Here is a 246,497-nt window from a genome sequence, read left to right on the forward strand (position 1 = left end):
GCATAGTTCTGCTGTATAAATATGGATTCTTTTTTTCCTTTCTTTAATCTATATTATATATATAATATTAATTTCTGAAAATATTGGAAAGTACTACCTCTTTAGGTCTTATTTAACTAAAACCATGTAAGGGGAAGTGTTTCTTTGGTGGAAGTGCTCATAACTCATAGACATCTGAAACATGACAAAGAGGCACAAATAGATTTTTTTGTAAGGGCCCACAAGCCAAAATGTTTGGGAATCATAGGTTTAATGTTTAATTGTAATTTGTAAGTGTAAGTGTAGTTTATAAACTCATCATTATGTTATTAACATAGCAGGCTCTCTCTTATTCTCCTCCGACTGCTGGTCGCTGCTGCTTGCGGCTGTCTGCTCTCTGCTCTCTGCTCTCTGCTCTCTGTTCTCTGCTCTCCCCACCAGATACCCATTTTGGTTTGGTTTAGTTATATTGCGTTAGTTATTTACTTTGTTTTCATGCACCTGAGGACACCTACACACAAACACCCTCTATTCATGCATCACGCACCTCACACTAACTACTAACATCCCACACCCCATATTGTAAATGTTTAGTTAACTTGTTAAACTTTGACAAGGTGTATCTTGGTCAAGGTGTTGTGGCCACTTGAACCAGGTCATAACACATTCTGCCACTGCAAATAGGTAGTTAAAGATGTGACCAATTAAATCACTGAGATTATCCATTTTTTGGAAATACAAATACTTTGGAGGAAAAACTGCATTTGTCCCCAAAGTCTTTCAAACAAAAGATGTCAGAATTGTAGGAGAGGTGAGACACAGAGGCTTCAAATTCATGGCATGGCAGGGGTTGAGCTGAGTGAAAGTGTATTTCAGCAAGAGTCCATCTTGAGGTGTTAAAATTACACACCTGCCACAGAATGACTCATTCCAATTTTTCACCACTCTCCTGGCTTTTGAACTTTTCCTGGCCTCTGTGCAGCTGTATACACCAGTGATGTAGTGAATCACAGTCACATTGGCTTTACCTTTTGGAAAGTTTCAAATTATCATGAAGGTTTGGTGCTGATTTTGTCTTTTTTGCAACATTTACAGGAAAATCAAAAATGCTATACACTTTCTGCTTGTTAAGTTGTAAAAAAATATATATATAAAAATATGGTGCTGGTTTAAGAGCTGAAGCTGAATGCTTGTCACATATTTGTTTTTCTTACAGCTCTTTTTTGTGTGCAAAATCCTCTCCACATGGAGGCAGAGGAAACAATTAAGCCATTACTTCTCTAACATTCGAGACTGTCATGCTCCATCAAAACTCTCACTAATTATTCTGCAGTGTTTTAAAACCGCTGCCTACAGTTTACCCTCCAGGTGAATCTGTGACTCCATGGGAGGTTTTTTCTTCTTCTAAGAGTCTTGTGAGTCTAGAGAGAAAACAATGTTATACAAGAGCAAGTGAAAGCCTGCAGATTGTTTTCTTCAACTCACAATGCCCTGCAAGGTTTCTCCAGAATTGTCTTGTTTGATGCTCACTGTTTTGTGCTTGTCTTGTCAGACAATGAGAGTAGACATCAGTACAACACCATAGTCTTTTAAGAACTGATTTATATTGTTTCCTCTCTGCTCATGAGTTTTTCTTCCATTTTTCTTCGTTACAAATGCAAAGCGTTCAACAGCTTCAAAATGAAAGAGAATCATCATCACCTAAATTTATACACACGGCACACAACTACCGGCACTTACTTTATCAAGACCACTGACGTTTGAATGTGAAGACTTTATTAAGCCTGCTCACATTTGCATTTTCATAAAGGATGCTCGCAACTCAAACAGACATGAGGACAGCAGGACACATTAGCAGAAGTGTCACTCCTTATCCTCTGTTACTCATATATTTAGACTCAGCAGCTCATCGCCACTTCCACTGCCTGCTCTTGGCAATCTTCTCCCAGACATCAGCTGCTAAAATGTATACGGTATGTTTACTCTGTAAACTGGTCTAAAAAGGAGTTCTGTGTGACTAAAATTTAAACACATATCCTGCAAGATTACAAATTTTGTGGGAGAAAATGAGATTCACAAAAAGGAGCTATTAAGAGAGTTTAAAATGCAATGCATTAGGTGGCTTTTGTTTTATTTTTTAAAATCACGACTCAGCTGCTTAACTTAATATGGAATAAAGTGATAACTGTGCGCACAAACTGTTCTTTTTCCAGATACCAGACTGCATAATTGACTGCATTATATTCTGATATAATTGCACTTTAATGACTTTAGTCAACAGACTCACTCAGAAACATTACTGATTATTTTCAGTAGTTTTTCTTGTGTCTCATCAAAATGATAATATAAAAAAATACCTTTTCAAAAGATCTTACAAAATATGCCTTCTTTAAATGATATTTGGCTTTCATTAGAGAGCAGAACACAGCAACTGTTGAATAACATCAACTTTAAAGTGATTACTAAGAATACTGTTCTTGAACCTTGGTGTCATAACTCACTGTGGGCTTGCTTGAGAGGAAATTTTCCAGGTTGTTTCATATGTTAGGTTTGAAATATAACATTAATCTTTACATTATATTTAATTTGCAGCTCCATTTATGCTGTTGTAAGAGGAACTTACCGAAGAATGCCACAGTCGCATTTAGATGACAACTTGACAGCTCTCTAATGGCTGAGGTCATGACATCTTCAGGCCCTGCAACGCTACAGGGTCGACAGGTCAGAAAATGCTGAGAAACTCTTCAATGGTGCCTTACTCAGCAGACTGCTAGTTTTCTTTGCTTGTTGTCAGTGAAAGGTGACTCATGATTCAGTAGAGCTGCTCTGAGCTGTTGTTGTTAGTGTTACAGTGTTACAGTGTTACAGCGGAAAGTGTGAAAAGCAATTGTTGACTCAAGGCCAGACTGAATTACAGAAATTGTTCATTCATTATCACACATACAGAGACATGTTCCTGTTTTATCCTCTTACCAGCATGAAATAAATGGAGAAAGAAAGATGATTTAAATCAACGTATTTATTGAGTGACATTTATCAAAAATGATGTAATATCACACATATACCACACTTGACATACAATAACCCACTACCCCACTGTCCCACTAACCCACTACCACTATAAACATACTCTCAGTTAAAGTGGACAGCAAACAGCACATGCATATGTACATAAACAGGCTACAAAGATGAAGTACAGTGTAGAAATGCACAAAGATATGAATATGTACAACAATTAATTGAAGAACAATGAAAAATTCTAAAATCTATTGTGTATTAATACAAAGACAAGTTCAAAATCACCGTCTAAAGTATATTTTTAAGCTTACAATTGCACATATATAATATAATATCACAAGATGTTTAGTGTTAATGAAACATTCAATCCATAAATATCCATACATGTTAAGACTATAAATCATCAGTCACATAAATCCTTTTAATCAAAGCAGGCTGATGTTTTTACACCTGTACAGAGACCTTGTGTAGTTTTGTTTGTGACTCTGACCAACTGTATACACTGTGGCTGGTGTATCACTGTAAAGCTTTGCTACCTAACTCTGTGAATTTTGGTGTTTTTGAATATCAATGTGCTTTAAATAAATCCTCCTCTCAGTCCATCTGTCTGTCAGTATGAAGACAGACAACATTCCCATCACATCTGGAGTTAATATGCAATTCATCATATCTGATGCAACAATTTAACTGAGCTGACAAAAACACCAATGTGTAAAATCATTGTGCCAATACAGCTCGAAATCATTTTAAGCATAGTTGTCAAGAGGAACAATATTATTTACAACAGCACCTGGTAAATCTGCCACAAAAGACGAAGTGTGAATGCGTGGCACTCTGTGCGACATTGTCAGGATGCTTGACCCTTGACCCTTGTCCTTTCCTTTTCCTCTCCTCCGGGACAGAAAATGACGACATAGGTAGGACAGGAACTTGTCGTGTAATGAGGCGTAAATAAAAGGGTTGTAGCAGGCAGAGCTCATGGCAAACAGGTGACTCGACACCTGGATGACGTTAACATAATTCTTCCCCAAGATGGAGAAGTCCGTGTCCAGGTCACGGATCAGATTCACCACCTGCAAAGTTAAACTACATTATCCAAAGCATTCATTCAAAGATGATTAATTCAATAATTAATTCTTTCAGGAATTTAAAAGTGGCTGGATATTTTAGGAAATAAGCTGATTCATTTTCTTGCCGCAAGTTAGATGAGAAGATTGATACCACACATGACAGTACAATAATTCAAATATGAAACTATGGCCAGCAGCTGGTTAGCTTAGCTTAGCATAAATACAGGAAACAGCTAACCTGGCTCTGTCCAAATGTAACACTAATTAGCATGTTATGTCTCATTTGTTTAATCCATACAAAAATCGAAGAGTAAAAACAAAACCTTGTGGATTAATGCAGAGTCTCCACTTTTTGGCTGGCAACCTCACTTTGATGACTTCTTGAAGTAACTGTTCCCAGTCAAGAAATGGTCTTGGCACATAACCCCCACAAAACTAAAACTTGTTGGTTTTGTACGGGTTAAACCGTGGACTGCATTTTACATAGCGCTTTTCCAGTCTCCCGACCACTCAAAGCACTTTACAATACATGCCAACATTCACCCATTCATAAACACATTCATACACTGATGGCAGAGGCTGCCATGCAAGGGGCCAACCTGCTTTACAGTGTTTCTAATGCCACACACCCATTCAACCACACACTCACACACCATTGGGAGCAATTTGGGGTTCAGTATCTTGCCCAAGCACACCCACTCTATCTCCTGAGCCACAGCTGCCCCAAAACAAAGTAGATGTAACCTGTTAATGGTAGGTGGATTTTATTACCTTTCTACAGAGCCAGACTAGCTGTTTCTAGTCTTTATGCTACACTAAGCTAACCGGCTACTAGCTATAGTTCCGTATTTACCATTTCTCATCACAATTAACTTTTGGCAAGAATGAATGAACTACTCCTTCACTTATTAATTTTTTCACATCAAACCATCAGTCTTTCTTTCCATTCACCTGTACCTGTAAGGGGAGCCAGGAGAAGGCGAAACAGAGGACGGACACCAGCAGCAAGAAGAAGGTCTTCCTCCTCCTTCTGCTCCAGGTGGCCCGTGCAGATCTCAGCTCTGGACACGCTGTCAAGCCTGACATGGTCCTCTGCTTCAGCTGACAGGATATAGCACAGTAGGAAATTGAGACAGCAGCCAGTGGGACAAAATAAGAGAAGAACAGGATGAAACAGGAGTACATGAGACGGCCTTGCTCTTGGCCATCCCAGAACTCCTCGCACACGGCCATGTCCAGGCCTGCAGCCTGCAGGTCCAGGTATACGGTGTGCAGCGCTGTGGGTATGGATAAAGCCAGAGAGGACAGCCAGATCAGGACCACTAGGCAGCAGCAGAACTGGCAGCCTGCTCTTTTGCGGATGGGATATGCCACAACAACATAACGATCCACTGCGATGGCCATGAGGGACAGGACCGCCGCGTAGACAGCCGCAGACTGCATGACAGTTACAAAGTGACACATGTAGGGTCCAAACACCCATCCACGCTTGTCAAATGCGTAAGATGCAGTCAAAGGGACGCAGAAGATGCACATGACCAGGTCGACCAATGCAAGGTTGCTGATGAGGAAGTTGGTGGTGTTATGTCTTTTCTTGTTGTGCCAAATGAGAAAGAGCAGGAGGAGGTTGCCAGAGCAGGCGATCAGAACCACGACGGAGTAAAGAGGGATGAAGAGAAGCTTCAGGTTGAACAGGAGGTCCAGCCCGGAGAAGGAAGAAGCAGAGAACGGTGAGGTGGAGAAGAAGGGGCGAGAGGAGTTGCAACAAGAGGAGGAGAAGGAGGGTGATGAAGGAGAGACTGGAGAAGAAGAGTTCACCCTGGATCGGTTCTCCCAATCCATGACTGCAGACAACACAAGACAGAATAGCAAACAATTCATTGTGAGATCATTCCAAATAACCTTCTTCATATTTTACATATATACTGTAAAAATATATAATTTGTTGAATAATATGATTAAACAAAGTTAGACTATATCAAGTTCAAGATGAAATACAGCATGAAGCGTGCACTGAGACACATTTGGAGAGACTGATTAGTGATAATCTTCAAAACCCTCAGCCAGTCAATTTCATTAAGAAGCTGAAGTAGGGCTTGTATGTCCACCATTAACAATAATAAATCTGTTTACTTTCATCTTAACAGCATCTCATCCCCCTGCACTGTTCACTCTACATCACCTTATATTTCTTTCTGCCTCTACAAATCTTTTCCATCTCCTCTTTCCATCTCTCTCTCCCTCCTCTTCTTCTTTTCATAACCAGCAAGCAATCATCAGTCCAATCCGTGTGAGCTTTTCTTTGGCACCTCTTTTTCTCTTAGCTCCAAATGTCCTCCCTTACAATCAAACTGAGTCTTGAAGATGTCATCCTGAGCATCTGCTGAAACACCTGCTCATGTAATCTACACTGACATCAAGGATCCAGTTATTGCTAAGCAGCAATACTCACAGTCTGACACTGTACAATCAGATGTTATGCAAGGGCATGAAAATGGGCTTGATTGCTGATTTGTTCTATATTTTTTCACAAAAGGTTTGGAAAGCGAGCTGTTTCTGACTTTGACTGAACTGTTTGGTTAAAAAACATATGTCAGACAGGTGCACTTCATTGTATTTTCTTTTTAAATTTGCAAGATTGAATGAGGATGATACAATCTGCCATCCTCATTTTATCAGTTTCATTCATAGAAAAGCAATAAATCTAATTGCATCAATTGTACAAAATCAACAAACACACCAGGACCTGCAAAAAACATATCGTCTCACCCGAATTCCAAATAGTACCAAAAGAAACTTGGAAGCTGCATCATTACATGTTCATCTGTAAATGAAAAAACTTCTCTGGCATACTGTAAAACATGAATAAGTGCTTATTAATTACCTACTTAGACTGAACAAGACCTCCTGACCACAGTATTTGTCATAATGTTATTCCTCTTGTTAAACTATCTGAATTTTCCCAAGAAGATTTGTTGAATCGTGTCCAAAACTGAGTTACATCATTGTCTCATTGACCTGACCTGATAAGAAATCAATTGATTCATGTAAAGCAATGACTAAGACTTAAAGACATTAAAAATATTCTAACAAACTCCTAAATCTTATAATTAAATAAATGCTTAATCTAATCGAATCTAATGCAAATTTGACAGTTTCATAATTTTTCATTAAGTAGAAAATAAAAGAGTACCTCTGAGAGATGTCATGAAGACTTTTTTAAAATGACTTGCACAGTCCAGCACCTGTTAGTGTCCTCTGTCCGCAGGGAGTCCCACTGCTGTGCACTGCAGCCTGCTCTGCTTCAGAATAAAGAGGTGTGCTCTTTCTCTCCCTCTCACAGCATACAGTACGTATTCATGTGAGTCACCTCCAGTATGAAATAAAAAAACATGCCTTGTCTGTCATTTAAATATCACTCAGTATCATCCACAATGAATAGTCATTGTTATGATATTCCTCTTGGGACCTATAGTGGCTCCCTCCTAATAAACAGTGCATTTATAATGATCTTGCCCCTTTTTATGATTTTTTTTTTTTTATCTCCCTTACAATCACTATAATGTTTCTACTGGGATTTATGTGTCGGTGGTATTAAACAGTCAATTTATAGTGACCCTGACACATTTTATGATATTATTTCTCCTTATATTGTCACTTATGTTAGTAGGTGTCCTAAATTTATCCTGTTACAGACATCTCAACTGAGTGAAAGACCTGGCTTTGTTTGAATATTATGAGGAGAAAAAAAACATAATAAAAAGTCTGCACCCCACGTACCATGAATAATTTTTAATGCTGCATGTTACATTTCCAGCTGAGATTTTTCAATTTGCAGCGACATTCTTGACAAACAGACCCAGAAATCCAACATTAAGGAATAGAACAAACAATTAACAGGTAATTGACAAACCACAATGTTTCTCCATGCAACAGTACACATTTTAAATATTCATAATACTAAAACAGAATTGAAAATTATGATGCTTGTTACCAGAGCTATACCCAAAACCAGGACGGTGACGGTGTGATTCATCAAGTGAGTATCTGCAAAGGGTAGATCCAGGACAAAATTCATTAGCATAGAACTACTTGAAAGGAAAAGAGGGCTGATTGTTAATTATATTAAGTTAATTATGTCTGTGAACTGGAGGATGTGGAAAACATTTAAAGCACTTTTATCATCATTGATTTTATATGAATTGAAGAACAGCGTTTGTGGTCCGTCTCAGTCTTGTTTATGGTCGGAATCAACACAATTATGGGTAGCAATCAAATTCACAGCATGTATCTTCTAATTCTGATGTCACAGCTTATGGGCGCAGTAATGATCTAGTATTTAGTAATCAAGTAGAGCCTCATTGTTCTTGGAGATATTGAAACAAGGATGTTATACAGTATATCACTAAGATTAGGCTACATTACATTGCAATCACCTTTTTCATACCATTGTTTTAGAAGTCATGTTAATCTAAATCAAAAGATGGAAAATAATTACAGTATTTGTTTTAGCATTTATAGTACAAGTACCATGAATGTTAAAACAAATACTGTAATACTGTAAAAATATTACGGGTCTGTAGTATTTTTATGTATTTTTCTGTTCAGTTCAGTTGCTCTGTTTGTATGAATTTTGCCTGATGAAGGTCTGAGGACTAATTAATGTGGGTTAAAATGATTGACAGTATGCAGGATTCTTCTGTTTTCAAGTTAAATGCTTTTGATCCTACACACTTGTCACCAGAACCTTATGGTGTGCAGTATCATCAAAGTTCAGTGCAATGTGTTAAAGACTCATTTTAGATAGTGGACTTCAAGATTCATCTGAGTGCCTTGGAGCCATTTTCCAGAGGATAGGATGGAGTTGTCTGTAAGAAGAATCTTTGTGAGGAGCTGATGAGAAAAATTAAAATAGACAGTAAGTAAAAGTAAGTTATTCTGAAAAAAAATGCATTTAATGACATAATAATACATATATAATCCAATTCTTTGGAAACTCTATAAATACAAATCAATACATATGCAAAAATCTATTTGAAGTTAAAAAAAAAATTAAAAAGAAAAAGATTCATTTTTTCATTATTTTCCCAGGGATGACACTCTTTTTTTCCCAAGAGACATCACAGGTGGATTTCCTTATTAACACCTTCCAGAGATGAAAATTACATTTTATTCAAATATGGGTGCCAAACAAATTTTTAATTTCCTGCCATTTGTGGCTTGACACCAATATCTGTCATCCCAGTCCAACCCACCATCACAAGGCAGGGGTCTATGAGACCTTGATGATTGAGGATTGGATTCTTAATGACATGGTAAGTGTAACAAAGATCCTCAACTTTCAGTCCAAATATTATGTTGAGAAAATATAATGATGGAAAAATGAGGACAAACACTATTTTACTTGTGCTGAATTCAGTTAATTTCACACTTAAAGTCTTCTGGGTTTACTAAGAAACAGCAGGCTAAAGACGGGGTCCCCAAAGGAATTTTCATGTCAAGGACCCCAATTAAAACTGATTCATATTAGAGAATGGAGCCATGTTTTCTGTCATTCAAATCTACTCTATTTGAGAAGATTTCCCAGTTTGATTTCATTCAGAATTACACTCTGTTGCCCATTTATTAAGTATATGTGACTAAAACTTTTGCAGACTAATACAATGAATCTGCAATAAATACTAACTTTGTGAAGTAATACTGTTTAGTTGTTGTTGATATTGTTTTAGAGAGGTGTCAATTCAACTTTGTCATATTTTGAGGCTGCAGTTTATGGTATAGTAATGCTACTGACATGTGTTTCCTATGTTTTATCTACCCCATGGATGAGGGTAGACTAGCTTGGTGTACATAATAAACTGGCAACTTAATAAACATTGTGTCTAAACACTGTGTGAGCAGGAACTTTTACCATTCTCTTTCTACCAATTTTCAAACAATAATTTTCACTAAGTTACTATTGAATCAAACTTTTCCTAATATCTTGGAAACTGCCTAGGTATCCCCTCACAAGATCCTCAAATCTCAGTTTGTCAACCGCTGGCCTGACAACAAAGATGTCTTGATGCAAAGGCTTAAGGGATCATTGCCTGGTAGTAGGGAGCAGGCAGAGACCAGGCAGAGACCTAAAAGCAGAGATACCCAGGTGATATATCTATGTTATTTTCTCAGACTTGACAAAGCTCCTCAAGAATTACACAAGACATTATTCTACTGTTTTCACAAGTGGTGTAGCACTCACTGAGACTTGTAAATTGACTGTGACGAGATTGGTGGATCTACTACTCATTGTGGATCAACAAAATTTAGTTCTTTTCTGCCATTTAAATATACTGCAGTCAAAAAGGTACACAACAGGGAACTGAGCTTTTTTCACTGACGCTGTTTGTCCCCTTTCTCTCTCACACACACACACATACACATACACGTTTGGACTTCTATATTTGAGACATATCTTAATACCAACCCTTACCCTAAAACTAACCTGTAAACAGCCTTTTGAGATTCCAGCCCAAAGCGAGGACTGGCCAAATGTCTTCACTTAGCATATCACTCATATTGGTCCTCTTAGAGATCGACAAGTCCACACACACACACAATTAAGTGTCTGCTTATGTGCCCTAGCATACAGTATTTCATAAGTTTCAATTGCGTTTCAACTTCTCAGACATCTGGCTAAATATAACAGAGCCCTTGTTTCATCTTAGAAGCAGACAAATGAATATAATCAGTTCTACTTGTTTTTATTGGATAAAACTTCATATGTAAAATCAACATGGCAAAAATAAAGATGTTACACAATATGTTACAACATTTTCAGGAACATATCACAGAGTATTCCTACACTAGATATCACAATTTTTAAAAAGAGAAAAATAACATCTCTGTAATATAATGCATTGGTTACATTGTTGTGAGTCTAATTTACAACATGATACTGCATGTGGTCCTGGATTAACATTTTCATACATATTTAAGAGTCATTCTTGTGACAGATATAGTAGGAGTCACAGATGAAATGCTAATTCTGCCATTACAGGATAAACAAGTCTAATTTCCAAATCTGTATTATATATTTTTATGGTGTGATGCATTGAAAGGATGAGTAGCAAGGACAAAAAACACATGTGACTGAATAAGTACTTAAACACTCAGTTGCTGGGGATACAGATGATGATGACAGGCTGTAATTGCTTCTTTTACAACTGATAACAAAAGCTTTGGCCAAAACACAGCTGTGACATAACGCAGCTCAAAATGAGCGCACAAGTCACCTTAACTGAATGCACCCTTAATTAGTTCTTCTTTCAGTGTTACTATTTCAACACACTCATTTCTCAGGGCTGTGCTCTTCCTCAGAATTGTGTCTCTCTCCCTCCGCCTCCTCTCCATCCTGTGTTTGGTTTGGTCCAGCTGGTTCCGTATTCTGCGATGGCCTCAGGAGATATTCCAGCTCCTCTGCGCTGATGGCCACCTTCTCAGGAATCAACCACCGCTTGAAGTGTTCGAGAGCACTGTAAAGGGAGGTACACAAAATGTCAAGAGTATTAAGATGAAAAGTGGTCTATTTCAAGCTCTTTACTCTTTGCAAATGACACAAAGCCTGGCTAATTTAGAACATACTAAAGGAGAACTACACCTGAAATTAAATGTCAAGTGTGTAGGATAGAGTCTTTTATTTGGGCTTTAATTGGGCAGCAGTTGGCTGACTAGACAGTGAATTGAGAACAGAAGCACTATTCCACCAGAATGATCTTTTAGGTCATGTCCATGTCCTATCAGTGTGTCTGTGTGGCAGCATAGTCCCACCCTACCTCTCATCCATGTCACTGCCTTGGAAGAGCTCTGAGGTCTGTGCATCGTGCAGGAATCTATCCCAGCATTCCTTCTTGGCTTGAGACAAGGAGCGCAACATGTCCCTGGAGGTCACATCACTGGACTGGCCTTTCAGTTTCTTCAGGCGGTTCTCTGAAGCAAAATATAAACAAAAAAAGTAACTGTAAAACAAAGTTGTGATTGACATTTTTATTGGGGGGTCTAACTTTGTGAAGCACAGTGGGTTGAGTTAGTCTAGATGTAATCACATGTAGTGGTATATTTTGTATTTGTGGTTATTGAAAATGTTTCATTGTGGAGGTGGGACTCATGTTAGCTGAAATGAGTGTCGTTATTGTTTAGACTAGAGCTGCAACAATTAGTCAATTAATCAATTAGTTGTGTGTCAGAATATGAATCAGAAAATTAATAGCTACTGTTCTGATAATTTGATTAATGGTTTCAGCCATTTTTCAAGCAAAATTGCAAAATATTTGATGGTTCCAGCTTCTCAAATGTGAAGATTTGCTGTTGCTCCTTTTTGTATATGAAAGTTAATTGAATATCTTGACATTTTAGACTGTTAGATAAATAGACATTGTGAATGTCATTTATTCACCATTTTTTAAACATGTCATAGACTAAACTATTAATTGACTAATAGAGATAATAGTCTGGAGATTAATCGATAATGAAAATAATTGTTAGTTGCAGCCCTATTTCATAATGTATTTTACTCAGAAAACAGTCAAAATTCAGAAAAATGTATCACTGATCTGTAATGTAGGAAAAGACAACATGTCAGTTATATCATATATATCTACAAATGTAATAGACATAATAATGTGCAGATGAGTCTATAATGTAAATAATCATTAGTTGCAGCCCTTTTTCACACTTTCTACAATCTGATCTGTATCTCATCCATCTTAAAGACAAGGAAAAGACTGAGGGATGTATGATAGATAGTATGATCAGGTGGATGGAAAAAAAGGTGAGCTAAATGAGATATCAAATCATGAAGGGGACAGACAGAAGCAGGGAAGCAGGTCAATACCTAAACTGGCAATGTAAATCTCTGAATCTTCCATGGGTTCCCATTTGGCGCTGGGAGAACTGGTATTTGTCCCATTTGACTGTCCATTGACCTGCACTCCGACTTGTGCTGCCGGCTGGAATGAGTCTTTGAACTCAGTGTTGTTCTCCGGGGTTGCTTCAGCTTGCACCTCGGGCAGGCTAGAGCAGATCTGGGACCACAGCTCCCCGCTGGTGAGGACCTCCTTATTCTCAAAGTCGTCAATCATCCTGCTGCAGTGTCTGAATTAAACAGATGTCAACATCACTTATCCTATGTAGATTAATGGCGTGATTATTCTAGCAACATTAAGACAGGTGTGCTCTTGAGACGTTCAGATAAAAGACAGAAACTGAAAATATGAGAGAAATCAAAGCTTATTTTAACTTCATGTACATTAACATACCTTAGCTAAACTGAGTTTAAACCTTTGTTAAATATATTTACGCATTTCAAACTGTTCGTCATTGTAATAACACACAAACATGCCTGAACCTCTTACCTGTGTTAAATGTTCGACAGATTGAATAATATTTCCTCTAATGTTTGAATTTAAAGATAAAAGATTAGCCTCGCTAGCTGGCTGACTGTGTCCATGATCCACAATACTGCACAATCTTTTAACGAGCGACCTGCCCATGTTCTTATTTGGGGACATGTGATTGGACGTTGTAGCTGCCCATCAATCTATTTTGCAATGTGATTGGCTCTCTACGGCTGCGGGCCAGGAAATGTGTCGCAAGTTGCTTGAGGAAACGGTGGCCAGTGACATAGGTAAACAAGCCCAGCTGACCTCTCCTGAATGACTTTAGTGGTGAGTGTTGCTAGTTCTAACAACTAATACCAATATTAACAGTTACTCTCTGATAGTGCCTGTTTCTAATGTAACGCTAACTACTTATATAAGCCGTAAACTGTAAGGTTGGAGCAGCTAACTGTCAAGCTTAGATTAACATATGAGTAATTTGCTTTGGCACTGTTTAATTTCCGCTTGCTTGGGATGATTGACAAACCTATTACAAATTACCTAGTCTGTCACCTTTATTACCACATGGAGGATACAGACAGACATTTAAATGCATGTTACAGTGATGTGTGTGTCATATACTCAGGTTTGCGAGCGCTGATCATCATGTCACTGCAGGGAGATCCAGTGTAGGAGATGCGAGCAGCGTTGAGCCTGGCAGCAGTGGCAGTCCCTATGGGTGTTCTGCTGTCCCGGACCATGGCGTGGATGTCCAGTGGCAAAACACATCCAGAGCTCATAAGCAGGCTGAGGGGTAATAGTCTGATGTCAGGGCCTTTGATAAAACCTTGAATACTTTAAAGGATAGGTTCACAATTTTTCAAGTATGTCTTAAAACAATAGTCAGATGCCCAAATGACATTTGAAATAGGTTTTTCTTGGTTTAATCATTCCCCCTGTTCATACTGGCCATCAGAAGATTCCTTTATAATGCACTTACAATGTAATTAACAAAATCCACAAGACATCCTTCAGTGCAAAAATGTATTTAAAAGTTTATCTGAAGTTAATATGAAGTTTTTTCAACATTACAGTCTTTTTAGTGCCAAAGTTCCTCTTTTTGCTACCATACTTCCACCGTAAATCAACACGGAAACACTGCCCGAGGACACACAAAGAGGGAATTTGATGCTAAAAAGACTGTAAATGTGGCAGATATCCACTTGATCCACTTTAATAGCCAGTATGAACAGGAGGAATGATTACAGTGAGGAAAACCTCATTCAGTGTTCATATGGACACCTGACTGTTGTTTTAAGACAGAACCTAATCATGAACCTATCCTTTAAGGTCCAAAATGTCAATATATTTATGTGTGAATGTTGGTGCTTTCATACTAGAGCTGCAACAATTAGTCAATTAATTGATAAGTCGTTCATCAGAAAATGAATCAGAAAATTAATAGCTACTGTTCTGGTAAGCAATTAATCGCTTCAGCCATTTTTCAAGTGAAATTGCCAAATATTTGATGGTTCCAGCTTCTCAAATGTGAAGATGTGCTGTTGCTCTTTTTCATATATGACAGTTAATTGAATATCTTAACATTTTAGACTGTTAGTCAGATAAAACAAGCAAGCTGAAGAAATTGTGAATGCCATTTTTCACAAATTTTTAGCATTTCATAGACTAAACAATTCATTTACTAATAGAGAAAATGCAGATTAATTGATAATATTGTTAGTTGCAGCCCTGTTTCATGCTGTATACAATCTAATCTGTGTCTCATCAGCCTTAAAGACAAGGAAAAGACTTAATGTAAGCTATGTCATGAGAGTATAATGATCAGAACCCCCCACAGAATAATCAGAACAGGATATTGATATACTACCCAGGTCAAAATATTTACCTTTCATTTAGAGCTGGAACAATTAGTCAATTTATTGACTGGTTGAATGAGAGAAATATAATTGGCAGCTTTTTTATTGACTAATCACTGAAGACTTTTTCTAGCAAAAATGCCAAACATTCTTCATTTCTGCCTCTCAGTTGTAACTTTTGGCTGCTTTCCTTTGTTATGAAATTGCGACAGATGTTTTTTTTTTTACTTTTCTCTGACAATTTATTGACAAAACAGTTAATCAAATAATCAAGAATATATCTGGCAGATTAACAATGAAGTTAATTGTGTGTTTTACTCAGAAAACAATCAAAATGTAATGCAGGAAAAGACAACATGTCAGCTATATCATGATATTATGATGACCACAATCCCATATAAGAACAGTTCTGATGATCCAAATATTATTAGTATATTGATCTTAAAAGCCTGCGTTCCTTTGTTTTCCCCTTCACATAGATTTAGAATCCAATGTTGGGTCATTATATCGCAGATTTCCTGAAATACATCTCGTGTCGAAGTCTTTTCCTTTCGCACAGTGTTTTCTGTACTTCTTATTCTCCATGGTTGGGGTTAGGTCAGGGTTAGAGTTAGGTAAAGGGAAACACAAACACAAAAGACTTCATTCTTCACATATTTCACATTTTTTCAACATTTTTGCAGTTCAGTTCACTGCCTCCTCTTTTCTCCTTCAGATCATGGGGTGATCCACAGCGACAGAGTGTTCAATGCCATGCTGGCTACAGACAGAGGGCTCTACTCCAGAGATTATCCTTATGCAGACTCTCCGCAGTCCATAGGTATTCATTCCACACATTCTTTACAAATACATAAACATACAAGCTTATCAGTGTGGTAACAGTTACTTAGTTACAAAGAGAAGCTGTTTCGTGAGCAGTTATTTTGTAATCCTTAACAAGTGACAGATGTGTGCTGTGACTCTGTGTTATTATGCTTCTTATCACAGGCTACAGGGCAACTATCAGTGCACCACACATGGTGAGTACCATCAGGTGTGTCAAATACTGTATCGCAGTGATGTATTATGCAGTTGGGAGAATGAAACATTTACGCATATACATGCACATCATTCACTGAATGTTTTCTTGACAGCATGCCCATGCTTTGGAGCTGCTGAGTGACAAACTACATGAAGGGGCGTCAGCTCTGGACGTGGGTTCAGGAAGTGGATATCTCACTGCCTGCTTTGCAAGGATGGTAAGTTTTACAAAAACTGAGCATGTTTGTCACCGTGTATATTATTATACGCTTATTACTATTGAGTTGTTATTTCCAGAGGTGAGTTGACATAAAATACATGACAACAGCTGCATTTTTCTGCTGTAATGTAGACAGGACCCAGTGGCAGAGTGGTTGGCATTGAACACATTGATGAACTGGTTCAAATGTCAATAAAGAACGTTCAACGTGATGACCCAGAGCTGCTCTCCTCCGGACGCATCAGACTTTTAGGTGAGTCAGAAGTTGACAAAATCGTACCTTCTCAGATTTACAGATACACAACACTGTAATGACAATGTATGTGATGTGCTATTGTGTGTAGCTTTGTATTTTGTATTATGTGTCCTGTGTGTTTTTTGCTTTGTACTGTTTGTTATTGTGCTCTTATATGTTTAAATTATGACCTGCCGAAGGGACTGGAGATGAATTAGCTATAAGCTAACTCTGGTACAGTACATCAAATGGTAACATTTATGTTTAACACTGTACATGGTCTCAATAAATACATAAATAAATAAATAATACAAGTCTCATCTATGTCTGTCCACAGTGGGAGATGGAAGGCTCGGGTACCCAGAAGGAGCACCCTATGATGCCATTCATGTTGGAGCAGCTGCAGCTACTGTTCCTAAGGCTGTATGTATCGCTTTTACTGTCATGAAAAAAGAAAAGCATAAAATTGGAGAAATCATCCACTTATTCACCAACTGCCACAGTCCTCAAACAAGCATAGTGAATACAAAGATTGAACATATTGCAGTGTATTTACAGCACATACAGTAGTACATCTAATCTTACAGTCTGTGGTCTTTTCTCAAGTGCTGTAAGCTGTGAATGAACTTTGACATATAGTGAACAGAAGTGTCTTGACTTTTGAACTGGACGATCACCTCATGTGAAACTTCTGCTTTCTTCTCTCTCTCTGGGAAGCTCTTGGAGCAGCTGAAGCCAGGCGGGCGGTTGGTCCTCCCAGTGGGCCCCGACGGTGGCAGTCAGGTGCTCGAACAATACGATCGTCAGAGTGATGGGACCTTTCTCAAGAGAGCTTTAATGGGAGTGGTCTACGTCCCCTTAACTGACAAGAGGCATCAGTGGCCTGGGTAATTCACAAATTACTCCCTATGATTCATAAATGAAAAGAGGGGAAAGATGTATTGCCAAAAACTTGCATTTTTGTGTTTTACCTTGATCAGGTGCAACTATAATCTTCTGTATTCAGTCATGAGTCACATCCACCTGCACCTTTTAGCTTGTTCTTGATGACATCCATGCAATCCTTCTCTCCCCAGAGGTGAGCTCTGACTGCAGTGTGGTTGCCCCTGCAGGAGGTGGCGTTGGTGCTGCATCTCCGGGTCCCCATAACCTCCTCATGTTTTTACTGAGCTCTAAGTCTTACGGCCACCTGCCCCACTGGTTTGTCACCTAGCAACGCACGAGGAGGAACTCGCTCTGTTTGCCTGACCAGATTGTCTTCCTAGAGTGCTAAAACAGTGAGTGACTGAATGGCTGACCACATCTGAACCGTCTCCTGAAGACGAAGAGTCCTTGTAGTCAGAGAATAGTTGTAGACAAGGAGATAATGAATGACAAAAAAAGCTTGTCTGAGGTTTTAGTGATTCACAGAATTATTTGTGAAGTCTAGCAGTGTGAGCTTTGTGTGAGCTGCAATATAGCTTGAATAGCTACAGTGTTACATGTTTTCCTCTGGACGCTTGTGGGAAATTCAGATGAATGGTAAACTTGAATCTTGTGTAATCTTATGGGAATGCTTTGGTTTTGAATGCAGCCATACTTAAAGATGAACCCAAGTTCACGCCAAGGAATTTTTAATTAAAAAAAATAGCAAATTAACAAAGTAATTTCTATTTCATGGTAAGAATTGCCACTTACTTGCTTCCAATACTGTATGTATATGATATGTCCTGTTTGAGACTGTAACCCATTAGAACAGGGGGGAGGTTGTGCCAAAACATAATTCATTTAGGCACTTAGTATTTTGAGACTGTAAAATTGTTGATATTATATGTATGCTTATAAGATTTATTAATAAAACTCAAAACATTGATACTGTATTGTTGTCCATCTTTACTGAAAATCAATGCATGATTATTGGCACACAAGCAAAGAAATTTTCTTGTTACAACTGGACTGTTATAAAGGGGAGAGAGGTACAGTTCAAGGAAAAGGAACAAATTATGTCAAATAAGAGCAGGATAGACAGAATGAAATTGTTTTCTACAGGTAATTAAAAAAAACACAAGAAAATGTTACCAATGTCAGCAGAAGAAACATAATAATCACTTCTGTGTACATATCCAACACAAAATTGAGGTAATTATTAAAAGTAATACACGTATAATGATCAAAAATGAGCAGCGAGATGAAGCATCTTACGTTACCTGCCCCCTTCTCACAATAAATAACATAAATGGTCTGCCGTGAATGTCTGCCAATACTTTCAATAACCTTTTTTAAAACATATGCTCACATCCAAACACACACACATTTACACAAACAACATAAGGCATAAGCATAACATATTAAGTTTTGATTTGATCATCATTTCCCAGAGATTTCCACAGACAAAACTTTAGAACATGTTGTACTCGAAAGCCCTCACTTCTCACACAAAAAACAAAACCTTCCAAACCTGAAAAACTGTGATCATGACCTCTGCTTGTTGTCATCCACAAGATTTAGTAAATATTTTTTTAAAGTGCTGGGTATGAACAGTTGGTGGTGATAATGCCCCGGTGAGAAGATTATTTGCAGTTAAGGAGGAAATAGAAGAAGAAATGGGGGGAACTACACGCTGGATTGATTGGACTACATATTGACGTCATCACTACGCGCTTTTGGTGAAAAGGACCTTTAGTGAGAAAGCAATACACGTGAGTGTTTTGGTTTTACAAAATATACCGCACAGTCTTTCTTTTCAGGTGAACGAAACGGTGCACTTTTTGAAAAGTTTCGTCGTGTGTAATTTTCAGAAAAGTGCTTATTTGCGTTGAAATATCCAGACTGAAGTTTAGACTACATGATACAATTCAGCACAAAAGTTAACCGGCGTGTTTATAATCAAGTGCATCGTCTTCTCATCACGCATTATAACGTAAATAATCCTGTTGGTTTTCTACGGTGTCAACAGAGCAGCTCGACGATGGAGCAGGCAGCTGTCGGCACCGAAACACCGGCGGAGGTAAACAACAGCCCGGTGTCATTGGAGAGAGTCACGGTGAAAGACGCCACAGTGACCGGCAAACGCAAAAGCGACGAGCCGGACAACCCAGAGACGAGTGGCCGGGGGAAGAGGCGCAGAGGAGCCGGAGGAAAGAAGCTCCGCCCGGGCGAGAGGTACATCCCTCCGCCGCAGAAGAGGAACCCCGGTGTCAGCTTCAGCAAAGAGCACTTTGACGAGACCTCTTATTACTTTGAAGGTGGCCTTCGTAAAGTTCACCCATATTACTTTGACTTTAAAACCTACTGCAAAGGTCGATGGATAGGGAAGACCCTTCTGGAGGTGTTCAAGAGCGAGTTCAGAGCTGAGTCCATAGAGTATTACCAGAAGGCTGCAAAAGAGGGCCGCATCCGGCTGAATGAGACCTCTGTGGAGGACCTGTCTGTGGTGCTCAGGGTCAGTATCATCAGTACATCTGTGTGGTTGTATGTCTGAGGTTCTCAAGGTTGGGGCAATTATTACGCATGCATGGCTTTGTCAGTATAGTAGATTAAAGTCAAATCAGGTCGGGTTTTAGTAAATGTTAAGTTTGTGCCTCTCATGTAAGAGGCTTGAACTGTAACCACACAGTGTGCTTGCATACTGAAAATGCCATACATCCCTGAAAATCCTGAGATTTGTGAGGTAACTAATTATTACTAAAATTATTCAGCAACAATTTTGATATTGCATACAAATGGCAGTAACACTTTATTTTACAGGTCCCCTAATTTTATTCTCATTTCTTGAAAATATTTTGAGTCATTTTCAGATATTTAATGGCTAATTTCTTTAGGACATTTGGTTAGGGCTGTGTAATATATCGATGTTATATCAATATCGTCATATGAGACTAGATATCATCTTAGATTTTGGATATCGTAATATGGCATAAGTGTTGTTTTAAAGTCTGCATTACTGTAAAGTGATGTAATTTTCTGAACTTACCAGACTGTTCTAGCTATGTTATTTGCCTTTACCCACTTAGTCATTATATCCACATTATCAATGATTATTCATCAAAAATCTCATTGTGTAAATATTTTGTGAAAGTACCAATAGTCATCCCTACAATTGTTGCAATATTGATATTGAGGTATTTGCTCAAAAATATTGTGATATTTGATTTTGTCCACATCATGCAGCCCCACATCTGGCACAAATTATAAGAAAAAACTGATGTTTAAGTTGTGTTAAGTTGGTTTAGTTGGTAAGAACTCACTCGTTATAGGCTATTTGAGTTCATACATAGATGTTCTTTTTCAAAATTTTCCTATTAAAGTAGACTTTTGTCACTTCTTTAACTGAAAGACTCAGTTTCCAGTGTGTAGTTTTGTGTGCTAAACCTTATTAGCATATTAGTTTTTTTTCAATAACTTCCTAAAAGTAACTGCCGTGTAACTGATAATTCTTTGGACATTTCTTTGAAAGTGTAATTAAGTATTATAGCAAACGTGCTTGTTATAGAGTTTTTAAGGAACAACCTAACATGCCAATATGTAGTTTGACACACAAAACTACACACTGAAAATTGAGTATTTTATGTCAGTTCCAGAAAAAATACCAACTAGACCAACTTAACACTGTCTCATAAGTTGTGTCTAATCATTTGTACCAGATTGCATCACCCTTTCTGTAAGATGACCTAAAAAATAACTGTTAAAAAGTACTCAGATCATTTCCAGGAAATTAGTATAAAATTAAAGGACCAGTAAAATAAAGCATTACTAAAATGACAAACATTGGCTGGTTCCAGCTTCTCAAATATGAGGATTTGCTGCTTTTCTTTGTCACCTATGATTATTAATTGAATAACTTAGAAAATAAAGTAAATAAAATTGAACAAGACTTAACAAGCAACTCAAAGACTTTGCCCTGAGCTCAGAGAAATTGTAATGGAAATGTTTTTCACCATTTTTCTGAAATGTTTAATCAAGAAGATAATTTACAGATAAATTGATAATGAAAATAATTGTTATATGTAGTCCTAGTGGTGTTTTCCTGTTTTGTTTTGTTTTTTGTTTTGAATTGTGATAAACGAGTAATTACAGAGTCCGATTTCTCCCAGAATAATATATGAAATACTGGACAATGACAGGTCCAGATTATTTCCCATATAAAATCCTGTTCTTATGCAGTATATTTAACTGGTATTTTTCAATATCAAATCTGTCGTACTCTCAGTTCCCAGGGACGCTGAGCTAAAACTAATGCAGTCTGATATAATAGCTCCACAATAAACTCTACCTTCATGAAGGTTATAGTGTTCAGTTTTTGTTCAAAATATTTTAGAGAAGTGTTGGTTCAACTTTATGCCCTTTTTTTAGTTTGTGGTGGTGTTCACTTGTATTGCTTTATACAAAGAGGTGTTTCTAATATTTTGTCCTCACCTTTTATATCAGTGAAAGTATACTTAGATATTAGAAACATCTCAGTGTTAAGCACTAGTGGTGAGCAAAAGTTTTCATTTCATTCTGTTTCTTTAATAACTCTCCGCAGAATAATGACCATATGAGGAACACTGTGCACCGCCATGAGCCGCCTGTTGTCGGCAGACCCCTGGAGGTTTTGGTGGATGATGGTGAGGTGCTTGTGGTTGACAAGCCTGCCTCCATTCCAGTCCACCCCTGTGGCCGTTTCCGTCACAACACAGTGATTTTCATTCTGGGTAAAGAGCGAGGCATCTCTGAGCTGCATACAGTCCACAGACTGGACAGACTCACCTCTGGAGTGCTGCTGTTCGCCAGGACACTGGAGACATCAAAGAAACTGGACCAGTTGGTGAGAGACAGACAGGTAAGTTCAGGATTCAGGATTCGTCTGGGGCTATTCTTTAATATGTCCTATACTGTTTGCATCATAATGTATTTGCAATATGATGCAGTACTCCAAAAAGTCCTGTGTCTTTTCAACAGCTTGAAAAGGAGTATGTGTGCCGAGTGGAAGGGGAGTTTCCAGAGACTGAGCTGGTCTGCGAGGAACCCATCCTGGTCGTTTCCTTTAAAATTGGTCTCTGTCGCGTTGACCCCAAGGGAAAGGAGTGCCGAACCGTCTTCCAGAGGCTTAGCTTTGACGGAAAATCCAGCGTGGTCCGCTGTTTACCCCTTACTGGCCGCACACACCAGATCAGAGTGCACCTTCAGTACCTGGGCTTCCCCATCATCAATGATCCCATCTATGGATCCTCAGCCTGGGGCCCTCACAGGGGGAAGGGGGGACTGGTGGGAAAGAGTGATGAGGAGCTGCTGCGGGCTCTGGTGGAGGAACATCAAAGTCAGGAAAGCCTGCACCTGCTGGACATACCTGATGGCAGCATTGAAAGTGTACAAGAGGCAGCGAAAAACAAGACACCTGAGAAAACGGATAGGATAGAAGACTCCTGTGAACCTGACAAGAGTGGAGAAAATCATGAGACACAGACAGATGTGTGTGGTGGTGACAAAAAGCCAGATGCACAGGTGGCGACAGATTGTAGCTCTGGCAGCGAGACAGTGAATGAGGTGAGTCACAGCACCAGCTGCACAGACCTGAACAGTAACAATACCTCACTCAAAGAATCTCAAAGCCCTCTACCAAACAATCAAAGAGAGGAAACCGACTCTACTCAGAAAACCCCTCGAGTGGCAAGAGACAAGCTGTGTAGTGAATGTAAGCTAGTGCGACCAGACCCCACAGAGAAGGAACTCATCATGTATCTCCATGCTTTACGCTACAAAGGACCAGATTTTGAATATTCTACACGTTTACCTGATTGGGCCAAAGAGGACTGGGTTGAAGATGATTAGAGCCAAACTGATGAACTGCTGGTGATTTATGAGGGTATTTAGGCTACTGCTGTCATGCACGTTTATCAAACACTTTGCAGTATGGACTGAAATCCAGTTTTGATTTACTGTGATGCATTTCTGTTTATAATTTAGTAACTTCTCTGGAGGTGGTAACAAATGCCTCAAAATAATTGATGATTATGAAATGTGTTTAGCATACTCTGTTTTTTCTAGAACTGAGCATGTAGATATATATTTCCTTTTCTGGAAGGTCTGCCTTAAGCATAAATTCAATATGGAATTGGATTCCCTCTCATTTTACTTTGGTTTTAATGTCAAGAATACAGATTTAATTTAAAGCTCCCTTCCAGACATGTTTAAAGACATAAAAACACCCTGCTTGGAATAATAATGCAGGTCGGTTATGGTTTGTTTGTTTTTTAACCAAAAACGGTACAAATTATAATGTTACAATTCTTAAAATGGCATCTACGCCTTCTCCCTCATTGAAAAACCCTGAATGTACAAATATGAAAATAATTTTAATTTCAAAAAGTTTTCAGACATTTAACCGCTGGACACAAGATGTGTCCTTCACTGTAAAGTCTGCTCTCAGTGTATGTGTAGCTTGAAATCTGTCTGGCACTCCAACCAAGATGTAAAATGAATTAAAAACCAGTCTGCAGGAAAATAAATGTTTTATTTTATTCCAGTTTTGTGAAAAATTACAACATTGACACCTGTAAATAAGAGTGGTTGGTGACCTTTTTACTTATTTTGTTCATAGAAAGCCTGTGATTGGTTTAATTCACCTCTAAGGCAGGTCATTCTGCTGAGTGATTTGTAGTGAAGGCTCATTGAAGAATTGTGATTATACAGTCAAGATGTCAAAAGCAAACACGTCTTACAATGAGAAACAACCCTGCTCATAGGCACATTTGACTCTTCTTGTTAAGGTCTTTGTGTTAAACCACCTTCTCTGGACCTCTGACACCTCTTTATTCCATACTTAATATAATATATAAGACTATAAACACATACCTTATTTTACTTTTGTAAAGGACACATCCTTGGCACAAAAACACACAGATACAGCTGTTTCAGCGTTCGAAACAATCTGTTGAAAGAAGTTTGGCACATGCTTCACATGTCTTCTGTACCATTATTTGAGTGGTAATGAGACATGTAGAATCAGCTGACAGTAGGGGAGGGAGGGGGTGTTAAAAGGCTTTCTGTTCCTTTAAAGATTTGCCAGTTGGAGTTTCTCTTAAGAGTGCTGCAACAAGGTTTATGTACAAGTCAAAGCATGTGATGGTAAAACTACTGCTTTAGTAATCTCAATTAGAGCTCACTGCTGCTCACTAAAGGCAAAGGTATACACAGCCAATTGACAGATCCTGGGACAGTACGCACCAACTCACCAAAATTGTATAAACCCACATATAGTGTTTTATCTGTATTAAAACCCTTTTTTGCCTTTTTAAGTAAACATGACATTTGTGGGCACTGACACTGGAATAAACAGCATGACTTTTTCAATTTGACAGCGAAACAGTAAATGCAAACAAGCCATGACACTACAAACAACACATCGCAAACCGCAGGTTTCTGATTTTCTACATCATGGTCACAGAGGACATACTGTACACATTATCATCACAAACCCAACTGTAGGATCTTGGCTATAGTCAAGTCACAGTTGACGTGATAATGACTGGTTCTGGCTAACATACTGTATGTAATTCTGTATGCAGGCACATACAATGCAGCACTTTCTCTGTATTTCTCACATTTATCTTTTAACATGTTTTCAGTCAAGTCCTTGAATGTAATATGGCTTGTTAAGATAAGTTCGAGCACGGAGAAAGGCCAGCGGTTGGATGCTGGTGGCATTGTATTTGTTGTAACCCAGTCTGTGCAGATGTTAGAAAGTTCCAGGCACAAAGTAAATTCTGCAACAGCAGGCAGCAGGTGCAGTACTTGATAATTCTTTTGTTGACCACATACTGTAGCTTTAGTTTCTTCAAGTGTGATACTGGTGCAAGGTTAGAGCTGAAAGGAAAGCTTAATCTTTTACTGTCTTCTTCTGAAAATGCCGGGATGAACAAATCATGCTTTGATTTGACCTTTTGCTGAACAATTTAACTTTCATGCTCTGAACAGAAACGGTAACAACCTTAGCAGCAACACTAGACAAACATGCTGTCACATGTTAAATTTGCAGTTGGCTTATATTTCCCTTTAGTATTATACAAAAGGAACAGCATTGTGCTCCCTTTGTAATTCCTATATGCTTGTGTAAGTACAGTGATTCCTCTTCATATATTCAGAGCAATAAATGCACAGTGTTGAAAAAGATTCCTCCAGCTTTGCTCAACATGTATCCTCCCGTTGTCCGTCTCTCTTTATCCAAACGTCCGGCAAGTCTGGCTTACTGTTGGGTAAAATAACGACTTCTTCACTCTGGCTGCTGCGGCCCTTACCACAAGTCTCGTAAACTGTTTCTTTCAATGAGAGACGAAGCGTGTCTCTTTTCCCATTTAGGTGTCCTGGTTGTAAATGAACTTCCCCTTCTTCTTCATTTTGCTGTGTATTTGAAGGCCCTGGTTCGATGTCACTCAGGCACGTTTCGTTGGAGTCCTCCAGACCCTCGCAGGAGCTCTGAGACTGGGAGGAGAGGTGATAGTGATGATGGTGATGGAGCTCATCTGTGGTTTGTTCCTCTTTGCAGAGAGATGGCTGGTCGATGGTCTCAAGTGTGTGGCTGATTATAGTCTCCTCTATGCTAGAAGATGAGGAGAAAGATGTATTGCTCCAGTGTTTCACCCCACCACACTGACTTCGGCAAGTTTTACACAGCAGCCTGTCCTTAGTTAGGTCCTCTTGTGCCAGACCTGCAGGTCGCAGAGTGTTCTCTTTGTAAGGAGATGAGGTCTGGAGAGCTGGAGGCGGTTGGCTGATCTTATGTTGACGACTTTGCATCTCCTCACTGTCCCCATCCACATCTCTCCCAGAGTACTCAATCTCATCAGAGAGCACAGAGGGCCGGTTGGACAGCTTACTGGTGCAGGTGCTGTTTTCAAAGCTGTCACTCAGCCGGTAGGCCAGCGGCTGCAGCTCGTACTGCTCCTGCCCTCTGCCCCCTCCTCCTCCCGCTCCGCTCTGTTTCTGCCTCTGTTGACGCTGGTGGTTGGGGTACAGATAGCCACCTGCGTCTTTGTCATAACTCCTCCTCACTCTAGATCTGCCAAAGGCCCCATTAGCAGCTGAGGCAGATGAGGAACAAGGTTCTGCTGCTGCTGAGCTTGATGACAGCACACTGTCGGTCTGGTCTGAAAAGCATGGCAGCGTGATCTTTCCACAGTTTTTCTGGGGTCCAAAAAAGCAGCACAGGGACTGAAAAAAGAAGGTTGCAAATCCACATGCTACGCATTTCACCAAAAACAGGAAAATCCCAAGTTTTCTGAATAGCAGGACTGTGGCAGGCAACATGATGATCCCCATGCTGAAAAATGCACCAGAGACTATTGCTACAGGACATCCCATCCTTTTAGTGGAGTGTGCTACTTTCCCAATTTTGTCTGAATGAGGAGCGGAGCTGTAGGATATGCAGTAATTAGCAATAAAATCAACAGACAACCCTGCTGCCGATGATATAAACAGAGCCTCAATGCCACTCAGCTGCCATTCAAGAAGAACCAGGAGGCCGACCGTGACAAACACACTGCCTCCTACAGCCACAGTCCCATATATACTCAATGGAATATTCCATGTGGTTAAGAGAAGCAAAGCAAATGTGAGAGCTACTGAGAAGCCAGCTACCACCAGAGTCTCTGAGCTTAAAGACTGCTGTAGGTCAAAAAGAGACAGCTGACTTATGAACCAGCCATTCTCCAGCCCTTGTGGTGCCCCTGATATTTCTCTGTTAAACCACGTCAGGATTTCTCTGTAGAAAAGACTGGTTCTACTAAAGTTGAAGCTGTAGAGGTATGTGGTTTTGAATGCCAACACGAGGGCAGCGACCTTGCCATCTGGCTGGAAGTACAGACCTCCACTGTGGGCCAGATGGCCCTCAGCGTACCTCTCTGCCAGCATCATACTGAGGCAGTTCTCAAAAACGCTGGGAGGGTAGGGGAAAGGGATGTCATTACAGCAGAAATGAAGGGCATCATCACTCTCTGAGCACCTTCTGACAGATACCCAATGTATAAGCTGCTCCACAAGGCAGATATGGTCTGTGGTTGCATCTTTATCCTCTGGTGATGGCGCAGCATAGAAGCTTTGGTTCTGAACCCGAACACATAGGTCCCTCAACCAAACCTGCGCGTCTGGTCGGCTCATGTTAAAGTCTGGGTCAAGAACCAAAGAGCCGTTGCTTCTTGGGTTAAAGTGATCCCCGTTATCAGTTGGTTTGACGCCCCAAACAAGCATTAACCTCACAGGCTTGTCCTCTCCATTCCTCTGTCTCTCAAACATAAACATGTGGCGATACTCTGCGTCGTATCTCTCAAACGGGTGACTGGAGCGGAAAAGCTGGGTGACCTTGCTGTCAAGGGTGGGCAGTTTCATACCAGGGTCAATGCAAGACATGTACGTACCACCAGCGGCAAGCACTGCAAACCAGCATACCCAGATGTATCTAAACTTCACCACTCCACAAGGCAGGATTTTCAGAAATAACAAATTGGAGGTGTCAGCGAAACCTCGTTTCAATTCTCTCAGCTTCTGCCCGAGAGTGAAGAGGCATCGCTTGCGTGAGCTTGTATCCCAGAAGCCACCGGTGTTTTTGGAACAGCATGGTTTCCATCCCTGCACTGCTACAGATGCAGAGGATGCTTCTGTGTAGCGCTCACGCAGAATGAAAGAGCATGGCAGCCACACTAACGCTAAAAGTGAACTGATGAAAGAGGAAGTTCCGAGGTAAACAGAAAAACATCTGATTGCTGTAATGCTGCTGAGATAGCCAGAGAAAAATGCTGCGCTAGAGGTTAATCCTGATGCTAAAATCAAATACCCAACTTCTTGCAAAGCTCTGTTTACTCTCTTCTCCAGGGAAGCCATGGGGTTCTGAGATAGCTGCAGATTCCAGAAATCAGCAAAGATGAAAACCTGATTGGAGCAACTTCCCAAGAGAATAAGAGCTGCGGAGAGGTTGACCAGGGGGAAGAACGTCAGCTGAAATGCTACTTTGTAGAGAAAATAGGAAGTAAGGAGGGAGCCTGCGATTGCTATCACAGATAATGCTACTATGAAGAGAGAGTGGAGATACAGAGCCATGGTGAAAAGAAGGGAAACAACAGCTAGGATAGGGTATACTGAATCTCTTGCCAGGTAATACTTGAAGAGCGTCTGCTTGATGCCAAAGTCCATGCCGGTGATAGTCGTGTTGTTGTACGTCAGGTCCCTGCCTTCAAGAGTGTTCATGTATATCTCCATCATGTGTTCTCCTTTGTCCACGGGTAAGAACAGAAGGCTGTACTTCAGCGTTGGGATTTGGTATTCAACAGTCTGCGGCCCGAGGAAGTCTTTATCAACCAGGAAGTGTAGGATTTGGAACACCACGCGGGATTGTTTGCAGCGGGACGGGACAGAGGAGCAGCTGCCATGTTTAGGTCTCTCAACACAGGCCTCAACCAGATGTCCCTCATGATAGTACAGAGCACACTTCCGGAGAAGGTTTAGAGATTCAGAGACCTGATGTGAAAAGGAGAAAATTGAATGACATTAAAGGCCTTGATAAAATCACCCTTCAAACAGATCATTAATGCACTCCAGGAGTTATGTTATAAAGTAGAATTAAAATCTTTTGTGGCATCGTTAAACATTTTTCTTATTGTTCACAATTCACATGAAAAGCCAAAACCAACTATTTATTTGAGAAAGTTTTTGTCTGTATGAATGTTAAATGGTGAAAAACTGAGAGTGGAAAAGAAGTTCAATTTCTTCTTTTTGTGTACGACTTGGAATCGGTATAATATACAATGATACCACTTTCTAATAAGTTTTCACCACCTGAAGAGATTTTTCACTGCCTGGAAACCCAACAGTCGTTCTTATTAATACATGTAGCTTATTACTGATTGAGACAGAATTAGTAAATAATTTAGTCAGTTTATAAACCCTTTATAAAGGTATAAAGGCTTTAGAAAGTGGTACCAATATCTTGATATCACTCACATAGTTCATGTTAATTCTGTTATTGACAAGAATTAGAAAAAACATTCCTCCAGAAAACTAAATGAAGCTTTAAATGTAAAATAAAAAATGTTAGATCAGTGGTAGAGTATGCTAAACTCCAGCTTCATTTACTCAGCTATTTTAACTAAGTAAGTGAACATTGTGCTCAGAATATTTTACCACAGATATGTCTCTTATCAAGGTCAAGAATGTATCTGCATGCTAAAAAAATGTTAATTTGTACCATGCACCTCACATCTCACTTGCAGTGCAAGATTGGCTATTGCTTTGAACTTAGAAAAACTTTGTGGTAATTATTCCAATTAATGAAGTAATTTGTTTCTCTGGTATTTTTTAATGGAAAGGATATGGAAAAGAAAGCTACCTGGTGGGAGGTTAGGCTGAGGCAGCAGGAGGCATTAGTGAGGACAGCCAAGTAATTGCCCAGGGACCAGCTGGGGCAGCAGCCGCTTCTGGACGTTCCCTCTGCCTCCACCCTCACATGCTGCTGGCACAGGTCCTGGAACTGGGCCTGGGAGCGTATCTGAATCAGACAAGGGAAATATTTTTTGAACACATGCCCAGTTTTGAAACAAATACACAAAAAATGAATTCATTTCATATGAGGTAATATACTGCACATAAAAATCATGTTTTTAATTCCTGCAGAGAATTTAAAGGTGGGAAAGAAAGAAAAATGAAGTGGTGATTAACAGAAGATGGTGGCTAAAGAGATGAAGAAAGAAACAAAAGGCAGAGGACTAAAGGTGAGGTGGAGGGTTGAGTAAATCAGAGCGAACCCTGGATTGCTCCATCTCACACATGGCATGGATGGCCTTCAGGCTCCAGAGACTGGCTGAGTTTTCTGAACGAAACACCAGCTGGGACAAATGCTCGCCTGCGTGGAGAAAGACAGATGGATTCAAAGATGACTGGCAGTGAATCATCAATTTGTAGGGATGATTGGAAATGTTCAGAATAGCTTAACTGTTAGTAGAAGATTTACATTTTGGGGGTATAAATTAATAAAAATAAAACAAGGCAAACAACATATTTCATGTGTCCTGCTGTCTGTTTTGAGTATAAATTAGGCTTCTAAATGAAATGCAAACCTCAAGGCTTGGAATTGCTAATAAATTCGTTTAGGCAGTTTTCTGGTGTTTTTATGAGGCAGAAACAGAAATATAGTCTTTGATCTAACAGCAGACTATTTCAAAGTAGAACTTTAAGAGGAAAATGTGGAGTAACTGAAAATGCATTCAACAAACTTCTTTCTTTGAAGCCACAACTGAAAGCTATTACACACATCTCAAAATCTCACTGTTTTTGTAAATTTGTACTTAACTAGTACGTTCTTACCGTTGTTTTTATGCTGCACTGTTTTCATTAGTGTGCTGGGAGTGCTGCTTAATCCCTAACAAGCTGAAGGGTTTTAATTTACATATTTAAAAGTATCTCAGCTTCTGAATGGGCTTTGATTACAGTGTTATAATATTTCCATTTCATTGTCTGCTCTGATGAATGTGCCGGAGCTAGCGGTGTTTATATTCCTCCTGGCAACTTGCTTGAATGTGCTATACAAGTCTAGATATTGCAATTAGGAATAGAATTGATATTTTATGCAAACTGATAGAATACTTAATTAACCCTAAATTGGAAATTGCAGAATGTATTTTGAAAGGTGTTTGTATTTTTATTGTTGCTGTTATCAATAGAGTAGCAGTTTAATTTATATATTTATTTTCTGTGATTTAAGAGTGTGTCGGCAGGGATGAACCGACTAGGACTGACCCACCAGGAGCGTTGCAGAGGAAGGTATCTGGAGATGAGTCCCTGGCCAGCATCCTCTTTTTCCGAAGTCTGGAGGCGTCCTGGCTGCCGCTGCCATCTCTACTGACAGCAGCCCCAAAACTAGCAGAGATAGAACAAACACACACACACATTTAAAACATGATGTTAAAAAGTAATAAGGATCATTTTTAAACCTACATTAATTTATTGTTGGCCATTTGGTGGTAGTGCAATAAGCTGTAAACATAATATATTGTCACCTTATAATGTTGAACGAAACAAACAGCAAACAGCTGCTTATTTACACATCCAACAGACTTGGAGCAAAGCAACATTATCATTCATTTGGCAGTGTGTTTTCTGGCCACCTGGCAAATGTAAGTCCAATATTCACTCTGCTTTCGGCTCAGTTTTGGTCTCCACCAACTCCAACTGAGAAAAATATCTGGCCCTTTAGTGGCTAAATGCTCCACTATGTTTACCCGCTAGTCGCTAACTTTGTCTATCTAACATTTAGTGTTGGGAGTCTAGCCTACTGTGGGTTTATCAGATCTTTTTACATGAAAACTGCTGTCTGCTGCGACTGGAAACAAGGTTGATGAGAGCAGTGAGAGTGAACCAAAACAGCAAAGTCACAGGTGGGAAAACTGAAACAATGACCTGAAAGACACTAAAACGCTCCCTCAGAGCTGATGGAGAATAATTTGATTATTGTTAATATAGAGCTACTTAAATCATTTATTTTATTATAAAGTTAATGATTGTACATACTTTTAATTACATGTTCATATCTATAATAACATTTATTTGATATTTCTATATTTAATGAGCCTTTATGTTATATCTGTTTTGAATGTGTTTTATGCTATATAAAGTTAACACATGTAAAGTTATGTATATTAGGTGCAGCAACAATACTTATAACCTATAACCCCACACCTGTATACACATAAGTTGACAGGACCACCATCGCTGCATGTGTACAGCTCGTTTCCATCTGTAAAGCATCTGTGTGCAGCAGTCAGTACTGCAGACCGGCTGTGTAGAAAGTCTGCATTCTGACCTTTTACTGAGCTGCTGTGGTAAAGGAGACAAAATTTTCCCCGGGCCAGTGTTCTCCAGCAGCTCAGACAAGCTGGACTGGCGGACTCCAATGTATGTTCCCCGTGGCTCAAAGCCCTGAAGAAAGAGCACACACACACACATACAAACAGACATCAAAGCTAAAGACAGCGTGGACGCTGGTGCCCATCAATGCACTGCAGCATTTTACTGAATAAATCTGCATCATTTGTACCTTGTAATAGTATCTGAATTGCCATTAAAAAACACTCTTGGATTTTTTTTTGGTGATTTGTTTGATGTTATTTTAAAAGAAAAGAAGGAGAACTACTTGGACATCAGACTCCACACTTAAATAATCAGAAAACCCTTGTGTTGGCCCAATTATATTTAATTTGTATGTAAATCCTTTTTTTAATATTAGTAATGACTCATTGTTGAGATTCACATGCTGCATTTTCAGAATCATTCATTAATCAGTGTTTATCTTGTAAGCACCCATCTCAAAGGTGAGAAGATGTACTTAATTAAGATGACAGCAAGTGTGATCTAATTCATAGTGGATCATTGAATTTGAGATGAGGTTGAGGTAAATGGATATGCCTGAGATCATGAGTCATTAGGGAAACCGTAATTAACACTCAGCCTAAGGTGATGAGGGAGGTTTGTATTGTAGATTTGACAGTCGAGGTACATGAGCTGCACTAAGGGACACCATAGGAATAAATGTAATAAACAGTATGCTTTTGTATGAGCGTATGTCTCAGACATGCGCCTGTTCCCCAGAGTGATGACTTCTTCCAAACTGACTCACCAGCAGCGGGTCAGAGAAGTCTGGCAATGGACCAATGAAGAGGCCAGCCAGTGAGCAACCCAGAAGCAGCACAGCGCAACCAATGAGCACTGCTAAAGGGTAATCCACTATCACCTGGGAATAACTGCCAGATAGAAAACCACAGAAGAAGAAGCTGTCAGTGACACTGAGTAAAGATTCATTATTATGATCATAACAAGTGTGACATGCATTACCTCTGGGTTTGTAAAGTGAAAATGGGTTTCTGTGCTTACTTTCTAAGGATGCAGTAGAATCCTCCATCCCTGTTAATAATTGAAAACTTTATTATAATAATGATCCACACAAATTTGAAAAGGATGAACAGAAAATGTCTGTAAACACACCTGACTGCCACCACGTGTCGCTGCGTTGGTTTTTGTGTCCTGCCTTCGTTTGAACCGTGCAGCCAGTGACATCTCACAGCACTGTGACGTGATTGATGTGCAGAACTACAACTGTGTCCCATTTTGACCACTACAACTCCTTCAGCATGAGGCCCTGTTGTGTTTGAATGACAGTCCTGGCAGGTGTTTGGTTTAATTGGCTCCTGATGGCTGCAATGGGGACATTTCCGGGGCTGTAGCGAATCGTAGGCCCCGGCACGCGGACCCTGGGGAACCTAAAGAAAAAAAAAAGATAGATGAAACAGAAATATTGCATATTATGATCTTCTCATAGAGGATTCTTGTATCACTCAAGCCCCAGTATTTTGAGTGACACACTGACTATTTTTGTCACTGCCTCCCAAATCCAACATCTATTTCTAACCTGAGACAGTCCGACTTTTAATGGTTCCATATATATCTATCCTTAACAAGATACTGTACAGTCAGTGCTCATGCATACTTGGTGATAAAGCTGACAGGAGGAAGAGGGTCTGCCAAGGCTGCTGCAGCTGTCACATAGCTCCCCTTCAGTCTGGATGACTGTCAAATGGGCCTCAGCAGCACACACACTGTCGGGAGGGCACAGAGAGACCGCCGGGATCTCGCTGAGGAGAAGAGAGTACAGACGGGAGGAGAGAAAGATGGGTGTGAGGAAGAGAGGAGGGAGGAAAAGAAAAGAGAAGAGGAAAATGTGTCAGCAGAAGAGAAGAAATGATTGGCATATAGGCAACAGTTCTTTTAGACTGAAGGTGCAAAAGTTCCGTCTGTGAAACAGTGCAAATATGCAGGTGATGTCTGTAAAACTTAGGCATAACAATCTATCTCCCCCACTACACATTGATTGACATCTCAGTTTCTTGACTATATTCTTGGCTCAACTTTATCTCATATTCCAACGGAGAATTGAGCGAGCCAGCAGAACTAATGAGGTAAGGAATGGATTTCTGGGTAACGCACTGTGGCTAGTGGAAATAAGGAGGCCCAATTAAAAAAAAAAAAGAAAGGTATGTGAGAGACTGTACATATCATGTCAGAGACCCCATTATGAGAGAGAGGTAGCTGGCTGTCCAGGATAGATAACATGAGGCTGAGTGATGACTCATGGGTAATGGCAGCATTCAGGAGAAGCCTGGAGTGACAAGTGTAATGATATGTTTCTCCCCTCTGAGTAATGTATTTCTTTCTCATTCCTACAGTATGGCTAGGTTGCACAGTTTATTAGTCCATGGAGTGTTGTGTTGGGCCACCGCTTTGGTCCAGACTGAATTAACTATTGGATATACTGACACGCAGTTTTATGCAGACATTTACGATCCCCAGTGGATGGAACTTAAAGTCCCTTGCCACTCAAAAATATGTTTTTCTATTCATTCCTACAGTTGAATGTTTGAGCTTCACTGTGCAGAAAAATGCATGTGCAGAGTTTGACTTTAGAAGGCTGTTTTCACATTCATCTGCTGAAAGTGGAAAGTTTCTCTGTGCTCATTAAAAACCTGATTTTAATAGGTGGGCCTATGAGCAGGATTTGTGACTTACAACTAGTTTGGAAGCCAATCCTGGTCCAATATTCAATTTACACAAGTGTGATGTGGAAACTTAAAGCCTCCATTGCACATAAACTAAGAATGGACTTTACAGTGAAGTAGGAGACAACTTGTGTCCAGCAGTTAAACTTCTGAAATGAAACAATATTCGCATTTTCATTGATGATGATGTTTTAAGAATTTTAACATCGTAATTATACTTTTTTGTGGAAAAAACATATCAGACACACATTATAGTTCCAAACAGAGTATTTTCATGTCTTTATACATGTCTGGAGAGGATCTTTAATGACTTTGATGGACTCCTCTAGCCTCTAGCACCACCAGTGGGTCAATGTTTTTACTTATCCTGAGAAATATCTCAATATTCACTACATGGATGAAAAAAACTTTGTACAGACACTGTCTTTGGTGATCCCCTGAATTTTCCCTCAGCACCACTATGTGGTGCACATTGTTGGTTTTGAGTGAAGTGTCTCAACAACTGTTGGATGGATTGCCATGAAATGTGGTGCAGACATTCATGTTTCCCTCAGGATGAACTGTAATAATTTTGGTGATCTCCCTTTATTTTTCATCATTACATTTAATTTTTAATTTGTCGAATACTTTAATAGTTACACAGGTTCAACTAACATTAATGATGGCTCAGTTTCATTCAATTGTCCAAGGAAGCTATATACTGGTAAACCATGCACCATACTGGAGTTAATAAATTTGGACAAACTAAATGTGATTCAGCCATCATTAATGTTATTAATTGTAGCGGTGTTTTGCCTGCTTTGAAAATGTCTGCTGTGAAAAACATGTATTAGCCTAAATGTCAGCATGCAACCATGCCAAACCAAGATGGAGAACATGGTAAACATTTATAGGCCTACGTAAACATGTTAGTATTATCATTGTGAGCATGTTAGCATGCTGATACAAGCATTGATGCTGATAATATCAACTAAAATTTAGGGAAATCTGTATAAAATGAGGTACAAGACATCTATAAAATTTCCATTTGAGGAAAGATGATGTGCAGCCACAAGAACTTTATGTTAAGAATTGTTTATTATCACATTATAGGATTTTAGCTTCATTCAGCCTATTTCCAGATTTTTTTTTACATCTCATGATATTGAAACTGGACTAATTAGAGACCAAACTGAACCACTGAGTACTGTTGTAGTTACATCTCAGTAAAAAAGAGGGCATGAGGTCTGTGTAGTCTACCACATGCTTGTTTTTCCACAGTCGACTGGATGCAACCGCACTTCTTCCTGTCTTGTCACTATGGCGACAGAGTAAGTCAACATAGGCTAAATGACCTCACACAGTTTTATTTGGATTCCATAATAAGGCGCACCGATGATGAGTAGTCTGTTGAACTGGTGGTACACAGTGGCAGAGGGATTATGGAGCTGATTAATGGTGGAGCTCAGTGAGGAACTGAACCTCAGTATTTTGTCTTCGTATTACAATAAAACTGTAATGTGATCTAAATAATAAATTGCTTACTGTGTACTCAGCAGCTTTTAGTCACATAGCAGATGTTTTTCAACTGATTGAGCCTGTTTAGGTGCTGGACTGAGTAAATAATTACATTCAATAAAGGGGAAGTCAACACTGTCAACTCATTTAACACTATATTTTATTGCTGTAGCATTATAAACCCCATTCAGTACTCTACGTCGGCTACAATACACAGGTACACTAAATTATTAGCAAATACCGTGTACTGTAACCTGCTGTGAATATTTAAGCCTATTACTCCTCTTTCATGGCTTTTCACAGGCCAGCCAATATAAACACACACAAGAGGAAAGAAATTCATGAAACTCATCAATATTTCAGCAGATGAATACAAAAATACATCCAGGAAGGTGTCACTGAGCTGCTCCCCACACTCCAAATAAAAAAGGACACTGACATTGTGCACTGATGCCAGAATGACCTCTGAGTTCACCTCAAAACATGCAAGAATACAACATAAAAGTTACTCTCATTTCATTTTAAATGCACTCAGCTGCCGCTTTATTAGGTATTTAATCATTGTTCCCTCTTGTCAAAACTAAGCTTGACTGGTAGTGTCAATTGCTGAGATGCTTGTTTGGAGCCAAAGTAACGTCTAGGGGCACTCAAAAGACTCCAGCAAGGAGAATCACAAAGAATCTCTGAGGTTAAAGACCTTCATCTCTTTCTACTCTCTCCTCTGTTTGCCTCTAGGTCTCTGTCTCACTCTCTATCTGCATGTCTCTTTCATCGACTCTCCGGATGCCACTCAATGTCACGTCCTCGAACATTTCCTGAACCCCCAATCACACACACATGTACATGCACTAGAAGCTCAATCTGTATTCAGGAGGCAAACTATTAACCTTAAGGCAGAGATGGATCTGTGTGGGTATTATTAGAAGATCTGCCTTCTGTGTTTAGAAGAGGAAACAAAAAGAGGATATCTTTCTGGGAGATACAAAACTGAGGCGTGTTGTTGAGGTAAAGGGTGTCAGGCCTCAGCTGCTTCCAGCCCCACTTTCATGTTTGAAGCCCCCTCAGCCATTTGATGTTTTTTTTTTTTTACATGCAGGGCCGTTGCATCAGTGGGGAACAGAGTGAGTGACAGGGTGACATCAGTGACCCAGACTTCTCGCCTGACCAACAGAACAGATCTCTCAGATCTTTGTCAAGTCAACTGAGTGTGAGAAAGTGTGTGTGATGGATGCTGCCCTGATTTGTGGAGCTACCGCATACAGTAGAGCACAAAAGCCTATTTATATGATGATGAATTAAAGAAGGAACTGAAAGCATTGTCTCTCCTTTATCATGTTCCTAAAGTACTCGTGTACTAAATAATGATATTCCCTAAAATGCTGTGATCACTAAACATACATTTGTAAAAGTAAGTTGACAGAAGATCCTCTCTTGGTTTCACCAGCAGTAGAGAGAGAGCAGCCTAATCAGGGGTTAATGATGTAGTTATCTTGTAAAGACAATTATTATAGTGTTATGGAAAAATAAAAAAGAGTAGAAACCATATCATGGCACACAATCTCATTGTCCACAGTATAAACACAGCTAGATTGAGTGCTGTTGAACAATAGCGGCCACAGGAGACACATTCACGTCTGCTGAATATCAATTTTTTCTGTCAATAATCAAGTTACACAGAGAGCTACAAATAAACCCACAGGCAAGAAAAAAACAACAACCCACCTTTGGCAAGCCTCTTGAATTCCCCTTTCATTTGTAGGAGAATCATCCATCACAATCGCATCCGTGCTTTCTCCTATTGTCGAGCAAGCATCCATCTCCCTCTGACTCGGCCTTAAAAAATGAAGCAAGAAAAAAAAGGCAATTACGAATGTCTTGTAATTTTGGACTGGGTTAGATAAACAGTCCCCATCTGCCCAGACTGAGTCCACGAGGATCAGAGGTACGGGCTTGTTTCTGCTACTACAGAGCAGCACCAGGGCTGTTTGGGTTAATCTGCCCCGAGCTGCGCTCTGATTGGCGGAGCCGCGGTGATGCTGAGGACGCTGCTTGGTCGCTGTCCAACCGGCCGCGGTGCTGGAACACAAAGTGACGGGTAGAAGGCATCAGTGCCTGGTTAATTGGCTCAGACAGGAGCTACAGCTGCTGTTTAATGTTTGTTATGAAGGTCCACAGACAGTGATGCTGTGTTCAATTAAAGCCATAACTTAATTGAGACCTCCAGCTGCTGATCAACGGTGCATCAATACCGAATGAGTTGGCAACATACTGTATTATTCTTGTCAGGACTGGCAAGGTGAATTCAGGTAAAAGCCACGATACCTCAACACTTTCTTTTATTAAATCTTAATTAGCCAGTAAAGGTGAGGTCTGATTTAATCAGACCTCACCTTAAAGGATTAATTGATTAGTTGTTTGGTGCATAAAATGTCAGAAAATGATGAAAAATATCAATCACTGTTTCCCAAAGCCCAAGATGATGCCCTCAAATGTTTTCTTTTGTCTCAACCAAACAGTCCACAACTCATAAAGTTATTCAGTTTACTATCATAGAAACCAGAAAATATTTACATTTGAGAAGCTGGAACCAGAGAATTTGGACATTCTTTACTTAATTAAGACTCCAAATGATTCATCGAACATCAAAATAGTTGGTGATTAATTTAATAGTTGGCAAATAATCAATTCATCGACCAGTCGTTGCAGCTCTAAACAAAAGTGTAAGAAATAGTCTCATTACTTAGCCTACACATTGTCACATTTTTATTTAAGCTTTTAAAGGACCAGTGTGTAACCATCTGAATACCCCATCCCCCACCCTCCCTCCCTCCTGGGCTACTATAGAAACATGGTGATGCAACATGGCGGCCTTATATCTCCATATGTAGATATAAAGGGCTCATTCCAAGGTAACAAAAACACAACAATTCTTATTTTCAGGTGATTATACACTAATTAAAATATACTTATGAATATTATATTCCATTTCTGCAAAGTCCGTTCTGCTAGATGCCACTAAATTCTACACACTGCACCTTTAAGTAGTATAAGTAGCACCTAAGTACCAAAATTTAGTCTGAAGCCTGGTCCCTTTAACATCTTGTTGTATTAACGAAGAAAAAGCATTTAATGTCAGCGAGTCCATGTGATACTACTGACATAGTATTGAACAGCATGGTTGGTACTTTATTCCTAATAAAACACAATTTATAAAGATATTACATGCTATAACTAGTGGTTTTGTCAATGATTAATAAATAATTTACTAATGCTTTATAGATGCAGTTATAAACTGTTAATAACATATTATATATTATTAATAACATATTTTGGGTTACCAGGTCATAACAAATCCATTTGAAGGGTTTAGCCATTTACTAACATGTATAACTGCAGAGATGATGGATAAAAACATTTATTAGTTACCTATAAACATTTCTAGCTGCAGACTAAATGACTCATTAGAAAGTGAGAAATCCATCAGCATTTATTAATGGTTTACTAACATTATTCAACAGACCAGCCAAAGGGCTTTTTCACAAACTGGCAACCCCAAAAGTTGTTCCTATTATTAGCTTATAACTGTAGGCTTACTCTATAAAGCAGTTATAAATGATTCATTAACCAATAATAAATCCATCACTTGCAACCCTTTATGAGGTGTGCAACACTAGGAAGCTGTCTAGTATAATCATATTTATGAGATTTTCATTAGATGTTTTACATGCAACATTTTTTAATAAGCCTACAGTCATTACATAGTAAAGCATGAATAATATTTCCGTCTGAAATATGGCGGAGTACAACCAGAAGTGGAAATTCTCAAGAAGTATCTCAAAAATCTCTTCAATAGTGTATTTTATACCTTCCTCTGCAGCTAAAGAGATTTGGCTTTTTTTGGTAGACTTTGCCAAAAAAGGGAGTTCTTAATATATTTTTTTAAATGTATTTAAGAATGACATCAGTTTGACGGTGATGTATTAGCCAAAAAAGTAGCTTTAGTGTTTCTCAAGGAAAAAAAATTGGGTGAATTAAGTTTTGGTGGGTTTAGAAATTGTTCTATTTTTATCATAATGAAGAGAACAGAAAAAAAAAACAGACTATAACTTAAGGCTACTTATTAAGAAGTGAGAGTCAGCCGAAGCCGACTGGCTCAAAAGGAAAAGGAGAAACTGTGACACAGCAGACCTGCGAGACTCACTGCTAATGAGGTGGCCGCTGGTCTGGCTCTGGTTATAAATATGAATCATGGCGCAGGACGCTTGTCTCTGAGGGGCCACCTTGGGGTAAAAAAAAAAGGAAATGATTTATTGGAAGAAGAAGCAAAGATCAGGAAAAAGAGAGTGTGAGAAAGTTTTGTAGGAGAGATCAAAGTCCTATTTCAAGGTTTTAAATGAGAGGCAGACACAGTTGGAGGGTGAATATCTTTATTTTCATCTCAAAGATGTAGCCTAATAAAAACTGATTCATACATGTGTCTGTTGGGTTGATTAAGTGTTTGATGAGAGAATCAGACTGATCTACAATCAATCTGATTATGTAAGGATATGGCCTTGTAGAGGCTTTATGCTTCATGCACAAGGGATGCAGTTGAAAGCTCTGAATACTAGTAAGTAGATCTTTGAGCTTAGATTTTCTTTACTATATACATGATCCTGTTTGGATTGTTGTTGTGCACCAGTGCCCCCAAATTCTAACAAAAGCCTGTTGTGTTGTTGGCATGCAGTTATCTGAGCTGCCTGAGTTGCAGCTGACACAGCTAATGCCTTATTGACTTCAGACACTGATTAACTTACACTGGTTAACTGCTCTGCCTGCCAAACACACACACACACACACACACACAAGAAAAAAAATAAACACATACCCAAAACCTGACCATAAACCCAGATACACACACACACATAATGAGAGGCTGCTGAGAAGGGGTTTGTCTTCTGGCTGGTAATGAGGCGACAGCCATTGTAATTTCCTGTGGCAGATCTCTGCCAGTAAGGGGTGATGCGAAGGGAAACGCTTCATTACAGCTCCAATGCTGCCTCAAGATCTGTAACACAGTTGGATAAATAAAGGTACAACAGGAAATACACCACGAGAGGCTGAGTGGAAACAAGGAGTACAAAAATGTGTTTAGGTGTAAATTGGATTGCACTTTTTGGTGCCATTTCTTTCTGAACACATCAGTTTCTTAAGGTGAGGATAAAAAGGTGTTCTGCTGCCACCTGTTGGACAGATTGTGAAGGTGATACCAGTCCTCTACCTCCCACTGTGTCTCCTTCACACTACAAAATAAATACATGCTGGTTGTTTGATGTGGAACAACATAATCACATTATCACTAATTGTATTTTGAGCTCAGTTAATCAGCATATAAACAGAACCACTTTGGCTTTTTATGATCAAATTTTAAGTTCTAACTTAAACTTTTTTTAAAAAGTAAGTCTGTTTGAGTGTAAGTCTGTGTTCAATACAACATGTAGTATATTATCAGACTGTTGCATCTCTTTATACAGTCTGATTGCAGTTGTGAAGGCAGCTGTGTAAAAGTGCTTGAACATGCGGACTGAGTGACAACATGAGGTCGAGCTCTCCTGCAAAGTTGTTCAGCGGGTGTAAAGTTACGAGCGGACAGGACACACCTCTAGAGGGAGTTCCCGGGGAGGTGGAAACAAGGAGCTGATCACTTCTCCTGCAGAAAGTCAGAAGCCCTTTCACTTGTAGCGAGCGGTCGTCTCAGCCGGCGGCCGTGCGTCTTTTTCCCGCAGCAGTAGCCGTGCCACGAGAGGAAAATGCCCATAATGGGCAACTCTTTACGCGCGGCTGCCCTCCTGGCTTTCGTGGTGCTTTCTATTCTGGTGTCACTCTTGATTAGCAGCGTGCAGCAGTTTGGAGCCACAATATCTCACTTTTCCAATGCAACTCTTGCTGGTGATGAAGAGAAGTTTGCGTCGCTCCGCGGGGCGTTGAATTCCCAACTCAACGAGAGGCGCAAAGAAATTATCCCGCTGCTTTTATTCGATAATGATGATGATGAAAACGGACTACCAGGGGAAAGTCGACATTTTTACCAACGTGATGAAGCACTAGAATCGAGTTTGGATTATAATCTGTGGAATGAAATCACACATGGTTCCAGGAAAGCGCATATGGATGAAATGGGTTGTGATTCTCTGGTGGACATGCAGGCGGTGGAGATCCTCGGCTCTGGATACACCAAACTGGTTGTCAAAGTGAATTTGGCTGGAGGTCAGCCCGTGGCGTTAAAACTGGTCAATGAGCAGGGCATAGATATGGGAAAGTGTGTGGAGGATTTTAAAGACCCTCAAGGCTGCCGTGAGCTCGTGTCTTACAAGTTGAAGAAAGAAATGGTGTTGTTGCAGAGACTGCAGCATCCAAATATCATAAAGGTAAAGAGCTGACTGCCTTCATTTTGTGCATCCATTTAAACTCTTTTTTTTTTATCCACTTGAGAAGTTTTACTGTCCAAATGCCAAAGCAACATTATGGAAAATATATAATTTAATTGCAAAGTTAAGGAATATATGAGAGATTCAAAACTCCTGCTCACTTTAAAGCACAACAGAAACATTACAGGAAAAATCCTGTGTGAATATTACTAAAATTTTCTAGAATTTCCCACTGCTCACATTTCCCTTTGTCTCGCACACAGTGAACTGCATGAAAAGCCTCCCTGGCTCTGCAGGACCTTCCCATGTAATTTAATTAAATTCACTGACCCTCTTCTGACCTTTTTGGGTACAGTTTTGCAAGAGCAGACAATGTGCCTCTGTCCTCTCTACTATCCCTGGTTGCATCTGAAACCCCCAGCGCTTATTCACTCAAACCATTATGGCCCAATCCAGAACTAGTTTGAAACTAAACGGATAGGTTTGCTTCTCACATCCAGCAGTTCTCCTCGACTGTGTGACAGCAGTGTGTCCAAAACAGCTCAATCGATTAATTTCATAGGGCTCATTCCCTTGGCAGGATAATGTGATTTTACTGTCACAAGTCTGCGCCGGAGAGAGCAAGGTTGGCAGAACATCATGTCCTTGCAGCTTACTTCTACGTTCAAGAGCTTTAAGACACTTTAGCCTGTTGCTTTCTCTAATTTCTGCAGTTTTAAAATCAGCAAAAAGTTGCAAGGTCTTCCTTCAGACAGTGCAGTCACACTGGCTCTGTTTTACTGCGACTAACCGCCGTTATTCTCCAACCCGCAGCTCAGAGGTCACTGTGCAGGAGATGCAGGAGGGCAGGGAGGAGGAGGACAAGGGGGAGGAAGAGTCACAGTCATTCTGGAGCAGGGGAATCCTCTCCAGATGATCCAGCTGCTCCAGAGCCCCTGGGAGGACAGATTCAGGGTAAGCACGATATACTACTGCTCTCAGCTGTTGAATACGCATGCTCTGTGCTTTATCCTTTACACTACACTGCACTCTGGGAGGCCGACTGTGTCTCTCACACATATTGCACGTAATACATGTGCAGCCCTCGCCTCTTGGCAGAAGAGATGGAGAATGAAAGACGAGGGAGGCGGACATTTGAAACTCCTGGAGGTCTGACATCTGTCCCTCAGTGTATTTGATCAGGCCATGGTTGGAATGGAGATGGGTCCTGGAGTTAATCCACTGCAGGCTAGGAATGTCATTTCATCTGATATACACACACGCACACACACAAAGCTCTAGCTCAACCCCATCGCAGGTATGCTCACAGTGGGAGTCAACAGAGGCTGAATTTACACTCCAGGGATCCAAGAGTGTGTGTGTGTGTGTGTGTGTGTGGGTGGGTGTGTTCACGCATGGATGTGTTTGAAAGAGAATGAAAGAGAAAGAGAGAGAGAATTAGTGGGAGGGAGAGAAAAAAAGAAGTCAGAACACGCATTCTTCTGTTTTTGGATTAGAAAGTGTAATAACAAATTCTGCAAGTATCATGTCAACTGCGGGGCCTCATGCAACATCACCCAAATAGCCGTTCATAATACCCCCCTCGAGCTGGGCGGCCTCTTTCAGTTTCAGCTACGTTGCATCTGCGCAGGCTACAGTAATCCGGGGGTGTTTGGTTTCACCCACCCCTGTTTTTACAGCACTTCGATCCCACCAAGTGACGTCCAGGAGACCCAGAGCATTACCTAACACTGCAGCTATGTTTGTAGTGTGACAGTCATTTCATGCTCTGTCAGTGCGTTGCTAATGCCTTTATTTTCCTTTTAGTAGCCCACTTATTTTTTTATTATAGGATTTAAAGAGTACTATAAAAACCGTCTCAGGAAATGGCTTGCAAGTGTGGTTGGTGAAAAGTCTTAAAAGCCACCAGCACTGTGTTTTTGTGAGACCGGAGGTTTTTATATTTTACCATTTTTAGCTATATAATGAAACTTAATTATATTGTCAATATGTCACTTTTTCAGGAAAAAACAAGTCAGTTTTAGCTTGAACACCACAATTTTTTTCAGTTATTCCAACTTTTTAGGTTTTTTGTTTGTTTGTTTGTTTGTTTTGTTTGTTGTTCCTAAAAGTTAAAGCACAAAAACTAAACCCAATATTGGAGCTAAAAGTTAGGCTTTAACTATAGACTATTTTAATCATTTAGTTGTTGTTTTTTTAATTATCAATTTAATATTTAATCTATTACATCGCTGAAAATTGTGAAAAAGTTTCCAGAGCCCTAATTTTCTCTGACCAACAGTACAAAACTCAAAAATATTTCATTTGAATTTAATTTTAAATGGGAAAAAAACAAAAAAACAGCAAATGCTAACATTGGAGAGATGCAATCAATGAATTACTTGCATGATTAATCAATTATCAAAATTGTTGCTGATTAACTTTCTGTTGATCAGCTAATTGTTTCACTACTAGTTACAAGTTTCTTGGAGTTACAATGATCTTACTCCGTGACTAAGTTTCAGTGCTCTTAAATAAATCATCAGTCCAGCTGATCAGGTTTTGGCATGTCTGGTCTCCTCCCAGGTTTGTCTGGACCTGGTCAGGCTCCTCCACTTCCTGTCCCAGTCTCCACTGGGCTCTGTGGCTCTGCTGGACTTCCAGCCCCGGCAGTTTGTTACCGTTTCGGGTGAGCTAAAGCTCACAGACCTCGACGACGCCAGTGCAGAGGAAACTGCGTGTCAGACAGACGCCGACTGCTCCCTCCAGTTTCCACACAGAAATTTCACTCTGCCCTGCTCGGCTCGGGGAGTGTGTGAGGGCTTGAATGAGAAGATGAACATTTACAACGCCTACAGGTAAAAAGCTAAAAGTGACAGTTTTACTACATGATAAATGTGCGATTGATGATGGAGTGTGAAGCGGCTGCACGGCTGATTGCTTAAATACAGGCCCAGCTGACACCTAAAATGTTGTTGATAGCAAAGACATACAGCTGGAAGTTTGTGGTTTTGATGGAGAAGGTGTGATGAATAAATTGGTAGTTTCAGTGGGAAAAAAAAGTCTTTTCCCTTTAAAAAGCCTTCAGATTTTTGACAGCTTTATGGACTTGTGTTTGTTTTAACACCAGTGTGAGACAAGTCATGTTCTGTGGGGACTATGTGACGGGGCTTGTCTGTCTGTCTGTCTTTCTGTCTGACTGACTAAGTTGTCTTTGCTTGGCCCCAGGTATTTTTTCACCTACCTGCTGCCTCATCAGGCCCCGTCTGGCCTCACACACCTGGTAGACCACATCATGAACTCCACAGGTGAGGATGAGAGACGTTTTGACATGACAGGATGTTAACTATTGAAGATCAGAAAGCAAATCATTCGGTTATTGTAGTTGTGTAATGACATGCCCTTTTCCTTAAGTGCCTCATTTAATGAGCTCAACAGGATGCTTCATGACATGTAAAACAAGGTAATGAATACAAGTTGTTATCTGCTGAAATCACACAGCTGGGATTAGACAGGAGAGCATAGCGAGGAGAAAACAAATCATCCATATTGGCTGACTATTACTTTATGCCTTCAGTCACTTCGTTTACCAGACTGAATGCATTGTGTGTGTCTAGGGGAGCTGAAAGCTGACATCAATCAGACGCTGGAAGCCTTTGAACACATCCTCCTCCTCTACAAGTCTGGCCTGCACCTGGACAACCTGCCTCCATCAATAATCAGAGGTAAGAGCTTTTGGAATGAAAGCTGCTTCTTATAAAGTACAGTGGGCTCTCTTGTAGACCCCTTTCTCCTCGGAGAGAATGCCTAGCCCTTTTTTTTTTTTGATCCACTTTCAGAGAAAGAGGCAGACAGTCTACACCTCTGTTTTCATTTTGTATCTTTAAAAAGTGAAGGGGGGGGGTAGGTGGGTGTTTCTCCCGCTCCGGCTGTTTTGACAGGTTTATTAGGCAGCTGGAATGAGAGGACAAAACCAACAAAGTGGGATTAATCCTGCATGTCTCTGGCTCAGAAAGCACAGTCGGCGTTCATTTAAAAAAACAGTACAGGGACTGGCACACACAGAGAGTTTTGCTTCTCAGGAAAGTCACCTAGAGATTTTTTTTCTACATGCTTTTTCCTTCATTCATTTAAATAAGAATAATTTTACTTTACACATAGTTTTTTCCATTTCAGAATATCCATACAGGGTAAATTTTTTTTTTTTCAAACTTACCGTCTCGCTTTTGTATTCTCTCCATATAAGCACCGAAAGTCCTTCACTTTTCTTCCCTTCAGCTCGCCACGACTCCACTGCAAACCCCTCACCCCCTCCCTCCGTTCCTCTCAGCTCTATGAAATATTAATAACAGAATGACTTGGTTGCCTTCCTGTGGTGAGATTTTCCATCCCCCCAGATGCTGGACTGTTTATATAGCAGCACTTTGTGAATTTAATCACAGATTCAGGGTAAAGAGGCCCGGGCGCTGTGGCTGACACCAGAAAGGAATGTTTTAGCTTAACAAGGAGGTGCAATGAGTCAACCCTGCTGCTGAGTGTGTGTGATAAGACCTGCAAAAAATGTGTTTGGATATTATTTTTCCATATTGTGGGTTAAGCTAGAAACGGGTATGTTTCTGTGTGGTGGAAGAAGCCTGGTCACACTTTTTTTTGTCGTTTTATAGTTTAGTTTAGTTTAGTTATTTCCAAAGTAAAAGCAATAATTCAAAACTTTGGGAAATACGCTTATTAGATTCCTTTCCGAGAGTAATATAAGAAGATGTATACCACACTCTCATGTTTGTCTGGCTAACCAGCTGCTGACTGTAGCCTTGTGTTTTTATCCAAAGGGAACAAAATCTGCACCGCTAAATTCTGGTACATAACGCCACCTAAAGTCACAACTAGTTGCTTTAAAAATTTGTTTTTTGATGGGATTAAACAAACCAAGACTTTTGAGAATTTTGTGAGCTCCAGAGGTGCTAGTAGGTGTTTTTTTTTTTACCTATGGACAAAGCTAGAACAGTCTTTATGCACAGCTAAGCTAACCAACTGCTGGCTGGTTATATATATATTTATTAGTCTTCTCATTTAATTCTCTGCAGAAAGCAAATAGTAGTTAGTGTATTTCCCAAAATGTCGAACTATTGCTTTAAAGGGACAGTTCACCCCAAAATCAAAAATACACATTTTTCCTTTTACCTGTAGTGCTATTTATCCATCTAGGTCATTTTGGTGTGAGTTGCCAAGTTTTGGAGATATAGGCCATAGAGTTGTCTGCCTTCTCTTGAATACAATGGAACCGGATGGCACTTAGTTCATGGTGTTCAAAACACCAAAAAAAAATATATTTGAAAAACTCAACAGCAATGTCAAAAGACCTTGTTGACAGCAGTTTCATATAGGAACTATTTACTTTCTATCGAACTACACCCGCCAACCGTCTCTCCGCGCAGAAGGAAGCGTGCATCTGCTCTAATGGTTGGTGGGTGTAGTTCGGTAGAAACTGGAATGAACTGTCGCTTTAAATGATTAAACAATCAGAGGAGAAAAACAAAATCACAGATTGTGCAATTGTGTATTAAAAAACACATGGGCTCATTAACAGGTCTCCCCTAAAAAGAGAAAAAAAATCAGAATGGCAGCCAAAGACACAACTATGCTTTATAAAAGAGGCCAAGAGGAACATATTGTAGTAATATATGTGTGTGTGTGCACGTGTGTGTGTGTGTGTGTGTGGGAGAAAGACACTTATCAGGTCCCAAGTCTTAATTTGAAATTGCTGACAGATGTAGATTCATTGGTAAAGTGGATGTAACTTTTCCACAGCTGAGATCATCTGGGATTTGATGGAGGAGCGCTGAGTCTAAGTTTCTTAAAAGGGCCGGTGTTCAGTTATGTGAGGCAAAAAGACAAAGAGTGAATTCATTTAAAAGTAAACTCTACAGGTCAAGCGGAAAAGATTCTGGACACTAAAATAAATAAGAAATATGTTTGACAATCTGTATATTATTATGAGAGGAAGACAGTTTCCTGTCCTTCATCTTAAACACAAAGAAATATTCATACGTCTCTGTCTCCTCGACAGCTGAAGCCAGCCACCCTTTAGCTCCGCAACAGGCCTCATTTTTCTCTCCCCAGAGAAGGATCCTCTAAACACTCCTTTTCCTTGTTCCCTTTTCTCATACCCAGAAGGCAGATCCTCGTGTCTTGTTCCTCTTAACAATACCCACACATACACACACACACACACACAGACACACACCGGCTCCTGCCATTTAGGAAGGTTAACAGTTTGTAACAGTGTGCCTCCTCCATACAGACTCACAGACGAGGCTTTTGTCCTGTTCTAATGTGTGTGTGTGTGTGTGTGTGTGTGTGTGTGTGTGTGTGTGTGCAAGCGTATGTGTGCATGCCTCTTTCTCGTGGCTTCTGCTAATGTGCAGCAGATGATTTAAAGCCAGATCCACAAGACGTCTGACTGAAAGAATTATAATGATGAATGTAAGACAAATGTTGGGGAGGAGAAAGGTGAAGTGATTTTTTTTTTTCAGTTCATTGTGAAAGAACTGAAACAGATTTTTTTTTTTTACATAGACCAACATGGACTTAGAAGGTTCTTGGTAACAATATGTTTAAATGAAGGAAGAATTAATAAACTTAGTGTCCATCTTTTTTTTTTTAGTACACTGTGAACATGTACAGTATGTGGATGTAGGAAAATATTTCTGGGTGTCCGGGCTATGACGTTGCAAAAACTCTGTTTAAATGATTGCTTTTTAGTTTTTTTCATGCCAAGAACACATCCCCCATTTGTTAAAAGATGTGATATTCTATATTTTTGTTATTGTCAAATCAACAAATTAAAGTGCTCCTGCTTATCGTAAGGAAGAAACACGTTGGCCAATCCTGCATGCTGCTTCTAACTGATGTTTTTTTTTGGGCAACAGTGGAGCTTTATGGCACAGAGGAATTAGCTTTTTCATGCTTTGGCTACACAGATAATACTAGTTAGTCGGATCAAATCATTGTTGTTTGTGGTCTTTTCATGGAATTTGTTGAAAATAAGAAAAATATGGAATATCACCAGACTTAACTAACTGGATCCTGCTGTTGCCAGCAAGTGGCCACTAGACATTTTGATCAATGTAAAACCACTGAATTGAGTTCATATATCTTTAAGCTTTTAAAGCTGTCAGTCATAACCACAGTAATTCTCCTTCTACGTCAGTAGGAGCTTTGAAACCTCTTTGTTCTTCTTATCTGAATTCTCTTCTTTCGATGCTGCTCTGTATCAGTTTCCCCGCAGGGATCATTCAACTTTCATCTTATCCTCAGCGAGTGCTTCAAAAATCATTCAGTAGCCTCTTGTATTGAAGTGGCATCTCCTCCTCTTGTGTTTAGATTACACCATGATGCGAGGCATGGGGACCTCTGGGAATGTGGAGTACCGCTGCTGGCCATCCTACAGCCAGCAAGGCTGTGTGCTGTCGGTCCACAGCGCCAGAGAGGCAGCGTACATCTGTAATTCTCATTCTCAATGCAGCAGCTTCAGTCTGAGTGGACACAAAACCTGGACGGGTTAGTAAAGCCACAAATGAACTACTTTCTTTCTTTTTCTTTTTCTTTTTTTTTTTTGCAAGTTCTCCACTCCCTTCTGCTCTGTTATCTGATACACAAGTCTGAGAAATGTTATGGTTTCCCAGCTCGCTCTAGTCTGAATAAAAAGTTAAATTAAAGAGGTTTCATGGACAAACAGGGAAAATGCTCCACACTCAGCTGCTACTTCTTTAATCTGTTGATGAAGCTTTTAAAGTAGGAATGTATAGTTATTGTGATCATCAAGTCAGAACATGTTCCTTGTTAGTGTTGCTGACTTGTTAAACATTTTCCTCTCATCTGTTTTCCTGCTTTTAGGTCGCCTCCTGGCCTCTTTCAGGAGCAGCTTCAGTCATCTGGTGCCTGATGGGACATCGGAGGTGTATGTGAAGAAAACCAAAACTCCTGAAACTTCTACAGTGTGACGTGAGGAACGAGCCTGTTTCTGGAGTTATTAACAGAGTGGGACAAGGGGTAATGCAGCCGGCGATGTGAAGCAAAGCAAAATGTTGCGCTTAAGATGAGAACTGTGTCCTCCTCGGAAACATGTCGAATGCAGCTCGGCTCTGTGATTTGCAGGAGGAGCGTAGAGGCTGGGCTGAGGAGAAGGCGTTTGAAGTGAGGCAAGTGAATGTGATGTATTTATAGGGCTTCTGCTCAGTGACTGTTTGATCTGCCTGCCAGCTCACTGCCTCTGCCAACTACTATTTAAAGGGATTTCCCTTCAGGTACAATTAAGGAGGGGAGAGCCTTGTGCCCTCGCCATGTTTTTTTTTTTTTTCTACCTTGTCTTTATTTTCCCATGTGTGTTGGCTTTTGTTGCAAGGCAGAGTCACCATAGTAGGATTTTTTAAGCCAAAGAGGCAATAAGAACAGCCGCTGCAGCTCGGCGTTTGAAGCCTGAGGACGAGAAAAGAAAACAAGCTCTTATACAAATACACTTTGATGTTAATGCTCTGAGGTTGCATCTGTTCTTTCATGGTTCCCTGGCTTAGCTGCGCTGTGGTATGAGACGGCAACAAGCATGTAAGCATATACACATCAACAATGAGCAACGATGATTAAAACCATTCCAGAGCAGTCTGTCCCTGCATACTTTTGTAAACATAGTTTATAGTGTTTAGTTCATTAATATTTATATGATCAAATGAAATGTAATTGTTCTTACATGATTGTGCATTATAGTTTATGTGCACCTTGTGGGTGAAACCTTTATTTTCAATGAAAAATTATTCACTTCAGTGTTTTTTTTATACTTCACTTATTGTAACTGTACAGTTTTACAATTTGTAATTTTATAAATGTATTGTTTCTACTTATTTTTTGCTGTCGTGGTCATTTTTATTGTATTAAGTGTAACTATAACTAACAGCCTGTTTTTTTTCTCATTAGCACCTTTGTGTGTGTCTGTGTGTCCCTATGTGTGTGCGTGTGTGTGTGTGTCTGTGGGGGAGGTGAAACTTGCATGTCTATACTGACTTGGTTTTGTGTGTGTGTTTAAGTCCTTTATCTGCTTGCATGCCCCCACATCTACAATCTGCAGCCCATCTGAATAGGTGAGACTGCAAACCTACAGAGCTCCGCAGAGTTTGCACAATACCAAAGGAATGCATTCAAATGCCCTGTCATGCTGGGCTCATTATGAGCCTTAATTAATACTTGTAAATGAGCTTACTTACCGTCCCTTTCTCATGGTGAGAGAGGGGGCATTACTGTAAGACAAAGGCAGTCATCAAGACAATCGGAGCTTAATCTGCGGTTTGCACACGAATGGGCTTGCCATCTGTGCCTGCCAGGAGGAGCCTGGTGAGGTTGAGATAAGGGCAGGAGTGCAGGGTGGCAGGCAGAAGTATTTGTAAGGTCAGGACTTCTGGCATCAAGATTCAACAGTCACAGAGTTTGTAGTGGAAGAGAAAGAGCAGACCAAATACCTGTGATGTCCTGACACAACCCAAAGACTTTTCTTGTCATCTCCCACTCTTCACATGTTCCCTGTTGCATTTGTAAAGACAGAAACGATCAATAACTTAAATGGTGATGATCATATGACCCAGTCTCAAATAAGAAACAAATTACCCGCTCTTGGTCACATTGAAACATAAATCTTTTTAATGTTCAATTATGTTTAAATTGACCAACATCTTTGCCAAGACATTTTCTAAACCATGAAGAGAGGAAAATTGAATTACAAGAGTTAAAGTATAGTACAAATATCTTTGAATGTGGTGACTTCTTTGCCTCTGACTTGAAAGGACATGTCCTGTCTACAAATTACACTTTTATGGCTGAGACACTGGGGAGGCCTCAGGGTCCTCTTTGCCTCATGTTGGCCCCTTGTTGTCTGGACAAAGCTGGCTGATTAGAGTCTGATTATGGAGATAAGGAGTCTGAGTCAGATTAGATAAGACCAAACCAACTCACTGGGTTAACACAGCAAGACGGACTAGAAGGACTGGTTGCATGGTTGGGAAAGAATCCCCCACAGTTGTGTCTGTTTTATCTGTGCCAGAGTAAATATACCTAAAACCCGACTGGAAGAACTACAGATCGTTACAAAAACCTGAACACAAAAACCAACATTAAACTTGTTAGATTGTTTTATTTCTCCAGAGCACATATGTAGGTTAGGACTCAGCAGTAATATCTCAGTAATTTAGAAAAGCAACAAGATGGTAAATGAATGGTCGGCTAATATAGGTTAAAGGACTAAAATTTGGGGAAATGTGCTTTCTTGCCGAGCAGTAGATGAGAAAATGGATACCATACTCTCATGTCTGTATGGTAAATATGAAGCTACAGCCAGCAGCTGGTTAGCTTAGCTTAGCATAAGACTGGAAACAGGGAACCAGCTATATTGTATTTGTGGTATTTGCAAAACCACAACTTTTTGTTTGTTCACTTTGGTTTTTGTACAGACTAAAACAAATGTGAAATTATGTGTTTGTTAGTGAGTGTAATAGCTGCTAGTAGGCTGATTGTTAAACTTAATAAAGAGCCAGGCTAGCTGTTTCCCCCTGTGTCCAATTTTTATACTAAGCTAAGCTAACCACCTCATGGCTGTAGCTTTAGTGTCAATCTTTTCATCTACCTTATCTAACAGTCAGTGTATCATCCTAGAAATGTCCAGCCATTCCTTTAAAAGTAGCTGTAAACTGGTCATGTTCCATAACTTTCCAACAAGCTACTCACAAATAAGATAATACAGAACATATCCCAGTTTCTTCAGTAATAGGCTTTAATTCATTGAAGCTTCCAGCTGGGGTTCATCCTCCTCCACATCAGCTCAGAGAATAAAACGTCTGGCGTCTGACTGGTTTGTCTTGGCACTGTTTTTGACAGAACTAACGGATGTTCTGGCTTCGTTTGAGGCTTGCACATGTTGTTTTATGCTCAAATGTTTTGAAGCGCATCACGCATGCAGAACGCTGATAGATTAATTAAAATACTCAGTTGGATGTATATTCACTGCACAACAATGCGTCTTTCTTCATATTCAGGTTTTTTGGAGAGCCTGAGGTTGGTGAATCAGCCCCTGCGGTTGTTTGAGAGGAGGTCTTCACAGCATAGTTTTTGTATTCTCAGTTAAGTCTGAAAGTATTCCCTTTCTTCCCCTGACTCTGTTTATTTAGCTGGAAAAAATGGGTGGAGGTTTGAAGGTTGAGCTACTCTGAGCCTCTTTTTGTTTATTTTGTTATGAAAGTCACATTTTGTTTAGGGATGTTTTCATTTTTGCATCGCGGTGAAACATTTAAAATGATCATATGCTGTTCTCATGTTCATGTGTGGTACAGTCTTCCTCTGTTTTTAACCGTGTAATTGACAAGTTGCTCTTTTTTAAAGGTTCAGGGAAGGAGAGGGGGAGGAGAAAGTCTGTGTTTTTTTACTCAGCTCCATACCCCTCCATTTCTGTTTTTTTTAGTTTCCAGTTTCACCCGACTTGTTTCCGTCGGGTTTTATTCATGACCTCCATCTGGAAATAATATATGTTCATGAAAACAAGCCATCAGCAATTTTAGGGAAGAGTCTGTGTGTGTGTGTGCATATGTGTGCATGTGCAGGGAGGGGACATTAGGGCCTCTTCTGCGGAGTTCAGGCTCCTCTAAGGAACCACCGATGTAACAGTGTTAACACAGTGAGAAAGACGTCTATGACTTAGCTAAGAACCAAAGCCTCCATCATCCTCTCTTAAAATCCTACGGCAATGCATTTGTGGTCTGCCTAAAGTCTCTGATTCAAATGTAAAGTTAGTCATCAAATGTTTGAAACCGCAGCTGCTGGGAGAAATTATGTGTCAGACAGGTCTTTGGCAAAGTGTTTGACCTTGGCTCAGACTAGAAATATGCATTAACTCAATGAAAGCCTGCATAGTTCTGCAGGAAAGAAGATCTGGCTTGTGTTTGAGCTGCTTGCAGGAACGTATGCAGCCTGTGACGGAGAGATAGAGCAGATATTCACTCGACTCCAGGCTCACAGAACACCTCTGTGCCTGTCTGCCGCCTTGGCTGCGGCACACAAGAGACCGGCCGGTCACACCTGAGAGCCTCTGAAGAGTAGCCAGACATTTAGCCGCTCTGTCCCCAGCACAGAGGCCTCTTAGTTTGCAGGACACTGTCTGTATATCTAACTAACTATTTGTCAGTCTGCCTGTCTGCCTGGAGCCGATACAATCTCTTTTAAAGCCATAATGGCTTTAGCAGGCCCTGAAGGAGAGAGAGCAAGTAGGTGTGTGTGAGGAGAGGTTTTCATTTCTGCCTGTCTGCGTTGGGGTGGGGGTGTGGCTGGATCATGTTTTAAAAGCCCTGAAGTTAACCCCAGTCAAAAGGTTTATGCCTATACCACTAAAGCCACAGAAGCATCTTGAAAGGTGTAATAGCTCTGCGTTGTATCCAGTGACATCTCCATGGACCCACTGCATAGTTTCCTGGCGTATGATAAAACAGATTACTGCAGTGTTGAACAAAAACAGAGATAATTAAAGGATTTTTCATTTTTTCATTTACCAAGCTGCAACAGCAGATTCACATTTAGCTTTAACACATATTTCACAAAAGCCTGAAAATACTTAATTTATGTGGTGTTCAGTGTTTAGTCTGAGTGTCTGTGGTGTTATTGCAAAACTTTTTTGGTTATGAGATCCCCACATGTTCTGCTGCCTTGCATTCCCTCCCACTACATCCAAGCAGCAGCAGTCCGATTCATTTTTCTTTTGAAAGAAAGACAGACCTCTCTTCCTCACCAGTCATCCATCATATGGAGGCTCTGGAGCCTCCTTTCACCCCACCCATCCTCCTCTGCACTGCCGCTGGTCTCCCCTCTCTCTGAAACACTCCTTCAGCCCAAAACCTCGATAGCCTTACTATTAATTTAGGCCTCCGCCGCTGCTGTTAAAATTTTCCACTTCATACACAACTCCAACCTTCCATCGGTGTCCTCCTCCTGCCAGTCTTCCACTATTCCCTTCTTCTTCCAAGTCACAGCCCACAACTTCTATGAAGCATCTGGAGTTTCCCCTGACTTTCAGCTGGCTGAGACCTGAGGGCAGGGCTGCTGAGGACCAGGAACTGCGGTTTGTGTGTGTGTGTTGCTGCCTACCACTGCTGTTCAAATCAAAGTGGCTGCCTTTTGTTGCATGCTCAGGAATCCCCTCCGTCACACCTCGGTCGTTTCCCAGCGGGGGGGGGGTCTCTTGCCCCAAGGCAGAGGAAGACTTCCTCCTCTATAGTTAATCTTCTAGGCTACTAGAAATACATCCTCTGACCACCCTTCTGAGTTACAGGATTATACTCAAAGTGTATTCAACACTTTTAATTTTGATAAGATTAAAAAAACTTCAAACATAAACAAGTTTAACCATTTTCTTAATTTTTCTCATGACAGCTATGATGAAGTATAAGCCTATAAGGAAAAAAGCACATCAGAATTATTATCGGAATAAATAGTAGTACTTTCTTTTTCCTGCTATTTGATGTCTTTATTTTGGCTTTTTATATGTCTTACTGTATTTTTAAAGTTGGATACAGTATATAGCAGTAATCCCGGGTGGAATAGGCCAAACTTTTGGTATGACTAGATAAAAATTAACTTAAGCTACTGATTATAACTACAATTGCAGAAGTTGTTTGTATTCTCTCTCTCCCTTTGGCACAATTAAAGTGCAGTTTCAACAGCCTTGTTCAGGTTGTTAAACCTGTGGAGAGCCGTGAACTGCAGCTCTTTGCCACAAGTCCCCAATTTGGGTTCTGCCCACACGGTCATAAAACAGTTAGTGGAATCATTCGGAGGCTGTTAGATTTAACACTATTAAGAGTTCATTAGTACCTGCATACACAACTGCTGCTGCCATAGGAGGATCATTAACATACAGCCATTAAATGGGTATTTTTACACATATTAATTAAGTTCCCCTTTGGCTATCACCTGTAAAAAAAAAAAATCAGTGGGATTTATTTTAATATATACACACATTTTAATTCACTCTTGTATATGAGTACACCATTACTGTTGTTTGATATGAAGCAGTCCAAACAACACAGGTTTAAATTTAAACTGCAGGTCTTAAACTGAATAATTATACCCTGCGTAATTACAATTAATTAATATCAAAATAATTAAATTTACATTTAAATGCTAATATGAATATTGATTAAAAAACTATATAATGATAATTAAAGGACTTCTATTAAAGGTATTCTGGCTGTAAATAGAGTTTTCTAATATTATTCTCAGGGCTTTAAAGGCTTTAAAACCTTAAATAACATGAGACTCCTGAATATGTAGCACTATAACACATCAACACATAAAGATTACACTGCATTTATGTGCATAACATGATGAATATCAAAGTGCCTGCTACAGTATGTGTCTACAACACAAAAATTGATCTGCAGATGAAAAACAACAAAACAAAACATCAGGATGAAATTATATTTACATCAATATATAACATTAAACAATTAAATGTTCATTAGGACTATATGTCTACATGATATTAAACATCTGGCTAATTAATTTGAATAAATCCGTCATTAATCTTAATGTATACAGGCATTAATTTTGTACTTAAGTACACGACACTGAGAGACTAGATAACAGTTTAAATCAGCCACGTCTAATTACACAGAGACTGTCATAAACACGGCTAGAAGACAAGCGAAAAGAGACAGTCTATACCCAGGAAAAATAATTAGGGCTGCAGGTAACTTGATGTCAAGGTGGACATGTGAACTGGAGAAAGTGGCAGCAAGTTGTAGAGTGACAATGAAAATAGACAGAACTTGCCAGACACAGGGGAGGGGAGAGAAAGAAAAACATCTCAGTTGACAGAGATTTAGCTACCGTAGAGGTCGACTAAACATGGAGAGAGAATAACATTTTCTTATGGTATCATGACAAAGTAGCTTAATAATAGGCAGCACCGTACACTCTTTTTTTTATTTAGTAAGGGTGATTGACACAGTTGACCATGTACAACTCGCAGATACAAATCAAAGAGTGTAAATTTAGTGAATTTGTCCTCTGAATTTGTAGAAATTACCAAACATGTCTCACAAGGATCCATGTTGGGTCCCATTTTATTTCCTATATAAATAATATGTCCTTAATCCTACATGATAGCATCATTTATTTCTATGCTGATGACATGGTTTTGCCGATTTTGTTAAGCTGGCTATTTAGAACATATAGTGCATATTACCGTTCAGAAGTCAGTTAACATGTTGAACACTTAAACTGATTAAACCAAATATTTTCAGAATTGTAAATAATCATATAAAATCATATTTACATCTCTGATTGTCACATATTTAACATGTTTTATATCATACTGGATATATTTTGGCATTTGGCTTGATAAGTTGCTCAAGTTGAAAGGTCAACAAATGTAACACTTATTAATTATACAGAAACCAACTTTGTTTTTCTGCTTTCTATAATGATCTACCACCTTTTGATGCTGTTTATCATTATACTCTTGGTGTTACTCACCATTTCTTATACACAATGGCCTTCTTTGTGCGTAGAGGATAATAACATTGCTATTTTTTAAATATAAATCCAGTCGTCACAAGGTTCCTCCAGCCCTCACTTGTCTGATGTGTTGGAAAGTCATTTCCCACAATACTCAATCATCAGAATGACTCATATGTTATTAAAGTTCTATTGTAAAACTCTCAGCTACTTTTTCATCACCTTTTATTACCATTTGATGGCTTCTAATTTCTCTTGATTGTTCCTTTCACTGTTGTCAGTGTCTTTTTGCTGAAGTAGCAACTTTTAATCTCACAACCTGTTTTATCACTTTTTTGTGCTCTTATTTCTTCACTCATTGCTTCATTGTAACATCACACTATTAAAAATGAGGGATCATCCTGAACGGCTTTGCTGGATAAAAGTAATGTTACAGAATTGAGTTTTAAATTGTAAATGTGACTGGCTGATACCATTCTTCTAAAGCTGTGTGTACTTCAGCAAACAGGTAGCATAACATCACTCTATCGATGTATATAAATATTTTCTCAGATTTTCTGCTTCTGCCTGACTTTTCCCAGTGACCTGGTTTCTTGTGTGCATGTTAAAATACCAATGCAAGATAAACCCGAAAAACTCATATTAAACCACTTAACAATCTAATTAAGCATAATTTGGGCACCATTTTGGACACTGTGTAGTCTATTACCTCAGCCGAAGTAATTGCATTTAATAGTCACAGTGGTGGATGCTCCACTTTCTGTTTGCCAGAGCGAGAGGGGTCAAGAGACCTTTATGGTGTGAAGGTTTGGGTTACGTTTGCAAAAGGACCCTCAAGCTCTTCTGCAAACAAGAGTTGGAGATCAAACATCAAAGCAAAGCTGGCCCCGGTGTGAAGGCAGGGGTGCTGTGATGGGTGGGGTGGGGGGGTCACTGACAGGTCCTGAGGACAGATAACGGAGCAGGAAACCCTCCTACATCTCATCCCCCTGTGTTCTCTCTGAATCTCAAGATAACCCCGGTCCCTGGTCCTAAATCCTAACCTCTCTGACACTAGTGTTGCTGGACAACTATACCATCTGACCCCACTTAATCACATGCTGGACCTTTCCCTCGTGATAATCCTCCCAGTCAAGTGACAAAGGGTCAGCTGAGCAAGCTGAAAAGTAATTCAGGAACTAGTTTACGGAAAGGTTGGCGGTGAGCTTAGTCAAAGCTGCACAACGTTAAGTATGTTCTGAGGGACATTTGTACGCACAAGTGGGGCAGTAATCTGCACAGAATTATGAAGTGCCTGGCAAGCTCTTTTCTTTGTCTCCTCTGTTATGAAAGGCTTTAGCAGGAGAACCGAAGCCGGCTGTGGTCTTTTATTCTCCTGCTTTCCTCCTTCGGTGTTTTCACTGATTCTTCTTTTTTATGTTGCCTCTTAACTTCTTGTCTCTCTACCCCTCCACTAAAAAGATAACTTCATTTCTGTTTTTCTGTGTGCTTATCTGTCTGTGTTTGGTAGACATTGGCGACTCTACTCATAAACATGGCCCCTGGTTTATTTAGAAGAAGAAAAAAAAACAAAACATTGAGATTAACATAAGTTGTCAAGATTGCAGTCTTGAGTCGCTTGACCCTGGAAATTTCTTGGTATCCAGGCCACTTAAAGAACTGGAGACAACAAAGGATTTCTCCTTATGAGAGGGAGTTACTATTTAATGAGACACCAGCGCCCCTCACAGGAATCAAAAGCTACTACAGCTGACCCCCCAAAAATACAGAATCTTGCTGGAACAATGCCAGGTTTTGGCCAACCTGCCTTCCAGTGGATAAGAAGTTCACTAGAACTTTCTGTTATCTGCAAAAGGCTGATGAGATAAGGAGAAGAGGCAAGAAAAATATGACGGAAAACATCTGTGGCTCTGAAAATATAATTGTGAGTGTGTCACGAGAGAGTTAGGCCTTGTTTTGTTGCAGGCTACATGAAAAGAAAACAGTTTTCTTAGTTTTATTATATTTTAATGGTGTGATAAGTGTTGTAGACATATGAGAAAGTCAGTGAAATTATATTTAAAAAGGCCTGCCATATCTGAGAGAAACAGTATCCCAAGGGAGGACTGTTGGTTACAAATTTACTGTCCAATAGCACAGCGTGTGAAGTTTGATTGGCATATCCACTGGCCACTGGTCACCTTGTTGAGAGAATGTGAGAGAAAAGGAGGAAGGATAAGAAGATAGAAAGTAAAGTAAGAGAGCTGGAAAGCTAAGAGTATAAAGCAGAGAGAGATATTAAAAACAGGGAAAGGTTATATACAGAAGAGGCTGCTGTAACTCAGCTAAGAAGACACTGTCCTGATCCTCATCTATTTCTGTGGCCATGTCTGACTGTGAGGGGCTTCCTACGGGTAAGAGAAAACAGAGAGTTTGCATGTATGGAAATGTGCACATCTGTTTATGTGTGTGTGTGGGTGGGTGTTCATTCAAGGGATGCATGCCTGTAAATTGTTTAGATTGGTGCGGGTGTGTGTTTTCTGTCATTATGTGAGTGTTTGTGTATATATTTGAGGGAGGGGTGTTTCTGAGCCCATCCTGTTTTAGTCTGAGCCCTCCACTGGGACAACTCTCCCAGCAAGTACTCAGCTACAAAGGGGAGCCGGTTCAGTTTGGGCCCTTATATGGAAACGTGGAGTGAGTTCACTCTGGTTTTGTCAAAATAATACAGAATGACTTTGCAGATGTTTTAATCAGACGTATGTGGAAGATGAAAAGAGGATAGAGATGGGGGGTCAGGTTGGATGGAGGGGGAGGGGGGGGACATGCAACGTGAGCTACAGATGTTCTTAGCAAGTTCCCGTAAGAAAGATTTGTGGATATAACGTGTGACTTGGCTGTTGGGGATAAATGGTATAAAGATGTGTTGTGTGTACGTGCAGGTGTCTGCTTGTCTATGTGTGTGGCAGCGTGTGGGGCAGTCAAGCGTTAAGTGAAGGGTCATTTCCCCCAAGTGCAGCCAAGCTGAGAGGAGAGCTGAAGTGCTGCTACCGCCTGGCTGACACACCAACAAAAACAATCAGTTATAAATAGAAACCTTCCTCTTGTCTTGTTCTCTCAGTCACTCAGTCAGTCTCTCACTCACGTTTCATGTGGTGCCCCTTCCCTCTATCTCCTCTATCTCCCCTCAATGCCCTGTTATCTTCTGTTTTTCCTGTTTATCCTCTTTCTCATCCCCCTTTTGCCTCCCTCTCTGGTTCAGTCCATGCATGATTCCCTCTTCAATTTAATTCAAGATGACTCAGCGGTATGAGAACCGTTTGATGTTGCTCAAGCCCTGGCAACAACTGCCAAGATTGTGGTTATTACATTAGATGGGCAGCTGACCAGTCTCTGACCACACCTTCATTATCATATCATGTCAAAGCTTCATGCATTTAACAGAAAATTACATCAAAGTTAGTAAATTAAATCACTGATGCCAGAGCTTCTTTACCTTGCAGTTGATCCCTTTTTTGCATCCTCCTGTCCTGATTCACTCCATCAGCTGATAAAAATAAGCTTTTTGAACCCCAATATTACAAACAAATTATGTAATTTTGCACACAGTTTGAGAATATGTGTAGCCTATATTCTGTATCTGCTTATTGCAGCACTTTAATGAAAAAAAAAATCACAGTTGAAGTTAATTAAAGGAAAAAACCGAGACAGGTCTGAATGCTTGACCCCTGCAGTGAGGGGATCTGGCATTTTGCCGTCATGGGGTCCACTTGTCCCCTCAGGGGGAAGGATCACTGCAAATCAATACAAGTTGTTCTGAGTGATCAACTTTATCCTATGATGAAACATTTCTATCCTGATGGGAGTGGTCTCTTCCAGGAGGACAATGCCCCAATTCACAAGGCACAAGGTTACTGAATGGTTTGATTTGTATGACAATGATGTAAATCATATGCTATGGCCTTCGCAGTCACCAGATCTCAATCCAATTGAACACCTACGGGAGATTTTGGGCAGACTTGTTAGTTAAATGAGGGAATATCTTTTTGAAGAATGCTGTTCATCGCTCCAAAAGAGTTCAGAGACTTGTAGAATCAATGCCAAGGTGCATTGAAGCTGTTCTGGTGGCATGTGGAGGCCCAATATCTACTAATACACAGTGACGTATTTCAGCAGTTCATGCTAGTAAATGGAAAAAGAAGAGCCTGATAGTGCAGACTCAGAGGAGCACCCCCTCTCCTGTCACAGAGGAGTTTCATTAAGTTGTAATTCTTAATGTTTTGTATAACATTTTAACCAAATGTTCCTTTATACAAATATTTGAAATACATGGAAACCTTGTAATGTCCCCTAGAATTTAATAATAAGTTCTGTAAGTGTACAGAGTGAACAGAGCAAAGATGCAGATGTAATGGTGGACCCACCAAGGATCTGTGGGACTGAAGAGGTTAACACTGTGTGTATGTTATAGTTATCTAAAGGAAGCAGTACTTGTAGAAATGAACTGTTTAGAAAAAGAAGCCTTTAAGAGAGTCTGATACTAGGAATGACTTTTAGGCATTGTACAAAAAACTGCAGCATTTCAACAAATCTCCTGCAGGTGGCAGTATTAGCATACTTTATGAATGATGGCACTGCTCATGGAGTTAGCACAGGGTTGTGCACATTGGGAAGTTAAATGAGGGGAAAAGAGAGTGGGAGTGGGAAACCAAAGGGGAGCGAGGAGGACAGGAGGTAAGGAAGGAAACAGGATGGAGTAGGGAGGATGAAGGAATGAAGAGCAAGGCAGTGTCTGTCTCCTAGGAGATCATGGTGAAAAATAAAATCAGCTGCTGCTGTGTGTCATGTAACTGAGACTCATGGGGGCATAAATGAGTGCTGACAAGTCTTCGTGTGACAGAAGAGAGTCATCAGCATCCAGTTGCCACCGCCTTCAATACAGATGCTGTATGCAGAGACTGTGTGTGTGTCTGTGTGTGTGTGTCTGTGTGTGTGTGTGTGTGTGTGTGTATGTACTAGAGTGAGTGATTTCTGAAATACAGATGAGAGATGAAGACTGCGTCACGGCCCGCTGACGTCAGCCCTCCATCTGTGTCCTGAATATGAGGACAAGTAGCTTTGCTGATGTTAAACCTATTCCTCATGTGAGCAAACTGGCTAAAAATGGGTCCTTTGTCACAAGAGTTTGAGCCTAATCACCTGCAGTTTTGTGTGTGTGTGTGTGTGTGTGTGAGAGAGAGAGAGAGAGAGAGAGTGAGAGAGAGAGGGAAAGACAGTGCAGGGAGGAGCCTGACTGCCACAACATATGTATTGGAGCAAACTCTGCAGCAGACACCTGATTTCCTCAGCAGAGTTTATTTTAGGCGTTATCGATTGAAGGGTTTGAGTTGCTCTGACTTTGAAAGACAGAGGGTGAGAGGAGAAACCGAGAAGTGCAGAGAGGAAGAGTCATTTGATGCAGAAAAAAAATGAATGAAAGAAACATGAAACAGAAAGAGAATTTATAATATAAAGCTGTGGGAGGTGGTGCATGAAAAGCAAGTGAAAGGTAGCACTGTGTGATAAAGGGGTGTGCATTTTAAACTTAAGTCAGATCAGGTTTGTGTGTGCATCCACAGTATATATGTATACATATATGTGTGTGTGTGTGTAGGCTTGTACAGGGAGAGAAAGTGTGGAGCAGAGTTCTTGGTTGTTCAGGAAATGGGGGGAAGGGTGTACATGGATGTTTCAGCAGCCTGAGTCAGATTTGATTAATGTTGTCGTCGCTTGAGAGAACACACAGCCTTGCTTAGTCTGGGATACACTGTGTGTTTGTGTGTGTATGTGTGTGTGTCCATACAGTTACACACACCAGTGTTGATTTTCATGGTAGTGATGAGGTGGCTTTAGCTTGCCGTCCTTAAGATAAATGGATCATTTTCACATCAGTAGCGAGTTTGACGAATTACAGTGTCTCCCACTGACCTGTGAGTTGTTGTTTTCTGGTTTTAAATGGGCGTACACAGCAGCGGTCATATTAGTAGATTTCCATGGAGTGCAGTCCAGAATTACACCAATCTGGTTCTACTCCTGTGTCCGAGTTATGCCTCATTAACATATAGATTAGATGTAGAGAAGTCAGTGTACTTTATCTGTCTTTCTATGGCATCATTAGTGTGCAGGCGAGGAGGTCAGGCAGGGAGGAAGGAGGTGGGAAGAGGTATTAAAGGTTGACACAGAAGCAATGAAGGCTCAAGTGATGCCCACAGTAGGATTTGATATGGTGTCATGATGTTATGAATGTCATACATTAGTGCAGAATAATATAGCAGCTCCACTTTATTCTCAAAGTGTTTGTGTGCTACCTGGAAATCTAATCTCTCTCTATACATACAACATCCATTGCATCTCCTGGAGGAGGGACTCTTCTTCTTCTGCTGCTGCTAGCTGACACCGATTGATTATCACTTGACATTTACTGACATCATCAGTTCTTTATTTAGCACCATTTTCTCTGTAGTTAATAATATTCAGTTTGTTATTATCAGACCATTAGTTGAATTTTAAAGTTAAAGCTGGAGTGTAGGACTTTTACATATAAATGAATGTCTGTTACATTCAAGCCCTTTCCAAACGAGTTCACACAATGCTGATTAAGCCTATCACTGCCAGGTAAACCTCTCTGTATTTCACAGTATACAAAGTTTTTAAACCTGGTGTCTATGGCGACTTTCCCGCTCTGGCGCACTGGTAGTGGTGCGTTTTATGTCAACCAGCAATGATTGGGTTGCCAGAGCTGAAGGGTGCTCATAGAGCAAGTGCACCAGAGACTTCCTCCAGCCAGCTAACTTCTGGTTTACCGTGTTGCCAATTTAGCAACTTTGTTGCTGGATAAAGCAACCTTTCAGACCCGTTTAGCAACTTTTTTTCAAAAAAGTGGCTAACAACATATCTAGCTATCTATTTTTTTGACAAACCATAACTTCTCTTCTCTTCAACCAATCATCAGCCAGTGTGGTGGAAAACTGCCTTTCCATGATCAAACAAATGTGCCAGTGAGAGTGCAAAATTGACATTATGCCAATAAGAGACAGTTCCCAGGGAGTTAGCAAGAAGGTAAAATGGTAAAATGGTTAAAGGCCGCCAGGTCCATTTTTAGTGTGAGTAAAAGGTGGAAGACGCTGAGACAGTAATTTCTAAGATAAGTCACACTCGTATTATCACCAACGCGTCAAGGTGACTTATGAACTCAGAAATAATGAACAGATGGTTGAATATAATTAAAAAATGAGGTGGAGTCTAGAAACTAAGCTCCACAATAGGAGGGGTTATGAAAAGTATATAATATGAGGTTTCATGATTTTGCATTAGGTTTTTCTTTATCCAGAGATAGAGGCCTTGGTTTGCTCTGTATCTCTGTATGCACAGTAAACCTATTCACATTGAACTCTAACAGCTTCCAGTGAGTTTTTCTCTTATAATTTTTGAGTTTAATACTAAGTTGTGGGTCACCTGAAGATTTATTGGCCCATTTGAAGGTTTTTCCACGACACCAGAGACATGAATGAGCTGTGAACGTGCCCCAATGATCAATGATCAATCCTAATTGTTTTTATTCTGAATGATTTAACTTTACTATCTAAGTTTGATTTTGTTTTGTCAAAACAGAGATATCAATAGTGAATTTATTCCAGTGCATGATCATTTCTCGATTCATGATACTTCATTTACAGAGTCAATACAACAGCCTGCATAAAACAGTTTTCTATTATTAGAGGTAAATGAACATTGAGGAGCTGCTTGAAAAAAATAGCTAAAGATATAGCTAGTTACAGTCAGTTTAGTTTAATTCAACTTAATTTTCTTTAAATGTTTTAAAATATTGTATGCAATTACATCATGAAGTCATAGATATGCAAATTAGCAGTTGGCAACACTGCCAGTTCAGTCCTCTGCTAACTTGACTATTTAACTATTTACTCTCACTGCCAGAAGGGGGAGACAAAAATTCCACAATGCATGTTTAAAGCGCATTTTGGGAAATACGCCTATTTGCTTTCTAGCACAAACATAGATGAGAAGATCAATATCACTCTTATATTTGTATGTTAAATATCTCCTGGGTCCAGCTTCACACCAATTAAAGCAGCATCATGCTATAATGACAGCTTGTGACAGTTAATGTTGGGAATCAACACTGGACAAGTTAATGATGCTAAGTCAAGAACAGTTTCAAAATTCATAAATTAGATAGTAACAGGTGTAATTTATGTCATACAACAAATAATGAATTTGTGTCACATAATACTAAGCTGAGTTAGTAACATTAGAAAACCCAGTTGTTATCAATTAACCTACATGATAGAGATAAACAGTATATTATAATATACAGATAGTGGTTTCATGATCTATAATGCATCAGTACTGTTCGACTTGTGATTGACAGAGTTGTATATTGCACCACACAGTGCAGAGGAGCCAGAGTAGGACATGTAACTCTGCTCCATAGCCTCAGGATTAGGAGCTATTTACAGCCCAAAAGCAGATTCTCCTCATCCACACTCACATGCCTTCTCCATCTCTCTCCTGCTCTAAAAGGTCTGTCTTGAGACGGCATCCATAGAGACTTAACAGGGGAATATGACCTCTTTCCTTTAGGCCTCAGCCACCAAACACTTTTAATATCATTCACTTTGAATCCCATAAGACATTTTGTTTCAGGCACCATATCAGGGCCTGTATTTAGTATTTATTTTAAGGGCTTGCGTGCCGATCAAGCATTCCTTTTTACCGATACAGTGCTGAAAAGACAAAGTGATCTGCTGACATTTAAAATCTTTAAAATGCGTTATCATTAAATTAGCAGCACAGTAAGGCTTGCAAAATACATGGTCATTACTCCCTCTTTCTGTAAAATTCTTAAATATGGGTAAATGTGGGCCTTTGTAGTCTGGCAGTGGATTTCTACATACATAATGCTATTAGAGACCATGACCAAAAGACTGCACTAAAAACACAAGTGGTGACCCAGTTTTCCTGAATCATAATATTCAACTCTCATTGTTTGTCATTGCTGCTGCTTGTGTGGTAGTTTGCTGCAGTGTGTTGCTGCCATTTGCGCATGGAGCCTGTGCTTGTGTCTATGCACTGAGTTCACAAAAATGTGCTGTATAATCTTTAATTTTTTGGGGTATTTCAGATGAAATATTCATTTTTAGAAGGAGAGTTTGGTGCAACAGATGGCACAATAAAGTATTGATACATGTTTTCATATAATTTGATATTCTACATTTTTAGCTTTGCCTGTGATGTGGCTCTAATGTTGGTCAGTCCTCCAACTTGGCCCAAACTGAAGTATCTCAACTGTCGGATGAATTGCCATGAAATTTGGTGCGGAAATCCCAGAGGATGAATTCTATAATGACTTTGGTGATGCTCTGACTTTTCCTCCAGCAGCACCAGTAGGTCAAAGTTTTTAATTTGCCATTATGACCTGCAACCATTCTCATTAGCCTCAGCTGTACTGTGTGTTTAGTGTTGATTAGCTAATGTTGGCATGCTAACACACTAAACTAAGATGGTGAACATGGTAAATATTATACATCAGTATGTTAGTATTTCATTGTGAGCCTGTTAGCATGCTGACATTAGCATTTAGCTCAGGTGAAGCGTCACAAAGCTGCTAATGTTGACTCTTGTACAGTCTGTAAAATGCACCAGTGTTATTAGAACTAAAAATGTGTGCATTGTGATTGTGAGCATTAAGTTAGCATTTAGCTGAAGTTCAGCCTGATAAAACCACTAGCGTGACTGTAATTCTTAGTCGTGCTTAGCCTCTTTTAGTGAAATATGTCAGGCAAGATGATAAACAATATACAGGGACAGATCGTGTTTTGGGTTTGAATGCAGCATCTATGCTGCCATGTGTGATGCAGCACCTTCTGGTTTCTCTGAAGCCGAGCTGGGGAGAAAAAGTAGGTCACAGTTTCTCCATTTTCTCACATTTATAGTGACAAACATTTTCAAAATGGCACTTCTTTATGGATTTGGCTGTTCTGCTAGGTACACGATTTGTCTCTCTTTGACACAGGTGACAGAGGTTGTGTTGCCAGTTTCCTAAATAATGTTGGACCATCTATATATTCAGTCTCTTTACTTTCAATTACTTCCAGTTCTTTAAGCTAATAATGTCTGACGTGAAGGCGCCCTGGTTCATAATTCATGTGTCATAAAATGAGTTTTAATCTGGATTTGACGACTGCTCTGATAAGCATCTATTAGAAATGACAGGTTATTTTCCCCAGCACATGGGAAATGATGTATTTTCAACAGTCACTCAGCTGATTTACTCCCCACTCACATTCAATCTATCTCTCTGTGTGTCTATCTCTGCTCTCCTGTCCGGACAGTTAATAAAAAGGCTGAACCTGTCAGTCATGGACAGTATTACATCCTCTGCCACTGGCTTTTCCTCACCATATAGGTGCACAAGTAGCACAGTTACTGTTAAGAGGTGTCACACCATCACACCTTGAGGATTGATCTAGGTTGTATCAACCAATAAAGATTAAGTTAAGATATGAAAAGATCAAACTTTTATGTTCCTAGTGGGGAAATATGGGCGTGTTACTATCAAGAAAAAAAAATACTTACCATATATTTAAATAGTCATTCAACTAAGAGACAGCTACAGTCATGCTAGCAGATCTGTGAGGCTTAGAAACAGAGGTGCTTTTGCTAAATGCTAATATGCTCACAGTGACACTGCTAATATGCTAATGCAGCAGGTATAATGTTTATTATTTTCACTATCTTAGTTAGCATAGTTAGCACTAAACACAACTAACGCAGATGTGAATGTCATTAGTGTTGCAGGTATTAGGTCATAATTTCACATAAATTCACTGGAACCTAAGGGAAACATTATTGTGTGCACCAAATTTCATGGCAATCATTCCAGTAATTGTCAAGACATTTCAGGCAAAACCATAAATGTCAACCCCATGATGACGCTACAGTAGATGAAAAAACGAGAGGTCAACAAAGTCAGTAGGATTCATCCTTTTGGACCATTAACGTCTCAATTTCATGGCAATCCATGTGATAGTTTTTGAGGTATTTCAGTCTGGACAGAAGTGGTGGAACAACTAACTCATAGATGGATATTGCAATCCCCTGAACTATATATACCACAAGTGTGGCTAAAAAAAATTATTATTTCAGGTTACAAAAAATGAATACCAGCCCTGCAGTCTGTCACTGTTACTTGCTACACTGAATGTGTTGGTATAATGGCTAGATATTTGAACTCATAAACCTCATGTGAATGTTATCACTAGTTAGTAAATGAATAGCAGTTGTTTCACAGTGAGGATATTCTGCTCACTGTTTCCTCTTGGCTCATTTTCTTCACCTTGGCACAGGCTCATATTGGGTGACCTTTACTACCTGCTGCTACATTTACATTTTACGTTTTACACATTCCCCTCTCATTTTTCAAATCACTTCAGTAAAAAAATAAATTATCCCAGTGTTATGTTTGACATGGGCTTTTATGAATTCTAACATTTTGTTATTTCAAATTATTCATTTTTAAAAAATCTTATTTCCTTATATCTTGCCTGTAAAGGACTGTAATTGACAGTAACTGATTGTAATATTGAACCAGTTGAAGCATATCTCAACTTATTATTGCACATGTACACTGGCATGTAAAATACTTAAGTAGTAATGCAGTAACGCTAAGCCCAAGAAAAAAAATCCCTGAGGGGACAATAACATATATTTTATCTATATCTTAACACAGCAGTCCAAAAACATTGTCATGTACGTGTATACAGTATTTAGCTGACAAGTAAATCTATTAAAAAAAACATAGGCAACCTGGTCATGCATGTGTCCTAAGGCTTTATCTAAATTCTGTGTTTATATGAATCATTAAGACCCCAGGTTGGATTAATTCATGGTGTAAAGCACAAAGCAGCCCAATAACCAGGACAGACACACAGATGGTGGCTGAATCGTACAGAGGATTGACCTTGTTTCCTCTTCAGCTCTGGATTTGATTGTGAATAATCCTGGCCCACTGACAGACTGACTGATCATCTGTGGATAAAATGATTGTCAGCAGTTTCTTTCCTTTCTTTGGAAAGAAAAGAAAACACGTTCAGTTTGATTATGACCTTCAAGTGCCTTCTGAGAGCCAAAGCTGTAAAAACAGTCAGCAGGGCAGGTGAGAAAGCAACAGGGACCTACAGACCTAACGCCAAGCCTTGTTAAAGTGCTCTTGTGCAAGACACTGAACTCCTGCCAGTTATATTATGGTATGATAGCTGGATGTGACTCACACAACTGACTTTTTAACTGAGTAAATTTTTGCTTCTGCATGATAAAATAGTCAAACCAAGTGGTAACTACCACAGCCTGAGGCTGAAGCCAGTGCATTGCAGATTAGTGCTGGCATAAAACGAACGAATGAATCCAAAGTGCAAATTCATTCAGCCCCGTTCACACCTGGCATTAAAATGCGTCTTGGGTGATCCTATCAAAAATGGACAGCTCTAAGTACAGTTGTGAATGCACCCAAGATGTACTGAGGACACATTGAGATCTGATTGCTTAGACTACATTCGGAGGTGGTCTGGGCCACATTCTTTTAGTAGTGTGTACACGAAGGTGTCCTGGGCCACATTGAAAGAGTCTTCAACTGACGTCCTCTGCAAAAGCGGAAGTACGTTCTCATTTGTGCACCACCTTCATCATATTAACGTGTGAAACAACAAGAAGAAGCCACAACAACAGGCAAAATAGATTCTCGTGGATGAGATACACACAACATACACCCTCTGATTTCTATTTGGGATGAGGAGTTTTGTTTGCATTAAAGTGCAACGCCACCAATGGTCGCTAGATGCTGGCTCTCATTCAGAAGTGCCAACTTCTCTCTAGAAATACAAAGTCAATAATGTTTTTCAATGAATCATTATATGTATCTATGTCCATCTTTACATACACTCTATGAGTCAAACCCAAGACACCATGTTTGATAGCTGTGTCATTACACCAAATGAAAATATTGTGGATTGGGCTTCATTTTATACACATTTACACTAAATTCAGCTTTGACGCACTACAAATTCTTTAAAATTGAGCCAGTGGTAGAGTTTAAGAGATTAAAGTAAATATGTAAAAAGTAGCTTTCCCTGTATGCACATTTGACTGGGGCTCACAGATTGTCTGTTTTTGGGACGGGCACTTACAGTATTTGTTAGTAACAGTGGGACATCCTCACACTCTCCAGCACCATCCTGTTTATTTTATAAGTGTGTGCACCCTCTGGATTCACCGATGGGCAGTGGAGACGGGGGAACAATGGGGGGTGAGGCAGGGTGGAGCAGCGGCGGTTCCACCACCTGCCACCCACTGTGTTGTAGGTGGGGTTTAGGGACCCATGGGGTGGTGGCTAGAGGGGTTGGGGGTGTTGGGGGGAGGGTGGTTGGCGGGAATATACTGCAGTTTAAGCTGCCTCTTCCCACGTGAGCATATGCACAGAGAGACAGACACTTACAAAAACCAGACCTGCCCCTAATCTAGATCCCAAATCTGCCCCAGAATGAGATTTACAATAATCTGAACCCCCTTCAGACAAAACACCAGCATGACTCACAGTCTTTGCAGCAAAACACAATAGATGTTTACAGTTTGAGCTGCTTGCATGGAATTTCTTTTTGTGTCCGAATCAAAACACTGGAATTAGCTGCATTTTAGTGGTTAAAAACAGATTTCATGTTACCTAAAAAAATGCAAATGACTTTTTCCACATTCTGTATTTGTCAATAAGAATTTTAAATGTAAATCCAGAAAAATAGAAATGTGTACAAATGGTGTAAAGGTCATGTTTTGACATTGTAATATCCTTGTGATTTCACAAAACAGCTATTGCACTGTGCAAACGCAACATGCGTCACAAAGAGCACCTTGTTTTCTCCCATAATCCTGCCCCGTCGCAGAGCTCGATAGATCTGTTGGTGCCTTGATGTTATTGTGTAATAAGTGAAGCGGAGTGCAGTGTTTTCCTGGGGGAGAGGAGGAAGAGACCAAAAACACCGGGCTCTGAGGTCAACAACAAAAAGGCCTTGAACCATAAACTAATCAAGGCTTCACTCATCTGCTGTTAAAAGGTGCTTCACTGCATCCCTTTCATCCTCTTGTTAAAGGTCAAATCTAGCCGGGGACACCTTTGAACCAGAAAAGATTTGAGATATTATGACAGATACCTGCATGGAAAGAGCTTCATTTTATATCACATCACCTTGGCTACTATAAAAACATTGAATGAAACAAATATATGCTTAGAAGGTCTCTCTGCTTCTTTAGAGCAACTCCCCCTTTGTGTAATTTTGTCTTGTGATCTCAGAAGAAAGGGGGGAGTGTTTCCGACGTGAATATAGGCCACAGACACTGTCTTCTTTGGGCATATTATTTTTTCCTACAAGCTTGAACTATAAATAATGCAAAGAGGCCCCCCCCCCTCACATGCACATACACACCCCCGCTCTGAATTAAAAAGATCTTTTTTTTTCTATAGGGTTTCCCCTCTTTCTCTCACTGAACTCCCTCCCTGCTCACTTTTTAATTTGCTCCTTCTCTCTACACCCCGCACCCTCCTCAAGTTCTCTCTCTCTTTCAGTTCTGTCCCCTCCCCCCTCCATCCCATTTATTTCTCTCTTTCCTCTCAACCCCCTTTCATTCTTTTCTCTCCCTCTTGTCCTTGTTTTAAGGATCCCTTCGTCTCTGAGCAGTCTGCAGCGGGGCAGATAAGACAGACAGAGGACAGAATGATAATCGTGTTTAGCCACAGCAGCGATCCTCTGGCAGTGTTCAGCTCCCATGTTTGGTGGCGGCTGCAGAGGGCGATGTGACGTTGGTTTGTTGTGGTGTCCCCATGTGACTCCATACCACTACAGTATGTGTGACTCCATGTCTGTGTTGGTGTGTGTGAAACTGCTCCTTGTAGACCAATAGCTCCTCTGTCATTTTGATAACTATTGGTTTGGTTTTCTTCATTTCTCTGCATTTTGGTGATTCCTCTCCCCTCCTTCCTCATCTATTTACTGTATCTCTACGCTCCTCTACTCTCCTTTCCTCTCCTACACTACTTTGACCTCTCCTCTTTTCTCCTTTCCTCTCCTCCTCTGTCCTCTCCTCCTCTCCCAAATCTTGTCCTCCCCTCTCCTCTTTTCTCCTTTCCATTCCTTTCCTCTTCTCTTCTCCTCTATCCTCCTCTTTCCTCTACTCTTTCCTTTCCTCTCCTCTCTTCTCTCATCCCCTACTCTATCCTCCTTTCTCCTCTCCTCTTTTCTCCTTTCCTCTCCTCCTCTCCCCAACCTTGTCCTCCCCTTTCCTCTTTTCTCCTTTCCGTTCCTTTCCTCTTCTCTTGTCCTCTATCCTCCTTTTTCCTCTCCTCTCTTCTCTCATCCCCTACTCTATCATCCTTTCTCCTCTCCTCTTTTCTCCTTTCCTCTCCTCTTCTGTCCTCTTCTCCTCTCCCCAACCTTGTCCTCACCTCCCCTCTTTTCTCCTTTCCTTTCCTCTCTTCTCTCATCCTTAGTCCTCTCCTCCTCTTTCCTCTTGTCTCACTACCTTGTCCTCTCTTCTCTTCTCTCTTCTCCTCTCCTCTTTTCACCTCCCCTTTCCTCTCATCTCCCCTCCTCTCCTGCATTCTCCTCTTCTTCTGTCTTCACTGCTCCTCTCTTCTCCTTTCCTCTTCTCTTCTCTCCTCCCCTCCTCTATCCTCCTTTCTCCTCTCCTCTCCCATCAAGCAGAGGAGGAGGATCTATCCAACAGGCCCAGCCCCCTGCGCTCTGACTCGTCCACACTGTGTGACAGGGGAAGGCTGGGCTGTCCCAAGCATTATCTAAACACTCTCTCACACACACACAGGCTCTGACACACACACACACACATATAGAGACACACACACACAGTAACTGCCTGTGCCAGAGTCCGCCTGCATGCACGCTCAGCTCAAGCCCTCTTAAAGCTGTTTTTCTGCTGGAGATCAGTGAGAGCTAACGACACACAGCTGCCTCTGCTGAAGACAGAAGAAGGACAAGAGGAGGGGAAAAGAGGAGGAGGAGAAGGGAGGAGAGGACAAGCACAGAGGAAAACAAAACCACCAGCAGCCTCTCTTAACTTCTGTCTCTGTGTCTCCGGCGGTCCAACGCAGTCATTCTTCAGCGGGGAGTGTTTGCTGCTGTAGTTTAGGAGTTGTTTTTTTTTTTTTTTTGTGAGAGGGGGTGGAAAAAAAAGAAGAAGAGAGAAGAGAGGTTGGAGTTCACATGACATAATCGGAGTGAATGGGTTGCCATGGTGACTCACCCAGGGAGCCTGACCCGTGCAGAGTGAATGGAGGGAGCGCCTTGGACACCAAGTGAACGATAAACTAACGGAGGGGAGTCACCAGAGAGAAAGAGAGAGAGAGAGAGAGGGAGAGAGAGAGAGAGAGAGAGAGAGAGGAGAGCAAAGGAGTGGTGGATAACAGAGGGAGCAGAGGAGCAGAGCACCGAGGGCTGAGAATGGAGGACGGGTTTTCCAGCTACAGCAGCTTGTATGACACCTCATCACTGCTACAGTTCTGCAACGGTAAAACTAACTAATCCTCTCCTCACTCTTTCCTTCTCTCCCATCCTGCCCTTCCCTCAGCTGCATGTCGTTTCTCTGGACTTGACATGTCACCAGCTGACTGGCTAAACTTGACACCAAGTGTGTGTGTATGTGTGTGTGTGTGTGTAACAGACATGAGCTATTTTAGCTGCAGCTCTTATGGGCTTTGGCAAAAAAAGGGAGTTCAGTCTTTATGCTCTTGTGTAAAATGTCTCTCACTGTTAAAAGCTATCAGCTCTTTACATTAACCAAAAGATGTAGAAGAGATTTAGCACGAGAAAGCATTTGATTTTGAATATTTAAGGGTTTTTTTGGACTGTGAATCATGCAAAGCTACTCTAGTGGAAAGAACATAATAGGTCCCCTTTAAATATTTACTTCAGAGGACATTTACAGAATAATGTCAAAAGTCTCCATGAGCCAGCAGATACCAAGAGAGCTAATAAACAAAGAGAGAGGATGAGGAACAGTCTGTCCTGATTACTCTGGTTCATGTCTGATATGATGAAGGGGTATGTTATGCATATATTTCTCCCCTGTCGGCTGATTACGGATCTGTTTGCTGAATGAATGACGGAACAGAACACTATTGCTCATGATTTTCTCGCCATCCTAATGTAATTTATTTGCTGGCAGAGGGAGAAACCATACTTCAGGCTGCTAATGTTATGGGTGGGAGAGGAGTGACTCAGGGAAGAGAGAAAGCAGCATGACACATCAGTATGACATCAGTTTAGGATTTATTGCCAAGAAGCTGAATTTAGAAATTTATCACATGCTGTTTAGAGTATTACTAAACTATGCTCATAATGGTCCCATATTTAATTCCAGTTCAACATGTCGTAAGGATGTATCATTCAAATGATGTATTGTTTTTGAGTGATGCTCTACAGTTTGTTGCCCAGTTGGGTGATGCCATCACTGCCGGCATACTGAAAAACTGAGCCCCCTGCACAAAGGGGATTATCCCCAACACAATAACCAGTGTCTCTAACAGAGATTACTACTGTAGCAGAGGAACTTAAAAACAGGCTTTCCGTTAAATGAAGATACAAATTTTATGTTTATCATTTACAGGGTGAAACCCCCCAAAAAATCGCCACTCGTCCCCCTCAATGAGATATCACCATTGTGTACATCTATGATTTTTTACAGTGATAGTGGTGCTGGTTAGTGAGTGTAAGCTATCATTGTTGAACCACAGAGGAACGTAATTGGCATTGGTGGATAATGAAAAAATCAATAATATTTACTACACTGTCTAAGCAGTAGCAGTGGAGGGATGAGGGGATAGTAGTGTCTATCAGAGCAAATCATGAATGTGGAATTACAAAGAGGTACCTCCTGCCATAGATACATTTCATGAATCACTGATGAGATGAATCCAGTTAAAAGCTTTCATTCTGTATAGATTTCACTCATTAAATTTATAGCAATCATAAAAGAGGCAAAGAGGCAGGATGAAAATAAAGTGCTGCATTACAGCAAGAATTTAAAGGTTTGTGAAAGTTGTAAATTGTACAAAATTAACCAAGGTTGACTAAAGATATCTCTCTCTATACTGTTATAAAGAGACATAACAGACGACTGTTCTCCTGCACCTGAACAGCTTCTCTTGGTACATCAAGGCTATAAATTACTAATAAAAATGGCACAATGGCAAAGTTTAAGGTCATGAGTGAAAAGGAAACTGGAATATCTAACAAAGGTGAGGCATCAGATTGAATCCAGTTCATAATTTGTATGTTGGAGTTCGAAGTTTTCAGATTTCAGTGACGGTTTGTTGCCTTCCAGTGAGGGCGGTATGCATCTTTTCTACTCACATGTCATATTCCTACATGATAAGCAAAGTGCTGATGGCGCCAAGGATAAAATCTGGGGTGGGCTGGTTGGATTTACTTGAAAAACAGGTGTAGCAGTGGTGCACAGTGTTACAATAGTTTTACGAGTTCCTCCAAGGTAGCGACTGACCTTTAAAACCTCCTACAAACAGTGCAGTGGCAGTGGCACAGCTTTTCTGTAATACAGTATGAAACACCTTTATTGCTCATGAGGCTCGGTGTTTGGTGACAGGCTTGACTCTTTTATTTAACATCTGGAAAATCCAAACTATCCTTTGTCTACTCTGTCTCCATTTAATAAGCAAAATATTAAGTCTCATTTTTAAGATTCTCCCTCGTTCTTCCTGCCATATCATGCCCAACAGCTGAGAGAGAGCCAGTGAGTTTGTTTGTAATCCTTCGCAATGTCATGTTTCCTCTACAAGAAAGTCGATGAAAGAAGACATGCTGCTCAGGGGCTGTTGCCAGGGATTTTCCAACCTCCAGCCCCCTGCTTTTTCTCCCTCTCTGTCTCGCTTTCTCTTTCCTTCACACACACACACACACACACACACACAGAAACACACCCAACACAGACTTAACTTCACGCTAAGGGAGCAGCGCCTTGTTCGCTGTTCCAACAGACTGCTTAATTGGGTGAACTATAGTTCAAATAAGTGTGTGCGTCTGTGGCTGTCCGAGCTACAGCTGATTTGAATGTATGGAGCGTGCGCACACATCTGCGAGACCAGTGTGTGTGTATGTGTTTTTATTATGCGTGTGTGTTAGGTCCTTAGGCCAGAGTGACATCATACTGTTCTGCTGCTGCCGTCCAGATCCACACGGTGCAAAAGGCAATGATGCCATTCATTCCCTCTTTCTCTCCGTCTCTCAGCCTGTGTGTTGTGGAGCATCCAACCAGACTAATGTTCAGAGACTAGGTCAGCTAAACTGCAGAAACACACACGCGGGCTGCATGTTTGTCCTCAGGAGGTCAGGGCTAGCTCAGGCTAACTGAAAATTAGCCCCATTACACACTCGGACACACAGACACACACACTGAGGAGGCCTCTGTAAAGGAAGTGAATCCTTTTTTCTGTGTTAAATTACATTTGGGTTGTACTGGTTCCGGACGAGAGGACAGTTTTGATTGAATTAGTCTGTGTTGTGTGCCTGGTAATGAGATTGCTGTTGTTTTTATATAATTTGCCAATTTTCTGACATCAGATTGGCAGAATTCTTGGTCATTTTAAGGGATAGAAAGTGATCATTTGATGTTATTGTGACTTTAAAGCACCATACTGGTTGTTTTTGTTGGTCTTTACATTACTTCCAACCATTTTCCTAATCCTACTATATCACATGAGTTAGATTTTATGCATTCCTGATTGATTTCCATTAATTTCTCTACAGTTTGGAAGTTGTCTGTTCAGCAGCATCCCTCTTTTATGCAAGAAGCTACCAAATTCCCCAAAATTAATTTGTACATTGTGCTGTCTGCTTATTGTTTATCTTTATCATTACACCATGAAAGAAATGCTTTTAGGAAGTTGAATGTCAAATAGCAGATGTTGAAGCATCCTTGAAAGCACCACAAAGTGATGTTTTAAACATACTCTTTGCTCACAAATGCATTACCAGAGAATGTTAATTTTGATGAATTACAATGGATATCATTGGACTGTTGTTTAATCTAGAAAGTATTTATACGATTAATCAATTATTTGTTTAGTTTATAAAGTGACAGAAAGTATTGAAAAATCCATCCATCACAGTTTCCCAGAACTCTTTTGTCTTATTAAAATCCCAAAACCCATTAAAAAAAATATAAAACAGAGACACTGACATTTGAGGACATGTTTCAGCTGACTAATCAACTAATCATTTTAGCTCTGATATGAAGTAAGTTGAAATTTCCGCAAGTTAATTTTCATATCAGAAAAAATGAATAGAAGTCAATGTCTGCATGGAAGATAAGAAATCATTCTAAAAACCTTTAGGCGATGCTTTGGAAATTGATTGGCCATTATGTTGAGCACATGAGATGTGCAGCTAAAACATGCACGACCGGTAGAGCAAAAACATCCTTTAATGCGATTTCTTGTTCATTAGCTCCTGATGCACCAAAAGCTCCTGATGTATTAACAAGCAAATCTGTTATCAAGTAAATCCGGCTCACTTACAGTCCCCAGCCTCTCCATCCTGATAAATCCATTCACCTGCATTCATTCATTTACCTTTTGAGCTAATGATCTCTGCTCTGATTTGGATCAAACATGCCTTTATCTCTGAGCTCCACACTCATGCTGTACACCCACAGGCACACTGGCACTGCAGCACAGCTTACCGGCAGTGGCACTGTTGCAAGATGGCACCAAAAGACAGACAGCTGAGGGGGGCAGGGCGATAAACCAGTTAATGTGAAGTGCATAGAAAGAAAACCAAAAGATAACCTTTCTAAACAAAAAGCAAAGACAGACAGAAGTGCAGATGGATGAAGCAGACGAAGGTGAAGAGGGAAACTAATAAAGATGGAGGCTCATTTTATGTTTTGCTGTCAGCATTTTGATACACAGCAGAGGTGACATGAGTCCATCCGGTCTCCTCACGTTCTTGGCTGTACATCTATAGGTATCGCCATCCAAACCCGGATTGATGATGGCACGTGTAGAGGGATTAGGATTAAAGCCCTGCTCACGTTATCAAACACAGTAGCCAAGGCAGGATGGCAGGGAGGAGGAAGAGGAGGGTATCATGTGTGCAAAGCATATTGGAGTGTTAATACAGCAAAGTTTAGGGTCCACTGACTTGTGTTGACTCTAATGTTCATATAGTAGCAATAAAGTCTTTATTTTCTTTCATTTATTTATGAATCATGAACTTGTTATGGTCCAAAATTGCTTTCCAAATATCTTCTCCTCTTTCTCAATGTCTCCTTATTTCCTTTTCTGCCCTCTTTATTTTTTCACATTATCCACCAATGACGAGTAACACCCGCTGGGGAAGCTGACCTGCACTTTGATATTTCCTCGGGTCTCCACTCAAATAAAACTGCACAAAAATGTCAACGGAGAAACAGTGAGAGAAGGCGTTATTGGAAATGATGTGTCTCTGTCCACTGTTACACATCTGTAACTTTAGCATGTATCAGAGCAGCCGTCTAATAAATATCGACCTGAATGGGCTAACTCATCCACTAGTGCTGATTCATTTAAAGGTTCGCATTGATTTCCTATAGCTGTATCAGTGAGAGCACATGCACACTCTCCATTTCTTTTTATCTCCTCTCTCTCTCTCACTCTCTCTCTCAGTGTGGTTGTATTTCTTCTATCTTTCATACTTTGACTGTGTCCGTCCTTCACCTTGCTTCACATTCCCTCTTACTCAGGCTGTGCTTCTTGCCATTTTCACTTCACCCTCATCCCTACGTCAGACTCTCTCACGCTCTTTGTTTGATCTTGTGTGAATGCCCCAAGTGGAGCTTAGAGTGCTTTCTGGTTTTTTTTATCTCCAGACAGTCAGATATTGAGCAGAGCAGTTTGGGTTTCTGTAGTCACGAGTCATGCTGCTGCCCCCCCTCTTCTTCTACTTATCTCCCTCACTTTTTTCCCTCCTTTTTTCCTGATAAGGGTTCACCCTGCACTTTCTTTTTCATGCTGCAGAATAGAGAGCCATTAACTGCTAACACTTACACAAAGTGACAGTGTGTGCTCATTAAACGTGTACAGCTTTATTGAATGGGTACAGCAGGCTACTGAACCAACCTCAGGCTCATCAGCTACACTGCATCTCCTGCTCTGTGGTGTATGTTGTCTAAAACAGCAGTGTAGAAAAGGCCCCAGTTAGATAGTTACGAGTTAGAGTATTAATTACTGTTGCCCATATGGGGCTTCTGTGTCTAATGTGCTGGCGAGTGTCTGTTTACGGGGAACCAATCCACGTGCTGATGGTATATTTTAACTGACGTCACGCAGTTTAGGGTGCTTCAGTGTGTTGGTCGAGTGATGGACTACGGTTGTGCAGTGCAGTAACTTTCATTAAGTGACCTGTGCGTGAATGAAAAAGTGAGTATTTATCCGCTGCATTGCTTGTGATATTGTATTTCCTTGTGTTGATGCAGCTATAGATCACTTCTGTCAGCCAATGTGGATGAGAATTCGGAGCTTAGGTGCTCACCATGTGATCACTACACTAATTATTTCCAGTTTCACGCACACTTGTTTATGAGAAGGGTCTATCTGCAGTCTTGCAGACCTACAAGACACACCCACTTTACTACATGACACGCCCACTCTATTACACGACCCTCCCCCACCCCACCCCGATGTTGTCACAGTAACAGCGTGCTAAATGACACCCTCCCCCCAACCCCTATCCTACTATCCTATCCACTGCTCATGCCTAAACTTAACCAAGTTCAAAACATGTTCATAGATTTATTACCTTTTATTACTGTAAACACTGATTTATGGTTGAGCTACAATACAAAGTGACTAATGTCCAGTGTTGTTATCTGTACTGCTATTGAGGCTTTGCTAACTTGGTGAGAGGAAATAGCATTCCTGTAGATTTGTCACAAATAATTCATTAGCAGGAGGATTTAACACAAATCATAAATAATAGGACGTGTTATGTCAACATTAGCAGTAACTTAGCAGTGTTATATCTGTCTGAGAATCCCATGTAATGAGTGTTGTGTAATGCTGTGATAGTGTGATTATTTTTTATATTAGGTTTGGTAAAATTATGCATATTACTGCATATGGGTAAACTAAATGTATGCATATGTTATAAACACCCAGCTGTTATTGCATGACTACTGGAATATCTGTGTATGTGTTACTGCAAAGGGAAGAAGTAAACAGCACATCAACCATCTCTCAGCTCTTTGTTTCATACTGTGGAAGATTTGGCTTTAAGTGGTGTTGTGGCCGACACAGCAGGGTGAACCTAGTGAAAAACACAGAACTAGCACCCAGACTGAGCGCATTACTATTCTCTCCACTACAAGCAGATTGTGCTGCAGTAGAGTCAAGCTGCGTGTTTTTCTAGATCTGGTGGAGCCAGCAGATCTGTGGCTGGAAAATGATGCGACTTACATAATGAAAATAGTCCGGTGTCCTTTTAGTGCCAGCCCTTTGACACTGGTATCCTGATGTCCTCATGAGTCTTCTGCCTTAAATACTTGTACCATATCCCATGGATACTATACAAACATTATATACACAGGAAGCTTAATCTGCATTTTGGTGTATAATAGCTGCAAAGAAGACTGTATACAAAAATAGGCCACAAGCCAGGATCATACTGAGCCAGGATCAAAGGATGCAGAATAGAAATCAGCAATGCAGGTGGGCATTTTGGCATAAATGTGTACAGACCCATTAATAAAGCGTTACTGACATGTGTATCTACATACACACAGAGGTCAGTGAACAGACATTTTTGCCCCACAAATCTAAAGGGCAGCAATGAAGTAAAACCAAGTCTGAGTGAAATGAAGTGACGGAATAACTATTTTCATATTCATAATCTGCCTTCTTTACAAAAATATTGTGATAATATGAAATGTTTTAGGGTGAGAGGGGTATATCTGCAGACCGGAGCCAGCTCCAAAAAGGCAGGGCTTGAAGGGGATACAGAAATAACGTGTCTGTGATAGCTTAAGTCTCAAATCACGGATGACCCTTTAGGCAAACCAGTAAACCAAGTCGTAAAAATGCGCTCAAGCAGATAGACAGACTGATGATACCATTTGTGTGTGTGTGTATATCATGTAAATTAAGATGCTGAAACTTAACTTATTTATTTTGTTCGTTTTTTCTTGTTATTTTCTCGTTATTTTCCTGTTATTACCATGTTATGCATGATATGTTATGCATGGTATGTTATGCATGGTATGATCGTCTTACATTTTATTCAAGGACAAGGTTACCAGCACGTCAGTGTGCTCATGGAAACAGCCTCTTAGTGAGCCAGCAGGCAGAAGATGCCATTTGCTGTCTGAACTGAGTATTTCCCCTCTCTGCTCTCTCTCTCTCTTTCTCTCTTATCTTTTCCTCCACTGACACACATTCACGCAGCCTCATCCCATGACCCACTAAAACAATCAGGCATGTAAAGCAGGAGTGGGCGAGTTCCTGTGCTAAATATATATACATACTCTGACTATGTGTGTGTATGTATGTGTAACTAATGCTTCTGGCAGTGGCACATGAGATAGAGAAGTGCTTTCTGGTTATGGGTGTTTGTGTGTGTGTGTGTGTCCATCTTCAAGTTCACCATGCGTGTGTGTGTGCATACCATTAGAAGGTCAAGAGAGGAGACATGCAGGCTGCACGAGTCCTTGAACAGGATGTCATGGATGCGTAAAAATACCATGAAAGAGCCAGAAACAGAACTGTGTGCTCCAGCGGGAAGTCGAAAGCTTCCACTCTGCATGGTAACTCTAAATGTGTTAAACAGAGCGTTGAATTCTACCTGTGGGGGAGGGTAATAAATCATACAAGTCAGCAGAATCCCAAAGAAATGCTGTTATTTTTAGCCTTTGCTTGTTTCCTGAAAGTATCATTGAAGCTGCTTTGTACATTCAAGACAACTGTAAACAATAACAGAGGGATTCAATTATGAATTCTTCAATATGACTATGAAGCACATTCAGTTATTCAAATGTGTTTCAAATTAGTATGCAAATGATTTCCAGCACAGATCATCAGTGTGTGTCTGTGTGAGCACAGGTATGCATGTCAGCATTCATGTGTGCACATGCATGTCTGTGCATAAATCTCCCTTTTAATCCCAGAGTGCATCACCAAACCGTTTAAGATTAATTAAAGATAAATTAAATTACTGTGACAAGGTGAGTGTTATATTTTATGGTAATGATCTCCATCAGCGTATTGTCTCCACTGAGGTTGAAGTCATGGCACATCGATTTGGTTGCTCCTCATCTTTGAATCCTGGCCAATATTTCTTCTGGCCAGTTGTGATGTGAACAGATATAATTAACCTCTCTGTGCCCGTGATGCAGCTCCCACAGACTGCTCAGCACCCTAATTGATCTCTTACATCTGCTGTTAATGGAAGAACCAAGAGGGGAACCCCAGCTCTCTGTGTGTGTCCCGTTGCATGCGTTCAACCTGCCTGTAACAGATGGAGAGGGAAAAGAGGAGAATCCCATTAGAAATTCCATTAAAAATAGATTCATCAAGAACACAGGTGCGGAGATGAGAGGAGAGAGGACGGACATGATTATTTTGTTTGTTTACCCCTCTGTTGTTGTCACTTTTAATAATGAGTTAAAGGGAAACCATGCATTAACATCGATAAAAATGCCTTAAAATTTCAAATTCTCATAACATAACTATCAAAGACAAATATCACTTTTTGTTCCTTGAACTGAAGAGAGGATTTCCATCTAGACTCACACTTAAACAGTGACATTCAACAGTCATGCAGGTAGAAATCCATCATAGAAGATAAGAAGACGATCTCTCCACTGACTGTGGCATCAATGAATGTAGAATCCAATATGGATCAACATCTGTTACCTTCTAAGTAAAGAGAACAACTAGTGTTAGTTAAGCTACAGTCTTTGTAAATTAATAGAATTAAAACATTAATCAACAAAAATGTTCATAACTCAAAAAATGTCACATATTCTCTTGTTCTCAGCTGCTTTTCTCTATTTTATATCATTGTACATCGAATATTTGGGTGTTTTGGACTGTTGATCGGACAAAACAAGTCATTTGAAGATGTCACCTTAGGCTACAGAGATTGCCATAGGCATTTCTCACATTTTCTGACATTGCATAGATAATGAAAATAATCCTTTGTTGTAATCACAAGTACAACTCATTTTTGTGCAACGGAAAACTTTGAGACGTTTCACACTGTTGCTTTTGGTTTGGCACTTTCTAGCTTCTAAAAGTCAGCCAAAATCTAGTGATTTAAGGGAGAGATTTACGTTGGGACAGCCACTGGCCCAGCTGAAAAGTGGGGTGTTTAGGTAATTACATAAGCATTTAAAAAACTATTTAAAACCTATTAAAACAATCAGGTCTTGTAGATAAAACATAGCATGACACAAGGACTGTTTCTTGTCTCAAATGTATTCATAAAACTTTCCACCTTTTTCCATGGAAAATCTTAGGAAAAATATGACATTTGCCAAACAAGCTAAGACCTACAACAGCAAGTGATGTTTTAGTTTCATCAGATGTAGGAAGTGTTCAAGCTCGTGCATCAGTCAAGGAACCATCTTTTATACAATACTTGAACGGACACCTGTTACGAGGAAACTGAGCCTTTCAAGACAATGAGCAAGGAGAAACTTGTGTGATGTAGGTTTGCAAAGCTACTCGCACTCATGCAAAACATACAATGAGGACATTATCTGGTAAAACAGGCTGCTGTAGATGCAGACATGGCAGGTTTTGGGGAAATCGTGTAAAGCAAAATAGAAAAACTACGAAACTTTATCACAAAATCGCTAGTGTGGAGGTGCACTACACAATAGAAACCAGTGTTGTTGTGTAATAATGTTGTGCCATTGTATGTTCTCTCCCCTCCAGATGGTAAATATACGACTGCGTGATGTTTAGTGCGACAGTCTCGGGCACACTGTCTCTATGTGTGTGTGAGTCCATTATCTCACAACATGGAAATCTGGTTTCCCATAACAACACAGTTAATGGATGGAACAACATGAGTACACACACACACACACACACACACACATTGGATGGAACAAGTGTCCCGCCTCCTGTTCCTTCCTGGTTGTTTGTTACTGGGGGACAATGCCCTGTTTTATGTGGAGAAAGGTTGAGACTGAGAAAGAGGCTTGTGTCAGAGCCTGGAGCCGCTGCCAGAGCATGACTTAGTGCTTCTGTGGTCTGATTCTTCCCTAAAAGTCACAGCAGTAAGAAGGGTGTCTTTCTTTTGAATTTACTTAATTCTAACTTGGGCAGAGACATATAGAGTTTAGCGTGTTGTGTCCATGTGTCCCTCAGTATCAACCTCATGTCTGACAAAAAAAAAGGAAAAGAGGATAAATAAATAAAACATCTTACTGCCAAGTCCTCTTTAAGCGTAATCCTTTAGTTTCACTCTTTCCTCCCACATTCCTGTCAGTACATTTCTGGTCTTGTTTCAAGAATCCAACAGAGAGGGAGACAGATAAATACAGTGCAGAAATAGAGGTGAAAGATGTTAGGCAGAGTAAGACAGAGAGAGTATAAATCCAGCCTGCTGCTAAGCCCAAACCCCCTGAATTTAGGGATCACTAGCATTGAACAAGATGTGCTCCACATATCCAGCATAATCCCTCCGCCACACCATGAACACATCCTCTTTGACAGAGGAAAGAGTGTGTAGGAGTGTGTGTGTGTGTGTGTTAAGGAGTTATTCATGTATTTCTGCTTTCTTTTCTTTTTCTCTCCTATCTCTCTTCATTTTTATTCCTCACACTGTCTCAGAAAGGCTTGTGGCAGGCAGACAGAAATGCTGATTGTGTTTGTTGCGTCATCTAATTATGCTCTCAGCCCTCAAGTGGCTTAAAAACAAGCCGCACATACCAGGTTCAGCTTGTATATCAGTTTTTTCCCCCACATTATTTCCTCCAGTATCTCTCTTCTTGTATTTTTGCAAAAGTACACGTTAGTCATGTGTGACAGTGAGAGCAGCGAGGTGGGGGGAAGCTGCTTCTCATTTGACCTCAGTTTGACCCCGGGAAGGATGTAGTTGATGGGAGGAAGGAAGGGTTTAACATGTTGGTACCTGGTTTGTACAAGGACAGTAAGATCTCTCACGGGGGTCGTTTTGCCTCGCTTCGTGCTCCTCTCAGACCCCCATGTGTATACTTTATGACCCTACACTCATACATAATCACTCTGTCCTTCTGTCATTTCTCTCTCTATCCCTCAGCTTCTGTTTTGACATAGAAACAGGCTCTCCTGCCATGTGTCTCTCTCTCCCTGCACTGTTTTCTCCTCTTTAATCTCTACTTAGGTCGAGTGTGAGGGCTTCCCCTCCTCTGATCCACCTCTGTCTATTTATAGCTCTTAAGCCTCGGTCCAGCAGGAGACATCAGAGGGCCGGGCAGCTTGTAAACCAAGTGTCCGTCACCTTAATCTGGCTGGTTGATTAGCTAATACACCTCTGTCAGGTGATCCACTGCTCGCTACAGATGACACGTGGGATTGATGACATTTTAAGGGACACTTTTTTTCTTTCTTTTTCCTCCATTTCTCTCGTTCTCTTTGCTCTCTCCAATCTCCTACTCAATTGGTTTTGCAATTTTTCATTCTGCTGACAGGTACCTGATGGATGATTTTAGACATAAGCGGGGAAGACTATAATTTTCTAAAAGTTGCATTTTCAAGCATGATATTTTTCTTGTCTTGTACTGTGAATGAGATCAGGGAAAAAAATGGAAGAATATGCAATTTGACAACACATTGAAATCGTTTTAGCCACATTGCTTGCAGCATGGTGGTTTGGTTTATGGTCAAATACCTGCAAAAATTCCTACAGCCTCAGTTGTATTTTTTTTGAGGGGGCACAGTTTCACAATGCATATAATGTTCACACTAATGTTGTTACCAGTAATTATCTGCTAGTGTCTATGTTTACGACCAAACCACTCCCCTCTCAGTAACTAACTAAAGCTATAATTGAAACTTAAACTTATTAATACTACATGGCATTTAATAGCCATATTGAATAAGAAAATGTTAGCAAAAAGGCTTTAAGCTCAGGGGTAATGTTAGCTGGTTAGCTAGCAAACACTGTTGACTATTTAACATAGAGTAAAGGAAGCTCACAAACATGTAGCAACTGTTTTTACTGACAATATTTAGCTATTGACTGTAAAAATCTCCTTATGTCCATCTCCCATTTTATAGGACACGTTTCAGTGCTACAAATTTGTTTTGACAAAAACAATAATTTAGCTGCTAATAATAGCAAAGCACAACAAGCTAACACTAATGTTAATTACTTGTGGGTTCTCTAAGTAATACTGAAGCTTTAAGTAATTTATAAATTAGGTCTGGCTGTACTCTGTGTTTAGTGCTAATTAGCTAACATGCTAACATGGTTAACATCATACCTGCTAAACATGTTAGCATTGTCATTGTGAGCATGTTAGCTCAGAGCATTGCTGTGCCTGTACAGCCTTACAGAGATGCTACTGTAGTTGTAAACGCTTTAGTTTTGATTTATTATAAAGTGGAGTCATTCCCCCGCCTTCATTCACTCTCATCCTTGTGCCTGTCTCCCTGTCTGTCTCTAAATCACTGCCTCCTTTACTTCTTGGCAGAAAATTAAATCCTGTGTCCCACTTGATTATGATTAAGTCCAGACTTCCATTAGTGAAGCCAGCAGTGGACTGAATAAGTGTGACTCATCGGTCTTTGGAGAAATGGCTTTTCTGAAGACATAATCTGCAGCAGCTGAACTGGTACTCTGGCAGCACCCCATTTGGCCGAGTACATCTGTGTTATGAAATTAAAACCAGTTGGCAGTGGGGACTTCTGCAGCTAGATAGATGTGCCAGCAGTGTGGTATCAGCGTTACGTCTCTGTCACTGAAAAACAGGAATCGCTGTCATAATGTTGTGACAGGCCGTTTCCCGTTGCCTCTTGTTTCTTTGATCTATTGGTTTTCCGCAAACACTGGTTGTGGTTTTTCAAAAACCTCCCATTGAGGTGCAGTTTAACCTGGCAGCTGAACTTTCCATCAAGTCAATTGAGCTTTATTGTGTGGCTTCTCTGCACCGCTGACTGAAAAGAAAATGGACATCAATCACTCCAGTTGTGGATTATTGTAAAAGTGTGCAGGAACACTCACACATGTTGCAACAGCTGGTTTTTATCACATTTCCACAGGGGGGATCTCTTTAATGCCACTTTTCTTCTATTCCTCCAGCATGTGTTTATGTTGTGTAGAGAAGTGCACGTCTATAAATGTGCCAGTGCATATGTAGTGAAGGAGTGAGTCAGCTAGAAAGCCAGACAGCACAGATCAGCACGGGGCTGATGCAGAAGATATTTTATACATGAGGTCACCGTGCATTGCCCAAAATGTGAAAGTGCTCCCTCTGTGTTGATCAACAGTGTTTACCCAGAGCTATTTTAGACGTTTTACTCCTTCATTGTATTGATCCTTGTTGCTGATGAGAGTGCAGAAGAGGGAAATGGGTCAGAGGACGTGTGTGCACGCTCCAGTGTTCATTATAGAGGTCAGTGAATGACTCAGAAATATGGAGGAGATGAAGGTAGGGGCGGGTGAGTGTGTTTTTTAAAAGCAAGAAAAATGAAGAGCTGAGTGCCTGTTTTCTATTTGCCCTTCATTGAGCCCCTGTGGCTAAAGTGATGGACAAGCACTTACTTTAAGCAGGCAGGTGGTCCTGCCAGAAAGACAGTGCCTTGCAGAGGAAGGTAATAGGGAGCAGCGTGTCACGATGCATTAGGTTGAGCAGATAGATAGGGCTCAGAGATCCGTCTCAGATTTGTGACTCAGCCAACATATTGACCAGATAATGAAAAGGGGGACAGGAAAAGAAAGTCGGGCAGATGCTGAAAAGGACTGACAGAAATGAAGTAATTTAAGCAGCCGGCTGACAGGTGTGAATAGCGCACTGGAGCAAGAGGAGATCGGTGGGGTGTGATGATCTGCTCTGTGGGGTTGAAAGAGGCACAGGGGTGCCCAAAGGCTGCATGTGGAGATGGATTTGTTGCTAAATGACGATTGACATCTCACTGATACTGACTCATGTGACCTCAGCCCTTGAGAGTGCTGTCACATCAAGAGCAAATTTAACCAAATCTGTACTGTCTGAGCTGCGGTCACATTCTTCTGTATGAAAACAAACACCAAACCTAACCCTCACTGACCTTTTTCTGATTTTCTTCCTGAATGTGGATGTAAAACATGTTATTGGGCGTTAACTTGCCCCCAGAGGTTTTAACCGGAGAGCAGGGTGACAGAGACGGGGAATCACAGCCGTGACAGCCAGTCATTGTACTTCAACGACGGATGGTATCATGCTGTCATTGTGTCAGTGTTGGGAGCAGACCCACGACAGATGCTGAGCAGATAATAGAAGCCTTATCTCTGGATATCTCTCTCTGTGCCACATATTCATTTATGAACAAGGACTTGCTTCTAAGGAAGTGTCTCAGGTGAGCAGAAAGTATTCATTTTATGCCTGGGAAAGGCTTTGTCAGTGTTTGTTCAGATGAAGAAGCAAGATTGCTCTTATGAAACAAGACAGCATTTCCTTTGAGTAGGAAGCGGTCTATAAGTGAACGTATAAGCGTATAAACAGAGCCAGATATATTTCTCATTGCTGGGAGTGTAATGTATTCTGTATTCATCTAACTCCGTTCCTCCAGATGGGGAGGTTTTCATTATAAGATTCTCACTTGGTGGGCAGGTGAGAATATTAGATGATGCATACAAACGCTGTTTCTATGAAGTGTCACAGAGGTATTGTTATCATAAAAAGGCAGCCTGTCACACTCCGTGAACCTTGAAGTCTAACTCCAGTCATGCTCTATTCCTGCTGATATTTTTAGCCACGCTATTGGCATGGCTCCAGGGGTGTCATTGTCTGACTGCTGGTCAGTTGGTATCTCAACAACTAGTGGATGGAGTTCCATGAAATTTTGTACAGACATTTGTTTATCCCAGAAAATGAGGTCATCTGACTTTGCTGATCTTCTGATTTTTCCTCTTGAGCCCAAATGAGGTCGACCTCTTTGGTTTGTTAATGACATGTTTTAACAGCTATTGAATGGATTGCAATGACATTCGGTGGACTACTGTCCCCAAATGCAGCCTCACAGAGCCGCTAGCATGTCTGCAGACTCTTAGTTTCAGTGTGATGCAGTGTCTAAATGAGAGCTGTGGATCTCTTCTTATGTGTACAAAGAGTTATTCATCACAACACAGCAATAATGGCTTTGACAGTGACTAAAGGGATTCCAGCTAAATAAAACAGGGCACTGGAGGACACTTGTGTGTGTGTGTGTTTGTGTGTGTGTGTGTGTTATTCAAACAGTAATTGGTTGATTCATTCTCTTCTACAAGCGTCAAGCGTCCCATCTGCTTAATACATCAATTTACCATCCTGTCTCATCGAGGGTCGCTCCAACTAAAAGAATTCATAACCAGTATACAGGCAGACAGGTTTTTTTCTCACTAATGGAATTTGTCCACTCATAAACAAATGTGTGAAATTACTTTCCGAGTACGTTATGCCAATTAAATTGAAATGACTTTATTGGTCCTTATGGAATTATGTCCTTCAGAATATTGTTGTGAAGCATAAAGTCATGAAATGATATATGTGTGCAATTACACACATCACACATCATTTTAATTACTATTCACACATCCAAGACAAAATATGTAAGATTGTCATGTTTTAAGTATGTGTACCAGGTTGATATTTTTGGGGATTTTGCTACCTGAATATTCTCAATTTGTATCAAATTTGACATGACATGTTTACAGCATGATTGTATTTTTATATAAGTTGAAATTGGTTTGGTTGTACCAACTACAATTAATCTCCTATATTAACCATTAGTTAATGTAAGTAAGAGCAGCAATATATATTAATCTTACGTTTCTTCCATGATATTAGGTTGAAAGTCAGCTTAGTGGTTCATCTGGAAAATCATATTTGTTGACAAGTTAGGTAATTGGAGAAAAATATATAGATTTTTTTAACTTTCAAGGTCTTGTGTTATAATATTAAGCAATGTTGTATATTCAACACATCCTCATAATTGAACAACAGTATAGGTCTAAAATTCATCTGGCAATAAAACAACCTATTGCTACATTTACACCATCTAGCGGCCTTAGTAATGCACTCCAGAACGACCCATAGGTCCGTAATATGCCGCTTTCCAAAACCATTACAATTCACTGTTAAAAAATAATTATGTTTTATGGTATGACAACACTGTGGTTCAGGTCTGGTTAGGTTTAGGCACAAAAAACACTTGGTTAGGGTTAGGGAAAGATCATGGTTTAGTTTTAAATGATCACTTGAAACATGGTTTATACTTCTTTAAAAAATAAATTTCCTTCCTGACTCATGGTTGGATACGGGAAACAAACAGTGGTCTCCTGCTCAGCAAAGCACTTTTTGCCACTACTAGTCAACTAGCTAGCCATCCACCCAACATGCCTCCTCCTAATAAGGCAAAATCATCGTATCAAGTCCTCTTATATTGACGTCATCAGAACTGCGTCACTTCCCTGGTTCATTTTTACGACGACTGTTAGATGGCGTAAACGTAACTATAGGTCGTTTTTGCCAGCCTGAATTTTAGACGTATACTGTTGTTTTTCTTGTGAGGATGGGCTGTATATATTGTGTCCCACATTTTTGTAGCTGCAGCAATGATAGAACATTTCTGGTAATATAAACAGTATTTAGTATTTATGTCAAACAAATATTAGACAAAGCTTTGGCCAGAGATGTCCTCTGAGACTCAGAGGTTCATCACCTCACTTTGCTTTCACCCAGTTGTCTGAATCGTCTCACCGTGTTTCACATATTTCTGTTTGAAAATGTTATTTACAGAAGTCAAGAGCTTCTTCAGATTTCCATAACATTACCAGGCAGTCTGGGTTTTAACGCAGATTCTCAGTAGGAACACACACTGCAGATCTGCCTAATCACCAGATGCCTGCTCTCTAATGCATAATTCATCAGATTGTTATTACAAGTCTGCAGGGAAAACACAGAAGTGATTTACATTAATATTTCATCAAGTCACTGTGACATCAAAGTCTTAATGGAGGAGACCCTGCATATGTGTGTCTGTGCTTGTGTGTGTGTGTGTGTTTGTGCGTGTGTGCTCATTAATAAAGCAGACCCTGGTGGCCAGTGCTTGGCCTCTATCAGGGTGTCAGGTGGAGAGGTGATAATAATGTGTTAAGTTAGTTTAAACTCAAAGAACAGACAAACAGACTGGTGAATAAAGGTTTTCTTAGGAAAGCCGTCGGCTCTTTGTCTCATGCGAGAGAAAGACTCTCACCAACAAAGAGTCTGAAAGTATAAAAGCATAAAATTGAGCTCCGGGTTTGAAAGGAGTCTGCCTGTTTGTATTTTATTCCTGGCTTTGCCCTTTCTATCCTTTTTAGTCTCCATCTGCATGAATTAAAGGAAAGGTACAATATAATAATATAATACTGTCAAGAATAGACTCTAGATATGATCTGCTTGAGGCAGATGCAAATATCAATATTTGAGTGTAAAAGAATGATAATGATATACCAGCTTTATGCAAGCACTTAACATAAAGAAACATTTTTTGAGAATTATCCTTTAAATTTGGTTATTGACGAGTGGTGACAGAGACATGTTGCAGTATGAGAGGGATATTTTGAAAAATATACTTTGCTATCAAAAATGATCAGTATAAATTGCACAGTAACTTTTCAACTGCACTCAACTGGATGTATTTAATTATACTTCTTACATATAACCATAGATTAAAAACACAAATACATACAAATATATTGTAAACTTGAAATCAAAGAGCAACATAGAAATGCATAAAAAATCCCGCCCACAGACATTTACGCAACATAATTTCTATTTGCAGATATGTTAACTCTCCAGTCTTGCTTAGACGAGATGCAATAAAGTTTATTAAACAGAAGTATCCTCTATGAACAACTCATCCTGCTATAATCAAAGCTATGGACAGCACTAACTGACTCATATTGGATATACACTATATGCCTGACATATTATCCTGCTGACGTCAGCTCATTGTGTTTCCTCAGATGACAGTGCGTCAGCAGCTAGCAGTATGGAGGTGACCGACCGCATTGCCTCCCTGGAGCAAAGGGTCCAGATGCAGGAGGATGAGATTCAGCTGCTGAAGTCCGCTCTGGCTGACGTGGTGCGCAGGCTCAACCTGTCTGAGGAGCAGCAGGCCATGGGGTCACGTAGAGGACCCACCAAAGGTAACATACAGTACATAAGCTTGTTTTTTCTTTTCTTTTTCATAGGGGTATCAAGCAACAGGATGATCAGGTTCTCTGGTATTACAGTTTCTTTTCACATTTACACAAAGAGGCCTCTTCTCTCTCCTTTTCCACTTTGTTCTCTTCCTCCTGATAATCCTGCTTATTGGCTGACTAGTTGTCGATCTCCTCTTCCTCTCCCTCCTTTCCTCTCTTCTTCTGGACTGTGTTGTTGTGTTGTTAAATGTATTGTGCGTCACGTGTATAGACCCTGCTTTGATGAGAAAGTCTCCCTCAGCAGACAGCAAAATTGGGAAGCCAGGTAGGCTGACTGCACTAACCAGGCCTGGTGTTGTGTGTACAAAAGCAAGCACATTTCTGTCACTGCCTGCTAGTATTATGTTGTGTATTACATAGTATTTCACCAGGATACACACAGTTACTTTCAGTGCTACAACACCCGAAGTCAAAGATAGAGATAGATTTATTGTCAATGAGGGGAAATTTGTGGCCTTAAAATAGTCACTACACCTGCTTTTTTATTATTTCCAAGAACTCAATGATGATTTTAAGGCTGCTAAGAACACATTTTGCATTAACCTCTGTGTATGCAGCCTTTCTCTCAAAGGGCAATTCCACACTCATTTTTTTCTTCCTTTTCCATATAAAAGAAAGCTGCTGTTGTTGATTAGCTTTGTAAAAGAAAAAAGCAGTTTGGCCTCAATAGTTCAGAATGAAAATCAGCTATATTGCAGGTTTCCTCACTAGTAAAGACACAATCCTTAACTTGAAAAGCATTCACTGTCTTGTTCCTTTTACTATTGCTCTCTCCGCCTGATATCACACACCTGAATGCAGCATGTTCCCATTAAGTCTCTCAATAAAGTCTCTGTGAGAAAAATAGGGAACAGACATTACAAATGTAAATAACAGTACTTCATTACAGAAGAAGAATCCACATCATAGACATGTAACATGTTGATAGGGTTGTGCTTTTTTGTAGTGGTTTTATTGTGCAACAGTTCTGCATGTGACTGGAGCAAAATCGATTTTCATCTGAGGTGTGTTTGTTACAATCTGTCTCTCGAATATAATCCTCACTCCAGAGGCTGATGAAGCCTGCATGTGAAATCAATTGCACTTAATTTTTGCGTTTTATGTCCAAAAATGTGCATTTGAGTGATGAAACTGAGGTAGATTTGTAGTCTGCTGCTATTTTCAGCCTCCAGAGTGACACTGTGGTCGGATGAAGTTTCCGTTTGATTTTAAAGCATGGGAGAATGACTCAGACTCTTGCTGCTTTCCCTTATACTCTTCTCCACTTAAAGCTGCAGGGAGCCAACAGCCTGCGTCCCTCTGCTGAAGCACAATGATCTGCTTCAGAAAGCTTAAGCCATGCACACAGACTGCACATGGACAGTCACAAATACACGCATTCATCTTCTTTAACACGCAAACAAAATTACATCTTCAGTTCGTCCCTGCTACATAATTACTACATGAAAGATAACAGAGCAATGTCTCTGTGTGTGTATGTGAGTGAATGTGTGTATCTGCCGGATGAAACGGTGTCTATTAAATATTTATCACTGCAGATAAAGCCGCAGCTTGGATTTGTTATTCTGGGCTTGCCTGACTGGTGTGTGTGTGTGTGTGTGTGTGCTTGTGTGTGTCGATGCACCTTTTCTGTTGTCACACCATTTCCTACAAATGATATGTGAATATATTGTATACTGTAGCATCTATAGCCTATAGAAAATAGCTTCTCCTGCTCTACTCTCCTGCGGACCAGACACAGTGGGGTCTCAGTAAATACACATTTATCATAACAGAAGTTTTTGGGCAAAATGTGCACTTTTTTGTTCTTAAAGCCACTGAAAACCTGGTTTTAAGTCTTTTAAGCATTTCTCTAAAACTTAAATATGACTAAGTATGCAACAATCAGAGTTATAATTTGGAAGACAAACATTGTCAAGAGTTTAACAGTGAAAGACGCTAAGCTAACCTGCTTCATCAAGGCTGTGTGGATGTGGTTTGAACTCATTTGATTGACAGTGGCTTGGCTACATCAACAACTCAATCAATCAATCAAACTTCATTTATACAGCACCTTTCATACAAGTTGAATGCAAGTTCAAAGTGCTTTACAAGTGATTTACAAACACACAGGATGGTAAATATGGATTGGGAGACTAATGCACATCAAGATACAGGTAAAATACCAAAAATGACTGACTGAGTGACTTGTAAAATGTAAATCAAATGAATACTAAACTAAATAACAAAAGATAATAATAGATTAGAAAGAGAAGGATTTAATAAAACCTACTCTGAATAAGACAACAATAAAAGATAAGTAAACTATCATCACAAATGTGATTGAAATATTGCCCTGAAATACGTGACATCACAGTTTTTCATCTAAACGCTGGCCGATTCAAACCAGCAAGAAGAGCCCAAACTGTGGCAGTTTGGTAGAAAATGTTGTGTTCATGTAGGACCACATTGCTCATACTGTAGTAGGACGCTGATTGATAAGGCTATCAGGGCCTATAAGAGAGTCCATGTTTGTGCATTATTTCCATTAAAAATGCCATTTTCTTTGTTTTTAAATGGAAAAAAACAATAGTCACAACAGTTTTTAACTCAATTATCAAGATTATCATACGCTTAGAAATGCGACCTTTCTGACGAGCATACTATAACTAATATAACTGCTCAAACACTGACTACTTGATCTGCAGTATATGAAGCCTTTTCTGAACGTGCTCTGCTGTTGTCATTTTTCTTCCAGCCAGGCCAATGATCGCCACTCTGCCGTTACGGCCCACGGTAAACAACGGGACCATCCTACCAAAGAAAGGCACCAGCACTCTGCCCTCCCCATCTGGATCTGGATCCAGGAAGGACACCAGCACAGCAGCCAACAAGAGGTGAGAAAATGAGTCTCTTTTAAAGGTCTTTAAGGAGGTTAATCAATAATATTTGAAGAGAAATATTGACTTACTGTTAAGCAGATGATTGACTGGAAGGTTTATAATACTGTAATAATACTAAATAATAGTATATAGTGTGTTTTCTGACAAATTCAGCAGATTTTTAAGTGTTTTTTAAGTCCAGATATTGCTGCATGACGTCCAGAGTGTGAGGTCATATTTCTCTCTCAGCATTTTATTTGTCTCAAGACATTTTTTCTGTCAGCACCAAATCAGATAATTCCAGCCATAAATCGTCACATTTCTGTCTTTTAATCAGCAGAAGCAAGTGACATTTATCAGAGCTGATAAACAGAGAAACAGTATTGTTATCACTGTCTCTGCTTCTCTGTTGTGTATGTGTGTGTGTGTGTGTGTGTGTGTGTGTGTTTATACATGCAAGTGGAGCACAGGTTATCAATCTTGTCTGTCAGGGGAACAATAGCCTTTTCCCAGCTCTGGGTGACATTACCATAATCAGATGACACTCAGCAGACAGTGGGGACCAGTTCCAGTCCAAACAGCTGTTAACTCCCTTGTGTCGTTGTTTCCTTATTTTTCCTCATCTGTACTTTTATTTCCTGCTGTGAGTCAGGGAGGAGATGTTTTCCTGTGGTGGGAGCTGATACTTTTAATATGCACTGTTTTTCATCATGAGGTTTACTGGAGAGGACAGAAAAGAAATAGCTCTGCAGATTGAAACGTAATCCAGTACGAGGATGGTTGATGGAAATAAATCAGTTGGGTCAGTCGTAGAGGGAAACACCATGAAACACACCAAGCAAGCAAGACAGTCTCAGTGCAGGAAATGTGATTTGGTCTTGTGTGTTTCCTTGTTGTTCACAGATGTTACTGAAGTTTTTATGAATTGCTTTAAGCTTGACTTCTTAAACATTGAACTTGTACTTAAAGGTGATTTGACTATTTGTTGACATCAAAGCCTTTTTCTGCATTCTAGTAGGAAAATTCTGTCTCCTTTATTTATTCATTCATTTATCAGCTTAGAATTTGTCAAATTTAAGTGCGCAAAATGCTAAAATTAGCATATAATATACTAGATTAGTATGTTTTATTCCTCCCAGGTTGTTCAAATTTTTCCAGAAAGAATACATGAGATTTGACCTTGATCAAAGATGAAGCTAATAAATGAGTTTTCTTGCTGCTGTGCTGAATGAAGTGTTTGAATTTTGACACATTTTCATGACACAAACCACAATCCTCACCATGTAATCTGATTTCTGATTGCTACAGCAGTCAGCAGGAGATGGATTTTAGCTGGATTGAGTTTTAACAAGCGTGACGAGGCCTCAGTCATCAGTTGTCTCCTTTGTTTACTTCTGTGCGCTCTGTTGTCTGTCTTTCCCATCTTTCCTGTCCTGCCTGTTCCTGTATTGTCTTCTCTCTGATAACATCTCTTTTCCACTTATGATGTTATATCCTGTTTATATCCCATCCACCTACACTGTGATGTCCTGCCAGTTTGTCCTCTCTGTCCACCAGAATTCTCTATCTTCCCCTCAGGTGAGAGTATCACCGAGTTATGTCACTGGTCACAATAATATAACATCATCATCACTACATCACAGCTACTATGGATACTAACCATCATCTCCTGTTAATAAATCTGTCTCCAAATTACATGAAAATCCATATGATGACCATTTTTTCATTCATTCATTGGTAACATTAACAATTTGCTGTTTAAACTGTGGTTCTTTGGAGCAGTGTGTGTGTTTTTTTTTCTGTGTATCTAGGATTAGTCTAAACTGCAGATTGGTCACAATCCCATCAGTGTTGGCATACACATAACAGCCTTCCCCAATGCCCTGTGGCCCAATTATTATGATTCCTCACGGGATAACATAGCAAACAACACTTTCCCTCTTTTCACTTTTTAATTCTGCTCTGTTCTTTAGCGAACAAACACACACAAGCACTCCAGAAGGGATAACGGCCACTGGCCAGTTTCAGGATTTGAATAGACTTTTCTCCCATAGGGTGGATTAGGTGACTGGGCTTACTGGCCATTTGGATTGCTGATGGAGCCTTTTCATTGTTGTGAATAGGCAGGCTGTCTGCACCCCCAATATGCAGATCTGCACAGGTCTATACTGGTGCTGTAGTCAAGATCACCACAGCGGAGTAAACAGAGTGGAAGTGTGAGGAGGGAATAAAATATCTGCATCTCTTTCATTTTCTCTGGCTTTGGGGCAATTCTTTTTGATATCGTTGTAAAAGGGCACAGTTTCAGACTTTTTTAACATGTGAAGATCTAAGCTGAGTTATGAAATGAGTAAATCGTCCCTGTGTATGTTTTTAAAAGCAATTTCTTGGGTGAAAGCTTTTTTTTAGAAAAGCAGCGTCATGTATTTTTATGACCTATTTCTTTTTGAACCCCCCCACTCCCTTCTGTCTCTTCCTGCCTCTGTCCACCTTCCCTCTCACCACAGCACTGTGAGGAGAGCCAACTCAAACGAACACGTGGGAACTCTCACGCGGAAAGATTCGGGCGACTCCAAAGGCAACCGGACTCGCGCCGGATCCACCGGCAGCAACTCCAGTGGCAAAAGAAGCGACAGGTAACACACGTAAATGACGAATGGAGCTCATGGTGAATCAGTTTTCCCCATTCAGGACGTTGCTCTTCTATTAAACCACTTTCAAATCAGAAACATACAATAAACATGGTTTATCTTGAGGGGGATACTGATTGACAGCTGTCTGTTTACTCATTTACTTTGCAGCAAACAGAGGGATCCAGTGTTCAATGCAGGTAAGAACTGTAGCCTGATAGTTTATAGAGACATGATACAACACAATGAGAGCCATTACACGCCATATGCTCAGTGGCTCCCTGTGTCAGTCACAGGTCAATGCATTTTTTTATTTATCTGCCTTTTGTATATTCCCAAAATATACAAAAGTTTGAATCAGTGCCTTGAACTGGTTTCTGCACACAGGGGACTACAAAGGGCTCTGGTCCATGAAGTTGTGTTTTAAACATCAGTGTGAAAACATTTGTTCTTCATCTATAATCCACTTCATCCATTACTACATCTTCACATCCAAACTCCCATTCATTCGTTTCTTTTTAATAAGCTCTTTCTGCATTTTTCAAATCTTTTGGTTGTGTACAATTTTTTTTTTCCAATTAAGTTCAATGATATTATATTTTCCAGTAAGAGTCTTATTCTCCTAATTTTGGCCATTCTGACTATGGGTCATAATAGTTTTGTAACACCACCGTTGTTGTAGAAATTCAGAAAATCAATATTATATCGAGCAGTTTCTGCAGCTAGGAGACACACAAAAGAAGGAACTAAAAACACACAGGATCAGCCAGCCGTTCAACTGTGAGTTTAAAGTCTTCCCAGAAATATGCATAAGGCAAGTGGAGCATCTCCGACACTTTTCTGTAAACTCTTCTTTAAGCAATAATAGGAAACACATGGTAACAAGACAATAGTGCTGAATATGAAATGAAATGAGTATTGATCAGCATTTTCCTCTCCAGCATACTATTGATTTTGTGCAAATTGAACTGCTGTTTTTCATTTGGTTTACACACCTGGCTCCCGATTTCTGCAGTTTTGGCAGCATCCTAACAAAGCAAACCTCAGACTCACAGAGAGCCAGATGCATACAGCTGGCTGACTCAATCCTTCTAACAAATCACCTTTTAGCTTGAGGACCAATTCTAGAAAATATGATCATATAAAATAGACTTATGTATGTTCCTTGGATATTTGCAAACTGAAACCATCAGATTACAAAGCAGAAATGTTGATGCAGTAAGTATTCTCAGTAAGAAATCACATATCATCTTGTGACTGTGCAAGTCAAACCTGTTAATGGTCTTTAACCCTTACATACTGTTCCATTTTTACATTTGAGAGCAGTAAAAACACCTTAAACACATTTTTTTAGCATGAAATTGTATGATTTTTCCTAAAGTGTCCCGGAATACACAAAAATATTTCAACTTTTTAATTTTTTTTTTGCAGCTGATACACATTTTGTACATAGAGAGTATTCCAGGTTATTTATTCAGAAATTCAAAAGTTGCCATTCAAAAATGTTTCTCGCATTCAATTAAATTCATGCATGTTCTCCTGTTTTAGGTAACATAGAACCACGATATAGTGAAATTGTGAATATTTTTTCTTCATAAATAAATAGTGCAAAACCTAAAGAATACACTCTCTCTGCTCTTTGGAAGTTTCATTAAGGATTAATCATCCATTTATTCATGACTGATGATGAAAAATAGATTTGTGTATCAGAAGTTTGGTTTAGAGACTAAATATGAGGGGATACTATGAAGGGTCAGAATATGAACATTATGAAAGGGTTAAATACCTCTGAGATGGTTGGTATCTGATGTAGTATGCAAACTATTAGGAGAAAATGTGCCACAAGGATAATTATCACTACTGTAAAACACTTATTGGACATCTGAATTAATTATAGAGTGATAATATCCTGCAGAGCAGCATAATCAGGGCAGTATCACAGACATAAACTACCACTTGCTGACAATTAGCCGATACAAATGATAATTGCAGCTATAAGTTTTGTCAGTAGAACGCTTTTACCTGCAACACATGAAGTGATTACATGCAGAGTGGTTAATTTGATACAAAACAAACCTGTACTGAAAGCCAGTGCGAGCAGGTTTAGTAATAGTAGTGAGCTTTAGTAGGCTTTTATACCACAAAGAATATAGAAACAACATCTGATTTTAAAAGATTCAAGTTTTTTCTTTTATGAAGGGGTACACAAAGACACTCACTACTCACCATGTAGGAGCAGAGGGCGGGACACCATTAAGCAGGAAATGAGCATTGATTCATTAAGACCGTTAAGGAAGGAGCAGTGATTCATTAAGACCATTAAGGACAGAAGCTGCTGTTCATTAATACCAGGAAACAGGTATTACATATTAGGACAGACCAGGAAGTGAGGAAGCCATGCCACCCCTCACCTGGTGCTTGTGTCTCTCTCTGTGACCTTTACAAGGGATGCGACGTGTGACCCACTGCAAAGGTAGGCTGTCCCCTCCCTCCCCCTCCCCAAACGCTCCCCGGCCTCCACAGCCCTCTGGACACTGCAGATGATTTGTTGTGATCCGTTTACATGCATCACCTCGGCTCTGAGCTGCAATGCAGGGGCAAAGGATAAAATCTGGACTGTTGTTGCGAAATTTAAACTTCAAAAGTTTCCGCCTCAACATTTGATTCATGATTCCCTTTCGGTGCAGTGATCAGAGAGCTGTCAAGACAGGAGCAGGAGTGGGTTGACAAAGTGTGTGTGTGTGTGAAAGTTACCTTCCCTTGATTGTTTTGAGACTGAATTAACTAACACACACACGCATACACATACGCTGCGTCAGAGTGTGATTGCAGTGGTTACAGTTCACTTGTGTGTGCGCACACTTGCTGTCCAAGTACAGATGAAGCTGCTGCTTCACCAGACGTGTGTCTGTTTGCTCACAGCTTCACTCTCGCTCATAGGCATTTGTCACCATAGTAACAACACAAAGATTTCTGACACTTGCTTCCCCGCAGTCGCTTTGAGTTTTCCTGCAACCTCTTAAATCCTCTGTTCTGAGATTCCTCACTGCAGTTTGGAGCGAGTAGATTTGCCACTGCTCTTATTATCTTCTTGCCCTCAGAATGAATATTTGCATTACAAACACACTCAGTCTCTTTTTTGGGGACGTAGTTTCCATTGAAGTCTGTTTGATTTTTCTGCTTGTAGTTTTCTCACACGGCCTGAAGTGTCGTCTGTTTGTGTGTAGTCCCCTTCAGCGAAGTATTCACAAAGCTGCCAAGAATTTTAAAAAGACTGGGGTTTAAGCCATGCTCATTTCCCTTACAGATATATTGCTGTTTGCCCAGTCTTATTACAGGAGGATTTATTCTTTAAACAACCTTTTTCTTAGAAAATCTGAACATTGTGTCATTGAAAGCATGTAGACCATTGGTTCCCAACCTTTTTGGCTGGTGATGAAGCTTGAACCCTTCGTTAAAAGTTGTGTACATTTTTGTGTTGTGAGCAATTCAGCTAGAGAGTGATTCTCCTGTTTTGGCCTGAGGAGGAAAAACTATCCAGTATTTCATAAGAAAAATCAAAGAAACTGTTAATTATCTCATGACACCTAGATTTATCCTGAGGCCTCTTGCAGGGGTCTCAACCCTCAGGGTGGGAACCACTGATCTAAACCAGTGAAACAAAAAGATAATTTTATTGAATTAATCCAAATGTTACTTCGTAAGCAACATTCTGGTGTTTTATAATATATATCAACTTCTGTAGTTTCCTTTTGATAGTCTGTGTTTTGCCAAATTTATGATGCTTTAACTAAATGTATAATGACAGGAGGAAAAAGCCATTTCTTTTGTCTAACTTATTCTACCAACCTCCTCCACCCTTGCTTCTTGGCTCCTCTTTGCGCCCTTGTTTGTCCCTTTTTGGCCCCTTCACCCAACTGGCCCCCCGACAACCTCTGCCACCCCTCTCCATCATCGGCTCTGTGCCCTCTCCTCTCTCCCCCATCTACAATAGTCACAGTACAGATTTACCTCAACTGCTCTGCCAAACGGACGGGGACCAGTGGCAGCCCTGTGGCTTCGGCTTCGGCTGTAACGGCGCGTTCAGCCGCCAGCCCCCGCCAAACCCCAGAGAGCAGTAAGGCCAGCACGGCCAGAAAGAGTGGCAGTGCTGCGAAGGTGCCGCCGATTAGAAAGCCCCCAAATTTTAACCTCCAGTTGAGGAAGTCAGGGAGTCTGTCATCATACTCCGCCCTTGATACACCCAGTTACCGCAGCCCCATCAAGTCTCCCAGCCAGTACTTCCAGATTTGTTACTAGCCAACAGGAGCCCATTTCTAGACATATTTGTTTATCAGTCGGAACCATTTTATGCCAGATTTGTACCATTAAAACCATCTTATGGAGGTCTCAAGATGTCCTCTCATATCAAAGAGAGATTTTTGAGCATCAACTTATAAAAAGCCAATAAAACAGGTTTCCAATTGCATCCATTAGTCCATAATTATACACTAATAGTGTTTTCTTCTAATGAATTTTGAAAAAAAAAAGAAACATGTCGACATTAATGGTTAACTTTGTTTGTTTTGGTTCCCTTGATGTTTTCTGCATAATTTGCTGTATTTTTCAGTGTTAGCATGTTTTAAATTGATGAGTATTTCTCATTATTTCCTTTTCTAAGCTTGGATTTGTTCTTTTTTTTTTCATAACAATTCCATCGCTCTGCTTGTGTCTGCATTTTATGTTGGTTAACCTCTGCTGTGAGCTGAATATTTATGAGTTGTGAGCGTTTTTAACAATGTGTTTTGCAGTTGATTTTGCGCTCTGTGTTGTCACAAGAATGTTTTTTGAAATGACTAATAAAGTCAGTTAAAAAGCTCATTTGTTTGTGTTTGCAAGTTCTGTCATTCATTGTCTTTAATTTAGTCTTTTTTCATAGTAAAAAAAAAACCTCATCACATCATATCACATCACTCCATTATCCCCTAATTCTGTCGCAACATTCAACGTGTCACACTTGTCATTCTCATCAAAAAAAACCTCATTATATTACGCTTCTGTCTTGTCTGTGCTTCTTGCATACTGTCATACATTTTAAAAAGCGTGATACCGTAAAATCTGACATAATTCCACAAGCCTTATCTCTATTTGTCTACACGTGCAGTATATTATCTCACTGATCCTCTCTGTTGCTTTTTCTAGAGGAAGGTTATGTGAAAATGTATTTGAAGGGTCGTCCCATCACCATGTTCATGCCCAAAGACCAGGTGGACAGCTACTGCCTGGAGGCCAGAGTCGACCTGCCCAGCAACAAACTCAAATTGGACTGGGTGTATCCTTTTACAGCCTCTTTCCAGACAGCAAGAGACAGAGCTTAGTTTAGCTCGTATGAGAACACCTCAAGTTTTTGTTTTTTTTAATCCCACATAGGAAACTTAAAGTTCAACCACCATCCTTGTTCTGATTTGTAAAGTTTTGAGAAGCAATCTTCTGAGGAAAGTAAATCCAGATTGTCTTGTGATGTAGTTAAGAGAGGAAGCTACGAATGCGTCGTCTAGCTCTCCTTGCTTGTCAGGATAGATCTGCTCAGATGTTCATTTTCTCTGCCGCAGTCGGAGCTGGGCTCATCGCTCTGCAGCCCTGCAGCTAATAACCTGCACACAGCTGGCAGGCTGAGGCGCAAGCAGTCAGCAGCTCCTCTTGTGCTACTTTATTTTTATTTTGTTTCACTTGTGGTTTTCTTTCTCGCTGTCGTTTGTCAATGAAGGAATGAATGTGGTGTGTTGTTAAGTCTAGCGGAAACCCAAAGGGAAAAAGCCATGAGGGGAAACAAAGAAAAGATTAAATTTGAGGACAAAAGCTTGCACATACACACACACACACACATACAAAGAAATAGATATGTGGGCTGCATATACTGTACAATATATGTTGAATCCGTGCAGCATGGACGGGATTACAGATGGTTTATAAGAATACATTAGACAAATGGACATCAGTCTTGCAGATAATATGATTTCATGTTTGACAGAATGTTCTGAACATGCATTTAATGTCTTTTTGTAGTTGCTGACCTTCACTTTTATTGAATTATTGAATTACAGAGCTTTCACCTGCTCCCTTGAGTGTCAGCAAATAGATTCTTGACCTTTTCACCCTTTGGCTGTCGTTGCTGTTTTTTCCTTGACCTTCGTCATGTTCAGCTACGGTTACCGTGGCCGAGACTGTCGCTCCAACCTTTACTTGTTGCCCACTGGAGAAACGGTGTATTTCATTGCCTCGGTGGTCGTCTTGTTCAACGTGGACGAGCGGCTGCAGAGACACTACACTGGACACACAGATGACATCAAATGGTAAGAGACACGAGGAACCGCTTCCACATACAGTCACTGTTTTCATCATCAACTGCAGCTCATATCACATCTGTCATCTACCTCAAGGCTCAAGAGTTTATTCACATTCATGTTTTCTTTTCCTGATAACTAAAAAATGCACACATACACACACACAGCTGCAGAGTGAGGGAAGTAAAAGTAACTAGGTGTATTTGTGTGTAAAAGTAAGACTGTAGAAAAGTGTGCAATGAGCAATATCATAATTATGATATTACACTCAGGGGTTAATCAAAGTTCAAATTATTAATCAACAGGATTGCAGGCAGATTCTTCCTCCTTTGAAGAGTGTGTGAATTTGTCTTAAACTGCCTCATTTCCCCGTCACCACATTAGTGCAGACAGCATGTGGGAGCTAACAGTGAATATTGTATTCACAGCTTTATAAACCTCACTCACAAAACACACTCTTTCATGTTCTGTGGGCATGCTGCTCATCTTTATTCAAGCAGTCCTTTTGATGTTGAAAGGCTTTTTTAACAGTTTTCATGTCTGTTTTCACGTCTCTCTTGCTGCCAGCCTGGCCGTCCACCCCGATAAAATCACCATAGCAACAGGGCAGGTGGCAGGCACCTCTTCAGATGGAAAAGTAAGTGAGGTCTTTTTATTGACATTTTTTTTATCGCTTTAGCTTTCGAGATTTCAATTATTACTGTAGAGGGGAGTTATGGTTTTTCTATTTTCTTTAAGAAATTACGTTTACCACACAGGTTCAGACAATTCTGCTAAATAAACAGTGAAATATTTCAACATTCACTCTGTGTTCTCTTATATATTCATTGAATTCAGTTTGCGCCTCAGTAACCCGTAAGCTTTATATCACATCATACTGATGATATACCTCTCCTGGTGTTTTGTCAATGTGTGTGTGTGTGTGTGTGTGTGTTTTTCCTGGCAGCAGCTGGCTCCTCATGTTCGTGTGTGGGACTCTGTCAGCCTCAACACCCTCCATGTTCTGGGTGTAGGTTTCTTTGACCGAGCCTTGGTCTGCCTGGCTTTCTCCAAGTCGGTAAGGAAACACAGTTGATGCACTTATTAAAGAATGGGTTCACGATTATTAAGTCTGTCTTAAAACAATAGTTGGGTGCCCTTATGAAGATTGAAGCAGTCTTGCTTGTTCTAATCATTCCTCCTGTTCATACTGGACATTAAGAGATCCATTCCTTATGTGCTTCTAGTGCAAGTGATGGGGGACAAAATCAGTCTTTGCTCTGTGAAAAAAAATTTTTTAAAGTATATTTGGAGCTAATATGAGACTTCAGGAGTCTGAGTTAGATAAATAAAGTGGATATCTTCCCAAGTTACAGTCTTTTTAGCATAAAATAACCTCTTTTTGTTGTTGTCCACCGTAGCTCAGCAAGGAAACACAAAGAGGTAATTTTATTGTAATTTCCCATTCGCTTGAATGGGAAACTTTTTCAATGGGCGCCTGACTTCTTTTAATACAGACTTATCATTTAACAGGTAGTTTAAGGCCATTTCTGACATATTTTTGACTGTACTTAGACACTCAACATATTATTAACCAATTTGTCAGCAAACAAACATGGGTTTCTGTTTCTGCATATCAGAATGGAGGAAACACGCTGTGTGTTGTAGACGACTCCAATGACCACGTCCTCTCCGTCTGGGACTGGCAGCGAGAAGACAGACTGGCCGAGGTCAAGGTACGTGTGTATATGTGTTGATATAGCATCACTTCGTGCTCAAATTATTTGTCTATTAAACCAGTATACATCTCAACTGCACTCACTGTTTCATGTTTCGTGTGTTTTGGTTTCAGTGCTCCAACGAGTCCGTGTTTGCGGCAGACTTTCACCCGACAGACAGCAACATCGTAGTGACTTGTGGCAAGTCCCATCTCTATTTCTGGAACCTGGAGAAAGGCATGCTGGTGAAGAAACAAGGACTGTTTGAGGTAAAACACCACACTCTTCCTCACACGGTAGCTTCATACTTACAATACAGTTTGATTTAGAGGCACAAATTCATTCACAATAACTTGTATAGACAATCATTTGTAGACTACATGTATCAAAACTGAAACTTACGTATTCTTGTCTTATTTTTTTACAGAAACAGGAAAAGCCCAAGTTTGTGTTGTGTGTGACCTTTGCAGAAAATGGAGACACCATCACTGGAGACTCAAGTGGGAACATCCTAGTGTGGGGAAAAGGTAAATTACAGTTCCCACAAGAAGTCACAAGCTCTATGTTATAATCATCATGTCTGTGAGGTAGATTCTAAGATAAGGAAGTTTTCCCGGAAAGTTTTGGCATGAGACAGTTGGTTGCTATGAACAATAAAAGAGAAGGAGTGAGACAAAACACCTTAAGAACACTGCGTCTATAAACTCATTTTGTGGTCATAAGCTCAAAGATGTTTCATTGTACTGGAGTTGTCAGGAGTTCGGGGATCAGGGCAGGGTCATACCAAGGATAGAACAGAGCTGTGTCTTGTGAGCAAACATTTAGAAGAAGAAGAAGAAGAAGAAGTGCACTCCTCAGCTACACAATCTCTCACAGTCTCTGCTCTATCTATCGATCACCGCTCTGTCTGTCTGTCAGTCCATTAATCTGCTCTCCTCATGCGGTCGACCTTTATGTCTGACTCTCTGCTACTGAACTTTCTCATCCATCTCATCCCATCTCTGTTGCACAGGCACTAATCGCATCAGCCACGTCATCCAAGGAGCCCACGAGGGCAGCATCTTTGCTCTGTGCATGCTGAGGAATGGCACGCTGGTGTCTGGAGGTAAAGACCGCAGGCTCGTCTCTTGGGACAGCAGCTACCAACAGATACAAACGGTGGAGGTGAGAAGTCGACTGCTGCTTTCAGAAAAAAGGTTTTACAGATGAAACTCAAACTTTAAATAAAGAATCACACAACATGTTATGGGTGAGATGCATTAGTCGTTCTTTTAAACATGATTTAGTAGCAAATATGCTTTTTAATGCTTGGCTATAGGGCTCTGATCAGCTATAACTACCTTCTGTTAATATGTATTAATAAAACGCTAAGCTGCATATTCAGTTCTTTCTTTTAAAGTAGGTCTTGGATGGTTATATGAGCTAGAAACTGCACTCCTGCCCGAGGCGGCAGACTTTGCATTCTGAGCACTGCACCATATCATAAATATTACAGAGGATGAGATGGGTTTGTGCTCTCAGTGAGATTCATGGATATTTATAGTGACAAGAATTGTGGATCACTCATGTCTTATTTTCTCTAAAGAGGCCACATTATGCAGTAAAAGATTAGTTGATATTCATTCTGATAAATGTTGGATTTCAGGTGAACAGGTGGTTTACATGATTAATTATCTTTTTCTCTGCAGGTGCCTGAGCCATACGGTCCCATCCGGACTGTTGCAGAGGGCAGAGGGGAAACTGTGCTCATTGGGACCACCAAGAACTTTGTTTTGCAGGGCAGTTTGGACGGAGAATTCATGTCTATTACACAGGTAGGTGCAACTCCTTATAAATTCCTACATTTACGCAGATGAAGAAAGATACTGAGCAAAGATATCGTAAAAGAAAAAACTCACTTCTCCTCTCCAGGGTCATACTGATGAGTTGTGGGGTCTGGCTGTCCATCCCTGGAAGCCTCACTTCCTCACCTGCGGTTATGACAGGCAGGTGTGCTTGTGGGACTCCAGTTGCCATCAGCTCATCTGGAGCAAGAGCATGGAAGTAAGTTTAGTCAACACTGCCCCCTGGGGTCACTCATGAGAATCACGTAGCACCCAAATCATGATAATTCTACCCTTGTTTTGTAAGTAAGTAGTAAGTAAAGTTTATTTAATAGGGCACCTTTCACAGAGCAAAATTATTAATAATAAGATCATAAAGAGCAGTAAAGAAAGAGAAGCAACAGAAAGACATACAAAAAACATACAAAATTAGAAAGACTAGACAGCACATGCACAAGGTGAGACAAAGGCCAGTTTGAATAAATGAGTGCTCAGCTGCTTTTTAAAGGCACCAGCAGAGCCCACAGATCTTATGTCTATAGGAGGAGCGCTCCACAGTGTCAGAGCCACAATGTCAAAGGCACAATCACCTTTTGTGTTTAGTCGAGAGTGAAGGACAACCAGTAAGCCCTGGTCAGAAGACCTACGTGACCTTCTGGTGATAGAGGGATGGAGCAGGTCAGAGATGTAAACACGTGCCTGACCAGGCAGGGTCAAGTCACGTCAGTTCTGATGTCCTTAAGAAGCAGAGGGAACAGTAAATTTAGTGATTAAGATGTACACATGTACATGGAAACAACCATAATTTCAGATTTGCATGAATTTGGTTAATGACAAACCTTTCCTTTTTTATTTTTGTTGACATGAAATATCCTCTCATTCCTGTTTCTGACAGGACACTGCCCAATCAGCAGGCTTCCACCCGTCTGGAGCTGTGGTTGCCATAGGAACCCAGAATGGCAGGTAGGGAAACCCATCCTCAAAAAACACTTAGTGGCTATCTAATCCTGAAATGGATACAATGTTTGCCTGACTGCTTCCGTCAAAATCATTAATAAATACTTAATGTTACACTGAGAAGTCTGCATCAGCCGCTACAGTAGAGCGGAAATCATGAGACTTGATGATGAGACGACAGATTATTCAGCAGTCTGCCATTAATCCTGCAGGTGGTTGGTGCTGGACACGGACTCTAAGGATTTAGTCACAGTGCACACAGATGGGAATGAGCAGCTGTCTGTTGTGAGCTACGGGCCAGGTATGTTGATAGATGACGACAGTGTGTTGCCAGTGCACATGCAGTGTTGATTTATCATGAAGTTTACAGCACAGCATACAGCATACATCATGGAAAAATATTTACGATAATACAAAAAAGGCATTTGTTGTGATGCCACCGCAAGAAAATCTAGAAGTAATTGTTTCATGTTTTAGAGAATAATATTTCTTAACACCATTACAAACATTAAACCCAGTAAACTGGGAAAATATGGGTTACACAAAGTCTTCCCTTATAGCGCAATACTTTCCACCCAATCTATCATTAATAATCAGTAAATTCAAGATATTTCGTATTTAACTGGTAGTTTAGTTTAGTTCTATTTCTGAAGGCTGTAACCTCAAAACAAGTTAAATGCTTTTGCAAAGCTTTCTACGAAGTATTTAACCTCCAACCAAGATGAGACCAAAGTCACACCTGTTGTCAGATATACTGTGAAGAGTACGTGGAGATTTATTGGTGCCACATGGGAATACATATTTGAATAGGTTATCAAGATTATCATAACTGTAACTGCACCGTAATCCTTACACAATAACCATAATAATACGATTTTTGCCGCATACTGCATCCACAAAGTACATCCTATGTAATAAATTAACTTCTGCAAACATTTACATGTTCTGCTTTCCTATCAATAATCTTCCTGTCTCCCTTTATTTTATTTAGATGGTAACTTCCTGGCCATTGGTTCCCACGACAACTATATCTACATCTACGCTGTGGCAGAAAATGGGAGGAAGTACAGTCGAGTGGGGAAGTGTTCGGTGAGCACCTGTATTTATAATCCCCCTTCATTTGTGGCTCCTTTATTTTTAGTTCCTCCCCATATCAGCTTTTATATATAGTTTCCCCCCTCAGGTCTATATATGGGCCTCCTCTATGTACACTTTGTCCTCACTGTGTGTTGATAAGCAGGCCTAAAATGATGAATGACAATGAGATGAGTCATACGGTGTGGTGTCTATGTAAATATCATGACTAAGAGTTGCTATATCCAATTGGAACAATATTTTTAGGAATATGTCAGCTGCTTGAAAAACCATATTGCCTCCACTCCACTGGAGCACTGTGAAGTTTGTTCTTGTGTGTCTGCAGTAAAAATAATCCCTCCTCTTTATTTATTTTCTCAGGGTCACTCTAGTTTTATCACCCACCTGGACTGGTCAGTGGACTCTCAATACCTGGTATCAAATTCAGGAGACTATGAGATACTGTACTGTAAGTACATCCTCTTGTGTCATCCTCTCACTGCCTCTGTTATGATATCTTTGTAACTTTACAGTAGAATTAACACCAAAGGTTTCTGCATCAGTTTATTTCTTTATCCTAACTTTTTCAGTATAATAAGCTCCATGCATATCAATGCTTACTGGAAACTGAGCGTGTGCAAAATTGTCAGTGTTAAAAATCACATGTGTAACAGTTCTTAGTGGACACACTTTCCAGTTGAAACACGTCAACACTAAATCACTGAAAAATGTTGACATGTTCATGATTGTTTTTTAAGAACCAATTTTCTGCTCCACAAGAAATATTACATTAACTGCACATTTTTCAGTGACAGTTATTTGAAGCTGACATGCGTTGGTTCTGCTGTGGTGCAGGTGTGCCAAACCTATTAAAAACGTGTCAAAATAACTCACGGGTGTGATGGGCTTGCATTATATTAACACTGGCATACAGTAGTGTTGGTTTAAAGTACCCAGCATGATATTAAAGTACACTAAGACACGGTGTGTGTTTCTGTGTATTTTCTCAGGGATCCCATCAGTGTGTAAGCAGGTGGTTAGTGTGGAGACCACCAGAGATATCGAGTGGGCCACCCACACCTGCACTCTGGGCTTCCAGGTCTTTGGTAAGTGGGTTCTCTCCCTTTTTTCTTTCTACATATCTTTGTATGTATGTGTGTTTGTGTCTATTTAAAGTTACCACCGCCCTCTGCTCCTCCTCAGGCTTGTGGCCCGACGGCTCAGACGGCACCGACATTAACGCTGTATGCAGGTCCAATGATAAGAGCCTCTTGGTCACTGGAGACGACTTTGGGAAGGTCCACCTCTTCACATACCCCTGCTCACAGTTCAGGGTAAGTTACTGTGGACTGTTAGTGAACATTTTCATCTCAGTGATGTTGAGAAGGAGCTCATGTGAAACTGTGATTCAGTAGTTTATGAAAATGTAAAAGGATGTCAACATTCATCATTTGTTTTCTCCTTTTCAGGCTCCTAGCCATTTTTACGGTGGCCACAGCAGTCACGTGACCAATGTGACTTTCCTACACAACGACAGCTACCTGGTGTCAACAGGAGGGAAGGACATGAGCGTGATGCAGTGGAGGATAGTCTGAGCGAGAAGTCGAAAACAGAAACTGTCGACTTCTTACTACTGCTGGCGCCTGACACCCAGCTGAACTGAACTGCACTAAACTGAACTGAACCAAACTCAGACGCTTAAAAAAAAAAACGTGGATCTGATTGAACTGAAAAGTGAATTGACAGAAGAGGAACCTGCGGGTTTCCTTCCTGATCTGCTCTCAGAACCCAAATGAGATGAACTGTTGGAGGTGTAATGTGCGGTTGCTTGAAATACAAAAAAATCCTGAATATTTCTCCTTTTTTTTTTTCCATTCACACTACATGTAAAGAAAAAAATCTCTTCTTCTCTCTCTCACGTTTGTACTGTAGCCTACTCACCAATGACACAAGACAAAACAAATCAAAACGGATCCAATCCAACAAAACAGAACCAAAGGCTGCATTTGTCCAGTTTGGCTTTCACTGTTCTTGTATTGTGCACACTCCTGCCACAGATAATGGACTGAAGAGGGTTTTCTGTTGTTTTCCAGCCGCTCCAGACTGAATATCATCAAGCTGGAGATCCAAGCGCAATGGAACAAAAACTGTGTATGGAAAGAAAGAACATAGTGATTTTCTAATTGTTAAACTTTCTTTTATATTGTATTTAACAACTCAGGAAAGCACTAGTGAAGCAGGATCCTTCCCTGTTGTTAACATTGACATATCAGAAGAACAAGCCTCTGGCTGCCCTTAAACACATCTCGCTAAAACACGGTTAATATCAGATTCAACTGTTATTCCACCATTATTTATTTATGTGCACTGACTAACTGTGTATGAAAACTACTATCAAGTCAGGACAGATGCTGAATTAGGAGGATATTAATAAATTACAGAGAATAGAATTGATCAACAGGATACACACAGGTACTGCATTGTTTATCCCTGTCAGATGTGATGTCAAGAAGCTACAATATTTTTGGGAAATTATTTAGGGCAATGAAAAATTACATTCTGAAATAGGATATGAACAATTTTCCACAACATTATCTCAACATGTTCCAAGTGTTTGTGCTTCCAGGTCTTAAAAAAGACACATTTTCTATTATTATTTATTGATCATGAGTCAAATCTTTTATCACCAATTTCAGTTCCTTTGAGGTTTTTTTTTTTTTTTTTTCTATAGTAAATCCCTGTTTAGTTCCTGATGTGTAAATATACTGAGAGGCTTGAAACGGAGAAAATTTGGGTGAAATTACAGTATTTGAAACCATTTCAGATTTTTGGGATGAGTTGAACTGAGCTTATTTTATCTTGCTTTTATCAAAATCAAGCATGTATTTAGTTTTTTGTTTTTTTTGTTTTTTTCACCGATGTGAAGCATTTTCAAATCTGTATCTGACCGAAGTTTATTGCACCCAGATCAGTTTAGGAAGAGGAAGGATGAGACCATAACACTGTAACTGTTTACGTCTGATGTGCTCCTCCGTTGAGCACCATCAGTCACTGGCAGGATATTTAACTGAACTTCTTGAGGTGTTTTTTTCTTTCCTATAATACACTGCTTCCGCCTGATAAACATACAGCAGGTCTATTTACAGAAGAGCAAGCAAATCACCATTTAGCACTTACTTTACTGGAGCTTTTCACACAAATTAATGATGTCTGCTTTCAACTTTCCAAGCTGTGTACCATCCAGTCGCATCTACTGTACGGCACATAGCATGTCACATTCCTTAGTTTACAGTTAACAGCAAGACAAGACGACACACGTGCATGAATAAAAAAAGATTTCTTTGATTGGGTTAAAGCAGATTTTAGTATGATGGTTTGAAATCCTGAAAGTTGTCTGTTTTGTTATCAGAGAAACCAGTGAAATCTTCTAACAGCAGTGATATTAAGTCACCACTCAACAGAGTGAATGTAAAATGATTTGTCTTATCACTTAACACTCGGGCTGCAGAATACCATTGAACACTTAACATTTGTCTGGAAGTAAATGCAACATGAAATTCCTATGATGCTGTGTCATATTTTCATCTTTTTTTTCTTTATTTTTATTTTTATTTTTGTGTGTTTCTTGTCAAAGAGTAAGAAAGATCAAATCTTTGGTGTCATGTTTAAATATAATTCACTTTTATATTCCTTCAAGGGTTTATATTCCTTTATGAAAATGATCATATAGTTACGAGCTAAAACCCAGCAGTCTTCTTTCTGTGTAAAAATGTATTTAAAAGTTTATCTGAAGCTAACATGAAGCTCCAAATGAGTCAAATCAAGTAGATATCTTTCAACGTTACAGTCTTTTTAGTGTCAAAGTTCCTCTTTTTGTCACTATACTTCCACCGCAGCTCAACAGGGAAACACTGTCCGAGGAAACACAAAGAGGGAATTTGATGCTAAAAAGACTGTAAATGTGGCAGATATCCACTTGATATAACTGACTCAGACTGCTGAAGCTTCATATGAGCTTCAGATAAACTTTTAAATGCATTTTTGCACAAAATGAGTGTGGTTTTTGGCCCCCATCACTTACACTGAAAGCGCTTTTGAAGGAGATCTTTTAAAAGTCAGTATGAACAGGAGGAAAAACATCTCTGTTCATTTGCCCACCAGACTGTTGTTTTAGGCGGACTTGAAAAAATTGTGAGCCTGTCCTTTAATCTTGGGGTGGGGTTGGGAGGGGGGGGTCGTCATCGTCGTCATTCCCTGCATGTGCGCGTCTTCGCCGCAGGTGGGCAGCATTGAGCCGGTCAGCTTTCCCCACCACCTCCCCCTCCTCCTCCTCCTCCTCCTCCTCCCCTCCACCTCCTTCTTCCTTCGCTCTCCGTATTAGCATTTTACCCCCAAATCTCTCCACCTCATCACAACACTCCGAATGGGAAGAAAATATGGCATGAGGGAGACGGCGGCTGACAACCACAGTTCACCGTCTTCTACCGAGCGCGAGCCCCGCCTGAACATGGACTTAAGGATACGCAGCGGCGCGTGCGGAGAGCAGAGACAACGGAGCACAAAGCGGATGGGAGAAAAGGCTCGCGCTCTCGCTTAGCGTTTCTTCAACAACGACTCTCATCATCAGCTTGTATTATTCCAAGAGACGCGCACAGGCGACACAAGGTGGAGGCCGGCGGGCTGATTCCTGCCTCCCAGACTGTTCATTCAGACATTTAAAGCGGACTGGTGTTCATACCGATCAGCCTCATCAGTGCCATCATCTCCGGTTGAATAAAAAGACGAGAAAATGAGGTAAGCGGCCATGCGCTCTGTTAGACGCGTCATGACAGATGCGCACCGACACACAGCCCCTCTGCCTCCAGTCTGCATCTGCATTTATGCATTTATCTCATAAGGATAAACAACAGCTAATCGTGTATTGAAGAACTGCAGCATCTTTTACATCTTATAGCTCATTTTTCTCCATGCAGGGACAGTATTTTGAGCATCCAGGGGGCCCACCCACCGGGCCTCAGCTCCATACAGGCGTCCTTTACAATTCGCTATATATACAGGCGAAATATTTACATCAATTCTCTTGTCTTCCCCTCATTTGTCCATCTTTTGTCATCGCCGGACCCGCCCATTGTGCTGAATGCAGCATTTAAGCCGGGCTAATGTTGTCATGGAAACGACAGCATCACGTTATTTCTCCACATACGGTGCACCAGGTGAAATAAAACGCTGGATGTGAAAGATGCACCGGCCAGTGTAAGTGTCTGCAGGGGGGGAGAGGGGGGGGGGGGGGGGGGAGTTGGAGGGGGTGTAGGATAAGTGAGGGTGCATATAACCAGAGGAGGAAGAGGAGGAGGAGTGTTTATTCTGGTGGTTGCCAGGCAGGTTATCATCAGACCCCCCCTCAACCCCACCCCTCCCCACACACACCTACATAAGCCTACTTACTCCACTACGGATCCTCATATGCACCGTTCAGCTTGTGGAAAATGTGTCTGTTTCCTAAGTCCACAGTCTAAATTGGAGCCTATGGGTGGTATTTTGAGCCTTTCCCTGCTTATGTTGGTATGCAGAATGCGCCGGGCCCCAAATCTTCTCCAGCAGCCTCCAGAGTCTCTGTATTCTTTTCTATTTATGAAACAGGCCTTTTATATTTCCCCCCCTGCGTGTAGTTTGACTCCTCCGTGTCTCTGTAGCTGCAGCCTGCACCATTCTGTTTTATGGCTTCAGATTTACTCTGACAGCTCTCCTCGGATACAAGTGCACTCTCCCTGATTTTACTTTAGCTACCGGTGTCTGGGTGTGTGTGTGTAAGTGTGTGTATTAGTACTGTCTTGGTGTGTATTTCTTTTCAGAGAGGAAAAGGGAATAAGAAAAAGAGAAAGCCATAGGTGCTCTCACATCTGGATATCTTGAGTGGAGACTGCCACTGTTCCAGTTATTTTTATTACATGTGCTGATCTACGCCGGTTTCCTGTAACCTCGCGCAACTCAGAGCCAGTAGCTGAACTATTTTCTCAGACAGTAAACATGTAAGATTCATATCCTCCAGTCCAGTTGGATGAACACGCCTTCCCTGTAAAGCTGTGCTACTTGTGTCCCGTCCTGTGTGTTTGTTTTTGCCAGAGGCAGATCTGCTCTTTGACTCAAGCCCAAAAGGGAAGTCTTAAATCTCCATAAAGCAACAAGAAAGTGACCAGGTTTTTTTTTTTTTTTCAGGAAGAAAAAAGGAGAATTAAGTCAATGTGATAATTTGTTCAGCATCACCGCTCCCTTTGTAGCATTTATGTAAGCGTGCATGTGCATTTATGTATGTGCGTCACCATGTCACACGAGCGCGCGTGTGTGTGTATATATATAAGTTATTTTTAGTCTAGTAACGTTAGTGGTTTCATTATGCAATGGTAATTCTGTGTTCTCCTTGTCAGCCTGGCTGCTGTCATTTGGTTGCTTTTGGATGCGTGTGTGTGTGTGTGTGTGTGTGCGTGTGTGTGTGTGTGAGAGAGAGAGTTAGAGAGAAGGTTTGGAGGGCAAAAAGCGAGGCGTCCATCCTGTACTATTAACGCAGGATGATTTCTGAAGCGCTTGTTGTGGTGACTCATCGTAACGAAGGTAGACTGAGAGCGAGTGCAGCCAGCGGACGGTAAAACGCTGAGTTATGCATCTTACTGCAGGCTGCTGCAAGCTGATCAGCTCCACGTGAGCCGGCTGACAACACTCCCATTCCCCAGCTTTTCATTGACAGCTATAATATATTAGTTCAGCCTGGAATTCAGGGAGACCAGTTAGAATCAGGGGAGAGGAAAGTGCCTTTTAACCCTGATGTAACTTTGTAACTGAGTACCAATACCGGAACTGCTCCTCTCAATAAATGTCTTTCTACAAAAGTCTCTGTTCATTTACATTTTTGACGAAATTGGGAATCGGGAAATATCTGATTAAAGAATAAGTAAACAAGATTTTGAATCTGATGACACGTTCAACACCAGCTTTCAGAACTTTCAGCAGTTTCCGATACTCGATGCCACGGACACATCTTTGTCAATACCAAATGAGTATTGGTTTGATATCCAGTCCTAAACACGGCTCGTCTTATATCAGTTTGGATCCAATTTAGCAACATTTCTCATGTGTTTAGAGGTCTGGTAATCAACCCTTTTTTTCAAAGCAACATTAGCTCCAAATGGTACAAATTATCTGTGCCCAAACTGCAGGTACGTTTTTCAAAAAGTCAGCTTAAACATTTTGTTTCTCATTTTACTTTAGTTTATATGAAATTATGAGAGGGAAGACGTATTTTCACACAAAGAAAATAATGCTAACATACTGTATGCCAAACACATGCCAATACAATATTCAGAAACTAGAGCTGCAATAATTATTGGATTAGGTGATTGACAGAAAATGACTGATTAAACTTTTAAGTCATTTTTTAAAGCAGCAATAGCTTCAGTGTCACAGTTTTCCTTCTTCATGTGATAGTAAACTTTAAGTTTTGGTGTGTCGGTCGGAAAAAAACAAACCTTTTGATGACAAAGCCTTGGGCTCTAGGAAATTTTGATGGGCATGACATTGTGATTAATTGGTTAATCAAGAAAACAGTCTGCAGATTACCTGACAATGAAAATAATTGTTAGCTGCAGCGCTGCTTGCCGGATACTGCTGATCAACATGCATCCTCCTTTGTAGCAGTGTTTATGATTGCGACTTATACTCTTCTGTTGAGAATCAAGCCATTTCCTCTGTACGTGTCAGCAATTAATGTGAAGTATATGACATTGTATACAGTTCTATAGCACATGTAAAATACAAACTGTTGATATATTCAAATAAACAACCAACACAATGTTTGCATCATATTTGCATATTCTTTTAGTTGATCTTTATTTTATTTGCAGTGCATTGGTTCCTCAGCAAACCATAATTCTCCTTTCATGATCTCATGTTGACCTTATCATGCCCCATATACAGTTCATGCTCTGTAAACACCACAAAACCATTAAACACATACCCTTCATACTGTAATCTGCTCATTTCCTAGCATATCCCATACATCCTCATCATCATACAGGCTTTGTATTGTTGGAGATTTAATGATGAATCTGCATCATGCGTCCTTTGGCTTAATGGAGGTCCACCAGGCCACTTCAAATGACCCCACCACATCATGTGGAGGGCATTTACAGCTAAGCATGCTATTCTTTCTTTCTCTCTCTCTGAGCTTTCACTCCCCAGGTTTTTGAATGCAGCATCCTCCAGTTGAACTCTACAATATGTGTTCTGTAGTTCTGGATTAGCTCACTTCTGTAATATATTTCAGTGAGGGAAGTGAGCGTGCATCATACAAACCTAGTTTTGGGAAAGAAGATTATGTTCTGTCTGACCTTCCAGGCTGAGTTTTAGATCCTGGGTCTGTCTGCATGTTTCTTACTATTTTCTAAACCCTCAAAGCCCTTTTAATCTTTTAGTGGACTAGATTGCTCTTTGTTTGTTACCCCACACCTACCTCGGCACGCTGTGGCAAAGAAGCTTAATAGCCTAAGTTTGCTTCAGACAGATGGACCATCGTTGAAGACAAACTGTGATAAAGCCACAAGGAAACAACAAATGTTGCACTTGATGAATGTTGCAAGAATATAAAACGCAATCATTACATCTGTTCATGCTGTTCAGTGTTGAGCTGGAATGCTGTTTCCTTAATGAAAGCCGAGCTGAATGAATGAACTGGTGTGTTGCTGTTATTTCCTCCTCTGTAGTTAACTTGTGATTGAGGGTTACGGTTGCATGCATGCATCTTTGACCGTAAAAATCCTGTTAGCGTGGAATCTCTTTAAAGCTTTCTAAACTGTATGGGCTATAGAGAGGCGGGTGTATACGCTCTCTTGTTGGCTGTATAGCCTAACATGTAATTTCCATCCAGTGGAAATGATTCCTTGGAGGTTGAAAGACAAATCCTCGCAGCGGAGAGAGGTGACTGGTCTGTACCGGTCACATGTTCTCTCTCTCTCTCTCTCTCTCTCTCTCTCTCGCATTCCCTTACTCTGTTGCAACACTCCTCATCTCTCTCTCTCTCTCTCACTCACTCCTTCCCTCCTACTCTCTCTCTCTCTCTCTCTGTGTCCCAGTCTTATGTCTGCTCTGTTGGCGTAGGGGATTTTCAAGCCTTTTTTAGAGGATGTGAAGAAGGGAAAGGTTGAGTTTTACGACAGCGTTGGACAGCATGTGCACCGCTCTCTCCTCTCAGGCTAACGCTTCCCCCTCTCCTCCATAATCTCCCCCTTTATACCTCCTTTCATCCTTTGCTTGAGGACTTGTGGACTGTCTTCTTCAGCGACATGTATTCCCTGGACGATTTCGGGTAAGGCAACACGACTCCTTGTCATCACCTCTGTCTCTTTTATTTTTTTCAAACAGCAGTTGTAGGATAGTTTTGTACTGTATTTCTCTTTCTCTCTGTATCTATCTCCTTCATTCTCAAGCTGTACAGTCTGTTGAATGGCTTTAGTTGGAGAGAAAGCGAGGGGAAAAACGGGAGAGGAAGGAAAATCTCCTCCAGGAATTGCTGACTTTCTCTCGTCTGTCTCCTTCTTTCCAGCCCCTCTGTCTGTGTTTTCTCTCGAGCCAGCTGTTAGCAGGGAAGCCTGATTGGTTACCCTCAGCCAGTCTTTCATTGGTTCAGTCTTTTCCTGGGAAGAAGGAATGAGTTTCTCCCTGGCTGTCAGTGTGTCCGCTCAGCTGCTCTCGGTCGTTCACAGGATTGATCCCATCTGACTCATTGCATGTGTGTATGTGTGAGAAAGAAAGACAGGAAGAAAGGGATAGAGCGCGCTAATCTCTGAGTGGGACTATCAAAAGCCAGATGATAGAGGGGTCTCTGTATAATATGGTCTCGGTAGATTACAGCTGGGCGTGGTGATTTGTTGAAGCTCAAATACAGATGTGGGGCAGAAGAGATAACATCAGAGGTTTACGCTTAACCGCATGCACTCTAGTAATCTACTGTAAAGTATACAGTACACATCAGTGCACATCAGTATTTCAGTACAAGTGAAATCCTCTCTCTCACAGTGTGTTCATTATTTATGAGGGACTGCTCATATTGACATGGTTGTGCAGATTAGCACATTGTAAAATACTACAAAAAAAAACAAAATATAATTTAGAGCTGCAACAGTTTTTAGCTCATTTGTGTCATACGTGATGGTAAACTGAATATCTGTGAATTTCTCACTGTTCATCGGACAAAACAAGACATTTGAAGACGTCACCATGAGCTCTAAGACATTATAAGGGGTATTTTTCCCAATTTCATAGACAAAACAATTAATCAATGAATTGAGAAAATAATTGACAGATTCTTCCAAAGTTTGCTTGTCTGAATATATTTAAATAGTTCAGAAAACATGACCTTGAAGCTGTTATTTGTAGGTTGTTGAAAACTATCTCAGCTTAACTCCTCATCCATACTGTCCTATCATCATTTCTTCCTGTTCCCTCCTCAATTACTGCACTATATTCCTCATCTGGCCACTTTTCTTCTTCTCCTTCCCTGTCATCCTCCTGACATCTCCGCTGACAGATCCGGAAAAGCATAGTCACTCTGTCTACCGTAGGTCTACATAACCTATGAAGTATATTTCTCCAAATGGAAGCAGCGTTTGCCTTTAAGGATCAGGATTAGTGACAGGACGAGGACTGAGGAAGGCGGAGTGAGGAGGAGGAGGAGGAGGAGGAGGAGAGGAGGTGGGGGAGGGGTGGCAGTGAAGTGGGGGTTGCTATCCATATTGTGTGTGTCCATGACAATCAGCTTGAGGGCCAATTGGCATCAGTATGGAATGAATAAGTGATGTCATTATCGGGGTCGATATGTTGATTTCAACCTGTTTATTGCTCCTTGCTGTAGCTGTGCCATCAACAAATGACCTCCTTATATTAAGACAATGGTTTCTAATCAACCATTTGTCAAAGAATTCTTTAAGCGCATTTGACATATTTACATACTGTATATAGCACTGCAACAATTAGTCAAATAATCGATTAGTTGATCAAAAGAAAATGAAATATTTCCTGGTTGCAGCTTCTCAAATGTGAGGATTTAAAGCTTTTCTTTGTCATACATCATAGTAAACTGAATATCTGTGGATTTTGGACTGTTGATCAGACAAAACAAGACATTTGAATACGTCATCATGGGCTCTAAAAAGTTATAACGGGTATTTTTCTCTTTTTTTCTGACATTTTAATGACAAAACAATTAATCGATTCATCGAGAAAATAATTGGCAGATTCAGCAATAATGAAAATAATCGTTAGTTGCAGCCCTAAATGTATATCAGCATATATCTGATAATGTGATGTGAGGCAAGGAATATACATCTTAGACTTTATCTACTCTTTTCCTGGTCAGAACCTGGCTGCGTATACGTTCTCATAGTTGGAAATTTTTAGATAATAATTATTCAAATAAAAAATATGTGCCATGATATGTGACATGATATGCTGGTATCTTTGGAGCTCACAGAAAGAAAGAAAAAAGGAAACACCAGAGCAAGAGTTTCAGTTAGAATCAGGGTATTAAAAAGTGTGTGAGACCTTTTTCAGGAGCCGTATTTAAGAAGTATGAGGAAACAAAAAGGTCAGTTATGTCACAGAGAAAGATGACATCTTTAAAACACTGATATCCTCTCGTTTAGTATTTACACTTGTATTTTATCACCTAGGTTTGTCAATTTTTCCAACCATTACCTAAACTTATCTATAAATAGTGAAAATATTAAATGATTTGATGACTAACACAGGCTGTATAAATAGTATTTCTTTTTATAGTATTTCATTCTATTTCTAATAAGAATCATCCCAGGTTCTTTCCATGTCCCAGGGCGGCACATTGCTTCACATTCCCTCATTACCATCACATGTTTAATGCTCATTTTAATCTCTTACCCCCGGGGCAGTTTAGCTGTTGCCTGTTATCATTTTATGAATGTTAGTGAACAGGCAGTGTGCCCTCCTCAGGGCACGACAGAGCCTCGTCTGTCACAGATCAAGCTCGTTAACATTTGCCCGGCCGGCCACAGAAATGTCCTGCAGTCCAGCTGGACACTCAGTGCCACAGACGAGCCAACGTTAATTTAGCTTGGCGCAGGCGTTACTCCGAGCCCCGAAAAAGAAATCACTGTTGACTGGAGCTCCTCTTCAACCAATCAGTGTTGACTATGACGCTCATTTACCCAATCACGAGTGGCATTTTCTGCCCAGTCACACCCCCTCAGCGATGTTGTGTCATTTGTGTAGTTTGCTGTCAGCGCGGCATATGAGGTCAGCCATTAGAGTGGAGGCCAGCGAACCAGAGAGGTCGAAGTTCAAAGATTAATATTCTGTCATACTGATACTAGAGTACTGTCAGTCCTGGGATTTGCATGTGTATTTTTAAAAGAGAGTGAATCTGAGTGTGTGTGTGTGTGTGTGTGTGTGTGGTATTCTTGATTTTAATATTTCGTGTGTTAAAGCCCGATTGATACTGGATTTTTGAGTCTGTTACAGATATTTGAGAAGTTCATAATGATACCGTATATCAGCTGATAGTCTTTTTCTTTCCATTTATTTTTACATAAACATACACACACTTTTTTGACAAGGATCCATTAAATCTGTTTTTTTAAAAGAATTGTGACCAGTATACAGTATGTTCAGTCCACAGTGATGCTAGAAGCTGTACTTTGGCAGAGCAGTGCTTTGAGCTAAACACTAATGTCAAACATGCTAACATGCTCGCAGTTGATGTTTGGCAGGTATAATGTTTACCATGTTCACCATCTTAGTTAGTATGCTAACATTTGCTAGTTATCACAAACACAGCTGAGGCTGATGGGAATGTCATTAGTTTTGCAGGTATTTGGTGATAAACCAAAGACGTGATGATGCTGGTAGATGAAAAGTTAGTAAAGGATCACCAAAGTTATCACAGTTCATTCTGAAGGACACATGAATGTTTGTACCAAATTTCATGGCAATCCAGCCAATACAGTAATCATTGAGATATTTCACTCCAAACCACAAATGACAACCTCATGTTGGTGCTAGAGGAAAAGGATCACTTAAGTCAGCATGATTCGCCTTTTGAGGACCATGAATGTCAGTATAAATCTTTTTGCCAATCTATCTAGTAGATGTCAACCTGATGGTGGCACAAAAGGAAAAGTCAGTTATGTTAGATGTTTCACCGGATAAATGAAACTTGGTGGCAGTAGATGAAAAGTCAAGGAACTGTCTCCAAACCATGAATGTCTGAACAAAATTTCATGGGAATCCAACCAATAGTTGTTGAGACTTTGGAGTTTTGGATCCACCAACATTGCAAAAAGGAACTTGTCAGTGCTCTCTGGTGGACAAACTCTCTAACAGAGACACTATTTAGAAACCACCATATCTTTGGCATTTCTCTACTGAAATTTCTTGTTAGTCATCAGCCGCCGTATATACCAATATATCTGTGATAAGCTAATATGGGCAGATACAGTATATCATCTGGGGCGATTTATCTGTCTAGTCTCTAGTTTTAATCTATCTGGATCACATTCTGATTAAATTCCCTCCAGCCAATGATCAGGCTCATGACTTCCAAAATGCCCCCCTGCTCCAAGTGCGTGAAATTGCGATTGAGTGTGAATTACTAAGTAGAGGTTAATGGGCATTTAGCACACACGCCACTTCCAGTTAATGCGTGTTGTACATGTTTGTGTATACTCACCCGCTACATCCGTCCTCTGAGGTAGAGGGCATTCCAATCAATAGGATCTGACCACAGTGGGTTAATTAACAACTACACAACTACACTGGGTTGTTAATTCAGACTCTGCTTAATACTGGGTGGCTATGGCAACAGCAGGCAGAGTCAAGAGGAGGGGGGGTTGACAGCAGCAACCCCAATATCCCCCCCCCCACCACCACACACACACACACTCACTAAACATTACTGTGTGTTGATGGGGGGTAAAAGCTGATTGAGACGGATATGAGGTAATCTCCCTTGGGTTAAGAGTATGACAATAGCACAGAGGTTTCAATGACACACACACACACACACACACACACAAGCTCATCTGTTATGCTGTCAGACAACAGGCTGGTCAATGACTTCATCTCTGCCAGTCTGTCTGTCATCTCTTTGTTGCTAGATGGATGGATCATGACTCTCATAGTGGATGCAGGAGTGCAAGAATTCAAATCTGCGGGACGATTTTAATCTCATTCCATTTTTAAGTGGATGTTTTTTGGTTGTTTGTACAGCCATCGCTCTTTTTTTGTCATTTATGTTACGGACTTTCTGCAGGAGGATTAAATAGCTTTTAATGAGTTTTAGTTTTATGGTAATGGGGCAGAACCAGAGGGAGTTTGTGCCATAAACTGCTGCTGCTGCTTCCGCCGCCACTGCTGTTATTGTGGTTTTTCCTGTTCACCAAAATGGATATACACCGGCTCCAAGTGCTGCGTTACTGCCTCCCGCAGAGTGTCAGTGACTCGGGGTTGTTTTACAGCCACATCGCTGCCAGGTTTGTACCGACACTTTGTTCTGACAGCGTGTGAGTTTGTGTGCGAGCCGGTCACTCGTTTCGACTTCCAGTATTTGTCAGTGGTGAGTGATCGATGTTAAATGTCAAAGAAAGCAAGTGGAATCAATGCGAAGAGAGAAGAAAACATGAAATAAGGACCTTTCAGATTGTGTGCACTTGACGTCTGATAGTAAAATTATTGTGTGCGAAGAAAAGTGTTGTGATATGCCAGCAGCACAGACGGACAAATCTTTCCCTGTTGTATTTTAATCAGAACTAAAATACTAATCTGTAATCTTAATCTGGCCTCAACAAACTGTCGTTTAGCCACAGAATTGAGGTTATTTTGGATTAGTTATTGTGCGCACAGATAATTTAACGTGGCACCAAACTGCAAACAAAACCATATTTTTTTATCTTGTGTTTAAGAGTAGAACTCAAGTGTCAGATATTTAGACTCTGATCTATTTTGATGATCTTTTTTCTGTGTGTGTGTATAGTTGTTTCCTCCCGCCTGGTCGCATCTTTTCAGTCAAAGCCTGCGATGCTGCCCGCGAGATGCAGCCCCGCTGTGTGACATTACACCGAGCATCTTCTTTATTCTAAACACTCGGCAGCCGCACATAGAGCATCTCTGAATAGCATGGCGCTGTAAGGGCTCCATACATGTTTAATTCACACAAGTATTGAAGACAGCATAGCTTCTGGCTAAAAAGACAGCCTTTCGGGCCAGTGCCCTTCTCTTTCTTTCTGTTTTCTGCCGGGAGAGGGGAGGATGGAAGATAGGGGGAAGAGATGGAGAGAGAGAGGGGAGGGAGGTTGGGTTGCTGCTGCTGCTGCCCCACATGAGAGCTATAGGATCAAACAGCTCTGTTGGCCGTCTCGTTGTCATGAGGGAAAGGAACAAGGACAATAAGGTTTTATGTGTACAGTATGTGCAGCTGCTGCTTAAAAGTGATCCAGACCATTCAGTATCTGCCTGGCCATTAATATCTAATATTATGAGTTATTTAATGATAAAAAAAAAAAAAATCACAGAATTAAAACAAACATTTAATTTTTTTGTAGAATTTATGAAGTGCCAGTGGAGCTGTAATGAGAGTCATTAACGCGGCTGCAGTATGTGTAACTAACATGTATTGCAGTGAATTGTAATACATGCAAATCACTCAGTAATGGAAAGGCAGTATGTAGGTCATACATTGACTGTCACTGGGTTGTGTTTGAATTAAAAGTAGCAGCGCTGCAAACTGATACATCCTGGCATGAGATTGAGCTTTTTTCACAAAACAAGCGGGACATTTAGCTAAGAACATAAGCACATTAATGCGGTTTGCATTAATGCCATTAAGGCCGCAGTACTCTGCTCTGTTTCTCTCTCTCTCATACACACACACACACATTATTTTGGGCTTAATTGTGCACAGTCGCACTGTACTTTATGTATCAGCGTGGAAAGGGTTAACACACTATAGTGTAGCACAGTGATCACAATCTGGACAGCATGATGGATCGGGGGCACTGAGGCTTTGCTGACATGTATAGATTATGAGAGTCTGAACTGCTTTGTGTGTGTATATAACAGGCTTGTTCTTAGTGAACTGTGATACATTAGTGGAAGAGACATTTTTATGCCATTAAAGCTTAGTTTTAAATCTTCATTATTCTGCTCTTAGTCACTGCACAAAGCAGATTCCTCTGTGTTCAGTACTAATGTCTCACATAGAAAGTATCATATTCATACAATGGAAATATAAATGTAGAATTTGTCTCTATATGACAGATAAATAGGCCTTTGGTGCAGGAAAAGATGCGACTCTTCACCTTTTTATTGAGTGTAGTCGTGTTTGATGTTTGATATTGTTTTTTTCAAGTCAAGTCAGATTTATTTATAGAGCGCATTCAAAAACAACAGAAGTTGACCAAAGTGCTTTACAGAAAAATGGAAAATACTATTAAATAATTAAAACGCAACATAAGCAACACAAAGCAAAATAAATAGATGAGTAAATTGTAATAGACAAAGTTAATAGTTTTATCATGCTATAAAAATTAGGGGTTCTCAAAAACAATTCTATAAAGGTGGGTGTTTAGCTGGGATTTAAAAGTAGTGATAGATAGGGAGGATCTGACAGTGAGGAGCATATTGTTCCACAGTCTGGAAGCAGCGATGGAAAAAGCTCGCTCACCTTTTTGTTTTGACCGGGAATGGGGAACAGAGAGAAGTAACTCGTCAGAGGATCTGAGGGGTCCGGGTGTAGAATATGGACTGAAGAGATCAGAGATGAAGGCTGGTGACAAACCATTCATAGCTTTGACAAACAAAAGAATATTGAAATCAATTCTGTATTTCACTGGTAACCAGTGGAGGGAGGCCAATACAGGGGTAATATGGTCTCTTTTCTTGGCGCTAGTGAGGAGTCTTGCTGCTACATTTTGAACCACTTGCAGACAAGACAGGGAGGACTGACTGAGTCCCACATAAGAGTCAAGATCTGAGGTGATAAAAGCGTGTAAAACTGTCTCCAGATCGCCAAAAGAAAGAAAAGCCAGCCTCATGTCTCTACAGTAAATATGTAGCTGGAGCCAACAGTGTGAAAACGACAATTTGCCATTTTACGGGGGCTTATGTGCCAGGCTATTTCTTGGCTGGGACCAGTAACTTAGTGGAGTCTCCGCTGGTTGCCTGGCAGCTGGTCCTGGCCAAGAAATAGTCTGGAATATAACTCTCATAAAACAGTGATTTGTTGTTTTTACTCATAGTGTTTTCTAGGTTAAATAAATGAAATATAACATGTAAATTAGAGAGCTGTAGAGGTGCTGGCAGACAAATTTTTGATACCCTCTGACAGAAGCCAGCTGTTTCCCCCTGTTTCCAGTCTTTACGCTAGGCTATGCTAACCTAACCAGTTTAGCTTAGCTAATGCTTAGCTTAGCATAGCATAGCATAGGATAAATTTATGGTAAAACAACAGGATAAGACAAGTTACACAACCGTTGGGTAAAAGCACTTCAGGAGAAACCAGTGGTGAAAAGAGGTGTCTTTCGTTTGAAAGTGTCAACAGATTTAGAGTCCCTTAAACACTCAATTTTAAAATTAACAAAAAGTTAACAAAAACATCTTACATTATTTTTCACTTGAATTTCCTAGTTGGGCAATGCTATTTTAAGCTAAATATCACCAAATTGAATTCAACATGCATGACAAAATGACAGGGAAAATGTAAGCTAGATGTAGATACAAGTAAAAGTACTTTAATAATAACTTAGAAGGACATTATGTGACTCTTGTTTAGCTTTATTTACTGTGTTACATATAGTTTGGCAGCAGTGTTAAATCACATTACTGCAATCCCTGAAATCTGGCATCTATCTTATATGTCGCTCTTTCTTTTAAAATCCAGATGAAATGGCATTTCAAAAGTATCTAACTTCCACATTGTGACGTATTTTCCAGTGAAACAGGATAGACAGGTGAGACGTAACGTTTGGAGGTATTTGAAGATTGATTAATGGGTGGATATCGTGATATTATTGGTTGAAATGGTTTGGTTCAATCCTACGTAAACATACATCATATTGTGTTTTACAGGAGAAAAACATGATTGGATTTTCATATAAGAATGGATTTTTTTGTATTTTTTGGCATATATTGTTAAATAGGTGCAGAATATAACTGGGGATGTGATCTTTAAGAGTTGGAAAAAGGCATTTCATCTCGACTTTAAACAAGCTAACTGTGTGTCGTTTGCTCACTTACAAATGACCAGGCTTCACACTGATTCTCAGTAACAAAGTGTGCTTGTGCTGTTTTTAGTTCCCGCAGGCCTCTTTCCCTCCTTGTGCCTGTGAACAGTACTTTCCCCATGGAGCAGATTAGAGGTCTTGTACGAGAGTTAAGTCCTGGTTAATTTAGATTTAAGACTGCAGTGAGGTAATGATCTGCCTGTCAGGCTCTGTCTCTAATCCAGCCAGTCAGACAGACCTCTTCCTTCTGTCAACTACACCTCAACACCCACCCAAACATCCATACGGTAAATGTATACACCCCCACCCATACTATACACAGGCGGTGGCCCCAGAAACTTTGTGAACCCTAGAGGCTATAATCCTCATGGTGAGCATAATAATAACAGACGACTAACTGAATCCATACACAGTAACCAATGTGTAAGTGTTTGTGTGTGTGTGTGTGTTTTTGTTGCCCTAAGCTGGCCTTTCACTAAAAATATCTGTGACCGTTATTTTGGGCGTACGTACATGTACTGTATGGGCACCATAATATACTGTGCGTGGGTGTATAATTATGTATTTCTGTTCCTGTTTGAGAAAAGAGAGGCAGGACATCACAACATACTGTGGAGCCTCAACAAGACGAGGTTTAGAGTGGAAATTGTACTTGAATCTCTGACTGTGTGATACGTTACATTTCGCAGTCGTCTGTTGGGTTATTGGGTGTGTTTGCATCTCTTCTGTCCAGCATGAGCACAAACAGGATGGATAATTTAGAGGATCGGTTAGCACAGACATGATTTTGAGTCTCCCTCCACCCATGACAGTGAGATTTATGAGTTGCAGCATATTCCTCTGCTGAGATAAATATTGCCTACCTGAGGATGGCATTTTTTATTCACCAAGCATCCCCCGGACTGAGTCAGCTCTCCCTGACACTGACTGTATGTCTCTATTAGCTACAGTAGCGACCAGGGATGCATAAAACTGTGTAATTATCTCTCCTGCTGCACAGGAGGCCTCTCTGGATGCTGTTGTCTCCCTCAGCTGGCTTTCATTGTAAACAAGGTTATGATTTTTTTCAAGCTAGTTAATTAGCATGAAATTAATTGATTAATTCAGTTAAATGAAGCTGTCACCAGCTGTGAAGATCGACGGCTGCACCTCTAAGATACAGCAAACAATTTGGGTGGATTCTTAATCTGTGTATGTGATGTGACAAATGAGAAAATTACTCATTTGGATTTTCTGTTTGCGTTCATTAACCTAACATGTAAATGCAGGTGATACTTCTAAAGACACACGTTTGGTTTTGAGGTCATTGAGATATTTTTTCTACCCTGATCCAGAGTCCGAGGAACTCATGGATGCGTCTTTCCAGTTTCTGGATGTAGTTTGTATGATGATCGGTGAGATTAGCTTAGTTTAGCTCAGTTCCTGGATGTCTATGGGATTAAGCAGCAGTTGTGGTTGGAAAAAGCAGCCTCTCCAACACTGAGGGTTTAATACTTTGTTCTCATCTCAGCATTCATTCGTAGTTAATAGTCATCAGAAGTAATACAAAATACACACTGGGAATGGATTGGACGCTGGATATGTTAAATCTTTGATAGTAGAGAAGCTATCGACTTTTAAGAACACAGAAGCAGTAGGGCACCCTGGTGGTCTACAGGTTTAAGTTGGAGACCCTGAACCGCAACATCTTCGATTCTAGCTGGGTACCTTTATTGCATGTTGTTTCCCATCTTCCCATTTCAAAGGATAGGTTCACAGTTTTTCAAGTCTGTGTTAAAACAATGATCAGGTCCTAAGATGAACACTGAAACAGGATTTTCTCCCTGTAATTAATCCTCACGTTCATACTGACCAGCAAAAGATCCCTTCATAATGCATTTTCAGTGTAAGTGATGGGGGGTAAAATCCACAGTCTGTAGTCCTTGTTTTGACTGCAGTTTTAAGACAGAATTGAAAAATTGTGACCCAATCCTTTAAATGCCCAAAAACATTTTAAAAATAGAATATAGAAGTGGCAATCCATTTTTCCGTCGATTTTTGGAAAATGTATTTGAGTACATTTGAGTGGCGCTGCTATTTGACAACATAAACCCAGCTATAATTAAGCCACACAAGGCTAATTTCACCATTTTAGAAAACTTCTAGGATGGCAAATCCTCCAAAAACTGAACTATCAAAGATTAATGACTCTCATACCTGTGACAAGCCTTGTTTTTGTGATGCAACATGAATAGACCTTTGCTGACAGCACACCTCTTTGAAGCTCAGATAGCCAACATGTTTTTTTAGGACATTTCGTTTTCATCACAGAAACAAACTGAACTGCTGTCATGAGCCGGGCTGTGCAGGGCTGTGTTGAATGACTCATCATTTGTTCGGGTCTGTTCGGGTGCCTTCCACTGTGAGCCAGCAGGACGAAACAATTACCCCGGCAACAAAAGCTAATTGCCATGATAACAGAAGCTCTGCCCTCGGGTGCTACCCAGAGAGGACATCCTGCCACCCCAACTCACTCTCTCGGTATGCCAAGGAATCACTTTCCCGGCCCAAATACGTCCAGACATCTAATCATGAAACTGCCCAATCTCACATAAACATGACATCTAGTATGCACATTCAACCTATCATTTGTACAGCATTATTTTTCTGGACAGGATCAAGTTCAGGCATCATTTCTTTCAGCACTGAGAGTTCTTCTAATGTATTGATCTGGGAGGGAAAACACACTCAAAGCGTGTATGTATACTGTAGGATATGTGTGGAGGGGGGGGGGGGCACATATGTCTAACCATGTGTGCAGGGAAGTGCTTTGCTTAATTCAAAAGCCTGGGAACGTGGCCTCCTTTTCACCACTCGCCTATGAGGCTTATTTGACATGAGGAAGTGCTCAGTGTTGCAGAAGCCTTCATATCCTCTCTGCTCTTGTTTTTCTCTCTGCTGTCTTTTCATCTCTTTCTCTCTGCCTGCTCTTTACTTCTTCTCTTTTTCTTTGCTTCTCACTCTTCTCAGCCTGTCTTTTGAGGTGAATATTATTTGTCCTCCACTGAGAAATCTGCATAGTCCAGCAAAAACAAGATGAAATGCAGACAGGAGCTGTTTGCCAAAACTGTCAGGTTGATCCTTTTTTCCAGGAAAGAAGAAGACAAAAATACATGTGTTTTCCATGTAGAAATATAAATATATGGACAACTAATAAGAAATGCGTTTTGGGATACAGATAGTCTGAAAATATGTACTTGCTTCATTAGTCTGTGAATGTGTTGGAAGTGTATTTCTTTTTTTATTCATAAGCTGGTAGTGGGGAAGGACTTATGCATTTTTAAAGATGTAGTCTATCAAATACACAAGAGAAAAAAGACCAGCAGGCTTAAACCTTCAGAGGATTGGAGTGTCCAGGAATGGAAAACTGTCCAAATGTTCAGTCTGCTGTAGTTCATAAAAGCATTCTGCACATTTATAAAAACAGCTTTAGTCACCTGTACAGAGCAGGAGTGAACTTTTGAACGTTACCCACTGACATTCTCTTGTTTTCTAGCCATGTTAGCAGCATAGCTCTAGGCATGACAGTGTTGGTTGGTCAGTTCACTCCTTCGGTCCAGACTGAAATATCTCAACTACTATGGGGTTGACGGGTTGCCATGAAATACACACATTCATGGTCTTCAGAGAATCCTCCTAATTACTTTGGGGACCCCCTGACTTTTCCTCTTGTGCCACCATCAGGTTGACATTTGTGGTTTTAAGTGAAATGACTTGTTAGATATTTGATGGAAATTTTGGTTCAGACGTCCATGTCACCTTCAGGATGAATTGTTCTAAACTTTGATCCCTCAACTTTTCCTCAAGGGTCATTATCAGCTCTAAAAATGATTTTATCTGATACTTTTGTTAATGATCAAATACCTGCAAAACTAATGATGTTGCCATTAGCATCAGCTACGTTTTGTGGTAGCATTAATTAGCATATTTTAGCATGCTAGCAAGCTATGACAAACATGGTAAACATTACACCCTCTTAACATCAACATGTTAGCATGCTGACATTAGCATTTAGCTCAAAGCACCGCTGTGCCTAAGTACAACCTCACAGAGCAGCTAGCATGGCTGTAGACTCTAGACTGTAGATTGCGTATCAGTTATCATCTGGAGCACACAGTCTTGTAGCAGCAGCAGAAGAGCCAATATAGAAGTATAGAAATTGGGTTTGTTAAATTGGCCACATAGTATATTATTTATGATTCATATAAATTCTAAAATAAAGTTTTCTAGTCCTTCAACTTGACCTTCAGTTGTTCTCTGAACATCAGGTTGATTCATCCTGTTATTTTAATGTCATGGATTGTGATTTTCAGCAATGGTTGACCTTTTCAGATTATACCATATCGCCCGTCCTCCCCTCATCACAAACACACACTGTAGTCACTCTGTTTGTTTTGCCATCTCCTCTCTGTCATCTCTCCACTCAATCACCCTTTTCAAAGCTGAAGTGAGCAAATTGGGCTTCTCGATTGTTTTGTTTTTTGTTTTTTTTGTGGTAGAAGCAGCTGTGATGTTAAGCAGCTGTCATGTGCCCTATTGTGCCTTGTCCCCTATTTTGCATGTGACCTAGAGAGTCCGCCACCCTCAGTAACTAGATTACACACAGAACCATTTAGCACGCTGTCAGAAGTGGTGAGAAGTCTTTGTTTCACTGAAATTAGCTGAGCTGCTCTGCGATGGTCTAGATTAGCACGACAGCTCGTGAAATCAAAGAAACTAATGAACAGAAAGTCTCTCAGCCAGATCATCATCCTCTTTCTCCGCCTGTTCCTCTTCTTTTTCTTAAAAAGCTTTAAATCTCATGATGTGTTGATTGAGCAACGTACATAAAGAAGGAATAGTCGAGACGCCTGCTTTATTTCTGACTGCTTGAAGAGAACTGAAACCGTCGGCATCAAGCTGGAGGCGCTCCATCCCTCTGGCCCAAACTGCTCCAGAAATAGGGCTTGTTTTTGTAAGAAGATCCATCACAGTGATGCAGCCACCTCCCTCCTCATTTCCCAGTGAGACTCTGGTGGTCTGTCGGGTCTCTGAAGTGGAGACAAGTGTCTGTTACGTGATTAGAGAGTCTGTAAAACTTATTTAGGGTTGTAGGAAACATGAGGTCTGTAGTTGTACCTTGTGGTTTTTCATTTAGAAGGGGAGCTTCTCCTCAATCTTAGGGGAAGGGGGCTTAAATCCATAATCTATAACCTCCAGCCTGGCTTATTAGTGATGAAATTGATTACTATTTTCTACTTTATGTATGAGAAGGAGGACAATGTTTGCTTGAGGTTAAGTGTGAACAGGATTTTAGATTTTATCTTGAGTGATTTATTGAATTTTACATTCCTTGCTATTTGTATTTGAGGAACTTCTGCTTGTGTTCATGACAAATGTGTTTCCTGTTTGGTTTGGAAGTTCCTGTCAGTCCCTTTATGGAGGGAGGTTATTGTGTAACCATTCTCCAGCCATCAGCATCTACATTCATGTCTTCTGACTTTAAACTCTCTTTGATTTCTGTGATTTAACAATAAACCGCGTCTGTGTGTTTAGAGGCTTTGTCTTGAATAAATTGTCTTTTGATAGCTTCGGTATAATATGGCTGCTGTTTAACTCGACAACAGTTGTGCAGTGGGGAGTGATGGATATTTGACAGAGGGAGGGTGGTTGTATTCGTGGGAGTTGCTGCTGAAATCCATCTGTCAAGTGAGCTTTAAAGGCTTCCTCCATAGGAACTACATGATGTGCTGTGCGGTTTATACTAAGACTTTCCAATATTGTTGCACGGAAATAAACATCTGTTTACAGCTGTTGTGTGTCAAATAGGCTCTTTTATGCAGAGCTTCTTAAGATGAGAATAGTTTTAGAAATTAATATATGTTGACATCCAGCCATCTGATTGATAGATTATTTTGTAGCATTGAGAACATTTAAAATGTCTTATTCATAATGTGAATTTTAGGGAAATTAATCCAAAATTAACTCAATTATTATCACTTCTTCTTATCTGCTGGATATTTATGTCACCCCCAGAACCTTGTCTGACTTTAAAAGCTATTTATTGAAGAATATGAGGATGCAGCATTTTAGTGAAGCCAGTAAAAGTGCTGCTATCTCATCACTGCTGAGTTATTTGAGGCCGTTCAGATGACCGCAGGGGAACCGGAGAGCAGATGACAGCAGGAAAGTGAGAGGAAGCCGGCTGAGAGGGACCACATTATATGGGTCTGGGGGGGAGGGGGGGGGTCTCTTAGGTGTCATGCTGTCTTCCTCCTGCAGAGCGGCACATTGAACGTAAGGTTGTGGGGGGGTCATGTGTTGGCATTTGAATGTTACTGGTGTCCTCTGGGCTTTGGAAACAAGTCCCTGATAGCCCCTCATAACTGCTATGTGGAGGCCCTCACGCACATCTGCTTATTCACATTTCTCCCTCCTCGTTGTCATTATTTTTGCCAATTGTATTGTTTGTGCAATTGTAGTTAATTGCTAAGGGTGTAATATTACACCATATTATCTCATTTACTTCAGTCTCTATTCAGTAGTCCAGTGAATGGAACAATCAGTTAAACAATGCATTGCTGTTGTAGGTGAGCTGAGGAGATAGCGATTGTTTTTGTTGGCATTTCTGCCTTTTTTGTTCTGTAAAGCGCTGCCTTTGTTTTTACTAATACCTTTGCCTTATTGAAAATGTAGCAAATCACAAGAAAACTGTAACAGGTTATATGAAATTGTGAATTTTAAAGATGCAACAGTAAGTCAATTTATCAATCAGTTGATTGAAGGAAAATGAATCAGCAACTCTTTGATAAGTAATGAATTGTTTCTCTCTCTTTTTAAGCAAAAATGGCAAACATTAGCTGGATCCAGCTTTTCAAATGTGACGATTTTTTGCTTTTCTTTGTCATATATGATAGTAAATTAAATATCTTTGCGTTTTGAATATGTTACTTTGGGCTCTGGGATGCTGAACTTTCTGGCATTTCATTGACTAAATAATCAATAGGATAATCGTCAGAAGTAAACCTGCTTACTTTTGCTGCTGCAGTTATATTTTATTTTATTTCATTTTATAGACACCATTGATGAGATTAAAGCACTAAATTGCCTTGACAGTCAGTGAGCACGTCAATAATGCACCTCTGCTTTTTGTGGCCCTGGCACCTTCAGACTGCTAATGTGAGAAACTCTAGAGTCTGACTGCCGGAGAGAGCAGGTCCCTGAGGTGATGAAAGTGAAAATTAGAGAAGCATTTAGTCACTTCACAGGCTTTGCAAGCAGAGAGTTCACATCACCTCTCCACCTGCTGCTGTGTGTATTTCTATACTGAGGCTATTCTCCCACCTTCAGGCACATATGGTGCTAAGATCATGACAGTAGTCACACATTACACATGTGGCTCTTTATAAACTTATAGAAACTCAAGCTCTATGTGGTATCTATGCAGTTTTATGTCCTGAAAATGGTAATTTTGTGATATGATTTGTGATGGGGCTAAAACACATAAGTAAGTTGCCAAATTTGTCTTTTCTTAATGAATTAGCGGTATGTTTGCTGATCAAACACTTGTGTGTTTAACACACTGTATCATTACCAGACACATCACACACACCCTCCTGCACTGATGCCTCTGAACATTTCGTCTCCACACCACAGTAAAGGCCACAGGGGAAAGGGGGAATTTTCCGAGGTTCAGTTTTAGTTTGAGGTTTACAGTCGTCTTGTTTTATAGCTTTTTAAAATGGCAACCCACCCTCCCCTCAGTACACACAAGCATAAACTACAGTGGCAGTGTGTTATTCCTGATGTGGTAACGTGAAGAAAGGTGTGGCTCCCGTCAGCTAACCAGATAATCATACAGTAATTATGTTTCCCTGGTTGTGTTTTATTTACCACCGTCACATTTGCACTGTTCAGTATGAGGATTAAAAGCACAGTGCAGCACCTCTATAATTGAATATTCTCTACTATATGGAAAGCAGATCTCCAGCCCCACTTAAAGGTTATTTTATGTTCCATTAGCGTTTATTGCTCAACTTAATCTCCTATAAAAGACTTCTTTTATTGCTCTTTTTGAAAGACATGAGACTGAAGTTTTCTGTCGACATTCAAAGATAGATAGAACACGTTTCCTGAAAAGAACAACTTAATTTGGTAGTAATCATAGTGAAAATGGACACGTGCTTAGTTAGTACACTCCCAGTCAGAGTTACAGTGAATTAACAATCAAGCATGCGTGCAATTCAACACATGTGAATAATAAAGTTTGTAATAGTATTAAATGGAGTTAATGGGTTTAGATGGATCTTTCCATTTAATTTAATGTAGATTTGTGCTCAACTCTCTTCATTTATGAAATGCTCGGGTACTAGAACTTAAAAGCCGAGAAGTCTGCACACCATGACTTATGTAGAAAATATTTCAGGCCGAGCCCCTCCTCAGTGTGCCTATTATTAGAACTTCTTTGTCATGATGTGCAGGCTTTTCATTCAATGAAATGCTTGTATTTGCTGTAATCAATGTCAAATTATGTAGTTCTGGGGCGCCCTGGTGGCCTAATGGTTAATACCACATAACTGCAGAGTCCACAGTTCAACTCCCAGCCTGAAAAAATAATCTATAAATAATAAATGATGTAGGTCTTTCCAGGTAACTTCCTAGGAAACTATTACAAAATCATTAGCAAATTACAAACCAGTAAATAAAGCATTGTTATTTATCTACTAGGTATTTACCAGCCATTAAAATTTAAACTTTGGATTTCTGGTGGATTTGAAATTTGGGCCAGAGTATGTCAGAGTGGTGCCTTTCTTCAATCTATTATCCAGCACCTGGCCTAAATACAGCACTGGGTGTGCACACTACTACCTCTGTGCATCTTCTGTGGCCAAGACTTGGATATTTTGTTGTTGCTGATGAAAACAAAATGATCAGTATGTTTGTTAAAAGCTGTACCTGTAATTCCTGCTTCTCTTATAAATATAGGCAAGAAGACAGATAAAAGAAATCCTTTATGTGTAAATAATTTCACTGGATCTTTGTATCTGTCTCCACTGTCAACAGATTAATATTATGATTTTTAAATGGACTCTTCTCATGTTTTCTCTCTTCTTCCTCCAGTGAACAGAGTATCTGCCAGGCGCGGGCCTCAGTGATGGTCTATGACGATGCCAGTAAGAAGTGGGTGCCTATCAAGCCTGGGCAGCAGGGCTTCAGCCGCATCAACATCTACCACAATACTGCCAACAACACCTTCAGAGTGGTGGGCGTCAAACTGCAGGACCAGCAGGTGAGAGACGCAAGGAAGCAATCAGCACCACACACTACAATGAAAGTCTGTAACGCTGATTCAGTTTAATGCCTGCAGTCAGTAGTCATGTCAGTGTATACGGACCTGATATTTTCTTCAAATTTAAAAAAAGTCCATCCCAGATACATGTTCATAACATGCCAAGATTTATTTTGTGTTAATTTTGTGTTTATTGTTTGATGTATCCACTTTTGCTCAAACAGACTCATCTCTTTCTTCTTCAGTTAGTGTTTTCCTACATATCCCATAATGACTTGTGCAAGTAGATTCATTGTAAGCTTTTTCTCAATTAAATATTTGTGGCTTTACTCATAATGCAACATTTCTTGAGGTTGCATTGCACTCTCACTTCTTTAGGCGTTTTTCAATGCAGAAATTGGTGACTCTTGCTGTTCTGTGGTGGATTACTTGAATGAATGTTACATGTGCAAAGTCATGGAGTCTTTGATTGACCACAAAACAGGATGCTAAAGTTCATGATTAAGTCAGTTGAAAGAAAAATCGTGTATTGGACAACAGAAACCCTGGTATTAAATGTTTAATGTGGGTGGGAAATTGAGTAAGACTCTCTATCTGCTCCCTCAAAAACTTACTGCTGAAGTACGCCAACAATTCAACCAACAGTTGTGTCAGCTATTCACACTACAAACATAACACACATCATCCATTTTTAATGATCTTTAAGCACATCAGACCTACTTAACATTTCAATTCATAACTTCTGTCTTCCATTGAAGGTGGTGATCAACTACTCTATAGTGAAGGGTCTGAAATACAATCAGGCCACTCCGACCTTCCATCAGTGGCGTGATGCTCGCCAGGTCTACGGGCTGAACTTTGCCAGTAAGGAGGAGGCAACCACCTTCTCCAACGCCATGCTGTTTGCCCTCAATGTCCTCAGCTCACCTGACAGTGGAGGTAGGGATTCATAATAAATTAATAGTATAAATGCATCACTTTGTCATTTAATGCACTTTTTGGGGCACTATTTACTCCACCCTATTATACAGTTCAGTCTGAGATCCAGATTTGCATTTGACTTCCTGGCAGGAAAGATTATTCTAAAATATTCTCTGAATGTGTGGGTGAGATTAAATGGCTCATCTCCATAGAGAAATGGAAGTTTTTGAATCTTTTGCTGGTGTTGGAGACCTGCTCATGTGGAACCTTAAATGGACTTCAGGTCAAATACAAATAACTGTCTTTTACCGTAAGTCTATTATTGTTCTCAGATGTCAAGTAACCACAATCAAATTATCTGCATAGTTTTGAATGTTTTTCAGTTTGATTTAAGTACCTACAGTATTATAGTGCAATATTTCATCCAGGTAATCAATATACAGTATATCACACTATTTTTTAACTTTAAAGTTAGTTTAGGATTTCCCTTCAAGCATTACAGGAGACTAAAAAGTACACGTACACAAACGTGGTTTCCTAAAGTGCAAAGTCAGAACACACTGTTTTTTTCAGCTTTTAAGTTTTACAAAGAGACTAGCTAAGTATAACAAATTGTCCCCTTTGTGCAAAAAGAGAACAATATAATAGTATAATAAATAACCAAAAGAACAAAAATTTGAAATATTACCAGTCCAGCAGCCATCCCAGACTCACAGACATGTTCAAGTCAACAAAACAAAAACACATGATTTGTGGCTGTAATATATACCTGACTGGGCAAATCAGGGTGTACCTGACTGACTTCAACCTCATTTTGAATTAATTGCAGAGTAAATACGCTGATTCTTCTGTTCTGAGCAGCATATTATTTAGTATTCTTAACAATAGTCACCCCCATTAGATTCTTTTCAACTCTTCTCTCTCATCACATCCTGTTAAACCCTCCTCTGTCAAACTGAATGTATATAGGCCACTTAACCATGTTGAAGGAGATGAATATAGACTATGGACACATTTAAATGACTTGTTATACTGAAGGTCTCGGCTACACTGAGCATCATTGTCTACATTATTAATACACTGGGATGTTCAAAGCGTTTCAAGTGTAGCTGCTTAACTGAGCTGTACTACCCTCTGCTGGTTCATAAGGTTTACTGCAGCTACACTCCTCACAGCCAACCTGACAGGAACAGTATCAGGGACAGGCGGTTTCTGACTGCAGATCTGTTTTATTATCCCAATTTAAACCTATTGTTGTATTACTTTCCATTGATATTGGATGTATAACATAACAGGCCAGTTTAAAGGGGAAGCTGCAATATTAAAGATATATTGTATATTGTAATAAGTAACTATGTTTTTTAGGGTTTTCATACATGGACAGTGATTTTGTGACAGTGATACATGTTTTATTTTGTGGAACCCTGATCTGCACCTGAAGCCAAACTCAAGCCTACTCTTCATTTACTAAATAGCCTCTGACCAGCTCTGGTTACGAGCTACTTATAAGCTGCGTGTGTGTGTGTGTGTGTGTGTGTGTGTGTATGTGTGTATGTGTAAAAGAGACCAAGACAGAATATCTCTGAGTGTTTAACTGTGGTGTCATCCCACCCTTGTGACCCTCCTATTGGTGGCTAAAATATCACATAAGGAGCCGTAATGTCGTTCCCTACTGAGCTCACATGGCAGAGCTCCTTTTTTTGGGTGCGTTTGGATGTGGGATCATGGCCCTCGTCATGCAAAGCAAAAGCGTCTCTGTTCATGGGAAACACTTCCTCGCTACCTTCAACATGTTGTTTACAGAGTTTCTTGTTGAAAGAAGTCTTGGTCTACTATCATACGGCACTAATCCTAAGTAGCCTGTGGAAATATAAATGGTAGGCAGGGAAAGTGTCATCATGCTGACTCCAGAGATTTCACCTGGTGTGCTCAGACGAGTTTCTTCAACCATCATCACCCTCAGTAAGTGTTGTGCTACTAGCCATGCATGCTCTCCATGGCAAAGGACTGCTTACCAGATGGAAGGAAGTTGAGCATCAGCCATTTTCTCACTATGATAAAAAGACCGTTTGTTTGGTCGTGTAAGTAGCTGTGCATTATGTTGCTAACATACTAAACATTTAGATTGTAGCATTGCATATCAGTAATTTCTGGAAATGACACAGTAAATATGATGTATTTAGTTTTTTTTTTATCTCCCACCCGCCTCAAACAGAGTTAGAGGGAGACATGAGAATAAGAACTAACTAGTATATTGAAGAAGAGAATTAGTGCCCAAATAGTGGCTTCTGATAATGTTGGGGGTAGTTAACCCTTTTTAAAGGATTCATTGTACATGTCTGCCAGGATAAAGGAAATAGAGCCCGAAAATGCTTTGCAGAACTCAACACTGTATCTGTCCGGACCAGGAGATTCACCAATCTCTAATGAATTTATGGAAATTTGTACTTCAGTAACTGAGACAAGAAATCCTAAACTGGTTTAAGAATGATTTGGGGGAAAACTTAAGAGAATCAAAAGGGTTATTACAACACCAGAGATCTGCAGAGCATTCAGAAGAGTCAAAATCAGAAGAGACTTTCAAGAGAGGGCGACAAAGTGATTGTGTCCATCTGTCAGTGTTGTTAGTAATTCATCATCTTTTAATTGTGTCCTGTTGCATTTGTCTAAAGAAAGAAGATCAAAGTACATGAGGGAGGAATAATTGATTTTTCTTGATCACGATAAGATGACTCACATTCACACACACCCACATCAATCTCCTGAGGTTCCATAAAATGCCTACAAGTCTGATCAGGCCCTCTTTTCCCCGGGGCTTCCTGTTCTTCTTTGACCCTTCACCATGACAACAGCCAGAGGCATATACCACACGTCATGTCAGCAGTAAACAAACACACACACACACCCGCATGTACCCATACGCATGGATACACATGCAACACAGGGTGATAATTGCCTCCTTCACATCTTCCCTATTAATAAAATGCAGATGTGGTGTGAAGTGTTAATAGAAAGACTTGCGGGTTATATGTTTGAAGAGTGAATCCCTAAAGTCTGATCTAACAAAAAAATTAATGTGGTTTTTGGCAGGTGGACCACAGAGTCAGCTGCATGCAGCATGTAATGTTTTTGTTGTATTTGTATCTTGATATTCTTGAATCATTTCTCAGAGATTTATGTCTCTGCAAGTAAATATGGCTGCTAGTACAAAAAAATATCACGAAGAACTGAGTGTCACGCTGTCATCAGTCACCTTCTTCTCAACATCTCATTCTTTGTCATCTGGAAGCTTATTCTAGATCAGCAGTGCTTTGCTATAATGTTTAGTCAAGCTCAATCAAAGCAAACAGTTATCATTTATGCGTCCTCTCTTCTTGCAGAGGGCGAGTTTGCTTTTAACCCTCAGAATATTTGCTCAATTTAATGTGCAGCTTTGCCAGCAGAGCAGATAATTACTATGAGCTAACAAGCAGAGTTCAGGGGAGTGTCAGAGAGCGAGGGAAACACAGACATCCTCCGGGCATCGCTTCTTTCGTCTGTTCGACTCGTTATTGTAACACCAAACAAAATACATTCACCAACCAGGTCGAATTTGTCATTATCAGCAAGTGAAACCTGCTTTTATTCAGTTACTGCCTAATTACAATAAAAAAAACACCTCATACACATTAAGGTTTTGATGCAAAAGTTAAGTGAATTAGCCCAAAATTAGAAATTTGTCTCAGAAGATTTTACAGTCATAACAGCACACAGTATCCTCTACATAATGTATTATATGAAGTAAATATTTAGTTTAATAATTTAGAGTTTGAGGCAAAAGGAGCCTGTGTCATATTATAGCCAAAAAAAAAGTGCATAAGACATTACTGGAAAGCTCTTGTAGCACCTTATGTGAAAATGACACATTTGATACAAAATTACAATAAATGTAAAAATAAAAAAGACTGAAATGAAAAGTGTGATTTTGATTTGGTTAAAAAAGCAACCTAACAATTTAGTGTTTTAAATAAATCACATGTAGATAAAATCAGACTGTGCTGAATCAGACACAGGTCTGTCTCATGTTGACTGACCCCATCGCTCCGCCTACCACCCCCCCCATGCTCCAGGCCCAGCGAACGGAAATATCACCCGCGGGTGTTCTTGGTGTCACGGTGGGCGTTGAAGTTTAATGACCGGTATTCTGGTGATATGTGATAAGTGCTTTCCCTGCTGATGCTCCCTGTTAATAGCTGCCCCAGATTGAGGCTCTAACTCCGTCACTCAGAAGGGAGGGGGGGGGTCTGACTGTAGTTGGTCAACAAGCACGGCGCTAAACTGAGATGATCATGTGGCTGATGTTGATTATTCAACATTAAGCACCAGCTGTTAAGAGAGCCTGTGCTGACGTAACTTCATTCATTAAACATCGTTGACATAGTGACTGAAACACTGTCATTACCTTTTATTTTATGGCTCACCACTCCCAGCTATTTTCTACTCTTAAGTTTAGTAGCTTTTGTTCAATATGGTTTGATTTGGTTCATATTTACATGATATTTCCCTCTGATATTCAATCTCTGTTTATTCTGCTCTCTTAGATCCTTTTCTACTGTGATTTACAGTTTTCTGTGGTTGGCAACATGTTGAGCAAACTACATTATGAACAGTATAAACAGCTTGTCGGCTCTCGGGGGCAAAGTCACAGAACCTCACATGATGCCTGCTGTGGTTTGTTCGTTCAGTAAACACTCACTACTGTTTGATATAAGATTCATTAAAACTTGACCGCTCACACGTTTTGCGACTGAACATTTTTTCACATTTTTTTCATTCGGATTGAAAAAGAAAACAAGAGTAAGACAAGAGGCACAAGACAACCACCCATTTCAACAGTAAAGGTGCAATAGAAAGCTAAGAGGTAATAAATGCAGAGTGAAAAAGCTGCTAATGCTGTTAGATACCGTATGTATCAAACAAAAGTTGCTTAATGGTCTTTTCAGTGAAGGACGACGCTGCAGGAAGAGGTAGAATAGAAAAAGGGAAGCAAAGAGAGAGTATGAGAAGAAAGAAGAAGGGAAGTAGAGCCAGAGGTGACAAAAAGAAAAACCAGAGGAACAAGAAAGAGGCAGGAAGGGGGAAGAGAGTAAATACAAATAAGAAGTGAAAGAGCCGGTTTAACAGAAAAAATAGGGAAGGAGTGAGGAGAAGGAGAGGAGGAAATATAAGAGACGGAAGGTTGAGAGACACAATTTTATAGCATTGACTAACCACTTGTCAAAAATTGGTGTGCTATTTATGATGTTATGTCATACAGTCATGTTTCTCCCTCTGTGGTGCTCTTAAATTGTATATGCTTTATGTGTTTCTAATGGTGTATCCTGCAGAAAAAGCTAATAGTCAGAGCTGAGGCAGATTATAATGGAATTATTTAGGACTATAACTAATGACTTCCACTGTTTGTAAATCTCCACACCCAAAGATATTCAATTGTCAATGATTTAAAACAGAGAAAAGCAGAAGAAAATCACATCTGTGAAGCTTGAACCAGCAGACATCGGACATGTATGCTTGATAAACGACCTAAATGATTAATGATTATCTTAAACATTTTCTGTTGATTGACTGATTGTCTAATGGACTAATAGTTTCAGCACTGAAAACATCAAAAAGATTCATACTGTTTTCTGCTCACATGTAGCTGATCTGTTTTTTTCACCCCGCTTTGTGTCTTTCAGGTCCAGTTGTCCAGCGCCAAAACGGGCCCTCCTCAGAGGAAAATGAGGCACAGAGGAGGTACGTTTTCTAACAAGTACATATGTGAAGCTATGTTTGCACAGTAAAGCAGACAACGGAACAAGACTTTTTAGATAGAAATACAGAACAAAGCCCCATGTTACTCTTCAGTGCAGAGTAATCTCTAGAAACCCCTTCAGATCTTAATTTAAGAACAACTTTTTAATGTTTTGTTAACCAGGAATAATAATGTTATAAACAGAAAGACAGTCAAGCTATACATTAGTCTTGATATATGAAGAGAGGCTGATTGAAAACCAGTGTTAAAGAGCAGGGACGTCTTTGCGATTCATAGGATGATGGAGCAACATCAGATGCAGGCACACAAGGAGAGGGAGCGACGAACGTCAGGATCAGGTAAACACACCCACACCCGGCTATACACACACATGAACACACACACATTCTCTCTCTCACACACACACACACACATGCTGCTCCGGAGACCAAATTGAATTGAAGGCTGCATAGCTACACAAACATTTTAGACAAAGCTGCCAATGAAAAAACCTGAGAGAAGACTCCGATTGTCAATAAGCAACATTTCCGCGGGGGCAAATGGATATTTGCTTTGCTTTGTCTTTTTAAATGAAGGGAAGTTATCAGCGTTGGGTCAGGCAAAGCACACTTTACTTTCCTAAAGCAAACAGGTTGTTCCATCATTGATAAATACCAGAGATTCCAGACCCTGATACAGCAGGTTTCTAGAGGTAAAAAGGCTCTCCCCGTGTGGTTTGTGTTCCCACTTTAGTTTCAACCACTGCTCCCCAGTCTGTATACCCTTATGCTTTTTTATCCATACACATATATAAATGTTCAAGTCTGCCCCTTAAATACACATTACAGACTTAAACATCCCCCTTTGTCCCTATCAGTGGTGATATCAGTACCCCTGCCCGTCCCTGCAACATGCCCTACTGCCATCTCTTTTCTTCCAGCTACTGTTGGGGGGAAATGCCATATGCTTTCTGATCATGGCTCAGTCATGTTGCATTCTGCTGCTTGTTCTTTTTATGATATTTTAATTCTTTCTTATTTGCGATCGGCTTCTGTTTTTTGGATTGCTCCTGATTTCTCATCTTTTACTTGCTTGGTTGCTCAGTTGGTTGCTTTTCATTCTTCTCACGTTTTTCTCTTTTCTGTTTTCCTTTGTTTGTTGCCCTCCTTTCGTCCTTCTCTTCGTCTGCATCTCCTCCTCCTCCTCCTCCTCCTCTTCTTCCTGTCTCTCCTCTCTCTGTCTTTCTCTCTCTGCCCGTCACAGTCGTTTCCACCCTCCAATATAAAGTGTCCACTCCTCCCATCCACCCAGACACTCCTCCCGAGTACAGACAGTACAGAGCTAGCACACTGCCACCCTCCTACGTTCGCGTGGCCTCCTCCTCTCCTCCCTCCTCCGCCTCCTCCTCTCCCTGCCAAGAGAAAGAGGCGGGGGCTGCTAGGGACAAGGCCCAGCTCTCCTCCCAGCTCTCCACCTCGCTCGCCTCAGCCTTTTCCCCAGTCCAGGCAGGAGTGACCACCCAGGGCCGACAGGTCCGTCAGATCCCCTTGTCTCCTCCCACAACAGCCCGCCACCTACACCTCCAACAGCAACAGCAGCAACAAGACATCATGCTCCCCCCTAAACATGGCACCTGGTCCGCCTCTCATTTGCAGCAAATGTATGCCCAGTTGCCCCCCTCCACCTCCCCTCCAGTTATGATGGCCATGCATGTGAGGCAGGGTATGCCCCCGCAGCCCGTCCTCCCGTTGGCTCACCCCCTCCCGCCCGTGAGCGCTAGGATGAAGCCCCCACCGCTTGACCCGAGCGCCGTGACAGGCCCCCACCAGTACCCCCACTCTCACTCCAACGGCCAGCCAGACGACTGCTACTCTCCTCATTCTCAGCACCTGCCACTCACCCCGCAGTACTGCGAGGCCATCCCCCTGCCTCCTCTGATAGGTCAGACTGGCCCAGGTCCCGCCCCCAGCCACCAGCCCCAGTACTCATCCACCTTCCACCCACAGCAACAGCAGCACCAGCATCAACAGCAGCAGGTGTACCACCAGCAGGCCCAGCCCCCCACCAACACTTCCTCCTCCTCCTCCTCGCCCCCCTCTTACACTGCCTTGTCTGACGGGGGCTCACCCAAGAAGACCCCCTCCCCCATCCCCCAGCAGGCCCCCATGGCCAGCAGCAGTAAGTATGAGGTGGAGAGAGGAGGAGGTATTCTCTCAGCAGAGGAATGTTAGATGTGTATACTGTGTGTGTGTGTGTGTGCGTGTGTGTGTGTGTTTGTGAGTATGGGTGTGTATGTGTGTAAAAGAGTGTGTTGTGACTTAAGCTCTAGTGAATGCACCTCACCAAGAACATGAGCAACAAAAACATGCACAGTATAGCCCCACCCACACAGCTGTTTTCACTTATCTGGCCTGATTAGACCTCTTTAAGCTCTGTTCACACCTGGCATTAGTCTTGGGTGATCTCATCACAAGTGGACGGCTCTGAGTACGTCAGTTCACACTTGGCATTAAAATGCGTGTCCACATGTGTCTTTGAATGACCACTTGTGATCAGATCTCACTTCCCTGCTCTGTATGCAAATAAACACGTACATCATTACCGTTTGCAAAGACTAAATGCACGTTGTTGTTATTGTTTTATTTTTATCGTTTTTTTTGTTTTGTTTTGTTTTTTGCATTGACTCTTCGACCCAAATAGACCTCACGCGGGAGAGACTCAGCAGCCAACGTTTTCTGTTTAGAGGTGGCTGAGATTGTCACTAAATGAGAATAGCTGGTCCACCTTAAAGGTCAGTCCACCTTAAGGTGGGAGCCAGCGGATGTGTGATGGTGAGGCTGGCGACCTTAAGGTGGACTGGCCTTTAAGGTGGACCGGCTATTCTCATTTAGTGACAATCTCAGCCACCTCTAAACGTTGGCTGCTGAGTCTCTCCTGAGATTTGCTCAGTCCCCCCTAACCCTAAAAGAATGTGGCCATATGCAGCCCAGACCACCTCCAAATGTGGTCTCAGCGATTGGATCTCAATGCGTCTTGGGTGCATTCACACCTGTACTTAGAGCTGTCCACTTGTGATCGGATCACCTAAGACGTATTTTAATGCCAGGTGTGAACAGGGCCTCAGGTCTGTGTGGGTGTGAACAGCCTGTGCCTGATCTCCCTCACCCTGTTGCCCTGACAGCTCACCCTTGTTATTATTATTAGTGCATAGAGTTTGGTGACATCATGTTTTCCAAGATAGCTCTACCCAACTTTAATCTGTCTTCAGGTCTAATCAGCCAGAGTGATTGAAAACGCCTGTGTGATTGTGCTGCGCCTTAAAAAGTATTGATAAACTTGCACAATGCATAATAGGAAAAGCACAGGTGTTACTAATAAGGGTCACAGTAAATCATGACAGTGTGACAGTGAGCCAGCATGCACAATACCAGGACCCTGAAACTGAAGCAGCTAAATGAAATTCAGGCATATTTAATTTTATTAAACATTAAACATATCAAAAATGCAACCAAGGAGTTTTTATGACCCAGCAGTGCTATATTCTTGACAGGCCAAGTCAGTCACTTGACTTCAGTAGGTGTTTCACTTGCTTAAAACCAGAGAGAAGGAAAAAAAAACAAAAAACGTAAAAAAGCGAGGACAGTAGCATCACAGGCACAGCAGATCATCACCAGGCAGGGTACCTAATGCGTCCTGATGTCTGCGGCTTGTAGACTCTAGCCAGTTATTAAATGCAAAGGCTCTGCAAACAAATTTTGAATATGATGATTTCATTTAACTTTACCCTTCACTGTGCGATTACCCTCTGTCCCAAAACTGGTGAAGTACCATAAAAGGGCTACAATTTCAACACTGTTCATTAGACACGGATGTAAACAACCTCAAATTCAGGGTGCGAACTACAGGGGAGCCAGGGGGAGCTTTGCTCCTCTTAATAAGACATTAGCTCCCCTGAAAACATGATTTGTGAAAATTTGGGGGGTCTCTAAAATATTGACAATATGCTATTTTTGCCATGCATTTCGATTTTTCTTTATCTGCATCGTCATGGATCATGCATAAAATTAGGCTATTATTGATGTATGATTCATGCATGAAGATGATTCATCACTAACTCACTTTTAATAAAGATACTGGTATGCATGCTATTTTTGCAGTCACCATCGAGGCAGCATAACATCATAAACTCACTTTATCTCAAAGATCAGGAAAAAAACAAACTTTTTTAGTCCCACTCAGTCTGTGCATTACTCTGCATTTCTCTGAATCACCATTACTCATTTCTGTTTTGTAGTCAGCACACAGATATGTCAAAAAGAAAACAAGGAAGCTTACTCGCAAATTTACCCCAAATTTCTCCCCCAATTTTAAAAAAAAAAAAAAAAAAAAAAAAGTGAGCTCCCCTGAAAGCCAAAGCATAGTCACACACTGCTCAAATTAAAACTGAAAGTCAGAACAACCTTTAATCCAGTAATTGTTTCATTCCAAATCCAGTACAGAAGCAACACAATTGAAACATATCATTGTCATAATGCTATGAATTCAATGCATTCTGTACATTTTACATATACACATTTTAAGATTGACTATTTGAATCTAATGAGTTCAACATTTTGTCACCCTTATCTTTTCTTTATCAGTCATTCACATGGTAAAGCAGTTGCAGGCAGTAACTGTTTTGATAGCTCTTCTTGATGATGCACTCAAGGAGTTTTTTATTGTTTTATTTTGCTGCCACTGTCACTTTCTCCAGCTGCGTTGCAAACATAGACAGTGTGAAAAAGAAAGTATGCAGACTTAAGCAGTTTGCCTTGAATATTTCAGTTTCCCACAAGCACTTACTGAACCACCGAGTTGGAGTCAAAACTGTCCTTGTTTGTAACTGTGTTACCATGAGATGATAATGTAACTTTGCCAAATAAAAATGATTTTATAGTAAAATAAGCCAATACTGTGATGGATGAGCTATCGCAAGCTAATTTCAAGTCTCTGCAAGTTGATTTACACACTGAAATGAAATAAAACTAATGGCTGCCACAGTTTAAGGCCAGTTTACCAAACAACAAAGGTCACTTCACCTTAAGTACCTTTAATCACACTGCCAATCATTTCTACTTGCTTCACTAGCCCTTCCCAAAGACAAGCAGCCTTGCACTAAGCAGTTAATAGGTGTAGCTTATCATTTCTGGGACTGTGTTCAGTCAACCTTCCAAGGGGCAAAAAGGTCAGTCAGCTGATACTGTCATTAACCAGTCTCTAATTTTGCCCCTCCCAGGCCCTCCTGTCTCTGCAGGTCACCCGGCTATGCTTTCTGTGGCGCCTCCTCCAGCTGCGGCCCCGCCACCCATGGCTGGTCCTCCAGCTCCACCGCCACCGCCGGGTCCACCTCCCCCAATGGCAGTGCCCCCACCCATGCCCCCTCCACTGCCCACTGGTGGAGGGCCTCCTGGGGGACCGCCTGGGGTCCAGCACCAACCCTCAGGACTGGCTGCAGCGTTGGCTGGAGCCAAACTACGTAAAGTTCATAGGGTGAGCCTCCCTGGTTAAAGTGTTTTCTCAAGAGTTTATTGTTGGAGCCTGTTAATGGTGTCTTTTTATGGGGAAATCAAGTGAAATCCATTCTATGTTCTGTTCTTCAGGATGAAAGCAGTCCGCCCGGATCTAGTGGCAAAAGTGACTCCAACCGGTCTAGTGGTGGCAGTGGTGGTGGTGGGGAGGGACTGATGCAGGAGATGAATGCCTTACTAGCTCGCAGGTAAAACAACTACACAAACACACACACACCCTTTACCATTCACCCAAATGAATCATGCAAAGAAAATCCCTGTTCTGTCAGCCAGTTCATAACATATAACACCAGTATTTCCATTTTAGTCCCCCTGGTTCTCCGTCCTTGCTGTAAAAGATTATCTCAAGAAGGAAATAAGCTCTTTTGAAACAGTATTTTATCCACAACGCAATCTTGTTACTGAATCATGTTACTGTATAATACTGTTTGCTTACATTCCTAATTTCTCTCTCTCTCATAGACGGAAAGCCTCAGAGAAACCTGATGAAGTAAGTCTTGAGCCTTGATATTTGTCTGTGTGACCAAATGTTAGTTCTTCACTGTTTGTTTAGTGTTAATCACTCGAGGCATCATTTGCAGTTTATTGCCGAATGAATATTTTGAAATGATCATTAATTCTCTCTCTCTCTCTCTCTCTCTCTCTCTCTCTCTCTCTCTCTCTCTCTCTCTCTCCTGTAGGACGACTCTGGTGGTCGGGGGCAGCAGAACTCAACAGGTACAGAACAGCCTGAATTGCTAGATTGTGCATTAGTTCCATAAAACTACAAGTTTTAAAATATATTCTCTTTTGAATACTTTATATTTGTGGGGCTGCTTGACTTAACATAATTCATTCTCTCCTGCTTATTAGATGCTGTGAAGAAGCCATGGGAGCGATCCAACTCTGCAGAAAAGTCCTCACTGGTGTCCAGGTCTGCAGATAAGAGGGGAAGGGGGTGAAGGGAGTGTGGTCTGAATATGAAATAAGCCCCTTTCACACATGCACTGTCTGAATCAGTTGGACCAGACATTAAACAGACTTTATCCTGCCAGCTCCCTACTACAAAGTCGATGTAATGTCTGATTGAGCCCATGTGTGAATACAGTAGTGGATTTTTCGCAGAATTCACAGCGAGCAAGTGGGCAACAACTGCTCACTGCCGCAAGTGCAACAAAATCCAGCAGTAAGGGAGATAGTACAAGCAATTATCAAACAACTGTTGAACAAGCAGAACATAAACTCAAATACGACGTCTTTGACTTCCAGCTGTCAACCCTCTAATCCACAGCCACTATTTTACATATGTGGGTGGTGCTGGATAAACACAGCAGGCCAGTTTAGCTGCATTGTTTTGACTGAGCATATATGCTCCACTGTGAATCTATCGCTGTGATTTCTCCTAAAATAAAAGCAGTTTTATTTTTGATGAAAAGCTTAAAAATGATGAATTACAACTGCAGTGTATTTTTTTGCATCATGTCCTGCCTCCTGTACCCCTCGCCTTAACCAAACAGAGTATTTCCAGCAGGTGAGAACATGTCTGACACGGACAATCTCCTGCTGTGTGCCACATGTGTGAAAGGGCAACTCCAGAAAATGTCTGCACCTGATTCTCAGGACTTTGTACGGAGTTCATATGTGAAAACGGCAATTAACCACAGGGATTTCAGCATAAATCTCCTCTGTACTGCAGGAACTAGGACAGAGAAAGAGTCTGAACTGTGGTTACATTTTATAAAAATAAAAAAACCTTTTAACAACACATAACCCTTAAATGTGTTGTCTGTTATACTCTGCTAATGCTGCTTTTATACTCATCAGTTTATCCTTTTGTGTTGCAGAGTGAGACCCATTGGTAGCACTGGTGAAACAGACACAGAATTCGATAGGATGAAACAGGTTGGTTTATTTCTCCATTGTGTTACTTGTTTTATTACATACATGGTTTTATGGGTTTTACGCTTTGTTGATGATTTTATACACCCTGCATTGTTGAAAAGAGGCTCACCAGCAGGTCTTGTTTCACAGGAAATTTTGGACGAGGTTGTACGCGAGTTGCATAAGGTGAAAGACGAAATCATTAATGGTAAGCAATGCAGTACTTTTAAAGGTCATTGCAGTATCCAGTGGTGCAAAGCTTGTTTAATCTTTATTCTTTCCCACACGCTCATTTTTACATCTCACTCGACTTGAACCCGAACATCAAAAAGCTTGTTGACATCATTAATAATTCATATCAAGCCTTGTTGTTTCATTCTCTAAAATGCCGTGCTCTTTTCTCGCAGCCATCAGACAAGAAATCGGCAGAATCAGTACATCCTAATCTCATCTGAGCAACAGTAGGAGGAGAGCAAGAGGAGGAGCTGGAGGAGGATGGACACACAGATGCACAGACACGAGGACCGGGGGGCGGGGGGGGGGAATGTTCTCTCAATGTTTCTGTGACCTCACGTTGCCAAGATGCAAGTTGCAGAGATGTTGTGCCAACATTTGAGTCTGCTGGACAGCAAAAATGGAAGAAAGAAACAGAGATAAGAGAGAAGGGATTAATGAGAAAGAGGCAGCAGAAGGAACAGAAGTATGTATAAAGAAAGATTAAAGGACTGATGAACTCAACAGAGGATGAAAAACGTACTAAAAGATGAATTGAGGGATGGACGGACATTCGTGCTGAGTTTGGTGTTGTGGTCCTCTCTGTGCACCTATAGACTCAGTCAGCCCGGTGTTGCAACTCTTTGTTCTCTGTTCAGTCCAAGTCTTAAGAAGAAAATATTTTTGTTTTCTAAGTTTTTACTGTTTTATTATTTAAAAAAAACTGTGGTGATAATGATGATGCTGTTGATGACAATGAGTATTTTATTGATATTATAGAAGGAGAAAGGAAACTTGCACACCATTTATGTCAGCCTTTTATATTTTCTATTATTTTGTTTTTATTTTGTTTAGTTTATCCCTAACTATTTGATGATAACAAGCACAATATGGGCAAAACGGTGCTGCAGATACACCTGCCCTCAACTGGCATATTTTAAAAAAAAATGGCTTTTTATGACCTTGTTCATACTGGTGTTGTGTGTCTAACCTTTTCTCTCCAGAGATGTTGGAAAACTTCAATGTTTGAATCACAATTAGCCTTTGAAATTACCCCTTTCCTCCACATCCAAGGCATAACACGTTACAAATGAGCAATTTTTGGCAATTAATCAAGGAAGTCAATAACATGAGAAATAATAGTCTGCTCTATGACTCCAGTGTGACCGAGGTAAAGGTTTCTCTCTACCTGTTCAGATGTGTGAGATCATTTAAAACTTGGGGATCATTCACAAAACAGGCCGATAACTGTAAATGTGCCACCTGGTTTTACCTAGATATAAAACAATGTAGTACTATCTATTAGTCATCCTATACTTTGTGAACCTCCCGAGTATGCATGAAACCCCACCTCTATAAATTAGTTTTCATTTGGTTTGAGAAGTAATAAAAAGGAAAAAAAACACACAAACGGTGGTACATTTATTATAGTGGTTTGTTTCCATGAAGATTTCCCTCTATATATATGACATGTTGAACTTGATAATGGTAGCAATGTGAAAAAAAAATGAGGGGGTTGCTCTGGCAATATGCAAATTTTACCTAGATAAGAATGTGCAGAAAGTGAATGGTACAGTAGGCCTATGTGATGGTAGCTAAATGTGTCTTTGAAGGAAGGATTTGATTGAATATCGGTTGTTGCATTCTATCCACTCTGTTCGCTCTCAACTACGTTCTGATTTCAAAGCTGGAAGTAAATTCATTCAAACAAAACCAATAGACGTGTCAACCATCTGCGCAATATCCTGTTCTGTGTGTGTGTGTGTGTGTGTGTGTGTGTGTGTGTGTGTGTGTGTGTGTGTGTGTGTGTTTTCACTTACCATCTCGAGCGGAAGTCCCATGTGTTTTGGTACATACAGTATGTGTGGAAAGTTAAAGTGGTTTTCACTTTCAGGGTGTATTTTAAATATGTTTAAATAAAAAAAGGGTCGCTTGAGAATAAGACATCTGGTTACCACAAACAGGAAATGACAAATAACAGTAAACTCATTATTTTTAGTAGTTTCTTCTTATAACAATCTTTTACTTTTTTATATAGGATATTTATATAGGACACAAGATCATGCTTATCATAACACATCGATTCAATTATACATACAGTGAGTGGACAAAATAACAAACACCATACAATACAGTAAACCAACAGTACTAATTTGATTAAGCTCTTTTTTTAACTCAGATGGTCAGAAGTGTTGATTTGCTGCAGTTTGTGATGCTGTCATTATCCTGTTGGTGAGGGACTACTGCTTTTCTTTGCAAATGCGGTTTTCTTGAGACTTTGCTCCTCACCTTATTACATAAAATTGTATATTTTGTCCTGGACAAGCAATTGAGGGAGTATGTCCCATTTCTAGCCCTGTAGCATGTTGTTCCTGTATATTTGCATGAAAATGGTGATGGGTACTCATCCCAATAAGTCTCATTTTTATAAAATTGGCACTACCTTAACACTCTATGGGATTTTTGATGAGCAACATATGAAAAATGCAGCCTCAAAGATGACCATCAACTTCATTCAACACCCCTAAAACTAACTGAAATGTTCAAAAGAACTACTTTTTTGCATTATAAAGTTTTTGTTATTTTGTCCGCTCCCTGTAGACATAACCAAACAGTTTACAGCAAGACAGAGCTGTGAACAAGCAGAATGAGGCATCACTGAAGAAAAGGCTCCTCTTACTGACAGGTAAGTTTCAATGCTCATTTTCCACCTCAGCACTGTTCTGCGTGATGGATGTGAAATTGTATTGGGTAATCTGAGAGGCTGTGTGTGCCTTAATTATCACATTGAGAAATCCTTAAGAGGCCTGACGTATTGCTTGTAGGCAGGAAAAGAAATCTATAGAGGCAGTCATGTCTGGAAAACTTAATGAGAATGTGTGTGACCTTTACCTTTAACAAAAATATGAGGTTTATTGCTGTTGAATACTATCATCTGTTGTCTCAAACTACAGATAAGAAAATCACAGCTTTTCAACATCATTTTGGGTACAAAGAAACGTCATCACTACAATGACGGGTCATCTGTTTATAGCAGGAATAGAATCATGAATAAATAATGGTGTGAAGAAACCATCCAAGCTGTATCTGAATTCTGCCCATTTTGATGAACTGTGTATTACTGTGATTTAAGTTGAGGATGTTCAACATGTTATACGTTTTCCATACAGTGACAACCACACACTACGTGGGAAAAAACATTTAAACTAGAGGATATAATGATATTTAACAGTAGTCCATAGATTTTTACGACTCAAATTCCCTTTCCTGTCTTGGAGGGAAACACAGTCACAGATCTATTCCTGCTTGCTTAGCTTGTATTCCCGTTTGATTCTGGCATAGGGGCCGATGCTGTCGTCAAACACAAAGTCCCATAATACCCGGGTCCAGGAGGTGTGTTGAGGCAGGGAGTCGTAATACTCTGCTGCGATCTGCTTCACCTGGCAACCAAAAAAAAAAACACGAGTGAGAATCAGAGCTTAGAAAAGTGTAAGAATGGAAATCAAAAATCACATAGAATACATCTGACATTTAAAATGCAAGTGTAATGTGTCAGGAGCACATCTCTAAATTCAACACAACACTTTATTTCACTATGACAATCAGATACAGACACATTGAACCGGAGCATGACAGTGCATTGCATGGTATCTATTTATAAAGGCCTCGTATCAAAACACCACCAGGTACATTTCTGATAATAGCAGTGGCCACAGGCATCAACACAGCCTGATTTTAATACTCTGCTGTTTTAGTACAGGATGACATTTTTAAGTGACATTTTGAAATAATATCCTGAAAAAGTATATTTGATAGTTCAAAAATGAATTATTGTGCCTAAAAAAAACAAATATTCCCTCTGTTAATATGAAAAATAGTTCATAAACTAAAGGTGTAGGCAGAGAACTCACTTTGAAACAGACCTCTTCATGTTCTAGTGGCGCTACAAAGGCAGCAGTTAATCAGTTACAAAACCTGTCCTTTCATCTGCTAAATATTTGCAGTTGATAGAAAAAATCTGATGTGTGGCATTTGCTGATACCTTTTTGTTTAGACTCTGAAAGACAGGAGAGGCCCATCTTATCTGCACACACCTAGCAGTGATGTTAATGTTGTAGGTGTCCTTATTGTCAACCACTCAACTAATAATAGTCTTGGAAAAAATGACTCCAGAGACCAAATTTTCCCTGTCATGGAAAAAAAAGCATGGTTTATCACAGCATCACAGCCTCACCTGAGGTAGTTTACTGCCAGGTATGCTTGGGAAGTCATGGTGCTCCATGTGATACCCAACATTGAAGGTGATCCAGTTCAGTGATCCATAGTAAGAATATGTCTCATGACCCTTCAGAAACATGTAATGCTCAGCTATGAAATGCCCAGAGATAGGATGCAGTCCCATACACAGGATAGATCCTGCAATGAGGTAAACGATGGGCTTCAGCCCCCACAGATAGTAGATAATTAAGTCTACTGTGAGCTGAACAACTGCATTCTGGATCTCCAGCTGTGACACTGGTTTGGGATTGACCACCAAGGGGCGCAGGGCATAGAAAAAGGGCTGGAGGAAGAGCCAGAGGATTTTCCTGGCAGGTGTACAGAAGAACCATCCCTCAAAGTCTGTAGGGATGTCGACATCCAGTTGGTCACCTCCCAAATACCGATGGTGATCAACGTGGTACTTCTTGAAGGAGGCGGAGTAAGGCACCCCAATGGGCAGGTTGGCCCACATGGCAAACCAGCGGTTCCACTTTGCTAGCTTGTTGCCAAAGGCCACGTTGTGAGAGATGTCGTGGATAGCCAGGGTCAAGGAGTGGTTAATGCAGCCACCGAAGGCATAAGCCCAGAAGAAGATCCACTTCCAGGAGAGGTCGCAAACCAGGTAACAGGCCAAGAGCTGGGTTAGGACCATGCCTGATACCACCCACTTCAGCTGGGGGTCTGGACCCATCAGGGACTTGATCTCTGGATATTTGGCTGAGGAGAGAGGCAGGTAGAAAGAGATGGAAAGGAACACGAGGAGGTTGTAGGAAAGAAAAGAAGTATCAAATGTAGAAGAGGATCAAAGGTTTAGGAAAAACAACAGATAGGGAGGTGAAAAGCAGAGGATAGTAAAGGGAATAAAATGCGAAAGTGATGAAGAAGGAGAAAGAGAAAATGAAAAGGAAAATCAACAATAATTTCAAAACCTTGTTCTGGTTTTATCAACCTGTCATAATGTGACACGATACTGTGCAGATGAACACAATGAAGCATGCTGTATGGTACCAGCCCTTCTCCTGGGAAAAGTCTTCTGACAAAAGTTATTTTTAATTGGCAGGGATGTTGTTTTACTGAGGGACATGAAAAACGGGGAGATATAAGGGAGTGGTTCAAAAACAATCACTGTTACAAAAAGAACTACAAAAAGACATTTCTGACATGATCCACTCATTTGGACGTACAAGTTCTGATCTGTTGAGCTGGTCACACCTTAATACAAGTAAAAGATTTGAAGCAAAGAAATTAGGAGAGGCTTGTCAGGGGATCCAAAATTCAGGATCATGGCGGGTGATGAGCCAACCCCAGCTTTAGATGGGAAAGATGCACCATCAGGTGATGGCGCATGCAAATCTAGCCTGCTTCTTTGCTTTCAGTCCAATTATGTAATGGCTCTATGCAAATTGGGCTCACCAAGGTAACAAAAGGTTTAGGACACCAGAGACTGGATTCAGTGGCATTTCTGCATTGCACGCTAGGTCTCCCCTCTACAACCAGACCCTATTTATTCAGTTAATGTTTAGCTAAGAGGAATTCCCTACAGTCTGTACTTTAATAGGGTAATTTGTAAATATACAGTTCCAAACTAAACTTTAGAGCAAACTCCTTTATAACGTACTGTATGATGAGCTCACTTTCAATTAGTTATTTGCTTGATTTACTATTAGCAATGTTTATAGGCTACACCTCTTCACTTGATTCTATTGTATCCCACCCATCCAGGGCATAAAGTTGAATCAATAACCAGACGTCATAAAAGAAAGGGCTTAGACTTTTTAAAGCGGCTGTGTGGAACACCTTGTACAGCCATCACTGGATTGCAGCTTCACCACATTAGAGAGACAAGTAATTTCGTTCAATTTGAGATACTTGTATAAGGTTTCGGCCTCAGGTTTCAACTAAAAATGATTTCAGTTAAAAGTACAAGTCAAAGCAAAGATTAAATTGTGCATTGTTCAGAACTCATTTTTCTAGAACTGCTGAAAATGATCAAATATCAAAAAGTGTCACAATAATTAATCCTTATGACCTCACAAGCTACTGTAATGGCAGGTGTTAATGTCCAGTGAATGTGCAGGATAATATGAGGTCTATGTGAGTTGAGCCTACACCTGCCAAACAACAAGCCATCCAGTTCATAAGACCACCTGTCCGTTAAAATATCCCACAAGACAATGTAAAAGCAAATGCGACACAGCGACCTCTGACACGCACATCCGTTTGCCTCTCCCCTCAGGGCAGGGCAGAGGATAATTAAAACAAAACGCCTTAATAATTCAAGGGTCAATGGTGTCAAACAACCCAACACCTTCTAGATCTTTCCTTCACACCAGAGCAGTCATGCAACAGCTGGACAAAGCCAGGATCAAATATATATTAGCAGGTTGAGACCTAATCTCTTTTTAAAATCGAATTACATAATAAATCACAAATTATATCCTTGATCATGCAATCAATACACAGTTTAGACAAGTATTCTTTTGCATTAATCACCTGATGACAGCAGCTGTGGTTTAAGTGAATAAATGGTATTGTTTCAGGGATCCTCTCACACCCACAAAGCCTTTCTTCTCACTTCATGCAGGGTTTTCTATCTGTGTTTGTCGTTAGCGGGGAATGTGTCTTGTTACTTAGCAAGCCCGGAGGCATTATGAACTGCACCTGTTATCAATGTGCTGTTATTGTCTGGCAGGTCAGAGAAAAAGATGACAGAGGCGGATAGGTTTACATAAAGAGAGACTAAACCCCTGCTTTTTATTTAATTATGAGCATTATCAAGTTTTTTAAGTAAGCTTCTGGTATTAAATAGTCACTTGACTGAGACTGAAATATTTCCACACCTCTCATACTTATCCGAGTATCTTAACTTTAACATCATGCCTTTTGCCCTGGGGTTGGGATGGGTGGGGATGGGTGGGTCGGGGTCCAGGAGTCACTTGTTTGTTTGTTTTTTATTTGTTCGTTTTTTTACAGGCACTTTTCTGACTTTGCTATTTCTAAGAAGAACTGACGTTTGCTTACAAAATAAAAGTAAGTAAATAAATGATGCAAGCCTCAAAATTTGAGTCAACTGTGAGAGGAGGCAATGTGATAAACAGCCATAAATGTGATCGATTGAAGCTCACATTTTAAAAGGAAATAATACTGTATTTTCATCTTTAACATCCATATTCACTGAATTACATTAATTAATATCGTGACCTTCAAAATCTGCAGTTTTAAAGGAATTTTAACAGAATATTTCTTCTTATGCTTAACGCTCATTAACATGTAAGTTACTTCGTCGAAATGGTGTTCATCTTAATTAACAAGGCAGTTTCTATAGGATATTTCCATTGCATCCATTGTTGACCGATAGTTCGTTAAGCAACAGCTAGTAAACAGGTTTAACCGGCTACGATTTTATAAGCAGGCTAAGAAAAACTCACACTTAAAACTTCTCACACAAATAAACCAGAAATTCTCTCGGTGTTGACAAAGCTTTTTCATCCCATTAAAAGTTCTTACCCAGTATTTCTTTTCTTCTTGAAGTGTGCGGCTGGTCATTGTAGACCCATTCAAAGTCGCCTCTTCCACCTGTCTTCCCCATGACTGTCCCGTACTACTGTGTACGAAGCAACTGTGGCGTTATGTGTGTCATCAAAGCTTCTCAGTATCGGGGCACACCCACTCAACACAGGTCTGCAGGTTTGCAGGCTGAAGGTGTAACCACAAAAGCCCCTCCCCAGAGCTGAGGGAGGTACAAAGGTGGCTGTGCACCTGCTGAAATGCATACAAACTGGTGCTTTCTGACATGCAAAGTTTACATTGTTCGATGAGAAAATGTTATGATACTGCAATAAATTTTTTTTTAAAGGGTTGCTAGGCTGCTACATTTAACATTTAAATGGAGCAATAAAAAAGATAACACAGTACAGATAACATACTTCCACATTTTTTAATGTTTGTTGGCAACGTTTTGCTGTAAGCTGTTCATCAGCATCTCATATAGATGTTTAGGATTGCTTTATCACTGTGTAACACATGAACTTGTTAAACATCAATGGAATTATTATATATGACACCATAGCAGAAAGTTGTATTTTCAACCATAAATAGCCCCCAGTTCCTTCCATATGATGGGCAGATCCGCATTGTTAAGTTTGATTTACATTACACAGTAAGTATAGACTAGAGACGTATTAATTTTAATCATTAAAATTTGAAATCAGTATTAATTTGTTTAATAGCATAATGACTGGTAAGAGTTTCAGTCATTTTTTCAAGCAAAAATGCCAAGCATGTCTTGATCCCAGCCTCTGAAATGTGAGAATTATCTGCTCTTCTCTTTTTTACATTATTGTAAATGTTAATACCTTTGTTATTGTTATTACCTCTCATATTTTCTAGACAAAATGATTAATTGAGAAAATAATCAGCAGATTAATTGATAATTGATTGATTGGTCTGTTTGAACTCTTACATATCACATGGTATAAATAAGGAAGTTAAGAAGTGGTAAAGATTTAGAATAGTGGTTCATTTACAGTAGCTTCAGCTATCAAAAATGTTTTGAAGCATTTATACATATTCTGATTATTATGATGAAAAATGTTACTTTCTTTATTCTAATCAATAACTGATAACAAACACAATTTCTTCATGACCATAATTGTAAAAGATCCCATCCTGACATGTATTAAGACATACAAAAATACTCTGCTTGGAACAATAATGTGTGTCTGATATGTTTTTCTGAGAAAAAAAAAAGTATAATCACCATGTTAAAATCTTTGAAATGACATCTACTCCTTCTCCCTCACTAAAAACTTCAGAATCTATAAATATGTAAATATATTTCACCTCAAAAGTTTAACTGCTGGACACGATATGTCTCCTACTTCACTGTAAAGTCCATTCTCAGTGTTTCAAGTTTCCACATCACACCATAGGCCTACACCCCTTAAAATTAAATTTTCAGTGAGCACAGAGAAACGTTAAGCTTTCATCAAATAAATTCCATTGTATTCAGATTTTATTTGTATAGCACCATCTCATGCAAAAGCAGTTCAAAGTGCTTTACATAAAAACGAAACAGCAAAAAATGTGCTTATAAACAGAAACATCCATGCATACATACACATACATACACATACATACACACACATACATACATGCATACTGTACAAATACGGTGTGTTCATTTAAGAAAATGCTTGACTGAAAAGGAAGGTCTTTAGTTTGCTTTTAAAAGAACAGTTTTGGAGCAAGTGTAAGATCAGCGGGCAAACTGCTCCTTTCTTTAGATGCATAAATTCTGTCATCTCACCAGACCTGAGAGCTGGGATTGTAAACTGATGGCATGTCTGAAATGTACTGTGGAACCAAACCACTAAGATTCAAGATGTTTATTGTCACTCCAGTTATACAAGTACAATTGTGTGGAATACTTTGGTTGGGAGCCTCCAATACAGAAGAACAGTACAAATAAATAAATAAACATATATATATATATATATATATATATATATATATATATATATATATATATATATATATATATATAGATATAGATATAGATATAGATATAGATAGATAGATAGATAGATAAAATATAACAAAATATAAAAAGCAATAATATATATATATATATGCACACACAAAAACATACAAACATACATATATATGTAAAGATGGAATCAAGGCGCAAAAAGGTTGCATAAAACCTATACACATTCATCTTAAGTGCTTAAGATGAAAGTGAAAACAGCCTTCTAAAGTCAAACTCTGTACATACATCATTTGCGCAATAAAGCTCAACCATCCAACTGTAGAAACAAGAAGAAAAACACATTTTTGAGTGGAGGGGAGACTTTAAGCTAAAAAAAAATGTACAAGCTGCAGGTAATGTTTAAATGGACTTGTAGGTCCAAATCACGCGATACTTCATAACTAGAGCATAGTGGCGACGAGAGCAGTGAAGAGTTGTTGTCGAAGAGGGAGGAGGACGGCAGAGAGTAGAGAGGAGGGAAAGCAAGAGTGGGGGAAAAATACAATTTAGATAGGAGGAAATACAAAATTAATCATGGCATCGGGGGATACCCTGTACATAGAGACGGACGGGTCAGAAATGCCAGCCGAAATAGTGGAACTGCACGAAATCGAAGTGGAGACAATCGAGACAACAGTTGTTGGAGACGACGGAGAGCACCAGCCGATGATCGCCTTACAGCCGCTCGACACGGACGATCCAAACTCCATCCACCCGCACCAAGAGGTGATTCTGGTGCAGACAAGAGAGGAGGTTGTGGGCGAGGATGACTCCGAGCTGCACACAGACGACGGCTTCGAGGACCAGATCCTCATCCCGGTGCCCGCCGTGGAGGAGGACTACATCGAACAGACTCTGGTTACTGTTGCGGGGAAAAGCTCGTCGACGGGCCGGATGAAGAGAGCTGGAAGCGGGAAGAAAGCGGGCAAAAAGAGCTACATGAGCTCAGGAGAAATGGGCAGAAAGTGGGAACAGAAACAAGTCCAGATAAAGACTCTGGAGGGGGAGTTTTCCGTCACTATGTGGGCATCGGGTAAGTTGAGAGTGAACTGAGTGAATTCCTGCAAGCTGGCCCGTCGCTTTGTTCTCAGCGTGTGTGCCGTGTGACCGGGCCCAGCTGGGGCCTTGTCCTCCGCTAAAGTTGAAACTATTTTCCCGACTAAGAGCCACTTAAACTCCATTTGAAATGTTTTTGTTTTTATGGGAAGCCATGTTTTATGTGTCGATGGGCGCCGCCATATTTCCCCGGTCGAGAAAGTATGGCGGCCCGAAAAAATGGCGTTTATTTGGCCGACGAAGATGGCGGCGAGAGTGGGAGCGAGTGCAGCTGGCTCCGCTAGGCCGCTGTGGCGCAGTTCAGTTCAACGGTAACAGTGGTGCCTTCAGGAACCCCTCAGACTTTACATTGCTGAGGCTTTGAACGCACCGTACCCGTTTAAATTGTTTAGAAAGTTTAATTACAAGCGGACTGCATCCTGTGATCAAAAGTAATTCCTATGTTTTCTACTAACTTAGTGCTGCACAGCACTGGTCTAAATTATGGAGAGCATAACTCAATTTAGACGAGGTATATCTCAATTAATTTATATCCCACTGTACAAAATGTTATCTGCAGGGTTTAAAAGAATAATAATACATGTTATTTATATAGCACTTTTAATAATAAGGTACAAAGTGCTTTACATAAAATTTAAAAAAAAAAACAATATAAAGCTAACAATGTTTCTTTTTTAAAATCTTTCCTTGCACTAGTAAATGTACAACATATACTTACATTATACATGTCATTGTATCTACACATGTACCAAAACCCACAATAAGCAGAAGTTTAAAAAAAACACACAAAAGCTAACAATAAATAATAATAATAAAATACATTGAAAGATAATAAAACCAATAGCAAAATCAACAAAACACATCTAAAAGGCGGTGTTCATAAACAAATTTAAACTCTACTGCCTAAAATGTATTTCCATTGTTAAATTTAATATTTGTCAGTTGTATTTCTGGATATTTGAAAAGTAAGTACACGTTTGTAAACAGTGAGACCACGTCCCCTTAAAGTTGTTTACTGATGTGGAGATTTGCCAAAAAAGGGTACAAATACAAAATTGTGTACACTCGTTTCACTGTAATAGCTACAAAATGGTGAAATAAAAACTCCCCACTGAATAACAATGTCCTCAAATAACTATATTTACATCAGTAGTATGTATATAGACACTGTTTATAGTTGGTTTTGACTGTGTTTTGTTATATGAAAAAACTGATATTCTTGCTAAAACCAATTTTCTTTCATTTTTTTTCTTTTGGTAATAAATTAGTAACAGTAGAGAGCTAAATGAAACGCAGTAAACAATAAAAGGAGGTGACGTGATTAAAGTGTAGCATTAGATGATAGCATGTGTTCTGGTACTGTTTTAATTATTGACGTCTCTTTCATACTATCTGACTCTCTCATCACTCAGATGACAAGAAAGACATAGACCACGAAGAGCAAATCACGGGTGAAAACTCGCCTCCAGATTATTCAGAGTACATGACGGGGAAGAAGCTTCCTCCAGGAGGCATCCCAGGAATCGACCTGTCAGACCCCAAACAGCTGGCAGAGTTTGCACGGTAAGTGTTGACACAGATGTTGTTGTTCACTCAGGCTGAATGATGGTGAGTCAGATTCAGTGGTTAGATATAAAACAATGTTACTCATACAGCACTTCTCAAAACTAAAATGTACTTGCTTCACAAAACGTTATTAAAAAGCAAAAGTTTGAGAAATAATGCAGTTATTAAACCAACTCTGCACACTAATTTTTAATGTGAAATACAAATACTACAGTATTGAATATATGGACTTAAATAACAGTGTCATCTGACCTTTTACTCATACATGTTAAACCAAATGTAATGTTTTTATAAGCAAACATTTTTTGTATTTTCCTGGAACAGGAGTGTTGATAGTTGTAGTTTCTAAGAATGTGACCACTTTTATTTTTATAAACAGAATGAAACCAAGAAAAGTAAAAGAAGACGACGCACCCAGGACGATAGCCTGTCCACACAAAGTGAGTAGTGTTTCCTGCATTACATCATAATCAGTTTTCAGTTACAGTTTTCAAAAGATACCGTACTGTCATCTCTTCACTTTCGATATTACCTTTGTCAAAACACCGCTTGTACTCATTTTATTGGTTGGAGGAAAATTTCAGCACTTTCTGCTGACTTGAGTTTCCAAAACTACCGTGTTAAGTGATTATACCCTGCGTAATTAGCTTCACCCTGCACCTCTCTCCTCCTCAGGGATGTACCAAGATGTTCAGGGACAACTCAGCAATGAGAAAGCACTTGCACACCCACGGGCCTCGCGTGCACGTTTGCGCAGAGTGTGGAAAAGCCTTTGTGGAGAGTTCAAAACTGAAGAGGCATCAACTCGTACACACAGGAGAGAAACCTTTCCAGGTAGGTTCCTTTTTTTTTCTCTTCGTGTCACATATTTTCTTCATTTTTGGATGATATACTGAAATATGAACTTGGCTTTGTGTCAGAGCAGATACAGTATTTGCAAACCTTTTTGTCATCTGTTGAAAAATGATATCAGTTTATCTGTGAGCCAAGTTGAGACATACCGTGGCGTTAACCCTATTCTCCATCTCTCTTGTCTCCAGTGCACATTTGAGGGCTGTGGCAAGCGGTTCTCTCTGGACTTTAACTTGCGCACACACGTGCGTATTCACACTGGAGACCGCCCGTATGTGTGCCCCTTTGATGGCTGCAACAAGAAATTCGCTCAGTCAACCAACCTGAAGTCTCACATCCTCACACACGCAAAAGCTAAAAACAACCAGTGAATCAACCCCCGAACCAGGTGAACAACAACAACAACAACAACAACAATGTTGAGCATACACTGGAGGATTTGAGCTGTATCTCCGCTCCTTGACAGACAATTAATGTCCCGTGGCCTGCTTTGTTGTGAGATAAGAAGTCCCCTTTGTATCGTCTCTAGAAAAAAAGGTTTAAACAGAGAAATTACCTTTTCACAGACTTTCCGATATGTATGGAGGTTTGAACAAGAAACTCGTGAGAACCCCGACCCCCTCAGGCCTCCTACTGTACCCTACTTTGGCGCTACCTGAATGGAACAATTTACGGTTTCTTCTTGTGAAGATGTTAATTCATGGTTCTGCACCTACAAACTTATTTATACCTTAACACAGCCAGATAAAAAAATGTTTTTGCAATAGAAGTCAAATTTGCATCGATCCTCAGCAACGACACCTTTTCAATTTTGTACTCTCCCCAAGTGTGCATATTGTACACTGTTTGACATAAGCTCTGTGGTAATGTATGTAGTAAGAAAGTCCCTGTAGCCCCTGTATGAAGAGATTTCACAGTTCCTCCCCCTTTCCCCTTCATGTGAGTGTGTTTCGAAGGGGAATTGGGTGGTCTTTGCATATTTTCATTTTGTACAACGCAATATCACAATTATGTAGATAATAGCCATGTGATTTTCAATAGTGATCAACAATTAAAATGTTTTTTTCCCCTTGCACTACCCAAAACAAAAAAAAAGTGTCATTTGTCTTAACAATGAAAACTTGTCTTAAAATATTATAAACATAACGTGTGTTACGTTTATAATGTTATTCAGGTGTTTTAGTAGCAACGCCATAAACAACTCAAATCCTGTGGCTGCTCTGTAGACCTTGAATAATGGAGCAATTCAGGTTACTGCAGCATTGACGACAATGTAAATATGGTTTTAAAAGTTAATTTTTCTCTTGAAAATCAATAAGCATTTTTGCAGCTAAATAATGAATGTGTCACTGCTATTTCAGATTGCCTCCAGCAGTTTAATAATGGATGTTTGGGAGAGTATTTCATGTCGCATTTCCTCTTTAGTAAAACAGGAAAATAACAAGGAAGTGTAACAAACTGTGGTTCTTTTATTCTTCAGCATATACAGTAATTGTATCCAGTAGTGAAACTTATGGTTTGAAAATGACATCTGACTGTACATTGTATAACAGTGAGTTGAACAAAGTCATTTTCTGCCTGACATGAGACACACAAGACATCACACAGAGTTTGGAGGGAACATCAGATTTGCATTGGAAATTAAAGGATTTGTTCTAATGCTGTCTGTTTGAGATATTGTACTATAATGTCTCACTTTAAATAACATGAATGCAATCTAAACTGTTAGTTTTTGCTAATCTTTGTTAGTAACAGTATAATTTAAGTCTTATTTCAACACAGCAGCTGTTCAATCTAATATATTTCTTTATCACAACACTTCACCTCTTTAGCATTTGGCTTATTTCTGAAAACTGCAGCTTCACATCCTCTCAACTCCGGATAATCTCGAACAATCATGTGACGTGTCCAAGTAAAAATCCATCTTTATTACATTTTCTCACACAACACAATACAGGCAGTCTCTCACATTAAATGTAACTGATTTGAGGATTTACACGGTCAAAAGATAAAAACGAGTGCAAACACAATAAGCTGGTGGGTAAAATTGCTGAATCACTTTTAACCCACATATTTTTTTTACTACAGTGCATTTGGTTGGTTTACAGCCACAGAGCAAACGGCAACAAACCAATTTCAAAATCAAGTTTTACAGGTCCTGTCCACCTTAAACCACAAAGTATGTTCTAGTTTTATTACAAATAATGAGTTGCAAGCAAAGATGTTTGTCTTTAAATGAAATGACTTTCGTAACAGAATAATGTCAAAATCTTACAACAAACCAAACATGTCCAATGACATGCTAAATGCTAAATTTCCTTCATCTGAGGAGATTGTTGCATCCGGTATGCAGATTTTTGACTGACATCTAACGTAGCAATGTCTTAATATACTGAAAAAAACTAGAAATGCAGCACTTTTGTTTTTGCTCCCATTTTTCATGAGTTGAAATAAAATCTCTTTAGTCAATGCACACAAAAGAATTATTACCCTCAATGTTTTTTTTTTCCATAAATTTGTTTAATTCCGTGTTAGCGAGCACTCCTTTGCCAAGATAATCCATCCACCTGACAGGTGTGGCAGATCAAGATATGATTGCAGAAGTGCACTCATGCATGATTATCGCACAAGTGTGCCTTGGGTTGGTCATAATAAAAGTTCACATCGCCTTTGCATAGAGTTGATCAAGTTGTTGATTGTGGCCCTGAAAAATGTTGGTCAACTCCTCTTCAATGACTGTGCAAATTTACTGGATACTGGCAGGAATGGGAACAAGCTGTCGTACACGCTGATCTACAGCAAACAAGCTCAATGCGTGACATGTCTGGTGAGTATGCAGGCCACGCAAGAACTGGGACGTTTTCAGCTTCTAAGAATTGTGTACAGATCCTTGCAACACGGGGCTGTGCGCATCATGCTGCAACACGAGGTGATGGCGGGGGATGAATGGCATGACAACAGGCCTCAGGGTCTCATCATGGTATCTCTGTGTGTTCAAATTGCCATCAATAAAATGCACCCATGTGTAGTTTATGCCTGCTCTAACCATAACCCCACCGCCTCCATGGGGCACTCTGTTCACAACGTTGACATCAGCAAACCACTTGCCCATATGTCGCCATACACGCCATCTGCCCGGTACAGCTAACACCAGGATTCATCCATGAAGAGAACACTTCTCCAAAGTGCCAGACATCATTGAAAGTGAGCATTTGCCCACTCAAGTCAGTTACGACGACAAACTGCAGTCAGGTGAAGACCCTGGTGAGGACAACGAGCCCGCAGATGAACTTCCCTGAAACAGTTTCTGACAGTTAGTGCAGAAATTCTTTGGCTTTGCAAACCAACTGCTGGATCAGCTGTCAGGTTGCTGGTCTCAGACAATCTTGCAGGTGACGAAGCCGGATGTGGAGGTCCTGGGCTGGCGTGGTTACACGTGGTCCGCGGTTGTGAGGCCTATTGGATGAACTGCTGAGTTCTTGGAAACAATACTGGAGACTGCTTATGGTAGCGAAATGAACATTCAATTCACAGGCAACAGCTCTGGTTCACATTCCTGCAGTCAGCATGCCAATTGCACACTCCCTCAAAACTTGCAACATCCGTGGCGCTGTGTTGATAAACTGCACATTTTATTAGGGTGGCCTTTTATTGTGCCTAGCCAAAGGCACGCCTGTGATACAATGATACTGTTTAATCAGAATCTTGACATGCCGCACCTGTGAGATGGATGGATTATATTGGCAAAGGTGAAGTGCTCACTAACACGGACTTAAATAAATTTGTGTGCATAGAAAAAGTCTTAGATCTTTTATTTCAACTCATGAAAAATGAGAGCAAAAACAAAAGCGTTGCGTTTATATTTTTGTCCAGTATATAAAACAAATAGACCTTTGTGTACATCTAAGGTGATTGGTGTGTGTATTTCATCATCATTTTAAGTTGTATGCATAGCAACCAGTTTATCCACACTTCTCATTGCTGTATAGTTAGCAGCATGATTTGAGAGCACAAGATTACTGTTAACAGCCATCTGCCTGCAAGTTCATGTGTAAGAGATTCACAGAAAAATCTGGGTCAGATAAAATTCAGTGAACAGCAGAAATAGGCAACTGCAGTGAAGCAATAAAAATCCCACCACTAACCCTGATCTAAAAATATTTGAACAAGTTTTAAGCCTTTTGGAGGAAACAATTGGTATGACAGAGAATTTATCCTTAAATGGACAGAATAGATGATGACAGATTCCTGCAGACTGTTAATAATGCAATGTTTCAATCTCAAACGAACATCTGAATAAAACAAAAAGGCATAAATTTAGAGTGTAGGCATCATTTTCCCTCCATGTCAGCATCCTGCCTTCGGCATCCGGCGCCTGGTCAGGATGTGTCTAATACCTGCTCTCAGGGTAGAAGCTGCCCTGACTGTTTAACTTTCAGGAATTGGGGACCGTCAATCAGCCAGAAGCACAGCCAGCAGTTCAGGGTAGTTTGGTGTTCCCCAGCCGGTCACCGGATCCCACAATGGTGCAGCACAGAAACCCTCTCCCTGAACTTGCTCGTCCAGGCAGCCCTCGTGACAACCTTCAGTCACCTGGAGACAGGAATGCATAGACTTCATGCCTACAAAATGTACTGCAGAAGCTTTTCTTCTTGCCTCTTCAAAAAATGCCTTACTGAATGTACAAGCTTACTACTTCCATCTATCATCGTGGTTAAGTAACTGAAAACCAGATTGTTTGTCTTGTGGCTTTCATGCAGAATGTTGCACAATACTGCATGTTTTTTTTTGTATCGGGCGCCTAAAGAAAGAATCAAATTTCTATGCAAGAATGATAACTATTTGACTCCTTGGGCTTGGGTCATGAAATTGTCGCTTGTATATAAACTTTACACTTACACATAAGTAAATAATATCAGTGAAGAGAATTCAATCTCCCCAAAGTAAGAACATAACTCCCAAAAGATTTTGGAAACACTACCGGATCACTACATCAAACAAATCTTAAAACAAGGAAAACATTCCTCCAGCAAAGAGCAAATACTAGAATATTGACTTACATCGAATAGAGCCTGTCCCTTAAGCTTGTAGAGACGAGGGTTGAGGAAGCCCAGGGCGGGCAGGCCCTTAAGCAGCCGCTGATCATTAATGAGAGACAGCATGCCGCCAACCACCGGGGTTGACGCCTGGAGGGGAGATCAAGAAATGTAATGTTGCACAATGAAGTGAGCATTCAGAAAAAATATTGCTTAATAAAACTATATATTCTCACAGAAATGCTGATGGTTCTATATCTGTTGACATCTGTATTCTAGCTGTAAATGTACAACTTTGTGTAGCCTCTTACATTAACCTCCTGCTCCAGCAGAGCCATACTGACTGTCCTAAAAACTAGGTTGAGAAAAATAGAGACAACTAGGGCTTTTCCATCAGGGCTCTGAGATCCGTAACAACTTGCCTGAGGACTATAGACTAGCAAAAACATTATATTTTGAATGATTGACCAACATGATTGAACAATTGACTTATGAACATATTTTTGATATGATATTTTGCATGACATTTTGTGTTCATCTTGCGTTGATTTTGTAAAGTTGACTAGTCGTTTTTACATATAAAAAGTACTTTGTTACAGATGTGTCCTCTTGTATTTGTATTCCATTGTGTCAAACCATCAATTCTCTATTCACTAAAAACTATAAATCAAGTGTGAAATATTTTACCGAAGTCCCTGAAACCCAGGGGACAGGTACTCTGTTGATGACCACCCAGTAATTATCAGACAGGGCAGCCATGTCTGGATAGGCCCTGCCGCTGATATTGAAGTACACCTGAGGTGGGAGGGATGTTGCTACCGTCTTCAGATAGCTGTCCACTGCACTGACCTGTGGGAAAACAATTACTCTGCTTAAATTACATTGAGTAATTAAACATCAAGAAGCACATTAATGACCTGATGTGATTACCTGATAGTCTGGCATCTTGAAGACGTTGCTGAAGCCTCCTCCACTGATGTAATCTGTAATTTCATACGTCACTTTAAACGGATTCTTGAATGAGGTTCCTCCTACTGTAGTCACATAGGGGCTGAGAACAAGGAGCAGGACATAGGGCGTTAGACTTCTGGTGCTTTTTTGAGACTAGGAAATGAAGGAGTTTGTTTTTGATTAATTTGAATTCAGTTTAATTCCCCTATCACCAATATAATGTATGAGACAAATGCATTCAGAGGTCTAGTAGCAGTGAAGAAAGACAAGTTCAAGTTTTACCTTGAGGCAGGAAAACTGGGCCTGAAAGAGTTTTGCCCTTTGCCCAAATGCTTACAGCCAGCACCACTGTCACCTGAACATGAAACAAGATCAGAGATAAAAAATAAAGATGTAACACATATTAAACATGATCAGAGAGATTGAAAATTATGTAACATGCAGCATATTTTACTGTCAGCCTCTAATGTGTTGTTGTAAGTCACGGAAAAAAAGGTCACATATGAACACCTTTTTTCCAGAGCCACCATACCATCATGGGTGTTTTATTTGAAACAATAGTGGTGTATTCATGTTTCAAGTGAGATAATAATCTAACAATGAGAATGGAGCAAAGCCAAAGTCAGTTGACATGTTACCAAAGAGACCGAGGCGGGTCTCGTTTTCATCACTGGCTCACAGGATGTTACAAAATTATAGTTTACTGTTCCCCATTTATTATAATTATAAGTACAGTTTTTTGAGTTCTGCACCACTAAAAAAATAGGGATTAGTTTTTAACTGACTGGACTAGATGCATTAAAAACTAAAACAGACAAATGTGAAAGGTCACAGACCTTAACTAATAGGAGTGGTAAAACTACCGCAGAGTTTCAGTCGCCTCAGTTTTAGGAACTAAATCATAATCTGAAGATAATAGGCTGAAGCTTTCCTGTAGACAATCAAGGCTTTAATCTGTGTTCGCTCTCTGACATTCATATTTTGCTGATACGATATGAATTAGGTGTTTTTTGTGAATGTTCTTGAATGTCTTTGTGTTCTATAAGTACACATTATCTCGATGAATTTTGCATACTTCTTCCTATTACTGACCAGAAGCAAAGAGCAAAGAGATGCCCCTGACGCCAGCCTTCATAAACTCTGTGTTGATGCGCATCATGTAGGCAGTAGACAGACTGTCCTCATCGTCCCCGTAGCTGATGGTGTGAACCCAGGGCAGGTCAGACATGTTGCTGAGCAGAACCATCCACTGGAGGAAAGGCTCCTGGGACTCATGACGACCTGGAAAACAATGAGGAAGTGTGAATGGGCGCGTGTCTATGTTGTTTCAGAATGTGACAGTGAGTCACAAAATAATATCCTTAATAACTCCTCTCACTGATATCTTTACTTTTAACATCATGCTATTTTACTTTTGTACAAACCTTTTGGCTTCTTTCTATTAATCTTTCAATATGATTAAAATAATAGAACACAGAAACTGTTTAATGCAGCTGTCAAGAAGATCAGCAGGTAAACATTTTAAACTAATGCTTGTATGTTGTATGAATTATGCAAATGACAAATACAAAAAATTATTTTCTCCTATTTTTAATTTTATAGAAAGGTTTGAGACATTATACATGTAAACACACAAACACAGCTTAAGCCTCACTTTCTGCTACAGACCTGGATTAGTGAAGACCCACGTGGAGACGTTAGCCCCTGTGCTCATGATGTACTCCACATCCAGACTGGCCTCCAGACCGGCCTTTCCTGCTCCTTGGGTACCTACAACCCGGTCCACTTGAGACAGATGCTGGAAGCTCCGACCAAACATCATCATGAACTCAGCCAAGTCTGCAGGGCTGTAGTACTGCTCCAAGAACTAAAAAAAGAGCAAACAGCTAGCTATAGTGACAAAGTACACTGAGTTGTAGTGAGATTTTAGTGTGAGCTAACAAACATAATAGCAGCATTTCATCATGAACTGATACTGTGAGAGGGGGCACACCTGAGCGACAGCCTGGCTGTTGTTCTGAGCTTTTCCCACATCAGTTGCTGATAGGTTATAGCGGGCCCTCAAGATGGCAGGAGTCACTCCCAGGTGTATCCCGGCCTCAGGCTGCTTTTGCTTCCTGTCGGATGAGGCTTTGCTGGGGTCCTGACCTTTAGGAGGAAAGCGGTGAAGCCCTCCAACTGTCGCAGCAGGGAAAAAAAAAAACAGTAACCCATCCCAAGTTAGTTCAAATATACAGCAGAAGATAGATGAACAGTTGACAGCTAAAGGAAAGGTGCTTACCAAAGTCGAGATGCTGGTGAATATCATCATGAACAGAGTACGGAGCTGAAGACCTCACTACAGTATGGCCGTCTCTGGCATAACGATGGAATTTGCTACCTGGAAGCAGCGTCTCTGCGACCCTTAATACACAATCCAAACAAAAACAATCAGCCTAAATGTCAAGAAAATGCACACCCACATTATGGAAAACAAACACAATATTCCAGTTATGCATATGAGAAACCCATAGCTTATATCCAAAACTGATGCAAATCCAAAAATGCTCTCCAACAGTGTAGTTTTTTTTGACATCTAATAACCTTGAGCCAGATTTATAAAATTACAAAAACCTTACCCTCAAAGTTAGTTTGAGTTTAACCACAGAAAAGAGGAAGTGGCTCACAAGATAAGAGCCGTGTGGCCTTCGCATGATTTACACACTGAAGCAGAAAAGTACCTTTTTGTCTGACTTTACTTCAAGAGCAAGTGAAAATTACTGTTGAGTAAGCAGAACAAATTTTGCTTTAAAAAGATATGCTTACTTTGCAGTCATGGTGCACTGTAAAAAATCGTGAGTAATAACAGTCTGGCAGTTTCTAATGCCATGACTCTGCAGCCAGTGACGCACCACCTTCTGGGTCAGCTCAGACGGACGCACGAGGGAGGCTACTTCCTCCAGGTGGAGGTGTTTACCTGCAGGGGACAAAACAGGCTTCTGTCACTACATAACTACATTATATGAAGCAGTGAGGTAACGAAGGGTCTGTTTGTAGGAGAGAAAGAGGTCAAAGTTGAGAAAAGGCTCCTGTTTTATCAGATGAGAGCTGTTTTTTTTAAACTGTCAGGTCAGACCAGGCCGGTTATTTTTATACCCCCTGTGATATTCTGCTCACTATAAAGGCCATAAAAAGAAATACATTTGAATACATTACAAGCACTGCTGTAAAGCTTATCAAAGCAAGTGTATGCAGATTTTTTGGGTCGCTTGAGGACAACCAGCAGTAATCTGACACAGTCCTACCATATTGAGCTGAGTCGGGGTCTGACACAAGTCTGAGTGTTTCCTCCAGCAGGTCGACGTTCTGCTGCTTGAGGGCAAAGGTCAGCTCCAGTTCCTCTGTTGGCTTGACCCGACCAACATGAGTCCAGTCCTCTGGTGTCCTGAGGAAAAGAGCAAAAACATTTTATTATCCTTTTACTAAAAGAGACTATGAAAACGTTATTTGTCTTTACAGAAACTGAATATACAGCTACTAACCAACATGTAGAATTTAAACTGTATTTATTAACTTTTGGAAACCTCACAGTAATTTGACCGACCAAGTTAATGTATTAGTCAAGATTTTCACTCTGTCCTGCAGTTCTTGAGATCTTTACAAGGTTTCCATATAGTTCACAAACAGCAGCCACACATTTGATGGAAGACATTACAGGTCCTAGACACAAAAAATGTTGAACTTTATCAAATCTGCACTAATGTTTACTTTTTCACAACTAACTGCGCAGCAGATTTGAACCTTTGGGCCTTATTAAACCCTACTTTATGTGCAAATCAGAACTAAATCCTCACATACTTAGAGCAGTGATAATACTGTAGATACAAAAACAGGCAGTTTCCAAAATAAACTATGTACACATCTTATTCAAGACCTCTGATTTAGGCTTTCACTGCAGTGTTTGGCAGTCAAGATTGGTTTTAACTACGATTTAAGTGACACAGAGATAATGGAAATGGCTTTTAGAATAATTATTCTCACAAGACATCTTGATTATATTCCAGGTATGCACTCCAGACCAACGAGCTGGATAGCAAGGGGATGAAGAAGGTCAGCCTGCTGGGAGGAGAAACAAAACATAAAAGAAGACATTTCAGAGGTTCGTATGAACAAATGTAGCCGAGAAATATTAAAAACAGACCCTTACGTCAGTGTATTATCTCAGGGTCAACAAAACAAAGTCTAAATGTGACTGACTAGCTAAGTAGGTCAAATAAAACGCGTGTAAACACACACATGGAAGTGTTTGCTAAGTCACAGCAGCAGCTTTCACCTGCTATGTTAGCAGGCAGCTAAGTCGTTACAAAGGTGAAACACATGAAACACGAGCTGTGCTACGTTCGAGATAAAATAAATTAACGTTATCTGAAGAAAAAAATAATAACTTTGGACTCGTTTACAAACACTCACAGCGTGTTCATCATGTCCTCGGCTGTTGCAGAAGTCTCCAGTCAGCTGTTGTGTCTGCTGCTGGGCGGGCGGTTACAGACGCAGGAGTCACGTGACATGCGTTCACGTGATCAGCTAAACAACAAATTCTGTTATTCAAGGATGGTATAACCCCTAATAATGCATTCACACAGGCCTAAAAGCCTCAATTTCTGATGTATTCTACCACCTTAAAGTTTTTATATACTTTTTTTCTTTCTTTTCCAAAGCATTTAGTCTAAAATGTGTTTTTCTTCTTGTTCCTACAGTTGGATGTTTGAGCTTCACTGTGCAGAGTTTGATACTAGAAGGCTGTTTTCACATTAATCTGCTGAAAGTGGAAACTTTTTCTGTCCAGCAGTTATACTTTTTAAGTATAATATTTGCATATTCATTGGTTCTGTGTTTTCAATGAGAGAGGAGGTGTCATTTTAAGGGTTTGTGTACAGAAACAATGTCAGACACTAATTAGTCAAAGCAGAGTATTTTTATGTCTTCAAACATGTCTCCAGGGGATTTTTAAATGTCAGAGCCAGCCATTATAGAGAAAAATGTGTGATCCGGCTCATATGCAGTGATGGTTATGTGTTTGAGTTTCAAATCTACCTGTAGGGAGGTCCCACAATAAAGGATAAATGTGACTCTCTCAGATCTCTCTCCCAGAGATGGGTGAGTTCCTGGTGCAACCTGTGGGTGAGGAGTATCCTCCAGATGCACCACAGAGCAGGGCCAAAAATGCAGGCATGGCACCTGTAGGACAGGTACTCAGATCTGATTGATGCGTTATCATTTCCTTACACTTATATGCTGGTATAATAACCTTATAAGACAATGGAATATCTGTTGTCTAGAAGTGCAGGGGCCTAAATAACAATAAGTCTCTACTAAATCATCACTACTGAAAGCAGAGATATGTTTAGGTATTAACACAGGACACATAAACATCACACACACTTTTCCTGTATTACTATCACTTCTAAATATATTGTTAAGCTTACTGCAACAAGTTGTGGGTGATGTCAGACGGTTGACGTAGTATATACATTAGTCAAATGTAGAGTTGGAAGGTTGAGGCAAATGCAGTTATGGATCTCCAATATCATTAGGCCCATAAATCTGAGGGTTCACATGATGGTTAAATGGGTAAGAAAAGAAAGGGGAAAAAAAAAAAAGGTTGTTTTGAATATCTGACTTTCCTCAAATTTTTGCTTTTCTCTCAAGAAATACTGGAAACTTTATCCTTTTCAAGTCTCTGAAAACTTTAAACAATCTGGGAAAGAAAAATCCTTCTCACAGTTCATGTCCACAGTATGACAGTAGCCTGTGATGAGGGGTCATAAGTTAACTGTTTAGGAGTCACAAGACAAGAAGGTTGGAAAGCTCTGCCTTAAATGACTGTAAAATCTAAATGTATAATATATAGAAATAAACCATAACTAAGAATTAAAGAATGTTTATTAAAAAGATCATTACAAAAGACTCAAGACTAGGACTTTGAACAAAAAATGTATTTATAGAGACATACTAGAAGACAGCAGCATAAGTCTTTAACAGCATCTTACACATCTTATAACAGAAACTATTTTGAAACCATTTTTTACACATTTTGATGTTCTGTTTAAAAAGCTCAGACCAATCAGTTGGGCCAGTGTGTGTTTGTCACACTGACTTGAGATCCTGAGTTAACACATTAAACATAAATCACCCCACATTTCACACTCACATGTGAAAGACAGGGGAGAGCAACTGTAACTTTTTATTGTGCACATTTGATTAAACAAGAGAAAAAGTCACATCTCTGCTCGTTTCCACTGATTTCAATTCAAGTTAACAACTTAAGATTTTTTTTAAAAATCATGACATTTCAGCTCTGACTCCAATCAGTCATTGTCTGAGAAGTAAAAGTCCTCTTCCTCTCCACTTTCAGGCTCTTGGTCTGGGAACATCTCCCAGACAACAAAGGTATCGTTTTCTAGTGAAAAAAAAATGAAAGAAATGGTTTGAGATGGAGGCAACATGTTACAAAGAAGGTGTTGCTGTAACAGGTTTTAATTACAACTTTTGAAATCTGTCCAACAAAAGACATTCATGTCAGAATTCCGTCTACATAGAGCGACATACCTGACACTTTACAATGTAATAATCATTCAGTAAATAAAAACACCCTCAATGAACATCAATAAAACAGTTTCAACAAAAACCAGGCATTGTGGCATTTACTTTAACAGTGTTATTTTGAGATGTAGTGTGTAGGCGTTAATTCACGATCAGAGCAATTCTTAGGAAACCTACCTGTGTTTCCACATCTTCTCATTTTTCGTTTCATCGTTGGCGTGGGTGTGAAGCTCTGAAAGAAACAAAAAAGCCAATTGTAATCTGTACACATTAAGTTTTGGTTTGTTTGTTTTTTTAAACCACAAGAATTTAGATTTGAATTTAGATATGCAACTGGTACCTTTGAAGACAAAGCTTGTTTGTTGACGTTGAACTGATTTTTTTTCATCCTCTTCTGGAGTTGATAGACATACTTGTCACCATTGTTCCTTGAAATCAAGAACAAGATGAGTCAGTTTTGCCACCTAACAAGCTCCTTCCAAAACATACAAAGAAAGCTGACATTTGGATGGAAACTGATTACGACTCTTCCTGTTAGTATCTGAAAATTGGTTAAGCTAGAATACAAAAGTCACCTGCTTGGAGAACCCATCATGCCAGGAGTGATATGTAGACACTGAGGAGTCTTCGCTTCGAGGAGACGTGTCGACATGGGGGTCACGGGCTCCAGGTCTGACAATGCGATGTCATGGTCTTCACTCAGACACATGGAGGGGATCTATCCATCAAGACGGACACATCACTCATCTTTTATAGTGCCAAAATCACAAAACAGGGACTCCTCGCAAAGAAATACTAAAACTTAGATAGAGACAAACCTCAAACCGTTTATTCTGCATGTACGCCGAGCTGAAAACGTCCTCTACATCGTCTCTGGGCATGGCCTCCAAGAACTGACGCACCTGTTGCTTTCTCTTAAAGGTTCCCACGCCGGCAGATATCAAGGGACAGTCTGGAGCTAGACATATGTAGATTCACATCTTGTCAAAATCTCAGCAGCTAACTGTGCCCATTTTTTTTCCCATAAACATTTTGATAATTTCAGTCTTTTATCATTTTAGTTGTAGGGTCAGAGAACAAGTCAACACCTTCTTACTACATGCAATTATTCTGTAGGTCTCATTAAAAAGGTACAATATAATACAACACAATATTATATCCCCCACAAGAATAATCGCTTTGAAAACATTGTTTAATCAGAATGATGATGATGTGACTCTAAGGTACATTTTAAGACTAGCTCATAATGATGTTGTATTGAATTGTACTAAATTGTAAGGTGTTCCTGCATTCTTGTGTGCACCATCTTTATATTTACATGCATGACTTTTCATTACCTGACTTTTTTGGTGCTTCCACATTCTCCTTTCTGGTTTTCTTTGCTGTCTTGGCAGGAGTCTGGGAGTTTCCCTGCGATGTGTGCTGGTTGTGGCACTCCTCTGCAGAACGTGTTCCCACCATCCTTGCCACCTTTGCCCAGTAACCTGCCATATGCTTGGGATAACAGGACACGGCCCTGGAGAACACAAACGTAGAAAGACGCACACATAGATATTTACTGCACTGAGCCATGAGGTTAGGATACAAAAATATATTACTCTATTCCTCCCAAAAGCAACTTTCTCATCCTGCGGGAATATGACACTTACTGTTGTAGTTTTATCAGTTCTGCTTCTGTCCACTCGTCTTCATCTTGCTCTTGTGGAATCACTTTGTGTCCCTTGTGTTTCTTGCTAGATTGTGTCGACTTAGGCAAAGGCTTTATGGGTGGTGATGTTTTGTTCTGTTTCTGTTTTGTTACCCTGGTTGTCTTCCTCAGTTCCTTCTCACTCTCCTCTGAGGACTGACTCCGTAAAGACATACGGTTTGGCTGTGACTTGTTAACAGCCTTCCCGCCCCTCTTCCTCTGCGCCCCTTTGTCCCGCTTCTTTCTCTTGTCAGTAAACTCATCATTTGATGACGACGTCTCAAGACGCTGTGATACTTTATTATGAGACGCGGGAGATTCTGAGGGCGGATTCTTCCTCGAGCCTCTCACTGAAGGCCTGTTGGTGTCGTGCGTCTCTTTTTTGGACTTCCATGTTGAAGGCTTTTTTCGGCTGGACCTTCTTATATTGCCAGACCATTCCTCAGGGCTGCTAATGTAATGGCTCAGTGTCTCCACAGGAGGTTCAGCTGCACTGGAGGGCTTCTCTTCAGGGTTAACCTTGGCTCTGTGACGTTTGCGGAGTGGAGGTTTGACTCTTCTCAGTGGTACAGGCATCTCACCGTCACTGGTTGACTCATATTGTTTACTGCCTAGAAACAAACAGAGTTTGTCAGCATGCAAATCACAGCTAATCCCATAATATCAAAGCCATAGCACCTTTATGCTGCTTATATTTACCTTCACTGCAGAGCACTCGGGCAGGTTTCTGTGAACTTGCACACACCGTTGTATTGACTTCCTGCAAGATATAAAATAACTCATAATGACATTCATTATAATCAGGACTATCAACTACAAAACTGCAGCCCTCAAAGACAAAAACATCTTCAGGATCTTTATTAATGCGGCTCAATGTCTCTCTCCTCTGCTCTGTGTGCCTGTCTGCACGAGGGTGGTGCTGAGCCACACACCTGCACACGCACACAAAGACCAGACAGCAGTCTGCTGCAGAGCATAGAGTCCACAGCGGACAGAATGGAACGGACTTTACTTGAGTCGACCATGGCTGCTCGCTGCCCTAAGTGCAACAAAATCCGGCAGTGAGGGAGACAGTACAAGCAATTTATCAAACAACTGTTGAGCAAGCAGAACATCAGTGCTGTGTCTGCCATTTTCATAGCCTCCTTTTGGATGCGTGCTTATGATCTGGCACCTGGTCACTACGTTCTTATACACTCACACCCTGTGCACTGTTACTGGCTGGGGGCTACACACCCACTGCCCAAAGGTTGCAACCCAGAAACATCCCGAATACAGCAAAATAATAATGATAATAATAATAATAAAAACAGAAAATACAGGCAGAGGGCTGGGTCTATGTATATAAATACACTGCCACACACTTCTAGTGGGTCATAATAAGTGATGATTGAGAGGGATTACTTTGGCATGAGTCTATACATTGTTTTGTTTTTTTAGGAAAATCCTGAATAGTACACCTTTAAGTAACCCATATGAGCTAAACGTTGGGTGCTTACAGGTTGGCAGATGGAGGTATCATAACCTTCGTAGATGGTAACATTCATGTGCGCATCCAGAATGACTCTTCCTCCTTTCCAATACTCCAGAGGTGGCTTGATCACCCGACCACTCCGAGACACTTTTGTAGAAGAGGAGGAGGAGGCAGGAGGACAGGAATCAGCTGCAGAAGAGAGAATGAACATGCAAGTAAACAAAGCTGCTGTCCTTGAATACTCCTGTGCAGTGCATTTATTGCTGCTTTAATCTACTTCTGGAGCTTTTTTCTTGCACTTACGTGTCTTGAAAGGTTTTTGCTTGTGCTTTTTCACACTACAGTTGCGTGCAGAACTCTTAGATGTTGTCTTAGCCACAATGCTTCTCCCTTCACGGTTCCTTTCTGTTTCCCTGTTGGAGTTGCTACATCAAAACAAAATCCAGCTCTTCAGAAATCATCATTTGAATGACCTACCTATTTGCAGATATGGTTATCATGCAACAGTCTTTTCATTTTATGCATTATATTCAGTATTCTCAGCAAAAGCAGTCATGTGTCTTACTTTCTTGACTCTGACCGAAACTTCTCATAAAGCTCCTTCCAGTTCGGAGGGAAACCTTTGGTGAACTCCTTCAAAAACCACTTGGGAAACTCTGCAAGAAAAGGTGATAGAGTTAAATACCAAGAAAGCATATTAGTCCATGTAATCATTACAGTTGTATTGGCCTATGTTACATATATCATAAATGGAAATTATAGACCCTTAAAGATTCTGAATAAGTGCCAAACCAGCTTACCAGAGTCCGCAACCCACTGCATCTTGCCAACCAAGATGTAAACCCTGCCGGAGACAGTCTTCAGTACAGTGTTAGAAACTCTCTCCACAATGATGTTGCTGTTCCATGGTACGTTGCTCTCCCTGAGTAGAAGAAGAAATAAAAAAAATCCTAGTTTTCACATCACACCAGACAAAGAAAAATGTGGAATCCAAACATGTCTGTATTATAGAAGCAATTAGAAAATTAACTATAATGAGCTTTGATTACATTGTGTTCTTTACAGAAACTTTTGAAACATTCACAATGGGCTGAATATTAAAATCATATCATGTCTTACTTGCAGAGTCCATCAATAAACAGGCCCCTTCGATTACTCCTCAAGAACCACTTTGTAAGATGAATCACACTCTCCTGCCAGAGACAAAAACACAAGCCCAGTAAGGAATGACAGACAAAATCCTCCAAGAGAAAACAATAATTAAATGATTATAGAGAGGTATTCTTCATTAAACAAACTTCTACTCACGGTGGGGAATGTTGTCTGCTGGGACCATTTGTTGTGCTTAAACATAGCCTTGTTTTTCTTCGGGATGGAGATCCGTGGCGAATTGAGTACAAGTGAATCTTCGAACAAAACAGGTTGTGAAGGCACAGCAGGGGCTGGGATTTCAGATGGTTCTGTTTCTGACCGGCTGTCAGCTGACTCTAATCTGGACCGGTTGACTGGACTCACACTTTCTGAAACACCTCTGGAGGCAGCATCCTCCGTCTCACTTGTAATGTCAGCTGTGGAGAGCGGCGTGTCTCCAGACTGATGATAATGACCTGTGGGAAAAATGTAAGGTATAACCGGAACCAAAAATATAAACAATAAAATACACTTGGGAGCCTTGACTTAAAAAACAAGACAGAGAATTTGATTTTGTGGGCAACAAAGACTGTACATACACAGCTTAAACTAAACTTTATGGCCCATGTACATGTTTTGTCTTTGCTGGGTCGGACTCCACTTCATAACACACTCACCCACATCCACGAGTTCCCTTGTGCTGCTGCTGACTTTATGAACTTCCTGCTGCTCTTGCTCGTTCTCCCTCTCCTTCATCCAAGCAAACATCTTGGCAGGAGACATCGGAGGAATTCTATCCAAAGCGTCTCTGCACCCTATTCAAAACAGCAAAGCCATAAACATCAAGCCAATTTGTTCCCAGTACAGATGAAACAAGAAAGAGTGTCACTGAGTTCAAAGCTGCAATAATCTCTCACATGTTTGTGCGATGGATCTCGGTTGTGCAAACGTGGGTTCATGGGTGATTTGGTTCATCTCTGATTGCTCAGCAAGTAATGAACATCCTCTGACAGTACCCAAATCCTCCGCGCAGATGTTGTTGTGAGTGCCATCCTCACTGAGAGCAGTGGAGCTTTTCCTTGCCCTCCGCTGACTTATGACTTCATTGCAGACCTCCTTTGTGCTGCTGCTAACTTTGTTCATCTCTTGTTGCCCCCATTTTCTCTTCCTTAAACTCTTCCTCATGGGGGAAAACATCTTGCCTGGAGACATTACTTTCTCCAGAGGAGCACATTCCTCCTCAGACATCCAGTTTCCACAGCCTTTTTCTACTGGCAGTTTCTTCACTGGAGTCCTGTTGGTCCCAGTGAAACCATTGACCAGAGGATGAAACACATCTGTTGACTCCAGGAAAGCTCTCTTTGTTGGTGAATGTTGATTTCTTGACTGCAGAGCATGTCCCATGTCAGTCACAGATGGCAATTCCACAACAGGCTTGAAATATGAATAACCGATGCTTTTCTGAGGACTGGTTATGGGCGAGAGTGTCAAGGCCTCCGCTTCATTGCGATAAGAGCCAAACCTCTGATTCTCCTTGAGCTCATCGGGCATCCAGGTGCTCTCTGTTCTCCTCCTGGGCGAATTAAAGTCTGCTCCATGTTTCTCTCTAACGTTAAACAGTGGATCCCTGCCTGTACAGATGCCCTCCTTCGCTTCTCGCTGCACTTTAGATTTCAGTTTGGCGAACACCTTGGCCGGAGATTCATACCGAGTGTTTACGTGTTGCGATAAATTAAGAAACGACGCCATAGTTATCGGGAAAAAGAAAAAAAGAAAGATTAATATGTTATCGGAGACGCATGCTAGCAGCTAGCTCGCTAGCTAGCCCGCAAATTTCAAATGTCTCATTACTGCCGCCTTTGGCTGGAATTATGTGACGTACTTCGAAAACAAACACGTCACTTCCGGTGAAGTAGTGCGCAGCCGTTTGAATCTTCATGGATGTTATTATACGGATGAGAGCTCTTACATCCATGTTTGAATCACATAATGAAGAATTGTATTATAATTACTAAATAACCTTCATTAAAATGTGAAATGATTATCTAATAATAACGAATGAAGTCTATTTCAAGTTTTTACTTAAAAGATGGGATCACAATTTTAGGTCTGTCTTAACCCTTAAACAGGCAACGTGCATCAGGAGATACACATTCTTTAATATCCTGTTGGGGGCATATTTGAAGGTTTTCACCCAATCAAGTTACCATTTATCAAAAGTTTTATCTAGTACTGGTATCCAGGTCACATGACTTTGTTCAGGTTATCTGTCGTTTATTTGTCAGCCTGATCAGAAATGTTCATGGCCGCCAATGGTACAGGACATGCTTACCAGGCGGTAAGTAATTATATTTTAATCATAGTTATTTTCAATAAAACAATATAAATTCATAACACTAACTATGACTAATGTCTTAATATGCTGATGAAGAAAAAATGTCTAAAGGTGTTCACGGTGTTATTCAGCAACTTTTGAAATGTATGTATCCCACGAGATATGTTGCCAGATCAGGGGTAAAAAAAATTGGTCAATGTGTAGTATTCAAAATTTTGTTTCAAACTGGAACACATGTTATTTTCACTGCAAAAACAGATATTATCATGCACAGGTATGTACATTATGACAATATACCAATTTTATTTTACACATACACACACACACACATATATATACATATATACACATACATACATATAAATGTGTGTGTGTGCGTGTATATATGTATGTGTGTATATTTATATTTATATTTATATTTATATTAGGAGTGTGCCCGAATACAAATATTTTATTTGGCAAAGCACAAATAGTGGGTTTTCAATGAATATTTGTTTCATAGAACTATTTTAGAAATTATTTGTTATCGGGAAGAAAAAAATTCCTTGTCAAATACCAGCGTGCAGGTCGGTTACATCCTATCTCAGTGTCTCTCCTCTGCTCCGCTGTTATGTCTATCAGCAGATCTCAATGAGGGGAGTCACATCCACCTGCTACATGACGCATATTTCCTTTTTTGGACATCACTCCTGGAGTTGGGGGTGTTCCCCAGAGATAAAGCTGAGCCACTGACACACACGAAGTGCTCCTAAGGGATTCTCCATAACCTGTTGTTCCTCTTCTCCTTTCCACAAAGTTAGGTTGCAAAAAATAGGCAATAAATGAAAAGTGCAAAGCAAGAATCGCCTTTTAAGTTCTTCCCTACACGTTATATGCTGTGCTGTCTGTGTGTTATGGTGTATAAATAGGTAGAGGTCTGTCTGCAATGAGGTGATGAGTAAAGTTTTAGCTCAGTAGTCAGCACAGTCGTCTATGATCTGGGAGAGTCCAGTTTGAGACTCGGAGTGGAGACCTCCTTCGTAAGGTAGTTTATTTATGAACACTTATTGTAATACTTTAATTTTGTAAAATTAAAAGCGCATCTTGGTGCCATCATGTTGGCACGGTGTTGGTAGTCATGTCTGGTATTTTGCTAACCTCAGTTGCTTTTGGTTGGTCAGGTGGGAAACTGCGTGCCAAGGTTTTGGTCTCAAGAACATAGCACTGAGCTTCAGTATTTTGGGGAAAAGAGATAGGTACACCGGTAGACCTTCAGGATAGGTATACTGGCAGAGGCCGGTGTACTTGAAGTCAATCAATGGCTTGAATCAGTTGAGATGGTTGTTCATTTGAGTGTGCCTTGTCCTTTTTAGAATCGGTAGAATTGATAGAACTGGATTGGAAGAACTGGGTGGTAGCCTATACTTTGATAGAAATGATGAAATCAGTTTAAAAACTAGTATGTGTGATGTTAATGACCAGGGAAACAAAAATATATCACTTCTCTTCATCGAATAAAACATCAAAATGTTTACCATTATGACCTTTTTATACCTTAATAGGGCAACATATCCTGAGAGATACAACTCATAAAATCCAAAATATACAAAATATTTAGAAAATTTGTGTTGAAATGTTTTACTTAGGTGCAAATGAGATAAGTAATAAGTAATAACATTGAATTATTTTTTACAACTCATTTTCCACTTCTGCCTGTTTGAGGGTTAAAACAACAGTCAGGTACCCAAATGAAACTGAAACAGGTTTTTCTTGAAATCATTCCTCCTGTTCATACTGACCATCAGAAGAACCCTTCATAATGCACTTAAAATGTAAATGATAGGGGACAAAATCCACAAGTCTCCTTCTGTGCAAAAATGTACTTAAAATTTTATCTGAAGTTAATATGAACCTTCAGCTGTCAGGTCAGGTCAAGCATCAAGGATAACCAGAGGGGAGCTGACGTGTTATTTATGGAGGCAGGATTAGGAAATAGGGATAAATTACATTTCATGAATCAGAAATCGGATGATTTTAATGCTATTGTTCTGCCCACTCGATACAGTGAGTGGTCCGCCAGTAAAACCAAGAGAGAAAAGAAAGAAAGAAAAGAAAAACCCTTCAAATATATTGTTATAATTCAGAGAGGGAGACATTGAGAAATACAGGACATCAGACAGGGCAGATATTGAGTTTAAAATCATTACTGAGCAGGACAGGACTTCAGGGAAATGCATATGGTACAGTAGGTGGCGGTATGCACCTTTAAAGTTGGTTTGCGAGCCGCCAATAAAAACAAAGAAGAAGAAGAAGAAGGACTTAATGTTATTTTCGTGGTTATTTTGCCACAGGTGGTAAATGTGTGGAGAATGATTGTTAAGGAGACTGTGAGAAAGATGCAGAGTGTCTTTGCAAAGGGAAACATACAGCATGGGAAGATAACTGTCCAAAGAGAGTAAGGGAAGCAGAAATAATCAGTGTCAGATCTAAGACTTAAGCATGAGGAAGTAGGTAAGAAATATTATGATGTGGGACAAGAAGCAAAGGAGGACAAATCAGTCATGAGGCATGATGAGTTTTGCCTTTTGAAAGGATCAGGTGAAGTTTTTGACAATGGTAATTAACTGTACTGCTGGCGTAGAAAGAAAATATGAGGAAATTGACATAATTGTAGATGCAGCAAGGAGATTTCTAGGTGTCGTGGGAGTTTCCGGAGAAGGTGTGCAGCAGATGTTGAGAGAAGCTTTCCGTTTCTCTCAAACACCTGAAAAAGAGTGGGAGAGGGGTGCAATCAGATTATTTCATTTAGTCAGTGGATATTTTAGTTTAAATCCAGTAGGTGGCGGTATGCACCTTTAAGGTTGGCTTACATCCGCCAATAAACACAACGAAGAAGAAGAGTAAGCAGGAAATATTTTAGTCTGAACTATCGCTAGCTTTATGTGTCGTTCAAGTTAGATGACATCGAAATTGAAAGGAGGTGTTAGAGTTGTTTTTTTTTGTTTTATTTATACAAACAATTGTTTTAAACCAGGCCGTTCTCACTTCGCGTATATTTTGGATATAAAGTGTTTTAAAGGCTCTTGAAGCGGTGACAGAACTGATGCAACATGTCAGCAGCTGCTGTCAATAGGTGTTTTCTATCAGCTCTGAGGAGACACACGGGCTGTCAGATCCGTGGACTAAACTCTGCGGCAGAGAGGACAGTCAGCCGCGTGTCCTCTGTCTGGACATGTAGCCACAGAGGAGCAGAGGGACACACCAGCCTGGACAGGAGAGCTGCAGCCGGGGACAGGAGGAGAGGTGGTCGGGACAGCAGCAGCTCTCTTCTCCTGTCTGTGTCGGTGGGTTTGGGGCTTTGTGGTGCGGCGCTTCTGGACAGAAAAGAAGAAGAAGAAGAAGTGGACGACAGAAGCGCCTCAGTATCCCAGAGGTTTCTTGAACTCATCCTGCCATCAGCTCACTGTGCCTCCCCCTTTAAACCTGACAGCCCCCGGTATAAATACAACTTTATTGCAGATGTGGTCGAGAAATCCACTCCAGCTGTTGTTTACATTGAGATAGTGGGCAGGTGAGCAGTCAATTAAGGTGTTATAAATTTAATAATCTACATACTGATTTATTTGGATAAAAACATATATAGTGGGGTCCAAAAGTCAGAGACCACTTTTCCAGTTTCTGACTTTTGGACCCCAGTGTATCTACAGTATATCACAACTTAAATACAAGAACAGCTAGTTGTTTTCAGTTTCAGTTGCTATTAATAATAAGTCCAATGAATCTGTAATTCATGATGGACTTTTTGTCATCTGATTTGATAAATGACACCTGATGATGAATCAGTATAAATATAATTGTAAGCTGAAGTCCTACCTGGCAGGTGTTACACCAAATTCTGTGACCTGTTTAGCCAGTGCAAGTGTTTGATAGGTGTTACCAGAAAAGAAGCCCCCATATTATTTGGATATGGTCATACATTTTGACCGCAGTTACTAAAAAATGTGACACCATAACATTTAGATCTACAGAGGTCTGTCTGTAGAGCACCAACATCTAACCTGACACCCTGTGTCCACCAGTGTCACAACTATCAAAACTTGCAACACTATCTAAATATTATTGGGACACCTATTTTGGTAACATTTATTAAAATGAAGTATGTGATTGTATGATTTTTTAAAATTTTTTTAAGAAACACTTACAGTAACAACTTCTCAACAGAAACTTATGTGTCACAGATTGTCAAGTTGATGATTTATCATATAAGGTGCCAAAGGTCCATCATAAATTATAGCCTCACAACTTCTCGTCACTTGTTACTGGTAACACCTGAAAAATCCTGAGTGTTGTTTTAAGACAGACATGAAAAATTGTGAATCTACTTTAATGCTTTAAAACAGAAAACAATTATTGTGACATAAGAAATATAGAGTAACAGGTTATAATTATTATAATTTGTTATTTCTGTCAAATAATCAACTAATTAAAGTCTTAAGCACTAAAAAACATCTTATGTCATGAGTATCGACAATCAGTAGATTGCCAGACTGGATAACCAGTTGGCCCTCAAAAGCCTCAGGTTCACTGGGAGTGTATCAGTTGTGTTAAGGTGATTAACTTTGTCTGCAAACATGGGAGTGTGCTCTATTAACAGCACTTTATCAGCTGGCATTAGAAGGGCCTTATGACATGTCCTGCTTACCTCATCGTGCTGATGCTGCCTGTTTGTTCTCTTGAACCAGGAGTGAAAGGCCAAAATGATATTTTGATTTGTGTGCAGAGTTTTTCAGTTTTCCTCTGAAGCCAAATATGACCACCAGCTTTTATTGTTTTACAGGAACCCATTTTCAGGACGGGAAGTCCCAGTGTCCAATGGCTCTGGTTTCATTATCAGCAGCGAGGGTCTCATTGTCACCAATGCTCATGTTGTGGCCAACAAGAGAGGCGTCCGGGTGAAGCTCACCAATGGAGAGATGTACAATGCTACTGTGCAAGATGTTGACCCAGTGGCGGACATCGCCACCATCAAAATCACTGCCAAGGTGAGAAAAAAGCTAGGATAATATCTGCTCATGCCTGTATGTTTATGTTTTTATTAGTGGGCTCCTGTTAGCTTGCATCACAGTGATTGCTAATTTTCCTGGAGTCTACACATTAACACACAGCTCCTCACCACAGACACTGTAACAGAGAAATCAGAGAAAGTAAAGTAAATAAAATCAAGATAAAGGACAATAGTAACAAAGCTAAAATATGATCAAAATTAGCGACATTTATGTGGCATTTTAATGAGAAAACTAATGCTTTGTTCTTGTGACTGTATCTATCCATTAAAGGAGGGAATCTGTATGTATGTATGTCCTTCGCGTATCTCTTGAACCGTTCATCGGATCAACTCCACCCATGGCGGGTGTAATGCTGAGGACCCAAGGAAGTGCAGTGTTGAGTGTGAAGTTGTTTGGACAGGCGACACATATAATAAATTTTGAATAAACAAGCGAACAGTGAGCTGCACAGCTCCGTGTCTGAGTGCAACGGGGACTGTTTGATACAAACACTGTCACATCACAGCAGTGCGGGGCTTCTAGGCTCTGACTCGCTGAGCAGGACAGAGGCACTCACCCCGCCCAGTTAAACTGCCAGAGAGAGAAGAACAAGCATACACAGGAGGAAAAAAACAGAGGCGGAGGCAGTAAAACTAGCCAATAGGAGCACAGACATGTTTGATTGGCAGCAGAATCAACCAATGGAAGGCCGTAAATGGCTTCTATGGTTCAACCTCAGTTTAGTCTCACTGGTGAAGTCTCTGCATTAAAATCATTTGATTTATTAAATCCTTATCATTTTAATTGATACATTTGTCAGTTGATACATATTTATATGGTTCTTGAGAAATAATAAGCAATCAGCCCGTTCTGAACAGGCGCTGCACTAGTATAGTATAAATTCTAATATATTGTGAAGTTTTGCTATTTGTCCTCAAGGGGGCATGTTTATCTCTTAGATGACAAAAAAGTGCCCGTAAGCGTACAGTATATAAAACAATAAGGGTCAAGTTCCTCTCATACATCGGAGCATTGAACCTCTTTTGTGTAATCAGTTAAATTTTTCTAATAAAAATAACATTCATACAATCTAATGAAACAACATAAAAGCAAAGCTCATGAACAGTCTTCTGTTTGTCCCATCGATAACGACTGAAAGAAAAGACTTCTCTATGTAGAAGACTCTTTGTTGCAGTGTGTTGTATGCTGTATTGTGATAGAAGAGCAAAAGGTTAATCCAACATCTGTATATGACATCTGAGCAGTGAGGATGCGGTGTTAAACTGCTCTTTGTCCCTGCTTCCTCTCCTCTGACATGCAGAATCCTTTGCCCACGCTCACACTTGGTCGGTCATCTGATATCCGACAAGGAGAGTTTGTGGTCGCGATGGGAAGTCCGTTCGCCTTAAAGAATACAATCACATCAGGAATCATCAGCTCGGTACAGAGAGGCAGTAAGGAGCTGGGCCTGTCCAACTCCAACATGGAGTACATCCAGACTGATGCAACAATTGATGTGAGTTTTTCCACTATAATGCTATATATTAAGGTGTGTGTGTATATACTTTTTATGTATGCATTTTCACTTTAAAATAATTTGTTTTAATGTAGTGTCTGGTACAAATGTGTGATGAGTAATCAAAAATACGCAGACTCTGAGCTTAAGAGAACTGAGCTTACTGTGACTCAGAAATGTGTCATATACTTCCGAGTGTCACGTGTGACATATTTGTTTTACAGTTTGGAAACTCCGGAGGGCCCCTCATTAACTTGGTGAGTCAGTGATCCTGTTGAAGTGTTGCCAAACCTGCTCTGGCTGCTGTGACGTTAAACATTTGACTGTACAGAGGATTTTTAAGGAAGGGTTAAATGTACTACACATACAGCTTTTTGTCAGTTGTTGTGGTATATGTATTTTATATACTGTATAGTGGGTGTTTGTACATTATGTATTTGTGTTTGATTACAGAAAATGAGAGATTTTATCACAGACTAATAGTATTTGTGCGAGTAATGTTCAAGCGTCCTATCACTATCAGTAAAACCACTAACTACTTTACACTGGCAATTACCTATTAGGTTGTATCTCATGCGTTACATTATCTGAACGCCTCATCTTTTATCTAATTAGGACGGTGAAGTCATCGGTATAAACACCATGAAGGTCACTGCAGGGATCTCCTTCGCTATTCCATCTGATCGCCTGAGACTTTTCCTGGATCAAGCAGCAAAAAGAAAGAGTAAAAACGAAAAGCCACACAAAACACCCTGTTTCTCTCTCTCTTCCATATTCTCTAAAGCCTCCAACTGCGTACTTGCCTGTCTTTATAAAAGATAAGTGAGAGAATCAGATGTTGCAAAAGAAATTATACTCATACCCTGTTTTTCCCATTTTCTCTTAGATTCCTGGTTTGGTGAGTCAGACACTAAGCGGCGGTACATTGGCGTTATGATGCTGACATTGACTCAGAGGTAAGTGCTTAAGCATCAGTAATGCCTGCGGTCAAACAGCACAGTCTAGTTAGAGCAGCACTCTAATATGTTTTTTTTTTGTTTTGTCCTGTTGCTGTAGCATCATCGCTGAGCTGAAGTTGAGAGACCCGACCTTCCCTGATGTGACACATGGCATCCTGATCCACAGAGTCATCTTGGGCTCCCCAGCAAACAGGTAAGCTACTGTGGGTCTAGATGTGTGGTAAAGGATCTTCCTGCTCTTGTGGTTGAATATTTATCTTGTATGTTTCATAGTATTTTTCTTTAAGTCAGATTTAGATAAAAGTCAGTCAGCTTATAGACCAACTGAATATGGACTAGTAAGGAAATTTAACCTGCACACAGGCATTGTGAGTGAGTATTTGAACAGTAGGCAAAGTATTTAGCACGTATGATGAATAGTTGTTAACCCACAGTGCTGTCATCTTTGTTTCAGAGCTGGCATGTTACCGGGAGACGTTGTGGTGGAGATCAACGGGGTGAAGGTGTACACCTCAGAGGAGATCTACCAGGCTGTCCGCAGCAGTGACAAAATCACAATGGTGGTACAAAGAGGACAAGAATTGCTTCAACTGCAAATGACACCTGAATACACAGAGTGACACTAACCTGACGGACAAACAGCCACGTCACTAATTCATGTCTACAAAAAGACACTGTGAAAGAGTTTTTTTAACTTATGATTTTGTTGTTGGGTTACAGTTTTTGATGATTTGTTAAATATGTTGATACTGTATGGTAAATGAGTTATAAGACTGCGTTTACCGCCTCTGAAGCAGTCTGTGAGATTTTTCTTAGTTTGAACCATGATGTCAGGACCTGAAGACTTGGATGGATTACCAAATATCCCAGTTTTTATTCTCGGGTTTGTTAAAGTACATTAACAACAATATTGTCTTAGTTTCTAGTAACTTCTATCTGGTGGAATAGCAAAACTACTGTTTCATGATATGATTTGTGTTTCTGCCACCTAACATGCAGTGTTTGTAAAGTGCAAGTTAATGAAACTTGAAACAATATACTTTAATAAAGCCATTTAATGTTAGACAGCAACAAGAAGCATGAGAGACCCACATATATGGCATGGACCAACGGTATTAAACTGACTACTTATTAACACAGCAAACAAGTTTGACAACTCACGAATGCTGCTAGGATGACGATGATCACACAGGTAAAATATGAGTTTTTGAGATCCCACTTATTTAAACTGGACTGTTTTGATTATGTCACACAGTAAAAGTAAAAACCAAAAACATGAATTCATTTCATAATAGAGAAAAATCTTTCATGATAAGAAGCTAACAAAAAGGTGAACAGATTTAATTTTGACAGTAAAAGTCAAAGCTGTGAAGCTGAACTGAGTAAATTAAAATTTCCCTGGTATATGTACAGTAACACACACTTACAGTAAAGTAATATAGTGAAATGTACTGGACTGCTACACAATTAAATGCATTTACCTCAAAGACTGATAGCTATTAAATGGAGATAACATTCAAACCACCTTAGGTTTAAACAATATGTTCATACTTCTGGACTAAAGACATCTTGTTAGGTACGAGTTCTACAACATACAAGTATGGGAGGAAAAATAAAATTGTTCAAATCCCATTAAAACTACTTTAAAAAGGCTTAATATATATTGCTGGTAATATTTTTCTTTTTAAGAAAATATAAATTGTGCGACTGAAGCTTACAATACACTGCTGGCAGTAGCGCCAGGTTCTGTGGTGACCTGCTGGAAGAGGGTCATCTGTAGAGGCGCTGTGTGCTGACAGACTCCCCGGAAGAGAGAAAAAACAAAACAATAACAAACAATTGGACATCTTATGATGCCTGAATCCCTTGCACCAAAACCCAGATGCTGCTATGGTGTTTGTCACGGTGGAATGCTGCGGAAATCACATGATGTGCGCAAACAGCAGCCAAACTATAATCAAACTCATACAGATACATAAATAAGGGGCAGTAGGGTAGAGTTAGGTAGGGGGGATGAGGAGGGGGGGAGGCTTTGGAGAGGGAGTGACAGTGTGAGGGAAAAACTGTAGTGTCCAGTCTAGTCCAGCAGTGAGCAGGATAAGCATTGACTCAGTTGACATGGTCCAGAGCGCGCAGCAGCTCCTCCCCCTGCAGCAGGTACTGGCGACCCTGTAAGGGGGCGTTGACCTCGCAGTCGTAGCGGGTGAGCTGTGGCAGGGTGAAGGGGGAACTGGTGCCCTCTGACGTGCTGCCAAGCAGACGACTCGCCAAATCTTAAAGAGAGAACAAGAAACATTAGACTTCTGATTCTTGTGATGTTAAGTGTCAGTATAAAGTATTTACAACACATCTAGTTTACTCACCTGAAGGCAGCAGAAGTATGGTCCTGGTTGTGCCGGAGTCTGAGGCCTTCAGCTTTTTGCCCTGCTCCAGTTGCTCCTGCAAAGATCCCTGGAAAAAAAAAAAAATCATCAAATACATAAACTCAAATTCCCAGTCTGTAAATGTGAAGTCTGATCTGTGAATCAGGTGTGGATGCGGAGGTCTTACATTTCCAAATATCTCCCTTATGTCACCCAGTTTTCTTTTGCGCTGTGCATTCTGGGCTGCCAGAGTCCTGAGGGAGACTTCTTTGTCCAACTGTGGGGTCCTGCAGCACAGTAATAATGATGCTTAGCAACCTCATAAAAGGCCATCTAAATATGTTTTATTACATAAACATGATGAAAACTTTACCTCTTAGCAATGATGGTGGCAAGATTAGGGGGGTTTACTGGTTCGGGTGGTGCTGGGGAAGAGGTCTGACTGCCTGGTGAGCTGAAGGGGGAGTTGGGATAGCTGGGGACTTCCTGTGCGACGTGGAGAGGAGAGCTTTCCAGGGATTTGACTGGTCCACAAGAAAGAGGCTCATCTGGGGTCAAACTGCGCAGCTGGAAGTCATCATCCATGGGGATGTAGGGTGCTAACATCTCCAGATCCAAGTCGTCTATTGCCTTGAAGTGAGGAAAAAAAGGTTTGATTATTCTGAATACAGACAGGTTTTCATTTATTAGATCAACTATGATCTATTACAGTGATCTCTCTCTCTCCTGGAATTGTTACCTGTTTGGTGAAGGGTGTCTTGGGTTGTGTATCAATGGCAAACAGCTTCTCCACCAAGTCTAGTTTGAAATCTGAGCTCATATCCGACTCAATGGGGAAACAAAAGTCCAATGGGCTGTCAGGCTGAAGAGGAGAGACACAGGTCAGAACATATTATTAAATGGACTAAGGGCTTGTTGTCTGTGCAGAAAAAAGCCAATAATGGATTTCAGTCAGTCTTACCTCTGAGGGGCTCTGGCTGGTTGATGTGGTGGACGGGGTTGGAGCAAAGCTCTCAGTTTTTGTGTCCTCAGAGGCGGTGGTGGTGACATGGAGAGGCTCACTGGGCGGCAGAGGGGAAAGAGGCAGAGCCAGCTTGTCACTGGTGGAGGGAAGCATTACATCGTTGTAGAGAGGGACATCCTTCAGCAGCTGGATCTCTGAATCTGTACCACAGGACAGAATGTGATTAGAGTGCTTTATCACCCTGAATATAAACACTGAAAAGACATTTGTGAGTTTATTTGAGTGCACGAACCAGGGCAGCCAAAGTCCAGGGAGATGATTGTGTCTCCGGCGGCTGGGGCCAGCAGGGTAAGGGCCTCAGGCTCTTCCTTCAGCTGATCATACAGGCTAACCAACGGCTTGGCATCAGCCGCCTGGGTGAACAGCTTGACCACATCCAGCTCCGGGGCCTTCTCCTCCTCCTTCTGCAGGATCGGTGACATGTCTGGCTGGCTGATCTCGACCACAGCCTTCTCCTCTTCCTGCTGCTCCTCCTTCACCGGCTTCACATCCTCGGTCTGCTCCAGAGACATGATCAGTTTCTCCTCCTGGATGCCACTGTAGAAGAAGAGAAACATGACACAGTTATGGAGCTGTACGATTGCCCTCACTGCCATTTCTCTGAAAAAAACTCAGTTAGAACTGGAGAGAACATCATCATTTTTATTTTCAGCATCATATACATTCTACAACAAATTCTTTAATAAAACGGTCTACTCTGAAAGTACTGACTCTTTAGTACCTGAGCACAAAGTTGACACAGACAACACACTGTGGCTGAGAGTTCTTGTTGTTGTAGATGACAGTGGCCTGGGTTTCCACCCACACAAAGCCTCCTCTCTTGGCTAACATCCGGTATTGGCCTGTGGTGACTTGGCCCTTTGCGAACACTAAGAGCAAAAAGAGACAAAAAGGGGAACAAATTAGAAAAAATTTGGTTTGGGACAAAATGACACAGCTGGAGTTCGTTCTAGACTTGCGAGACATTCCGAGTTTCAATTTACAGGAAGTCCCATGCACTCTTTGTGGTTATGCTTACAGTTGTGGTGAGTCTTGGTGAGATGGTCTGAGTCTAGAGCATGATAGTACTCATACACAGAACGATTCAGCAGGTCCTCTGGATCGTAACCCATCAGCTCAGTGATCCTGGAGAAGGAAAACAAAAAAGGTGAATGTTTCCATCGACCCACGAAGGGAAGTTAGAGATCAAGGTTCTGCAGTATCTACATTGACCACTAGGTGGCTCAGTATGACTAAACTTTAACAGCCTCGGCAATAATAGTCAATGAAAAGTACAAAGTCAGATTAAGAAGCTGAATCTTGTTTGATCCGTGTTAAGCTTTTTAAGCACAGAACATTCACTCAGAACGGCAAACTCACCTCTCATCACAATATGTGAACTTCATGTCCATCGTGTGGCGGCTGAGAAAGGTCTTGGTGTCCAGAGGGACCTCAATGTTGGAGGGGTGTGGGATGGGGTCGCAGATCAAAACCAGGTAAGGGACAGGTGGCTCCTTGTGGCCGTTGGGAGTCTGCTCAGTGTGGCTGTCATATAAGCGCACATGACCTGAGCAGTGGAGCACCTGGAGCGAGAAAACGAGATCAGGAGGGTCACAACACTTTATGACTTCCAGACTGCAATGATGATTAATGATCTCCTAATGCAGCAGACAGATGATTATTAGACTAATAAATACATTTGTTCAGACGTTCAAATAATATAATGACTCCGTGTTTTGGGCATGGGGGTCACTTTTGTGTCATTTACACAACAGCTGCATTTAGTGCTGCAGCATTAGTTGCATAATTGTGTAATAATTACAGATTCTTCTGTATAAGCAAAATCAGTTAGTGTTTTCCTTGTTCATTTGTACTTTCGCAACATTAGAGTAACGTCAAACTGAGGTTAAATTTCACATCATTTGACAATATGAGTTTCAAGCAGTTAAGTACTTCGAGTTCATAATTAAGGCTTGCAAATACGTTAGGGTTCTTTCAATCCATAATGTTATAATAAATCTGCAATGTTTGAAGTTCATCCTTATTAGATTTCTCCTTTACCTGCTTACTCAAATGCTTTTGGTCTTTTTGATACGACTGATGCTTGATCCATAACAGACTGGCAATGGCTACATCTAATGTAGGTTTTCTATGTGTATGTACATCAATTATTACACTGATGACTTAATCAATATTAAGACTGATTTACGGCATAATGGTGCATTTCCTTTGTACATTAGGTTATTAGATTACTACCAATAAAGACATTTGCTATAATGCAGTTTGTATCATTCTAGTTTGTGGATGCAAACTGCAATTCTTAAGTCCCACATTATCATTATGACAAATGCTGAACTTATTTTACTTTAAGTAGATCTTCACCAGTCAGCACTTAGAAAAAAATCCTGACTAAAATGATTCCAGCTGCTTACTTGCAGTATTGTGGGCTGAGGGTGTTGGAGAACAATAAAAAAAACCATTAACTGTCATTAAAGAGCATCCTGATGGCCTCATAACTGTAATGAGATTCAACATGCCATACAATATTGCAGGGAGCCATTCATATAATATTTAGAAAGTTATAAGAATAATCAAGAAGATATTTCACATTTTCAACAGAGGCCTTTTAAAAATGTTTTTAGAAATTAATTGCCCTCACTAGCAGCTCTAGTGTTGACAAACCTTCTTGCACATGATGACTAATATTAGTAGTAAAAGTAGTAATCTATTTTGTCGGGTTCATTTCCTCCATGTTTCCACTAACACCCACCTTCCATGTAGCCGACTTGACATTGACAGTGCGGCCTCTGCTTGTGAGAGTGCACTTCATTCGGAGGAAGAAGCTGCGCTCTGTGTTTTGTTCCTTGGTCTTTTTGGAGCCTGAAATCACACAAGGAGGGGGAGAAGCAGTTTAAACCAGCGTCTTCTGTTGTTCTGTCATTTCTGTGTTGACTATTAGCTTTTTTCGTGTGTGGTTTTTGTGGGTTTTAGTGTGACGTTCTGTTTCCCCAGCAGCTCCGTCAAATTGTAACACAGCTACAATGTTTGAGGTTGAATATAACCGGTGGCCAAAAGTTCACATTTGCATGCAGAGAAAAGATTAAGTTGTAAAACCTTTGCACTACGATGAGCTGCAGCAAGTTGAATAAAGGAAGTGGCATTACAGCCGTTATGGCTGAGATAATATCAGCGTCTACTAAAGTGCAATTCCTGGCAAAAAAAGCCACGTTGCCCTCCAATTAGTGTTATGAAGTACATTTCAGGGGCAAGCACCAGAGTTTTAGCTAAATGAAAAAAAATTCTGTCCACTGACTCAAAACAAAAACTGTGTTGTTCGAACGAAGCAGGAAATGTGCCAGTGATGTAGCGTACTCTTCCAGTAAAGCAGAGTGAAGGGTCACTGAAGTTCACACACTGGCCAAAGTACTGCGACCTCAGTGGGGACAATGATAACTTGTTCTGACAGCCTCCCAGTCTGTATTTGCCAGCTCAGAGTGAACTGGGCTCCCTGCTGACTGGAGCACTGGCAGACCTAACAGAGCGCTTGTGTGTGGCCGTCTCTCCATTAGAAACGTCCTATGATGCGACACTGCTCACTTTTGCTGTCTCTCACCTGTTCTGTGAACCAGCATCTCCCTCAGCTCCTCCTGGTCACAGGGATGTGTGAAGTCGAACACACTGTGTCCAGTCAGGTCAAACTGTGACAGAGTAAGAACAGTCCTTTCAACATTTATATGTACATGGAACAGCCATAGTGAACATTGTGTGAAGGTTTCCAACCTTTTCCCATCAAAAGCTTAATGTATCTGTTGCATAACACTGGAAAACAATCATTTCTTAGCCTTAAATTTTCTGTTTCAGGCTCCTTTCCTCACCAATCTTATGCTCTTTCATCATTTTTGAGATGCAAGTCAAATCATACAAACCTGTGCCAGCCCCAAGCACTTGTTGACATTCTCAGAGAGATAGATCATATCTCCGTCTTCAGACAGCACCATGAGAAAGCCTTCCAGAGCCTTTAGGTAGGAGCTGTTTAGTTGGATATCCAGCTCCGTTTCCTCTTCTGCCACTGGCTCATCTGGAGAAGATAACAGCGAAGGGGGGGGGGGGGGGGGGGGGGGCAATGGGAATGAGAGAGATAAAAGGAGGGTAGGGAAAGCGAAGCAAAGCATGAATTAAAGAAGCAGTCAAGACTCTATAAATCAGGCACAGTGCATTTATAGTGTCTGTTGCCTGAAGTACACGGTTGCGGGGCAGGACGCTGCAGTACAAAGAAAACACATTGTACCAACAGTTGTATCTGCAAAGGAATCTATATCTGCAGGTGTCTGAGTCAATTTCTTAGAACAGCTGACTCAGTGTCTATCACTGATTTCCTCTGCATGTAAAACTGTATTCTCTATTTTACTAACTCTCAATAGGGTGTCCTTTCTTTCCTCCAATAGATCCTTTAGATTTTTTAACTGTGGCTCCCTACAGTGCTAAAAAGGTAAATATAATAAAAAATTAAATACAACAATTTGCACAATTCAGTTGACATTTGGGACTAAACTGAAGAAATACAGATGCGCCTACACCCCAAAGCTCGTCCACTGTGTCTACAACAATTACAGATACTAACCAGTGCTAAGAAGTTTTCTCATGCGCAGGTAGCTGATGATGAGTCTCATGATGGAGGCCTTGTCCAGACTGGAGCTGACACTGTGGGGCAGTGGCAGCTCCTGGGCCAGCTCGTAGAACACCTCCGACTCCTTCCCGCGCCGGCATCGCGCAGCATCCCTTGACTTCTCCTTCCTCCGCTCCGAACTCACTCTGCGGGAGACAGGTGGTGGGTCAGTTTGGTCACAGTTTGGTTCTGAACCTACTATGTACAGTACGAGAGGTGACATCCCTCCTTCCTGACCGAATGTGTGCACAGAGACTGGTCAGCCACTGGGGGAAGGATGCAGCTGGAGTCTGCAACAGCCAAGCTACCGTCTGAACCCCCGTCAAACTCATTTACATACATGGCTATCTGCGATCGTCTTATTGGCTGTTGACCAATGAAAGTGGAGTAGACCCCCTTGGTGATTGGCTGGGGCGAGACAGGCATGGATTCTCCTGCTTGACTCTTGGTGCGCAGCCAAGCTACAGTGCGACACCAATCATTCAGACATTTACGAGCCTGGCTCAACAGATCTGAGGGGAGGAGAACGATAATATTGGCACACAACACAGAGCACATACAAACAGAGAGAGAGTGATACCTTCAACTACCAACACACACACAACGTCATATTTTCTACTATTTTACATTAGTATCCCTCATAACTAGTTACTGCTCATACAAGCTCCATTTTAGATCAAGCATTTATCCAGGCATTTATCCCAGATCTGGCTAATGGACTCTCACCACACTGTAAACAAGACCGTAAGACCTGGCAGTAGTTTAGACTGACAAAGTGCTACTGACTTTAAAGGGACACAATAAGATTATTCTCTAGATTTTATGTCTCTTCTCACAATGGAAAAAGAAACCCTGTCTTTTAAACTAAGCACCAATGAGTTTTTATTTGCATTGTAAACTGGCTAAATCTTCAACATTAATGCATTAGTCTGCCTGTTTGTGAACCTGAATGTTGCTGAATTTCTACCATAACTCTCCTCACAACCACTATCTCATTACCTCAAATGCATTTAGATCAACGTGGAGCAGCATCACGGCAAAATGGATGACAGTTTAAAAGCCCTTGGCTCCGAAATGTACACCTAATTGAAATCGATTTGTTATGCACTTGCAACATTGACCAAGGCCATATTGTTATTTGAAGCTCTCTGACAAAAATATGAACCACCTAACTAAAATTAGCCTACTGTGTATCAAACCACCTGGCAGGGTGGCAAGATAGGTTTCTTTTGGGTTTAGACCAAACTTTCCCATGGAATACAGATGTTTATACAAATTATATAATTACTCCTCCGGGGTATAAAGATCTAAATAAGTCTGAGCATGCCCTTTGTCTCTCAGGAAGGCAAAGACCTGGCACAGACCTAAGCCTCAGATAATTACTTGCAAGTCTGTAAACAAATGAGGGTTTCTTGCACCGACAAATAGCACAGGTGTCTCCCAACATGGTTGCACACAGTACAAAGAATGCATTAGGGGGTTGTGTCCAGATTGTGCAGAAAACAAACAGGAAAACTCAAATAGAAACCACTTGCTGGACGATGGCCCTATTTTTCATAGCAGACATTTTGAGGTCTGGTGTCAGGTATCACCGATACACATTAACAATGACTCTATTCTATTCAAGTGTCCCTGTAAGACAGTGCGATAGCCTGCACAGCACCACAACCTTGAAACTGAAGCAGCTAAATTGAATTCATAATTTTATTATTTACACCTGCGGTTTTCTCACTGTGACAACTCGACACACACCTATTTGATGAAAAACGCCTGCAGACACGAATTAAGTGCAACTGAGATTTTTGGAGGTGTGCTCATCAGCTCTTTCTCTCAAAGATGTTTATGTGTACTGTAATTTAAACATGCTTTGACCCAGACTGTATTTACAGCTACAGGCACAAACATACATTCATCCACATGTTTTCACATTCGTCAATACCACTGACAAATATTTACAATATATTCTGTCAACCCCACAGGACAACCCCGCAGAATATCTGGACACCATGTAAGGTGATCACAGTGTTATGCAACCAGTTCTGTATTGCATCAACAAATTTCCCTCTCTCTAAGTCTGACTTTTGGCTCCTACCGTAAAAACAATCATCAACAGTCTCCGCTGCTGAGTAAAATCCATTCATGTAAACGTCAACTCGTTTGTCAAATTATCACAAGCCATTGTAAACAAGGCACACAAACAGGTAATGTCCTCTCCCTGAACTAAGCCCCCAACTAAGCCTCTGTTGATCTAATGACAGATAAACTCTGTGCATTGTCCTACAGTGTTTGCTTCCGTACATGGTGTTACAGACTGTAGCCATTGCGCACTGTAAACACACTAGGATGCTAGATGATTGATAAGTACTAGCCATGCACAAACTGTATCCAAATCCTGTTCAAATTAAGTTTAGCTGTAGTATTCCCCTACGACACCACCGCTGAATACAGAGGTACAATACAAAGAAAGACATTTACCTAAACCCACATTCAACATGACAAGCAGCACAATGTTTCAGCAACTGTATGCATTGCTACGATACCAACGCTCTATAAACACCCCTGAGAAAAGGAGATGTAGTAAACTTATGTAAACTTGTAAAATCAGAAAATGGCAGTAGATCGTGTCGAAAGCATAACCTGCTATTACTGAAGAAGTGTACAGCCCTGCAACTCAGGTGTCTGTCTAAAACAAATCCTTGTTGAGTAAAATTTCAGCTTTTTGTGCCTCCAACTTGAACAAACTGCTTTTATTCCTTAACATGAAACATGCAATGAAAACCAAAGCGTTCCCTTGATGTTAAAACAAAGGCGAGTAGAGAGGCCACCGTTACATAACGTGATTAATGCACATGGTCATGCATGCCCAGCAGTCCTCTGCTTGACAAGCTTCACTGCAAACACAATCACATTTATCACTTTAATTATACTCCTTTTGTTTTCTAATAAGAACGAGTACTATTATATAAAACAACATTTGTTGGAGTCGTTTACAGATGTGAAAAAGTGGACATACAAGAGATTAGTGGAAAAATAAATCAGTTTACAATGATCATTTATCATTATGGCCAGCAGTACACGGGTTGCTTGTGTATTTTGTTACTAGAGGCTGACCTATTTAAACTAGAGAAATATCCTCACTATCTGTCAGTCCTGTTTAGTTTGACAGCAAACATGGTCTTATCTATTATATAATTCAGTTCAGGGAAACACCATAACTAAAACCTCCCTGCAAAAAAAGAGAGAAAAGCAAAGTAACACTGAAAATATATTTAACATAACAGGCAAATGAAGCCAGAGCTCCACATTAACATTTTGAGGCACTTGTAAGACATTTCTTCTTTCACTTATCCAGGCATAAATGTCACTTGCCCCAGTAAACATAATGCTCTAACTTCCGTTTTACTGGACTTCAATGCTGTCGCCATCCGGGATGTGAAATATCAGATTTCCACATAATTAGAAAAATAACAAGTGTGCTGGTATTAGTTCAGTTTTTTACAAAAAGAGTGCAACACACAGCATTTTTCCTGCCTGGCTGCGGAAGAGTTAACCATAGCGTCTGGTTCAAAAGTAGTTTCGTTTCTTTATTATATCATTCACATTTACATTGACCGAGGTTAAACATGGAATATAGATATGATAATATTACAATAAGGTTTCCTATGACCTAGGCCCAAAAAATGTAAATGTAATTATTTACTGGTCAAAGCAAATTATGTAAAATGTGTGTTTACAGTACTTACTGACTGTCAGGTTTTGAAAGGGAATGGACAAATAGTCTAAACTGTACACATATTGCACTTGTTACGTTCATGGCTACACTGCAGCTAACTATATACTCTCTGGTCCATCCACCAGCCTCATGGTCACACGTCCACTCTCTCTCTAAACCGCACACAACCTACGCACTGAGCTATCCCAGTCTGAGTTGGACGTATTGTGGGGAAAATGTGCATCCGTTTCAAGTCGGCATTCTGAATGTATTCATTTAACTTAATAGCAGAGTAACGAGAGGCACATAACGTGAAAACACACATTATTTGTTTGTTTATGACTTTTAACTTGTCCAGTGGGGCAAGTAAATTTCTCTTCCAGTTGTCCCACAAAAAGTCCACTTGTCCCAGACAAGCAGACAAGCCCTAATGTCGAGCCCTTGTCTGTATTGTAATGGATGAGCAAATGAATATTATAACCTATTTTGGTCGCTGATCGCCGGTCGCCAAGCCTGTTCAATACTGAATGAGTTAGAGAAAACCCAGACATATTGCGCAGGTAGAACCAAATAAAAAAGGACATGGTGAAGCCCATGATGCCGCTGTACGTCTTTCACTGCCATTCCTCTGAGGAGAACTGTGGGAGAGTACAAAGCTCTCGTAAAGTGTGCACCAATGCCAAGCAGGGGGTCCTCCCCCGCTGCAACATATGCCTGTGTGATAGCTTCACACAGCCAGTGGGCCAAACACTGTGGTTTTCCCTGAGAATGCTCTCTGTAATGCACAAACAGCTGCTGTGTCTGTCTGAGGCCTGCTGTGCATGCCACATAATGGAACAACGTGCGCACTGGACAGAGGCAATATGATGTTTCTTCCATCTCATTCCTGTGAGGAGGGGAAAAAATCCTTCCAAGGAAATAACTCCCTTGCTCTGAAAGAGCTAGTTAATGACTTTGGGCATGAACACAGGATTCTGCCTCAGAGTGGCTGAGCTCCCCTCATCTCTGATAATGACACAAGACAGAGACTGAGAGCACACACAGATCGCTTACTCTTTTTGCCAAAGTCAGGGCTAAGAGATGTGCTGGGACATTAGTTTTACAGAGACTTGCATAAGTGGTTCAAAAGAGGGTTTCTCCAGAGCACGTAAAACCAGGGGTAATTCCTACTGTGGTGCCAAGGAGTGCATAACAGGTCGCCGTCTTCAGACTCCTTTTAAGTGCTTTATCAGCGGATGCGCAAAGAAAGATCTCTCTCCATAGCCTTTATGACAGGAGGATATGTTTTAACCGATTTAGATAGAGCCAGCTGGAGGGAAATTAACACGAGATAGAGGGCACATAGTGGGATCTGTGCCCCTCTCCATACACCAGCACTAAAAAAGTAAACCATTACGTTTTGTAAGAGTCCATTGCAGGGTCTTTGCACCCTGAATAGTGCGAACTTCTTCAGGAGGCAAACATAACCTTTCCAAGCGCTGCCGTTCAGGAGCCAAACCCACAAACGCTGGCCTATCACTGGTAAGTGTCGAGCTGAGAGAGTGCATCTCTGCACCAAGGAAGTTGCCATGGTTTCCCCAACAGAAGCTATATCATTCATAGACATATATACATCTATATGTCTATGGTATCATTGTCGGAAACTACAACGCACTTGTGTGTTCTGGAGCCACCGGAATATCTGCTAAACCCTCTTCCTGAATACACGCTAAAAGGCGAGGAATCAGGAAAACTGAGGGAAAAGTGTAAAGGAGAGCTCTGGGCTACAGTCGGTGGGAGAAGGAATCCACTCCCGGTAGAGGAACGTCCCATGCACTTATGGAGAACCACAGTGCACTCTGTGCATTTTCTTGTGAGGTGAACCAATCCACCTCTGCTCTTCTGATCCTGTCCCACAACATTTGAATAAGTGTGGGATTTAGCCTTCATTTTGAGAGGGACCTCCGCGCAACATCAGATCTGACATATAAACCACTCTGATGGAAGTACATATCGCCGGGAGGTCACTTCCGTCCGAAACAAACAATACATGGGTCAATACGTCAAGAGTATTGACCCATAAGACTGGTAAAAACTGGTATTTTGGATAGTGGCAAGTTCTCAATTGTCAAAACTACTGGATTTCTGGTCGCTGCTACTGGAGTGTGTCACCAGTTATAATTACAACAGGTTACTTATATGAATATAAGAGAAGCAAAGTCATGTTTCTGTTTATCTCAAAACGCAGTATACCAGCCTTTGTGTTTAAGGCTTTCAACTACAGTGGTACCATAAAGTCTAAGATTACAGTGTGTAATAATAATTTATGATTCCCCGTAGAGATTCTTGTCTCCACTGCATCTTCACTGGGAGGTCAAAACGTCCTTGAGGCTTGTGAGGATTCAGTGCAAGGTAGGCTCTAGTCCTAGCAACAGACTCAAAATTGTCATCATGGTGAATTGTTCACCAAGCTAATTTAACTTGTATTCCCTCCTACTATGCTCCACTCCTGAGAAACATTACGACATCTGCTTACATTTGGCCAAAATACATCCACTAAGTCCATCCTATGAACTTCCTCCAAAAACAAAAAGAGCCTCTCAGTTGGAGTTCAGCAAGTTTGACTCACCAGACATGATGTACACATAAGTCTCCAACTGACCCTGCATTTTTATTTCCTTCAGCCTACTACAAAGCGCCATCTTTGACGTGTGTTCAGTGATGAAGAGGTTTTTGGAAATGTTAAAAATGCTCAAAGAGAAAAACTGACCTATATTTTGCATGACCACATGAAAGGGCTCATTCATACATGTGGCATTTCGCAAAGGTATTTTTACTGAAATGCGTCTGGGCGCATTTTGGATTAAATAACTTAATTCACTTTACAAGACTAAAGTGGAAGTATTTTAAGAACACACCCAAAGACAAAAGTTAGCGGAGCACCACACTCAAGCAATAACAAATGAGACCAGCTGACCAACACACACAGCAAAGAAAATAACTTGATCCACAATCAGCTTTATTCCTAAAGCCCTTCGCCTGTACAGCAGCTCTGAAAACGATGGCTTTCCCCAGCACTAGTATTGCAGTAGAGAGGCTGCGCTCCACTGCTGGAGACAGAACTCTTTTTGCCTTCTACACACAGACCTACTTCTGTTTTAACAAAAACAGTCAACCTCTTTCATTTCTTCATTCTCATACAAGCTGAAGACTGTAAGATGCTTCCAAATTTATGCTGTTAAATCTTCAAACTCTCACACACTTTCCTCTGTTTTTTTCCATTCGTTAGACAGGAACCAGACCAGTTAGCTTAACTGTCAGTTTTGTTTTATATTGCAGTTCAGTGGACTAAGGACAAGAGCAAATGGTTTGGTGTCATATTGAACTGGAGCAGGAACCTAAAAATAGTGCCCCCCTTTCTATTTATTGAATCAATAATTGGTTGTGAACTGAGTATCAAATCAAATCATGAGATTCCCAAAGTTCCCCACCCCTACATACAAGAGCCAAAAAGGCATTTAAGCTTAGGAATGCATCAGGGCTGGTCCAGGCATAACTTACTGGATTGTATTGGCTGAAATAAACCTGATCAGATGCTGATCCTTTCTTTGCTGTACTCTCCCCTGTGTTTTGTCCACCTCAACCTTTGAGGATTGTTGCCCTGAAGTGTGAGCATTTCATTGCATATAGGAGTGAATATTAAGGGCTCACTAGTGTGACTGACTGACACCTGGATTGGCAAAAAACTCACAAATCTGATATCAAATCTTGTATTTCTCCTCTCTCTTATTAGCAAAGACAACTGTACATAACATTCAGGCAACAGCTTCTCATTTTTTGCTGGCGCTGACTGTTGCTTTCACTAGTTAAAATAACAAACATTGCAGGCTGCGGGTCATATCAGCTGTTGCTAATTAACAATAATTCCATCTTGATGTCAGGCCAAATGAAACTTGGCTGTAGTGGTATTTCCTTCAATTGTTTACAGCAAAAGACAGTCTTAGCAGATGCTTTCTGATATGAACCTTCATCTTCCAGCAAAGAACAATCTTCCAATTCACCAAACCACTCAGTCTTCCCAGTTAAATCTTTGTAAGCCTAAACCTCTTATTTAGGAAGAAGCCTTTGCATTTTTCTAAACATAGTAACATGCTAACTTGATCAGTTGCGAGGACATCCACAAAAATCAATGATTCAGCAGGCTAGTAAAAGCAACCCTTCAGCAACACATGATATCTTAATTGTTGTTTACAATCACAAAACATAAAAGGGAGAAAAAATGAGCACACAAGCAAAAAAAAAAAAAAAAATACATGTAATAGCAAGTAACAATTTCTTTTTCAAGTTCCAACTAGCCTGCATACAAGTGGCAATTGTATTTGAGTGTCTCAGGGCAACCTGCAAATTGCCAGCCAGTGAATCGCTACACATTTGGCCACTCCTATTGACGTCAAATCCTGGTGATTAAGAGATGAGACAGAAATAATACCAAGGGACCTCATAGATACCAGCCAAAACAGCATTAAACCAGCCCACAACTTGTGATTCTTTTTGGTGATAGAGCTCCAAACATATGCAAATAATGCGACTCAACTCTTTCATCCACTAGTGCATTACACCATCACCCTTCATATCATCTCAGTGGGTGTTTTGCAAAAACAAAACTATATGGATTACGTTCTCAATGTGGATAGAACAAGGATCTCAGATTAATTCCATCATTTTCTCAATTTATCTATTTGTTATCTAGTCTATTACATCGGAAACTTGTGAAAATGAGCATCTCAATTTCCCAGAGCCCATAATGGTCTTCAAATGGCTTTTTGGTTTTTAATTATGTAAGAAAGGGAAAAGGGGAAAAATACTTAAATGATAACTAGATAATCCAGATAGTAGCAGATTCATTTTCTATCAAACGAACAATTGACTAACTGTCTAATTGTTTCAGTTCTAAATTTTACTACTCTTGTCTCTTAAGACACTGCCAAGAAAACCTTGATACAAAGTTCATCCTCCCTGTATATTGTGTACCACTCCCTGTAAGAGACAATAACAGAGCAAAGCTTTTTATTATAGAGTCCTCTGTGGGAGAATATTACTGTTGCTGTTTAACCCCAGTCTGACTGCAGAGGAACCTTACATCCACTGCACACTTATATGACTCTGCTGATCACCTGTTGATCACTTTTACCTCTATTTTGATTATCTCATGGCTCGTGTATATACAAATTATCTTTTTCTACAGCAAATATTAATTAGCCACCGATTACTTTAAAGAAATAGGTCAAGAAAAACCTCATGAATGCCACCAACAATTTACATTCAACATAGACTCTTCCGGCTTGATTCACTGTTTATTGCTCAATGACAACTAGCGCAGATACAACTTGTCAATCAGTCGGTTAGACAAATTTATTCCATTGTTGACCGCTTTCTGTTTATTGCTTTTCTGTATTTCATGAGATTATAATTTTAACAAACTGGACTTTTTTTCTTGTTGGTCTGACTAAATATGTACTTCTAACACCACTTTGGGCTCTGATAATTTGCAATAGTCAATTCTATTTTTTTCAGCATTATATACATTAAATAAATAATCACAAGTGATCAATTAATTTAAGATAAAGAAAGTTTTAAGCTGACCTGTTGTTGGCTGTCACCTCACAAACCTGACTCTTGAAAAACTACAGAAACCATTGTCGTGCTCCCTGTGGTATGTGGTATCACTAGTTCCCAAAACACTTTCACTATTTTTTTTTTTTTTTTAAGTAGATAGACCTTCAAATGATGCTTTGGGCTTTGATACAGAAAAACCTAGGAGCCACTCTCAGTAGTTTTGGTACTTTAAGTCCCTAAAAAAGTTTTGTGGAATTAACAGGTTCATTTTAAAATGTAATAACAAACTTCCCTGTGAGATTATAGATATGTAGATAAAGCAGATTACCTCTCTATCCAAACTTTACTATAAACAGTTCAAGAAACAATCCAGAAACATAAAAGAGACTCAAACCAAGGCCATCCTCACTAATCCTTAAATATTTCATAAGAAACCACACACCAGCACTGATCACATGAACGCTGCCAGCTTTTTACTTTCAATTTTGACAAGTCAAACCTCATAGTACACCACTGTTTATATAGCTTTCTATTAATAGGATATTTTGAAAAAAAGTGTCATATTCAAAACTTATGTAAATAACGTTAACACCAGCGTTAGTTAACTTACCTCTAACGATAGGAAGTCTCAACACTGACCATAAAAAATTTAGTTTTAACAATAACTGTCAGGGTAAAAATTCGTTTCAAAAAATATTTAATCAAGGTAAACAGATAAAAATCAATCAAACTCGCTACTACCTGCATCAAATCGATAACGTTAGCTCCAGTCTAGGCTATTTCTATGCCTGCTAGCTAACTGTTAGCCACATGCTAACGATAATAGCGTCGCTAGCAAACGCATTTTGTCGAACAAACACGCTTTAACTAGCAGACAACCTTCAAATAAAGCCCACAACGTCACAACAATACTAGTGATCAAATCCCAAATGAAGACTAAAGTTGTTCAGCCAGCTTTTTAACAACGAGATAGCCTACTGCGCAGCATTAGCTAGCGTCAACATTACCTTTTCTTTTCGGGTACAATTCCTGTGTCCATGTCAGGACGAAAGGACCTGAGTTGAGTCTCTCTATGGGTATCAAGCTGTATCCGGGCCCGTCGAGAAATAAACCAAACTCCCACGATTTTTCGCTGACGTGAATCCGTAAACCCTCAAGCGGGTCACATAAGAGTTATCACTGTGTATATTTCGTCAAAGAAATGGAGCTTTCCTCCTGTAAACGCAGCTCGGTCGTTGACTCTTGAGTAGCTACAGTGCCACGCTGCAGAGAGGACAATGTTGCACCGGAGTGGCTCCTGACTCCGCCCCCTGCCTCTGCGGGTACGCGCAGTCACATGCCTGCCCCATCGAGAGCGCGCAGAAAGTACAAGCCACCTAGTGTACACCAGTGGTTCTCAACATTTTTTGGTGTCAAGGACCCCCATACTCATACACATCAGGCCGCGGACCCGTATTTGATAGGATCTAGTCTCAGGGATGCCCATCTGATAAGATTTAATTATTCCATAACTGTCTATATTGTAGATTGGCAGATTAGCAGTGAGGAGTGTGAAACTTATGAACAGAATAGTCATTCTTACACATTCTCTCCTTGGGCTAACTTCTAGTCAATGAAATAATTGTGAACTCATTATTATTATTATTATTATTATTATTAATGTGTTGCTGTTAAAGGCCTTGTTTAGTAAGTATCACAGGGGAGAGGAAGACTGCCCTTTTGGAGAGAGAGCGAGCTCACTTGGAAGCTGCCACTGCCACTACTTGAGCCAGGCCTCACTGCCCTTTTGGATATTTTACCAAAAACAGCTGACACTGAAACAGATTTATATTGCTTGTACTTTTCCTCTAATGCCTAATCCACCACAGAGGCACATATGGTTCCCAAACTTTTTGGCTTTGACCTTTTAACCCTGATCCTACCAACATATTTTAACATAACGACTGGGGTCGGGACCCCAAGAATAAACTACTGTAAGAAACAACCATCATTGCAAAATGTTAACTTATTTCTTCTCAAAACATTATTAGTTATGTAATTAACGTCATCTGAGAAAAAAACAGATTATCATTTTAGAAAAGTTGCAGTTAATTTGCATATTGTGTAAAATGAAAATTTATCCTTTTCTTTAATACAAATTGCAGTTTATCCCGAGTACAATCTTTCCACAAAACCTTCAAAATAACTGACATACTCAGTCAGCCCACTTCATTGATTGCATACGTCTACCAGTTGAAACCAGTTAAACCATACCTAATTTTTTTCCTGTGTTTAACTAGAATAATTTTTAGTGTCCCAAAGATATAAGATTCACCAGTAAGGATAAAAGCAAAGACAAGAGCGAATTAAGTCTAACTAATTAAGGCTAACTTTGTGTTGCATGCTTCCCTCCTTGTTAAAGATCTAAAGGCCTCTAAACTCTATCTTGCAACCCATTTTGGGATTCCTGACCTCCAGGTTTACGATATAGACACTGCTCTGTCTGACATTGGATAATTGAGTTGGGTTTTTATATTTAGCCCTGTTCCTAGCATGTGTGAATAATTTTTAAACTCTTTATATTATATTCTGTACATCAATATTCTGGGAAGGTACGTCTGTGTTATTCATGTCACTTGTGATTCAGCTGCATTTTGTAAAAGAAAGAATGATTCCCCAACCCCCCAGCAAAGTTCACTTCCCATTAAAATTAGTCTTTGCTACATTGCCTTACCATACTCCACCCTCTAAGTAGGACATGTTGGTTTTTACATCTGGCTATGATCATGAAGTAAAACATTGGTTGTCACTTCTCAGAACTGTTGGCTGGGTGGTACAACACTCAGTCTGCGACTCAGAGACTTGAACTTGACATTTATTTGTTTGTTGGTTTCCTTTCATGCTAACCATGACTTTACTTGAAACATAAAGGAAAAAACTCCATCAGTTTTAATCCTATTAAATCCAGGAGCAATGAAGAAAGAATTATTACATGACCATGCAACATTTAGCCACATACCCTGAATTTAATTTTTAGGCCTATAAACCATGACATGGTTTAGAAAATCAATGAACAGCATAGATTATATACTGTGGCTTCTGGTTTTTACATATCAGTTGCTGCTTTTACATATGGATGTCTTAATGAAGGTGTTAATTTTTGCTAGATGCTAAACAATATTTGTGATGCACCTTTCATCTTAATCTTCTATCTAGATATTAATATACTAAGCTATGAACTGTACTTTAACAAAAGATGAATGAGCTTACAGGTTTATTTTTTCCTAACTGGTTCTGCCTGTATTCAAAATGGAGGTCAAAATACAGTGTAACTGGTTATCGTAAGGATTGCTCAATTTTGGCACAGTTGTATATTTAGTCATCCATCTGAACTTAATGGTTGTCTGGAAGTTTTCTAAGGTGACAGCCACACCTTTTTCTGTGCTATTGGTCCATCAGAAAGGTTGGGCATGGTGCCATCTCAAACAATGTTGTATTTCAAGTCCTCTCAGTCATATTTTATAAGGGCAAAGGGAGTATGTGTGGATAATATTACTAGTGTGCAACAATACGAACACCCAATGGTGCTTATTGTAGCACAATTTTGTCTCATTTCCTAGATGCTCCATTAAATTACATTGAGGAGTCATCATTAACACAGCTTTCAAGGGGAAATGTTGAAATGTAGAACTATTGCTTTGTCATTGTAATAATAGGAAGAGTCTGGTCACTTCCGCTTTCCGAGTTAGTCTCCCAATCATCGTAGCCAATTCCTCGAGAGATTTGTGATCTAATGAACAACTACAGTCTGATGCACTGAACAAATGATATAGATATTTGCTGCTGATGCACAAAATGTCCAACAGTGGCAAAAATGAAGAATTCTACATGGAGGTGACGTCTTTGAAGGGCCTTTTTGATTATCTGTTGCTGCTTTTAGGTTATCAATCAAACAGGCTGGACAGCGGTGTCAAGCATTGATTCAGTCAAGCGGTGCTGAGACACTGCTGGCAGCCATCAGTAAGTCTCAGTAATGAAAGCTTAGACAAGGCTCCTACATCTTTCCTGTCACTCAGACAGTACCTGAGGAAAGCTGCCAAACAGGGCCACATTAACGGGTAAACAAGAGGTGAAGTCATTTAATCCAATGTCTTATTCTCTGGGCAACACACGTCAACATCTGCATTAAGGAAAGCTTAACGTAGATTAGTTGGCTACTGTTAAATCCCTGAGATCAATGCATTTGTAAACCTTGAGTTAAAATTATGTTTAAGGTGAATCTGAGAGACTAACAGGAATTGATGCACAATAGGAAGGGCTTAGCAGCTGTATTGGTCTCCTTTCAGTAAATATAAGTTTGCATGAATTTCATAAAGCAGCTCCTCGTTTTGTGCTGTCAAAGCAAGTTCAGAATATACGCAGCCATTTTCACATCCGAAGCCACCAATTTATTCAGCCACACAACCCTCCACAGGATAGGGGGCTGACGAGATAAACAGATGTAATGTGGAGCCTGAAGACTTCCTCCCTCAAACTAACAGGAAGTCCATCTCCGCTCTGTAAAGGGAGGTGCTGTTCATGTCTGGCCAGGTTAATCATTGTGTACCCAGCATTGTTCACAAAAGATTTCTCTCCACATAAGACTCTTTTTTTTCCTTTCTTTTAACAGTTTCAATTTCTATTACGAGCAGCATATATCATTTTCACAAGTGTCAAAGAAAGAGCATCATTCCTCCTTCTCATGTCTTCCTGTTTCTATCAAAGGCGACGGTAATGACGCTGTGTGGTTTCCTGTTTATTCTCTTCTGGTTTGCAATGACCCCACCAGATGATTGGCCTAACTGCAGGGCTATGGTTTCAAGCTCTCTCTCTCTCTGTCTACTTCCTCTCTGTTTCTGTTTATGCAAAGAGGGTGGTTTTAAGTGTTCAGCAGGGAGAATATTTAATAACTTTCTCGAATTTACAGTTTTGAAAAAGCCCCCCAGTGAGCTTCCACTACCCAGGCAATCTGCCCACAGACCTGGAAGGTTTCAAAGGCCCTGTGTTTGTTAAGGGGAAGAGAGTGTGTGTAAGATGAGAGCAGCAGAGTTTAGTGATTACTGTTCCTCTTGAGAAACATTTAGACACACCAAGTCTCGTTTGATTCTAGCAATAATCAAATACAATCCTTGCATTCTTGCTCTGGCCTGGTAACTGCGTGGTGAAATCTTCAAACTTCTGAATATTTCACATTCAGCATGAATCACCACAGTGCTTTCAACCCCGATGAAATCTTGCATCATCCTCAACATGCCTGGCTGATCAAATTACACACAGAAGGCCCTAATCATGGAGAAGATTTTGTTACAGAGTGTGACTGATAAATAAATAATAGCCTATTGTCTGAAACTGACTCTGGCAACTCAGACAAAGCATCCTTTTAAATCTTTAATCTGATTAAAATGTTTACCTAACTTAACCTTTTTATATTAGGCTGGATATGCTGCTGTTTTTCAGGCTTCATTTAAGTTTTATCCTTTTGTGTGAAAATGAAGGGACTCAGTTCTCATCTAGCCAGCATGTGTGGGTCTGTGTATTTGTTTTTTTTGTTTTTTTTCCCAGAGTAGAGTCACATCATCGAGAAACTATTTCATATACACAGTCAGTCGTTCCGGGATTTTAACTGGCAGCCCAACTTTTCTGGGAAACGCTGGCAGTCTGGTTAAAATTGACTCTTGATTCCACTCTCTGAGCAGTGCAGGAGCATAAATGAAACACAAACCATGCCCTTGTGCTCCAAAAGTGCTTTTTTCATTTGAAGTAACTGGAAGCAAACTCATCCATCTGCATGACAGCAATTGTACAATAAAACGGACATCTGTGGCAAACAGGTTTACAAACGTATCAACTTGTCAAACACACCCTTTCCACACAGACTTTTGCATGAATCAAACTGTATCAAAGTCAAAACTAAATGTCATTTTCAAAAGCTGATCACACACACAGAGAGTTTTCGAGAATTATGGGAGTGCTTAAGAGTTCATTAGGTGCAGCCTCAGTTCTTGTCAAGCATGTGTTTGGCTGACTCCTCGCCACTTTGCACCCTCATGTCTCTGGGGAATGTGACAGTGTCATACTGTATGTACCACTGGGAACAGTCTCAGACAAAGCTACAAACGCTCAGAAGAGTGAAACAAGTGCTGGCTGACTGGTGGATCAGTGAGGAGACTTTTAGCTCTCCAGCAGTTCAGGCGAAGTGAAGGAGAAGTTTCGGAACTCGTCCTGATTGATGGTAGGGATCATCGGGTCATCGATCGGCGTGAGGGTGGGCTCTTCCTGAGTAAAATCTGGGTCAAAGTTGTTGACATCCTCTGGTGTTTTCTGGGAGGGAATATTTAAGATTTCAGTTGCAGCCACAAGGTGAGACAATGTTTAACGCTGCATAATGTCTGCATATTGTCACTATCATGTAATAAAGGAAGTTATTTGTGTGACTTACGATTCTGGGCTTGAAAGGCGGCTGTATCTCTCTACGATTCAACTTCTCCCAATCGATTCCATCGAAAAAGGCGTGGCTAGTCAACGCGTTCTCTCCGCCCTCTGAGGCCACACAGCCCAGACGCCGAGCCGGGTTTTTGGTCAATAGCTGTGAAAGCACAAAAGTGGATGAATTCACAAACACGTCACACTAAACAGAAAAGAAAAAAAAAAAAGAAAACTGATGTAAGATAGGGTTGCGCATAAAAGCAACAACAAAGAAGGGTCAAACTGTTTGGAATCAGTGGATGCTGTCAGATGTTTCATTGAAGATCTGTACACAGGAGGATGCAGGAAATGTGACGCATATTATTGAACAGGATCAGACCAGACTTTTTTGGAGTAATGCCAAACTGGACTTGATCCAAGATGACATCCAGTCAAACCCCACCTCCCAACTTATGAAAAACACACCCATGATTGTATCTGACACCACCCTCTGTGACTTAGTTGGAGAGTGTTCAACTAAGTTCAGGAAAGTGCAGCTGACTGTTGTACACAATAAAACAATAGAGCAGTGAATCACATGTTAAAGTCCAACAGTTTCTTTGCTACGAAAGTCTGGTAGGTCTCTAAAGGGAGAGGCCAAAACAAAACAAACTCAAAATTAAAAAAAACTTTGTTTTAACTTGCCTGTGGGAAAAAACTGGGGAAAAAAACCCCCACTAATGTGTTTTGGACAGCTCAGTGTGTCTGTGCACACCTTAGGGCCAGTGGTGACATTAAGACTAGGCTACAACAAACTAACGAGCCTCCGTCTCCACGGTGACAGTGGCCACATTAACCCGAAGTCATTGGAAAGATTAATATGTCTCACCAAATCAGCTCCAAACACTTTTAAACACTTTAACTGGCATAAGCAACTCTGCATTCCTCAGCAAAAACAGAAAAAGAGAAAAAGATGTCAAGCAGACAGAGAAACAGCATTAAAGGAGAAATGAAAAGATACAGAGAAAAGGTTAAACTAGTTTAACTAAAACTGTTGGTTTTATGTGTTTTGATCCTTTAACTACAAACCACATAAATCTTAAACACTAGTGAGAATTTTCAGAGGTGTACACAGGTTTTTAGATTGATATCTCAGCTTCCAGAGAGCTATTGTTGTTAACTGATGCTTAAACACTGTGATTATCATCTTGCACAAACTTGAATTCTGCTTGAAACAAGTGAAACATCACTGTGAACATCAAGACATCTCTTTTGGGGGAGGGCAAAGAAGCATTACAGTTTAATGCTACTAATGCAGTTGTGTGCAGGGATACGCAGCTGGGAGCATAATTTGATGACGTCATTTGTAGATAAATGGTTGCAGTTGCATTTAAAAAAAAAAAAAAAAAAAAACCACTCCAGAACACCAGTATGGCCCTTGAAGTGGAAATAACTGAGTTACACAGACGAGCAGGGGTCAATGAGTTCAGGAGCGTACAGACCATAAAACTGGAGAAAAACTATTCAGCTGCCATCTTTCCATTGCTACACGTCGGCTGTGCCATCCTCACTACCAGACTAGCAATGTCAGCATTCCTACACAAGGATATTCTCCACTACGCCAGCAGAAAGACACAAAGCCGTCAGAAATGAAAGTATTGGTCAGATAATGACAATTTTGATTGAATTAATTAATCATTTCTGTCCTTTATAAAACAAAAATATTCAATACTTGCTGGTTCCAGTTTCTAAAACATGAGGACTGGCTGTTTTCATCAGTGTAAACTGAACATCTTTGGTTGGACATTTAAATATATCACATTTACTTTGGAAAATCGTGATGGGCATTTTGTACTGTTTTATGATTGAAAAAATAACAACAAACAGATTACTCAACAATGAAAATAATTGTTTGTTTTGGCCCTAATAAATAGCTTCATTTAATTATCAGTGTCCACCTTTTTATACACAAACTGCTAAAATAACCTTCAATTATTGAAGTATTTTTTCTCAACAAACATTCTAAATATTAGTCATGCTTTTTATAGAAATCCTCCCAAAACTCTCAACAACCTGATAACTGAACTCCACGAACTCGCTTATAGGAACAAGGAGAACCTTGCAGCGGATCAACCCTCAGTATAAATAGTGCAGCAGCGTTCAAATCCACTCACACTGACATGCATCTTTACGTAACGTGTGACACTGGGAGCAGTGACATGGATCAGCGGGGGGAGATTGGTCTTCCACTGCTTCCTCAAGCGTGTCTGAGTAACAACAAGAATAAGGGGTGAACAGGGTGCAAAGAGAGGAGGAATGGAGGGAGGAGGTGTCGTTGTATTTATAGCTTGGGTGCTGTGGCTGGGCAGTGGACCATGCCTTAATATAGTTATGTAAGAGCTGGGCCAAACAGCTGGCTGGCAGAGCTACGTAAGGCTGTCAGTCACTCTGGAGTCAGAAAGCGTCTGTCAGTCTGAAGTACAACAAATAACGAACCCTGATCAAAGTTAATCAGAGCAAAGCTGTTCAGACCTTTGCTATCATGTTACAGACTCAAGCTACACTATTCAGGAATGCCCCGTATTGCTCCTGTAGTAAATGTTCACAGCTTATTGGTTTTTCTCCACAATGCTGGTCACAAATCCAGGGAGAGATTGATTTCCTCTATCATTAGGTCAGTTTAAAAAAAGCTTCACAGACATTTCCAGCAATTGTATAACGTGAACAAAGTCCGACAGGAGCAACATGAGAAGAGTCAATGTCTGCCAAAAAGACAAGGACACCAGCAACGCCTGGCTTACATCCAACTTCATCCATCATGCTGTTTTCAGAATATTTACTGTTGATGAACCACTGAATACAAAATGATTAGAAACAGACTCACAGCTTTGAGTATATTCACTGCCTCTGCACTGAGCCAAGATGCGTAAACAATCTCTTCATTGAGGATGGCTTCAAAGAGATCATCTTCATTTTCGGCCTCGAAGGGGGCGTGTCCTGACAGCATTTCGTACAGCAGCACCCCGAGAGCCCACCAATCAACAGAAGGCCCATACAGCATCTCCTGGAGGATCTGTGGAAACAAGTCACAGTGTACTAATAAAGTTAACCATCATAGCACAGAGAGCATTAGAGTGTCCAACAGCAAACCACTCCATGAGGTTCAGTTAGGAGATTGGATTAGTGTGTTTCCAGTGGGGCTGCACTGAGGAGCAAGTGTTGAGGACAGCAAAGAGGCCTTTCATAAATCCAGACGCACAGTCTTGGTCAGAAAAAAATGCCTCAAATATGAGGACACACACACCATCTTAATCCCTCATTATGAAAACCAAGCACGCCCGTAAAGGCGCATTCTGATGAGGGGATCAGGGCATGTCAAGTCAACAGCGCCGTTCACAAGCTGACCTCACAGGTGCGCTGCCTTTCCAGTCAGTCAGGAGGGAGTTTGGAGTGACGGCTGTGACCACAGTGTTTGTTTTTAGAGAGGTGGTGTGATGGAGAAAGGATGGGACTGGGAACTACTTCATATGAACTCAGAAGACCTGTGTTAGAAGAAGCTAAATGTGGCTGCATTTATTCTTTGCTGCAATAGGTCCATGTCGAAATATATATAAACAGCACCAACATATCTGAAAACATCCTGTGTCACAACTCTGCTAGATAAATATCTGTCGTTATTAGTAGTTGTGGTTCTTAAACTGTGTGTGTGTGTGTATAAAATTTTCAATTTTCAAGGGTAGAAACTGACCTCAGGGGCAATGTAATCCGGGGTCCCACAGAAAGTTCCTGTGGCCACGCCTTCAGATATGCCCTCTTTGCACATGCCAAAATCTGCCAGTTTACAGTGACCGTCTTTGTCAATAAGAACGTTGTCCAACTTTAGATCCCTGAAAGGCAACAAACAGAAAATTATTTGTTTTTGGGTCTCTCAGCAGACACAAATGGATCAATATATGAAAGAGTAAAGGCTGAAAGCTAATCAGCTGCACAAATCCAATTGACGCCAGCAGCTGCTTAAATGTCAGTTTGTGTTCAGCTTCCAGTCACACGCTGTTGGTGTTGTTTCTAATAATATCTAAAGGTGGTAAAAATTTGTGGTGAGACAAAGAGAAAAGGTTCTCTGAGGACGGTGAAGCTGCAACACTGACAGACAACTCCCTAACCATTAAGAGACAAACAGGAAGTATGACACATTCAGATGACCACTCAGGCTTCCAAGAAGGAAAAAGTGTTCTCATGTCAATAATTATTTCTCTTCCAAGACAGACAAAGTTTCAATTATTGTTTTTAAAGCAACAGGTTCAACTTGCAGTATAGTGCTGTAAACCAGATGGTAAATGTAGAAGAGTGATTAATAAATAATTATGCATTTTGGAAAACCTTTTTCTTGGTTAACAATGTGGGTTGTTTTCCAAAGACATGCAAATGTTTAACAAATATATCACATCTGTCTTTCTTAGAAGAACCCACCCTCCTCCCACAGTTGATCTTCTGGGTGTTTTTCCCTGGGGTATTGTTTATTTCTTTGTTTGTTTTTTCTTGTTGAGTTTTTCCATATCTGAATCTTTACTCAGAGGACAGAGAGGTTGTTTTATATTGCTGTAACTGTAAACCAATCTGAGGCTCATGTGTGATTTCTAATTTTGGGCTAAATAAAACTGACTGATGGCTACTGAAATTGATCAGTTAGTTTTTAAATGTTATTATTATCAAAGAACACAATTATTATGTTTTGTGTTCTTTGTGTCACCAAACTGAAGAGTGACCATGTTGACAGAAATCATTTTGCATTTGTTAAAGTGACTTGCTAATAAAATGCAAACTCCTTTGTCTCTAAAGAAATTAATAATAATGAAATGTCCTAAATAATAATATTAACTGAATTAAAAATAAAATCTTTTAAAAAGTTTGTTTTTTTTATTTAGTTTTTTTCTTTTCCCTCTTTTTGAGTTGTATGGTAGTTTTAGTTCATAATGTCTTTTGTGTTATTGTGTATTTTTTTAAAAAAGGAATAAAAACATTGCTTAGCAAATGAATAATAGATAAAATGTGTAAAAAAAGTAACTTCCCATCGCTGACTGTGCATGTGAAATTGCTGCATAACTAAACAATGGAAAAATCCTGTTCATGTCAGCTGGTGCTTTGTCATCTGACAAAGAGATTAAAACGTGTGACCGTGGCCTCTGGAGTTGTACTCCAATCTGTGATCAGGTGATCCGACCTTAGACCAAGGTCATTTTACGGAGATGGACTGAAGCTAGACAGAGATGCACTAACGCAGGCTAATGCTGATAAATGTTGATAAATTATAACATTTTGAAGATGCATACAACTTTCAAAGAACATATATTTTTTCATGTTCTTATTTCAAGCAAAAACCTTAAAATGATTTTGGTTTGATTTCCTCAAAACAGGAACAAAAGCAGAATCACAGAGAGACTGAATGTAAAAGTGCTCAGCAGACTGACGGTCAAGCAAAACTGGTTTGGTTGGATTAATCTGGTTTGCTCTTCCCTACCGTAAACTGATTGTGTAACACTGACTCATATGTTCATGGAGCTTGTCCCTAGCAGCCTAAAAACAGGCCAAAAGAGACCAACTCTGATGCCCACACACCATGACCACTCAGCCGTAGAGTACACAGATTAGAGCATGTAAGAGCTAAATACAACAAGGAATAACAACATCCGGACATGAAAACTGCTAACACGGAAACAAAGAGTGCTTTTCAAATTCTAATTCCTCAGTAAAATATAAGTAAAATTGTCTTATTTTCTACTACAGACGAAATGATCAGGTATTTGGCAAATGTTTTCATGCTCCAGAGCACTCAGCGCACCATGTGTGTATAAAGTCTAGTGATGAACCTCTGTTTTGGTTCCGTATTTCACAATGCAAATAACCCACTGCACCAGGTGCTCCTGTAGTCCTTCATCCACCCACCTCTTCACACTAGGAAGACAAAACCAGTTTCTATGAGAAGTGGGTCAGTCTGACAGCGTGGTACAGTAACACAGTACAGTAATAGTTGTGAATCAAGGGTCTAAGGACAGAGGATGTTGTATTGCTCTACAGATTGTAAAGCACCCAGAGGCAAATTTGTGATTTTGTGATATTGGGCAATACAAATGAAATTGACTTGACTAACAGTAAACTTCTGGAACCACTCACAATATCGAGGTAATGGACTTTACCTTACTCCACAACAACAGACTGTGTAAGAGATAGAGTTACACTAATATGAAAATTTCCAAAGAAGAGTAGAGGAAGTGCTGGTGACTCTATGACGCACAGAATGAGATTTTTTTGTGACTGTGGTTAGATGGTGCATCTGGCCATACCGCTACAGCCTACTGAAATCTATACAAATAAAAATCAACTCAAGGTTATACCGCGGTGATACTAGCCACAATTTAGAAGCATCTTATTTTTCACGATGTGTTAAACCATTCTTAATATAACATTTGGCGCTTTGCTGCACTTTTATTACACTTTAGAAATGTATTCTTCCTGTTAACATCAAACACTTGACTGGTGCATTCTCAAAAAAGACAGTGTTTATTGCAGGGCTTTGTACTGGATTGCATGAGATGTTCATGATATCATGTTCACCCCCTGTAGCTTGTACCTAATTGGCTCTCCTCACTACACTGTTGTTGAAATCAGCCAATTTCGGTTCAGACTTTCGGACACACTGTTGCTGAGAGACTTCAAATCGAGTCTTTACCTGAAGCTAAAGGAGAGATAACGAGTCGAGTCACGAGAAGTCCTTCATGTTACACAACACAGTGACATGGGCTTCGATTTTATTTTAAGGAGGCGGCTAAAGGTCTGCTCTACTTACACTGGCCTGATGTGCAAGCTGCTTCTTGGCTCGTTATTTTAGTTGCAGCATGTGGACTGCGTGTGGCCTCCTAAGCTAACAGTCATGCTATGCGGTGCGGGCTGACACAGAACACATGAACACACTAAATATAACTCAGGATCTTACTGTTAGCTCACATGATGCCCCCCTTTCTTATCATCATGCACTGACATGGAGCCCTCAGCGCTGCTACAGTAACTTGTTGCAAGTTAACAAAACATCCGAACACAAAGGATACAATCAAACATCTGAGTCTGAGATAAAAGCAAGGCCATGACTTCTTTATGAAAAATAAAATATTGATTTCTATTACTAAAAGGTGAAAACTAAGAATTCTGACCATGCAGTTGTAGTGTATGAAAATCTATTGTTACACTGTGTTTGCTATTACAGGGAACATGACCAGAGTTCACTAAGGAAAATATACTGCGAATGATAATAATCTTTAAATTAAATAAATGCACAGCACAAATATACAGTACATATAAGAGGTGTTTGGAGAATTTTGATGGAAAAAAGGAAAACTCCCTATACAGTATGTTTTGTGGCCCCTAAAACTTGACTGATGTTTCAGCTGACATGGATGACGAACATGAGGAAATAATGGCTGAATGTTCATCTGAAAAGAGCACTCAAGCAAATTTTGTACTTCACTGCCATAAATTGAAGGATCTGAGAGAGACCGTTATTAAAAATGGTCAAAATTGAAGCAATAAATGCCAAGACACAGTATCCTACATGTATTCCCTAGTGTGGGTCGAGCTACAAAACTGCTGAATCTTAAGATTTCCATTATGCAACTTAAGAGTGCCTTTTCATTAGACCGCCCGTCTGGCAAACGCTCACCTCTTTTAAACTTCATGCCATGGGTTTGTACCCAAGGTTTTTCTGTTGTAAACTTATAGTCTCAAAGCCCAAACTGAGATATTTTGTAAGACTTAACAAAGCAAGACATTATACAGAGTTTTTTTTACAGGCCGTGAAATATTCCCCACAACTAGTCATCTGATATTAGCTTGCAAAATCGGTGGACAACCCTTTTACAGTAACAAGCAATTTATTAGGTTTTTTTAGGCACAAGAGCATTTTTCCCAGAACAAATGAGCATTTAAACCAATGGGGTGAGATAATTCTACATGTTTCCAGCGCAGTTTCCATATATGACTGGGGATGAGCGCCAATATTCTGAAATAAGACAAGATAGGCAGCACCAAGAATATGACATTCTTAAAAAAGCTGCCACCAAATACTGGCTTCAGAAAAATCCCCCAACCGTGGACATTTTTACAGGAACGGGAATCGTATACGTTCCATGGAAAAGATGACTGATACTATTTGTCTACAGAAAGACAAGGGAGAAAAATACTGAAGGAAATGGGACTGTTACTCACAGGAAACGGGTACTGATTAGGGTTTTTTCCCTCTCTCTCTTACTGTAGACATCAACACTGAAATCGCTGCGCAATGAACTGTACCTGTCTACCTGTCTCTGATGTTTGTTGATACCAACAAGACATCATGTTCTCTGCCTCATGTTTGCATATTAAACTTGAAACGTTGTCAAAAATAAAAAGTTTAAAAAAAAAAGACTAGTTAAGATGGACATTTTATGGCAGTTAACTATTTTTTAAGCTTTAGATATCTTTCTGTGTACTATGTATATGTGTATGTCTGATTCAGACCTGTAGATGATGCCTTTGCTGTGCAGGAAGATGAGAGCGGAGGTGATCTCCGCCGTGTAGAAACGTGCTCTGGGCTCTTCAAACTTCCTGGACTTCTGAATGTGGAACATCAGATCGCCACCATTCACAAACTCCATCACAAAGAAGAGTCGGTCCTGCAAAATACACGAGGAGGTGACATTTACAGCCACGTGCCAGCACACACACACACACACACACACACACACACAAACCACACAAGCCTCACAGAAGCTCCCATGTCATTAAACAGTCCAAGAAAGCATGACCGTGGACATGCTGAGATTGCTTCAAGGATGCTTCAAGGTCTACTTCTCATAAATGTCACATGTCTATATAATGGATTCCTGTGCATGTGCATCTATCTGCAGTTTAAAGTCAGCAGGGAAAAAAAAAACACTGATCAAACCCATAAATCTTTCTTTCTCATTACAGGTTATGGTCGATATGTGATCTAGAAGATGAGAGCCCACAGGAAAAAAAACACTGCAGGAAGACATGATGTACAGATCGGCCTATAAAGCTTCCTGAAGTGATCAGGGCGGGCAGGAAAGCCACAGCGGTCTCTGTTTAACTGCTCTGTGGTGTAGAGTGGTCTACTTTTTAACCTGAGATTATATGTATGATGTTAAAGACTGTGTGGCACAAGCGAAGCAGGCAGTACTGTGTGTGGTCTAACTGAGCGTGTGTGAGTGTGGAGCCTTTAAGTAAGACTCCACACTAGGACAGTTTCTACTGACTATTATTGAGTTTTACAATTTTAAAAAGCTGATCACACCGAAATATCTGAGTCCCAAGGTCTCAAAAACCTGATTCACTGTTTTACTTTAAAAAATGTAGTTCTACAAAGATAATTTATTTTTTACTCAAACATTAAAGTATCCTGTTTCCTGACATTTTTAATTCACAGACTCTGAATTTCCAAAGTGAAGTCATCCTAATGTATTTTGCAATATTTTCTCCCGACCTCCATGAACTTGATGAGACAGAAGCCTGGCTTTGCAAGACTGGACTTAATTTGCTGTTTAATAGTTCAAATGAGCAGTTTGTGATGTATTACTGTGATGAAGGAGAATTCTCCAAAGACATAAAAGAAAAAATATGTTACCAGTCCGCCTCACCCTCACCACAGGCTCAACCACTTCCCCCCTCCCACTGTTTCCATGCCCACTCACGTGTATTTTTCAAAACTCACAAAAGAGAGAAGTACAAAACAGATGCAAATTTTGTCTCGAAAGAGAAATAATAATTCCGGTGATGTTATGAAGAAATTTAAAACCACAGAAATTTTAAAATATAAGTTTGGTTTGTAGAAAATCTAAAAAATGTTCCACGGTGCCTTTAGAGGAAAATGTCAAGTCATTTTTGTGACTGTGGAGGGAAAGGGCACAGAGACACCTACAATAAAGAAGCAAAGGGGAGGTGCAGTGCTGCAATAAAAGCTGCACTTTGGAGGTGTGAATGGGTCAGGAGAGATCAGTTCTTCACTTTGTGCTGCTCTATTTTGATCCAGTGTGAAGTGGGTCAGTGTCGGTTCAAACACCTAAAGCAGATTAGGATTGTCTGTGGGTGGAAGAGCAGCTTTGCCATCAGTCACACATTCTGACTGAGTCTCCAATAACAAACACAAGACTTAGAAACTGCTGCCACCTGCTGACAAGTTCATGTATTTTACAATGCTGTGTCCCAATTCTATACTACACGTTAACCGCACATATACAGTCTATCATAGTTTACTGAGGTTAGTATGCAAGCAATACGCCTTTTACTATTGTGTACTAACAGGAAATTGTGTGTGCTGGCAGACGTCGATCACTTTTGAAACTGAAGATTAAACTTCACAAAGACAAAGCAAAATGTTTTCTAAAAATAACATTTATCACAGTTTTCTAAGATCTTCCTGGAGCTGTCAGACCACTATCTGCAATTATTTTATTTCATTATTTATTTTTGCATCTGTGAATATCTCTTCTATTCCCTTTGTGCATTTTTTAAATGGGACTTTAGTGTACATCAACAGCAGTGGATTTATTATGCATAGTCACTTTTTTGAGTACATTTAACTTTTCCAGACCTGCTTAGAGTTAGTATGAATAGTAGTGTGGAATTTGCTAATTATCAAGTTTGCTGATTTCCAGATAAGTAGAGTTGGGGTATTCAGTTTGTTGTAATCTGCAACCTCACCACTGGATGCCACTAAACCCTACACACTGGTCCTTTAAGAATGGAACCTGTGCCACACAAAGACCACCAAGGTACTTTAGCACTTAGAGGAAATATTTAAAGTTGATGTAAAGACTATTGGTAAAGAGTTTACACATCCAGCATTGGCTACTAAAACTGTAAAAGTCACCTGCAATATGTAAAAAGAGGGAATTGTAAATACGGAAAGAAAAGTGGTATTAAAAATGTGGTGTAATGGCAAGTAACATAAAAACTAGCGAACAAGGCATTTAAATTAGGTTAAAACTTTAACTAATGTTTTAAAATGACCTTTGTGAGCTGCTAGTGGGCAAGTTAACTGCAATCAAAATACTTGAAAGACAGAAAATACTGTATTTTACTGCAGCCTTTACTGCAGTTCCAAATACAGTATAAAAGGATGTTTTAGAGTTTCACACTTGCATTTGGTATTGAAGGAGCTCTTTTCTGCACAGCGCTCTTTTTGTGTAACAGTACTTGTTTATGCCACAACTTGACCTGCAAACATTTCCTCAGGAAGGCAAGAGCGGTCTGAGATGAAAACTTTGCATCATTATCTCTGTTGACTTGCAATAATGCAGAGATTTCCCCTTATGAGGCAAATTTATTGACTCGAGAAATCAGTGTGCTTGTGTGGGTGTCTGTACTGACCGGTGTCTGGAAGCAGCAGTACAACTGCGTGAGGTAGGGGTGACAGCGGGCCAGTGACAGCACCCTCTTTTCAGTCATGGTACACTCTACATCATCATCCTGCAAAATGATGTCTTTTTTCAACACCTTGACTGCAAAAACTCGATCCTTGCCGTTTTGTTTTGCCAGCATCACCTGCAGATACAACATACACACAGTCGGATAGATGAGAATTCACTTTTCCCAAATCAACGTCACCATTTCAACAGATAACATTGATTTATTCTGTAAAATGTGTTGTTTTGTGTCTTTTAAAAACAGACCAGACAAGAACCATTTGCTTTGAATAAACATGTTCTCACATTCTACCTCCTTCCTCATTCATCACCTTGTTCATCATTTCATTACAGAGTATTTCCCATCATCCTCTCCTATCATTCCCACCTTGCCAAAGCTGCCTTTGCCAAGCACTTGAAGAAACGAGAAGTTTGAGATGCCCAGCCGAGGAGCCTGCTGCTGAGTTTCTTTACTTGGCCTCCTTTCAGAAGGCATCCTCGTCTGCACCATGCTTTTGGCCTGCAAGTGCAAAAAAAACCAAAACAACACCACCATTTTGATTCATCTGATAAATTTACGTGGAATTAACACTCATTTGATCCATTGCGAAACCACTGAGCTTTCGTACTACTGAGTTGCGTTTGGAGAGTCCTCCAGCCTGCAGTCCCATCTCTGCCAGCTTATTGGCCAGTTCCACACTGTTGACTCCACAGTTTGGCGCAACGTTGCCTTTGCAGCGGATGTGAACATTCATTTTACAGACTGGAGAGAGAAACCACAGACAGGAGGCATTGAGCATTCTCAAAGCGATGGAAGACAAACTAGGACATTTGAGATTGTGATTTTGAGACAAATTTTGACACGGTTCTTACTTTTGCAGTGCAGCCCCTGCCTGACTATCCCCCACAGCAGTGAGCCACAGTGGTCACAGAAGGTGGGAGACTTGTAGTTGTGGATGTTGAACTTGTGAGGGACGTTGATGCTGAAGCCTTGGTTTATAGGCTGCTAAAAGAAGACACAAAGAGACATATTGTAAACTAACCACTGAGTGTTCAACAGCAAGGCCAACCATGCATGATACATAATCTACATAACCCTGAACTGCCACACAGTGTATTGTGAAAAAATGTCTAGTTCCTATTTTTGTCATAGAGAGATATTGTTTATTGCTGCATTTGCTTCACTCTGAATTTCCCCCAGGGAAATTTGAAAGCTGAAATTCTGCAAAAGTGCAATTTTCTAATGCTAAAACAAGCACAAGCGTATTTATAGCAATATATAAAAATGCTATATTAAGCATATTTGGATTATAAGTACAGCAGTGTACAGTAAAGTGTTCTGGCTCAGTGACCAGCTCAACACAGAAACAGGAACCTTTACAGCCTGCTGATCACTGCAGGTGTTCAGAGGTGTGAGTGTGTAGGAGGGGCTGTCTAACAGGTCTCTTGCATATCCTGTATGAAGAGCATCAATTACAAAAAAAGACATGTGGATTAACAGTGACAACATGCCTTCAAACTCACCGATTACTTTGTTATTGATCTGATGATCCGTAAAGAAAATAAATACTGCTGTTGTACCAGCATTAATGATACTACTGTTGAACGGGAAGAGTGTTACAGTCAGCTATTCATACCTGTTCCTTCTCTGTCTTTTTCATGCGTGGACACACAGTGACGACCTGCTGATGGCATCGTTTGTGAACCACACACGTACACACTGAAAAAACACGATCACTCAATGTCAAGTCCACAACTCATGTCTGTATGTTTGAATATTGTGTCAAAAGATGAGAGAAAATGAGGTCTGCTCACCTTGGCACTGGTAACCCTGCTTTCCAAAAACACCCCTATATACAGAGACAGAGACACAATCAGATCCAGTTTACAGTCCACACAGAATAAATGCAGGTGGCATTGATTCGTCCTTGCCCGACTTTCTCACCAGATGAACTCTTTGCAGTGAAAACAGAAGGTGGGCTGGCGAAGGAAAGTGGACATGAACTTGTGTCCGTTGACCTGGTGGATTCTCCGTCTCACCGCCCCCTGCCGCTTCCTCGTAAACTGCTTGTAGGTCTTCTCTTTCACTATGGCGTCGTCTGGAAACAAGATGAGAGAAAAAGGTTGTGTTCAAACACCAGAAGACGAGGTGCTGCTGATAATAAATCAGAAATCTCTACACTAATCCCTGGACCCAATACCATTAGAGCTTAGGTTTGAAAATATATTCAAATTTGTAATTGATCACTTATCATAATGTCAGTATATCGAATGACTAATTGCACATGAAAGAGGTCGTATAGTGAGGAACCCACTGATAATTGTCACTCAGCGCGGCAGTTCTCCTAAACTCCAAAGAGCTTTATATTATCTTTCACCTCATTGTTTTAGTTTTCCAGGCTGCAACTTTACTGCTTATGTTCACTCTCACGGCAGGCAGCGGTTTTCAGCTATAAAACACCCACTTAACACCCACTACACGCCCTTTACAGGAACCAAACAGCAGACAGAATTAGTTAGAGACAATGCAGTAAACATAGCGGAGCATAGAGCAGCTAAAGAGCCAGATATTTCCCTCAGGAATTGGTGTAGCGCTCCAAAAGGAATACTTGCAAATTTGCTCTGTGCCTTCTGGATGTGTAAATAGCAGCTGTTTGCTACCAAGTTCACTGTATCAGCTTAGAAGGTGATAATATGTCAGTGTTGTGTTCACAGCTTGCTGTACACCGCAGGCTTAAAAATTGTGAATCCAGACACACAATTCTGTTGTCTAAATTAACCACAAAGCAATTATTGAGTCTGATTGTGAGGTTTCAAATAATCTTCTGGTCTAAAAGATGAACAAAAACATTAAAGATGGTCATTAAAAGTTTGCAGAGTCCTACGTGGCATCTTTAAATTGCTTGTTTTTTCTCCCAGCAACTCTCCAAAACCAAAAGATATTCAACTATATAAAAAATATGGAAAAAGAACATATCTTCACATTTGCATTTCATGGAAAAGCTGGCATTTTGCTTGATAAATGACTTAAGCAACAAATCGATTATCAAAATTGATGTCAAGGAATTCTCACTCGATGGACAAATTGGTCAACTTATAATTTCAGTGTTCCTTGGAATGATTTTTTAATACTTAACAATTGCAGGTCCAGCACAGTTTGACTTGATGTTACCAGTTAGCCCAATGTGTTGACACTGACTACAAATGATTTCCCACAAATAAACAAGTACTGTGATTTCATTTTCAGAAGAATATCATCCGTTATTTTTCTCACTTTCACCTAAGCTTAACTGTGACAAACATATCTTCAAACATTTTTTTTTTTACTTTTCTAAGGGATTTTAAGAAAGGTTGAACTAATCATAAAGGGATTATATTGTCTAAAGACATGTGCACATTTTTTTCTGTTTGTGCATGCTTGTGTAGTTAGACTATGTGTGTTTTAGCTCTAACTAATAAGTAGGCAGCAGCATGTAGTGGAGCTATTTGTGAGGTGTTGAAAACCACACATGCATATGGAAACTGCTCTGCAGAAGCCCCACTATGCCCCTGCAAATAACGTAGACATGTGGTAGTGGTGTCAAAAAAGGTGGGCTTTACTTTCTAACTAACATCTTCAAACATTCACTTCAAGCCCTTTGTCTTGTGCACAAATACTTCGATTTTCTCTGTAATCAGTCTGATAAAAAAAAATATCCAAAAAATAAATCACCTTTAACCAGAAAGATTTATAGTTTTGTATTTTCTTCCTACAAACATTTGCATGAAAATAGAGTTTAAAGAGCACACAGACAACAACAGGGCAATAATCACATTATTGCATTGTTATTATTTATCAACCTTTAGTGGAAGGTTTTATATTGTGATGATATTAACAAACTTCATATTAATAATTTCAAGGAAAGTGTAATTAAACCAACAAACTGGATCATTTACGTTTTTTTGTGTGCAAAGAGTTGTCTAATGAAATGCACAGGAGGTCAGTGCATAAACATTAATTTTAATTTATTTTATTTTGCGTACACTAGCTATATCATGACATATCTCAATATCAGAAAAATATTCTTATTAATATTGTGATATTGATTATCTCCCAGGTCAAATATTGACTGAAACATCAGCCAGAATTGCGCGATCACTTAAGAGCTTGTGTTTTTATATAGCATGTTTTGTGGCTGACTGTTAATGCTCAGTGCTGTTTGCAGCTACAGAACCCTTGAGGTTCAGCACCACACTGACAATATTTTTCCCCTTACTTTAACGTCACCTGTATAGCTTTTCAGCAATAGTAACCTTTCAGTCACGTGACAGATACAGTCTGTACACTTTGCAAATATCCACATAAAAAGCACTAGTTATCTGCACAGTTTGGTGGGTAAACTGCAATGTTTGCTAGTAGTTATGAAAAAGAAACGGGCTATGCTGGAAAGCAAACCTTGCAGTGAACTCTGCAGAGAATGCAATGGATAAAAAAGAGGCCATTTCACAATATACAGTGTGCTGAAATATTGATCTTGAAAGTTCAAAAAATGTTGATGAAATCAACATTGAAGGCCAAAATGGAGGCAGAATCTTTGTTAAAGTTGTAAAATAATCACATTTAAAAGTGAAACAATTAATCAGAAAAAAATATCATGCGGCCTTAAGTTTGGTGGGCAGTGAACCATGTTGGCAGGAGATAAAAAGCACAAGTTACTCGATCATGCTCAGAATATCAGAATCCCCCATCTGACAATATCTGGTTGAAATTCAACATAGTCAGGACACAAAGAAACCAATCACCAAATTATACAGAGCGTTGTCTAACATGGGAAAAATAAATGGGAAAATGAATTAGAGGCAGAAATTAGTAAGGAAGAATGGGAAGAAATCTTCTCACAAACTCATAAAGATACAAATATAAGTATGTGGAGGGAGATTCAGTTGAAAATAGCAAGTAGATTTTTTCAGACTTCACACATAGTATCCAGAATGAACTCCAGGTAAACAGGTGAATGTTGGAGGAAGAGTGGAGAGAAGACGGCAAAACATACACATATATTCTGGACATGTCCTGTCTTTGATCAATATTGGAGTGAAGTATTTGACTTACTAGATAAAATTGTTTACCAGCTCCCTAGGCACCCACTGATAGCCATCCTTGGGGGTTTTTACAGAGTAAATTGGGCATATTTATTACACACACTGCTGGGAGCTGCCAAAAATGCAGTAACACTGAACTGGCTCAAGAAGGAACCTCTGACCTATGACAGCTGGCAATCAGTAATTGAAGTAATTTACTCAATGGAAAAAATAACTTTTAAACTGAGAGTACAGAATGCACAATTTACAGAGATATAGTTAATTTGGCTGAAGGTAATAGAAGAAGACTGACCCTACACTGGCTATTCTGAGAGTTGGGTGCACTCATGAGTAGAAAGGTTTCAGATATCAAAGTAATAATGCAATCAGATTGTTTTAAACTTTTCCTTGGTGTGATAGTTCTGGTTCATTTATTGTATTTGTTTTTGTGTCATGTTATTGCTCCTGTGTTATCTGTAATACCAATATTGAATTTCTTTTCCAGATATTATTACTGCAAGTATGGGATTGAGAAACATTAATGTTGGGATGGGGAATGAGAGAGGTGGGGGGGGGGGGGGGGGGGGGGTGGCCGGTGGGAGAGCGGGCGAGTGTGAAGGACTGACAGGGTGGATGGACGCCACTTGGGTGAAACACAGATAGACTGAATAATGATGTGACAAATGAGTGCAAAATGTTGTTGCAGTGAGAGAAAGATAGTTGAGAAAGAGGGGAAAGAGAATATATTCTTTCCTAATCTACATATTGAGAAGAAAATTTGACATAACGTCTAGAATGTACAGTGAAAATGTTCTATGCTATAAAAAAATAAGTTGCAAAAAAAAGAAAAAAAAAGCGGAACTTAACAGAAAGTGACAAGTCACCAGATAATCGGACTTCTCCTTGCATATAATTTATTTGAGTGACATCTGATCAGCTGAAACATCATGTACATGTCTGAGCAATAGAAAACAAACGTTTGCCTCATCACAACGCATTAGCCAGACACAGCGTACCTGGCACATACCAACCTACTTGAGTCAGACACACACACAAACATCCACATTCATGTATGCATGCATGCACACCTATTTTCAGAGCCTCTATAATTACACAGGTGTACTTTGGGCATTTAATAGCTCACAGACACTAATTATTCAAAACAGCAGGGAAAACAGAGAAGACCGGGGCTGACTGAATAGGAACAAATGGTTTGCACGAGAGTGTGTGAAAAAGAAACTAGGCGGAGATGTTAACGCATGAGGAGAAACACTGAGCTGCATTTCAAAAAAGCGTAGCAGCCTTACCATCTGTGAAGGATCCAGTGAGTGTAATAAGGACGTAGACTTTGCCCTCTGGCTCCAAATCCATCTGCAGACACACATATGAACACACAATTATATTTCTGCATATTCAAATAGCTAAACAGGAACTGAAGAGGCACCACAGTTTCACGAGAGCAATTTATTCTCAAAAATGATCTGCAATTTAAGAGTGAATGAAATGTATGTCACCCAAACGAACATTTAACAAACAGTAAAGTTGCCAAATATGGCGTATTTCATACGTTTGAAATTATATTTGAAACACAGAAAGAGTTGTTGAAGAAAAGAAAGCTTTACGTTATAATAATAGAGTTAAAGAAAGGTATGTGTAAAGTTATCAGTTGACATTTGAGCATCAGTCATTCAGCGCTTGTATACTAAAGATGCAGCTATCTCACTGGAGATTTTTTGCATTCTTCAGTGTGTAAGTTATGTCGGAGGAATTTTGACACCGCGACAGAAAGGCAACAAAGCAGGCCCGGCAGGTCGGGCTGGTTTGCAGAGGACTGTGATGACCTGATGCTCAGCTGTGAAGGTTGACTTACAAAATGTCCAGGTATGCGTGGAAAACTTGTGTACACATGAGGGTTTTTCTGGAGGCGGACAGAGACAGGCAGGCAAAAAAAGATACTTCCTGCAGCGACCATTGAGTGGAAATTTTGGTCATTGTACACTCAAATGAAGATCTATTTGTGTTACATGTACACCCAGCCTGGAAATTATGACTCCACACAACAAAAGGGTTTAAGTGGCCACTCAGTTGGCACAGTAAGTGCAAAACTTTCATTTCACTTTGTCGACATATGCACTTTTGTTCTCAGTTACCTGCTCATATCCTGTCTCAAGCTACAGTCTAGACAGCTAATTTGACTTGTCCACTGAAGACTTCCTCTGCGTGTTTCATCTTTGATGCTTTAACTCTCTAAAGAAAAACCTAAAAATTGCATTAGTGAAATGTCTCTCTTCTCTGGTGAAACAAGGAGTCAGATGAAGGAGGAGCAGATCTGATCTGATCTGACACACATAGATGGTGACAGCATGATGGTGTAGTAAAAAAAGCAGAAACATCTAGTGCTGTATCACAGAGGAGGAAGTAAGTTTCTTTCTTTCTTTTTTTTTTTTTTTTTTAGAAACAGATTCAGTCGAGCAAGCAGTACACTTGACAGGAAAATTTAAAGGGGGGCCACATTTAACCCACTTTCAGTTTCATCGCTTTGAGCCTGAGAAACCTCTCTGTCCATACAGACCTACAGTTATTTCAATACTGATTATAAACAACATAACGTAAAATAATGGGTAAATGACTGAGTGACGAATTAAAGACTACAATGTAGTGGCAGGTGGGTGGCAATGGAAACTGGCTTCAAGGTCACATGGTGAATGTGTCAGACAGCTGATGATGTCAGACGTGACATTAACTTCACTCAAGGTTTAAAAAAGGGAGATGAGTAATAAAAAATTCTGCTGAAGTTGAGCAAATGCCACTAAAACGGCAGCAGACCTTCAACATGTTGCGTGGTAATTTCATCAAACAGGAAGAGCATCCAATATGCATTGAAGGGGTGAAGACACTGAAAAAAAAAATGTACAAGAGAAAGTGGAGAAGCTAGATATTAACCAATAGAGAGTGAGTGTTGTAGCAGCGAGCCCTCAAGCAGTGATCAGCGACGGTGGGAACGCTGCAATAAATAGCAGTGTGGGCGTGTGGAGGCTTGTGTCTTAATATTTGCTGCCTCACATGTGAAACACACCAAACCAGCACTTCTTCTGTGCAACAATAACCCTTCACAGTTCAGATATAGCAGATAACAACTTCAGCATTGTGTCCTGAAGTGAGAAAGCAAACTGTTCTGACAAATTACTTCTTCTAAAACTGCAGATCAAGTTCTACTTTTACACCACTTCCCCTCAATGCGGGGTCTTGGTTAAGATTTGCACAAAGCTGTCTCGACTGTTATGGGGTTTTTTTGTTGGTTTTCCTCAATTGATTGGACTCATTCTGCCTAGAAATATATAGATTTATCATTAATTCAGTGAGTGGTGGTGATTCGCTCTAATGAACTGCATTTCTTTAAGATGTGTTGAGCAAGATGTGTAAGTTTCACATTCTCGTGTTACTTTTCAGACCCCCTAATGTGCTAAGAGACATTCTCACGTAGTATTACAAGAACAATTCAGATGAGGGAAGTGATGATAAACTGTGGCCAAAGACAGGTGTTTCAATTGTCAGATTGGTGGTGGGGGGGAAGTTACGTCTTATGGTGTTTTCTTTTTTGGTATTGAGGCATTTGTCATTAATGTACAGTGTAAATTCAAAATTGAACAGTGAAAAGGCTGAAAATTTTGCACATTTCGCATTATTCGTTTAATATGAATGTTACAGTAAATTTCTTGAAAGATTCATCTTGAAACTGCTGTTGGTGTGACTGCAAATGAAGTGATACGTTGTGGTGATTCATCTCACTTAAGGTTTGCAGAATTTTTGGCTTAAGCAATTGAGAAAAATATATACAGTATAAATATTGGCTAGAGGATTATGTGTCTATAGAAAGAACCTGATGAGGGTGTCATGGTACATAGTCGATACCACGTCAGCCTGCTCCAGGCCTGAACAGGTTCAGGTTACATTCTCCAACACCTGCAGTGGCTTATGGTCCTAAAGGGATGAAAGTCTGTCAGAAGAGGGAAACTCCAGTTTGAAGGGGCAGTTTTTTTTTGTATGACGAGAGTGAGATTAAGCTGACACTCTACATGAGGATTTTGAGCTGAGCTTGAATGAGACCCTTTGTCTCTCTGAATTGTCGACTTTGCATTTGAAGTGTTGAAGCGTGCATGTTTAAGAACGCTGTTGCAACCTTTACACCTGAACCAACTATGCATGGTTTACCTTTCGCTCTTCACAACTTCTAAAAGGAGTAGTGTGGGCTTTTGATGACAGTAAAAGGCTTCCGAGTCGATGTAGGCAAGACACAAACCACTCATCCACTGCACTGAACATACATGAACATACATGAAGATGTGACTATGAAGTCCTTCAGTAAGCCTGAACTGGTTAGATCTCCTCTCAGTGAGCAGGAGGGGTGGGCTCAGTGCAGGTAAGGTGATGTTGATGTTTTCATGCAAAAAAAAAAAAACAGGCCAAGTTACTCACAGGGTGAGTGTGTAGTGAACATAGCCCCAAGCATGTTTTGTATCTTGAACCTGCTCACAATTACTGTTCAGCTGGTGTCAAAGTTATCACAGAGAAACACCAACATTCCTGTGCAGGATAGAGGAGCAGTAAGACTCCAAGTACTCGTTGACTTTTCTAATCTAAATTTAACTATAGGAGCTTTTTATTTTTTTTGAAGCACAGAATGAAAATAAATATCAGATTGGACTGGTTATTGGCAGATACATACAATGACTCAAATCAGGATGAAAAAAAATGCAATCCCTTCTTTTGATAGAGTCTTAAGTCACTTCAAACTGAGGCTCTAACTTTAGGGGTCCCCCAACCCCTTGGCCTCGGAGTCAGTGCCCAGTAGACCCACAAGAGTCTACTGGTTCTTAAGCTCAAGGCTGGACTACCAACTGGGTAAAAAGCAACTTCCCCATTGGCCCCGAAAGCCCAAAGTTAACTGCATGTCAAGTGTTTCTTTTCTGTTTGAATAACTAAAAATTTGTTAGAAGAGTTGCATCACTAAAGTTCAATATCAACAAAAGCAGCTGCTGCCTTGTCGTCTGTGTCAAATAAAAAAGTAGTTTTACCTCCTTTTTATACATATTCCTAAATAAAGTTGTAGTGAATCAAATTAACATATTTTAATTCAAACACAGAAAACTTGGGTAGAGGTTTTGTTCCAGTGTTCAGGTACTTTTCAGGCTCTCTAGTAAAGGTGGGTGTATCAATACTACCATCTTTAAGTCTTGTTTTGAGTATCAATGATAGCATTAATCGGACCGATACAAAAAATTTTTCTAGACACGTGATGACTGTTCTTAGTGTGTGCAATGTCTGCTTCACTACTGCTGTTGTGTGATGCACGTAGTTAACTGTCTTGTGTGTTAATGCATTTGATTAAATAGCTAATTAAAAGGGAATTAGCAAAAAGAAATCATTTGGTGGTAATGAAAATGTAGCCTGTTACATTCAGCTCATAAATCATGACTCACTGCTCTCGCCCACATAATAATACATAAGCTGTTTTTAATTATAAAAAGTATTGCTATCCCCTGGCTGCACTCTAAACTCCATTTCATCTGGGTCTTCATAATTTGATTTATTGCAAGTTTGTTTGAATTTTGCACCCCTGAAGTACAATATCAACTATGTGAGGTTCTCCAGCTTTTAGAGCAGCTTTTAGACTTAAATTGTTTTAGTTTATATTGTGCTTATTTGTTGTCAAGTTGTGTTTTATCATCCTGTGCACAGAAAAACTGGGGCAAGGTATTATTATTCCATCAGAGGAGCACTGTGAGCTGCAACCAACAATCATGTCCATTATCCAGTGTCCATTATCAATAGTATATAAAATGGAAGGAAATAGTGGGAAAATACCAATCACTATTCCCTGAAACCCAACTTAACATATTCAAATTACTTGTTTTGTCTGTCATGACAAAGACATTGAGTTTATCATCATGGAAAACTTGCAAATATTCACATTTCAAAAAGACTAAAGATTTCTCAGTTATCAAAATAGTTGCCAATTAATTCTCTTTCAACCAACTAATCGATTAATCATCTAATTACTTCAGCTGTAGAGTACTACCATGTATAGCGGAGGTCAATAGGGGCTCATATGAGGTTAATAGTGGTGTGACTGGAACCCAACAACATTGTTCACCCAGGGGCTCCCTAATAAATGAAACGTCCCCTTTTTTAAGGTTATGCAGGCTGTAAAACATGTTTACATCTTTGTTTGTGCCCCTGATAGATTCACCATTTACTCACCCATCCCTCGAAAGTCTCTCCTGTGTTGGAGCTCTTAATGTGGTCGTCAAACGGAATGATGCAGTTTGCCACAAAGTCATCATATCCGATTGGAGTATCGTGGAAAACAGCCAGCTCGATGTGTTTCCCTTCGTTCACATTGAGACTGAACTCTTCATTGTAAGTCGGCATGTTGGTTTTCTGTTTGGTGTGAGTTTGTCCAATTTTGAAGTCGTCCACCTTCACCACAATGTACGGGTCCAGGGTCGGGGCAGCCTTGTTGAAGATGACAGTGTGACGGAGGGAGAAGGTTGTCGGCTTGAGGTCCACAGCCTCGCCGATGCGCAGCTTCAGATAACCGTTAAACTTCATTTTCTTTTTACCTTTACGCGGAGAGTAAAAACACTGAAGAAAAAAGTCTATTAAAAAGCAAAACAACAATCATTAAAAAAAAAAAAAACCTTCACACACGCTTCACATCAACACTGAACAATAACAGTGCTGCAATAAATTCATACTCCATATTCTCTCATATCGGTGTCAAGTCTTGCGTCCTGACGCACTCATGCTGACTTCACCAGTGCCTCCTGACCTCCCGCCTCACAGAACACAGTCTCACAGTCAGCCTCCACCGCGCCGTGTTGTCTCACTTTGAACTGTTTCAACAAGTCAGTAAGAAGGAAGCCACAACACAGACATGCCGAGTAGGAGGCACAAGTTCCGCATAACTTGTCACGGAGCGCACACAATAAACACAAATACACACGCACGCGCGCATACACAACACATAACCTCTAACCTGTCACTGTTAGTTTGGCTTGTCACATGGCTGAATTTGTAGTCCTTGTTTAAGACAGAGGAGTCAGGCACTATATTGACCATGATGCATCACTCTGTGACGGCTCACCTGTCCTATTGTGAGTGAGAAATTACCTCCACCTGGCGGCGGCTACCCGGAACTACACGACAGGACTACAAGTTTCTTTTTCTATCTTTCTCACCTGTTTGAAAAGTACTAAGATATTATTCTAGTAACCTTGAACTCAGTGGTAGAAAAAGTATTAAATTAGAAAAAAAATAGAATAGAGACTAGATATATAACCATAACTATAACTATAATATCATATTTGCTGAGTATACACTGTTCAGTGATGTTAATGTGCTATTATACACTGTACATTGGTGCCCTACAAAGGCAAAGTGCAGTATATGCTCTTCAATCTGTTAGAGTTTCATTGTTTTACTGATTCATTTCCTGGGGATATTGGGGTTTTTAGTTTTGCAGTATCTGCAAAAATGCACTGTGAGACCACAGTTTGCCTTGGTTTCACCATGAAGAATGTCAGATACTGTAGTTTGCCTTCATTTTAGGACCAACTTTGAAAACGAGGGTGCTAGTTATTGCTTCTTTATAGATGACATCCTGAACAAGGTGACTGTCAAGATGTGAAATCTTTGACAGAAGGAAAAAATTCTTAAAGATGGCACTTTCCCGTGGCTTGAAAGCTAGTGGAACTTAAATTGAACCGTGAGGCACACAGAAATGGTAAGTTTTAACCATAACCCATTATCATTTTGCTATATCGCCAATGCAGTGACTAGTCTTGAGTCAGTTACATGTACAAACATAAATGTAGTAAAAATCAATATGAAGGTAGATGAACAAATGTGGTCTTGATAACACAACAAGAGTCCAGACAATTAAAGTGTGTTGTTTGATCCAAAATAAGCACAAATAAACATGTAAAATAAGTTTCTGAGACAGCTGTTGAAGATGCCCTGGCTGGTGAAAGTTACAGAATTACATGTGTAGGCCTGTCAAAGCATACAGTATTTATTAATTGATTATTTGATATCAATTAATTGTTCAGTTAATATTAATTGTTGTTCACATACCCAAACATACAGGCCTGTAAATGTAAGAGTTTGTTCATAACATTAAAAGACATTTTCATCTGGTAACTGTTTATTTTTGTTGTACTTCATTGGAATAGACATCTTTATTGTCCACTCAGTTACATTAAAAACTAAGATGTTCCTCCCACAACTCTTACTTACTGCAACTTATCACTGTTTGGCCATATAATTATACTGCAGTAAAACAAAGGCAAAGTGCAGTATTAACTATAAATCTGCCAAGGTCAGTCTGAAGGTCAGACTACAATATGCTTGAAATTCACTGCACTCTCATCTAATCAATCATACACTTAGTAGTTAAATATAATTTGATGCTTACACTTGGCAGACGCTGCACTTGAATACAGATGAATGTGAAACAGATGTAATGGATAATGTAATAAATAAACGTCCAGGTGGGTCAGAGGAGGCGTCCTGTCTCCCGACACCGAGGAGGACTGACTTCCTGTAATGTTCTCTGTCACAACAGAGCTGAAGAAGTCTCTGACTGAAAGTTAAAGTATAAAAAATAAAAAAAAGTATAATATGATATTATGTGATCATTATCATTGATACATTAACATACACTTTAATATTGTATCTGGTCATTTTAACTGCTTTATGTAGTGTTGTGCAATTGTACATTTTACCCCACTATATTTGTTTAAATAAATAATGGAATAAAAATGATTGAACTGCAGTGGAGAAGAAGTATACAGTTGCATAAAATGGAAATATTGAGGTAAGCCAAAATGTAAGTACCTCAAAATTGTACTTGTTGGCCTGCTTAAGTAAAGTACTACTTATTTACTTTCCACCACATCTTGAATCCCAGAAGATTACACAATTTGACATGTAACAGCAAGAAAAGCACAGATTAGATTTTTATTTTCTTTTACCAAAACAATTACATTAAATTAAAATATAATTAAGGGGTTTAGTATTTCATCCCTCCAGTGTTATTTATCTGTGTGCTTTGAGACAGTATGAAAGAAGGGAAGATAACATTTACAGAACATATTATTGAATGGTTCAATTAATAAATTAATGAAATGAAGAAAAAGTTAATTAATTAGAGGTGTTTTGTAGCTAATCAGAAATGTCCTCTGGGAGAGGAGTGGCACTGGGGGAATATGGATTGATGATGAATTTTGTCTCAGCAGGATTCTCATTGTCCAAGTGAACTGATGTGAGATAGATCAGCTGATCACAAATCTGTAGCAACCAGATGTGCTTCTGATTAATGCTCACACCATTAAGTTGATAAATTAGGGGATTGTCAGAAAACATTATACAACTAATCTGATCATTCAAGATTTAATATTCGCTGGTTCCAGTTTCTTGAATGTGAACATGGCTGCTTTTGTCTGTTTTATATTATTGTAAATTTAATTATCACTATAATTTGTTTTACTGTTGGTCAGCCAAATGTAATGATCTCCTTCAGTTTTGGAAGGATATGCTGGCTGCTTTTCACTATTTTCTAACATTTTTAAGGCCAAAAAATAAATCATATAATTGGAAAAATATTCAACAGATTAATCAATTATTTAAATAATCTTGAAGTGCAGCCCTAGTTTTGATGACACCCTGTTTTGAATTATGCCACATTTTTATTTGAATATTTGAAGTAAATAAATTAGTGAATTGCAAATGAAAAATAAATCCTGAGGTGACAGCAAAGATAAAGACAAATATTTGAAATAAATGAATTCCCCTCACAATCTCTCCTTGTAGATGCTACCCTACCATCCTTTTCTCTTTCCTTCTTTAAACGCCCTCTCTCTCTCTGTCTCTCTCTCTCTAAGCTGTGTCTGCTCTATCCATAAATGCCACGATCAAAGTCTCCACTTTATTGGTGTTAGACTTGACCTCTCACCCCACTCTGCCAAATGTCAGCGCACCACATCTCTCTGCTCCAGCTGTTATAAATAAAAAACCCAGGTCCCAGATCTTACACATCCCTGGGATACAGACTGTCTTGTAAACAACCTCTTAGACATGACCTTACTGAGCAGAGAAGGTCACGATGATAAAGCTGGCAGATAGCACATCGCCTTGGTGCAGGAGTGTGAATAAACCTATCAGCAACAAGGCTGAATTTTTTTCTGTTGGACCTGGTGGGTTGAAGTGAAGCATTTTGCACCTGAAATTTATGATGCAGATCACCTTGACCAACAAAATAACATAATAGTATATTTGCACTCTCACTGTCTGCATTATTTGTGAAGGAACACCTTAGATTCAAGGTATTTTAATGAGTTTTTCTTTATTCTGTTGAATTTACAGTATAAGAGATGCACATTGAAGATTCAACCACTGATATTTTTTTGAGTTACCAACTATCCAGCAGAGGGCAGAATAAGACCATTATTTTTTTTTTTTGCCCATCACCTTCCACCCTCCTCTTCCTCTCTCTCTGACTCACTCTCATGATGAAGCAACTTTGTTTAAATCTGTATATTTTACTTCCTCTCTCTCTCTCTCTCTCTCTCTCTCTCTCTCTCTTGTTTCAGCCCGGAGCCAGAGCTGGCATTTTTACGTGCAGGATGATTTGTTTTGTGTCTTTGTTCTACCCGACAGTCCCACTCTGTCAAACTCGCTCTTTGCCCTCCATCTCTTCCCTCCTCATTCCAGCCTAACTTTCTCTCTGTAAGTGGTTGTCATGGCCAAATCTTGAATTATGCTCCCATGGGAGAAGTCTGCAGCTCCACATGACTCTAGACACTGAACTAGGAGCACAGACTTGTGAGCTACATGTGTATATGTACACACACAGACACGTGCATGCCTTTAGACACACACACACACACATAGGCAGGAATACATGTATCTCCTCAAGAACATTTTATTGCACACAAGCACAAGGCCGGCTATCAAAAGCCTCGCATATTTCAGAGCAGACTGATTCTCTGTATATGACTTAATTTCAGCCACCTGTAGAGTTTCCACATTCACTTCACAGTCTACACCCCAATTTATGTCTGTGTAACCCAGGACAGCTCAATCCTCTGGCTGCCTGCCCAGGTACACCCTATAGCTGCAGCTAATGAACCATAGCATTGGTGCCAAACAGGGCAGTAGGGAATAAAGCGAGTATGGACTCGATATGGTGAAGGCCATTCCCAAATCTTTTGACCCCGGTGAGAGAAATCCTGTGGGGCCAGTATACACCCCCCCACCACACCTCCTGTACCACCACAAACTCAATTACATCCATCAGTCATTTGGTGGAAGTGACAGAAATGGCTCCCATACCTATAGTCAGTCACAGGACCCCAAAAAATCACCTCAGGTAAGATTTTTTGAGTCATATACAGAAAGCTTACATGATGAAGTGAGCCACACATACACACATATCCACAGGGCTTTCCCATAAATCACACCTGACCTGTAAAAGCTGATTTGGTGCTTTATTCTCAGGTAGTGTTTACTGCCACAGGAAAATGTGACTTAAGATGGCAATACTGTACTGAATTTTTCCCAAGATGTGGTGAAAAGGCCAAATAAGTTCTGTGTGTAATTTAGCTGATTGTGCACTTTTTTAAAGTAGTATTTTTTGGGGGGGGGTTTCTGTGGTTTATTAAAGCCAATAGGAAATGAGCTGAGAGATGACATGCAACAAAAGTCCCAAGCTGGACTCAAACAGGGAACATTGCGATTACATGGTCAGTGTCTTAAACTCCTATAGGCCGCCATTACATCCTCCTCTTAATCAGCTGATTAGAGAAAAATAAAGTGATAAGTATGGAGGATCAGTGTGGAGGATGAGGAGAACGGAGAAGACAAATTATAAGAGTGGCTTTGTGAAAACTAGAGGAATGTAACTGTGAGAGTGGTTGGAGCTGCGTTGGACAGTTGAGCAGTGCGTGGAGGGTGAGGAGGGGGTGGGGGTGGGGGTCTCTGTCACAGCCCCATGGGTAATTGGCTCCAGATGTGAGGCAGCGTGGCCCCTGCGCCAGCAAGGCGTCAGGGCCGCATTAAGAGCTCAGCCCAGGGCCAACAGGATCGCAGAGGGACGAGCTCACCCCAAAAACACAGACTGAACCCCATACTGAGCCACTGACCACTGGGCCTCCATCAGTCAGTACCCTTTCTACCTCTCAACCCCTGCTCATCATCTGCCAAAATAACCAAGCCCTGCCTTAAAACATCACAACTCCCCCTCCTCCTTGTTTATTTACCAAAGGCTTATTTCACTCTTGACCTTGATTTCTACACTGACAATATGAAATTGCCGCCATTCTCCCTCCCAGGCTTATTATGTCTCGGTGACTATGGTGACAGCAATCTTGAAGTCAAGTCTATTTTATGTCATTGTGTTGCTGCTATTGTGTTCGCCCTGATTGTGGACTGACAGGTGATGAGAATGTCAGGCAATTCTTCCCCTTAACGGCTGTTTTGAGAGTCTCTATTCAAGGCAGCAGCATGTTTGCTGCACACAATTTTTAAGCACTGGAGTTTTCAGTGTTTTTTGGTGAAAGACAGCTTTGTGAAACTGGCAATGGTGGGGAGGAGAAGCATGTCACTTAGTCTACATGTGCAGTATGTAGTGTCTGAGACACTGTCTG

General features: G+C 40.2%; 15 protein-coding genes across 33 annotated transcripts; 7 read left to right on the forward strand and 8 right to left on the reverse strand.

Moving 5' to 3' along the window:
* Positions 1 to 3,456: 3,456 nt before the first annotated feature.
* On the reverse strand, positions 3,457 to 6,083 carry prlh2r (prolactin releasing hormone 2 receptor). The gene is made up of 2 exons (XM_067614407.1): positions 5,025 to 6,083; positions 3,457 to 4,070 (listed from the first exon to the last, which is right to left on the reverse strand). The coding sequence occupies exons 1-2, from the start codon at positions 5,976 to 5,978 to the stop codon at positions 3,744 to 3,746; spliced, it is 1,281 nt and encodes a 426-aa protein (XP_067470508.1). The 5' UTR covers positions 5,979 to 6,083; the 3' UTR covers positions 3,457 to 3,743.
* A 4,710-nt stretch (positions 6,084 to 10,793) lies between these two features.
* ccdc32 (coiled-coil domain containing 32) lies at positions 10,794 to 13,584 on the reverse strand. The gene is made up of 4 exons (XM_067613936.1): positions 13,460 to 13,584; positions 12,940 to 13,199; positions 11,882 to 12,035; positions 10,794 to 11,581 (listed from the first exon to the last, which is right to left on the reverse strand). Exons 2-4 carry the CDS (start codon positions 13,184 to 13,186, stop codon positions 11,398 to 11,400), a joined length of 585 nt encoding a protein of 194 aa, XP_067470037.1. The 5' UTR covers positions 13,187 to 13,199; positions 13,460 to 13,584; the 3' UTR covers positions 10,794 to 11,397.
* Positions 13,585 to 13,678: 94 nt separating this feature from the next.
* On the forward strand, positions 13,679 to 18,627 carry pcmtl (l-isoaspartyl protein carboxyl methyltransferase, like). Of its 3 annotated transcripts, none has more exons than XM_067613935.1 (9): positions 13,679 to 13,771; positions 14,070 to 14,237; positions 16,016 to 16,120; positions 16,288 to 16,319; positions 16,434 to 16,538; positions 16,673 to 16,793; positions 17,113 to 17,198; positions 17,493 to 17,662; positions 17,852 to 18,627. In XM_067613935.1, exons 2-9 carry the CDS (start codon positions 14,120 to 14,122, stop codon positions 17,862 to 17,864), a joined length of 750 nt encoding a protein of 249 aa, XP_067470036.1. In that variant the 5' UTR covers positions 13,679 to 13,771; positions 14,070 to 14,119; the 3' UTR covers positions 17,865 to 18,627. The 3 variants fall into 3 exon arrangements, with proteins under 3 accessions (XP_067470036.1, XP_067470033.1, XP_067470034.1); XM_067613932.1 differs by having other exon boundaries at positions 17,888 to 18,627; XM_067613933.1 differs by having other exon boundaries at positions 13,682 to 13,771; positions 14,102 to 14,237; positions 17,888 to 18,627.
* Positions 18,628 to 19,352: 725 nt separating this feature from the next.
* Positions 19,353 to 23,987, forward strand: rpusd2 (RNA pseudouridine synthase domain containing 2). 2 transcript variants are annotated; one of them, XM_067614162.1, is made up of 4 exons: positions 19,353 to 19,453; positions 19,711 to 20,196; positions 22,279 to 22,575; positions 22,695 to 23,987. In XM_067614162.1, the coding sequence occupies exons 2-4, from the start codon at positions 19,723 to 19,725 to the stop codon at positions 23,562 to 23,564; spliced, it is 1,641 nt and encodes a 546-aa protein (XP_067470263.1). In that variant the 5' UTR covers positions 19,353 to 19,453; positions 19,711 to 19,722; the 3' UTR covers positions 23,565 to 23,987. The 2 variants fall into 2 exon arrangements, with proteins under 2 accessions (XP_067470263.1, XP_067470262.1); XM_067614161.1 differs by lacking the exon at positions 19,353 to 19,453 and having other exon boundaries at positions 19,464 to 20,196.
* A 274-nt stretch (positions 23,988 to 24,261) lies between these two features.
* disp2 (dispatched RND transporter family member 2) lies at positions 24,262 to 38,787 on the reverse strand. The gene is made up of 10 exons (XM_067614159.1): positions 38,543 to 38,787; positions 34,258 to 34,402; positions 33,756 to 34,030; positions 33,645 to 33,674; positions 33,391 to 33,514; positions 32,578 to 32,693; positions 31,519 to 31,634; positions 30,524 to 30,621; positions 30,109 to 30,267; positions 24,262 to 29,240 (listed from the first exon to the last, which is right to left on the reverse strand). The coding sequence occupies exons 1-10, from the start codon at positions 38,635 to 38,637 to the stop codon at positions 25,920 to 25,922; spliced, it is 4,479 nt and encodes a 1,492-aa protein (XP_067470260.1). The 5' UTR covers positions 38,638 to 38,787; the 3' UTR covers positions 24,262 to 25,919.
* A 3,664-nt stretch (positions 38,788 to 42,451) lies between these two features.
* On the forward strand, positions 42,452 to 52,143 carry pkdccb (protein kinase domain containing, cytoplasmic b). Its single transcript, XM_067614058.1, has 7 exons — positions 42,452 to 43,227; positions 44,041 to 44,181; positions 45,793 to 46,064; positions 46,435 to 46,514; positions 46,824 to 46,931; positions 50,590 to 50,766; positions 51,103 to 52,143. Exons 1-7 carry the CDS (start codon positions 42,610 to 42,612, stop codon positions 51,207 to 51,209), a joined length of 1,503 nt encoding a protein of 500 aa, XP_067470159.1. The 5' UTR covers positions 42,452 to 42,609; the 3' UTR covers positions 51,210 to 52,143.
* Positions 52,144 to 60,687: 8,544 nt separating this feature from the next.
* eml1 (EMAP like 1) lies at positions 60,688 to 115,181 on the forward strand. 9 transcript variants are annotated; one of them, XM_067614306.1, is made up of 25 exons: positions 60,688 to 61,142; positions 94,014 to 94,196; positions 94,465 to 94,518; positions 96,991 to 97,129; positions 98,651 to 98,692; positions 99,622 to 99,750; positions 99,916 to 99,944; positions 102,191 to 102,217; positions 104,926 to 105,055; positions 105,927 to 106,076; positions 106,635 to 106,704; positions 107,014 to 107,124; positions 107,687 to 107,782; positions 107,899 to 108,033; positions 108,192 to 108,291; positions 108,777 to 108,928; positions 109,453 to 109,578; positions 109,676 to 109,807; positions 110,483 to 110,550; positions 110,757 to 110,845; positions 111,536 to 111,633; positions 112,000 to 112,087; positions 112,629 to 112,724; positions 112,822 to 112,952; positions 113,088 to 115,181. In XM_067614306.1, the coding sequence occupies exons 1-25, from the start codon at positions 61,115 to 61,117 to the stop codon at positions 113,211 to 113,213; spliced, it is 2,529 nt and encodes an 842-aa protein (XP_067470407.1). In that variant the 5' UTR covers positions 60,688 to 61,114; the 3' UTR covers positions 113,214 to 115,181. The 9 variants fall into 9 exon arrangements, with proteins under 9 accessions (XP_067470407.1, XP_067470401.1, XP_067470404.1 ...); XM_067614300.1 differs by lacking the exon at positions 60,688 to 61,142 and adding an exon at positions 74,419 to 75,354; XM_067614303.1 differs by lacking the exon at positions 60,688 to 61,142 and adding an exon at positions 74,419 to 75,354 and having other exon boundaries at positions 107,017 to 107,124.
* A 771-nt stretch (positions 115,182 to 115,952) lies between these two features.
* Positions 115,953 to 155,289, forward strand: evla (Enah/Vasp-like a). 5 transcript variants are annotated; one of them, XM_067614312.1, is made up of 14 exons: positions 115,953 to 116,412; positions 139,053 to 139,221; positions 139,980 to 140,160; positions 145,860 to 145,917; positions 146,213 to 146,274; positions 147,179 to 148,093; positions 151,191 to 151,444; positions 151,555 to 151,670; positions 151,945 to 151,972; positions 152,163 to 152,199; positions 152,335 to 152,395; positions 153,306 to 153,363; positions 153,493 to 153,550; positions 153,750 to 155,289. In XM_067614312.1, the coding sequence occupies exons 1-14, from the start codon at positions 116,408 to 116,410 to the stop codon at positions 153,785 to 153,787; spliced, it is 2,040 nt and encodes a 679-aa protein (XP_067470413.1). In that variant the 5' UTR covers positions 115,953 to 116,407; the 3' UTR covers positions 153,788 to 155,289. The 5 variants fall into 5 exon arrangements, with proteins under 5 accessions (XP_067470413.1, XP_067470412.1, XP_067470416.1 ...); XM_067614311.1 differs by lacking the exon at positions 115,953 to 116,412 and adding an exon at positions 120,701 to 120,973; XM_067614315.1 differs by lacking the exons at positions 115,953 to 116,412; positions 147,179 to 148,093 and adding an exon at positions 120,707 to 120,973.
* degs2 (delta(4)-desaturase, sphingolipid 2) lies at positions 154,880 to 161,530 on the reverse strand. The gene is made up of 3 exons (XM_067614316.1): positions 161,323 to 161,530; positions 157,790 to 158,532; positions 154,880 to 156,995 (listed from the first exon to the last, which is right to left on the reverse strand). The coding sequence occupies exons 1-3, from the start codon at positions 161,402 to 161,404 to the stop codon at positions 156,852 to 156,854; spliced, it is 969 nt and encodes a 322-aa protein (XP_067470417.1). The 5' UTR covers positions 161,405 to 161,530; the 3' UTR covers positions 154,880 to 156,851.
* Positions 161,531 to 163,766: 2,236 nt separating this feature from the next.
* Positions 163,767 to 168,492, forward strand: yy1a (YY1 transcription factor a). Its single transcript, XM_067615091.1, has 5 exons — positions 163,767 to 164,378; positions 165,814 to 165,964; positions 166,347 to 166,407; positions 166,643 to 166,801; positions 167,008 to 168,492. The coding sequence occupies exons 1-5, from the start codon at positions 163,880 to 163,882 to the stop codon at positions 167,188 to 167,190; spliced, it is 1,053 nt and encodes a 350-aa protein (XP_067471192.1). The 5' UTR covers positions 163,767 to 163,879; the 3' UTR covers positions 167,191 to 168,492.
* Positions 168,493 to 168,726: 234 nt separating this feature from the next.
* On the reverse strand, positions 168,727 to 177,347 carry tpp1 (tripeptidyl peptidase I). Of its 2 annotated transcripts, none has more exons than XM_067615090.1 (13): positions 177,256 to 177,347; positions 176,827 to 176,901; positions 176,091 to 176,230; positions 175,612 to 175,762; positions 175,088 to 175,209; positions 174,800 to 174,984; positions 174,475 to 174,673; positions 173,899 to 174,087; positions 173,089 to 173,161; positions 172,786 to 172,906; positions 172,543 to 172,704; positions 171,880 to 172,005; positions 168,727 to 171,412 (listed from the first exon to the last, which is right to left on the reverse strand). In XM_067615090.1, the coding sequence occupies exons 1-13, from the start codon at positions 177,267 to 177,269 to the stop codon at positions 171,272 to 171,274; spliced, it is 1,698 nt and encodes a 565-aa protein (XP_067471191.1). In that variant the 5' UTR covers positions 177,270 to 177,347; the 3' UTR covers positions 168,727 to 171,271. The 2 variants fall into 2 exon arrangements, with proteins under 2 accessions (XP_067471191.1, XP_067471190.1); XM_067615089.1 differs by having other exon boundaries at positions 176,827 to 176,904; positions 177,256 to 177,341.
* A 1,363-nt stretch (positions 177,348 to 178,710) lies between these two features.
* Positions 178,711 to 185,558, reverse strand: mis18bp1 (MIS18 binding protein 1). Its single transcript, XM_067614507.1, has 16 exons — positions 184,598 to 185,558; positions 184,358 to 184,495; positions 183,858 to 184,156; positions 183,669 to 183,742; positions 183,350 to 183,471; positions 183,115 to 183,205; positions 182,853 to 182,974; positions 182,575 to 182,738; positions 181,775 to 181,835; positions 181,038 to 181,686; positions 180,726 to 180,904; positions 180,207 to 180,346; positions 179,964 to 180,106; positions 179,729 to 179,816; positions 179,566 to 179,620; positions 178,711 to 179,245 (listed from the first exon to the last, which is right to left on the reverse strand). The coding sequence occupies exons 1-16, from the start codon at positions 185,427 to 185,429 to the stop codon at positions 179,154 to 179,156; spliced, it is 3,249 nt and encodes a 1,082-aa protein (XP_067470608.1). The 5' UTR covers positions 185,430 to 185,558; the 3' UTR covers positions 178,711 to 179,153.
* A 2,747-nt stretch (positions 185,559 to 188,305) lies between these two features.
* Positions 188,306 to 194,577, forward strand: LOC137200265 (serine protease HTRA2, mitochondrial-like). Its single transcript, XM_067614937.1, has 8 exons — positions 188,306 to 189,565; positions 190,832 to 191,036; positions 192,361 to 192,555; positions 192,780 to 192,812; positions 193,171 to 193,279; positions 193,442 to 193,511; positions 193,612 to 193,707; positions 193,969 to 194,577. The coding sequence occupies exons 1-8, from the start codon at positions 189,105 to 189,107 to the stop codon at positions 194,132 to 194,134; spliced, it is 1,335 nt and encodes a 444-aa protein (XP_067471038.1). The 5' UTR covers positions 188,306 to 189,104; the 3' UTR covers positions 194,135 to 194,577.
* Positions 194,552 to 212,147, reverse strand: hif1aa (hypoxia inducible factor 1 subunit alpha a). The gene is made up of 15 exons (XM_067614936.1): positions 211,861 to 212,147; positions 201,502 to 201,692; positions 200,807 to 200,958; positions 200,494 to 200,578; positions 199,651 to 199,760; positions 198,261 to 198,463; positions 197,920 to 198,026; positions 197,623 to 197,770; positions 197,134 to 197,438; positions 196,839 to 197,041; positions 196,617 to 196,739; positions 196,251 to 196,507; positions 196,065 to 196,164; positions 195,878 to 195,965; positions 194,552 to 195,787 (listed from the first exon to the last, which is right to left on the reverse strand). The coding sequence occupies exons 1-15, from the start codon at positions 211,890 to 211,892 to the stop codon at positions 195,624 to 195,626; spliced, it is 2,268 nt and encodes a 755-aa protein (XP_067471037.1). The 5' UTR covers positions 211,893 to 212,147; the 3' UTR covers positions 194,552 to 195,623.
* A 4,453-nt stretch (positions 212,148 to 216,600) lies between these two features.
* Positions 216,601 to 240,870, reverse strand: prkcha (protein kinase C, eta, a). 3 transcript variants are annotated; one of them, XM_067613812.1, is made up of 14 exons: positions 240,052 to 240,870; positions 235,098 to 235,161; positions 230,675 to 230,828; positions 230,545 to 230,579; positions 230,367 to 230,449; positions 229,603 to 229,732; positions 229,359 to 229,492; positions 229,118 to 229,249; positions 228,695 to 228,868; positions 225,824 to 225,978; positions 221,025 to 221,163; positions 220,161 to 220,349; positions 217,311 to 217,457; positions 216,601 to 217,192 (listed from the first exon to the last, which is right to left on the reverse strand). In XM_067613812.1, exons 1-14 carry the CDS (start codon positions 240,400 to 240,402, stop codon positions 217,043 to 217,045), a joined length of 2,037 nt encoding a protein of 678 aa, XP_067469913.1. In that variant the 5' UTR covers positions 240,403 to 240,870; the 3' UTR covers positions 216,601 to 217,042. The 3 variants fall into 3 exon arrangements, with proteins under 3 accessions (XP_067469913.1, XP_067469912.1, XP_067469914.1); XM_067613811.1 differs by having other exon boundaries at positions 229,603 to 229,735; positions 240,052 to 240,869; XM_067613813.1 differs by lacking the exon at positions 240,052 to 240,870 and adding an exon at positions 238,126 to 238,146 and having other exon boundaries at positions 229,603 to 229,735.
* Positions 240,871 to 246,497: the final 5,627 nt, after the last annotated feature.

This window comes from Thunnus thynnus, chromosome 16, assembly GCF_963924715.1.
Source record: "Thunnus thynnus chromosome 16, fThuThy2.1, whole genome shotgun sequence".
NCBI lineage: Eukaryota > Metazoa > Chordata > Actinopteri > Scombriformes > Scombridae > Thunnus > Thunnus thynnus.

Excerpts from the sequence above, each read along its gene's own strand:
- hif1aa (XM_067614936.1), bottom strand. The coding sequence starts at position 211,892 with ATGGACACAGGAATTGTACCCGAAAAGAAAAG. Across the intron at positions 200,959-201,501 it reads GAGAAAACTTCTTAGCACTG|ATGAGCCAGTGGCAGAAGAG; the intron begins GTTAGTATCTGT and ends TATCTTCTCCAG. Across the intron at positions 198,464-199,650 it reads TCAAGTCGGCTACATGGAAG|GTGCTCCACTGCTCAGGTCA; the intron begins GTGGGTGTTAGT and ends TTCTCGCTCCAG.
- ccdc32 (XM_067613936.1), bottom strand. The coding sequence starts at position 13,186 with ATGATTGACGACTTTGAGAATAAGGAGGTCCTCACCAGCGGGGAGCTG. Across the intron at positions 12,036-12,939 it reads GATTTACATTGCCAGTTTAG|AGAACCGCCTGAAGAAACTG; the intron begins GTATTGACCTGC and ends ATTTTGCTTCAG. Across the intron at positions 11,582-11,881 it reads GGCAGTGACATGGATGAGAG|TGCTCTCGAACACTTCAAGC; the intron begins GTAGGGTGGGAC and ends CTCCCTTTACAG.
- LOC137200265 (XM_067614937.1), top strand. The coding sequence starts at position 189,105 with ATGTCAGCAGCTGCTGTCAATAGGTGTTTTCTATCAGCTCTGAGGAGA. Across the intron at positions 193,280-193,441 it reads TCAAGCAGCAAAAAGAAAGA|ATTCCTGGTTTGGTGAGTCA; the intron begins GTAAAAACGAAA and ends ATTTTCTCTTAG. Across the intron at positions 193,512-193,611 it reads ATGCTGACATTGACTCAGAG|CATCATCGCTGAGCTGAAGT; the intron begins GTAAGTGCTTAA and ends CTGTTGCTGTAG.
- mis18bp1 (XM_067614507.1), bottom strand. The coding sequence starts at position 185,429 with ATGGCGTCGTTTCTTAATTTATCGCAACACGTAAACACTCGGTATGAA. Across the intron at positions 180,905-181,037 it reads GAACTGATAAAACTACAACA|GGCCGTGTCCTGTTATCCCA; the intron begins GTAAGTGTCATA and ends TGTGTTCTCCAG. Across the intron at positions 179,817-179,963 it reads ATGATGGGTTCTCCAAGCAG|GAACAATGGTGACAAGTATG; the intron begins GTGACTTTTGTA and ends CTTGATTTCAAG.
- rpusd2 (XM_067614161.1), top strand. The coding sequence starts at position 19,600 with ATGATACAATTCAGCACAAAAGTTAACCGGCGTGTTTATAATCAAGTG. Across the intron at positions 20,197-22,278 it reads ACCTGTCTGTGGTGCTCAGG|AATAATGACCATATGAGGAA; the intron begins GTCAGTATCATC and ends AACTCTCCGCAG. Across the intron at positions 22,576-22,694 it reads AGTTGGTGAGAGACAGACAG|CTTGAAAAGGAGTATGTGTG; the intron begins GTAAGTTCAGGA and ends TCTTTTCAACAG.
- pkdccb (XM_067614058.1), top strand. The coding sequence starts at position 42,610 with ATGCCCATAATGGGCAACTCTTTACGCGCGGCTGCCCTCCTGGCTTTC. Across the intron at positions 46,515-46,823 it reads CCACATCATGAACTCCACAG|GGGAGCTGAAAGCTGACATC; the intron begins GTGAGGATGAGA and ends GTGTGTGTCTAG. Across the intron at positions 50,767-51,102 it reads TGGACACAAAACCTGGACGG|GTCGCCTCCTGGCCTCTTTC; the intron begins GTTAGTAAAGCC and ends TCCTGCTTTTAG.
- eml1 (XM_067614300.1), top strand. The coding sequence starts at position 75,288 with ATGGAGGACGGGTTTTCCAGCTACAGCAGCTTGTATGACACCTCATCA. Across the intron at positions 106,077-106,634 it reads CACACAGATGACATCAAATG|CCTGGCCGTCCACCCCGATA; the intron begins GTAAGAGACACG and ends TCTTGCTGCCAG. Across the intron at positions 111,634-111,999 it reads GTCGAGTGGGGAAGTGTTCG|GGTCACTCTAGTTTTATCAC; the intron begins GTGAGCACCTGT and ends TTATTTTCTCAG.
- evla (XM_067614311.1), top strand. The coding sequence starts at position 120,951 with ATGTATTCCCTGGACGATTTCGG. Across the intron at positions 146,275-147,178 it reads GCGACGAACGTCAGGATCAG|TCGTTTCCACCCTCCAATAT; the intron begins GTAAACACACCC and ends TGCCCGTCACAG. Across the intron at positions 151,973-152,162 it reads CCTCAGAGAAACCTGATGAA|GACGACTCTGGTGGTCGGGG; the intron begins GTAAGTCTTGAG and ends TCTCTCCTGTAG.
- disp2 (XM_067614159.1), bottom strand. The coding sequence starts at position 38,637 with ATGGATGCTTGCTCGACAATAGGAGAAAGCACGGATGCGATTGTGATG. Across the intron at positions 34,031-34,257 it reads CCTGTCAGCTTTATCACCAA|GTTCCCCAGGGTCCGCGTGC; the intron begins GTATGCATGAGC and ends TTTTTTCTTTAG. Across the intron at positions 33,675-33,755 it reads CGACACGTGGTGGCAGTCAG|GGATGGAGGATTCTACTGCA; the intron begins GTGTGTTTACAG and ends AATTATTAACAG.
- degs2 (XM_067614316.1), bottom strand. The coding sequence starts at position 161,404 with ATGGGGAAGACAGGTGGAAGAGGCGACTTTGAATGGGTCTACAATGAC. Across the intron at positions 158,533-161,322 it reads AAGAAGAAAAGAAATACTGG|CCAAATATCCAGAGATCAAG; the intron begins GTAAGAACTTTT and ends CTCTCTCCTCAG. Across the intron at positions 156,996-157,789 it reads CTGGCAGTAAACTACCTCAG|GTGAAGCAGATCGCAGCAGA; the intron begins GTGAGGCTGTGA and ends TTTGGTTGCCAG.
- pcmtl (XM_067613932.1), top strand. The coding sequence starts at position 14,120 with ATGCGAGCAGCGTTGAGCCTGGCAGCAGTGGCAGTCCCTATGGGTGTT. Across the intron at positions 14,238-16,015 it reads GCTCATAAGCAGGCTGAGGG|ATCATGGGGTGATCCACAGC; the intron begins GTAATAGTCTGA and ends TTTCTCCTTCAG. Across the intron at positions 17,199-17,492 it reads CAGCTACTGTTCCTAAGGCT|CTCTTGGAGCAGCTGAAGCC; the intron begins GTATGTATCGCT and ends CTCTCTGGGAAG.
- prlh2r (XM_067614407.1), bottom strand. The coding sequence starts at position 5,978 with ATGAAGAAGGTTATTTGGAATGATCTCACAATGAATTGTTTGCTATTC. Across the intron at positions 4,071-5,024 it reads TCTCCTGGCTCCCCTTACAG|GTGGTGAATCTGATCCGTGA; the intron begins GTACAGGTGAAT and ends TTAACTTTGCAG.
- yy1a (XM_067615091.1), top strand. The coding sequence starts at position 163,880 with ATGGCATCGGGGGATACCCTGTACATAGAGACGGACGGGTCAGAAATG. Across the intron at positions 164,379-165,813 it reads CGTCACTATGTGGGCATCGG|ATGACAAGAAAGACATAGAC; the intron begins GTAAGTTGAGAG and ends CTCATCACTCAG. Across the intron at positions 166,802-167,007 it reads CAGGAGAGAAACCTTTCCAG|TGCACATTTGAGGGCTGTGG; the intron begins GTAGGTTCCTTT and ends TCTTGTCTCCAG.
- prkcha (XM_067613811.1), bottom strand. The coding sequence starts at position 240,402 with ATGAAGTTTAACGGTTATCTGAAGCTGCGCATCGGCGAGGCTGTGGAC. Across the intron at positions 228,869-229,117 it reads GCAAAGGCAGCTTTGGCAAG|GTGATGCTGGCAAAACAAAA; the intron begins GTGGGAATGATA and ends TTGTATCTGCAG. Across the intron at positions 220,350-221,024 it reads CGGATTACATTGCCCCTGAG|ATCCTCCAGGAGATGCTGTA; the intron begins GTCAGTTTCTAC and ends TTGTTTCCACAG.
- tpp1 (XM_067615089.1), bottom strand. Across the intron at positions 175,210-175,611 it reads CAGTGCACCATGACTGCAAA|GGTCGCAGAGACGCTGCTTC; the intron begins GTAAGCATATCT and ends TTGTGTATTAAG. Across the intron at positions 171,413-171,879 it reads AGGGACAGGCTCTATTCGAT|GTGACTGAAGGTTGTCACGA; the intron begins GTAAGTCAATAT and ends TCCTGTCTCCAG.